The following is a 203,034-nucleotide window of genomic DNA, read 5'->3' as shown; positions in this document are numbered from 1 at the left end:
TGTGCAGCAACTGACATAGTTTTCCCAGTGAAGCTAATACTTTATAGTGGCATTAACATAGAGCTCTATTCTTGTTGGCCAGGGACTGCAGTTTGTGCTTTTTATTTTATTTTATTTTTTTTTTTAAGGCCAGGTAAAATCCTTTGTTAACATCAAAAATCTTAACTCAGATTCAGGCTACACATATGCCTGCTATTTTTTTTCAGGATTCAGAAACACAAAATAAAAAAAAGTCATATATTCAGGAATGGCAAAACACTGATTTACTGCAACGTGCTGTACATTGATACAGAACCATGAAAAAGTCCTTCACCCTTTCACCCTTTTTTTTTATTAGATGTTATTGAAAGGGTATTAATCACAATACCCTCCTTAGAAGAACAGAATCAAATACAGCCTTGTCCACAATGTTCGTGAGTTGCTGGCATTTGAACAACTGTGTTGTGTGCATTCATTTCTTATTTTTTCATATCACTGCTACCAGACTCGTGAAAGTTAGAAACTCAGTCCAAAGAAGCCTAGCAAATATTATATTCTATCTCTTCCACTTAAAAGAACACCTGTAATCCTATTCTGAGGGATAAGCCATTTGGTTAGAATCTAGACTTCCCTCAGAAATTAAAAAAAAATCTACTTTGCCTTTGGATGTGTATTTAATATCTGGTAAAACAGACTGGAACTGATCCTTTTTTAAGTAAGGTATAAAGACAGGAAGATAACTTCTGAATCAGGAGAAGATAGGGAATAGTTCATGGTTGAATTTGTTTCTTTTGCATAATTACTTTTTGTATAAAATCTATGAGTTCTGTTTAGCTAGTGGGTAACAATTCAACAGCTAATTAAATAGAGTATAACAAAGAATAAAGCTGAGCATGTATTAATATGCCCTTATTTTGTTTAAATGTTTTGTGAATTGTAAGTAATGGAAGTTATTTACATAATTTAATCTTTTTGGACAAAAAAATAACCCTTTCTTATTCTGACTTTGGAGCAAGTACCTGAAAATTCCACTGTAAGTTCAAATCCAATTCATCCCATTCTGTAAAACTCAGTGAAATTATATTCTTCATAGCTGGTTAAATTTCTCCTACTATTTTAGCAGAGAAAGTTAATGAGCTCCAATATTATCTCATTTGTACATCAAGTGCTGGAATCACTGATGTTTTCTTTCCAATAATTCTGTTATCTGAAAGTTGTACACTGGTCTTTCTTCAGGGTTTTCAATGTACTTAGTTATGTCAGTCTTGATTATAAGCATAATGTTGTTAAGCATACGTCATGTGCTGCAAGCATTCGCAAAGATGTTCGATGTGTTGTCTATAGACATGTGATGGCATTTGACAGAAAGCAGGTGAAAGAAAATGTGGAATTTCATGTGAAATGTTCAATGCTCGTATCTCCTTTTTTGTGACATCAAGAATTCTGACTGGCTTTGGTTCCTCCTCGAAATTCAGGATGTTCTGTTCAAAGCAAGACAATCCAGGGATAACATCTCACAAGCAAGCTGATAGGGTTTAGGGAGTTGTGGTGCTACATTGTCCTCAGCTGATACAAACACATGACTGTCAGGGACCCACTGAGTTCAGTGTCCTCTTGTTGTATGCAATCCTGTCATAAAACCTTGTTCATTTTGCAAGAGACTTCAGCACACACTTAAATTTAAGGCTCTTGAATCAAACTGTATTTAAGGATATTTGTAAGAGTGGGATTTTCAAAAACAGCCAAGGCTAATCTAATTCTGGAAACCTATGGGAATTGCATCACCAAATTTAGTGCAAACTTTAAGGAGTCAGTCCTATTTGTACAGTTTCTCAGTAAAAGGAATTTGAGCATACAGTTGCATTGCTGAAATGGATTTATTTTGTCATGATTATTGCCACTATTTATAATGCTGTATGATGTCAGCTGAGAGGAGGCCCTGTTGCAGATGACCCATGCAGTCTGTATGTTTCTGATCAGTAGTGTGATTTTTAGGAATATTTTACTGTTTCAGAATCATTGTGAAGAAATTATGTAAGTGTAAATGAGTCATGAAGACATTGCTGTGCCAATATCAAGTTGCCGATGTATTTGGACAATGAAGAGTAAAATTTGCAAATCCTATATTTAACCATATGCATTACAACAGTGATGACAACTAAGTGTTCTTGTACTGGGTCACGCTGCTTGTTCAAATATTTATTTGCTTCAAGTATTGAGGGTCATATATTGGAATTCTGGGAAATATGTTTCTCATTCTGTGCTCCTTACATCCATACATAGCAACAATATGGTAAACAGACCTTTAAGAAATAGTGTAAGAAACAATGATCTTAAACTATACTGTAGTTTAAACACAGTAAAAAATTCTATATCTATTCTATATTCTAAATTCTATCTATTCTATATCTAAATCATCTGTGCAGTGAAGTAAAAGGTCAGATGTTAAGGGCTGTTGTTCTGTGATGTTTGGGATGCTCCTGCATTGTAAATAACACATGAGGAAATGGAGAGGATGCATTTCTATAATCTAGAAATCTGAAAATTCAATGTTGTTTCAAAAGCATTATTGTTTTTTCACTTCAGAATAGCCTGAGGAAGACAGACTGGGGAGAATGATAGACCATTAAAATTTATGGACAGCCTATTTGAGGTAAATTACATTGTGGAGTTCACCTACCCAGGGCAATGAACAAGAAGGTGTACTAACTGTTATCTGAGGGAGAAGGGGGAAATACAGAAAGTTTGTAATGGGTGGGCAGGAGGGGATCAGCCAAGAAAGTTTCTTTGAGATGAAAGCACCAGTTGTAGTGTTCCGGCATCAGATGATTCTGAACCAGAAGCTTGGTGAAATTGATATGTTCCCCTGAGACTCAGCTTTGACCAGTGCCATAATGATGCTGACCTCTGCTGTAAAGAAATTTGAGATCTACTGATGAAAAGTTCTTGTATTGTTAAGAAGTCTGAGAAAGAACCCTAAGACAGATTATACAAGAACTTTTTTTACATGAAGGAAAGATTTAAGCCCCTGCTTTTTAGTTTGCTGTATGTGTCAAAATGTTGCATGTTTCATTTTGAGTCTCTGTCACTTTGTGTGTCTCATTTGAGCCTTGGCAAGAAAATGCAGCATCGATAAGTAGTAGCACAGACCATTAGCAAGTTACTAAATGAGACTGCTGAAAGAGGTGTAGTTCCTTACAGAATGCTGGGTCTGACAACACAGGAAACAGGAGTCTTACTTGAGGAGAGAAGACTGGCAGCTGGAAATTTCTGATGCACTGACTCCAAAACTGTCTCAAGTGGACAAAGGATGTCTAAGGAAGGTAGAAAAGTTTTATAGTCTTCCATCGCTTACCAGTAAAAGTAGCAAGTTTATCTTCATTAGAATGAGTAATTTTTGAGATTGTTCATATGAGTCAGTCTAGCTTGATTGATTTCAGCATTTTACTCCCAATAATCTAGCTCTAAAGTAATCTGATTTCTGTTTTTCTTATAGCATAACCATGCAAACAGCTTCAGTAGTTTCTCCTGGCATGCCCTGGTGTTGCTTGTACACCAGAGGTCACAACAATCCTCACCTATTCCAATCTTGCAGTGCAATTCTACCTCCATCTACACTGGTAAGAGCTCAAAGGGTCATTCTGGTCTGCTCTCTTCAGTTGCTGTAACTGGCACCATCCCCTGACTCAATCTCTGAGAACCCTGTCTGCTTTTGATATGCCCAGTTTAGCGAAATTTGAGTGGTAATTAACATAAATGTCCACAATTTCCAGGATTCTCTCATTTTTCACCTATGTAAATTCACCTACTGTTATGCAATTACACCGATCATGTGCATGAAGACATATTTTTAGGTCTGAATTTTTCTGGCTAACTGCTCTGATTTTCAGAACTGTATACATGCATTTCTGCTTGTGGAAAGTATGTATGCTAATGAATATCAATATTTCATGGAGATACCATGGATATATGTACCACTGGGCTAATTTCACATACTGACACTCATTTTAAAAAATACACAACTCTGGGAAAGTGAAACAAGAATATTTTTCCTAATCCTGATATTGCATTCAATCAGTCCGTATCCTCTCTTTCTGGTACCTTTTATACTTAGTGCTACTTAATGTTTTTTATCTTCCCATTCTGTTCCAATGTGACTGATGGGAAGTGAAATCTCTGCTAGTTTTATTTACATCTCTACCTCTTACTGGATCTACATCCACCACACAATTATCACCAGCTGTTTCTGCAGCTCTCTATGCATCAAAACTGAGCATTAAGTTATTTCTCTGTAATAACTCTTCACTACCTGACAGTCCAATTTAGGCTTTGTTTATACCATAATTTATCAAAGCTGGAAGATTCTTAAAGCTCTTGAAGAATTGCTTGGGGTTTATGTAGTTTCATGGCACACACCATGAGACACATCTTCCATTTTGTAGAGATTGGACGTTTTGCTAATGTGCAGAGAAAGCTGAGAATAAATTATGTCCAGGAGCTGGCTCACTCAACACTATATCACACAGCCTTCTGGAAAAAGAAAAAAAAAATGTTATTTCACTTGGTTTGTCCATCCTATAATCTAGGTGGGTCATTATGAGATGAAATGAAATGTGACAAATTTATTGGCAACTTTACTGCTTTCTAGAAACTGGACTGAGACCACCAACTCATTTACAGAAGACCTCTAGAGAGCTATCAAAAGAAAATGAGTTTTGGTCATTGCTGACCTGGGGCTAAGTTCTATTCATGTGCTGTAGCAGAACTGAAAAATCCCCTGTCCCATTTCCAACCATCCAGTGTGAGTGATTGTTGATGTGTATTCTTTTTCCTCCCTGCTCTAAGTTGAAAAAGTAACCACACTCATGTATCTGAGTATTGTCACAGGAAGGCTATAGCTTACTTTTATGTATTTCTTTTTTAAGTAAGTCCAATATTCCAAAAGTAATCAGACAAATGAGACTCTTAAATGGCTGATGATTGGATGAAAGCTTCCCTGATTAAAGACCAAAACTGACAGAGTATCAATCATTGCTGGTTTTGATTAAGTACCTCACTAATCTCTGTCACAGTATAATGACTATCTTGGCAAACACAGCCTGATTGCTGCAGGCAAATCATTTACATTAATCAAATAAAGTAAGAAAGATAGTGATGTACTTCACTGTTCAAAAGAAGATGCTGAATGTCTCTTGCTGAAAAGCTAAATAAGCAACAAACCTTTAGAAACAAAACCCTGACTGAGCTTAACTGAATGCTCCCTATTTTGAGAGCTTCTATTAAGAGCACCAGCTTTTGCTCTCACTGACCCATATCCAGATTTTTCAGCTTGCCATAAGTAGTTCACCAACAAATCAAATACAGAAGGTATTGAATTCCAAATGCATTAAGCTTTAGTAACTACAAATTAACAGGTACAAGACTTAAAAATAAGTAAATAAAAAAATCACTCTTCTGACCAGATCAAAACAGCAGCAATGTTGTATCCAAGATATCTTTATTATTGAATAATTTTGGGAGATTTGCTTGTCATCTGGGGACAGAAAACTAATAACTCCACTCTACCAAAGCTATATTTCAGTGAAGTCTCTCAATTTCTGTGGTAGCATCTACCTATCACTTCCAGGTCTGGGAAAAAACACTGAAGCACTGCTGGGACTTCTAAACACAAGCTTCTCTGCAGCAAAACCCTGTTGAGAAGGAAACATGCTTAGAAATAATTTACACCTAAGTCCCTGTGAGATTTCCAAAGCAGTCTTTTTTCCTGTTTGTTGGTCAGTGTGATAGCTGTTCTCTGGGCTGTGTCTTGGAGTGGAGCAGGGAAAGCAGCTGAGTATAATAGCTAGTGAGGCTGACTGACTTACGTTTGTCCTCATCAAACCCGAGATGCTGCTGTAGACCATTCAGTCTTCTGTGATGTGAGATCAGTCATGATTTATAGTAAGGTCTTGAATCCCTATCTTCTACATGGCAGAGTGCCCAGCCCAGCAGGTTTTTGGGTGCACTGGGAGTGAGGGCATTTTTTTGAGGCTTTTCCGTCTGATAGAAATAACTGAACTATATGCTGTGAATGCAGAGTTGAAGAGATGCTTTTTAGCTTATTGGTAATGAGATTGATGGTTAAGAAGCTTAGCTATTAATTTAGTACATAGTGAAATGAACTGAAGTCTTCCATTTCTTGAGTAGGGCACCCTTAAAATTGGACTGTCCATCTTCAGGGCATAAGAGAGATAAGCTGTTGTGGCTTACTCTGAAAGGACAGAAATAAATGGAATGTGAGCACATAATTCATTCTGCTGTAGTGCCATTGAAATCAGTGATGTTACCTAGGAATGAATTTAGCCCAATGCTAATAAAACTATCAATAGAAGTGGGACAACAACATTTTTCTTCTTGGCTGTGACTGACTGAAATCTTTCTCCTGTCATATAACCAGTAATTGTAAGAAGCTATGTACACCAGTGGTGCAATAGAAATAAAAAATAACCTCTGTATGTAGGATATACGGTCAAAGACTCAGAAAACACAGCAACTTATTTGGTATAGGAATACATTTCTAGTCTTTAAATTAACGATATAAGAAAAGTGAACTCCATTTATCATGTAACTTACTACCTCATGTATAATATGTATCAAGCCTTTGTGTTACTCATTATACATCATAAACAAAGCAAAGCTGCTTTGTCAATGGTAATAAACTAAGGCGAAAAACAATTTCAGAGAAACTTAGATCTTAAATACAATACCTTGGTTTCCATCACTTTAGAAGCTTCACTGAATGAAATTGAGTGCCCAATATTCGAGCATTGCTGCTGTGCCTGTTAAATATATATTCACATCCATAGATGGGCAGTGTGTAATTATTCTGTGCAAATCAATATTCAATTTCTGTGCTCTGTTATGGTAAATGAATGTAGCTTTGTGTTTTCAAAAATTTCAAAATTATTTTTAAAGGCAGAGAAATGTTGCAAAAGCAGGAAGCCAGAAAGGAAGCAGCCTAGCAGGCATTTTTTTGTTCCTTCTGCAGAAAAAAAGGACGGGTCTCCCCACTCCATCAGTGCTCATACCGTAATATAAATAAACTTCATAGCAGTATGATTTTATAAAAGCTACTTCTTCAGTGAAATTGGAGGAGAACAATTAGTGAAAATGAATGTTCAGAAAGTAGGTATGAGATGTTCAGAACTGTTCTTTTGGATTATTTTGGTAGGTAATTATTTCTTACCTTATATTGCCCTTCTTGATGTATATGATTCCTGTGAAGTAACATGATAGGAAGACCTGAAAATTAATAAATGTAGCCTAAAGGCTGTGCAACACATAGTACATTTTTGTTCTTGAAAAAAACGTTTACCCAGCCAGCCCTAGCAGGTGGAACAGATGGCAGGAGATAAGTCTGTGCAGTCACCAGAGAATGATGAGGACCCAGTGGTAGGAGAGTCAAGTCTCAGTAGTCACTGTTCATTTTGCTCAATTTCAACTTGTGTTTCTCAGTGTGCCAAGGAAGTAGAATGTTGTTGATGCTATTTTTTCTGCACTTGTCAAAATAATATGCCACAGGAGCAAGGAAATATCAGTGATTATGTAGTCATGACTTGGCATATTGTTATACAACCAACTCTAACAGGAGCAGAAAGTGCAGCTGACATCCATTTTTCTGACAGCCTTTCTATTTTCACGGAAAAGGATTCCATAAAAATAGGGAAAATACATTAAAAGAATGTTGATGTCAGAACTGAGATTTTAATGTCATTTCTGTTACTGGAGCTTGCTGAAAGACCGAAAGAAAAATCCATTGGATGTGTTGATAGCCAAAAGAAAAGCAACACCAGAACTCACAAAACCGAACAGAAATGACTCAGTCCCCCTAAAGCCAAAATAAGTGGATACTAATCACTTAAGTAAATAGTGCCATTTAGGAGGAAGTTTTTCACACAGAGGGTGGTGAGACACTGGAACAGGTTGCCCAAGGAGGTTGTGGATGCCCCATCCCTGGAGACATTCAAGGCCAGGTTGGATGTGGCCTTGTGATTAAGTGGCAATGTGATTAAGTCACTGCTCTCCTGTACCTCCTGTCTCTCTTCTCTGCCTCCCTGCTTAGGACCTCTACTTTGTACTGGCTCAGTTTTTTTATTATCATGTGTCAGGTTAAAGCAGTCAGAGTTTCATTTTTATAGATCTTAACAATTGTAGCAAAAATGTTTGTAATTATGAATGCAGAGTAAAGAATTTTTAATGTGTATTAGCAGTTAAGGAAATCAAATGCTTTGGGGATTTCTAAATGGAGACAAAAATTCAATTGAAATACTAAAGCTTACAAACTTTGGAGTTCTAGAAATGCCTGTAAATTGCTGTGCTTGGCTGTGCAAATGAATGTCTAACTTCAGCTCTCTTTTTTTTTTTTTGGTGTTGTAGCCTTCTTAGTGAAGATCGAAAAACTGGATCTAGATGTTGAGGTTATCAGAATTTGGTTATTTTGTTTTGGTCACTTCAAATTTCAGGACATGATAATGAAGTTCACAGACAGATCCAGCTGTGAGGATCTGAACTTGCTCTAGATGTGCAGGGCTTATTCATTTCAACCTGGGTTTTTTGTTCCTTCTTCTGGACTGGTGGAAGTTATTGTAATGCATTATAGTTGCAGTGCTAAATTTTTTGAGGAGACAGACAGTTCTGGAAATTTCTCTCTTAATTTATTTGTATAAATAAACTTAGGTGTACGTTAAATGTATGTTAAGTGTCTGTGGTGATGATCAGACTTGACATTTTTGTAAATTTCAAAGATAGACTTCAATGACTAGATTGAATCTCTACTAATTAGTAGAGTTATTATATGTATTCCTCAACAATTAGCAGATGTATGTTGTGCCAATGTCAAAAACTGGACAGAAGCCAGTCCAGGGCTCATTGTCTCATCAGAAATCCATGGTCGCTAATCAGCATTTGATAAAAATTAGACAGAAAAGTCCCTACTGGCACTTGGCTATTAAATTCCATTTATACTGTTGCCCCATATATACTATAAATTCTCTTTTATTAGAAAACTGTTCATAAAATCCTTTGAAAATAGAAGTTGCATTTGAGGATGACTGAACAAAATGGAATCTAATTAAGCCAGAAGACCCCAAACCACCAACATTTCTCACCGTGTAATAATGCTAAAGGAATGCTTCTGAAGATTTTCTGCCAGAGTATTGCAAATAAATGTGTGGCATTAAATTAAAAGGGCTTAGCAAGCTGGGATGTGTGATAGTTATGGTCTAAAGGGCAAAGATTTACAGATGCCCATGAAGAGAGCTGAGATTTTAAGAAGTTTAATTGCATTTGTGGTGCACTGCTACGTTTGGAACAACCGTTTCACTCTACAGCTGTTTTGGAAGGATTTTTTTTCTAGCAGGAGAAAGCTGCTAGCTAGATCTCTCACAGAGAAACTGGAGGGACCACAGTCCCTTTACGTTGGACCTATAAGGTTATTTATTGTGAATGTATTGTATATCGGCTGATAAGAACACCTACTACTTCTTTTCTAGTTATAGCACAAGCAAGGGAAGTATGAACGTTCTATCTTGTTTTTCATGCTCATAAGGATAAGAAAGATCTGTTAAAAACAAAAGTTGTTCATGTGCGTAGAGTGATTACATGAGGGGCAACCAAACTGTGCCACTGTGTCATTCTGTGAGTGTTTAAATGTAGCCAGAGTTGTCTCTAATATCGGAAATAATTTTTGAAGATCACGTGTAAGGAAGCATATTTCTTTGGTGTTTAAAATAATGGTAGTGTGGAATGTTACTGACTCCTATTTGGATTTATAATTGTACAAACAATGTTGATATCTTACAATCTTTTGCAGAACAAATAGATTTTGGCTAAAGCTAATAATCTTTAATTTATTATCTTCTTGTGCTTTATTATTCTCTTGTCTTCTTACCCTCCGATTCATCCTTGGGTCTCTTTTCCATTGTCTGACCCTCAGGAGACAGAGAACTGTTGAACAAATATCTCTCAATACAAACTAATTTGAGTGCAGATGAACATTTGGCAGCCACGCCACTGACAATTAATTTTAATTTCACTGGGGGAAATATTTGTTTGTTCTTCATAAAGTCATTTGTTAATATGCTGATAAATCTTCCTGTTTGCACTTACTGTGTGATGTGTGTAATGGCAGATCTGTCCTGGGAAATTATAGACATCCGCTGCAGGCTGTAGAAAATGGATAGCTTGCTAAGTGTAAACATTACTAACTGCACCCTACACCCAGGTGCTGCATTCCACTTCTCTTTCCTGTGTTGACCTATACCATTGATCTTCTTCCTTCTTAACAGCAACCTTGAAACAACAGTCCCTGTGCTTGCATCCATCTTCAGGAAAGGTGTTCAGTACTGCTCAGTGGAAAAAGTAATTTGGGTACAGTTTGTACCCAAGCTGTACCTTAAGGATAAAAGGGTATTGAGAAGTATTGAGGGACAGGCTTGCCTTTATTTTTTTTTTTCCCTTCTTCTTACTTTTAATTAGATATAAAATTCACATTTAAGTAACTTTATTTAGACAGGAAATTTAGCTGCTTGAAATAACGTAGCCTTTCACATAAATGCACTATAACTGTTCTATCATTCGGACATTTAGAAGGATATGGGATCTGTAAATTTAGAAGGTAATTGTGCAGTTGCAGTATGTGAGAAATGATAATTAGCATTTAACCATGTTTATGCAATTAGATGAACCACTAAAGATCTTACATGTATTTGACTTATCATGGCTTAATGAGTTACCGCATACCGATTGAATAATAGTAAAATTGCATGTGTTCTTTTAGCCTGCTCCAAATGCCTACTCAAGAATTAAGGATCTTTTACCAAGCCTTACTCTGATTTACATCACAATTGCAATTTGCTAAGAGTATGTATTTGAAAATTCAATGTAGAATTACTTGATGCATAATGAATATTTAAATCATGGAAAAATTAATCCTAAAATGGCACAATTCTGTCTTGTGTAGTGTGCTGCACACAACCTGTTCATTTATTAGCTGTGCAGCTGCTTTTCATAGTGAAATGAAGGAGTTTTTTAGTATTATTTGCTGCTCTTGACAACAGCCACGTTCATAAACCATGAGTATATTTCTTAATCTGCAATCAAAGAGTGTGGAACAAGTCAGGCTGGGGAAAGGAACCACACAGGGAAAGCTGAGGGTGATCAGATCTTATGGTAAGGAGAACAAAGGGCCATCTGCACAACAGAGTGCAGGCGCCCGAATTGCCACCAGGGAGCTGCTGCACTTGCTATGAGAAGTCCTGCTCAGCAGTCTTTCTAAACAAGGCTGCTTAGCCTGCTTGGAGAGCTACGCTAATACGATTATGTGACTTCTGCTGTGCAGGATTTAGAGCTCAAAGGTACCTAAAATCTTTACACAGGATTAAATCAAACAGCATAGAAATACTGTTAAGGAATTGCTTGGCTGTATCTAAGGACATGAAAAGCAGGTCAGTGTCCTTGAGAGCTTAGGAGAGCTCAGAGCAAGGCAATGAAACAGCAGCAGAGGATTGTATGCAGTGTAGGCATTCTGCTGTTTGGAACGCATCCAGTGAAATAAATACGAATGTTGACATTGAATTTCATAGCAAACACTACCAAGCAAAGGCTCCCATTCTCTATGTGTTATGTTATAAACTATTAACATTATTTTTGTTACTGGAACATGGTAACAGCTTACTTGCTTTCAGAGTCTTCAGTGCTGTCCTTTTTTCTAGGTTTGCTTCCACTTGGACTTGAGATTTCTGTGCCAAAGTACCTTCTGCCTTTCATTTATCAACTTGTACCATTTCACAAAAATGATTAATTGTTCTGTCCTATACAAAAACCATAATCTGTAATGATAGTGTCAGAAATCAGAGTGGCAGTCTAGGAAAAGTAGGCCACACTGAAGGAATTTTTCTATTCATTGTTTACAATGAAATATGTGGTGGGACATAGAAGTGGATCATCATGTCCTTGTGCATAATAAATGATAATTGACATATATAATGATGAACTGCCAGGTCTGGAAATAAGCCTGTGACTTCTACATAATCAGACAAAGACTGTGATAGCAGTCTTTTCATATGCTGCTGAGAGTTTATTTCTCCTTCTGTAGGGACAGAGACCACTCAGTTTCAAGAGAATCTTTGAAAATCAGAAGTGACTTGTATCATTAGGAACAGCAGAATTGTGCTGAATAGCTGAATTCCCTGCCATTCTGTGCAGAAATAATGTTCTCCATGAGTAATGACCAATATTCTGGTAAAGACAAGTAATTACTCGTATTCTGTGCAAATGCAATAATTGTGTCCCTGTTTGAGATTTCCTCTCCACTCATGTGTAGCTAACAGATTAACACAGGATGTAATAGGATTAATTCTCCTTTCCAATGGAACATGCATCCCTTGTGTTGCTATGTATGTAGGTCACCCCAAAAGTAGTGCCTCCTTTCTATTCCCAGGAAAAATTCAACAAGTACAAAGGGCACAATAGCACTATTTGATAAAGCAAATTCTCAACTATAAAACACATTTTCAGCATAGTCACCACCATTAACTATGCAATGAACAAGAGCCTGAATGCCATACTCATAAAAATCTGCATCAGCAGAGGTGACCCACTGTCACCTGCACCCACCGCCTGTTTGGTCATGGGTCTCCATAAATGTTCAGTAAGAATTGATGAATGTCAGTGGGTGACATTCTTCCTTCTTCCACAAGGAGGAATTACATGACACACGTCTTTGCTTCATGTGCAATTCCATGTCAGACTGCCCCTCTGCTGTCACCTGTTGCACAGCAACAAAATGTGATGGAATATTGGTGGGAAGGTTCAACTTCTATTGCTGAATGATCAACATTTGCCTTTGGGGTCATGGACCAGAATAAAAAATAGGAGGCAGCAGTACTTTCAAAGTAGTCTTTGTATATAGTTTTTTTTCCACATAAATGTGATCATTAATGATTAGATTGCATCATCATGGATCAACCCAAATTTAACACAGAACAGTAACTGCAAAGGTATTCGTTCAAGTGAAAAAAATTTGCAAAATGTGGATTAGGTCCATACTCTGACAAACACATAGAATATGGTAAATGGCGTAAACACAGGGCTATTGACTTGGTGAGTGTGTAAGTATTCAGGCTATTCAGCACATCTTGTTTCATGTGCTCAGAGGCATTGTGGTGTTCTGCTTAAGGTCAAGATTGAGCATCTAAAGACAACAGACTGACACATGAAGGCTTTATTGATCTTTTACAGGAGGTAGGCTTTTCTTTTGCCCAGAAAAAAATTCACACACAGGCATTTTACGTATGATCATATGATGATCATTTTAAGTATGATCATCCATCAAACCTATGATTGATGCCATTTGTTTTCTGCAAATAGTTCCTGTGGCAGATGTGATAAGATGCAGCCCTGTACTATCTCTGAGCTTTTTGTCTTTCTTTATAGTAATTCATTCTGTTCCCAATTCTGCTCACAGACTTGGATACTAATTTCTTTCTATTAAAATAAGGAGGATTGCTAATCACAATAATGAACATATATGTGTATGTCTCGACAGGATATTAATTCACATATGTGCAGGATGAAGCGAACATAAGTCCAGGCCTTAAACATGTTAATTCTACTTTGTGTCTGTGAAGGTTAATAAACACTGGCTTCTGCTCCCACTTCTGAGACTTGCAAGCAATTAAAATAGTGGCAGATATCACTTCACTACATAGGTAATGAGATCAAATTCAGTTGTAAGTCATTTGAGACTACACTGATGGATATGACTAGTCACATGTAAACTGCTGCTTCACAAATTTATGAAGCAGTTGTGCAATACCTACAGGGCAGACATATCCCATTCATTGACTCTTGTAGAAGGTCTCTAATCAGTTACAAAGCCTCAGCATCTTTTCTGTCCTGAAATTAAAATAAGAATCCTCCAGGATTAGATGGCACACTGTTTTAAAATCTGCACTCTACCTAGAATTAAAAGTAGTGCTCTTAGCTGCTTGCTGTCAACAGGATATAATCACGAATTATGCTTTCTAACTTAGCAGTTCTAATTTTTACATTTTTGGGTGATCTGGAAACTGGAAGAGTTTGTTGGTTTTTTTTTTCGTGTGGAGGTTTTTCTTTGTTAGTTTGTTGGTTTTTTTTCTTTAAATCTTGACAGATTTTAGAGACTCTCTGCAGGTAATGTAGTCCCTTTCTCTGCTCCCAGATGTTCCAAAACATACCAATAATGAACATAACTTATTGTATCTCTAAAAAAATATCCTTTCTTGTTCAAGTCATAATCTGTTCAGATACTGCCTTTCTCACAGCTTGGGAGATGCTGATCACGTTTGCATTGCACCATTACAATGTCATCAAAAGAGACAGCAAATATTGCAGATCAATGCTGCCAAAATTGAAGTAATTACTTTCTGAAAGTGACAGGCATGTTATTAAGTCCATATGGCATTATACATTGTTGGTGCAATAACTAATCGGAAATAGCAGCATTTCTAGGGCATGAATGTTTGGCAACATATACTTGACGAAGAGTCTTACTATTATAAATATATAATCACCTCTTGCCAGGAAACCAAGGAAACCTCTTCTTAGGGAGGAAATCACATCTTTCTAGCAACAGGAAGTATTCGTAATCTTGAGGTAAAAACGATGCTTGCCATCTCTTTTCTTGTCAGTTAGGACTAAGAGTGGCCATCATAATCCAGAAATGTAAGCTAAATTATTCTTTTTATAAGAATTTTTGTTGTTGATTCTGAAGTGTGCAACGTGTATGATTACAAAATTGATTAACACAGCAAAATTACACTGTGTTAAACATGAGCTTCAGGGAAACTGCTGAGACCTCCACTGCCCTGTGCTGGTGAGCTAGGACACAGCAAGTTGCATGCAGAATCGGAAAGTGTTGGAACAGTCTTTCTGATCTAGCTCTTAGAACCTATGGAATTAGTAAAAATAATGGCAGTGATCATTACTTTTTTCAGAAGGGTCTTTTACTGTTCTACATAGAGTGCTGCTTCTGAGAGAATTTTCTTAGTGCTGTAGTGATATAAATGCAGTGGGATTGCAGTTACCCCAGTCACTGCAGTAAGCCTGACCTCATAGTGACAGACAAACCAGGCACAGAAAGAGAAAGCTGGGTTAGCTGCTAGAGGGCAGACCAGCCTCAAATATGGGTGCACATCCTGCTATTCCATAAGATATTTCATGAAACAAAATTCCTTATGTCTCTCTGTTCTGATTGAAACAGCAGAAAGATGCCCTCCACCCCCCTCTCCTTTGTATCTGACATCCATCAAGGAAAAGTATCTTCTGCTTCCCAATCTAGATGGCTGAGTGAGAAAGAACGTGTGTGTCTTTGTCAGGTTGGCTAGCTGATCTGGCAGTCTTTGACTTGTGAAATAGAGCTAATGGTTTAGCCTAAGAGCTGCAAGGATCAGTTTAACTATTATTTGTATGAAAGTGCTAATATGAGCTAGATGTTTTATATTGATGGTATCTCTGAACTTACTCACTTATCCTCTTTAGCTGTGTAAATTTGTTAGACTTGTGAAAAGAAGAGAAAAAAATATTTCTAGTAATATTCTTTACTTCAAATTGCTAAGTGGTCTAGCTATTCTTTCTCAGGGTTCTGAGGTATTTTATCATTCCCTCAAAGATACCACAGTGAAAACCCTCTGATGCTTTGTTTGGAAGTACCTCTGTTTCAGCTATAGTGTGTCTAATCATGCTTTTGATATGTGTTCTTCTCAGCATCCTTTGAACTCATGTATAGGCACTTAAAATGCCTACTGTTCTAATACTTCATAAAGGCAGGAAAATGGAGACAAAACATATTTCCTATATTAAAGAAAATACAGAAGGACAAATTAATACATGCCATTGCTCTGTAATTTGACTGTGATTAGATCAGAAATTTAAACTTGGTACGTAGTGTGCTCAGAAAGTAATATTAATGAGAGCAAACAGTTTCCTTTCTTATTGCAGCTGCCTGCAAAGAATTATATTTTACTCATCTTTGTATATTTAGAGCAACAAAATTTTCCTTTATCTGGATTGGCGTATCGCAACAACATCCTCTTTGAATCTGACATCGTGATGTGTTGCTCTGAACTGGAAGAGTGAATAGCAGTTCCTCTGTTCTTGGTAGCTCAGAGTGGGGATGGAAAGCTGTAATAAGTCTGCTGTGCTAGGACTTTTAGTCCAATGTGTAATGAGTAACACTGCTGTTCCACTTGAGCAGGCTGTCGAGTTAAATATGTTTCTGGAATGATGCTTCTGGCATAGCCTGCGTAATGCATATGCATTACGTGTATTCAAGTAAAATAAAAATGAAATAAAATGTGCAGTGAGTGTGTGAGCTGGAAAACCTTATGCCATTTTTATGATCAAAGCTGATGAGCTTGGGTGTAAAGCTGTATTTCCCTAGAGCAGGAAGAGAGGCCTCTGGTGTTTAAAGCAGCACTAGTACAGCCAGGGTACCAGAGACATAAAACAGATAAAGTAAAACCGCATCTCTATGCCCCTGGTAATAAAAAGCAGAGTGACAGATGGATTGTAATTGCTCCAGTCTAAGGACAAAGGGAGGACACACTATGGTCTTCCTGCTAATGCAGACCTGTCGGAGGAAATAAAGGACAAAAAATACCTTGTTAGCTGTGTGACAAAGAGCCTGCCTGTGAGATCCAGAAACCACGCAGACGAAACAAAAATCTTCAGTATATGTGTGGTTTTTGGAGCTGTCTTTTCACAGGTACAATGAGGCTTGGTTCAGCTTTGAGCAACCGATGACCTGAAACTAATACAGGTGCTCTTATACAGCTGTAGTATTGGCCTCTCTGAAGTCTGAAAAAATTACAGGTGACTCTCTGAGCGTACATTAGCTTTGTGTATGGAGGGTTGAGCACTGAGCACCTCCTGTTGGTGGAAAATGGGGCAAATCTCCTAGCTGTTAGAAGATCTTAGATTTCTACTCCTCAGAGCTACTAACTGCACATCCACTCCCTCTTCCATTTAGACAGGTATGAAAAATGCTTGAATAAGGCAGGCCAGCTTCTGTTTACTTTTTAGCAAGTGAATACTTTGTGTGCTGCAGGGCACAAAGAGACAGGGAAGGAAACAGCAAACAAGATTGGAGGAGCAAGGACATCTGCTGCTTAAAGACAAATCAGGTGTAATTGGAGTAACCGAAATGTGGCCAGTTCAGGAAGTAGGCTGTAATATTACATTACCTAGATATAGGGCTTAAGAATAGGTGCTTCTAAATGAGAAAGGAGATGGAGAGATGAGAGTATAAATGAGGAAGGACATTATGCTGAAAACAGACTAATGTTCACATGGATGGCAACTCAGAGACACCTTGAACTTGAGGCTAAACACTGAAATGGTAAAACGGTTATTGTAGAAAACAATTACTGATCCCCCAGGGCTACGTGAGAAAACAGATCAAGAAATATTTATGCAGATGAGAGGATGTACTTGGGCTAGGACATTGATCATATGAAACTGCAATTACTCTGACACTGGCTGGAATGAGAATTATGGAAGGACTTAGGAGACTGAAGCTATGTTTATTGGCAGATCTATTTTTTTATCCCGCACCTTGACAACCAACAAGATTAGAGGCCATTTGGAAAAGTCTCAGCAGTTAAGTGAGGGGTCACATTTGCTGATGCCCATGCTCAGGTTGAAATAACATTAGCTGAAAGTTAGAAGAAAATTGATGCTGAGTGTGAGCATGATTCTGATTTCCAGATGTGGGGAATTATGTGTTCTACTGTACAACAGGAGATGTTAATCTGGGGTAAATTGAAGTAAATATCATTTCATTGGATGACATGAAATCATCCAGTAGCTGCAAGTCATGGACCCTGATGGGGTTTAAATTTTTAAGAATACAGAATTGCTGTAAATATGACTTCTGACTAGGATCAAGGAAGTGGGCAGGAAGTGTCTGGCCAAAAATGCAAAGGTTTAGCTTTTGTAAGTAAAAAAGGAGAATTATTTTTGCTAATTGTGGGATAACAAAATATTGAAAAATGACAAGTTTGGAGCACAATTTCAATTAGAGTTTGTTGTGATTAGAAGAAAATTGTATTTTTAAAGGAAAAATGTGAATATGTAGGGAAGGTAGTTCAGGTAAGATGTTTTGAAGAAATTCTTTCAAATTATCAAACATTAAGGTTAAATAACCAGGATTTACTGTTGCTGTGACACATCTTACTGCAGTTATAGTAATTGTATCCAAGAAAAACACCACTTCCCAAATTATTGTCAGTGGTGTCATAGATAACTGATGAATATGCAGATTAGCTTGCAATAAAATGCAGTGGGCAATGGCTTTTTGGAGCTGCTTGTTTTGCCTGCTATTCCTATTATTTCTGACATGCTCACGTTGTGCTGTGGCACCCATCTTCTTAAGCTTCATTCCAGGTATGCACAGGTTCAGGATTAAGCAGGCTTCTCAAGATCTTAGTGAATGACTCTGAACTTAGCTTTTCTCAAAGACAGCTTTCAGAATAAATCAGGCTGCAGTACAAGGACCTCACGTTCTCTGTGAGCATCCACACAAGGATGTGCAGAACCAGCATGTGCTTAATTTGCATGGTACTTAAAAAGGACAACCTTGCAAGCTCCAGACTGATGATTGCCAATCTGAACAAGACAGTGACCTCCAGAGTTCAGTATGTACTGCAGCTCTGCTCGTTAGACTGTGATACATTTACATGATTTTTTTCCCAAACATTTTGCTGCTACAAAATTCTGAATATCAGCTTTCAAAAATGCTGATACCACAAAGTCTTTGAATAGTCTGCCCCAAACAGGAGGCTGTGGCTGTCAGAAAGAGCTTAGATAATGTCAGTCTGAAAAAGACACCAGGAGGGTTGTTCTGTCTGGGGTGGTGTTGGTAGGAGTTAAAACTGAAAAGGCAGAGATAAATACTCATTCTATGAGAATGAGATGGCAGCAGGATCGAATTGAAATCTTTGCACTTACTTGGAGAAATTAAAAAAGCAAAGATGCAAAGTCCTATTCTAACAGACCTGACTTACACACTCTGTCCTGCAGAACTCTTTGAAAATCTACAAGACATAATTTAGAGAATGACCTCTGCCTTTTCTTTCGTTGGCACGCTGGTGTGATGTATGATTTGTAATGATGTAATGAATATATGATGCAAAAAATATCTCTCATGGAGCTTCTGTGATCTGTTTGCCAGGAATGTTCCATGTCACTTTTGAAATGCAAACTCTTCCAACTGGATAAAGGGGGAATGTTAAATCCCCTGCTCATTCTGCCTGGTTCTCCATTGGATATATCAGCATATATCTTGGATTGGGATTACTGGGGCATCAATTATACCTCACATGGATCTGTCAAGGTAATTTAATAAATTTATAACACATTTCCAGAACAAATATGATTTGAGGATGTGATTATCATTAATACATTTTAATAGCCATAAGAAATTCACTACATCTTTCAACTGTCCTGCCTGGATATTCCCTCTGCAGAATGTTTATAGCTTGAACAAAATGAGGGAAACAACCAGACTTTCAAAAAGATTTTGTGTGTGTGTGCATTTGCATTTTGAAAGAATGAGAGCTTCAGACCTAAGCATAGAAATTTCGATGTTGTTTCAAACAAAGTTCAGGATTGATGTGAACAGGGTGACAGGTTGGCAGATACCAGTGTGAAAAGAACTCGGGGAACACATCCTGTAAAAAATATAAGGAGATCACAATCATTGGTGTGATCCATCTGAAAGATTGCAATGGGGGAAAAGGGATGCAAAGGGGCAGTAGCAAAGCAGAGTGCTGCTAAGCTACATGTTTGAGGCACAACACTGTGCTCTCACATACTGTGCATTTTATGGTGGAGCTGCCTGGGGGAAAGGTGATTCCTTCGGCACATCTATCCAAGCACGTTTCCACAAACAACATTAGCATACAGCTGCTGAATGGCAGCTAGAAGCGTGTTGTTCTGTTTGCAATATGCAGATGTGATTAGCTCTAAAAATAATATGTAGCTGAAAGATCAAGGAGCTGTGTGGTTTTTTCAATTATTTATCTTTCTTTTAGAAATGAAAGTGTGCACGTAACAACCGAAACAAGAATAGGGAGCTATATTCCTTGCATTATCTGCAATACAATATTATTTACTTAGACTCGCAGTCTGTTTTCTGACTTTCTTCCCCTTCCCCTACACGCCTTGGGTGCATTTCTGAGCTGGGTCCGGCTTTCTTCCCTCTGCGCAGTGAATTACCGCCATCTCCTGGCCGAGGGGCGGCCGAGTAACGGAACGCGGTGATCCGCAGCCTCGTGCCCTGGCAGCTGGCATTGCCCAGGGGGATCCGCAGGGCTTCGGTGCAGGGCATCCGGGTACGGTCATACATGTTATGCATCTGACTGCTCGGGGAACAGAGGGATGCTGAGCTCTTGGTAGGTTGGCAGTCCGGTCCGATGGATCCAGACTGAGATCGACACGGGGTTCTGTTGGCTTCACGCGTGAGTGGGTGCTACGCAATGGTACATTCTGTAAGAGGAGGGCAGTTTCCGCATGCTTTTATTAGGCTGTTACAGATCAGCAATTGGTATCAACCCCTTATGTAGACTCTCTAATTCCACATCTACGTGCAAGAACTTTTTCCCCAAAAGTTGATGCTTCTTCTCAAGAGCAAGAGCAATATTAATCTTACTTATATTTATTCATTATCCCCATTTATATTTATAATGAAGTACCATAGTCTTTTTATGCTCCTCATGTAAAAGATGGGAATTTCAGGATAAAGGGCTTTGTGTTTAATGGTTTTCATGTTCTTGCTTCTTAAAAAGCACAGAATAATTTATGGGCATTCTTTCACATGCTCAGCAGGCCTCTGCTCATCCCATTAACTATTTCTAGTAAATAAATGATCTTGGTGCATTTTGTTATGCCCCGAAGATGAACATGTTTATATCATGTGTATTAGCCAAATGTTCCACAATGCAGGAAAAAACAAATGCAGCAGAACAGATGATTTTAAAGAGCCTATCACCAGGAAATTCATTTAGAAGAAATCAAACCTGACCCCACTAAGATTTTTTTTAGTATTACTAGCTTGAATAGCTGAGCAAGATGAATGCAGATTAAGGTTTTGATTTGTCTTTGATATAAAGCCTGACAACAGCAAAGCAGAAATGGGAGCAGACTTAATCGTGGCTTTCACCCACATTCAGCAGACCAGCAGGGCACTCATTTCAGAGACTCATAAGATTATTCTTTCCCCCCTGTGAAATCCTCTTGCTGCTTTCTGGTTCACTGGCAGCATCTAAAGATTTGTTCTGATCTGATGTGGTGCGACTAACAAAAGAACTCTCTGGAGCTCATCAATTACAGAGTTTGCAAAAGATTTCACTTCTAACCTAGTAATTGATCTTTAAACTCACTTCAAAACAATGCTTGTCAATCTTGCTGAGCTGGAAGTCAGTGAAAGAAGATTATACTTGTTTTCCTGTTCTGTTCTATAGCACCCTGCTTTTCTCTTGTTCAAAGGTTGAAACCAGTGAAGACAGAAATGATTTTTATCCTGATGGTTTTCATCCTTAAAGCTTACTATCAAGGCTATACTTTACTAAATCTTTAAATGTTATGGGGCTCCACAATGTCCTTTCTATGGAGAGAGAAGTCATGGTTCCTACAATCTTTCCACAGGGTCCTTCACTCAGCTGAACATCCCTTTCCCTCATCTCCCCTCCTCTTCTCTCCTCTCCTCCTTTCTCTCTCTTCAGCATTCCCCTCTTCCATGTATAAAACTGAAGGCTGTGATCTCTGTACAGATGACAAATATCACCAGTTTTTTCTCTGCCTTAAGTGGAGGCTTCTCTGTCCACGAGCAGAGCTGATAGCATAGGTTAGCGTTGTGCTCACTGTACATATTGTTACAACTTCAGCCAAGTTCACCGAACAGCATTCAGTGATGGGATAAGTGGGGAGGCCGCCAGCTTTACATTGGAGCAGATGAGAAATGTTTTCATGAACTGTTGGTTCAGACATGGAGCCCTGAGCTGCAGCAGAGAGGCAATGGTGAGCCCCTGGCAAGGAAAATATCCTTAGCTGCCAGCAGCCTTCATCACAAGGTATTGTCTGTGGCTGCATCCATCAGCTGGCCCCAGGAAACTCTTCTCTTTGGTACAACATCTGTCTCCAGAAAGGTCCCTAGCAGATCTTACTGAAATACCTCTGAGTTGAGGTTGCTCAACACAGGGGAGCTAATACAATAGCTTGTTGCTGCTGGAAGGAGGACAGAGGACAGCCTGCTCCCTACTCAGTGCTGTTCTGTCACACAGTACTGATGCACTGAACCTTGCTGAGAGCTGATTCAGCTTGCTAACTGAGCAGGAAACACACCAGTGAAAGGATAAATGGCTTTCTGCTGAGTTAGCACGTTGAATAAGCTCCCAGAAAAGTCTAATGAGTGCCAAAGCTGGCACAGAACAGGGCAGGAGCCATACAGCAGAGCCTCTTCTTTTGGCTGCAGCATCATCTCTCCATGTACACCATGTACCCTTGCTCTTCGTTAGGAAGCCAACACATTTGACCTTGTGTTTCAGCGTACATCAACTACTTTGCCCAGCACTATCTAGAATCAAATTAAGGGATTTTCAGGGATCCCAATTAAGTGGGCAGAAATCTGTTCGTTTCTGTATAAGCTTTGTTTAGGGGAATACTAAACCGAGGTAAGGACTTCAGTGGTTCAGGCTGTTGCAGGAAACGCCAAGCTATTTCTTCTCCCTCTCATGTGTATAGAGTGATGATGTTTTATGGTTCTGCAAAAGTTTTTATTGAAAATGTCTTCCATATAAAAGATTGCACATGACAATATAAATAAGAAAAAAATAGTTATTTTTCTGTCTGGCATATTTTCATCTTTGTTCTATGGCAGCTCAAATTAAATCATACTGCAATATTCACTGCAGAGTTGAAAAAGCTGTATACAGGGTGATCAGAACGCAGGGAACCAAATTCTCTCCCCATACTGAGTATACTTTCTCTGTTTTCAGTGGGGATACATTTTAGAAAGAACTAGCCTGAGGCTTTGTAAGTCCTCTGTTGATGGATTCATTTGTTGATGGGATTGTCGATTAAAGATTGATTCATCAGCATGAATTTAATTTTTATTTCAAATAATCATTCTTCAGCTGAATTTGACAGGAAAAAAGGCATCCTCAGAGGGTGCTGTGAAGTTCTTATCTCTTATGTTTATGGGTTTTTTCAATTGGGAAACCAACGGAAGTCTCAGTCTTCCCTTTGACGGTCCCGTGTTCTTCAACGTTTTGTGGAAAAGGGGGAAAAAAAAATCAAGTGATTAAAACATGATGTGCCTTTCTAGCCCTGCTCCTTGTGAGACTTTTAATGTTCTCATTTTTTATTACAGGAGCTGATGAACTGTAAGTGATTGGGAAGAGAGAATAGATTGTGCACTTAGCCTTACCATCTAACTTAGTTAATCTTCCAAAAAGCAATTTGTTCTGACTGATAACTGCAGTGAGTTTAATGGAACACAAGGGTAGAGGGAGAACCTCGAAACAAATGCTGTCTGTCTGAAGGCCAATCGATAACCGAATAGTTTGATGATTCCAAACCTTTGTCACTTTTGTGTAATTGGAGTGTATGGAAAAGACATTACATTTCAGCACCCACTAGCATCAACCTCCTTTTCTGGTGATACCACTCTGAATGCATTCAAGTCATCCTGTTGTAATAATGTGAAAGGAGTAGGAATAGAGGTCTTTTAGATCTCTTTTGAGGGATTTTGCCATTTTACACAGATTGCAGTTTGCTGTGTGTATTAGTTTTGGGACACACATGGAACCTCTCAGTATGTTTGAAGATTTTTATGAGCCAGTGTGTCTAAAACTAATGAGGCTGAGCATGTTTGAAGCTAGTTGTGGGGAGTCTCTCCAGCAGTTCATCATCTGTGGTTTCTCCAGATGAGCAGTGGGGGAAAAAAAATAATATTACTGGGGATATTATGCAATAAATCACATGAATGGCATAATGTGCAAAAAGATACGAACTTTGAAACTCATATTTAATAATCACTCTTAATAGCAATCATTCAGTTGTATCGATCAGAAATAGCTTTCTAAAAACAATTTCCTGTCATTGCTGGCATGTTTGCTTCTTACTCATACTAATAAGTGGGAAAATTCATTTGGAGGAGGAGACTTCATTTCCTTTGGCTTTCAAAGGTTAGAAACAATTTCACATCTGTTTGAGTGCCACTCAGCTGCAGTAAGAATGATGCTGGGAGCAGCAGTTTAAGGCAGTTACAGCTAACTCACCTGTTCTGCCATACAGTGCCTGCTGAAACTTCTTCTGCACTTGCTACAAAGAAAAGCTGAGTTTTATATGAGCATTTGTTTTGGAAAGCTCATTATAATGTATGTGTATATATAGCTGTATGGATTATTCTCTTGAATATAATGGATTAGCTTCAGTGTCTTACCAACAAGAGCAGGCAGTTTACCCCAGAGAAGCTAACAGAATTTACTTTTCTCTCTTTAGGGATTCCAGCTACTCTGGGCAGCACTGAAAACATAGGCTAGAACTCTCAGTGCTATGAGCAAGGTTGCTTGGCCCAGAAAGGAAAGTCTCAGTCTGGGGAAGAGAGGAATCTTGCTCCCTCCTTTGCTGCCTTAACACAGTCATGTCATTTATTTCTCTATATTTAAATTCCCCACGTAAGTCTTCAACCCCTGTTATTACTATGGACTGCTAACAGAGCTAGGCTGAAATTGTAACTTTAATTCTGCTGCTGCTTGGAAATTTGGGAATTTGCCTGGAATCTTTATCAAGAAGAATCATACTTAACTGGTATTGTGGTTTTGCAATTCATGGCTACTTGTTAACTCTTACCACCTGCATACTTTCATGTCTGAAAAAAAAGCCTGTTATTTCACTTGAAGCCAGCAGGATTTTGTCTTGCTGCTGCTAAATACTGATATTTCCATGAGACTTCACATATTTTACAATTCTACAAGTATCCACAAGTAAAAACTATCTACTAATGAGGAATGAAGATAAATATATGTAGCTTTTTTCCATCACTCTGAGACCAAGTCTTGATAGTTGTGGCAGATTCTAAAGAGTATTTCTGATTTGTTTTTATGGGAAAGCAGACCAAACCAAAACAATGAACTAAAGGAAATATATATATATCAATATATCAATATATCACTTGATAGAGGGAGAAGCCCGGAGCTACCCAGCAGGAAGCTTTTGGGGGATGTATGGAGAGGCAGGGAGGAGCAGCAGGCAGTGCAATTTTAAAGGGAGGTTCAGTGGCAGAGGAAGGCAGGGCTCCTATGAAAAGGATTTCTTTTATGGAGTGTAAGAATGCTTGTTTGCAGATTCTCTAGATTCTCCAGGAACATTTGGAGGCCTTAACCATAAGGATAATTCCTGTAGTATTTAAGACTTATGAGGACTAGTGTACCATGGAATTAATAAGGATTTCTGCTACTATTTCCCAACAATTCTGTTCTAGTTTCATTATGATTGCCTCTGAGCTCACAGCTAATGTTTCTAGAGAATGGACCAGAAATCCTAGGAGATTTTCTACAGCTTGTGTATCAAATTGGAAGCCTGACCTCACACATCCCATTTCTATTTTATTTTTTTTCATGTGACCAGTACTACACATTTACTGATGTTGAATTTTAGTTCCCATTTAATCACATCTGCTGCTCATTCTTGTGAAATTTCAGGTCTGTTACTCCTGTTCTTCTTTTCAAATCATTGATGAGCAAGTCCTGGCAGAACCCAATGCAGATCCAAGAAGTGCACTGCTGGTAACCCTTATCCTGTGTGAAAACTACCACTTGTTTCTCATCTTTTAGTAGATTTTAATGCAGTCATTTCAGTTAGAATTATATCTCATAGAGCTTGTTCTCATTTTCCCTGTACAGTGGATAAACAGTGCTTCCTGCTTTATAGGGACATTGTGAAGATAAAGATATTTCAAGATTATTGCAAGTTAGTCTGAAAGTACAGTCAGAAGGGAACCAGATGCATGGAGGGCATGAAGGCAGCCCAGAGGTGAAGCCATGCACACGAAGCTCTGGGAGTCCCTTCCAGGTCCAGTAATCAGATAGATCCCCAGTGACAGATGTTTATTCCACTGTGAGATTGAGCTGAGGCAATCACTGGCTGCTAAATGTGGAGGAATATGTTGGCACATAAGGATTGTTTGTTGTAAAGAGGTGTGAAAACCCCACAGATAATGAACAGTTGGGAAACTTCTGCTCTGAACTTTGTAATTACCTCCTCTCTATAAAAATAAGCTAACCACAGCCCTGGTCTAGGCTGCATCTCAGAACCCTGGTGGAATTCTCTAATGGGAAATTTGAATAAATGTGGTCTATAAAGCACTTCTGGCTAATGATATTATACTGGCTCCTCTGATTGATCACCATCTGTTAAATTCCTTTAAAAGGCAATCTAATTGCCTTTTAAAAAGTTTGTTTGCTTGAGAAGGTAAAAATACTTGGGATACTTTCCTCATTTCTTCCTCATACGTAAACAAGGTCTGTGAGGCAGCTGTGATCTGTGAAGTTCTGTGTACACAGACAGGAATTCAATCCTTTGGTCAGCGTTTAAAAAACTGAAAATTTTTACTTTAGCATATGAAAATCTGTGTGGGGTTGGATGTGCTGTGTAGCATTGTGATTCCACTGCATATATGGAAACTACCCTTGATTTACACCAAATAGGTAACAAGGCCCAATAGAACAATTCAACAATAGAAACAAGGCCTAAGATTTGTTATTTCTTGCAGCAAGACACAATAGTTGGTGTATTGGCTGTCAAATTGCTTATTATTTCACAAAACTTTAATAAAAAAAAAAACCCTGAAAAATAAACCATGTGGAATCAGAGATAAATGAGGCATCCTTTCCAAATCACTTTCCACACAATGTATTCATATGATAGCTTCATTAACTTTGGTGCAATAATTTGCAGATAAATTCCATCCCCCAAAAAAGCAAGTATTCAGGCACTGCTAATCTCAGTTAGGTTTTTGCACATTAAATTTGTGATAAAGCCATACTAATTATTTTGAATTATCTTGAGATGAAAATACGTCACTCATGTAGGTAATTATGTAAGTAATTTAAACCTGATTAAATAATAATGATTCCTTGCTCATTCCCTTTGAAGTGCTTATAACCAAATTTAATTTTAAGCAGGATCAAGAAAATAATCACTTGATTCAAGCATTAATTACTAATTTTAATTCTAATTCATTAAAAATTGACTTTTTTTTTGCAGACTCTGCAAGGCATTAATTGACATCTTGCAAAATGAGCCATCATTTTGGCATGCAGAAGCATTTTTCAGACAGTGAATCGTGGCTACCAGGGACTGTGAAGGAGCTCCAAGGGAGCTTCCATTTAGAAAATGCAGCCTGCTCAGCATCAGAGCAGTTCCCCTGCTTGTGACTGAAGGAGTGGCTGTAACACAGCTGTCTGCAGCACCCAGGGAGCTGCTAACTACCTTTAATTACTGGCAGCAGGGGCGAGCTGCTCATGAACTGACCTAAAGTAAACAGCTTTGCCGAGACAAACTGCTACAGGATAGGAAACAGTTAAAATCAGTTCAGAAGTGTTAGAATTGGGAGTTTCACGTTGCTTTCTTTCCAGTCGAATCAGAAATTGACTTACAGTCTCAGCAATTTGTTCAGGATTGAGTTTTGGTAGGCGCAGCTTTATTTTTTCTGGGTGGTGCGGCAGTTTGCCTGGCTTGTCCAGGCTAACAGTCCTCCTTTGTGAGGAACTGAGTACAAAGCTCTTCAAAAACAATTGAGTTTTGGGTTGTGGCTCCCTTTGGGAAAGGGCTGCTTTTTGTTGTAACTGTGAAACTCAGTGGCTGAGTGCTCCTATATTACAAGAAGTCACATTAATGTGGCAGTAATTTTTTTCACAGTAGATTTAAGCTCCAGTGGGATTATTATGATCGTTATCTAATGTACAGCACAACCTAAGATTTCACTGTGTGAAATTCCTGTAGGAATTTCATAGTTCATTTGTGGTCTCTCAAACTGTATGCTTTGTAAGATTCAAATGCTCAGAACTGCTCCTAAGGGATTGTACCAGCATTCTATCTGTACTTGCACTCCTATTGCACTTAGGAATGTTTCTTCATGTTCCATCTACATTTTCACTCTTCCCAGTTTCACCCTTCTTGTTCTTCTCTTCCACAGAGAACTCATTTTGATCAAAGAACAGGACGTAGCTTCTGCTATCAAAACTCAACAGAGCTACAGTTTTAAAAAGAAGTCATTTCTTTTGTGAGGAAGAACCAACAAAAAGGTAATTTTTACTCTTTTTTGCTCCAGACAGAAGGTATTGTTTTGTACTGATCTTAGAATGCTGTCAGTCTTCATGAGACCTTGGGATAACGACAGTATAACTAAAAATACAACCTTAAACACACAGTGCAGCAAACCTGATGTCCAAACATCATTTTTCTCAGCCTGAATGATTTTACTGAGTCTGTGTAGAGACCAGTGTATGAGCAGGGTTGCTAGATTGTTATCCTCTGTTGAAGAAGCAAAAGTATGATGCATTGGTGGAATTGTCAGTGTAAAACAGAGCAATTCTATGCAAGACAGATAGACCTTTATTTTAATAGAAAGCTATTTGTAAGATGAAAGCAATTAAAACACTGAAGAATACTCCCAGCCTTTTGTGAGCACAGAGCAACAATAAAAGCATAGAAACACTGAAGATTGAGGCCGTATATCATCTGTAGCAAAAGTCTGTCTAGCTTAATGTAGTGTCCAGGTAGAAACAGGGTGAAGAAGAGAAGTATAATTGTCTTCTTCCCAGAACTTCTTGTTGTATACCTGTGCTTACAACAGATGGGCAGCTCCAGCCTGGCAGATTTAAAATCTAGTTCTCCTTGTAGAGGAAATTTGGAAGCAAATGGCCTCTAGGGTGTCCTAGTTCTGGTCTGGTTGGGCTGCAGCTGTCTCCCTGTTGGTAATCACAGCAGCTGGTGAGCTGAGAGCAGACAGCAAGCACAGCACAGTTGGATGGCAGGCCTTTAGCATTGCCTTTGGCATTTTCAGCAGCAGCAACGTGCCTCCTGATGAACCACTACTACAGGTAGCTTTTCCTTCACATCACTTCAGTGCTAGCTACAGGTGCAGTTAGAACTGGCACTACTATTAGAAGTTCTAATTCTGAAGCTTCTCTGTTGGTATTTGTTCTTTGTTCAAGACAAATACCTAAGCTACTGAACACGCTGCTAAGATTTGTAAGGCAAAGAACTGGCAGAGTCACAGTCCCTGCCTCTCTGTCCCTGCTGAACAGTAATGTGAAAAAAATGCAGACATCTTAATTGATTTCCAGTAAGCAAGCAGTTAATTCCTTCTCCGGTGACCAGCCAATTGCCCAGGTGACTAGGATTGAACGAGAAAGCAGGCTGTAGAGTAAACTGGTCAAATTCACCAGGGAAAAGAACAGGAAATTCATAAAAACCGATGCCAGTAAAGTATAGATGAAAAAACAGAGAGGGCTCTTATGTTGAGGAACATTGGAGGAGTCTTAATGCAGATCTGTAAGATTACTTCAGGGTAAGATTAATTCTGTGTGTGATCCATGCTAAGCTGTTCCTTAACTTGAATTCCTAACACCTATTTATCTTTCTGATTTTCCTTTTCTTCCTATGTAGGCTTTTTCTGTAAAACAACCTATGAAACATTATATTTCTCTAAAAGCTGGAGGAGTGACCACACATCTCTGCGTAATTTGTCAGGGAAATAGGGGAGGTCTGTATCAACTTCCTCATTCTTTGATATCTGTCACTTTTCTCCAGCATAAAATACTGCTTGGACAGTAGCTCATTATTTATTGCTTCTATCTTTGGCATGCTGACATAGTTTGCTTCTCTTTGGTTTCTGTTCCAGTGTCATATATTTTCTTGCAAGTGCAATGGAAATAAAACCAATCTTCAAACCAATGTTTAAATACTAGAATCTTGTCCTTGCCTCATAACATTCAGGCTACGAGACTTTCAGAATGTAAGAAATTTGCTAATGCAAATAACAGAACAAAACTCCACAAAGGATGTGCAGGATACAGCGGATTTTGATTTCTTGTTTGGCAGTGTTTCTCTTTATTGCTATGAAGAGAGGGAACACAAATGGTTGTATGTTGATCAGAAACATGAGTGACTTAACTCTCGTGTTGTCCTCTTTTTTTATTGGAAAGCTATTGAATCCTTTCAGACGTGCATATTTAATTTCTTCAGTAACTCTTCCAGCAAATAGAATATCTCCTGGATAGACTGGAAAATGACAAGAATTCCCATGCTAGAGATAGCAGAGAGCATTAGCAATCTAAGTAGATCAGAGGCAGAAGGCATTTAGGAGTAAAAGGTTGATCTGTGAAGTCTAGCTGGCTGTCCAGAATTTCCTCTTACTATGCTTTTAGTGCCATGCATACACCATGGGAATAATATATTTTGTCACCAACTTTGATGTTCTGAATGCAGATTTGAGTTTAATACTCTGTGAGGAGACTCAGGGTTGTTCTTAGACTCACAGGAAATTTTACATTCTCAGCTGGGGGGATTAATGGCAGCAATGCATCTTGGCTCCAGTTTTTGTCACTCTTTTTTCAGAAGAAGGGCAAGAGACTTAGTTCTTTACTCCACGACCTACAGAGACACAATGCAGTTCACACACAGCAGGATAGAGCTTTTTTAATTGTCCCGTGTCCCATAAAACAAAACGGACTTGACCTTAGAATACAGTTTTCCATTTACTTTCTCACTCTGTGAAGTCCAAAAAGGTTCTGCTTAAATAGCAATAACCCCAGAAATTTAAAAAACCCAATAGAAATGTCCCTCATTTAGCTATCTTTCAACCTTCCGAACCCAAAAGGAGTGCTTGGAATCCTCTCTGATAGAAGATCCATCATTGTGACCATCTGTGTCCATCATTAAGATATTTCAACTCTGATGGACACAGAGCACAAAATATACCAAACACACACAAGAGTAATACTAAAATGACAACATGGATTTGACAATACAACACAAGAAGTTGAACAAATTATATTAAGACTTTTATCTTAATGCAGGATACATGTGTTTAGTTAAAAATACAGAACATGAAGAAAAATATAACACTATTAGTACACTAAAATCCCTCAAACATAATTGGAAAACAACTCTAAAATATTCTGTACATTCTTTTCTCTTTACAAAACATTTGAAAATGCCAGTCCTATAAACTGGTACAAAAATATCATCTCTGGAACACTTTCCTAAAACCGTGTCAAGGTGTGTTTTATGCAGAAGCATACTGTACAGCTTGTGTCATTTCAGCATTGCCCTCCCTGCCTAGATGAGGTAATTGATCTTAGGTGCAAAATGAGCTGTAAATGCGGGAATGCTACAGCAATCTTATTCGTGCTCCTATAGTTGCTCACCAGTTTACTTTCAAAAGCCTTTTAAATCTGGTCTAATCTATGGTCAGAGTAGTGCAGCCATTCCTGTGCTTTGTGAAAAGTGTAAAAATTAAAGGTCTTTCAAAAGTCCTTTGTCATCTTCAAGGATTTGTGTGTTCTACGGCACTGGATTAGTGCAGTGATTTTCAATGTCCAGACGAGTCTTAGCTCATCTAAAAACATCTGTGAAAGGCTAATAATGAAAAGCAAACCTGTTGTTCTAAGAGGTTTCTATTTGTATCCTTACAGCCTTTATCTTTTTTTTCTATCTAGCTTTCTGTTTCTACAGGATATTCGTACAGCGCTGACACTTTTCAAAACAGTTTACAGTTCTTCTTTGACTCTTCACAATGCCAATGACAACAGTTAGTTACTTAGTTCCCTCCCCAAAGGAGAAAAGTGAATTGCTCAGTAGAGCAAAAGAAATTGGGCACAGTGAGAGAGCACTCAAACCCCTGTCTTAAGGACACTAGGATTTCTTTTGTTTCTATTAAACAGAAAGTCTCTTCTAGTAACGTAGCCTAGCAATGCTGTGACAGCACCATCAAAACTGCTATTGCACCATGTTATTTAACAGGAAAATATGGATTTATGCATAGAGAAGGATGGGACCCCAGTGGTGGGGCAGTGGTGCTCATCAAAGCCAGGGTTCTCATTCTACAAAGAAGGAAAAATTCACTGTTGGAAAGCCTTTCTTCCCCATTAAGGTTAATAACTCCTGAGCATTTATCTCATTTATTTGAACTTATATTTTATCACTGCAGTGCTACACAATTTACTGGATTAATTTCATTAATCTCTGATACTTCATCAGTTAGCCTACGTGCTATGCTGTTGTGAAGAAGCTGAGGTCATAAGCTGTTCGTTGTTCGTTTTTTGCCCTTCTATAACTCAATAATGGCCAAATGCTTAGAAGCTGCACCTGGTGTTTATAATGCTGCACACTGGGACTGTGCTCTACGTGCTGCTAAGGAAGTAGGAGCGTTTCAAATTATTTTGAAATAGAATTGAAATTCTTGTCATCGTCACCTATTGTTTCGTATCTTCAAATCACTTAAGAACCAGAAAATAATTAGGGTTCAGAATATTCCTGAGTAGTGGCTAAGTGAGCTCTCTAGCACTATTTACTGAGCAGAAAATGTGACGAAGATGAAAGGATTTGGCAAAGCCCAGGTCAAGGTGTTTTTTGTTTTTCAGTCTTTCTTTATTCTGAAAGAAAATGCAAGACACTTGTCTGCACCTATGGCTTCATATCTATAAATCCTAGTAATTCAGTCTGTAAATGAGTAGTGGAATATGAAAACATGTAATGCTAAAAGATAGCTAGGCCTGGTTTTGAAAAACAGCTTTCTGCTTTGCAAATGCCATGGACAAAACGGGGCAGAGCAGGAACCATTCCTATCTTCTGTCATAGACCAACAGCTTGTGCAGCCAAACACAGCTGCATTGACTCCTGCAGAGACTCCTGTTAGTGTAGGCACTGCTGCTTACAGCTCTTTATGAGCTTTATGAACAGCTTTGTAAAAGTGGTGGGGCTTTCTTTTGCTTTATGTTGTTTTGTTGTTGTCTGACTGTTTGTTTTGTTTGTGGGTTTTTTTTTTTGTCAGCACCTGATTGTAAGAAGAGTTTTTCTAAGGTTCAGAACAATTTTCAGCCAATAGCTATCTCTAATTGCTTGTACTCCTTGTGGCTGTACTTATTAAATTGTCTTATGATTACTTTCTTATAAAGGCATCAGATACAGTTGTGTTTTAGGCTAAAAAATATCAAGTTCTTCTGGTTGTATCTTGCAGAATTTTATCCACTTTACTGATGGCATTTCAGTGTTTTCTCATCTAGCTACTGCAATTTCACTTAAACATTTGGTGTCTGTAACTGTACACAGCTGTCTGGCAGGAGCCCACCAGGCCTTTGCACAGTGGCTTGAGTGGTTCTCAATAGGAAATCTGTCTTGGGGTGCAGCTGAGCTTTTATGACTATCAGATTGAATCTGAGTCATCTTGTGACAAACTCTGCAACCGAGCTTGTTTTGTTGTCAGTTAACAAGAAATATAGCAAAATACTTTAATTTTCATCTGCATGAGCTACTGTTTGTACTGCAACATCTTATTCCACTCAAACTTCTCTGCCAAGTCTCGTAGGAATTTTTTTGTGTTTCCTGAACCTTCTCTAGATCAGTGCTTCTCAACTTCTCATCAATCCCAGGCTTGTAGTAGCTGTGTTTCAGTGATTCACGAAAAAGTTAACCCTATATGAAGAGTTAACCCTATTCAGTTGCAAGACTGATACGTAAGAAATTCCACTTGCAAATGCCCCCAATCCCCACTTTCTTTTCAGTCTTTCCTTCTTTCCTTTAGCCAGCTGCTTACACACCTCATAATCACACTCTGAGTTTCCATTTTCTCCATCTCAATCGAGTTTTTCACATGGTAGCAGATCAGATGCTCCAGATCAGTGAAATCCCCACTTACTTGGTTGTGGCAAATCTGATTCATTCTTTGCTTTTAGCCACAGAAATTCTGCAGACCTAATTCACTCCTCTAACTTGCAGGTCCTTTTTTGCACTGCCTTCTTTTTTCCCCACTTAAATCTTTTTTTTTTTTTTCCAGCTCTAAATTCCCACATTGCAATTTTACAGCATCAAAACAGGTTTTCTTTTCTACTTTAATATGAAGTCTGCAGTGGAACCACATCTGTAGCCCACACTGCACAAACAGGAAGAGTTGAGCATTGCACTGCCTGCTCAAGCTGATGCTGAAAGCAACTTTTCCTTTATAGGTTGAACTTCTGACCCCTCATAGCTCCATACAAATATCAGATGGAACTGAAACCATTAAACAGAACTTAAAGCACTAAAGAAACAAGGGGTATAACTGAAAAATAAGATCGTCTCCTCATGATTTATAATATAAATCGACTTTTAATAACAAAAATGCTATTGTTTTCAATAACATGTACATTTCAACGTAAAACAGCGCACAGTGTAAATGCCCTTAGATGCTCTTCTGTGCATCTCCAATGTCTACAATGACTGCATAAATGAGGGCAACAATCCTCACCAGGCTATATAAAACTGCTGCAGTTCTGCTGCACAGAACTGATGTAGGCAAATCAAGGATCTGAGTTTGTAAGTGTTCTTTTTACATTTGGTTGTTCCTACGGTTCTTATTTAGATTAATACGAAGTATATTTTAAGTTGATGATTCAGTAAAGAAACATCCATTTCTTCTTCAAACAGCAAGTGGTGTGAATCACTCTCACAAAATTGAAGGGGGAAAAAAAAAAGGAAAACAGAGAGAAAGTGCACTGAAATAATGCTTTGTTCATCTTACTGCAGTACAGAATGGCTACTGTAGTAAAGTCCCCTCTATCTGACAGCTGGCTGATGCTGGGCTGCCCTGGTTCCCTGCAACAGATTACTGTAGGTCAGAGGAAATATTAGAAGTGAGAAATTTAAACAAAGATGTTCCTTATCCCAAATTATTGTAGTCTGAGAGGCAAGAAAGAAATAATTAAAAATTCAGAGACAAGACTGAGAATTTGTGTCCTCAAACTTGGCCTCAGCTGTTTTGTGCTGATGTGTAGATTAGAAAATGTGAAAGAACTCAATATCCACCTCGAAAGACTCTAATGTGAAGATTTCAATTGGTTGGGTTTTGTTAATGAAATTAAGCCAGCTGAAAAACAAACGATGTCACAAATAAAAAATCCCAAACCTTTATTTTCTAGAACATACATCACTGCAAAGCGCTTCTGGATTTTGTAACAATTGACTCTTTAAAATGAGGCTGTGGAGAAACAAAGGAATGGTGAATGTCCTGCACGCTGTCCTACTGACACCTGCTACAGATTTGTTACGGGTGGGCGGTCGTTTTAAGGCACTCACTCTAAAATATCACTGTTTCTGTCCTGAGACTGCTGCCGTGTTTCATGAGCTTCAGCCAGTAATTTGGAAAAAATCACTGTGTTTAGGATAATACTGACAGGATGGGAAACAATTTTTCAAACAAGAAAAAATAAAGTACATTATATACACGATTCCTTTTTTTCTTTTAACTTAAAAGCATCCCTAATACATCTTAATAACTGTATTAAAGACTACTTAAATATTGAACGATTTTAAATAATGTAGATTTCTTTTCAGTAAGCTGGGAGTAGCTGTGGAATTGCCAGCATATTGGTCCCATTTTAAACAATATAGTTTTTATTTAAATCTTGTATATATAATAACATGATCCAAAACACATATTCCACTCCACATAAATAAGTATAGTTCTTCTGACCGGGTTTTTAAAACTACATCTGTTCAAATAATCAGATTCTAAGACTGTATTTTTCCTTTGTAAAGTTTGTTTTAAAATCTTTCACTCCAATCTCTCCCCTGAATTATTATTGTATTTCCAGAGTACATAACAGAGCATTAGTAAAAAGAGTTAATCCCAAACTGAAGGCTACAGTAAGTAAATGAAGTAATGGTGAGAAGTATTATGGAATGTATACTCTGCAGCATAGAGAGATTGGTTCTCATTGGGCTGAAGTGGAAAATGAGTCCAGTAGAAATTCTTTTTGCTTGCATCTGAATTAGCCATTGATTGTGCTATTTGTTGATCCAAAGTGCAGGTCAGTACATTACAAAGTGGTGTTTATGAAGCTACTGTTCAAGGCCACTGACCAAAATTATGCTGGCAGTTAAATGGATGCCAGACACAGTGCAGGGAGAGACAGAGGTGTCATCCTGGGTTTTCTCAACCAACCCAAACCTTCAAGTCCACGGCTTTTAAGTGGCAGCACAAATGTTATCAGTAAAACTGCACTTTCTTGCTGCATAACTGTCACTGTTCCAGGCATCTACCAATGGCAGTAACATCCATCTTAGTTCTGTGGGGTTTGTTTCAAGAATTTCTTCAAGAGGTCAAAGAAATACAAGAATCCCTGCATGTGCTGCAGGGCTTCAGAGGCAGATTCCTGATGCCTGGGGCCAACAGGTTCATCTCCTGCAAAAGCAGAGTCTCCTCCTCTCTCGTTTCAGTGTCACAGCGTTGGTTAGCATGGGTCCTCAGACAGGGCTGCTTGTTGGTGCGTGTTTGAGTTGTGCCACAATGTGGGTGCCTCTGTCACGTTTATAAATCCCCATCTGTAGGTGGCTGGCACAGCCTGTAGAGTCTTTAAGGCAGATTAAGAGTATGGTATTAAACGTGGTAAGAAAGATAACAAAGTTACTGGCACAGTGTATAAAAGCTAGCTTCTCCTTTGTCATTCTGCAAGCCTTAGATGCAACCCAATAGCAAGAATACCACTATTTTTATTTTTCATAATTGCAAATATAAAAGTGTATTATTAACTCTATTTATTTGCTAAAATATTTATTATCATTGTTTAAATACTATTTGAAACACTGTATCACTCCTTTTTAGCTTTGGCCCAATTTGGGTCTTCAGCAACCCTTTTCTTGTTTTTTTCCTGTTCTATTTAAGTACAGTGTAGTAACTGGGTCTTAGCACACAATGGCACTGCAGCCAAAGTACTGGCTTATGAATTGTCTTTTGCATATCTGCAGTCAGATTTGCCATTCAGGAGTTTTTCTCTCTCAGCATTCCACAGATGGCTGTCAATCACAAGCAATATCAGCCCATAGCAATGGTCTGAAAAAGACTCTTCTTTTTCTTCAGTGATTTTTTATTTTTTTATTTTTTTTTAGAAAATGCAGAAACATTTGAAGTTAATGATATGCAAATTGTAATAGGCTGAGCTTATTAAGCCACACTGCACTTAATTTAGTACAGTGAGAAAGGAGAACATGATTTTTTTTTTTCTTGCTGTTACTGCTAAGGAGATCTGTGGTTCCAACAGGATCTGCATAGTTGTTACAGAGGCATAAAACAAGCCTTTCAGATAACATGCAGAATCCATAGCAACCTACCGAGGCGCACTCTGCGGCATTTGGTCCATCACTTTCAGATTCTTGGCAGAGATTTCAACTCTTGGTCCCTAAAGAAACAAAGAATTGATGGTACTGATGATATTGATAACGGATCTGATCCTCAGGGGATAATAACGTAATAGGAGTGTGTTTTCTTTCTGAGAATCCATTAACTACTTTAGAAAAGTTGGAATCTGTTGGTAGATACATTAGTCATCTGTGTTTACTGAAAAGATGAAATTAATCCCAAAGCACTTTACAAGCACTGTTGTCTATCACTGGGGAGTTTCTACAGTTTAACACTGATTGAGACTTTTGATTTTTGTACATGCAGAAATTGTCTGAAGTATCTTAGCTAGTCTCTACTTTCTAGCCATCAAGGCACATACTTTGAATAATGCATACTGAGGCATATAATTGCTGTAAATGGCTGTACCTGCAAACCTTAATTTGTTGTGTCAGAGATGGGTAGCTGTTCAAACACTAGTAACAGATTGACTGTATGAGTTCATGGTGAACAAAATACCATGCCATGCTGAAATAAACAGGAGTTTCTACTATTACTGGAATGTTACTGGAATAAAGGTAGTGGCTTGCAGTAGACACACAGATCCTAATACTTACTTGCTTTCGCATGATGTCTGTAGCTTGCATGATACACTTGGGCAAAAGTCCGTGACTTCGAGCCAGTATGGCTGCTTGCTCCAGGGACACACTTAATGTACTTCTGAACATGGGAACAAGTGATACTAAATCATCGATCATATTTAAAAATGTATATAGAGGCAAGTATAGGACACTTATTTATTAAGTATGGATTCTGTTAGCTAGCTTTTTTATATCTATTAGTTCACTTTTTCCACTTAAAAAACTATAAAACGAGCTTCAGTCCTGCATTTTCAGTCCTTTACACTTGCTTCCTGCAATGGTTCAGGTCTCCAGCAATGTTACTATGAGGTATGTTTCACTACTCTTCTGCACTAATTTCTGTATATGCAATTTCTGTGTATATGCAATGAACTCATTTAGTGAATGGCATTGGTTGACACACTGAAACAAAGTTTATGTGCCCAATTTAATTATTAACAGAACTATTTATGTCTCAGCCTACATATTTACATCCTTATTATATATAGTCCCTTAACATCTACCTTGCTATTGATTTAAACTGAATCAAATATATTGCCCAAGTCTCCAGAAAAGACCAACCTTTGCATTGCAACACTAACACTTCTGTTTCCAAAATCTCACCTCTGCATCCCAGTGCCACACATGGTAATCTGGCAGGCTCCGAGTCGGTAACAGAGCTCAGAAGATATAGGTAGCAGGCCAGCTCCTGATGTGTTACTGCTAGAGTATCCCGACGGGTTGGGTTTTGTGTTAATGAAGGACTTCATCAGCCTGCAAAGCTCATCCATTGCATTGATGGGACGAATAAGCTAAACAAAGCAACAAGAATAACAAAAACATCAGTGGCAGGTGTACTCTTTCAGTTGTAAATGTACAGGGATTTATCCTGTCTCCAGACATACCATCACTACATAAGTGACTGCTGCACAACAATGAATATTTGAAAGTGAAAAAATACAAGCTGTGACTTAGGTGTGGGGCAATTTTTTGCAGTTATCACAGATCACCGAGATTGTTTACACTGCACATTACAGTGTGCAGATGATTTGTTTTCACTGCAGTAGGACTTACTGCCTTATGGGCAAATATTCCCAAGTTACCTGCCCCAGTTAGACTGCCTCTAGCTGAGATGCTGGGAAGCACTCATGGTCCTGGTGTTTCCTTCTATAATTGTGAATAAAGTTTAATTTCTAAAGTTCATTTTTTATACATCTGTGAGACAGAAGAATAAATTCATTCTGTCTAACATCAGATACCCCATTTAGAAGGAGATGAACAGGGCAATATGAAGTCTTACTTGTGCCTAAATTAGAGGGCTTGTGTTAACTCCAGTTACCCATGCTTTTCTTCAAACAAAAGCCCCAGAGAAATTTACAGCACTTCTTCAGGGCAGGGAATTCTTTTAAATTGTATTTGGGTTTGTACAGGCCTGCTTTATGGCTATCACATGACTGAGGTTTAAGAGGCCAACTGATGTAGAAATAAAACCAGTAACAAAATAACAATACCTGGTCAATCTTCACTGCAGTAGTATTAGAATCAGTGGGCAAGTTTGATCTCTCTAGATAAAATGTCCTGCAAAAAGACCAGCAAGAACAACATCAGTCAGCAGGTCTCATTTCAAGCACGTATGTGTACTTATGTGAAACTTCTGAAAAGACTGTGAGAGAAGTCTTGTACTTCAAGAGGTGCTTTCTTACTGAAGCATTTTGTTGCTGAAACTCATATAGTCTGTACTGAAATATTCCTGAAACACTTTATCAATTTTAGCTCTGTTCAAAGTTCTGAAGTCAAATCAGACAGGAATGTCATCCTGTACAGTGCAGTGCTTCAGAACAAGCTTAGCTGTGGGAAAAAAATTAATGGGTTTCTTACACAATGGGGATCTCCAAGAATCATATTTGTACAGGAAATCAACAGGAGTGGGATTTTTTTCATTAGTTTTACTGTCTTTAGCAATGAGCACTCTTTTTGACGTGTTTTAAGTAAAGGAGAAGTATGAAATACCTGAGTTTACGGTAGTATTGCTGCACTTTTTCTAGAGATTGACCATTAATTTGCTGTGGAAGTTCTTCTAGAGATAAGCCAGCTGGTTGTGATTGCCCCTCCGCACTCTCTAGAGCTAAAAGAGAAAATGTTTTATTGTACTTTAAATTTAGATAATAACATTTTAGTAAGTTTTTACTTATTTATCTCTGCATCATTTCACTGCTTTGCAAAGGACTGTTGGATCATGTCAAGGCTAACACTGCCCATTAATATAATTTTGGTGTGAATGTTTGCTTATCTAGTCAGTATTCCTTCAATTCCAGCCTGGATGATTCTGTCACAGCACATGCTTCTAAAAAGACTTGCCTATAGCTTGGAAGCAGCTCCTGGTACCATACTAGATCAGATTGTCCACGTACAGCCCAATATGTCTTTATGACCTGAAGCTTTAGAGGAAGGCATAAAAAAAGTCCCAGGCAGGCATATCATGTTCTCATGACTGTGTCTTATTCGAATCTCTAACACGCTCTAGGAGTGTCCCAGAATAGAACCACCTGCTTCTCAACTATATCTGTAATTTTCAGCTCCATTATGTTAAGAGTTTGATGGTCACTCTTTATTTCGAACCTTTTACTATCATCAGTTAGCTTATTTTTCTAAGAAATCTTTTTATAGACACCTTTTGTAAATAGCACCGTGTGTAGTTTCAAGCTTCCTCCATTCTGAAACCGAGAAGGCAGTTTGGAGAAGTAGTAGCTGTCAAGATAAAAGATAACCTTCAAGGCCTGACGGCTTCCTTCGATGTGGTAGAAGACATGAGTATCTGCAGAAATAAACATGAAGATAAAACACTTGCTGCATTACCACAGTGGAAGAAATTTGTAACCATTGTTGCTTGAGTTTGTTAGATCATCTATTGATGTTTCACATCTCCACCATCAACTTAATAAGGGAGAGGCTTTGTTGAGAGAAAATGAGTTCTGAAATATCATTCTAGCTGCATCTTCTAAAGCATAGTGATACCACAAACAGGGCTAACAATCAAAATCCCATCTTGTTTTCTGCCATCCTGTGGTCAGTAAACATGGAAAGAGAGTAGGTGGGGTGACACAGAAGATGAGAGCTAGTGAGGGACAGTCCTTACACTGTTGGTAGTGAGGTACTGAGAATTATAAACATCTATAAAAATCACACGGATAAGGTGCTGTGGCACAGACCATGGCTCCAAATCACCGAGCTTGCTGCTCAATACTCTCCAGACCTGATGTCTGTTAGATTTATAATCATGGAGGATGGTAATCCATAAAACAAACAAGAAAAAAAGAGTTTAAAAGAAACTGAGTGTACACACTTGCTACAAGACTTTCATCCAGCTGCTTGAAATAGAAGGCAACTTTGTCCAGTTCTGTCAGAGTGACCTGGATGTCTTCCAGCATGGTGCGCTCCTCCTTCTGTGGGGCAAAGAACCAGATATAAATAGGTGACTGTCTGCCAGGAAGAGATCAGTAACAGGACAGCATAGCTGCTGCTGGCGTGTTTCGGTTCAGGGCATTTAGTGCAGAATACAGAGATTTCCACAAACTCCCAAGTAATTAATTACTGGTGGCTTTTTAACTTTGTGATACAAACACAGCTGCCCTTTTGCTTAGATGTCATTTGACGTGATTCACAGGGAGTGCAGAGGCTTAAAGAATAGTTTTGAAGGGGTCTGTTTCTCCAAACTTTATCTTGTGTCTACAAATATAAGAAGAGCTTTTTGGTTACTGTGAAATAAATGTGCATACATTCCATGCAATGTAAAAGAATAATACAGTTGCATATAGTTTGGATTATTGTTAAAAGCATGCTCAACATATTATGTTTGCAATGTTCAAAACTTTTCTGTAAAGTAATAATAATTTGTGTACCTTCTCCTCCTTAGCCATGGTGCCTGTATCTTAAGCTCAAATCACAGCACAATGGAAGTGTGTCAGAGAGATTTCAGTCTATCTAGCCTGCAGAATGGTCAGTGTGAACATAACTCTAGTTTTCTGTTTGGAATTCCAGATGAAATATTCCCAACTTTTCTGCCTAACTGTTGATATGCGTCATTCCACCAGAAGAGGGCAGGCCACCCATGCCTCATTAACAGCTGAGCAGTAAACCCTCCCTAAATGCTACTTGGTCACTCCAAACATAAGGACAGCCTGATTCCAAAAGCCTCTGGTGTAACGAGTCCAGTATTTGTGAGGAGATGGAAATAATGGGATATGGAAAATACTGGGACACGGTTGTCAGAGTGGGAGTCTCCTGAGGTCGCTGTCATCAATCTCAACACACTGCTAGCACTGGCTGTGCTGTGAATGGCAGAGAAGCATACATGCAAATGTGAACAGACCCCAGGGTGCCATAACTCTTCATCTTACCACAGTAGGGGAGAGCAGGGACTGGTAGTTTAATAAAACACCAGTGGCTGCTATCTGTTCCAGCCATTTTCTACTGGCGTCTCTGCTGCTCTCTTCATATTCCCCATTATTGTTGTATCGATAGTTGAGAGCAGCCAATAACTGCTCTGAAAAGGTGCAAATAGCAGCCACAAGAGATTGGCAGAAGATGGAATCTCGCCTCAGCTGTAGTTCAGTATCTGCAAGAGAAGGAGAGACACACAAAAAAGGCATGAGAATACTTCTTTTATCTCACTGCCAAAGAGGCAGTTTCTATGTATGTATGAGATATTTAGCTTCTGCTGTAGCTTTACACAGTTGTAACAGATAACATCTTGCTGTGTGACCTGGGTGTAGAAATAAAAAGAGCATTGCTGGGAAAATTTTGCCAAAAATTTTCTAGGCCACTTGACTCTTTGTTTTACGTTTGCCATCTGCATGCTCCTTCTTCTGGGTAGAGCTCTAACTCCTTCGTGCCATATCTGGACTGATTCCCTTCTTTTTACGTTTAAAGAAGCAAGAGAATTAATGAAAGAGGATCTCTGCCACTGCTTCTCTTCTGGGCTGTTAGAGATTCATCTTCCCCTCATCTACCTGTATTTCACGGTCTCCCCAGATGCTTAATGCTTTAACTGGGCCTGCCCATAGGGTACCAATTGGTTTCTGTTTCTTGGGAGGATTTTGCTTCTAGGCCGGCTGCCAGGCAGCCAAATTCTGGTCCAAGCAACCTCGTCACAGTTAAGGGGATTGCAGGCCAACGACAAACATGAATAAGAGAGGAGCTCCTTCCCAGGCACCCTGGGCTCCTTCAACAGAACAGCAGTCTGTCATTGCCAAGGCAGTGTTCCACAGAGAAAGAAGCTGAAGACACCATTCAGAAGATTTGAGTTTTTAAAGTTTCTGTAGGCACTGAGCATGGTATCCTCACTGATACACTCCAGGCGCAGGGCCGTATCTTCAATCTAAAGGCAACCAGTCCTTCCAGCAGTACTCCTCTGTACTGCCAAAGTAAGGCAGAGAGAGCACAGAAACGTCTGTCCTCAGAGCTAGGGAAAAGCCAGTTTCCACAAAGCTGGCATAACCTCTTCAGTGCCATCTGCTGCCCCATTCTTTCCAGAGGATATTAGGGAAAATGCTGCAGGAGATAGGGCAGAGGTAGACACTTATGAAGTCATTACATCTGTTGTCATTAAAAAAACAGCCTTTATGGATGCTAAGCTGACACTGCAGGCAGGTTTTGACAGACTCGTGGACCAGCCCTGGCAGGAGCAGAGGCAACAGAGCCATACTCATTTACCATTTTCACTCTATGAGAACTTGAGAATCTAGCTGGCACAGCAAGTTAATGACATCCTATTTCAGTCATGTATTACCTCATTTGCAAACAAAAATACACCAAGTACAGTTTCAATCACAATAGGAGACTACACATTCACTCCTAGGAAAGGCCTGTCATTTGATCTGCAAGTACGAAGTTTAGTGCACAGTAGCAGATAACAATATCCATTCACAGTGTATTTATGTGCTGTCTCCACACTTAGGTGTTTAGTCTGCTCCTAGCTATGATTTCAGTATATACACTCTTAAATCCCTAATTTGCCTGCTCTGTTTGGAAAGATGTCAGTGTCTGTGTTCTCACAGAAAGTTGTGCAACATGTCTCATTTTTGCTGCATGTTTTCACCACAGAAGGAAACAGTAAAGGCCATCTGGGAGTGAGAGTTGTACAAAAGAAAAAAAAGACAGAAAAACAGCGCTTGTGCAACATCAATGACTAGCCAGGAGACACAGCAGCCTACATGGAATTGAAGCAACACAAACTGAAGCATAGATGTCAGATGCATGGAAAGGCTGTCCCAGATGCAGAGCACAAGAAATGTTAGCTTAAAATGCCAAGACTAAAGCTAAATGCTCAGGAAATAACACTCAGAGGTATGCACATGGAGTCGCATAAATCTCTGTTAGGGACAGGTGTGTACAGTCTTTGTTGCAAGAAATCGAAACACCTTACCCGTGCATTTTAACAAGGCCAAAAGCAGTTGATTCTTCCCATCTAAAACAGTGAAGAGAAGGAAAGAAGTCAACATGATGGCAACATAGATTTTACTGTATTGGATTGACAGTCTCCTCTTTCTCCACAATTGCCTCTCCTCACCCCCTGCATGGTTATTTCTCTGTACTATCATAGTTGTTACTCACACAGGCATTTTAATCATACAGAAAGAATTTTACAAGCTAAATGCTCTACTAACTACTATGAATTATTGGAAACAAATTGTACATGCAGATTAATACTTAATGAAGAAACTTTTCCCAGTGCTCTGCACTGGAGTGCAAATATCAGATTTAGCTAGCCTATTCCACCCCAACCTGACTACAGTGGGTTAGGACAATTTGACCTGTTTTCCCTAGAGTGCAGCACAGCCTTATTACAAATAGACATAAAAATGAGAAATTGAACTGCTAGACTCGATTAGATCAGAGCTATCCTTTCCCTCTGAAACCGACAGCAATCTTTACCCCATTTACAGACCTTCCACGTATTTCTGTATGATTTCAACGAGGTTTTTGATGCGCAATGGAAGGTTCCATGGATCTTCTTGAATGCTGGCTTGAATATTATTCCGGCACCTCACTGTGGTTTCTTCCTTCTGTTTAAATTCTAGGAAAAAAATGAGTTTGTTAGGCAGTAAGGAAGTGCAATGTAGAGTGGTTTTTGATTCAAAATGCGCATACAGATGCAAGCAGAGATACATACTATCAATAGCAACAGTTGTGAATGAAAGAGGTTCTTAAATAGACAGTGCAGAAGGAGAAGGAAAAAAAAGAATATTCTCATAATCCTATAATCAGCAGTCTCCTAGCACTGTTTGCAGGATCACAGGCTAGAAGTCGTATATGCGGGTGATGTGCATGGTAAGAAGAGCCTTGTGCAACTCAGATCTGACATCATTACCTTCTGTTCTGACGTTCATATATGATACAGCTGCCTGCTGTGTATCTAAATATCTAAATATATCTAAAGTTTCTGTGGCTGTGCAGAATCAGATCAGCCTTTTGGCTGCAGCTGTTGCATCCCACAACACTGATGAGAAGTTGGGAACTATTCTGCTTTCTTTCACCTGATGGCAGCTAATTGTTTAATTACAGAGTGGAGAATCTATTCTTCACGACTTAGCTAAGCTATAAAGCCCACTGCTGGCGATAAAATCTGTAAGCAAACAGAAAAATGGTGCCAAATAACTGCGCCAAACAGAAACAGGACAAGCATTCAAATTTACATTTGTCACTGAAAGGTGTCTGCAGGAGCAATTAAAGAGGCGTTTGGTCTGGGGATTCCAAATGTAAGCAGTGCTTTTGTGCTCATTAGTGTAATGAATGTGCAATCATCAGTTAACTTCAGTTAACTAAAAGACCCTCTCAGTCTAATTAATCTAACTGTAATAAATTAGACTCCATTTAAGTGAAATAAAATAAAGGAAGTGAACACAGGGTGTCTGTGATTTCCTCACTTTATTCCAACAGTGCACTGAAAGACTAATAAATAATCAACATAGATGTGAATGTGTTTGTGAAGATGAGTTCATGTAACAGAACTTTGCATGGTCTGGAATCAGGAAAAAAAAGAAAAGAAAAAAAAAAAACACAAAGAAACCTCCTCTAGATTTTCCCACTGTGACTTAAAAATAGAACTTGTCAAGGTTGGGAGGCCCAGAAGTGCAGCACCTGAAGTATATTAGAAGTAGTAGGAAACAGTGCAGATTTCAAGTGGGAAAGGAAATGCAGCAAATGTTCAGAAAATAAAGCTTTGGTATTTCAGTGAGAGAAGAAACCACATCCTGGACCCCTAAACCGTTAAGACAAAGGTCCTAAACATGCTCCCTGAAGAAAAAGAAAACATGGTATCATTTGTTTGCTCTCTATGGGAATCAGTTTTCAAAATAAGTGACATGTGAGGATGGAGTTTACTCTGGCAATTACCCATCTCTGAAGAAAAGCAGAAGTCATTAAGCAAACTCAGGCAGAACCTTTTGGTGCCTCATATCTACAGTCAGTCCCTCACCAGCTAATCAGAGTGTTCACCCTGAATCTGACATAACTGTACCTTGTACTTTCGAGGTACATATCTGCGTGCTCACGTCAAAGGATGGATCTGGACACTTGTGAAAATGCTGTAAGGATTCAGTAGCATATAAGAGAAAGGTGTTCTGTGTGTTTTAAGAAGAACTTGTGCAGAATTTCCGTGATCAGACATGGGACCTGCCTTTAGAGTCATTGAGTACCCTGAGCTGGAAGGAACCCAAAGGTTCATCAATAATACACAACTTCTAATGTACAACTGTTCAGACTGCACAGTTACGTAACGCTGTGTGGCAACATGGCGTGTGTGCATTCATGGTAATCTCTTAAGTCCTAGAAAATCACATTTTTAAATACAGTCAGCCTTCTTCCTTACCTTGCAAACTGTGGTCCATTGGAAAGTGCTTGGTTTCTTCAAAGGCTTTAGTTATTGCTGGTCCTTTTAGAAGTGCATTAATTGCATCAACCTACAATCGAAATATTTTCCATGTTAGACTTGTGGAAAAAAATCTGAATGGAAATCTTCTGGAAAAAAATGCAAAAGCCATTACAGCATTAATATTTTTGAATGAGTTTCTCTTTTCTTAATAAATATTATTAAGACTTTCTAACCATGAATTACCCTCGAGAGCCTCGCACTGAATGATGTTCTACACAAAGAGCGAGCCGCATGCTGATGTGATAAAACCCATTGCAAAACAGTTCTCTGGTGCTGGCCATCTATAAAGATATCTGTAGACTGAACTTGTGAGAGCTCTCCTCTGATTTAGAAGTGTGATTCATCAGGATTGTGCATTTTGTTCATCTTATTTTCTCCTTTTCATCAAAGCTTTTTTCTCTTTAATGCTTCATACAAACCAGCTCAACATTGCTTATATCACGCAAGGCAACTTGAATGCTGACACACTGTTTGATAAAACTGCCATACAATATGCTTCCAGCTTCCTTCCCTCAGAACACGATTTCATTAAACAATCTGATGCTTAGAAATTCCTGTGTTGACACTGATAAAGAGAAAGCAAATCTTTGTAACAATAAAACCCTTTTTGTACCTGGTTAAAAAGATGCTCCAGACAGCCATGAAGTTTGTCTTGTTTATCTAAAGGAATCCTCATGTCACTGGGAAGCTCATCTCCTAAGAAAACAAAGATAAGTTTTTAACTGTCTCATCAGCATAAGCTGTGATGAGGCCAGAAATGATACTAGCACATCCTCACACTGCAGTGGGTAAAAATTGATCTCTGCTTTATCTCAAATTTCAAATGCTCATACTTCTTTCACATAATACAAAGACTTAATAGTTCTTCCATACTCCAAATTTCCTGTGGTTTGTTAGAAAAAGAACAAATCTTGATCTTTTCATATTCTTTTGATTAGTTTGAAGGAACCACATCTGCAACTGAAACATGCATTTGCTTATAATCAGCAGAGTTATCACCCCCACTAAAAGGTCTGCTATGAGAAAATATGCATGTTACCTAGGCATGTACTCACCTGATCCCATCTCATCACTGCCCAAGTAAGAGCTATTACTCCGTACACTGGTGTAGGACAACACTGAATCCCGGTTGCTGTTACATTCACTAGAAAGAAAAGCAAAGTAGGTGACTGATGCTCCCAGCCTGAAGCAAAGGAGGTCCTGGCCTATGATAAACTATCATTTACACTAATCCCCAAGTCAAATTCTCTTATGCATATGGAAAAGAAATCCTAATTACATGCAACGTTTGTTGCCAGCTCTAAGGATATCACCATAACAGCATAAATGGAAGCTACTCAAGATGGGAGAGGAAATTTAAGGGATCTGTACCACTGGAATACCAAGCATGGCAGACCCGCAAATGCCTAAGGAAGCAGAAGAGTCACTCCAGTTGCTTTCACACCACTGCTGGCTGATGCATACATGAAAAGTTGCAGCAAGAATCATTTCAGTTCAGTTTATACTAACTATAACTTACTGAAGGTGATCAGAAAATCAATGGTCTGCCCCCTCCAGTTAAATGACACAGTGTTTTTAATGGCACAAACCAAAAATAAAATCCACAAAATTCTCCACGTTGTCTTTTCCTCTGCTTTATTTTAGACTAAGGTGAGACAAAAGGGTAAGAGCAATTGAAAGAACCCTAATATGGATTCTTGCTTGTCCTTTCTTAAACCTATTGCCAAAGATACCTTTTTTTTTCTAAGAAAAAAATAGTTTATAGCATCTATATCACAATATAAGCCCTTATGAAATGTGACTTGTGATCCTCATAAAGCACTACTATTGCAAACAAAATATTTTCTTATTTGCAATTTGTTTATTTTTGTAGTTCCTCAGTAGTTTTCAGATCAAAATGATAAAAACACACTTTGTTCTCTATTGGATAACTGCTATCTGTAATATACACATAATTGGCTAATAAAGACAGAACAGAATAATCTTTCTCAGTTTTCATTTACGTGTAAAACTTTGGAACAAGTGACAGATCCACAGGCACTGTTCTTAATGTCACTTTGTTACACAGGATCGATTATCTGCATTTATAGAAATCATTTAAACCAAGCTGTTCATGGGATTCCTATCAACAATGAGAGAAACACTTCACATTTCAATAAAGCAGCTCTTGAGCACATGTGCAGACTTAAGTCTAGCACCACAAGTAGATACTGCAGATCTCAATATTCTAAGTGCCAGTTCTGATCCTTTACCGACTGGATATTTGCTGTCTTGTATTCAGCTGGGCCAGACCCTGTGCAGACTACCTGCTTTGGCCTTTTCTGATGGAGAGACTGGACCATGAGGACTCCAGATGTTCGCTGCAATGTAAACTATTCTGATTCTGTCATTTTTGCAGACCTGTAAGAATACCACGTGGTACCACTTGCAGTATTACAGAAAACCAGCACGTAGTAAAGAGTCATGCCTGTAATAGCATGGAAGTAGCTAAAATGTATAATTTATTCAGGTTATTCTAAATCCTGCAAACTCACTATAAGGTATTTTTACTTCTTTGCATAGGAAAAGTCCTATGGCCTTCCAATTAATGTAGAAATGACCTATTAAGGGTGTAAAATTGCAATGGTCAGACACGATTGCAACTTGTTCCATTTTTTGTGAACTAAACTTTTCAAAAGTTACCTTCCAAGAAAGACAGAGTTGGAGTGTGTGAAATTTCCTTCAGTAGCAAATATTCCAGGAGAAGCAGTAGTCACTTGTGTCCCAAAACAAGATTTCAAGACACCTGAATAAACATTTGCACTTGTGGTTTCAGAGGCCCATTAAGAATTAAAAATAAAAAAAAGCCCATTTCTGTTTCTCAGTGTCTTAGATTTCTGGGAAAACTGTTTGCAGAATTGAATGAAAAAAAACCTTATAATAGCAGCTATTATCAGGCTGAAAACTCTGAAGCTTCTGAAGTTTACAGCTATATGATATAAAAGGGGAAAGTCAAGCTAGATTTATTTACTTCATTTTGTTATGTTTTTGTTAATATTCTAGAAGTGCTGGTATTTTGACATTAGTTGATATTTTGGCATAAAACATTTTTTCAGACTAACCTGTAGGAGTCTCTGAAGCTCATTGTGTCATGTCCAGAGTCTTCCTGGTCCTCCTCAGAAACCTTGAAACAGACCTTCTTGATGCCACCATGCTCAGCTTTGTCAGGATCACTCTCTTCTGTTCCCAGAGAAGGTGGAGACGACTCCTCAGTGGATGGTGGCTCACAGGCACCACCTTCTGTAGGTTCTGTTATGGTGGACAGAAGTCTGCAGAGGTAAAATATGTGGCTGTCAGGAACTGGTGGACAGTTTCACAAATGAGATATAATGGCTATGACCAGCATTCAGCTATGTGAAATCAAAGACAACCTTGCCAGTATTTGTACATGGACTACAGCTATGTAAAATCGTGAACTCTAAAAGCGGTTCACTGAAATCTGTTTATCTCAATTCACAAAAACTCCTGTTTCTGGAGGAACTTTATCTCCACAAGGGACAATTTAATTGTTGTAACAATGCAGCCTGAAAGGGCTCTGTTTTTAATTCAACAAAGTCTGCAATTTCTGCACCCCAGGCACTAGATTTCTCTCCTGGGGAAGTGCTTGTGCTCACAGGTTCTCTCCCAGCAGCTCTTGTTCTTTCTTAAATGTGTTTGAGCCAAGGCACTACATGCCTTCTGATCAGTTTAAGTTTTTGGTGCATGATGGGCTCTTTTCTTTTGTCAATAAAAGCAGCTGTGGCCTCATGTCACAGCGATCACTCCTGCAGCACCTGCTAGCAAATCCCTTCCAGTTATGTCCAATACACAGATCAACTATTCAAATCCTTAAGTACCATTTCTAGGAGACCTGTGATGATGAAAAGAAAAAACAAAAAGGAAAACAAGTTTAAAAGAGAAAGCTGCTGGAAATCACAAGTTTATTTGGTCTGCCTTATGTCAGACAAAACCTCAAGGTGAGGCACCCTGTCTATACAGAGGTCCAAAACCTCTGGCACACAAAACACTCTTACCTGCTAATATAGTGTACGTTAAGCAAAATAGTGGCTGTTGAATTCAGGGAGATTTTTAGGTGCAAAGGGCAATAGTGAACATAGGGGTGGATCTGCATGGGATAGGTTTGACACTTCATAATAGTCAATGAGCTGTAATGCAAATGTAATAAGAGTAAAAGAGTAGGGGCTGATAATGAGGTTTCTGGGGTTAACATCTCCCTTCTAATCAGATTTGCTCTTCGCAGTGCATATTGGATTCTTTACTTACTTATTTATCTGAACGACGTATTGCTTCATTTCCTTCACTGCAATGTCAAGTTTGTTAAAAAGATGCAAGTATGAGTCCTGTATCTCTCGATCTTCCTGTTTGAGCAGAAAACTGAGTCCTCTTTCTTCCTGACTTGTTCCTCCATTCTGCTGGCCAAAACTACCATCGAGATCTCCATCTTCTGGGGTCAGACATCTCCAGGATGGTGCAGCCATAGTGGTGATGCAATGTTGAGTATATGAGACTGGATTTACGGTACCTGCTAAACATTAGAGTCTAGTTAGTATGGCTCTCATGAATCTTAACAATCCAAATGGTAGTTTAGGATAGGTAGAATTTAAAACGAAAATAAAAATGTCACATGATTATTTTATATAATTATATTCCATTACAAAATCTTTTGTTATTATTTTTCACTGTCCCTGTCATACCAACTAGGTGTTTTGAATCTAGTACAGTCCAGAGACAGGTTAAATTATGGGAGCAATGACAGCACTCATAAACTATCCATTTTGCCCATTTGAGTATCTAAATGCATTTGTTGTTAATGAATTCAACCTCTTGGCAGTTGGTCTGTGTTATTATTCTTCAAGATTTAGAAACATTTACATAACACACGCACATATGTATAAAGACATACATACATCAAGACATAGGATGATGTAATTACAGAAGATAAAATATGTTTTCTTTTTAAAATACTGACAATTTTGGTGCTATATTTGAAATACCATGGAATTTTAATATCTTCAACTAAGTGGGGCTTCTTTATTGATTCATTTTGAATAAAAGCAATATATTCTTCAGTGGATTGGTTAGACTACAATTCACTGTATCTTTTCCAAACATTCCTGAACTCTGACTTTGTTAGACAGTGAATCAGATGCACATTATGAGGTACTATGATGAGGAAATGTTGGAACTCAGGTATTCAAGTTGCAGGATAAATGCTATGAAGCAGCTACTTTTGAAGAAGTACATCCCCTTGAGACAGAGTAGAGACTTCCAGCTCCAAGATAAGGAATTTATTTACTAATCAGAAAAGAAAATATCTGATTGAACAAGTTTTCAGCCTGAAGGTAGCCTCTCTTCACAGCACAGAACCTTTTCTAGCACTGCTATTACAACACAAGCAATTATCGTTTTACTATAAAATTTTGAAGAGAAAACAAGGGTAATGGCAAGACTTTGTTTCTTTGGAACTAATTTTGACTTCACTGAGCAGTGTAAAGATGCAACTTTCTATGCAAATAAAAATCAGTATGATTTGAAAGTTAAATACCTTGTTCTGGATCAAGACCAATAATAGAAGGTTTTCGTCCGATGCGAATGCTGAACGACCTCCCTGCTGAGGTAGTGTTTTTGGGGTATGACACCTCCATGAGGTTAATATGGCAGTTGGTGGGGCAGAAATCCATGCTGTTGAGGGAATGTGGTTCCATGATGGCTTGTTTGAAGGCTGGGCTCACCTTTGTCTTTAATCCATCTGCAAACTGGCAGAAATAAAGCAAGGATATGCTATTTCATTTGCAAAAAAAAAATATATATATATATATATGAGGCAATGTAGATAATCCTCTTCTCTTCCTGCTTCTTATTCAGAATCATATGATTCTGCTGCAGCTGAACAGCACATTCCCCATAAAATGCTCATAAACAGCAAATGAAAGCAATTAGCAGTACTTTCTAGGGCACTCTTTTCAACCAGCTCAGGTAACTGCACAGAAGACCACACTTAGTTTCTTTGATACACTGTACATATGCTTATCTTAATTCTACAAATCAAACATTGATCATCCTGTTGCGGCCACATTTATGCAGTGACATGGTGGAGATGAGCCTGCAATAATATTTTCCAACTCACAGCTCTGACAAGCTGAAAGGAGCAATTTAAGGTTAAGTTCTTTTTCCTCGGAACTTGCATTTGAGTAACACATAGAGCTGTTATCATGCTACTGTGAAGCTGTTTGAATCCATTAATAAAGACAATCAAAACCCAGTTATAGCTAGGCAGAACAGTCTTGGGGCTTCAATAACTAGTAGGGTTGTACCTCTTGGTAGTTTGCAAGCCGCCTGCTAATGCTTTCCAGCTTAGTGTCACAGATCTGCCGGAACTCATACTGGGGCATGGTGGACACTGCACTGCTTAGGGATATAAGCCTTTTGCAATTCCTTACAAAGTGGTTGTCTTCTGCAGCAAAGGCCTCTAAAATCTAAACAAAAAGACAGAATTTTAATTGTGTAAGACTTGACAAAATTCCACCAAATTAATGGTAAATCCTGTATAATGTCACGCTTGAGTAAGGTCTTCAGAACAAGTTGCTGTTATAACCACCTGAGAGCCATTAGCCTGTCTACTGCTCAGACAAAAAAACATTTCTCAGAAACGTTCAGAACAACAAATTGCTCAAGATATTCACTGCTCACTGCCAAGGTAATCTGGCTCTGGCACACTCTGACTTTCATTGAGCTTAACAGTAATGTCACTGGGATGTGATAGAAACATTTACTATTATCTCATCATTGTGCATAGATGGATCCAAATACATGGCACTGTTGTTTTCCAGTAGCTATGTTTCTATCTCATTCTTTCAGTGATCCATCCAGTCCATCAGATGGGGAAAAGAAAAAAACCTTGATTTTTTTTTTTTTTTTTAAGAGTAAAGGAAATTCTTGCCTGAAGAAATTAATCTTCAGTATCATCAAAAAGTACATTACCTGTCAGAAAATAGAAAGAATTCCAACGCCTCTCACTTCCAGAGAGACTCTCCTATCTCTCCCTCAACAGCTGAAACCTAGGAAGATTTTGCTCACTTGCCCACAACAAATGAGAGCTAGTTTGAGTCAGTCCATTTTAATGAGGAAAACTCCAGGCAGAGTTGAGACAGTTGCGTGCTACCTCATCTGAAGTAACAAGACAATTATAGAGAAATGCCCATATTATTCTCTTCCCAGTTCTGTTCAGGAATGAAGTTGGCCATGTATGTTGGTCAGGTACCTTTGCTGTGAGACAGAAGCAACCTTTTGGTTCCACAATTTTCTCTAGGACAAAGGATTTGATTCCTGCACTGCTGACATATTCATACACCACCCCATGCTCCAGGTGAGTGTTATCCACAGTCAGGCTAATGAGAGGTGTTTCTTCACCACTTATCAGTGGAGAGCTGACAGTCTGTTGTATCTGGGCTGGAAACAAAATAAGTCATTAGAGGCGTTCAGCAGCACACATGAATTCAGACATGCAGAGGAAAGAAAAATCTGTTGAGAGGTATTAAATGCAAAGACACAAAGATACAACTTCTGGCTCAAGGAGTCTGGGAGGGTACTGTGAAGAAAACATTTGCTGTTGGCCACTACAAGAGAGTTTTAGACAACCCACATGCTCCAGTTCAGATTCTGATGTTCTTCCAAGTGGGCACATGCACATCCATGCACAGAACACCATTTTAGTTCTGTTCAGCATTCACATACATAGTCCTTCACAGAAGCTTTCAAAGGGAAGTATGCTAATCTTAGAGCCTTGTTGTTTCTAACAACCCTCTGGAAGAATGCCACTTTTCTGTTGAAGTTTTAGGAAGCTAGGTGATCTTTGAGGTCCTTTTCAACCAAGGCCATTCTATGATTCTATTAAGTGTTCCAGATGTACTTTCTGTACAACTGTAAGACTGAGATGGTAGGGCAGAAACAGGGTGAGGAGATGACATTTTTAAATAAGGGCAATAACATTGTCATCACAGAAGAAATTTAAATTTTAATCAAATTGAGATTTGCCAGAGAACTGCTCCCTTGCCTTTAGAAGCACCCCTCCTGCTGTTGCAATGCCAAAATGCACTGTTTGGCCTTCAGACTACCAGCCTCAGCAGTCCTTACCTGGGATTCACAGAGATGTTCTTGGAAAAGTTGCCAGTGGCATTAAGAGAATCCAGGCTCAGACCTTTGGAGCCGATCTGGCTTCAGTATTCTCCCCTACCATCTACTTTTCCAAGCTGGAAGAAATATGTTCCCCCCCACCTCTTGCTGACACAGTGGTAACACGCTCTGAAAACTCACTCCAGATCAAAATTACGTAAATGAAGTTAAAATGGAGCTACTTGCAGACCTTCCCCTCAAGCTGCTACTGCCCATAAATTCCTAGTTTGCAAGGGCTACCAAATGGTTCTAAACATGCTGAACTATTCCATTTCAAAAACTGGCTTTTGTGAAGACAAGGGATGGGATCTGATTACTTTTATGGCATCCAGCAAACTGAAAAATATCAAAATATCAAAAACAAAGGCAGTACCTTAAGCCTGAATCTTGTTAGCATCCTACATCTACCAGTGTGCAAACACATCTTATTCAGCCAAATAACATTGGTTATCTATATCTGCTTCTAAATTGTGCCTGGACTTGTCCACACAGCTTTGCTTGCATTTTTTTAACAGGTTCTAATAAGAATATTTACCTTTTTTTTTTTTTAATAGCCCATAGTAGAAACTACAGAGCTAACATGTAAAATAGAGTCCAGACATCTCATAGGAAGAACCTCCTTTATCATTATTTTAAACTGGTTTTTGTCTCCTACTTAGATTTTCAAAGGACAGTTAATGTCTCCTTCAGGCCTTTTATTGAGTATCTTGGCACAAGAGAGGGCCTTCAGCCATGAGAATGGTTTTCTGGTGGGGAGTATGCTGACGTGGCAGAATCACTGTGTGATTCTGGTATATGGCTTGATACAAAAGCAGTCAACAAAATAAATCATTACCTACCCGAGCATGCAAGACCCTATGTCATTTACTGAGGGACTTGGGCTATAACAGTTAATAAAAAGCAGAACAAACAACATATTTTTTTCTCTACTTACATAACAAATGACATTGCTACGTATTATAGAGATTCTCTAAGGCACTTGCTGGAAACAAACATCTAAGAATTCACTTAGTGATCCTAAAAATCATATTTTCTGTTCAGGAAAGAGCCCATAACTCCAGAGAGTTGCAGGGGTATAATTTCTATGTCTATCTCTTTTTTCATTCTACTAAATAAACTGCAAGATAAGAGCACTTCTTCTGACAGACCTCATTTTATTACAAAGCTTTACTAGCACAAGAGATATTTAGGACTAATCATAACACTTTATATTTCTACTGCAGTTTTCCTTTTCTAAGCCCCTAAATCTTCCCTAGGTTTCCTTCTCCTATTTAAAATCTTTACCTGATTCCTGGTGGATATTTTGAAGTGGATCCAAATCTTCATCTCCTGTCAGTGAAGTGTCTTCTTTGTTGGACCCTGGATGAGTGCCATTCAGATATGCACTGGATGCTGCTTGCTGAACTCTGTCCTCCTCAGCATCTTCATGTGTTCTGTACACCCACTGGTACAATCCCTTGCAAGAAATTATGACCCCAGTAAAAAATGTTCAGTGTCCATAGGGCTGGACTACAAAGACTAATCTAGCAGCCAGTTAATTTTTATCTTCTACACTGGCTGAAATATTAACGTTATCCCAGTACTTGAATTGCAGAGACCAGAAAATCAGCATCAGTATCTGGGTGCACTTCTAGTCTTAGTAAGCAGCTAATAATGTTTAGTAGTGCATGAACTGATACACATGCTGTTGGTACATGCTTTTGCAACTATACACAGCTGGGATTTGCTGTAATCAGCTCCCTTGGTTACACTAGGACTTTGGCATGGGAGCAAATTGAAAGAGGCTTGTGAAAGTTGCTCTTATGAACATTCATAGAGTATAAAAACACAGAAGAAAGGGAGGAATTAATGTACTTTGAGGTTTTGTATTCATACCAGCACTTCCTGTTGTTTGGTCCTGTATGCTGTAAAGTGCTCCAGAACATCCATATAATTTCCATGTGATGCATTACTCCCATTGACTTTCAAAATGCATTGTCCTGGATGAAGGCCTACAGCTGCAGCCTCAGAACCTGATAAAAACAACAGCAGGGGAGTTAGGCAGAAAAGCCTATGACTCTGACTATGGAAGAGAAAATTGAAAAGGTTGGAAAGGGTTTCTGGTAAAGAACAGCAAGAAGGAAAATCAGCTGAATGCTGTCTTTTCAAGGCTTTTGCTAAGTCCTTATTTGAAGGGAAGTTAGTTGTATGAGACAAATGTATCTATCCTTCAGAATTTCTGTAGTGCTGGGAGAAAAAGAAACTTGTACCATGCTTGGTGTATATGTACATACTCTTATATAACATATGTACTCCAGCTTAATTATACCACAATCTTCCTACTTACCTCTTCCTACTGCATGAACATATGGCGGTGCTGCTCCCCGTATCTGAAAGCAAAGTGCTTCAGGACAATCTGGGATTTTAATGATCCTGCAGGTAGATCAAGAGGAGGAGAAAACAACATTTTAAGTTAAGCTGTTAGAGCTCTAGGCAATATTAAAAGCATTTTTCTTTGGCATTCACAACTGAGCTTTGGATAGAGGAAAGCACCCAAATAGTTCACAAATAAATAAAAAATAAAGGGGCTTGAAGAAATCACTGACTACATCTACATTCTCTGAGGCAGATGGGAGATTTTCTTTCTTAATTAAAATTTGAGACTTGCAAATTTATTAATTTTTAAGCAAGTAATGCAGGACAGAAACTTTCTATGGTACTCATATCCATATTTATTTCCATTTCCAGGGAAACCTCAGTACAGCTGTACTGACTTACAGCAGCTGAGGATCTCTGCAACAAAAATAAACAGACAAGAATCCAGCATCAAGTGATAACTGGGAAGGTTCAATTTCATAGGAAATTAGGAGGTTACAAAATTTAGCAATGTCAAAGATATTAACAGAATCGTGCCTCATAATAAAGTACCATAATGGACTGAAAATGGTATGGGCTGATAGAGTTAGTTATCCAAAAGTAAGGCAAGCTTCAACAGAATGGAAATTACTTTTGCTTGAACAGGTATTAGGGTCTGAGATGTTTTATATCTGTGACAGATGACAGCCCTTATGGGTCAGGGTTTTTTTTGCACAAATAGGCCAAAAGTTAACTGCTATGTCCAGAACATATATCCTAACTCATTTCTAAATGTATGGGATTCATCACCAAAAACAATCTGTGACTTTTGTACCATAATCATTTCTGTCATTTCCCTGTTTTCCTGTTGAACAGTCTCTTATTGGAAAGAGTTTACACAGCTCTCACTACAGACTGTAGAAAACATATTTAATAATTGAAAAATAACCCCCCCTGCTTAGCACTTACTCTTTTGATTTGATGGCTACCAGAAGCCTAAGTGGCCTTCGTGAGCAGAAGGACTGGCTTAAAATGGTTTCCACTTCTGTAAACGGGCGTAGGAAGACTAAGTCCTCATTGATGGAATAGATTTTCCTTCCTGCCTGCAGGCCAGCCATCTGCAAATGAAACCAACACCACAGGAACTTTGGATCATTGATAGTATCTCTGAGATTTCAGGCTCCACGGTGTGTTTAGAGAGGTTTGACTGCTATTGGCAGTTCCAAGGCTTGCAAAAAACTGTATATATTGTATTGGTTCATCAAATCCTTCATTATTCATCCTTAAAAGTCATCTGCATTTACAAAAAAAAACAGATTTCGCCAACAAACCCATTGCAGATATATATATCTTGCTTTGTACTTTTCTGCCACATTTTTTTGTTTCCTTAATAGGAGACTTGAGGCTAGCTGTGTTACCCAGTGAGATAGAGAAGTGTGATTTCCTACAGCCTACAGGCTGAGCACAGGAGAACAAGTTGTTTTTGGTCCCTAGCCATGCAAAAACAATCTATACCCAATACCATAAGTAAATGCAACCTGTTTTTAAGTGGCAGTATAATCCTGCCTATGCTTTAAGTGAAGTACTTGCTCTTCATCAGAATAAAAGGACACAATGTTTTCATTTTAATTCCAAACTTTTTCATCTAACTTTAGTAGAGACAGATTCAATGATAGAATCCAGATCCCCTGTTCTGCCTGCTGGACAACAACCCTAAACATACTCTAAACATAAACCTTTCTGTGATCTATATCAGTAAAATGTGAATAGTAGCACCTACATTGGGCGTTAAGATATCAAGAAAATATCAAACTTCCTTTTAGTGAAGTAAAAATATATAAATAAATATGAGACTGTGGCTTCAACTATTAACCCTTTGTGGATTAGTATTATTTCCCTTTACTTCTGAGTCCAGCAGTTGGGCTTGTTTCTAAATGTGACAAGCCCTTTCCCTGTTCTGCCTGGAAGCCATTGGCAAATGTCTTGACTGGGAGAAAGGAAGTTAAACAGTATTCCATAAATCTCTTAAATATGTAACTCTGACCTCTGAAAAAAAACAAATCTGTAAGTGTACGACTGGAAAAACTTTGACAATGCCTACACATGGCTTGGCTTTTCCTAAATATATCAGAGATCAGTTTATCTACATTTTCCTATACTTTTTTTTTTTTTCCCCCTCAAAATTAATGGAGAAAACTACAAAGTGCTCTCCTTGGTTTACTTGCTAAGCTTCCTACAGTTCATAACGTCCTCTCGTGTACCCACACTTAACGTTTTTTCCTTTTTGTACATAATGCTCTATAAAGCTGATAGTATGTATAAATAGCAGTAGATAGGCATTTTAGCTTAGAATAGAATTTTGTAAAGTTTATTATTCAGAGGAAATGTTCATGCTATTTGCATTTAGAATCATAGAATCATTTAGCTTGGAAAAGACCCTAGGATCATCAAATCCAACTACTTACTTACACTGATGAGTTTATTATAAAGTAATAATTGTACTATACATTTCTAAAGTCATTATGGCTTAGGTCTGATTTTCTCAGAGTAGCTCACACACTTAGTGTACGTGCAGCTAACTAAAATCTTTGCATATCTGCAATCATTCTAGCAGTGGATGACCTCTTTATATTACCAACTTACTGCTTGTGCATATGGGAAACCTACCTGCACACATAATCATAGTAAATCTGTAAATTTACACAGCTCCATATGAATCCCTACAAACTAGTAACTTCAATCTAAACATCTGTTGCTCTATCAGGATTTAACTAAGCAGGCTAATAACAAAATGACAACCTGTCTAAGAGTAAAGACCTGCGATGTCACAGCACTTGCACTTTATGGATAATGGATGCTCCTCATGACAACTCAATGCAGCTGCCTGGATCCAGGCCACTGTATTTTCCCACACACCAGCATTATTCCCAGCTTCCAGCTTGTTCTTTGCAATTCATCTGCATGGCCACTGGCCAAGCGGCTGCGCTTCGAACACATGCTGTTCAAACACCAGACATCTGCTCATCACTTGACTGTTCACAGTAAGACAGCAACTACACCTCCCAAAAGGATAATCTTTATTACTGTTGTTTCCTTCTGATAGAATATAATTCATAAACCAGCTCCAAGATTAAAAGCTGGGGAAGAAGTCCAGCTGTAACTAATGTACAAGTGAGCTAGGTTAGGAAAGAAGGTAAGGTGCAAACTGAGGAGATGCTGACTGGTTATGGAATGTATTTCTGAAGACACGTGATTTTGGGATTGGCATCAGATGTGCCATATCTAAAACCAAAAAGCCACCTGTGGCATGTGCATGAAGTTCAGTGCTGTGTGCCACCAGAGCCTGTGCATGACAATTTTGACCCTGGTGTACTAGGAGATCAAAATGCCAAACTGAAAAGCAATGCATTGATCTTTAATAAATCCATGCAAGCTATCGGTTTGTTCAGTTGGTGAATCTGGAATTGTACTCTGGTCCAAAGTCTGACAGTTCTAATGAACATAATGCGCTGTGGTGGGCACTGTGAAGCAAAGCTGTATGTCTTAATTTTTGTCCCTGAAAAGTATGACAGCAGGCATATGGTCTGTAAATGGCCCACAGCTGCTGAGCCACACGGAATTACATGCTGGATATCCTTCTGGTATTACAAAGCCATTAAAAAGCCCAAGATCATAATTAAATACATTACTATTAGACTTCAGGTCTTTCCAGAATGAGCCTCCAATTCAGAGACATGCAGATTTAGTTCTTTTATTGAGCAATATTTTATGTTGAGGTTGAAAAGATGGGCTTATGGTCACAAATAATTTGTCTAGGAAGATAAAGATTCCTTAGAAAATTGTGTGCTTCTGTTGTTTTAAAACACAAGCAGATTTGAAGGATATTCCACAGGCAGATTGCCAAAGCAAGGACAGCAGGATTATCTATCAGGCAATGGTTTACAGTGGAAGTTTAAATTAATAACATTTTTAGCCAACCTATGTTGATTTTAAGGATGGAATCAGTTTCTGTGGTGACCACAAAACAAATAAGAATTAGCAATACTGAGGTTATTTAATAATTAAATTAAAAAAAAAAAAAAAGTGAGCATTAAGTTCCAGCTCAAAATCCCTTCCTGTTTGACATTCCCTACTTGCTAAAATCAGCATGCTCCAGTCAGCTGTCTGCATTTGGTCAGTCATCCAGGCCTACCTGTAGCCTAAAGATGGGATCAACAGATGACCGTAGACATTCAAATCCTGTAATGGTTGTTCCAGACTTTTATTTGGAAATATTGCCTCTGTGTGCTGCCACACAAAGTGATTTAGTCTCCTGTCTTGTCTTTATAGGTGTAATTCTCATGAGAAAATTTAGGGCATATGTTTTAAGGAAAGAAAATCACAAATCTAAAGTCTCCACTCAAATATACCTGTTTGTTGTTGTACATTTCCACTACCCCAGCCAACATTACTTGCCCTCTCTCATCAGATTTATCTGGTTCCACATCCTGGGCTGCAACAAAAGAGGGGTGGTGAGAGAAGAAGGTGATTGTCCCCCACTAACTTGTAAGGCCCATCTGGAGTGCTGTGCCTGGGGACTCCAGTATGGGAAGGATGTGGAGCTGTTGGAGAGGGTTCATAGGGCCACAAAGGGCTGGAGCACCTCTTCTATGAAGAAAGGTTGAATGATTTGGACTTGTTCAACTTAGAAAATAGAAGGCTCTGGAGAGATCTAATTGTGCCTTCCAGTAGTGTAAGCTAGTTCCACTAGTGTAAGCTCCACTAGAAGGGAGTTTACAAGCAGGAGGGAGATCAACTTTTTGTGCAAGCAGATAATGACAGTACAAGAGGGAATGGCTTTAAGCCAATGGCTTTAAGCGGGGAGATTTAGGCTAGATGTTAGGAAGAAATTTCTTTCTCAGAGGGTGGTGAGGTGCTGGAACAGGTTGCCCAGAGAGGATATGGGTGCCCCAACCGTGGAGGCATTATGGGCCAGGCTGGATGAGGCCCTGGACCCTGACCTGGTAGTTGGAAACTTTGGTTAGTTGGTAGTCCAAGGTCTTCAAGGTCCCCTCTGACTTCAGGCATTCTATGATTCTATGAACCAGAGGTATCCTACCATCACATAAAGATACTGTTGCTGTCTGTCATCTATGAGAAATATTCAGCAAGGAAGTCACTAACAGATGCCAAAACCCTTGGTAATTTACATAAACAGTTTATTACCAGAGGAATTGTAGAAGACTTCAAATTTTCTGTTAGCTGCCTTTAAAACAAACAGACTTTAAGAGGATAGTTTTATACCTTTTTAAAACACAGAAACATTATTAGCTAGGAAAACCAAAATATTTACAATTATCAGGCCTTACCTCTGCAGAAGACCCTCTTCGAACTGACTTCACCACAACTGCTTTGTTCTTCTCTTCTATGTCAAATCCATAGTCATCCTCCTCAGGTAAAATCTTAAAAACAAAAAGAGCACCAGGCAACACTTCATAAACATGGAGTGAGTTGAAAGGCTGAAGAATGAAGTTCAGAAATTGGACTTTTCATTTAAAGCCATGATTGACATACACTTGCAGATCTTAAGGTCAAAAGGGACTATTGGGTTATTTGGTCTGAACTCCTACATAACACGAGCCATTACATTTAATCTATTATTTCTGCATTGATCCCCTTAGTGTACTAAAGCAGAATTTCTTGGCAGTTATGCAGCTATGATCTGCAGTCTTTAAGAAGTGAAGAATGTATTCCACCCCCATGAGGGTTTGTTCCAATAGTTAATCAATCTCCCACTAAAAATGCATGCTTCATTACTCAGTTGCTTTTGGTTTAAAATTCTAGCCCTTCATTTTTTGTAAGCTATTTCAACTTTCAAGAATTCATTAATATTCTGTATTTTCTGTTAGTAAATACACTTACAGACCAAAGTGAAGTGACTTACTCATTGTTATCCATTTTACATAAATTGGGCATCTTATGCCTATTTCTTACAGATAATTCTACATAAATCTACATCACAAGAGTTGGTCAGCTCGATTTAATCATTACACATCAGTTGTGATGTGTAAGAGAGAACACTGCAGGAAGACATACAAGACTCACGCAACATGCTCAGTCTGTACACTTTATGGCTGGGAGAAGATTGCTGTTCTTGCTTCTGGGAATCTGCTTCCTTTTATTTGCACTGAGGTCACACAGACCAACCTTATCGATATTTTTTTGAAATCATACAAATTATGGCAAATATATCATTCACCCATCCTTTTCTAGTGGTTTATTAACAATAAAAAAAGCTTAATAACCCACTAACCATTTTAAAAAATGAACTAAGCCTGGCCTCTGGTAAGTGGACAAATAGAAATTCTAGTGGATAAACATCTTGCTGTGAGTTAATTCTACAAATTTAAGAGCTATCCAATGAATCAGAATTGAGTTGAGAGGAGAAATAAAGCTATCTGTAATCTAGCATGCCACTAGGAAAAGCACTATGAAGAATTACTTGATTCTGATGATTCCTGCTATCTCAGAATACTGCCCATTAACCACTAAAGTCAATCATCTTAAAATGTTGTCCTTTTTCAGGATTTAACCTTACGAAAAAAAACTAAAGAAATAGAATATCCTTTCTTGCAAGAGCCCTACAGCCACATTAAAATAATGCTTAACACAAAAGACCTGCAAAGCAAAAATCCTTCTAGAGGACATTTAGATTAAATGACAAAAAGGAAAGAAAGAAAAGTAAAAAAGATAAATGCCATTCTTTGACATTCCTAAGAAAATATTTTCAGAAACAATGCTCTTTAAAGTACATTCAATACAAGGAGAGCCCTCTGTTAATGAGTACACCACCAGTTAGATTTTTAGTATTGCAGGTGTAATGAGTTTCAACCCAATCCAACATGTACTTACAGCACTACATGTCTGGAATTGAACAGAAACTTTTTAGGATACCTTACCATCCAATTCTCATTTTGCATTTGAAAGAACTGCTCAGTTTCTTTGATTGGACTTTGAAAGCGTAAGCAAAAAATGTATTTAAAAATTTAGAGGCTTTGATTTGCAAAACTTAAGAATCCATCAGCTACATAAGTCTACATGATCATTTGCATGCAGCTATCATTAAAATGCATGAATACCTTCTGTATGCTAGCATTTTTACTAACCTGTCTTCCTCTGTTTCTTAGTACTGCAAAATGTATTGTTTGAAAGCAAAGAACCAAAACACATTTAAGAATCCCCAAATGCATCAACATTTGGAGCTTTATCACCATGTTGTAAAGAAAGAAATCTGACATTCTGTATACTGATGTTTCTGTACCAGGAGCATCCTTATGAAAATGTAAAGTATGGATAATATTCTACATGCAATACTTGGGAGAAGGCTACAATTCATTCTCTGCTAAAAAACAGCAATACCTTGCAATTCCCCAGCTGATTACCACTCATCCCTAAGGAGTCCAAACCAATTAAATAACTTGCCACTACAAGAATTATTTCTATGCCCCTGAAATACAATCGGTTCTTTTGAACATTAAGAAAGCAGCTGCTTAATCTTGAAAAACAACCACATTAAAAAAGGTACCCATGTGAGATATAAGCCTTTTTAATCAAAAACAGAGGGCAAACATAGTCAGAAGCTATTCAGAGAGAATTTCTGCAGAGATGGGAGGGAAAAGAGGGGAGAAGAAAAGCTATGCAAAAGAAGGTTTATTACACCTGTGTCTGTTACATTCACAAAGCACTTTGTCGCATGGGTCATGAGAGCAGCAGTTAGCAGTGTGGTACCTTTCCTGTATGAGGAGAATTATGGTGTCAGAAAGTGCTTGGGGCATGGAGATGTTCACTGTTTATGAAGGAAGATTTCTAGGAGAATGAAGATGACAAAGGTGTGAGGCAGTTTGCTATCAGCTCATCCTCAGCTGCAGGGCAGCTTCTAGCACTGCATACATCTTGCTTGTGGTCATGCTAATATCAAGAGAACATGAGCAGTGGCGAAGTCCTGCAGATAGATGAGATTTTGTATCCTAATTTTTGAATGGTAGACTGAGGTATGGAACAACTTGAGGTCCTGCCCAGACCATACAGTGAGCTCAAGCGTGAAATTAAACCAAAACTCAGGTAGCCCTGACTTCTGTGCTCAAACTACTGGCTTTCATTGGTCACACTTCTGTACTCAGGCCCCTGAATGACTTGAATTCCAGGACATGACACAGCGCTGGCTGTGAATTGCAGTGAGACACTGCAACTACTCTCCTGTAACTACTGCAGCACACTACTGGCAGCTACTGGATGCCCTGGAAAAATGCCCAGGTCTGGAAACTTGAGATTTAAACTTAGAGTCCAGATCACCAATTCAGCATGGTGGTTTTGAGAATGCTGCATAAAATGTACACAGGTATCACCTTTGAAATCAACTGAAATGCTTTTCTTTTGAGATCAGATAAATATATGAATATATCATATAATGATATGTTGCAGTCTTCTGCAGACTGCATTGTCTATGTACCATTTACCTTGGGCATCTGTCCTTGTTTGATACCAGCTTTAATTTGCATTGCAGTTGGCCTGGGCTAACAAATAGATGTGCTGATCACAAGTTCACAGCGTACTGAAATAACCAAGCCACAATGCTTGGAATCAATCCAAAATCCAATTTTTTTTCAACTATAAAAGAATGTTGTATATTTTTTCAGTGCATCGAGATTTATGTCCTCCAGTAAGAAACAATTGCACAAATAAATGTGTATCAAACTTTGTTTGAAGTGCATTATTTCAAACAAAGCACTGTTTTCCCTTAATATTTCCAATGATATATTCTCCAAAGCTTCTGTTGTTTTCTGTTTTCAAGCTCTCCTGTGATAGAGCAAACTTAGATGAATGGATAGGATTTGTTGCAGTAACCAACAAGGATTTCATGGAAAAGACGTGTTTCTCAAAAAACAGCACTGAAGAAACTCCATTAAACTTCCTATGGTGGGCTTGGAGAATGGGAAGCTTAAGAGGCTTCAGTTTGTTCTGTTCCTTTAGTGAATCCTAATAATTTATCATTACACTAACAGAAAACAGAATCGAGCAGCTTTAAATCTCTCATTTCAAGACTAACATACAGTTGCTAGGTTTTGGAATTTTCTGTTTAACAGATAACCTTGAACTGGTAGAAAAAAATGGAAGATACTAGTCAATCTGTTTCTTCAATCATGTCTTGATAAGGAAGAGAACTAAAAATACCTGAACAATGACAGTTCCCATCATTCAGTGTGCAACTGATTGCTGAGTGCTTTGCAAATCACAGGGGATAAAGCACCCAAAGTGTAACACCTTTTAACTGCTGCCTTTTATCCAGCGCTTCTCCAGGAGAATAATCTTATTGGTCTGACACTCCAGTCTCCAGCACAGGATGCATAGAGCAACAATTCTGAGGTGTCGTGGTGCTTTAAATATTACTTCTTGCCATTGAGACAAACACAGATTGGTCTCCCAAGGCAACAGTGAGACAGTAAAGTTCATGTGAACCACAGGGAAAATTTTCCCATGTAATGGACATCTGGATCTTTTCCAACAATTCTGTTTTTGTAGTTTCTGACTCAAGCTTTTATCCTGCTCCTGCATTCTGTTGATGTTCAAAGGGAGAAAAAGATGGGCCTGAAGCCTCAAAACAGAAAGCATGCACAATGCAACTACTACCAAGTGCAAAGCAGCATTAGAATAATCCAAGCACCATAAGAACTGTAATGGCATTCAGTGAGGTGGGGGATATGGGGAGAAAATAGTGTTGCAAAAGAATTAACATAAAGAACAATATTTTCTTGAAACTGTTTTCTGTAAAACAAAATAAGATTGATATTTGATCCAGCAATGCAGGGCATATTCACATCACTTGATGCCTCAAAACATCTGTGTTTTGATCAGTTGTTTAACTCCTCTCTGAATCTACTGCCTCTATAATGGTGCTTAAACTGTGTTTACACTTTGTGGCAGATCACTCCCAAGATAGTACTGCTCACTGCTTTCTCCTCCACCACACTGACACTGTGGTGCATGCTCAGCAAACTCCAGGGCTATTAAGACAACATCCTGGTCCCAGCTCACTTCCATGTCTCTCTCAAGGGCTTTACAGGAGAAGAAATGGGTCTGGCTGTGAAATGGATGAAATAGTCATATCTGTGAGACTCCTCTTTTCTTGAGACCTGTCAGAAATAGGCAGGAACTTACTTGCATTTGTCGTGGGTGTCTGTAAGCTTTCAGGTAGTGCAGTAGGTCTGGTCATGTGCTAGAGAAGGGAGCCTGCAACTTACTCATGTCTCTTGCTACTAGAATAAGTTGTGTAGTCTGCCTAGCTAGAAGAGTTTAACTGCAGAAATTAGAGTTCTGCAGCAAAATAGTTGAAGAATTAGTATTTTTGCAGTAAAGACAAGTCTAGCTAAACTGTAGTTCCAATTTTTATTCTACTCTATTCATTATTTTCTTTCTCATTCCATAGCACAAAATAATACCAATTTCATAGAAAAATAAAAGTTTGCATTAACATATTTCTTACCAGAAGACCCTTTCCCAGGATGTTTTCCACAAGCTTAAAGTCATTACGTAATTGTTTGCTCTTGGAACTGGTGCCTTCCATCTCTTCATCAGCATAAAAGCGGAAATACAAGGATTCATCCTTAAATTCACTTTTCTCCAGAACTGGAAACAATATATATGAAAAACATACAAGCATTTACACAGAGCAAGACACAAAACAGAAACAAAAAAAAGAAAGTTAACGGAAATCCTAAGTATTTCCCCTGTCTTTATAGAACAAAGACCAGATGCATCCCCATCACTAAACTATTCAGCTCTATATTTTTAAGCTACTACTGTATTTTACGGGCATATTTTTCTTTGCAGTCCATAGTTGTTCGTGATACCATGTGACTTCCCTGACAAATATATTTCATACAAAATGCAAATGATCCACTTGGAAGAAAGATGCTACTCAATATTTTGGGCCTCTGTCCCATACCAAAAATAATATGGTAAAACCATACAAGAAAGAAAGAGGAGTAAAATATCTCTTTAAAGGAAAGAGTGATGGCTAAACAGCTTAAGACTTTTCAATAAAAATGGTTTGAAAAGAAAAAGAGATCTACAAAATTCTGGAAGGCATGATAGAGTTCTTCAATGTATTTTCAAGTATGAGACCTGGAAGGCCACAAAATAAAAGGTGTAAGTGACAACTTTGAACCTCGAGGAACTACTTCTTCATTCATGTATACTTTGCTGAGGAACTTCTTGCCAAACTGTGCTATGAATGCCAAGTGTTAACATGGACTCAAAAGAGATCAAATTCTTCAATGAAAATCAATTATTCTTTCATCAATTCTTTATTAGTTACTTAAAATATTCTGCTCTCAAACAGACAGAAAGTGTTATTTATGACTTATGTTGATAACTTATTGGACAAATGCTGTTATACTCTGAGGACTTTGCAATTTGACACCAATACAGTTGTGGTTTCTTTTCTTTCTCAGTTCAGCAGCAGCAGCACTAAGGATGGTTGATTCCTAAACTTGGCAGTTTGCTACTTCAGATTTGGAAGCTTCAGAACTTCAGCTTCAAGGATTACACTTTTTGTCCAAGCTGCAGGAATTAGGCAATTTTACTTTGTACTGGACATTTCTTGAGCGAGATTTCAGTTCAGTACTTAGTTTATGCATTGGCCAGATGCCAATGGGATGCAGCAAAAAAATAACCCCCCTCTAGCTCATCTAATCACTGCAGTGTTCACCATAGCTGGTATCAAGGGGATTTACTTGGGAGAGTACTCAGCTCAGACATTTTACATTAAGTTCAAAGGTTGTTTTTATATGGACCTGCTGGGATGTCAGGAGTTGTTTGCATGTCAGTATATATGGCACAATATATAGAAAAGGGATTTGCAAACACTGTCAGCTAGTATGACTAAAGAGCACCTTTAATTGGCTGTGGGGAGGGATATTGATGCATTACCATGATGCATGAAACCATTATTGCAGAGTCCAACACCCAGTGCAACAGCTTCCTCACGAGTCTGACAGTCTCCCTAGAAACAAGACAATAAATGTTATACCTCAGACAACTTCCTAAACTAAATTATTTCCCCTCCCCATCTCATGACTTGTGGCTCTGAAATTAGCAAATGCTCTTGGTAGGGAACAAAAGCAAGCAATTTATATAGCTACCCCCCTTGTCCAAATAGCATTAGTTCCTATATATGCATCTTTTCCCTCTGACAGGAATTAGTAGGACAAAGACCAGGAGTCTGGAATACAACTGTTTAACATACAAAGGAATATAACATTATCTCAAAGTAAAGACTTCTTATTTCAATTATAGTGTCAGACTTCAGGACCCATTAGGCACAGACAATAAAACTCAGACAGAGAGGTTGGGAGATCTTATCTATACTCAAAACCGAAGGGAAGAAAAAAAAAGTGTATTGCATGCAAACTGCAGAGGTCGGCCTGGTTAAAACTGCAGCAGCGCTCCATTTCCTTACACAGCAGTCTGACAAACAGAGGATTCAGCTGCTCACTACCTGAAGCCTTGAGTGTAGTATTTCAAAGCAGGTACCAAAGGTGACTTACAAATTTACTTTGAAAGAAACAGCATTAATTTTGCATTAAATTCTGTGGGCTTCACATCCTTGTTAAGTGGAGCAGTAGCTGTTTGTCAGGCAAATACTGGCAAAAAATACTATGGTGTAAAGGTAGTACTTAAATGCAGAATCAGTTCTTTCAGTCAGTTACATTACTGGCTCTTGTTTAAGGACCTTCTTATTCCAAGGAGCAAGAAAAAGTCATGACGTTTGCAAATCAAGAACTAAGTACTATTGTATAGGCAAGAAAAAGACTGGAGCAACCCTGGAGGAACTGCAGAATTATGTAATCACACAAGGAGAGGCAAGCAAAGGGCTTCAGTACACCTGAAGTTTAATTCTTAGAAGAATTAATTTCAATCCCTGTCAGTCTTTCCTCATTTTTAACAGCCTGCCATGTGACAATTCTCATGGCTTACTTTCCAATAATTTATGAGATAAATGGGTAGTTTACAGAGGTTGGGACTTAAAAATCTAATTTATTCTTTCTACTGTAAATAAACTGAAAAATAAGAGACTCCTACAGTTATTTTTTTAACCTTTAGATATCTGTTTGTGTTTTAGACAGCAATATGTGTGTAGGAAGGCCATAAATCATATGCAATTCGTACTAGATCAGCTTATTCCTGATGCTTGATCTCAAAACATTCCCCTAGCAAAACAGCATTCTCTAATTAAAGAAAGTAACAGGCAGTTATCAAATCAGGCACCATCACCAATATTTTCAAGAACAGATGCCTAATGTTAAACTGACACATTGATATTTGAGCAGTTAAATAAACAGACTTTTGCAAAAAGCTGAGCGTTCAACAACTCTCACTAAAATCTATTGTTAGCTAGCATAGCAATTGAAAATAATTCAGTCAGGTATGAAAGCTGCAAGCAAACTACTGTTTGTAAGAATTCAGCAGCAAAAACTGATTTAGCTACAAAGACTGGAACTCATCTAAGCTGTAGACAGTGATTTAAATATTTAACAATGTTCCCTTTTGACATAGCACAGAAAATTTCCCCTCATCCTTGTACTATTGTATGTGTACGCATGGACATATGTGCATAAATGCAAATTACACAGAATTCTATATCTCCATTTCAGGTTTTAGTACAAACTGTTTCAATCTTAATCTGAAAGTTCAGTAAATAGAGAACTAATAGCATACTAACACACCAGAAAGAAAAAAAATGGGGAAGGAAATGAGCAACCTTTTCCCAGAGGGAGAGGTGATCTTTTACACTGACATTTGGGTCTTTCTACTGTCTGTGGTATTGATTAGTTGTTGTAACAGCCAGATTAGTCTGATTTCAGCTCTGTTTTTTGGCCAAAGCAGATTTCTTTCCTTCAGCCTTCCATGAAGACTGTTAAATTACATGTAACTGATACAACAATTTCAGTACTAATGTGCTTGCTCTCCTGCATGCTTTTAATAGGAAAACAATCAACTACTCCATTCTCATTTAGTTATTTAGCACAGAACAACCTTAAATTATAGCGATCTTACTAACATAGAAGGATGTCACGTGCAATTATAGGAAACATCTCTGACAAACAACATCCCTGGTAGTCAGAGGTCTGACTCTAACTCAAACTAGTCGCCTTCTATGCCATTTTGGCAGTATAGGACTTGATGTGATTGTAAATCAGACCATCATTTGAGACAAAACCAGAGCATGCAGTAGACCCTACGGCAGTGAGCAAGGTGACATACTCTCCCCTTAGACTGCTTTAGACTGTGAAAGCTAGATTGTAACTACCCTGATCTATAGGCTTTTCTCTGTAATTACAAGGTAAGTATTGGGCAACTCCAATTTGTAAAGATAATGGTGCAGGTTGTGGTATGAAGCTGTAGATTCATTCTTAATTTGTACTACATCAATCCTAGATTATAAGAAATGAACGCTGCATTTGATGTCTTCAAAAAAGAAATCACAAGAAACAGAAATGGTCTGCAGTAACGACCAGTTCACCACTCCTTGGGCTAATACAGGACCTCCTTCTTCTTTATGCTGCCAAATAACAAGCTTTGACCACATGAGCAATAAAATGAGTGTAAATTCAAAGAAATTGAATATATTCAATTATATTAAAATGCCCTCTAGAGAAATGTGTTATATTTACTTTTAAATGGAACTGAAAAATTAAGCTACTTCTCAAAGACAGCAACGTCTTAAAAAATCCGTACCTGTGCAATAAGCCAGTCCACCAGCTTACTGGCAGGTATTACTGATTTGTAGGTCTTTAGGTGATAATCACGGTCTCTAAAAAAGAGAATTCAGGGAAAATCAGGCATAACTAAAGAACAAAACTTTCATGGCCACTGGGACCATTTCACAGTCTATTTATATCTGGAATGGCAACTCAAGGGAAGTCTTAAGTCTTTGTGTCAAATCAACCTCTTCATTAGTACCGCATAATTTTATATTTCCTTTTTCTCTAAAAATATGATATCAAACCACCATCTGAAATTCATCCCACTCAACTTTTCCTTTTACTAATTGCCTACAGATAAAAATACATTCAGTTTCCTTTTATAAGTAAATGCAACTGAAAAATAGAATGCAGGGTGTGAGAAATCAGAAATGGGGTTCTCACAACTCTGAGGGGGAAAAAAAAAGCAAAAACAAACAAACAACGTGACAGCATTTCCAGAAATGTGCTCTCAGAACAAAAACTTTCCTCATAGTGCTTACACACATTTTTCACGTTGTCTTCCAGTAATGTGCTAAACCCAGCACAAAACTGTAGGAGTTTTCCAGGCAGTTTTCTGTTCATACAATCTTATCTTGAGAAAATATGCTTTTGAAATGTCAGACCAATAAAGGAAAACATTAAAATGCTCAGTATAAATGAGTACAGGTTTCCAGATTGTGAGTGGCAACTCTCTACATTTTCATACAGATACTGACCTGGGCTACAGCTTTGAATAAGTTGGCATTAGGGTCCCAGGCCCACCCAGCCTTTCAGTTCTAGTACTTAAAGGCTTATCATGATCCATATTTCACTGATTATTTCCTCTTTTTCAACCTAACCTGAACAAGAAGTGAGCTTGTACCACAAAACACTGTTCAGAACCATCATCTGCAGGTGAATAGTCAAACAGATGTGGGAACCATCAAAATTTTGGCAGAACCTGGCTGCTTCACAGAAGGCAGAGGAATACAGCGTTCCTCACAAGCTGTATCTTATCTATGAACTGAAGTATTGTTCATCAAATCTGTAAACAGAGATCAAGTTTTCTTGTTCTCACAAATTCCCATGAATTAGATCAGAGACATAGTCAGAACCCTTTTTATGTGTAACACTGGTCTGAAACATTTTCCTTTTTATATGTTATCCTCCCAAAGCTTGCTTTGCTGCAAGTGAGGTACATCATCTTCTCCTTGAAATACACCAGCGTTAGACTTCACTTAAAGAAAATTATAAAGACAAAGGCTATATATAAACTCCCAAGTTGCCAGGGAAAGAGCTAAGCAAAATCATATTTCAAGGCTCTCCACAAAATAATTGAATTGTGAATTTTGATTCCTCCAGATCCTCATGGTTCATGCACTACCTATGCTAAGTCATTTTCCTATGAATTAGGAATGTTGCAACACAGAAAGTAGACCTTTCCCACTCTGCTAACAGGATTGCAGGGACCAGCACTCTGAAAATGCCAAATAAAACAGAGGTCAAACGATAGATCAAAAAGTAAAAAGGGGTTTGCACAACTACCTGCTAGATAAAAGCTAGCTCCTGAAACATTAGGCTTGTCAAGCAAAAAGACATGAATAAGACATGGAAAGATAAGAGCCTGGGGAACTCAGTTTTGTAACACTGAGGTAAAAGGAAGGATCAGTAGGAAAGCCTGAACACAGGCTGAAAAAGTTAAGTCTACCCAGATGGATTCTAAAACTTCTGAGATTCTGCAATTTTGTACCAGTCATGCACAGACACGAGCTGTTACTAACACAAATTAATTCTGACACAAGAAGATTCTCCAGCTGAGATTCTATTACATAAATAGCACATTGATAAAAGAGCAACAAAAATGCTTATTCCAGTTTATCCCGAGAAGGATTTCAATACAATATGAGGGTGAACTTACTTTACCACAGGAGTGTACAGGCAGTGTAGTCGGCAGTAGAGTCGAACACCCTGAAGAGGGAAAGATAGATAGATGTTATTACCATTTTTTTCTTTTACAAATAAAATGCTGACTAGTAGAGCTAGAAAAACCTGGACACTGATGTCTCTGCTCAGCTAGAATTATCTACTGATTAACTGTTCTACGAAACAAATCCCTTATACTCTGACAAACTATTTTGTTCTTTCCCAGCATTCAGAACCCCAAAAATCTGCCCTTCAATCTCCAACCAACTCCAACGTTTTCTCCATTAATCTTTCTTCCCAATTAACCCGTTATCTAATTTCCATAAGAAGAAATGAAATGCATTAAAAAGGTTTATGGGCAGATATGGGTCATCAGAACTCATCTGACATGTATTTATCAGAAATGCAGTTAAATACTGATGGCTTCTGACTCCCTGAATCATACTGCTCAGATTTTCAACAGACATTTTGCATTATGGCATACTATTTTCTCCTAAGACCTTTTGTTACAATGTAGTAGAATTTTAATCAGCAGTCTTGATTGCGGTGACAACTTTATTGTTATTTATGGCTAACCTCTGCTTCCTCTCCCTAGAGTGAATGTCTCCTTTGACATTAGTACAGTTAACTGAACAGAATGAAGGTAAACAATACTAGGGATCTCCAACACAGCGTGACACTGACATTCAGAGGCAGAGGAAACTCTTTTGAAGGTTCTTTTGCAAATTGCTAGTTTTCAAGTAAGCACTGTAACACAAACCTTGGACATGATGTCTTCCAACTCACTTCTTGGCTTATATGTTCCATCATCATAGCGAAATCTGTACATCACCTGCTCATTCTTAAATTGGTGCTTATCTGAAACTAAAACATCAGAATGATAATTAAAATCAGTATTTTTCCCCCATCATGTTGTTCATAGGCCAGCTGGTCCTTCTACATTTAAGATGTCTTGTTTACATATAGATGCTTATGTGCACTTCTGAATAGCTCCACCAACAAAAGCAACTTTATAAAATCAACATTTCTTCCTTTTGCATAAGATTCAATTTCTGTAAGGCACTGGAAATGGTCCCAGTAAAGGTAATCGGGGTTGTCTGATGTTTTTTGATGAATTTTGAACAAAGTGCCTGCAAATTCCTGCAACAGTTATCACAGCATTAAAGCCATTTTGCAGCTGCCTAAAGCTCTGCAGTTCCAAACGCAGAGAGTATTCTTGTGGGACAAACTACAGCTGTTAGAAGTATTCTCCTACCAGGATTCTTGAATTTAATTGTGAGTTTCTCCTAAAATTTAAATAGCACTTCTGAGAGACCCAGAATCGCAATTCTTCACTCAGAAGAACTATGCTATGGGCAGTTAAAGTTATTTGGTCATACTTTATGCTAACAGGCTTTAAAGACAAGCACAAAATTTTTGTGTGACAACATTTTTAAAAGGTGCATTGGCTAATGTCAGAAGACTCAAAAAACATATACAGTTTCACACACATTTATCCAACAAGCTAAATCAGAAGAGGATTGAAGTCATATCAAACCATATGGGACACAAAAGAGGGAAACCCTCACAATAAAGATTATAATTTAATAATTGGTAGAAATTATCTGTTACCCTGATTCATAAGTAAGTGAGAACTATAAAGTGCCAAAGAGTGTTCAAATTCAAAGTAAGCTATGAAGTATCTTCTAGACAGTACAATACCCAGTGTAAACATGCCATTGTTCACAACTTAATATAATGGAGACCAGTAACAACTATGTACAAAGGGGGTGATCTAGAGAACAGTAATCTAAGAGACAGCAGGTGAGCTGGTGTAGCTCAGTCACTGCAATCTTTCCTGCCTTTGCCATGGCCAGATCTTTGTGCTGGCCTGTCCTTTAGCATTTTGGATGCAGTATTTCACAGTACAAGCACAACACTTGATGAACTGAGAAAAAATACTATTTAAGGTGCACCTTAGGCAATTTGATTAACCTGAAACAACTGACTGCACTGTTAGTCCAGAAGTAGGATTCAGTTTGAGATTTAGTCTGCCCCTTGCAAAGCACATAGGACAGTTTTTTAGAAGGCAGAAGCTAGAAATTCTAAAGACTTTTCCTCATAATGTAGGACAACTTGGCCCATGAATATGTCATGAAGATTTCTGCTCATGGTGATGTTTTTCCTTAATTTCACAGAATAAACCAAAATACGCAGAATCAAGTGCATATATGTTTGTGTTGTGGAATCTCACTCTTGATTTTGTATTTCTAAAGCCAGTTGACATTCAACTCTATAGAAAGTATCTCTTGTGCCCAGAAGATGAGATTCCAGTCAGTTCTGCTGTGTGTTGTAGGTACCAATACTTAGATATTACCAGGCCCAGAAAAAGAAAAAAAAAAACAGAATAAACAGAAACACAAAGAAATGGAGAACAACACTTTGCCACTTAGCAATCTTCTCTGGCCCTGCTTTCTAGGCAGGCTGAAAGATCAGCAGTTTTCATCTGACAGGAACTTTACGCCAAGTGAAAACAAAAGATAAAAGACATTGTATGATGTAGAGTAGGGGTAACTGCTTAATTATAGTGCTTAAGTTTTAAGTTCTTGCTATGTTAAGGGGTGCATAATGAGAAACGTTCTTCTCTAGTTATTTATCAAAATTTCAAGGGATATTTTCTTAACTAAATCAAGCGCAGCAAATACCTTCTAATGTCTAGCAATAACTGTCATTGGAGACAGTAACAGCTAGTAACTCTAACCAGAGGTAACATTAAAACCAAATCAGATGCATCTTGTTTGGTGTATTTCAGTAAGAGATGCAGTGGATGTAACAGCACAATTTCCTCCAAGCTATAAATTTGTGTTCAGACAAAAAGAATGGTGCTGAAAGGGTCAGAGTATGAAATTACAGCAGGGTAAGCAGTCATGAATAGCATGTCTCACTGACAGTGCAACTATACACATTCAGTTTTCATGATTTAGATTTGCCCGCTGCCATTAATTCTAAAAGTCACTAACCACTGAGGATTTGCCAGGTATGATACAGAGGAGCATTTGAACATCATGTGAACAGCCACAGTCAACTGTCCACCCTCATTCCCAAGGCATTGCTGAAATCTGGCATCTCTTTATGGCACAGAGCACTTACCATGATGAATAATTCCATTTTCCAACAGCGCCTGTCCCAGGTTGACCCCTTCCTCTGGTTTGCTTATCTCTCCAATGTCTGTGAGCCATGATACAAACTCACTGAAAAGGAAAACAGAACAGAAACAATTTTCTTTTTCTCTCTGAATATAAGCAGACACGAGCCTCTGCAAGTCATCAGTCAACCACAGGCAACACTGTCTTTGAAGCAAATGTGAAAATTGTTGTGAAGACTGACAGTTCTCTGTGGCTTAATTTCATACATTTCTGGAATAAATATCTGCAGAAGATCCAGATCTCCTATTCGTGACTTTTCCCAACACTCCCCTTAGGTCATCCTAATTAACACCTACACAAAAGGGAAGAAGACCTATCAGAGTCTACAAACTGCTGCAGATCCTTACTTTATTGAGCCACAATGACCTTAGAAACAAAAAGTTGCACAGAAAGCAGCAACTCCAGTCCAAGCTCTCTCTCCAAGCTGTGTTCACTGTCTGATTTAATTATATATGCTCACCTTTCTTCACTGGCTCTGTTTTTTTCTCCCTTAATCATGTAATTGTGTAGGCTTTCAATGAAATCGCAGTAGGACTTAGGACAGAAGATTCGAACTCACTGAATTCAAGCGCAGAACAGAACAACCAACTCCCCCCTAACAGTTTAATTTAAGGTCATTTACTAAAGCTGGTGCCTTGGAGATACATAAAAGGTGCTTCTAATTTACAGACAAGAAGTGCTAAGTCTGTCTGCATACACAGCATGAAATAAAACCTCTCTCTGTTGAGGGGCAGAGCTGCCCATATGGGCAGAATAAGGGCCAGAAATGGATAGGTAGGATATTACTCAATTAGAAACAGTTAAGTACAGAAAAACGGATATTGCAAGTCCTGCCAAAGCCCTAGGGGACCTGAATTTCCCAGGTTAATTAGTAATTAAGCAAGAAATGCATTAAATTAAAAATATAATAACAAAAGGAACATACAAAAGTAGAACAACATATGGGAAATCTACGTTCAATAAACCACTTGGGTGCTTGCCAATATGCAGAGGGTTGCTGCTTATCAAAATCAGCATCCATGCCTCCAACTGTGGGCTCTACATGAAGCATTTTTAGTCTCTTCATGTTTATCAGAGCTGATAATCATCTGATTATCAAAGCTGATATCATCTAAGCTGTAGGTAGCATTTACATTTTGTCTTTACAATAACAACAACAATTTCAGTAACAAAAATCTGAGTTTGCTGAGGTCCTACTCTATAATTTTCATAATGTAGAAAAAGCAGAACAATCTGTTCAACTGCATCAGGGAAATCCCATGGAAAACAGCAGACTTTAGTAAAACTCCTAAAACTCCTAAAACTCCTAAAAGTCAGACTACTGTAGAGTTGAGTCAGGCTCTGTATCTCATAAGAGAAGAAAGAAGAATCCTCTGCATCAATTACTGGGAACACAAAGCATAGATTCTCTGGAGTGCTCCAGCCAGACGTACTGGCCAATGATAGTAATCACATTAAGCACCCATGGTAGATGCCCAGGTTGCTATATATTTTCCATCAAATGCAATGGATCCATGACAGTTTGTAACACTTAAACCACTGCCCAAAACTGAAGCAGAACATTGATGACCTCTTAGCTTTCCTACATCGTTCATTTGGAACTGTGTCCCTAGAGTTCATTGGGATTCTAAATGTAAGGCAGTCGTCTTAAAGCTTGAAACGGAGAGCTGAAAAAGCAAAATAAATGAATACTATTCTCAATGCTCTGAAGTTTCATTGCTATGGGATAGCTTTCTTAAAAGCCATTTTAAGACTTCCATGGCATTTGACTCATAAATAAAATCAATAATCATTTGCCTGAAAATTTTATAAACACTGCAAAGTGCATGACCCAGAAATATTCCAAGAGGGCTGTTGTTTTTCTCTGGGATATGAGACTTGCTAAAAGGCATCCATTCAAAAAATTTGTGGCAAAACTTGATTTGTTTCCCCATCTCATTCTAAGTAGTTCTCAGTATAACTGAGAGCACCTCCACTGCCCAGCACTGCCCTACTGAGTTCTCATTTGGCATACTTGCTAGGATGCCACCTCCCAGCTAATATCTCTGAAATTAAGGGACTGAAAATAGCTGGATTTCTATTCAAGAAATACATACAAGAAAGATATGAAAATCCAGCCCATCCAGTTTTGTGCAATCTTATCAGATATGTCTAGAATCTCCTGAGGTTAACAGATCCTCTCTATTACAAGTAAAACACAGTCAAGGGTTTGCAATCAGTTTAGTGCAGTGCTGAAATGAAGCACAGCAAGCATGAGATTTACACGTATTGGCACCAACACTCAGCTTGTGGACTGTATCACTATTTACATGCCTGAATACCAGCACACCTGAAGAGTGGTTAGGAAAATAGATTTATGCTCCAGAAAATAAACAGCTTTATAAGTAAATGCATGTGGTATTTCTAAAGTTATTAATAATAGTTCATACTCTATTTTCCAGTACAACCACATTTTATTTCTTGAATTATTAGATGCTATCTCTAATATCCAAAGGCCAAGAGAAAAACTGCTTCTGCGGCCTTACTGTTACTCTCAACTGCATTTACCAGAAAACCACTAAGTACATCTCAGCACTGTTCTTAGTTTCTCCCTTAGGCAGGAATAGCTGAAAAAAATAAATAGGTCCCAGCCAAAACAAATTGCTCAGGGGAAGCCCCTGGAATGATATGAAACGTCTGCAAGTCATGACTGGATTGCAGTGATTGAGTTGCGCTTAAGTAAGTTGTCCAGAACAGTATCAACATGCAGCTTAAGAAAACATCAGCAGATTATTTTTTTTTAATAGAGTAGCATGGAACATTAGCAGAAATAATGCTGTGGTCAGAGGCCAGAATACCTGTAGGTATCTCAGTTTGCTTCAAATATTGGCAAAGCAGCATCAAGCCCTCACTAGCAGAGTCTCAGATGACTACCAAGTAAACTGAGGGTGATGGGCAGGAAAGGTAGTGGGGCATGTAAGAAGACATTTTAAAAGAAATGTAGTAGCTGAGACTATGAAAAAAGTCAGGAAATCCACAACAGATTTGTATATATCAGAACAACTTCTGATCTGGGACATCTTGTTATTTGGAAACTGGGAAATGCTGGATCATGCCTCCAAGTCCCAGCTTAGATGTTTCAATTTGAAAGATAACTGAAGAAGAAGAAAAGAATAAAGAGTAGAAAAGAAGAACAAAATCTTGAGAAGCAAGGAGGTTTTGATAGCAAAATTATTAGCAGCTTATATTACTAACTGCCTTCTAGGCAGAAAGACAGTGCATGATTTCCACATCCTGTACACAAGTAATAATGCCTACAAAATGCCGTTACAGAGACCACAGGGAGGGAAATTCATGGATAATCAGCCATTCGGAATTTCTTTTCCTCGCTCAGCTGATTATTTCAATCATAAACAGCTGAGGCAGAAAAGTCTTCTCAGGTCAACTGATGCATCTCTCTGTGCCATACAGGACACTTCCCTACAACAGCCCCAGTGCTGCCATTTCTGATCACTGATCTGAGTCATTCATGAGTCTCTCTTCCAATGCCTCATGCACAACATACTTGGGAATTATTTTGTAATACTTAGCCTGAATGAAAGAAGAATATTTTCCAGACAGTAAATCTTTTAACAAATACATTAGGTTTCTTGATGAATTTTAGTTGTGTCTCTTACACTGTTAAACAGGACATTCAGCTCTGAAACGGGATTGATTCTGCTAAATTTAAACATGACCTGGTCTGCATCTGCTTGTATACAAAAGAGGATACAGGTTAGGCCACTAAAAGCCCCGTGCTTGTGGGAGTTCAGGTGTTTTTTCTTACTCCTTTGGCCAATTTGAAACAGCTGTTATGTGTTACTGCTATACAATAGAATGAGCTGTCACTGTACAGCTTGTTCATGGCATAAAACAGAAATTAAGGCTTTTACTGCCTTTTCAATCAAGCTCTATCAAAGCACATCTGATCTACCCTCACAATGCCATCCACAGAAAATCCACAGCTAATTCTTTTAATTAGCATGAAAGTGCCTTTTTTGTTTGAATGCTACTTACTTGCCAAGAAAGCACTTGGGAACAGTACTTAATTTTCTCCTCCTGTCTTTGATAAGGTTCACTTTCTTGCTCATCATCATTTGGTACAGCTTCTCTCCTTTTTCTGCAATCATGACGTATGCATCCCTCTCCATCCCCAGTTTCAAACCTGGAATACAAAGCAGAAATTCCTTGAGATGCAAATCATCAGGTAGAGTGTTTCCCCGATGATAAAAGCAGAGGCCAAAGTGGTAGACACTTGTTTTCCAGATTAAGGGGAAACTGAACAACTTACAGACCTGAACAAAAAGCTGTCGTTTATGAGAGTAGCATCTGGGACCTTTTTTTTCCATTTTTAAAAATAACTTTAAACTTATGGATTCATCACAGCACAGAAAGTAGAACAGTTTACAGAATGTGGCAAAGTTCCAAATAATGAGAGAGAAAACATATATCCCCAGAAACCACGGCAACTTCATCTTTGACCCTGGAATAACTGCCGTCACAAGACTTGTTCAATGCAGCTAAATGCTTGGCAGAGTACATCATTTTTTTGAGTGTTCTATTACTTGAAGTCAAAAATACAAAACTACTGATATCAAATTCACATCCTTAAATAAGTCAAAGGTAGATGGGAACATTATTTTCTCATCTTTTCTTAATTTGCCAGTTTATTAATATCCCTAGGCTAAAAATACAGCCTGAAAATCATATTATCCAGTAAATGAAAGAAATGCTGAATGTTTTAAGACATGATATATATTGAATATAAGGAAATTTTCATTTCCACTTTGTACGAATTTCCTCATAGCACATGTTAACTTGAAAATTGCCACACTGAGGGAGAAGATCTCTGAAAAGAACGGGTTTCTGTGTTGCAACAACTGTCATCATAACTGGCATTTTCTGACACTCATCTTTATAGACTTGTCAAAAAAGCTTGGAAAATGTGTTTCACCTAGAAATAAAGGGCAAATTGCTTTAGGACAGCACATGAGAATAGTTATTTTGCTGCTGCGGATGCTTTGTCTCTCCTAGCTGGAATTAGTCATTTTGCTTTCGGGGTATATTTTTTTGAGAATTTTCCCAAGCATCCATCTGCATGTATTTAAATTATGGACTGGATTTAGACTGTTTTGTGTAGGTCCAGAACTGAAGCAGATTCAGCTGGGGATGTGAAACCGTATGTTTGAATCTTTCAGTGGGAAGGGTACATCTGGGCCTCGTGCTTTTCAGACAAGTTCATGACGTGCATACTGTTGAAAACACCAAACTCTAAGTGTATTAAGATGGCTACTGAATAGTAATCGATAGAGCAGGAAGCAAGACTCAGGAGAATTAATGTCTGCTAATTATGTTTCTGAATCACAAGCATGATACTTCTCAATAGGGGCAGCAAAAATCCACTCACAAATCTAGAGAATTCTGGAGTCCAAACTAGAGCCCTGGGCTTGGGTATCTCTAGGATTAGTCTGAAGTCAGAATCAGTTTTTGATTTACTTGCCTAACCTTTACAGAGATTGACATAGAGCGGAATTTAAGTGTTCAGCATAAGGCTAGAAAATGAAAACTATACATTCTTTAGGAATAATTCACCCTAGCTGCGTGTAAATGCTGTTCCTTTATGAATTTGACAAATTAATGAATGAACAGTCTCTTATGTTACACTGGAGATGCTTCCTAACTTTAAAAAAATGTTTAATGCATTTGTTTTAACATGCACTGGATGTGCATGTTCCAGAAACTAGTCTTGTGCTAAGTTTTGTCTTTCAAATATAGTGTTTCTTTCATGTGTCTGATATTTGGCTAAGGGTTTTGGCTCTTCAAATCCCCTGGTTTATTGTCATTATTCTTCCATTCTCTTTGTCCAGTAACGTGATCCAACTCAATGTAAATGCTGACACATGTAGCTGAGGCTAAATTGCAACATGAACTTGTGATAGAAAACAGCACATGTTTCATGCTGGTCTTACATCACTGAATTCCCCAGGCTCTGATGTAAATGGCAAACTGGAATGCACATTCCATCCAACTCATCACAAAGAATCGGGAACCTCACCAATCTTTCTAATCTAAGCACAGATAGTCTGTGATTTTAAAATTACTCTAATCCAAAGGAGATTTTCCAATAGGTCTGGAATGTCTTGCAGAATATCCACACTTATCCTGAGCTCCAGTCATCAGCTGCCACGTCATAAAACTGTGTGACAAAAAGCATCAGAAAAAATACTCAAAAATACCCAACGTTGCATGGAAAGATTTGGAAAACTTTCTATTAAGGAGTAATTCCTTTTTCCCTTCCTGATATTTCAGTTTCCTTCCTTACTCTCAAGCCCCTGCTAGTATGTGATTGGTTTTTCTAGTTCAGTCTTTTTACTTCTTATCAAACCATCTCTCTCACCATGTGCTCTCATACATTTCAATCGATGCACAGGAAATTCTGCAGAGCAATAGTGACCTCATAAAGCAAAAACTCACTCTGAAATGAAGACTCACTGGATCTTTTAGAGAGATGATTTAGCACTCTGAGGGTAAAACTAAGAGCCAAGAAATGTATTTCATTTAAAACATATAGAACTAGTCAATGAATACAGATCATCAGTTCGGAATGTTAAAATTCTTCTTTTAATAAAAAATAAAACTGATCATTTCTGTTGACCCCAGAGAGCTTTTCTGAATTCACAGTATGCCTTCACACCATACATTTGGAAGTTAGTATACCTACTATCAGAAAAAAATTGCATTGGGACTTATACATGATAAGGTATGTCAGAAATGTTTCACATTTATGATAAAGAAACACTGGAATGTTAGCAGATTAGATGTTTTCCTGCTGCAAAATATTCTAACACAAAAAAACAAAAGCTTGGATTGGAAAGAACATTAAAGGATTTAGATTCTCTGCTTTCATTGAACCTGTGGCAGAAACTGACCCTCCTATAAACGAAAAATATTGATAAATATTAATGACAGACACCCGTGAAACAAATCATCTCACAATATTCAGAAATGTATGTTTTCAATCTCTTGAGCTTCTTCGTCCTTAAGGACAGATTTTAAGTCTCTAAGCACAGAGCAAAAGCTGCAGTCTTCTCTTTCTCTCAGAAAGATTTCTGTATGCATATTCATTTCTCCTTTTTACACAAATTCATCCTGTTTGTTAAAAAAAAAAAAATACATTATCCACTTACTCTCTCTCTGCTCTCTTTCCTTGATTATAGCATCCAGCCATTTCTGTTTGTCCTCTGCAGTCTTGGCCATACAGACAAACCACTTGTTTTTGGCTGTGTTGTGTATCTTCCAGCCATTTGTCACTGTGTAGCCGTTGCTGTGGTAATCTGCTGTAAAAACCCAAAGCACAATGCACACAGTGAATAGAAGGCCTTCTTTAATCAGATCAGTGTGTGACACCTTTATTAAAATATTCTTATTTGGAGAGCTTCATATTTGAAGCTGTTCCTCATGCATCAGTCTTACTAACTGTCCATATAAGTGTTTTAAAAGTATCTATGGCTAGGCTGTTCAACTTGAAAACCATGCCCTTTTATAAACACCTTTTATGTGAGAAAGGGTGTGATCAAGGATCGCTGTGACTTCAGGAGAGTGGAACTTCACATTTGGAAGTGCCCTGGAAGTGTTTTTTTTTATGTTTAGAGCCAGGGCAGAGAAAATCCACACCGATTACACTGATGACTGAAGTTCCATTCAAGGCAGACCAGCATTTTCATATTTCTTGCCATGATACTTTGCCCACAAAGCCATTTTCTCTACAGCTTCAGACCTAAGGTGATAGTTTGTAATTTCACCCCAGAAGAGGTAAAATAACCTAAATGGAATGGCACTGGTGAAAAAGTCTACAACACTTGTTTGGATTATTAGTTCTGAACTTTCTGGGAATACAGCAGGCTGTTCAGAACATGGAAACTCTTTAAATGTCACCTGTTGAAAGGAAAGAATACTAATTCCTGACTTATTACAGCAGTCGCAGGAGCTGGTGCAGCCTTTGTGGATGAAGTCAGAACCCATCCATTCTTTCAGCATGTGTCAGGACAAAAGAACAGTAATGCAGCAGCCATTCCCATGTTTCATCATGGCCACATTCCATGCTACTGATTTGATGCTAAGACTAATATTTGGTAGTATTCTAAATGCGAAGAAGATCTAGAAGTTCTGTTATTATAGCTGTAATGGCTTAAGATCTGAGAAAATAAAGGACGGAAAGAAGATAAAATATCTTTTACTAAATTAACTTGGATTAGGAGAAAAAATAGACAAGCTTCAGGATACACAAGCTCTTCAAAAGGTCACTTCAGAATGAAGAGTGTTTGAAAGCATGACCAGTCTTTCAACTTTATAAGTTGGCCTAAGAATGAAGACATCAGATGTTACAGCTTACCAAAGATTTCGTTAAAGGAGTAGGGTGAATACTTTTGTAATAACTTCCCACACAAGATTTGGATTTGCTCTGTTTTAAAAAACAAATGGTAAGTTTTCTCTTACCTGTTCCATCCTCCACATTCTCCACCTCCATGACTTCTGTATTTATTCGACCCCTGAAGATATAGAGGGATCCATTGATTGATTTTGTCCGTTTGGATGGTTTTTTCCCAGCAACTCTGCAATTAGGATTCAGATGGTTAGCTAAGCATAAGCAACCAAAGCAAGGTGCTTATTACATACATACATCACATATATTACAACACACAGCTTTTTTTGGATTCAGTGGATACAGAAAACAACAGCAAAAATCAACCTGGGATGTGACTATTAAAAAAGGAATCAAGTCTTGTAGCATTCAGCCACTTCTCAGATTTAAGTGCTCAGTGAGTTTACAATGATAAGTTTGCAACAGCATCAGAACAGCAAGAAAGAGCTTATTTTGCATGATTACTTGGAGATCGGATGTCTTTAAGATTTGCATTCTTGAGTACTTACCTGAATTGCGTATGAGTTTGGAATATAACCCTTAATACTACCTAGAAAAATGTTATACTTGCCTACAGCTTTGAAGAAATTGTGGTGGGTGTATAATTCCAAATGTACAATGAAACGTGCCATGAGGCATCACATGGCCTTCATGTGTGTCTTAAGTGTCTCTGCATGTGGCATTCATGAAAGTGCTGCTGTGGCAATTTTGCACTAGAATTTATGTCCTCATCCATAAGCTTTTCAGTGTCTGTTGAAGTATCCTATAAAAAACTTCAGGAAAGCACTTTTCATTACTATTTATGTTCTGATTTTTATGTCTAGAATAGGTTTAAAACTACACAACCAACACCTGCTGAGCTTTAATATCTAAGAACAACCCTGCTATATGAACCAAAACATGACTGGTCAAATGATCACTGCTTGAGATGGCAAGTGTCCAAACTCTGTGCAGTGAAGGGATTGCACTGGCAACCTGCCAGGAGTTCATAAAATTCAAAGAATAATGCAATAAAAAACAGCTGGGGAGAAAATTTTTGTCAGAGTGAAATATCTGTGATAACTGTGGTGAGATGAGAAACACCACGGGTTTTTGAACAATTTTTCCTTTTTACAACTAGTTTAAGCAACAAATATACCTGTGGTAATGACCATAAATTAACATCTAATCAGCCTGACAGAGCCTGAGATCTAGGAGCTATTAGATCATTTCCTAAATATGTCTGTTGTACTCAAAAGAGAAGCTGTCCTAGCAGCCTTAATAAAACCCTTTAAATACTCAGCCCACATGAAACATATTGTTCCTAACATCAGGATTCAATTTAAGCGGCAATCTGTGATACCACCAAAAATACAAAACAATACTCAGCTCTGAAAAAAAACCAAACATCTATGTCATCAGGTTGGCAGGCTTCCCAAAGCTTCTGCAAAAGCTGAGATTGTAGTCTTAGATCTAAAATCACAAATCTGATTCTGATTCTAAACGCATCTTAAAATGGTCACAATAAAGCTACTTCTAATTTGTGCTGTTGTTAGAAAGGTGATGCCCAAAGTAAAATGGCTGCAGGAATGATTATCTACTGAAGATTTAGGGCTGCATTCTGATTGCACTTTTTGATCCAGGAAAAAAATCCACTGACTTCTACAAGATTAGCATAGTGTAAGTGGGATAAGAATCGGGTAATTCAATTTCAAATTGAGAACTGACACAGACAGGGCTTTGTTTGTTTTTCTTTCAAATCTGTGTTCCACTAACACCTTGGTTGTTCATCAAGCAACAGCTCAAATGATCATGACAGCACAACTGGAAATAAATGCATTTCCATCCTGGGCTAATTATAAATAGCAGCTAGACAGGGGAAATATCCAAAACTAAGCCATGTAGCAATTCCTAAATTTATCTTTCACATTTGGAAATTCCCAGCAGACTTAATAAAATGTTCAGTTTTTTAATAGAAATCAGATTCTGGGCATTCATCAGTTCAAGCTATATTATTAGACAAAGATAAACAATATTGATCCTTTGGGAAAACCTAAGTGTTACAGCAGCCTCCTCCAAAATTAAGCCAAACTACAGAGTAGTTCAGTGACATCCCTGTACAAAAAACAGAGGGTTGCTTAAAAGGCAGTAGAACATTTTGTTTTCTGAATCTTAGCATTCTGGGAAGTGTGCCTGGACAGCGGGAGGGGCTACGCTAACCTGAACTACCAACAGAAACAGCAAGACAGCTTTTTAGAGCTCTGAAGAAAGAAAAGATTACGTATCAAGTTGATTTTTCTTTTTTTAATAAAAGATTTCAGTTAGAAGATTCAAATTTCTGAAATGTCTTCTACACAAGCGTGGATTTTGACAAACTGGTGAAATGTCAAAAGGAAATGTTTCAACTTTCTTACAAGTTGCTCAGCGAAGCTGTGAATGTCCCCACGTGGGAGGCCTTCAGGGCCAGGCTGGATGGGGCTGTGAGCAGCCTGGTGTAGAGGGAGGTGTCCCTTCCTGCAGCCGGGGGTTGGAACGAGATGATCTTAGAGGTTCCTTCCAACCCAAACTATGATTCTACTCCATTGTCAGAATGCTTCAGTTAGATAAGATTAGAAGCTATTTAAGATGTGTCCTTTTTCCCTTCAGTTAAATATTTATATTACACTCTAATAATTTCTAAAGTAGATTTTGTCTAACAAATTGCTTTTTATATTGTATACTTTCATTGTTATTCACACAAAACGTATAAGTATGATTGATATGATTTTTTTTTCCCAGTTTAATGATCCCAAAATTTCTACTGAACAAACAAACAGAAAATAAACCCAAAATTTGAAATATAAATATTTTCCTTGGATCAAACACTCTGGTTTTTGAGAAGTTCTAACTGGGTTGGCCATCACCAGTAAAGAGGTATAAAGTGAAGAAGAGGAAGGATATTACAGGAGGAGATTCTGAACAGTAGAAGATGCATGGTAAATCATCCAGAAAAGACCAGGACACAAGAATGAGACTAGGAATGTGGAGGTGAAAAGCTTAAGAATTGAAATACAGTATATGGCAACAGAAGAAAATTACCATCCACCGTGCCAGTGCTATTTTAAAAATAAGTGGCAGCTGTCAATAATACTCAACTTTTATAAGGTAAAGTGATGCAAAAATTGCTACTAAGAGAAGAAAGCAAGACAATTCATAGAGCACATGGGCTACTGATCTTCATCCTCTATCCACTGTGTCCTGCATCTGCTAAATATTCCCTTAGTCTTCTTTCTCCTTTCCTGGCTTTATATCAATTTTCATGTCACCCTGTTCTCCTTAGAATAACCTCACAAAGAAAGTTGGCAAGGCCTCCTTCTTCACATCACTCCTGGAGATCCATCTGCTCTGGGAAGCCTTCCAGCTGTAAGAACTCACTTAGTGATTTTTCTGCACTGTATCAACTTCTGTCTTTGGACTGTGTGCTTCTCAGGGTGGGAACCCCATTAATCTCTGGCATATTTATCCCATCACATAGTAATTTCCTCCTCATATAGTATAAGCAATAGCAATAGTCAAAAACAGAGGAAAGTCACAACTATGACTCAGCCTTACATAGCAACGGGGAACAAAGTGAGTGCTCTGTAAATTCTCATACATCCTATGTACAAAACCTCAGAATAGTCCCATTGTAAAACCATGAAGGCAGAGGAACTCACCTGGATTTCCTCTTGCAATAGACCAGTAGATTATCAAATAGAAAGAACATTCTCTCCTGGATATTTCCTGCTGAGATTTTTAACAAAGTTCCTTGGAGCAAGAGCTGTGTGCAGATATCTGTCAGATTTGACCCCTGAAACAGAAAAGAGATCTTGTTTACTCTTCACTTTTTTGTGTGCACACAACGAAACATTCTTACTAAAATCCTGTTATTTTATCTGCATGTCATTAAACTGCAAAATGATTGATGCATTCATGAAGAGGAAGTCTTCGATTTCTTATTGCAGCTAAACACATCTTGCCTTTCTGGGTTATAAATGTTTTGGAATCTTCATATACCATGATAAATCTCCCCTAGCTCCAAGAGATTTTCCAAAAAGCAGCCATATTGTGAATCTCCCAAGACCATTAATCTTCCCTTTTCACCGCAAGCTATCACTGAAAGTATGACAACTGTTGGCTTTAAAAAAGCATTATAGAAGAACAGTGGTACTTCCCTAGCTCTGATAGTCATGTAAGTCACTAGTAACCATCTCTCTGGAAAATCATAGTGGTATTTCTCTCTGACTCTTTTGTTAGAAGTATTTGCAGCTGCTGTCCTTACTGGAGTTCTAAAGAGTAGATGCAAGCTAGAATCATAGCCATGAACATCACAGATTGGGTCCCAGACACTGTGCTAGCTGTCATGTGCAAATTATGTGCATTCAACAGACATAGAGATAACTGAGCTTTCTAATGAAAGCTGTCTTTGAAATATGTTAGGGCCAATGGATTTGAAAAACTGTCCTGGTTGGTTGGTTTGTTTGGCTAAACCACAGTCACTAGTGCAAAGTTCTTTGGCCTAATATTACTTCAAAGGTTCCTACTGAAAAAGGTCTCTTTTCAAAAAAATACACAGACACACAAGAAACATTTACACCCTGTTCTGGAACATTTACATCTATTTTTTATTTGGAAGGAAGAATGACCTAGAGTAACACCATGGTTTCTGTACACTGTCTGCATGTAATGAAGTAAATTAGATAATATGATCTCTGTCTTAAGTCTTACTGGAAAACAGAACTGACTATAGATTGCACGATATCCATTATCAACAAACTGCTCGACTTGCAAAGGCCCATTAAGTCTATATTCACAAATACCCAAAAAGATTTGTAAAACGCAGTTCATCCCGCTTAACTGAAAACATCTCTTTGAGCAGGCATGAAATTTACCTCCATCTAGAAAGTCATCCCAGAAGGATTTGTTAGTGTTCTTAGACACTGCATGAATGAAATTTTTTCAGGTCAAGCCTGCTACCATTAAGCTGAATTAAATCAGCTTTTCCAAATGCAATGCAGTCGCTGTAAAAGTGTGAATGAAGATTTAATTACATTGTTTTCTAAATTAAACCATGGCAGCTGTGCTGTCACTTGCTTTTCACTAACATGGAAGAAGCTATACTTTAAAGGCTGCCAAGAATGGACACCAATGTCCAGATGTGTCTGTATTCCCTTAGATTCAATCGCATATGAACTAGCTAGATGCAGTGCTTCCACCTGTTGCTCTGATATGCTTTTATTTCCTTAATCCATCTATAGAAATAATTAACATGTGTCCAGAAATAACTGCTTGTTATTTTGAAAATGACCTGCTGACCATAACTACCTCCAAGATAAATAACAGCATGTCAGAATTATAACCCCAAAGGCATGTATGCAAATAGAAGCAGAAACCATCTAAATGTACAATATAAAAGCATGCTTCCCACATGGAACAATTATCTGGCCTATTTTGTGCAGGAAATAAAAGCAAAGGCTGCAACAGTCACTTTTCAAAATCTAAGAATCTTTATTTTTCTGTCAGACCCTTCATGATGGTATCTGAATAATGGTGCTGTATTTCCTGTTGATGCATTTCCTGTTAACCTACCTACTTCTCATTTACACCCATTTGAGAGATTTTTCAATAGTAATAAACAGAGCAGGAAGATTTATTTGATGTTTCCTGAGACAAGACAGGATTTCTCACTTTTCTAAGTGGGACCAAGCTGCAGGCAAAAAGAAAACAAAACATCATCGCTGGTTAGAATTGCAAATTGCAGTCAATTATGAAGTGACTGATCTGCCTAAGTGTTAACACATCTTACAGCTCATTCTGTTCTGTGATGGGGGTTTTGTTTCCCTAAACATTTCAGATAGAGAATGTGTGTATTCTTCATTATTCAGTGAAAATAACACAAGGAAGAGCTCACCCCACAGAATAATCAATATTCAATTAATGAAAACAATATATTAACTTTGCTAAACAATCAGAAACGTTCTACACAAAAGCTGGCCTTCTTGAGTACTCTACTTTCTTTCTCCTGTTTATAAAGTAATACTTCTTTTCACAGAAGGATTATCCAAAATCAGACTGACCTGCCTGAAACTATTCCATAACATACACCTACGAGGATTCTGTGCATTCTAGAAGAATGAATCTGAGCAGAGTTCATTGAGATGAACAAACCTCTGATCAACCTGCAGACTTTCAGATGCTTCCCAGATTTGGCCTACTTTAGTGTGACCTACCATCATGCCTCCAAAAGTCTTATAGGATGAGATCAGTTTATGCTCAGTTTTGATATTGAGACAGAGTTGTGTTAGAAGGAGAAAGAGATTGGTGAAGAAAAAGAGTAGAACTGAGAAAAATTACCTAAAAAAAATAGCAACTGTTCTTAGTGAAACTCCAGATGACCCTCAAGAGCAAGAAGATGAGACAATGCAGAGGCAAAATCATTTTATATCATTCCTTACATTAGAAATATTGAGGGTAGCACTGAGGGCAAAAGGATGAAGATCATACCAAGGATCCATCCCACTGGAACAATTTAAAGAAATAATCATTTCAAAACCCAATGAAACCTTGCTGATACAGTTAAACAGAAACACTAGAGAAAGTGAAGCCTGTTCCAAATTAAAGAAAAAAGTTACTCTAAGTTGGGCTGCTTGCACACACCCCAGAGCCAGGCTGTATCTCATACAGTCATAAAAGACATGGTTATAAGAAAGCTGATGCTCACTACTTTTTGACAGTTTAGGTGTCTTGTATTAAAGCTGTTGGAAACCACAGGCCTTATCAGATTAGTACATATGATGCATGAACACACAAACAGAGCTTGAATGTTTCGGAATCTATAACCATAATAATGGATAAAAGAGATTCACTGTTTCCTAGTAGAGTTTTCCAGCAGATAAAATCTGAACATGAAAGTTGCCTTATACACTTTCTCTTACAGACAGTTCTGTGTCTTGTATCCCTCCATTACTAAGTTTAAAGTGCTTTTAATTCATCATTTGCAACATTCCACAGGATAGGAGTTAGGAACCCTTCTCATTCAGAATATTTTATGAAACACATCTGAAAGAACTACATCCAGCTATTTAGAAACAACTCTTTGCTCAAGAGTCATAATTTACAAGAACATAGTACTGTGGAAACCCAAAAATAGAAAACTGTCGATCCATTTCAATTTGTTTAATGTGCACATAGAAAAAAAAAAGATATGTTTAGCATTAGTCTGCATTTGTAAATATGGTTTTCCTCCTTTTAACAAGCTACTATGAGACTCAGAAAATTTCCACAGCTTACCGGGAATGAAAAACACTTGTTCCTTTTTGAATTTTTGGGTTGAGTAATATAGGTGACTATCTTTCAAAACAGCACATATAAACAAATCAGAAAGTGTTTTCAGACCCAGACTGTTGCTGTGAATTTGTAAGCCTCCCCTCATCCACTGTCCCCAAATTGCATTAACTTTGATACTATTTCATTTATTACATCATGCACAATTTAGGAGTCGTGCTTCAAGCCCTGGAGTTCAAACATGCCTCTTGCCTAGACGACCCATGAGTTGCATTGAATTTGAAATGGTTCTGACTGCTTCTAAAAGTCCTCCTGTATAGAACATTGTATGACTTTTTTGTTTGCTGAGCTTGCTATCCAAAAAATACACAGCTGGATATCTGGGTTGCTCTCATGTCTTTAGCTAGATGCCAAGAACATCCTTTGGGGAGAAAATGAGCAAGGTTTAAAACATACACGAAAGACAGAAAAAACAACCCAAAAAAGAGTCGTGGAGAGCACCCAAGAGTCCAAACATGAGGAAGTTTACATGACCTCTAAAAAGATGTCCTCAGCTGGCAATGATCAGTCTCGACATTTTAAATGTCAGTCTTACTAAAAGCTGACGCCAGTCTCCCTGTGAGACCATTTAACACCATTGACTCCCTGTGGTGCATCCCCCAGAGGCTTCCAACTCCACCATTTCAAGGGCCTCAATTAAAATCATCACAAGACAAGCTGCCAATTCTTTTGTGCACTTTTTAGCAGTATTTCTCCTGGGTGGCTCTTTTTCCATATTTCCTCTTTCCCCAGGCTTCGCATCTCAGTTCTCTCCCTCTCACTTTTCTCTCTTTCATACTTAAGTGCCTCTACCCATACAGATCCACTCATTGAGAAACACTTCAGTAGAAACACATCCATGAGAAACTTAACTGGAGAAATCACAAACATAATAGTTACTTTCTACTCTAACTTTATTTTTTATACAGGAAATCTGCATGATACCAACTTTGAAAGCTCATTCAAAAACTGAAGGCTTGTAGGAATAGAGAGAGAAGTTTGTGCTATGTAGATCACTCCTGATTTTACTTCCGGATTTGTCCTTCAAACAAAACCTGCCCATCTGAAATTTCAGTCCCCCCCAACTCTAACAGCTTTACCTCTTTTAAGATTCCCACCTTCTGCTACAATTTAGCAGCAGCCCACACACTCAAAAATAAACACTGAATTCTAAACCTGTCAGAGTGATACCACCCACACCTTCAAGCACATTTACACATCAGAAATCCCTGTACACAGTATGCGTCACCAAACTTCAGCCCACTGCATTGAGCAATGAATTGTCTCCAGGGAGCTTGCTAGTCCTGCATCATACCTCCCATCCTTCAATGTGGGACTGCAACTGTTCGAGAGCTTCCAGTTTCTCCATCTGTCTCTTGGTCTCGTTGATATTTGTGCAGACTGTTTTCATAGCCTGCAGTGCATTCTGGACAGCTGGGTGATCAGGATGCTTAGAGGGAGTCCTCTTAGCCAATTCCTTGCAAACAACAACAACAAAAAGATTAGATGTAGCTTGTGGAAAGGCCAAACACAGCATTAAAGTACAATCCTGTAGGAAAATGCCAGAAGAATTTCAGATTTAATGGGTTTTGTGGACAGCGTTCTCTGCTCCTCACACCTGCAAGGCTGCTACTATATATGAATGCTGCTAAATAAATGAAGAATCACCATGTTAATTACATTAAATTAAAATTACATCAGACTAAAAGAAGCCAAATATGTTTTGCTGTGTCACATTCGTTTCTGGTATGATCAATACAGGCACATGGCAAGTAGTGAGGGCTCCCCAAAAGGCAAACATATCACAGTGACATGTGCCTTGACTGGAGTGAGTAATGTAGAAAACAACTTGTCTGCAAAGCATTTCCTAAGAGTCTGCTTCACTTGTTTCAATGCACAACATCCCATAAACACTGACCACTGAAGAATAACAATGGGAAAACTTGAGACCTAGCAACATCTACCAGATTGGCAAAGGGGCAACCAATGTCAACACATAATTAATCATTTTTTTAGACCAATGCTATTTTATAGTCAGCCACAAAGGGATAGAAATACATTAAAGAAACCTTAGCTAAGCCTGGTAATTTCCTCTTGATACATAATATGGTGCTTAAGACCCACATTTTCAGATTGCCTGAAATATTTCTCCCGTAATGTTTTGCTTCAACATAGTATTTGGTTGTTTTAAAGTCGTGTGAGTAAATGGTAAACTGCTGCTGAACTGCATCATTTTGCATGAGAAAGGAGAATGTTTGAAATGTAGCCAGAGATCCTGCACAGCAGTGTGCAGTGTGACCTGGACAGAGTTAAACTGCTGCCATCCATAGCTCTCACCAGTATGAGCAAAGACAACCGGATTGCTCCAGCTGGTGATCATCCAGGATGAGAGATTACAACCAAGTGCTTGTCGTAGCCTTCAATGAGGTCTATTTTGTAGTCCTATTTGTCTTTGGCTTCTCCACATCAACATGTTAACCTAAGCAACTGACTCTTCTCCAGGCTAATTTCTGCCATGCTGACATTAAAGATTTTTGTGCCTTCTGTCTTACTCAACACTGACATACTCAGATTTCAGGTGATCCTCAGTACTACAGGGGCTTGCTTCCCTTGGGTTGGTAGCACAGCACGGAATGCAAGCATTGTTCATAAACTGGTTTCTGTTCACACAACCTCTAGCTCAAGTTAACTGGTACTTCTAGGGTCTAGTTCCAGGGCCTGTCAGTGAAAGGATGGGAGTTGAAACTCAGCTTCTTCTGAAGCCTGCTAACCCAAACACTCCATTAATCAAGAAGCTTTCTCTATTCTATGGTTGGTTCATACATAAGCTCTATGAAGTTCTTCAGACAGAAGTCACTTTCGGAGCGTGACTAGTTTGTCATGTGCTACCTCTGATAACTAGCAGGTTTATCTACAGAATAAGTAGTAAGAGCGTGAGGTGCTCAAACAACAGCAAAAGTGGAGGGCATATTTTCAAGGAGGAAGCTAGTGCTAAAGTACAGGTTGTTCCAGCCTCTTTCACAGACAGTCTCGGTACTTCCTCAGACTGACTGGAACAAGACTTGGTTTGCTAGTGCTCATGAATTACCTTGACACCCAATGTTACAGGACTGCAAAATATGATCTTTATTCTCAATTTTGCAGAACCTTTTAAACTAGCATCTGAATCTTGAGACTAATTTATGAGACTACTGAGACTCTTCTAGATAACAGAAGAGGCAAATATAGCAATGGGAGGTATTCTCATGAGCACACAGTCAGATCCTGGAGATGGAAAGGTCCAAATGTATTGGGGAGTATATATATATGTTTATCCAATAAGATTGGGCTATTCAATTCTTTGCATTGATTAGGTATTTGATAACATATTCACAGCTGCAACTTCTACCTCATAATTATGAATGGTGATTGACAGTGCCTGTTGTCAGAGAAATGATGGAGGAGATGGGCTATGTGCTGACAACTGGGAATCCCATCAGGAAAAGGAATTAATGCTCTCGCATGATTTACAGAGTAACACATGCACAAGAGAGCTGCCTGCTACAACTGCCAGTCACTATCACTAACGTAATTCCCCATAGAAGTGGAAGTTACCCATATCTCACTTTTGTTCAGAGTAAGTTGAGGAAAATTAAATGTTTAAAAAATAACAATGGCAAAGAAGTAGGTGAGAGATGTTGTTCCACTTGGTGACAGTAGCTTCTGCTTCCAAAACAAAGTGCAGAATTTTTGCTGCATGACAAGTGTTAACCACTCTCCTTTAGAAACATATGTAAATATTAGCACTGTCTAAACATACTTTTTTGAAGTATCACCAAGACACAGAGGAAGAGTTCTTCATTCACAGAAGACCACAGCTGCAATAAAGAGACAAGAAACCATCTTCTGCTACAACAAAAATTGCATCTACACCTGCGTAATATGAACTATTTCTCTTAAGGTTTGCTTGTAGGCAAAGGAAGGCAGTCTGTGGCATACTATTTTGCTGTCTTGAACAGTACAGGAGTCTGCAACTTTAATGCCCCACACACCTGCAGCTACATTATCTTCCTAATCTGCAGGACATCTCTCAGCTACTCCTGTTCCACGGTGCCTAAAAGCAGGGAGGGAAGATACAGGAAGGAACAAGTGCCTACTTTCTGAACCCCAAGCTTTTTTTTTGCTTTTTTTTTTTTTTTTTTTTTTCCAGTGGCTGCGAATGTGAGAAGGAAGTTCTTTGAGATTCAATCCTTTTCTTTTCTATTCCCAATCCACCCCCTACCCTCCATCTTCTGACTTCAGAAGATTCTTTATGTATCCAAAGGAGATTTTGAAGAAGGGAGGACAGAAAGCAACACATTCCCCACTCCTGCTAGCTACCTGCTGTGCTGAACAAGAGTAGGAGAGGGGGCTGGATAAGGCAGGGAGGGCACTAGCTAGGGTACTTAGTTTTCACAACTGCAGTAGTTGACAGTCAGAGAGTCACTGGGGCAGTGACTTGCTTGCCCCCATCCCTGCTTAGTATTAAGCACCAGAGGAAGAGCCCTGCTGCTCTGACACTGGCATCCCCATTAAGAACATTGACCAGCACTTCTGAAATACAGCCAGGGAGCTCTGCGTATTTATTTATTAGAGTGGCAGATTTATGATGTGTAAACTGCAAGAGCATTTGCCAACACTTAGAAAGGCAGCTGAGAGAGAGACCAGATGGCAAACCTTGGGTATGACTGACCTGTCCTCCAGATAGCTCATATATAAAGCTGTCTGGAACGACTGTCTCATATATTGCAACTTACACACTACAAGGCCTAGAACATGAGGTTGCTGGCATTTACAGAAAATTATTCCTTGCAAAGAGTGTCTTTAACTAATTCATAAAATATCGACTTTCCAGCTACAGACTTGTTAATCCTTCACACTAACCAGCAGTTGAAAACAGAAAAGCTGGTATTTTTCAGTCTCTCATCTTAGGCATTATCTTCCAACTTCTCACTTTCCCTCAGAGAAAGAGAAAAAAAAGAAAAGTTGCAAAAATATTCTGTATTAAAAAAAAATATCTTTAATGAACTAAGATAGAAATAAAAACTGTCTGCGCCTGACACAGCATTTCCCTTTTTTTTCACTACTTCATAGCTGTCAAGTTTCAGGTTGGGACACTCATAGCCCCTTCATGCAGAGCCCAAATGATTTTACAGAGGGAGTCATAACAAGGAACTGTGTGCAACAGCATCAAATGCTTTGCACAAGTCCAGATAGATGAAGTCAGTTGTTCTTACTTTTTCAACCAACACTGTGATTGTAGAAGGCCACCAAATTTGTAAGGCATGATTTGCCCTTAATGAAGCCATATTGGCTGTCCTCAGTCACCTTGCTGTTTTCTATGTGCCTTAGCATAGCTCCCAAGGAGGTTCTAGTCCAGGATCTCACCAGGCACAGAGGTGAGAATGACCGGCCTGCAGTTCCCTCTTTACATTTCCCTTTTCCATTCAGTAGGAACTTCACCAAACTGCCACAAATTCTCAAGTATAAATAGCAACTTCACCTATCAGTTCCCTCAGGACCCTCGTATGCATCTCATCAGGTCCCGTTGACTTATGCACCTTAGATGGCCTCAAATCTGCTCTTCCCAGTGGGCATTCTGCCTTCAGTGGATAGGGCAGTATGGTTAAAACACTTGCAACAAACTGAACTTTGAAGCAGAATCAAAAAAGTCTATTTGGAAGCTACAATTTTCCAACTAATTCTTGATAGAAAGTATAAATTAACACTGGCAAAGCTCTTCCACTTGGATTCTAAAAGATTATTTAGCTTCTTGATTCATCTGAATTGTCTAGCAATCGGGAAGTAACTATACAGGAAAGGCAGTGCTAGAGGTTTGAATGCTATCTTACTTCCTATTAACTGTACCCCCCCCCCCCCCTCCCAAAAAAGAGAACTCTTCATAGAAATGCCAATCTTCAATTATGCAATGTAGTAAAAGGATTTCCAACTAAAGTATTTCAGTATCAGACGCAGCTTTAAATAGCATATGGCTAAAATACTTCCAAATAGAATAGAATTTAAATGTAAGAATTATTCACAAAAAGACAACACATCAGCTGTTCATGCATTTGTTACCTACTAATTGTGCTTGGCACACACAGAAAACCAAACAGAACAACAACAACAACAACAACAAAACTATGAGGAGAGAACTCAGCAACAAGAATGTTGCACAGGAAGATGCAAAGAGGTAGCAGGAGGGGTGATGAGCAAATAATGCAGGCAGGCAGAGGAAACTAGAGGTTTTTCAAATGTAAACACAATTTTAATATTTCCTAGCAGAAAGGATGTCATTCTGCTTAACTGATCTTTTTAAAGAAAAGGAGTCTGTCATCCTTCCCCATATCCTGTGTTGCTACCCAGAAAGTGATTCTGTACTTACAACTCAACTGAACATGTTTTGCAGTTTAAATATCTAAGTCCCTGCATTTTAAAAATTCCTTCTTCCTATATTCATACTGTTGTCACCCACACATGGCTTTAACACTAATTCTGTGCAGTGACTGTTAATGTTGAGCAAATCATTGCTTGCCAGGCTGTGTTGCTTTGCACTACAAGCAGCGCATGCATAAAACACAGTTTCTGGGATGCATCCGTTAGTTATTTTAGTGAACATCTCAGGATTACAGAGATAAAAAAGACACCATATTTTTTATCAATTCAAAGAGATGTGGTAATAAATGGTTCAATTCCAAACTGTGCTAAAAAAAAAAAAAAAAAGGAAAAAATGCTCAGAAAAAGACACGTTCCTTTGTGTTTCAAGGATTTTTGTATTTGTATTTTCAGTTTTTAACATTTGCATGTATTTAAAAATCTATTTTCCACTTAAACTAACCAGAAAATAGATGCTACACCAGGCTCTGCATCTGCCAATCACAGTATTTTTTTTTTTATCCTGCATACATTTAAAATGTATAACTTCTGTAGCTGTTTCTGCAAGGTAAAAATCAGGCAATGGTAAATCAGTAAAACTGATGACATTAGATGTACCATCAAATCTGCAATATATGCCAAATTAAAGCACAACAAAACCATGTTTTATATATATTAGCAGTTATTTGAGATGATATATAAGAAGTGTCGAAGACAGAAGTATGATTTATAAATTGGCAGTGTTCCTTACAGCTCTGTAGGGTATACATAACTTTTAATGTTGTAATGTTATGCTACATAGACTTGGATTTCAACCAGGCAGTATAATGAATCTCAGTGAACATCACTCTTCTGAACAGGGGGTGCAAAACCCCAGAGTTTAAACATATTCAAATTATGGCTAACTAGATTTTCTTCCTTAAATGTTGCTGAGAGGAATGGGGAAGATGGAGAGGGGGGAGAGCAAGTTCCTTCATCCACCACCAGCTTCCTGTTTTTCCCTTTCACATCCCAGGCACCACACTTGTTGCAGTCTGTGTATGCCTCACTGTTGGGCTCTCCCTTTTGAGAAGGCTATGGGCTGGATGCTCAGCTTTCTGCCTCCAGATTTTCTTTCTCTCCTAGGGCCAGTGAGTCTTCCATCACATGAAGCAATACATAATTACTGCCCTAAATCTTCCAAGGAGTCGTTATATTTTTAAAGGATCAGAGGTAGAATGTGCATTTCTGGCTGGAGATCTAGCAGCTCCTTAAGAGAACAGACATCAAATAAGAAACAGCCCCTGTGACAGCACTGGGCTATCAGAGCCCATGGGGGGCAGTTATCATGTGCTGTGCATTTTTTGTGTGTTGGGAAGAAGAAGGAGACAGAAATGACTGCATCCAATCCCCACCCCCAATGGTGTGATTAACTCATGATCGCTGCTCCCTTAGGGTTTTCCTCTTGCTGACATAAATGCTCTTTATTAAGGGGAAAAAGGCTATTTTTGTTCAGAGATTGGTTTACACAACAGCTGCTTCTACAACTAAGAAGCATAGTTAATGCTAATTAATATAGAGTCAGAATTATTATCAGTGAGACAGAGTTGCCTTAATCCAAAACGTTCTGATAGAAATATTTATTCAGCAAAATTTCCAGCGTCCACATCCACGCTGGGGTTGTAAGTCACTCAGTCTATGCTCTCAAGTTCTGTACACCTGTTTGCCCTTGCTTCTTTTCTTCTTACCAAACCATAATGTCCATCACAGCAAGCATAGTTCTACTTTGTTTAAGCCTGCTCAAAGCCTCTTTCTCACTTTTAAGGAAAATTTCTGGCAAAGCTCTTCAGTAACAGACAAGTATTCGGAATACCTATGTACCCAATGGACTTTAAATCCCCTGCTGAACTGTGACAGCAAGGAAAAGAGGTGGAAGGTTAGTTACTATTAGGGAGGGTTTAGACTGGGGATAAAAGTAATTTACTGACCAATGAGTTTGTGCTAATTCTCTCTTGTGCTTTGTGAAGCACATAAAAACTAGGCTGGGGACAAAAATGTTAACATCACTGCTGCTCTATTAGCACAGAGATGGTGAAACAGCATGGCAAGGTCTGAGTCCCATGTTTCAAACCACACATAAGGCTTGCAAAAGCTTCATCAGAGGATAATAAAATGTAAGTTTACCAGTTACAGGACGCCATACTTTACACTGGAAATAACTGATAATATCTGCTTAAAGTGTACCTGTACACGAAAATATTCCAGTATGCTATTCCTAATTAACTGAAATGGACTCTGTGTGAGAAACTATTATTCTGGAAGAACAATGCTTACATATAGTATTAATGAAAAGTAGTTATCCCATTTAAATGTGCTTTATTATTCAGGCTGGCTTTCAAACACTGCCGAGTCTGAGCTACAGCGCTCGTATTATCTTTATCAAATCTAACTGCTTAGCTATACTAATTAAACTATAACAAGGTCATATCAAAGTCATCAGAAGATCTGGATGTTCACAAACTCCTATTAAAAAGAAAGTAAAATAGGAAAGTGGGTGTTGATGATTTTTCTAATCAGGTGGAATACAGTGCATGTGTTTGCTCTGGGAATTAGATAAAATAAGATAAAATTCCCATGAATACAGAACAGCTATTTCTGTAGCCATAACTGCAGTTCAGGAGCAAAGGGAGAGCAAACACTTAATTTGAAGGTTGTGTTGTTTTTTAAATCTATTTTACTTTTTTCTTGGAGAGCTGCATTTTCCTCACCAGCGCTACCAGAAATCAGTTTTCTCTTCACTCAGCCTTTTTTTTCTTCCACATCTGAAACATTTGCACCCGCTCTGGCGATTTTGTACTAGCAACTACCAGGCAAACTTTCAACAGGACACAACTTGCTAACCATGAATGTATGGTGAAACAAAGCACGTTCTTCTGTTCTTTGTTTTTTCTTGCTGTTTTTAAATCATAAGAGGAGTCTGCATTCCATTGGATGGACTGAACTGCTAAACTGTCTGTGTGCATGTAAATCTCAGTAGCTACATCCACAAGACATGGCACATGAACGTGTACTGTAAGATTTTAAGATGAGTGTCTGCTGCACACACAAAATGATTCCACCTGTAGGAAGGACTCCAATTTTTTTCTGTGAAAACTCCAAGGTGATGGAAAGAAATGATTTAAATATTCCTCAGATGAATTTGGACTTTTATTAAAGGAAAAACATCAGTATTGAGCTAACCAGCCTGGACCTTTGAAAGTCCTTATTCAGTCTGAACTTACAGACACAGTACTGCAATAATTTTACATGACATACACTTGATTCATAGGTCCAGCCTATGCCCCAGAGAACTGGATCATTACAGAATCATTATTTTCCTCTGTGATTAAGGAAGGAACCATTCTGTTGAGATGAGAAATTGCTGCTTCTTATATTTATTAAGAATTACTTGTATTTTATTAAATATAACATTACTATGAGAACATGAGAGTGAACATCACTGAAGATTTGTGGCTTTTAGCCATTAAGTAGCTACTAGATCACTGGTGATGCAGGCTTTCCTAGAAACTGATTTCTCCTTTTACTTCTCCCCACTAGGTGCATTATCCAGCCCTGACCCGAAGGAATGAGGTAAGTTGGCTCTTTTTTCTTTAACTCTTTGGTTCTTTAACTCCTACAGTACACCAGCTAGCAAGGGGGCCAATTAGTGCAAATTGCAGGAGTCATTTCTGCAATAACACCTGTCCAGTAGAAGCTTATCTGAGACACCAAATGGTTTTCAAACAAGCCACAAAACAGCTGTCAGATGATGAAGAATTTTGATAATTACTGACCTGTGTACACTCAAACTAGAGACCTAGTGATGAAAGATGTGTCCGGTTTCCAATCCCTAAGAGCCATGGAGTTCCTTAGAATACTAACAAAATTCCATTTAACCACAGCTTTTCAGGAAGGGGCTAAAATAGCACTCAGGTCTTCATAAATATCAGAAGAAATCTGAAGTCAGCTGAGGAGTACCTTACCCTGTCTGGTCTACCCATGCCGTTACAAGATTTAACAGTGTCATCAGCCAGTTTTTGACTGTATCCACTAAAAAAAGCCATTTTCTGTAAACAGGATTGAACCTTTAAAAGCACAAGTCAGGACGGTAGCAGTGACAGGAAATCAAGGGTTAAAAAGTTGCAAAAATCACCCCAAGAGAAAAACAAGTAGCCAAAGACATTCTTTCTTGGTTTACCTTAAGCAGAAGTGGATATTTGCAAATTCTCTGAATTGGAGTCAGTAGATAACCTTCCAGTGGAATGTCTGTAGTCTTTCTGCCTCCCAAAAGCATGCAACTCTATAATCAAAAAAGGAAGTTAATGTTAACTCAGGCAACACTTTCACATGCTCTTTGACATTATTTGCTGTTTCTATAATACACATTATGGTCACGATGAACTTCACCATTCCTAAGATAAAAGAAACGGAACGTCACTCTCCACTGAAATACAGCCATCAAGCTAAGCTGCAAAATTCTCCACGAGTCAGCAAAAAAAACCTGCTGTGATACCAGTGGCTGCAAAGAAAGGTCTCTTCCCACTGAGATGTTATACAGCTTATGGCTCAAAAAAATAGAACAATACAATGACAGTCAGCAAATCTAGAATGCATCGTTACCTTAAAGAATCCAACCTACCCCACAATCAAAACAGTTGTTTGTCTCCATTCACCATGCAAAGTTTGCACACATCTTCCAGAACACTCAAAGGATAAAATAAAGCATATAAATAAAGAATCACATAATTAACTCTAGTACAGTCTCTATGTCTGAAGGAAATCAAATGCAGCTCTGAAACAAATGAGTCATCAGCATCTCATCCACCAATTCTCTGGCAAAACATTATGTCTAAACCCAGCTGGGCAAACAGTAGGGGTGCCCTGGCAGGCTAAACAGCACAAATGTAGCCTTGAAGCAGTTGTAGTATATAATACTGCAGAAGAAGTTTGGGGTTATGCAGGCAAGGCTGCTGTGTGGGAAGGAGAACACTGATGCAAGAAGCAATGATACATGGAAAACAGATTTCTGTAATTCTGGTGCTCATAATAATAATAATAATAATAATAATAATAATAATAATAATAATAAAATCTGCTATGTTTCAACCTTAGCTCTTTGTCTGGAAATCAGAAGGCATCACAAAGAAGTTGAAGGGCATTTCTCCACCCAGAACAATGACTGCTCTTCCAGTGTTGCTTTAACATATTAAGGAAGATAACAATAGAAATCCTTAATAATACTGGACCAATACACCAAACAAAACAGAATTCCAAACAGATTTTAGGTTGAAAAACAAGTGAAGTAACTGATGAACTCTTGCAATACTCACACAATGAATTCTAACAGATTTGGAAGGGCATTCTGTAAGAATCATTTCACAGAGAAGTTTGTGCACACCACCTCAAAACAAGAGATGCTTATTTTCTTGATCAAATGAAAATTCATCTCTCAGGACTGATATGAAAGGAAAACATAAGAATTGAGTACGGTATAGAAGAAAAACAACAGCCCTTTACTCATCCCCTTATTTCTTCACAGTAATCCATAATATGTGTGATAAATAATCACTGATGAACTCTAAGGTTTTTATGTATTTCCCTAAAGATGCTGGCATTGCCCACTGCTAGAGGTAGGCACTCAGATCAACTTCAAATCTATTTGAGATAAGCTACTTTCCTATGTTCAGCCATTAATCTGGATAACCTTACTCCAATAACCACCCAGGGCAAATCTGCCGTGTTAGCAGAGGATGAAGTTTAAATCCATTTCAGCCAAGATGTGCTTTTGTTGGGGGCATCACTGATAACACTTTCCCCTTTGAAGTGTGTGCAGTGGCTCAGATGCACTCTGAAATACAGCGGGTTTGTGGCTGTAGTTCAGTAATTCTCTTCTTCAAGAACTGTTCATAGACATCCGACATAACTCTCATTATTTCTAAGTGGTATTTTTACAGACAGTTGTCTGTAAAATAACTCTTCCCCAGGGCTATTCTAGATCTGTGGCATTGGCTACCAGCTCACAATGCTCCCTGTCCAATTTTCCAAGTCTCGGGTGATTCAGTCCTTCCCGTCTCTCCTTTCAGCCCTCCCTCTAGCTCTGGACTCAAAAATGCCCTTTAACACTTACTGATTTTTCAAACACATTCCCACATTCTGTATTTCAGCAGCTGCAAGGGGGCAATCGGGCCAAATCCATCCTCACAAGCAAAGCTTTGTATTTTAATGCAGCTCTCTGCATGGTGGCATTATAGCGTTGGCTTTAGGAGGCAGTGGAGAGAAGAGTGAAGGCCTGGAAGAAATTACAACAGCCACAACAAAGCAAAGATTTGAGCATAGCCTCTCCTTCCATAGTTACTGTTATTTTAAAAATCCCTTGGATTCAGGTGCTGCTGCAAAGCCACAGCAGACAGTGCGACATCTTTCATGTGCCTCATAATTAGTTTGCCAGCTGCTGCCGGCAACACAGACAGGAGCTTGTTGCCAATCCAGCTGAAATGCAGAGAACACTCTGGATGTTGGGAAGGATGGTATTTATATCCACTTTCATTGCTCGTCTTTCTCTTTAGGTTTTTCTCAACAGAAATACCCAGAGTAGATCATGAGCAGGAATTGCTCATTTGGTGACTTGAACTAATGCTTTAACAGGGTTTATTGAAACTCAGATGTGATAAAGAAATTCTGAGTACCCAGCAGCGTGTGTGTTCCTGCTCCCCCCTCCAAGGTCTATATTTTGTGGCTAGAAGAATGCTCTGGCCCTGCTTGTGACAGGCATTTATGCAGAAGTTTTCTTCTACTGTACTGTATTAGGAAAGAGCATGCCTTTGGCAGAATGGAAAAAAGCAGAGCAGAAAACAGAACAGAATCAGTCCATTGCAAAACAACAGCCTTTCTTTCACTTCACAGCATTTACTAAGACACAAAACTAGTGTGCTGACTGGTCCCTCACCTATTGTCCATCCCCAGCCTAAATGCCTTTCATTCATAGCAACGAAAATAACACCTAAGAAACAAATCAAGGAGAATTGAGGGGAGGCTGTAAGGAGAAACACCTACCCCTCTAACCTGGATTAAAAAAAAAAAAACCAACAAAAAAGCTATTTACTGGTTGTTTCTCTTTGCAGTCTAGCTCTTAAGAAGGCTGTATGCCACACTTCCTCCCAGCACACGCTAATATTTCATGGGTTGGATGAGGAGTTGGGCCGTTTTTAATACAAGAAACAATTATGCCACCAAAATAGTTCATCCAGCCTATGTTTCTTGCCCACAAGTGGCCTCATGGGGAAAAGGATGTCAGAAGGAGGCCACATGTTTCTGGTGGGTCTGCAGATGGTGAATTGATCAGAGAATTGAGCAGGGAACCAGTCTCAGCCCTGCTGATAAATTATTGCATTACTCCTTTCACAATCTTTGCTCAATTTTTCTCTTATTTTTGCTGATGTTGTTTTTTATTCTTAATGTTTTTTAAAATACTTCTCTGTATCCACTGAAATCACTCATACCATAGCTGTGCTTAGTTGGTACTTGAATTCACCAATTATTTCAATATCCATCCTTCTCAAGTGCTTCATAGCTGGAATGAATCATGTCTGCAAAATGTTTGGCATTCTTCAGATACTAAAGAAGCATTATGAGTACAGTACAAAGTCATACCATTAAGTGGAGAGTGCTAGAGAAGGTGCTTACCAGGAGGAATGCTCTCACTGTTGGGATCTTGTTCAATTCCATCAGCAGTCTGAGCGCTTTCTCATGGTTGCTACAGTACTCCTCATACACAAAGAACTTGTCTTTCTGCAAGAAAAAGCATTAACTTATTGACTTGGAGAAAACTAGACTGTCTGTATTGCCACAGTCTGATCCTAAATTCTTTACACAGAGGAATGTGCACTCTGCTTTAGAGTGCTAGAGTTGCATTTCACATGATATGCACAATATCTCCACATGCAAATAATTTATAGAAGTGTTCCCCTAATTCCTAACTTATTTTTGTGAATTTGCATCAGTTTTCTGACCACAGACCTCCTCTGTACTTTTCATTTCAATGCATCACTGAAATAATACATCCTTTGCTGAAAGAATGGATTTTGCTATCTCAGGGACTTTCATGTGCCAGGATATTCCATACAAGCAGACAGAAGGAAAGTAAAGCCAGAAGCAAGGGAAACATAAATGGAACTGACATATCTGAACTATGCTAATTACTACCACAGGAAGAAGAAACAAACAAAGGTGGCTGGAAAAAACCAAGCACTGGAAGAAGCAACCAGCTGGAAATCCCCAGTCTTACAGGGCTGCCCACAACATGCCTCCTGAATGGAAGCATTTTGATGAATAAACACAAAATGATCAACATAATAAAGAAATGCAAGGAGGAGAAAGGTAACTTCCTAACAAGATGGAGGTACTTACAGTGAGCCATGTCACAGCCACCACCAGTTTATGGAAAGAAACTGATGCTTTCGTTGGATGCTCCAGGGCTAGATGTACATGCTCAGAGACTGAAAATTGCTTCTTTTTTAAATTATATTTTATTATTTTTTATTTATTTTTACTAGTAATTTATTGAAAAAGTTTTCTCTCCCTATACATCCAAAAGAAGAATTAAGAATAAAAAGATGCATGGCCAAACACAGCAACAATGGTACAAAGTAAATAAAACCACCATCAAACGGACACAAAGAGCTGGAATGCAGATGTTCAAGACATCCTTCATCTACAGCTGCTCATATTAGTAATGGAGTTTAGTACTGGAAGCTGGAAAGAAACAAAAGATCCTGACCACCAGATACAGGAACGGCATGGCTGAGTCAACAGCACAACAGAAAAGAAACAATTGAGAGACATGGGATTACTTTTTTTTTTATCCCTAAATTGTAGAGCTGCAGAGCGACAAGACAGATTTATAAGTTTCTCCTACACTTCCTCCTCTCACCTCCCCTCATCTTCCTAGATGCACACAAGCAGCCTGCTTGAGACTAAAAATAGTAACCATTAAGACAAGAGCATCCGCTGCATCAGTGCACACAAAATGTCATTGCTCAGGTTTCTGACTGCAGCTCTGAGTGCAAGAAGTTTGGGGAGGATATATTTAGATCATGACAAAATTCCTTTCTAAACTCAAGACAGTACAATAATTATGCACACACCAGAGTGCTTTCATCAAGTCTTTTCCAGCTGCCCCTCATGCATGAGACCCACAAATATGACAACTATGTTTTAAATTACTCAGTGTCTAAAGTGTTTAATTTCCTCTCTGGGTGACAATCAGTCCTGAACTCCCCATCTCCTGGTGAGGAAATTATCAGTTACATGATTACAGATGATAGCCCAGGAATTTGGAACCTGCAGTTACACTGTATGAAAGTGTAATTATGGTCAGAAAAATGACCCCGTAAATATGGCACATTCTTACTCAGCAAATCTGCTGGATACACAGATAGACCTTCTGACTTGGTGGCAAAAATAAGTCTATACTGTTCTTAGTTAATTTAAGAAGTCTAAACTAATAGTTTATTCTCCATATGTTATTTTGGATCTAGTAGTACAACCCACAAATTAGTGTAAATTTGAAAACAGTTTTTGGACAGAAGTTTCACGAAAGACACACTGGGTAAACTGCAGACGTTCTATCTGGATGTATTCTTAATGAGCCATGACATTTTCTTCTTCGAAAGTAGGCTAAAAACTATTTTGTCAATATGAAAAACCTGAATAAAAAGTAAGATTTCGTTCTGAACAAAACAAGATTCCTGATGACTTAAACAGTAAAAGCATTCAGGCAGCATTGTTCCCAAAAATAAGATGAAAACGCATTTCACTCTAATAAGCTTACGGCTACTAAGTTGCCAATGCCCTACCAATACAGCAATCAGCCCTCTGCCCTTCTGCTCTGCAGACGGTCTTTTATTTTCATGACCTGCACAAGAAAGCCTATGTTGATGAGGTATAATTATCCAAGGTTTAGTATGTCTTTGACATTGAAGATATGTTCTACACATTCCATTTTTCAAGCAGCAGATTTTATTTTCAATTGAAGTGTGTTCTTTCCTGTCTGTTATGTCCTGTCTGTTATGGTCCACATACTGTCTGTTATTGAACTACAACTCCTTAAGAAATTCCAGTACATCAGAATTAACTTCTTACAATCACCTGATCAAGTGGAGTATGCTAGGACAAACAATGTCTGTCTTCCAGAACAAAACAATCTTTCACAGCTGTATATCAGAGTAAGCACATTTCATCATCCACTAAAAGAGTTCCAGAAGTCAATGTGTTGCTCTTTTGGAGCCCTTGCAATGTTGGCTTGTTTATTTCAAGTGTTAGCCAAGATCTGGATCCTGCCACGTTGAACACCCAGGGGAAAAGATGTCCTAGCATAAATGTAAATGGATCAACTGTGATCCTGTAGGGCTACTCCAACTAAAAGTGTTGAAGAAGTTAGAAGAAATTTAGGATGCATAGATCTCACAGACAGGATTCAAAAATTGAATCTGGAGAAGTTTGCTCTGAACCACATTTGCTGCTGGCATTTCCAGCTGGAATCTCACTATGAAAGCCTGTACCATGACACGACAAATCCCACATCCCTCACTCCCAAATACCTACAGTGAGGCTAGTCTTCTGAAAGGCAGGCATAATCTGTACACAAGGACATGTCATTCCTTCCTCTCTTCATAACCTACTGCTGATTCTTCCCTGCTCAAGACATGAAGTGCCACAATGCTTCCAATGTTATCCTTATACTTTATGGTTACTTCACTCATTACGGACGAGACCAGCTTCTTCCATGTATTACGAAATGAAAGATGTCTGACATCCTCCTGAATAAGCTGTAGGTTTTCTTCCTTACGGGATTATGAAATGTTTGATGTACATCATATTTGCAATGCACTTCACAGACTGCAGTGTAAACTGATCTCAGTCAAACAGTCTCTATCAGAAGATCAGTTCTCACCAGCAGTCATCTCTGTGCATTACAGTTCCATAATTTCTGCTTCGTTGCAAGTCTGAGAAGCAGAGAACATTCATTCACTTAATTACTAAATTTGTCAGTTATAAATGCCATGCTCACATACAAGAAAATATTGTCAATGACTACTTATAGCAGGTTGAATTCAGCTAAATGACAGGGCGTTAACATTTCTGGTTAGTTGGTGTCACTCTGAAACACAGTAGCCATTTAGACAGCATTGCTCAGGAGACATCCCATGTTGATACCATTGCTAACAAGTACTATGTTAGCACAGGACATCTTGGTAGGCAGTGATTCTACTGAGTATCCAAGTCTTTAATTGAGTGCATCACTATGTCCTTCAGCATCTGACAGTCACTCCTCATAGAGAACACACTTTATGAGCACTGTCTCAATACATTTTACTGTCTCTACATATGCTACTATTTTAAGTGTCACAGCATAAATAAAATCAATAGTTGGTAAAGATCTATGAGCAGAGAATGGCTGCATAATTGCTGACCACTCAAACCTGATGAACTGTGGAAGCACGAATTATGATTAGAAAAGTATAATAGAACATATTTTAATAGGAAGTTGGCCTGTGGCTTAATGCAGTTAATAAAAATTTGAAGGAATATCTATTATATATAGATGCATTCTAATTTCTTCAGACATCCCAAGAGGGCAGCTGCATACAAAAAAAATCTGCAGCTTTGAATTATATACATGTAAATCAGATAACTTTGCATTTAGATGAGTTCATCTCATGACTAGGTATATGTAATAATTGATCTTGCATATACAATCAGTGTGCTCTATGCTTATATTAGTTTGCAATATAAGAAACAAATTATAATGAGAGAAGCAGTGCTTCTCTGATTTCCATGATTTTCTCATTTCCCATTCCTCCATTTCTTGTTCCCTGTTATAGGTCTGTGCCTTCCTGGGTCACCTTACAGCACCAACCCGGTACTGAATCATGTTGGCACACTTCATCATATTATGAATATATAGGAGAACAAATAATACAACTTTCAGAGTCAGATGACACAAAAAGAATCCATCAAAATGTTTTCAACAACCACAACTACTTTTTCTTCTGTAGTTGTGGCATGCTTATCTAGCATTGAGTCTAAAACCCAAATTTTTTGTAGTTCTGAGCTACATAATTCAGGTATTTATTTACTCCATGGTAAAAAGGTTGTATATGGTAACTTGCACTGTATTACATCAAGTGCAAGTTAAGCTATCTCACGTTACATTTCATTTACTGAAGGATAAATGTATGCACAGACTCTACTGTAAATGCAGTAATATCTTCTGTGGGTTTCCTTTATTTTAAAATACAAATAACATTATTCACTTATTTGAAATTGTGCTGCTTTTCAGAAATATTTGGAACGAAAGCAGACAAATTCTCAGCAATTGTGTGATCAGTTGAATGAAGAAAAAAAGGAAAAAATATTCAATGGGAAAAGGAAGGGTTTCTAAAAATACCTTGTTGTTTAGCTGAGTTTGAGGTGGTTTCCATTGTTCTAACCTCATTCACAAGTTTTTTTCCCACCCTACCTTCAAGTTTTATTCAAGACACACATTGTCACAGTATTGCTACAAACCTTAGAGATTAGAGATAGTTAAGGGGCATGGGAGCTTAAGACAGGAAACTGCATTTTCAGATAGTGTTAAGTCATTGTACTTACAAATTTTAAGAAAACATTTCCCAGTTCATGCTGAGACTGAGGTTCTGGTTGTAAACAAAATTCCAGGGCAGCCAGGAACTCCTTGTGAACACCAAGAATGTCTTCAATGTTAGAAAATAGGATCTGAAACACATAAAGTCCAGTGTCAACAATTAACAAAACCCTCTTAGGCACACTGAAGTACTAGCACCAAAATACTATGGTTCTAGACTTAGTCATGAAAGGACCTAAAGCGCAGATGATAACTGCTATCTTTCCTATGGAGATCTTTATTGCTTACTGAAGTACCTACTCTAAATGAAGGTTATCTTTCCAAGCACCTGAGCATGATGAATGTAAACAACCTCCTTTAAGTCTAGAGAAGGTCTCCTATGAGACTGAACACGTGAACGAAATCACAAAGACCAAACTGATTTGGCAGGAACATGAAATTATCACTCAGAAGATGTACCTGTAAACCACATCTCTGCCATGGTGTTTACAGTGTAAAGTATTTCCAAACTGAAAGAGCAGAATCTTAGCATTCCCTTCCATCAACCTCTGTGACTGTAAAAGGCATTTGTAACATGATACAGGCCCTCAATTTTAATGTGTACTAAAAGGAAATTGCACAATCTCACAGCTAAATGATCCCTAGGAATTTAACATACATGTGCTAAGGAAAATAAACTTCCAGGTCCTGATGCAATGTGATGCAGCTATCAGTATTGACAGCCACGGGAGGAATGCTTGAACAAGCAGACCAAAGCCTGGAGACTGCAGTGACATACACACTGTGAACAGCATTGTCCATCTCTTTGCTTTAGCCGTGCCAGTTGCAAAGAGATTTGCAGTGTAGTCAAACCAGCTTTCATATTAGGAGCAGCCTCCCAGGGCTGGCATAGAGCAAACGTGTCACTGCTACAAACCCCAAAGAATGCAGCCTGACAGAGCAGCCTTCAGCTTCCTGCTATTTGGTGGGCGATCTTCTGACACTTCCCAAAGCACCTTACAGTAAAACCAAACTTTTTCAACTTTATGCAGTGGACTTTATGCACCAGATGAGACACTGATTCAGCCTGGTGGATGGTGATGCAGCAGTAATTACAAAATTCTGTAGATTAAATCTAATCCTTAAAGGAGGAATGAAACCAAACTTAGTTTAAGAACAATTTACCTCAGATTTTCTAGGAGTGGAAGATTGGGTAGGGAATTAAAGACCCTTCTATGCACGTACCCAGATTCAACTCTCTACCTTGTGTTATTCAAAGATGGAAAGAAGATTTTTCTTCAAACCCCTGCAAGCTGGCTGCATATGCAAAGCACAGCACATGGCACCTTTCTTGTCTTTGCTCACCTCTCACACCAGTACATGGCAATCCTCACTACCCATGTGCATACTTGTGCCTCATTGCTTTTCCTGGCTCTGAATAAACTGAAGACTCCAACACACTCTACTTGCACTAATGGGTTCTGAACCTATCAGAAAATAAGACAGGAAGCTGAGACTGATTACTTCCAGAAAACTTCCACTGCAAATTTGAAGAGCCTATGATGGTTCATTCTATAGCATGACTGAAAGTGACGTGATGACACATTAGCCTCAGCCTGCATGCCAGAAGCTGTGCCAAAAGGGGATTAACAAGGAAGGGGAAAACATCTGTCAGGGATGATTTTATCCTTCAGGAGAGTCTTCAGGAGTATAATTTGTGATTCAAGGAATATCTGTGTAGTCTAATAAATCATGTGATGGTCAGCAGAGCTCTGCTTGCAGCAGTTTTGCAGGTAACAGAAATCACCTGAAAAATCAAGGGCAGCAGAAAGACCTTAGCTACATTTGCTTTTATATCTGATGCAGTCACCATTTATAAACCTCACATGGAAGATCCATGTCTGGCAGCTTGTGTGCACCATCAAGCTGTTCTGCATCAGTAAAATGACGTCATCATCCTGCTGCGAATGCAGCAGTACTAACATATCAGCAGTTATCCTCACATAGGGCAGGGAACCAATTGAGAAAATTTTTTAGCTGATACTGCTGCAGCCATCTGTCAGTGAAGGAATTATAAATCTATGCCTGGCATAGGATTCAAGGTGGCCTGTCTGGAAGGGGATGCAATAGCCAGAAGCTACTGTAAGCACCACTGCTTAGTAGCAGCAGAAGAAGCCTACAAACATAATACCAGGAGTAATATCCCATGTTATTCTAAAAAGTACTTTCTCATTTTGCTTAGAGGAGAGTGACTGTCAGAATATCCTTGATTTTCCTCTAGACGTTCCTGCTGCATGAAGACAGGGAGGAAAATACTGGTTTTTCTTTACATAAGCTGCCAAACCATCTATATTCTCTCTGCTGCCACCTTTTCTGTTGCTCTCCACCTCACAGCTCCCTAATGACTCAAGATTTATAATAACAGCAGGCAGAGTTATTGGAAGTCCCAACACAGCCTTGTCTGTCCTGCCTTTACAAGCAAAGATTTGCAGAAGGGAAGAACATTCATCTTTCCACTGCAGGAAAGACAGTTAAATTGTTTGATGAGAAGGAAAAGGGATGACACTGATCAGAGAAAGCATGCCTTTGTGTTTCTACTTCACCATTGGTAAGCTTACACCTTTTTCTTCAAAGAGAAGCTGTGTTATTATAAGCTGAATATTGTAATAAGGATTAATGAGGTCTCACAGTGGCCTCTCAAAGGCACCTCCAGGCAGCTCAAGAATGACACAGAAATGAAGTAGTACTTCCCCAGAGGTTGTGATGGACTTCAGAATACAAATACATTTAATCACTGGAGAAAATAAAGACTTTCTGCAGGGGTCTTCTGAGCACTGCATCTGAGTATATGGCAGTCATAGCAATACATGAATAATGGCAGAATTAACAACTGTTATCAACATCTGCAGTCTGTCAAATTAGCAAATGGTTATGTAGGCTTATTTCTCAAGCAGAGCTTATTTTTTTCTGTTTCTCTGCACACAGCACCTACTGCCACTAGTCATTGTCCACTTTTCCCTCAGCTATGCTTAAACATACTCCAGATTGTAAATAGTGAGCTTCCAGTGACCAGGAACTTTCAAATTTGAACACAGCAAGGAGCCTTAGTTCCAACAATCCTCCAAATCTTCTTGCTACCACCACCTATTGATGCCACTCCGTAGTACACTATTATTAACATAGTGAATGGATACCATAATGGGAGCTGAATCCCCTGTTAGGATTTTTAGACTTTCTGGTAATATTAGTATGTAAAAATTGATGAACCAGACTTGAGGAAATACACACCAGCTGCAGTAGTGCTGGACTGTGTAACATACCTATTATTGATAGGCACTGTGCTGTCATTAATGAAAAGAGCAAAGTCTCTGCTGATTTAGGAGCTGTAGGATCAAAGGTAAGCCCCAAAAGCAATCCTAATGGCAAACACTGCATCCTCTCCCACTGATCACGAGGTTTCACTTATGCATGTGTACAAAGAGAATTTTGGTTTCACATGCATGTGAATAGCAAGGAGAGTTTTAAGTTAAATTGCTACATGAAAGTGTTGCTTATTTTTACGAAAATAAACCACAAAGCATCCTACAACCATAGGCATTATAAGAGCTAGTACCTCATACCCACTTTCTGTATCTCATGTGTCTTTCCATTGCAAAATTCATTCAGGAATCTCATCAAGCAAGAGTCTCCCATTCCTCAGCTCTCCCACAGGAGTCCAAATTCCTTCCTACTACAACCCAACTAGATATTCCTGCCACCTCTTCATAACTCCCGTCAGTTTTAGATTTGTAATGACAACAGATGCAAATTGGCTCACTGATTACTGTCAAGCAAAACACACAAGGGCAATGCATTCTCTGACTTTCCCCTTCAAGATACTAATGAGGTCTCTGTGTCCTCTACCATTTCACAAACCTTGCCAAAACTCAGCTCCTGACTACACTGTTAGCAAATTCTACTGAAATTAGCTGGTGGGACAAAACAAATGTTGGAAGATGAAAGCTAAATAAATGGGCAAATAGACTGAAAAAGTGTCAGTGTGAGTTTCTTTTCCTCTGGGCAGCAGTTTAAGAACAATGATCAGACATGTAAAAGAATATTTGATATCCACATCCCTTAATCTAGCCTTTCATTATGGATTAAAGGATGAGGAAGATGGAAGAAATACCTTAACATTCTCCTCTGTTATGTACTTCTCAGCTTTGTCCACAGCGTTCTGGCGGATCCGATGAAGAAATGCCTGCAGAGAAAAAAAATGTTCAAATGTCTTCATAGAGTTTGATTTCACTTTTTTGTATCCTCTTTCTTTCCAACAACACAGTGTGCCTGATTATCTTTAAGACTGAAAGAATATAACCACATATCAATCACTCAGTTCTTAGACTCAGAGCTGCCTTCAAGATGGCAGAAACGGCATTTCCTAAAACACTGTTGGGTTTTGCCTGGCAATAAATGTCTTCCTTCTGCTGAAATTTTTAGACTTAATTATCTGTTGCTACCAGTAGACCACAGCAAGGCTCTGATTGTTCTTTTTTTTTTCTCTGGAAGCTTCCCCTCTTTCTGAGATGCAGCTGTTTTGACTTTGAGAGGCAGAGTGCCTGCTGCACATCAAGACAGAAGGCAGTGAAACAGACTGCAAATAATTTAAAAACAAGAACAACAACCAAAAAAAGCAACAAAAGGACATTCCTGGTGCTGAAGCTGATACATGTCAGAGCTACAGATTAAAATTATGGACAATTTCAACAGACTCAATACTTAGGGAAGGGAAATGAAATTCTCCAGACAGTGCATGGGACACGTTGTCCTGTTTGCTGTACTTTATCTGCTTAAAAACAGGTGAAACAATGCTGGAACTCTTCATCTAGGTCAGGTTTCCCCTTTCCTCAGCAACCACGGGCTAAAAGGCTTTTCTGACATGAAAGCAGGGAATTTTGCCTTCCACAGAAGTCAGCAAAGAGAGATGCAAATACCTGCAGGTGATAATGAAAGGAAACCACTGCAGACAGAATCTGCTCCAACAAACACCAACCCTACACAGAACGGGAGAGGCTTTCCTCAGTCCTTCTTAGTGGTTTTTATGTTGCCTCCCACACAGAGGTGAGCCCTGGGGAGCACCAATGACAAAGAGGGAAGGAACTTTTCTTAGCCACCTGAGACACAGGGGAAATGGGTCCATTCTCTGTGTTTATAGTACAAAGTAACTTTGTTTCAGTTTGATAATAGAAGTCTTTTTAAAAAGTTGAACCACTCCCGATCAGTGCCCACCTCACTTCTCTTTAAAGAAAAAAGGCAGCTTTTTTTTTCATTCCACCTGCTCAGTCTTTATGGGATAGACATCAATAAAAATAAAAGAAAAGAAAGAAATTGAAATAAGAGGCACACAGACTCTGCATTTGTTTTGAACCCTAGGTTCTCAATCTGCTTCTTGTGAACAGATGTCAAGGACCACAAGAACATTCCTCCTCTTGTATCACTAAGCAGGAAGGGGATCTGCAGCTAGACTGCAGTTAGATATGGAGAGCATGGAGGAGGCTGCTTGGATTGAGACATGTGAAGAACAGATTCCTGCACTGAAGGCACAGGACACGTGTCTCAGTGGCAGAACAGCCATTTTATGAAAAGCAGCCCATCCACCTTGCCCAGGATCTTGGCAGAAGTCAGGGACCTGTCTGAGATGAAGTATTCGGCATAATGACTAATGGCAGAAGGACTGACAGGAGGAGCTGCCCTCCCACTTCACTGCTGAGTGTGATATCCAGGCACTAATAACCAGACATCTGACTTATACAAGGTAGCGTGTCATATTGAAGTCGTTTATCCACAAAAGATAAGCCAGTCAGAGACCGTTCCTTGCTTTAATCTTGTCTGTTTGGAGACAACAAATCCAATTGGAATGACTAATTAATCTACCCAATTAGTAGCTCCACTGGTGACATATTTACCTGCATATTAGTCTCGGTGTGTTCAGTCTAATAATAGAAATTTGCTAAACAGAAGTGCAAATCACATTAGCTGTTTCAGGCCAGTCAATATAAGAAGCTGAGTTTGTGTTAATCTAAAAACCAGCCTTTCTGTGATGCTTGTCTGAAAAGATCATTTACTGGAGCATGAGAAATGGAGAAAACAAGAGGGGAGAAGAAAAGAGAAAAAGGCACAGAAGCAGGGAGAGAATAGTAAGGATGAAATACGTAACAGGAAAAGGGACCAGCAACTCTACAGATAGCTGGTCACACCTCCTGCAGCCTCTGGTTTGTGCACAAGCAGCAGTCTCTCCACTAATAAAGGACAGCTCCAAGTGAGGTTGGTCCTGGAAACTTAGCAGTATGCTTTCCAAAACACAGGTCCTAAAGCTCTGGACTTAGCGGATGCAGAACTGTTTGTTCCCCAGTGTTCAATACCTTTTCATCTGCAAACACAATCTTTTGCAAAACAGTCTTTCATATTAAAAGCATGATAAATACAGCCCATCAAACAGCAGCCCATAGAGCCAGTGTTGCATACCCTGTTCACATGACAACACTGCTTTTCTTCCAAACTGCTTCTAGCTCAGAAAAAGCAGCCCTTTTCCCAGAGACATTGTTCAGACATTTAGGTCACTGTTTTCCAAACCAGGTTATTTTTGTGCTACCAGCTTTACTATGCTCCAAGCTCATCTGTACCAGTGCCACCTCTTTGTTCACCCAGTGACACAGGCTCTAAGCCCCACCACACAAGTAGTAGGCAACCCCTCAAGAAACACAGCTACAGGGAGCAGTGATTGTCCACCAAACCAATTGATTCATCTGCAAAAATCGGACTGATATTTGGGGCAAGGCACAACAAAGGTGGGGAAAGTAGAGAAAGAGTGAGAGAAGCATGTTGTAAACATGCCATGTACGTATCTTATTTATATTCCAGAACATACTGTGTCGTTGAAGAGTAAATAGCTGAAGGAGTAAGAGCTTTTCCAGATATCTGAATTGTCACAGAGGCAAACGCCATTTGTTCCATCTCCTCTAACCTCTTCACATTCTGGACAACTCATACATGAATGCAACAGAGTCAGCCCTAGACCTTTGCCACAAGGAACTTTCAGTATAATTCTCCCCTAATCTGTAACACCTTTGATCTCTGCAAAAGTGGACATGGTAACCTCAGTGGATATGTGGAAGCATAGCGGTCAGCTTTCTTAGCAATGGTTGTCACAGCCCTCCAATAGTTCCTAGGATACAGCAAGATGACCAGGAGCATCTTTCCTGTGCAATTCATAGAACTCTGTCATGCTGTTAGTTTCCTACATGTACAAAGTAGCATGGATCCTGCAAAGGACAGCAACTAATGATACACTTTATGCCAAAACAAAACTCACATATCAGATGGTTACAACCTTACTGAGGAGCTGGAGAGAAATTAATAAGTAACAAAAGCAGACTGCTCCCTTTGTATGCTGGCCATGATTGATATAAGGTGAGCGTTTCACTGGTAAAAGGATGGCAGATAAAAATTTGACATCTTTCTTATGGTCACAGTTGCTGATTTTGCTCTCTTGCCATTTTTAGTGCTTTGCTGTGCTCCCACTGGGCCAGCCCCAGGTCTCTGAGCAACCCAAGCTGCAAGGCAAACTGCTGCTTCCACATCAGTAAAGGGAGGAGGACTGGTAGAGCCAATGGGTCCAAAGCAAAAACAGGTCACTGCATAATGTAGGGTAAAAATGGGAAAACAGACTGCTAGATTTTTGTTATCCTGACAAAACTCTGTGAAGGTCTCACCTTCTTTGTGTGCATGCTAATCATTAGGAAAACAGCCTACAGGGGATTTCTTTTTGTTTCAAATTCTGCTGCTGCATCAACATAACATTTATTTGTGCACTGTGACTTGTTGCCCTAGAGATCTGCTGCTTCCAGACCCAGCAGGCCATGGCTGAGGGCTCTTCATGTCATGCAGAAACACAGCTTCCAGTTTTGTCTTACAGTATACAAATGCCTTGCAGGACTCAAGCAAACCTATAACAAATTGGAATGAGCACAGACAAAGACTTCCTTTCTGCACTGTATCATGTTGAGTAAGTTCATAATGGCTGGAGAAACAGCCATCTCCTTCCAACAAAGACCAAGACAAACACACTACAAATCCAAAAAGCAATTTAGGTACAAAATTTCATTTTACCAAACGAATACCTTTAATGTCCCCAAAATGTGTTGTTCTGCAGTTCATTACTCTTAAAATCCATAGTTGTAGTGAAATCTCACTGCTTGGAATGTCTTTGCTGCATCTCTGAACCATGAAAACAAGAAGCACAATTTAAGGGAAGAGACTGCTAATTGTGACTTGCTCTCACACAAAGCACACTTCATCAGCTGGGATTTCTCTTAGATGCTTTTCAAACAGCTTTTGTTGAAGGTGGACTCCTAGAACTAACATAACACATGGCTAATCCTGGGCATGAGGCAATGAGAGTTTGCCCAACCCCTTCCTAAGGTTCGTGTTTAATAGACACTTCCTCAAATGTTCAGAAATACCAAGAGATTTCTCATTAAATAGCAAAGCAGGCAAACTGTGCATAGCCCAAAGGGAAATGAAAGGGAGAACAGAAATAAGCAATGCTGAGGCAACTGGATACCGTATCTATAAGGAGCAAGAGCTGAAAGCACAGTCCTGTGAAATCTGTTTGCTGAACAGGTGACTGCAATTTCACATCGCCCTTGGGAGACAAGCGATGGACAATTTTGTAACAGTCAGAAGGGAATAACACAGGGCTCCATATGTCCCTTGTATATTCAGCGTTAAAACAACCAAATTGCCTTGCATTTGTGCCACAGCTGCTTAAAACTCCTTGCAAATGCTGATATTTTGATTCCAAGAAAACAAGATCACAGTAGAAAAACTGAGGAGGTGAGGTAAGCAATGAATGTCCCCATCTGATCACTGTTAGCATCTTCATCATGCAACCACAGTATAGCACATATACCTTAATCCATCTCTGAAAATACAAAGTAAAATCTGCTAGAAAGACTCAAAGAGCAACTTGAAAGTGTAATTCTTTTTTAAAAAATTACCTGAATAAATATGTGGGCTGTTAGATATGTTTTTGACACCACTGCAGCACCACCTATATACCAAAAAATTCTTTTGTCGTTAGCAAAGCCACATGACAGTCTTGCAGGAACACAGCTCTACTGAAATAGCCCAGCGATGCAAAGTGAGTATTTGCTGAAGTTTGTATTCTAAGAGCAGGTGCATCCTTGCTCATGCTACTCAATTGTTAGCTTTGAACCCTGTCATCCTGATCACGTTCTTTAGCTTTCTACCAGATATGCAATTTATAGGCTAAAGTGCAGCACAAATGACAGGAAACATCCTGCATCCCACACGTGAACTGCAGCTCTCCCCTGCACTGAAGTCTGAAAGACAATGCAGTAAATAGTCTCAAAGAAATCTAACAATGACAGTGCAGGGCTATTTATACAGCATAAATCTTTCTTACAACCCAGAGCAACTAAGCATGCATTTCCATAACAAATTAAGTCTAAAATAATGTAAGAATGTTGTAACTACTGAAGGCAGATGTACAGCTTTGAGTTATCAAATCATCGAGTCGTTCCAATTGCAGGTAGACCCACTTCAAGTCTGCTTTCCTCAGGGCACCATGCAGCAGTGCATGCTATTAACCCAAATCTACTGACAGATGGGTTTTAATGACTGGTCATTTTGGTATAAACTCAGTGAGCTTTTGAATCTCTTCCCTTCCTGGACAAAAGCCTGCACACCTATGTAGAATGCTAGGTCTGATTCAGGTTTTTCTGTAGTAAAGTTTCAGTTAGAACAGCTTAAGTCAGCTGGAACTTCTTTGGCATCGCTGCTATTATTCAAGTAAAGTGGAGCAAGACTGAAACGAATCCATTACTTTTAAAGAGAAAATTGCTATACTTCTTACACTGTAAATTGGCAATCTGGGATTCACTCATTGCTCAATTACTGGCTGCTGTATTAAGACTTCTATAAAAATACAATTTAGGTTATTAGTTTCTGGAATAAATAACTTAAGGAATAAATAAATTAAACACCAGATGAGTGCATTGTAAGGAAATTCTTGTAAATGGTATTTCACTTATGGAGGACGTTTTTCTTTAGAACCTTATGAAACAATAAAGAGCCACAGCTGTGAGAGAGCAATCCTGCAAAGAGCTCAGATCTGCAGCCAAATTTAGTAGTCAGAAAACAGCTGAACAAGGACTTGCCTCATAGGCAGAGGTGTTTAATAAGAGGAAATAGCATCAGAAATATCCTCTATTGCCCTAATTTCAGATTTCCTGTGCATCAAATTGGCTTTAAAGCCTCAAAGCTTATTGGTACATGTTTATATTTTGATCTGTCCCTTGAAGAGGAACTAAACTATTAACTAACCAAAAAGATTTCAAGAAAAAAAATGAAATAAAAGAAGTCATGCACATTACAGAATATCAAATGCATTCTCTGCAAACAGTTTGCCGTCAGGTTGCACCATTGCTTATTGCTAAACAAAAGGTCAAACGGACTCTACTCTACTCACACTTCTTTCCAAAAGTTGCCACCCTTGCATAAGCTACGTTAGATGTCAAATGAGATGAACTACTTACACTGATCACCTACACCCTGGGATATTCCTTAAATTATCTTTGGAAAGCAAATATGAAGGTCTGTGTGTAACTCTTACTCCTATATTCCTGAGGGCAATGTCTTCCATCTTCATATTTCACAACTCTATGCCCCACACCCACATGTTCTTCTATGACTTTTTATTCACGTGCTGTCATTTACAACAACAATTTCACACACAAATCCATGGATGCTGCAGCATGAATCATCTCTTCCTGAGAAAGACTGCATGATCACGTGCAAATTAGGCTCCCCTTCTCAGAGGAGCCTGTGAAAACCATCACAACAACTGCAGATTACACTGCAAAGCCCAGATGTAACATCGAGACAGATGCTTTTACCTAAAACATGCTTTCAACAGATATCTGTAAATGGTGTAGACATGTAAGCAGTAAATACAGCTATACACATGACAATGCTCACAACTTAATAATTGTGGATAAAGTAATGATGCTGGCAGTTTGAAAGTTCTTCTTCCTAACTTCCGTGGTCTGACATATAGTGAATCCTGACAAACACCAAATGAAGTATGGGGAAGCATTCAGAAACTCAGCTGCTTAAAATCATGGAAGTGTATGTATGACTAAGACACTTGAATAAACAAACCAGATTATTTCTTTATATACTACGTAAGAGTAGGGGCCCCTGCTAATGTAAACTATGCCTGAGATAGTTCCCAACTGATTTGCCCTTAACCAATCTTGCATTAAGGCCCATACAGTTACAACTTGGCTAATTTATCTTATATCTGTCTTGCCATCAAGAGTTTTACTGTCCATAATGTCCAAGTTAAGGAACAACCACTGCAAAATACTGGCACTGCACAGCACTCAGAGTTTCACTCAATGGAGTCAGACATTCTGTGACCCTCTGCACAAGAGGCCATTACAAGACAGTTTCTGTCATCACACTGCTGTGTCTAGAGTTCACCTCATCCAACTGCATCCACCTGGAAGCTGTAGCCAACCTTAAGTTAGTGCCTCAGGCTCTGTCTCTGCAACAGAAAACAAGGGGCAGGCAGCTCCAGAGGATGAGTCGCTGCACTCCAGCAGTGGTGTCTGAGAAGAAAGGCTGAATGACCCTCCAGAAATGCCTTCTCTTCCCATCAAGATGGCCTGGGTGACAAGTTGGGATCAGACCACCCTCCTTGCCTATAACAGTCTCACAGTATCTGCAAATACAAAGTTCCAGGGCAGTGAGTGTGTCTCAGCATGGAACATTAGAACACTGGGGTTGCACTGAGAGTTAATACATGCAAAATTAATGTGCTCAGGCATTCTCAGCACGGTAGTATTCTGGGACTCATCACGAGAGCACTAACAGCACTTCCCAGAAAAAAAAAAAAAAACTTAGCTCCAAAAAAAACCCCCTTAACCGCATCTGTATTGCTGGCATACTGATGTTTATACCTGAATGCTGCAGCAACACAAAAAAGTCAGCCTGAATTCATTCATGCATTAACTGATGAAGGAAGGTGAAACCAAAAGGGAAGTGAGAGTGAAATATGTTGCAGTGTTTCTCACTCCAGAGAGAGATCCCTTTCTTAAGGAGGGTTTGCTTTCATTTGAATTACAAAAACCTTTTTTGTGAAGTGAAAGGCAGGCTGGTGCTGCAAAGGAGCCCATTGTCTCTCCTCTACCGTCTCGCTGACCTCCACAACCCCTCCTCCCCGCTGGTCACTAATATTTGCATCCTCAGGCAGGCCTGAACGTTCAGGGTCCAGCACAACCCACATTTCCCACATCTGAAATCCTTCAGGACACATTTCTGCTCATTTTTTGTATTGCTTATGCCCTGTCTCCTTCCTACACATCTTCGTGCTCTCCCTCCTCTCCAACACAACTACTAAACCTTTTAAAAGACTCATTGTAGAAAAAAATCAACAACAAATGTTCTTCACTGCACACTCCCCTAAGTAAGAGCTTCTGTGGGTATCCCTGTCTGACTGCAGTCCCTTTTTAATGTCATCAGAAATTATTTGTTTGGATTTTCAATGGAGCTTATGAAAGATATGTGCCTAACTCTCTTAAGCCTTTGAAATATTCGCCCTTTTCTTGGCCTCTTCACATCTTTCTCACTGTTATACAATTGTGAAATTATTTTCAGCATCTGACTGCACTGTGGAATCCTTCAAAAAGCTTTCAGTATATTTGAATAGTGTGTTTTATTTCATTTCTCTTTTACTTTGAGGAACAAATCTTGACAAGTCTGCATTTGCTTAGCCTTCACCTTAACAGAAGTTTGCTTTGGGACCACATAAATACTGTATACAAACTTCAGAATTTGACCCAAATAACTGGGATTCACTGTGTTCAGGACTGAAAAAAGCCTGCTGTCTGTAGCCAGTTCTCAACTACCAATGTCTCCAAATACAAAGGCTGATCAGTATCAGGGGACATTTAGTCAAGCTTTAGCCTCCACACAGCCACTCCAATTCCAAGAGGTGTATAAAATCACCAGAGTGACCAGAAACATCCATGTCACCAACAAAGTGCAAACACTGCACGTTATAGCAAAGAGTGGAGCTTCTCCAGTTAATATTTCAAGCTTCTGATCTAAGATAAAGGACTTCAATGTCAGATCATTCTGTCCCTTTTCTGCTCTCTCTCTTTTCAGTCACGGTGTCTTAATACATTAAGTACTTAATGGGCAAAGTTGGAAGTTTTAAGATGAGATCTGGTATTGTTAAAATCCATGGATTTTTTTGGTTGCAATACAGGCTACTTCACTAGGAACATGTTGCCTACATCTGGCTGATACATACTGTTACATTCTCCTAAGTCAGTTTAGCATCAGTCTTTGGAATTTTGGAAGTATTAAGATTTCTTCTCTGGGTATCTTCTCAAGGAGATGTCATTCTGATCTGAGTTCATGTGTACACAAGCTGAACCAACATGACAGTCTTTGTGCACTGTGACTTACACTTAATGCTGGGTTATTACTGGGCTGTGTGTCAAATCAAGCTCCAGATGCAAATACTTCGCTGTTCTCAGTGGTGCACTGAAGAATTACAGCATCATTTCTCTAACTTGAGTCTTAATTAAAAAATAAAAATAAAATAAAATAAAATAAAAATAAAAAATAAAAATAGGAGTACAAGGTGACCAAACAGAGTTGTACCTTGTTAACTGGTAATCTTCGGAGCTATTAAAGAATCGAAGTCTCCAAACCACATGTTTCACTTTACTGAGGTGCTCAGGAATATTTGCCAGGAATGTTTATGTGTTCACAGGTCTCCTATTAGCCAAACCTTATACTGAAGTAAAATGGGAAGCACTGAATCATGTAGGTGCCTACACCAGAAGAACAGTTTAGGAATTGACAACAGCTTTGGTCAGTTCCAATACTCGTTTTCTAGAAAACATTACAATGCCAGAAATCCTAGCAAAAGAATCTTCATTTCTTAGAATCAGGTGTACTGGCAGTATTGGCTGCACGTGACAGTCTCCATGCAGGTGTTAAGGTTTCAAAGATTGTATTTCTCATTTAGAAGCCTGTCTGGGTGTCTGACTGTGAAGCAGTGTCAGTGCTGGCTCCCGAGCCAGGGCTGTAAACACTTCGGGAACTTTTGCTCCTTCATGACCAGCAACTGGGGCTCCGGTGCAGCACACAACATTAGCATTCCTGGCCTTCAGCGCCTGAGATTTCCTGCTGGGAGAAATTTGCATAAGTGCCTGTGTTGTGACAATGAGGAAAGCAGCTTTCTGCAGAGAGAACAGACTCCAGAAAGACCGTGACGTTCACGGATTCTCCTCACTGGAGCCTATGAGGGGCTGTTTCTCCATAGCCTTTCAAAGGTTCCCAAGAACTTCACATGATTTGGTGAAAAGGAGCAGAACCCCAGCAGAGGAAGGGTGTGTGACTGCGTGGGGCAGTAAGCCGAGGGAAATCCTACCGCCCCAAGCCTTTGCTGCTAAAGACAAGGCTGGCTGATATTTCATCAGCTTACTCCCCCTCTCACCAGGACACGTAAGATAAAGCTTCATGTGCTTGGGGAGCTCTCAAGAAGCGAGCAGCACGACAAGTCTTCCTTGCTGTGAACTCCTCACCTCATAAAGCTGTCTGTTGGAGTGCAAGCTTAAATAATTAACCTACAGGTAAATGGAAAGGAGAACAGTTCTGAAGAACATTGATATTGGTTTTTGACTTTCCCAAGCAAAGGCCACAAGATTGGCACACGTCACCCCTCTAAAATGAGCAAAAGTGAAGTCTCTAATTTGTCTTTATACAAACTACTGATTATGCCATGCTATATGTCTTCTGGGAAAAGAGCAGCTATTTACAGAGATGTACACTTCTACATTTTGACTGCACAGTGAATTTTTGTCTGTATTACAATTCCATAATTCACTGAAGACTAATGCTGTCAACAAGAGTGAAAGGGTTAACAATATCATTCAGGGAATAACTCAGGCCAAGTCAAACAGCAGACAGAAAATTTCTGATGTTCAGTGAAGTATTTCTAGTTTATTTGCTTTTTAGTATTTATTTTGTGAGCTGCTGGTCCCTGTGGCATGCTCCCTTGGTCCCCATCCCAGCACAGAGTTGCTCTTACTAGCACAGCAAGGCCTGTCACTAGCTTTGGAATATATTTGCACTGAAATATAGATCCTAATAATAGCTTTGGTACTGAAAGCAGTCCGTGAAGCTTCTCAGTAGGACAAGTTAGCCCAAATTGAGCCCTCCATGCTGAAGGCAGACTGTTTCTGATATTCGAACAATGTTTTTTAAGGTCAGCTTGAGTGCTGTCTTGTTTCACTGATGACTGCAGCGCCGAATTGCACTAAATCATTATGTTATGCCTCCTGCCACTTCTCCCTGTTCATCTTGTCATGCTGCAGTTACCTTTTTATCTTTATAACCTTTTAATAGTTGATCTCATTCTGACACAGGATCAGTAAGAGGTGTTTTATCAGTAAAGAGCCTACGTGTGATAATCAGTGTATGTGATAATCAAGCCACTGACAGATACTCGAAGCCAGTAAAGTCCATGGATGAGTATGCACAGTGGGAGCTTTCACAAATACTGACTTCAGTAAGCTACTTCATAAGAAAAGAATTCTCATCCTCACTTTGTGGAGGAGCGAAAAGGAGCAGGGAACAGTGCAACTTATTCAAGGCAGCCCCCAGAAGCCGTGTGGGAAGGAAGCTTTGGTTCCCTGGTCTCTGATCAGATCACTCACACCTCTACATGGAAGCATAGGAAATAAGCTTACAAGAACTACCTTGCACTTGGAGAACTACTTTTTCTCTCCAAGAGCTCAGGCTTCTTCACTCATCTTTCCAACAAACAAGGGGGTTTTACCACTGCAGCTGCACCATACCTTCACCTCAGGTGAGGCTATTTCCATATCAAGGCAACATGACAGTAAATATTTAAATACTTGATTTAATCAAGCAACACAGTGCATCTGAACTTCCAGCTATAGCAAAGAAAAGAACCTGGCTTCAGGGCTGCCACTGTGCACGTGCTTTGCCCTTGGTCACTGCTCACACACCACCTCCAGTTAAAGCCGATTGCACACACAGCTGCACCTTGCAAAATGTGCCTTGACATATTTGCAATTATTTACACACCAAAAAAAGAGAAAAAAGAAAAGAGCCCCTCTCATAGTTTGGCTAAAAGAGGAATTAGAAAAATTAACCTCACAAGCACATTTTTCATTGCTGGCACTGAGCAGGAACAAACAGTTTAGCTGATGAAGAGCTGCTTGCTTAAAGTGCAGTAGCTGATCTGAGCTAGTTTTCCTAACTGAGCCCAATTCAATGATGTCTGCACTGTTTTTAAAGCGTGCACCATCTGAGCACAGCTGCCATGGTATTTCCCAGCCATCTTTCCTACACTGGAATAAAGCAGTCAAAGACTGAAACGGATGAGTATTCAGAGCAAAATCCTCATGAAACTTGATGCCAAAATTTTAACCAAACAAGAAACCTCCCTGGAGACAGACATTGTTATTTACAGGGCTTGGTTTCTGGTGTTGTTGTTTGGTTTATTCCTCTCCCCCTCCCCCACTTCCACAATTAGAACTGCATCCCTGAACTCCACAGAGAAGCTCAAGCTCACCCTGACAACACCACACAGTGGTCTGGAACTGCCCTCTGTCCACAGAACACCTCAGAAGCCCCCAAAGGAAACCAGTTCATAGTATGTTTCCTGCCCAGTTTTACCAACTGGAAATATTTGGGTTGTTCAAAAAAAAAAACAACAAACAAAACCAAAGCAGCAGCTAGTGGTGCATAGCCAGCCCCACTCTCTGCATCACATCCAGCACTTAGCAGTAAGCTGCCCCATTCCTTCGCAGGCAAACTGCATCATCTTGCCAGCTCAAAGAGCCAGACAAGAGCACTGTCTAAAAATATCTCCTGTCCTACTGCCCTGTGCCAGCCAAAGAGCTGAGTTCCCTTAATGAACATTGATTTTGTTTTGACAGACAAAAGGAAAGCTCCCTCTCATTGCAGCATTTCTTCTCTGCACACGTTTTTGCAGAACACAACCGTATCACACAGACTCAAACCCCAGCTTCCTCTGAATCATAGCAAAGAATTAGACCATTATATTTTAAACACAAAGGGGAAGTTGAGAGAAAGAGAGGTTTGCTAGCACACACCCTGGGCTGAATGGTTCCAGCCAGCAAACTGCTCTCCCTTTGCTGCTGTGGCCTCTGCCCAGGGTCTGCATGTCCATGGAGATGTACTGGTACTGCCTGGACACGTGGGAATGGCTGCTTTACAAAGCTCTGCACTTCACTATCAGATCTCACACATCAGTACTGTGTGCTGTGCTGAGCAGGGCTGGCAGTTGTGTTGCTAATTTATGTGCATCAAGAGCAAAGCTAAAAGCAGAGCTGTAGTATGCATTTGTTCTTTCTTCACAGAGGTGCAAATAGATAAGAAAACTTACAATGAGTTGATAGTGTTTTAGTTCTACCAATTTTTGTGATCAAAACAGTTTGCTCAAAGTACCCTGATGTTTTTGAATGAAAAACAGCTAAAATTTGAGCTCCCTTCACATGAAATCAACCAAGTTACGTTGATTGGATTCGTAGAGCAGTCAACGCTTATTAAATGGAAGATCTCCCCAGCACACCTTTCCAAGACCAATCCAGCTTTGTTTCTGCCACCTCCACTTCTCTCACTAATGCCACAGGTTTTATCCATGCACTACAATTAGTCACAGCTTAGGGCTTCAACAGGCAGAGGCTTCAGGAAAGTTTTTAGAGCAATTATTTCCAGTGCAGACAGTTTGTACCTGCAGAGTTAGAGGGGCTGGAATTGTGCGTGGCTTTGCCCCACTGACCCCTCCAGGCAGAAGCTCTGTCCCTGCTAATACACTGACATACCACCTGCATGCCAGTACACGGCCAGGGCATTTAGCAGCCCATTCATTACAGCTGCCATTTTCTGCTCCCGAATATTTTCCCCTCAGATACCTTTTCATTGAAGGCTGAATAGTAGCACCTACTGTCTAGCCAAGAAACTCACACAAGGAGCTCCCTTTGGAGCCATTCCCCTGCCACTTAGCCTGTCTGTCAGGGCAGGAGTGTTGCATCCAAGCCCATCGGCAGGCACCTCAGACACTGCTGGCACTGCTTCCCCAATGGCCCATCTCTACCAGCCCAAAAAACAAACCTCTAAACAGTCTGCCAAAGCCCAGCTCCTCTCCGCATCATGCGTTGGGCCAAAGCAAATAGCTTACTTAACACTTCATCCACCACGTTTACACACTGGACTGAATTTAGCCTTTGCAAGTAGGCCCAACCGCATCTGTGAAGCCAGCTGATTGCCAGTTACTGTGTGCTCACACATAGCAGGGCTTTTATTTGTAATAAAATATTTAGAGTGGAAAAACACCCCAGAATTTAATAAAAGAAACAGTCTCAGATTGCCAGTGACTTGTGGTGCATCTATTCAGATGCTCGGAATTCCCTGTGTAAATAAAGCTAGGCTTTCAAGTTCTGCCAATTAAATAAATGTCTGTTTTAACTCCATTTTGTATTAAAACAGTGATCAATTTTACTTACACAAAATGAATGTGAGGTCCTGGATTGCAAATAGGCTCCATTTGTGGGTATATTTTCACACAGTTACTTTCCCTAAATAGCTGACTGTTCACAAGGGGGGGAGGGGAACACGTCAATTTACATATCTGTGCACAACAACTGCATTAAAAAGTGCTTCAAGGCAAAATGTGCTTACAAAATTGCATTTACACACTTGGTTTTTGAAGTATTGGCCATCCCCATAGAAAATATAATAGAGATAAAACAAAAAACAGATTTTTTAGAATACGCGTTCCTAAAAATTACCCCAAAAGCTTACAGAGCTGAACAAAAAGCAATCATTTTTCTAGAGACTTTCTTTTATCCACTTTGAGCAGTGAAAATCCCAAGAATAGAATTCTGGATGGTCCATCAACTATAATCTCAACAGAGCATCCTTTATTAAAAACTTGGAGTTAAGAAACTGTGTTTAATGCACTACAGATGGCTTATAAAGCAAAGAGGGAAGTTAAAGCAGCCCTTCCACTCTGCTGCTGCCCAGGTGGGTTTGCCTGCTCTCCATACTCAGGGAATCATTCTTCCCTGACCTGGAAAGAGCCCATCTTCCTCCTCCCATCTATTTTCATCAGTGAAAGCTCTCTGTAGTTTTCTCCAGCTCAGCTATTAAAGCAGTAATACAAGATGGAAATAAAGGCTCAATGCCACAGCCAATTACACCCAACTCCTCTGCATTGCTGCTCATGCAACTGGCCATCTGCAGCCTGATTGCAGACAGCTGAGGTTGCTCAAACAGCCAAATGACAACCATGCAAAAATTAAGTAATGCTGTTGCAGCCACCTCCGCTTCCTGAAATGCATCATCACACACTCACCTGAGCACTCGTGCTGATGTGAGTAGGCACAGTATACAAAATTAAAGCAGTTGAAGCTGCTGCACCCATAGTTTGCTTTGCTCATTCTTAAACATACTCTTTGATAGCACCAGTCTTGCACCAGAACATACTAACTTGGTTAAATTCAGCTGGGGAGAGAAACAATGCAGACAGGGCTGCTGTGCTTCATCTAAATGGGAGTTCAGATTTGCATCCTGTCTTTGAAGGCTGGGCATAGCCCAGCAGAGAAGAGCTGACCATTCAGCCCACAGCAAACCCAAAGGGATTGCAGAGCCTGCCACACTGATGTACTGCTGTGCACACATTTCCACTGTGAAGTGAAAAACAGAGATCAGGGGTTCACTGTGACATCCTGTGGCTAACACCCTGCTGGCATGTGCATGAGAAGTGTTAATTGAGTGGCAAGTACATGTAAGCAAGAAGCGGGGCCTGACTTTCATGGAGCTGAAGGGCACACAGCCAGACCCAACACATCCGTCCTGTTCTAACCCAGTGCACGCAAGACAAACTGTTGGAAGCCCCAGTTGCCACACTAGGGCACCTTAGCGTGGTTTTGTTAGGGAACCCAGAACTTTTGCAAACCTCTGCAAAAGGATTGCACAGGTGTACCTTCTGATTTGCTTAGCAATGGTTTTGAACCAGAGCAAAACTGTGGCTTTGGTGTGGCTTAAGGCTTAGCTTGTGCTGGATGTTTGGGAAGGGGAGCTCAGCCAGAAAGAGAATATTCCCAGCTTGCCTCCAAGATAGGAAAATTGAAAGCAAAATGACAAAACAGAAAACCTTCAGGGCACTTAACTGAACCTTGAAAAAACAAAATTAAACTCTGGTGATCAAAATGCAGATCAGCCCTGACAGCACAACAGGCATGCTGAAGAGCAAAGGTTTGTTCTTGCTGCCAGCCACCCATGCAAAACACTGAGAATCAACAGCAGGAAATAACAAGCATGTGATGTCACAGAAAATCTTTGTATTGATTTTAGTTATTCTTCCAAGAAACCAGAGCCTCCTTCAGGAGGACATATGGTCCTTGTGTCTTATGAAAAGGCCCCACAGCTGGCAATGCACCCCATCTTAGGTAGGTGCCCATGTAAGATCTCAGATGTGAGAGAGAATGTGATCATGACACAGATGCCTCTAGATTTGGGTGGCACCTGTAAGAGGTCAGCATTACAACCTTTTTATATACGTGGCAAGGTGTCTGTTATTCCCTTTACCTTTTTTTCTCACCAGCAGTGCAATCCTCATAGCCATGCAGGACACCGCAGTGGGAAAGGGCTGCTGCCTGTACTCAGACTTACACAGGGATGCCTAAATCTCTCCAGATTAGAATCTTAAGCCTTGCTAGTTTGACATCTTGCTCTGAAAAAGCAATGTAGGGCAGGATGCAATTATCCACAAAAGTCTCTATACTTCTTCTTCTATGAATTCTAGTAACTGGAGAAGTAAACAGTAAAAGCAAAGCATTTTGTAACTGCTTGCTAAATAAAGAAACTGAACAGAGCCTCTTTACTCAGAAGAGACTGCTGTAAAGCAATGCATGACCACTCAGTGGCAAATGGCACTGAGGGTTGTGCAGGTGATCTGGGGGAATCATCAGCAAGTATCCATCCCTCAACTCTGTGTGAGCTACAAATAAGCAAACTGGTTGACAAGAACATAGCTTACTTCTGCTTAACACTAACAAAATGAGAGAACTTCTTCTAAGAAAGACAAGTAGACGTCACCCACCATGCTGAACAAAAGCAGGCCCTCTTCTTCAAACAAAGCCAGCATGCCAGCACTGCACCACAGCCATTGTGCTGCAGACCTCCAGCACTACAAATACCAAGAGCAGCGTACAACTTCCTACATGGGAATTTCTCTCCAGTAACAGAAAAACAAGGCTCAGTTGTAATGTACAGATTAGAGAGATCTCAAGATGTTCTTAGGAATTGTTTTCCTGCCCTTCCCTCCTCTCTTCTCCCCTGTGGTTTCCTTTCTCTCCTTGTTCTGATGAATGTTTTCTTCTAACTGTGGTGTGTCTGAATGGCAGCAACATAAGAACACAAGTCTGAAAGGCCATTTGTTCATGTGGAGGTATCACCAAAATACATAGCACTTGTCAGATGGAAAGATACTTAGAGTCAATTAAGTTGCACAACCTCGGACACTTCAGCCAACATGAACTACACTGCGCTTGCTGTCTGCATTGACTCTAAATTAATCTGTTGCTCTTCTCTCCTTGGCTCCAGTAATGAAGAATCAATCTCTGTTTTAAATGCATCCGTTGATTAAATTGGAATAATTCTAAAGGATTACGAAGTGTTGACCTCAGCCTTAAAGGTGGCAGCTCCTTTCCTACTGATGGGATTTCTGGCTCATTATCATAGTGCTGATTTACATAGCTTTCATCGCATCATTCCTGATGCCTTGTCAATTTGCTGGATGCAGAAGCAGGCTGATACCTCAGCTTTAGCTTATCGCTTGCCTGGAGCTACCAGCAATGCTTCTAATTACAGAGGAACTGTCACAAAGCAAACTTTGTTTTTAGGGCAGAACTCTTAAAAGTATGATCCATGCACACAGGGATGCCAGAAATCTTCTGAGATGTAACCCACGATCCCAGGTCCAAGGTCCTCCTATATACTGTAGTGCTCCTGGCACTTTATGCATTAGCTAGGAAGATAATGGCAATGACTGCTCAGAAGCTAGACATTTAATTACAGCCCCATACTTACTAAGCCTTCTCATTATGCCCTTCTGAATCCATTGCTTTCAGTTAAATAACACTGAAAATTTTATGACTCAACAATACTATTAAGCTTCACTCTCTAAATTAAGGACAGCAATTTCTACAAAATGTGTTTCTTCATCATGGGCGATGCTGACATTTTTTTATTTTGTAAGCATTTTATTCAATAAACATTTCAATTTCACTCAAAGAATTCGCTTTTGGGATCCGAACTCTGAAGCTACAAAATACCTATGGGTTATTACAGAGAAATCTGTTTTCAGCGCATTTGGTTTTGTTATCTTTCCTGCAAAAGCGTCATAAATCACCCTTAATTTGCAAAGAAGGAATGGTGTAGTTCCAGCCACCTCTACACAAAATAGAATATTTCATACCCTTCTGTAAAATTAATAGAAAATGGATTATACTAAAATAAGCAGAAATTAAGTATTTTCAGGTAATTTTAGGAGGAAATTTGATGAAAACTGGATAACAAAGTAAGAAATAACAGTACAGCCAGGCACAGACAAAGACACGGTTTAGACACTAAGCTATTCTGATGAGAACAGTAGGTTTTTGTGATATATGTGTTTCACTTGGAAGTCACAATTATCAGAAACGTCTTGTTAAAAGGAGGCACAGCACGGGTGACAATTTCCTTCCCAGAATTCAAACTTCTTTCCTTCAGCCTTTTCCAGGCACAGCTGAGAGAACAATAGAGAATACTGGTGAAGGAGAGATGCAGAGCTATAAAGAAATGAGGGAGGTGACTCGAAGGGCAGCTTTTCCCTGCAAAGTTTCACATACTGCCCTGGCAAAAAAACAGCACTGGCCAACAACCCAACAACATCTCAATGGAATGATTTCAGAGAGCTCTCAATTAAAATGTAGTCCATGCCTAAATACTTCCCCAGAAATCATTAATTCCAGCCTAAACCAGAATTAAATGCTGTTTGACATGATAAATAAGTTGTGATGGCAATATGAGCATTGCTCAGGAATGTTAGCACACCCTATGCCATGATTTCTATGCTCCATTGTTTCTTTTTCTTGCTCTTTGATTAACACAGCTATGAAGCTTTTGGGTTACAGTATGTGATAGGATGGTTACTGCAGTTTGGTGACAAGAGGAGAGCACGTGCATTCCTTCTCTATCAGAAGGAAGTTGCTCTCCTGGTGTGCCAGCCTCTTCCCAGGCTGGATGGGGACGAGCAGCACTGGCTCCATGTGGTCAGTCCAAGGGCTGTTCTGAGACAGCAGGGACACTTCACTTCCTGTCCCTTTTAACTCACATCACTCCAAGGTACGCTCCTAGCTTTAAAGCCTGGCAGGATCCATATGCTCTCTTCTCTGTCCTTTGGTGTCTGCGTTCTTTGCTTTTGGATCCCATTTCATGGTGAAGGCTCACCTTTTGCTTCTTTCTCAGGAAGCCACATGCAATGGGAGCTCCTCGTCACTAAGACACCAGGAACATGGCTTCAATGTCAGACCACCAATACAACTTACAACTGCTTAAAAAGTATTTAGATTTTGTAGAAACCAAGTTATCCACAGCTTATATCATGCCTTGTGTTTTCTGTTTTAACAAGTACATAAACATGAATACATTGTGACTTCCTCTAACATCTCTTCAGTTAACTAAGACTTTTGTTTGGGTAAAGAATTGCACAGGAAGCACCAATAGATTTTTTTCCTTCATTTGCTTCTCCTGAGAGTCCTGCTTATTCTTACCCTTTGTGTTCCTTGTGTATTGTTTCTAGAGACTTGAGCTTCTAAATCAATATGAGTGGCCCAAAAGAAGGGAATTACTCCCTGCCAGAATACACAGGATTGTTCAGTGAAAAATATCCTGGCATCGATTAGAACATCATTGTCTTTCAGCATCAAGGCTTAATTTTTGTTGTTCTCCCATCACAGTCTGTTTATAGTATTGTTGAACACAGAACTACAAACTAGCAGTGCTTCAATTTAAATCCCAGCTGTAACTGTTGCCACCTATTCTCTGACATAACCTGCATTAAGTCACTTCTCCATTTGAGTTTCCTCATTCGTAACATGGAAGTATCATAATTTATCTGTGCATCCTCACTGTGACAACGTAAATGCTATATGGACTCAGACAAACTGTACCTACCTTGTCAAGCAGTGTCAAGCAGTCGAGCAGCTGCTCTATGAACAAGTACAGGAAAGAACACAAGAACAAGTCCTTATCCTGATTCTTACTGACTTGGAACACATAACAGTGACCACCTGTGAAATTGGGTACTGGCTGTGTGAGGTCAACAACTGAAAACGGAAACTTGCAGTGAAATGCAGGCCACAGATAATTAACAAATCAAACTGCAGACAAGCAGCAGAGCTAGAATTAGTCTCCAGCCATTCTAACCACAGAGCTCTTACAGTCCCCAGGTAGCAGTTTGTTTTCAATTACTCGTGTTCTTAAAGAACTGTTTTAAGATACAGATTTTGGAGAAGGTATAAATAAAAGATCCTCTACTTTTCATTTTTTCTGGCACAGGAGAAACCCAGTAAGAGAACATGAAAACAAAGGCCCAAGAAGAACAGAAAACATCTTAGCAATGGATGAAAGATCAGCATTTAGCTGCTGGGCAGGAATCAGTAAACGTGCTCCCCGGGTAACAGGAGAACCAAATCAAAGACAACTCAGAGCTAACATAGCCTCAAAGATGAACACCAAAATACGTCTCCTAATAACGGATCTTCTACTTGTTACAGTCACCACGATCTTTGATGGCATAGCTTATCAAAGCCAATGCCTTTCTGAAAGCTGTTTGATCACAATGTGGAAGTCAGGCTGTTCTAAACCATTCCATAACCAGGAAAAGGTTAAATTCATCAGCATACACCACAGAAACATCTAAAAACACAATCACAGACTATATCTGCAAAAGGGCCATCCTTAAATTCTTCCTTCTTAATATCCAGCTCACCAAGAATAATTTGAAGCCAAACTTGCTGCTTCTCTTTTTTTTTCTTTCTATTTTAATAGCCTCAGGATGTGACGCAAAGCTTTTAGAGAGAAAATAATATAAAATGATATGGCTGAACTGCCAGGCAGCAGAAGCTACCTACTTAAGCCATAAAGGGAGATATTGCTTTCCTTAGGGGGAACTTTCATTGCTAACTCTCACCCAGCATTCAAGTAAGAGTGCAGCTCCCAGAAAAGTGCCTGTCCACTACACCACCTGCTTTTGAGTGAACACACCATTTACTGACACTCTCCAACTTCAGCAGTAAAGGAATAAGAGAGGAACAATACTTTCTAACTGTTTTTCTATAAAGAAATTTTATGCTAAAAGATTAGAAAAAAAATTATTCCCATTACACAATGTATAGCCACCCACTGTGTGAGGCACTGAAAAAATAGGCAGAAGACACCTTTTGTAAGAGGCTCATTACAGTGACCTTTTACCATGGCCATGTTTATGCCAGGTAACACCAGAGAGATGCATGAGGATACAATTAAATGCCCAGAGTCACCAAGCAAAACTTCAGTTATTGAAGAATCTCTTTCCCTATTTCAAATATGTTCCAGAGACAATTCTGCGACAAGTTATTCTTCCTGCTTCCTGTATCCCACCAAGTTATGTTTTTGACAGTTTTCGTGAGACATGCACTTACAATTGGCTCTTGTAAATCATCGTTTAGATTGCTTCTGAACTGGCTACATGGATAGAAAAGCAGCAGTATTTTCTGCAAGAAACCTAAATCTCTACCCACAGCGTACACCAGGAGCAACAAGCCTCTCTGAGATTTACAGCTTCTCTGTGTAAAGCAGATGCTCTTAAAATCCCCGATTCCACACAGCCCCTGCACTCTTATAGATACCATCAATGTTCTGGCTGCTAGAAGCACAAACCCAATACTGTTTTCTCCAGGAGGCGTGCCAGCGGCAGGATGTCACAGCACTGAACTGCATTTGCATCGCTGCACCGTAAGGAAGAAAGAAATACCTTATCTGTGATCTTGGCAGAGAACACAAGAGATAAAAGCAGGTATCTTTACTCTGAGGTAATATCAGCTACTGGAATGACTCTGCACATTATATTGACTCTTGGGGAATTACTGCAGTTCCATTAAAAAAAAAAAAAGAAAGAAAAATAAATAGTGACATATTTTGAGTCTTCCACCAGCAATACTCAAGGCAATTTATATAAACAGCAATCATTCTCTTACAGATCCTGGACTTCTGCAACAAAGGGGCTTTATGGCAGAAATAATAATATTGATAATAATAATAAACACACATTGCTCTGTGGTATAGAAAGTTAAACCAGTTTGCTAAAATGAATAGTTATCATAGAGATCCCTTTAGCCTGACAATTCCACAACATGATAGAGGACTAAAAGCAGTATCTTTCTAGCATATTATTTCCATATTTGTCCCTGTGCAGAAAACACGTGAAAATATTTTCTATTTTAAGAACTCAGAAGCTCTACTCTGAATAATTGCATAACATTTTATTTATTGACACAGCACAGAGTCATCAGCTCATTTACCCTGCAACTTCTGCTATTGCTCTTTCATGGCTATTCACTACAGTTGTGGTTTTCAATATGTTGCAAATCCACACTAAGTCAGTGATGGGAAAAACTAAGGTCCTGCTTTCCAGCAGGGAAATCTAGCTGCAGAGCCACATGCTGCAATCCAAGTATTCTGCTACACGTGGGATCATGCATCCACCCAAGAAAATGATTCTTCTAAAACAAAGGTCTTCTGCTCCTTAATAAATTGGGCAAAACTCGATTTAATATTTATTATGGAGTCAGCTGCAAATGTTTGTATGAATTCATCACAGAAAAGCCTCATCACTGGCCTCACAACTTCCTGTTGCTAACATTTCCCTTGAAGCTAATCATAGTAGATGTTATTATTTAACAAAAGCAGAAAAGCTGAAGGATAGTATTCAACAGAGACATTTCCCTTCCAACAGAAATGGAAGGCAATGAACAGACACTTCAGCATTTTCCTTCATATCATTTCCAGAATGCAGTGGAAGTAGCTGCAGTCACTATAAGAAAGTTCTGCTCAGAAGGAAATGAATGATGGAAATATAAAATTTTCAATAAAATTTCTGAATAGATGTGCCTTTTTAAAAAACAAAAGACTCAAAGAGAAAACAAAGTTTTGCAGCATAACCTGCACGTTTGCCACCAGCAGCAACTTTACAATAGGATTTCTAAACAATACAAACCTACCCAGATCTACCCTGGTAATGCCAGAAGGAAAGCAGGCCCCAGTGAAGGCTGAACAGCCACACTTTCAACAAGCAGGTACAGGGCACTTCCACAGGAAGGAAAAGCAGTACCAGAATGCAATTAGGGCCTGATAACCAAAAACTGCCACCAGACTTGGCCCTCAAGATGGAGCCTGTGGTCAGCATTAGTTTTGATTGTATAACGTTCTGTTCAGATTGTGTAATGTTCTTTACTCCTGAAGTTCACATCTCTAAGCTTCATGTTGTAAATGTAACTACAGAAATGCAGCAACATCACAATGAAGCCAAATGAGAGTTTAAGCCATTTCCAGACATGTTTTGCAACTGAGAAAAATTCAGAGGTTTTTCTAAAAGCCACTCGTGCTGTGAATTTAAGGTACTTGGGGTTTACAATGGTTTAGTTAAATTAAGAAGTCTTTCACCAAGCCAAAATTGCAGTTTCAGTGCTCAGGTTGCTAAGGAAGTTATGAGTAATGATTTGCAAGTATTTAATTTTACTGATGCACTGACCTGACTCTGGCAAATGGTGAAGAGTTGGCAGGAAAGAACACAGTTGCACTGAGCCCATAAACGGGGAGGTTACGATAACCCAGCGGAAGTGATCACTCATATCTAGATTGCAAGGTACAGTGAAGAAGTATTAGATTTTTTAGATGTGGAAGAGAAGGACAGTATTTTGACCTTGTTGATTTAAAGTCATTTAGTTAAGCAGGTGCAGGCCTCTATGCAGATGCTTTGATTTTTATAGAAGCCTCTTGTGTCAGGGCAGTTTTAAACTGTTCCCAGCTGATCGAAGCTGAACTGCAAACAGCCACTGCCACAAAAGGGTTTGCAGAAGAGAAGTGATTTGTGTTAAAATCGCTTCTCAGGTTACAGGAGCACATCTGTTAGAGTAAACAAGGACTGTGCGTAAAGAGAGAGCAGCAGTCAGCAGTCAGTCTGGGATGCTGAGAGGAAACGCATCAGGGAAGAACTGAATGCTTTTTTATACAGGGCTGTATGAAATTAAAGAGACTCACAGTCCAGCTCTATCCACCCTTTCAGTTTCTGCTTTAAGTTACAGTGAGAACACCAAGGAGAATGAGCCTTTGTCAGGCTGACGTTTCTATGACATTGCTATGAGTTCCTTCAGTTCATGATACAGCTCAGGCCGTGGTTCAGAGCTGGAATTAACCAGCTCCCAGGTGCTGATTGCAACGATGCTGTCTCCTCAGGAGGTCTGATTCTCAAAGGTTCCATTTATGGGGTAAAACCTGGAAAGGCATTCAAAATAGGATATGCAATTCTAATGCTCAGGTATCAAGCATGACACAAATGTCACATAGCAACACAGAGATGGATCCCAGCCCTTGCTCTCTCATAGCAACCATTACAACTGATGCTACCTGCAAACCCTTTCACAACAAACCCAGCTGTCTCTTCATTGTTCCACAGCTCTTTTGTTATTCACTAAGGACAATGTATGCAGATGATGAAAAAGAACATTGCTCTCTCTAACCTCAAGGACTCATGCAGTTCTTAAAGCTCGCACTCCTGATCTCTAGCATTCCCAGGATTTGAGGGGTTTAACTAATAGAATAAAGCAACAAGAATGCCTAGTTGGGCTTTGGCTATTTATCTGAGAGCATGTCTAAACGGAGGTCTCATCAGTATGCCTGGTGACTGAGCAGTGTCCTTCCCTGACCCAGAGGAAGGACGGCACAATCTGACTGCAGCACCGGGATTCCTGAGAGCCCACGCAGTTGTTGCCACATCAAAAGTGCAGCGAGAGCTGCCTTCCCCAGTGCTCCCTTCTGTTTGTCTCCGCTGAGAGGAAACACAGAGCTGCAAGGCACTCTCACAAAGACAACTCAGCTCTGTTACCAAAGTGTCACATAGCAACATAAGCTGTCACTGACCCAGAAGCATCAATTTTACATCGCCGAGACTCCAAGAGATGGAGTTAAGTCTCCCTGCAAGCGATACTCCTTGCAGTGTTTCTGTATGCAACTGATGGCTTGTGTTCATCTTTATGTCTAAAGTCTTACAATCAACATGCTTACATCTTCAGTACCTACAAAAAAAAAGCCACAGTACCTCTGACTACTAAATGCAAGCAGCATTAATAGTGCTCAGTACCTAAAAGTACGTGCTATTTAAGTTTTGTTATAAATAAATAAGCATGTGATCAGCACAGATGTCCCTAGAAAAATCAATTCTGTTTTCAAGAATTGTAGTTATAACTTGTTCTGATAATAAAACTGGGACATCCAAAATAATCCAGGGCTTTTAATCATAGTATACTACCAATGATAGAATGTTAGTCAAATGCTCCCAAGCATCTGAGTTATTGCAGTACAGGGAGTGAAAGGGAACCCTGAAGACAGTATGAAATGTTACATGCAACCAATACAAGAATACAGAACGGGAATGATTAAGGTCTTTGTGTTCCTAAGGAAACCAGCAACCTCTCACCCCCTTCCTTTCATTAACATCTCTCAGAGAAATGTCAGCTCCGAGTTCTTCCCAAAGCATTCAGTAACACTCGAATCTTGGAAACATGCCTAGAAAGTTGAATTCAGTTCTGATGTGCAGGGTCCCCTTCCCCCAGAGATTTTAGCTTTGCTTGTACATACGCACTGCCCTTGCACTGTTAGTGTATGGTACTGGGAGAAATTTTATCACCTCTCTTCCACAGCAGGCAGGAAGCAAAGTTCCTGTGACCCAGAAGGATGGGGTAACAGCCAGACACTTTACGTTTCCCCTTAACACAACAATTCACTGTCCTGGACAGAGACCAAGAGCTTGCATTGCACTGCCTGCTTCTCACATTCTGCTGTCCTAGTTACCACATGAGCATTACCACGTGTTAGTACTGTGCATCAGCTACCTGTGGCAAGAACTCCAATTCTGCAAAACAAATACTGTGATTCAAAATTAAACAGTGGCCTAAGCAGATATAGAAGCATGTTGCAAAGCCAAACTGACCTTAAGAGCTGTGGCTCCTGACTGCAACTCATCTCCACAGTGAGCAGAAGAAACATTGATTCATCTTCATGTTAGAACCCCACTCCTTTCAGAGTCAGCCTACTGGAACTTTCTGAAATATTATACCTTCACCTATAAGATCTATCTGAATTTCAGGGTCTGAATTGCATAATATGAATTTCATCCAGCTCTGTACATCAGAGACTTACTCAGCTTCATAGCAGCGTGCCAGATTACTTATGAGAACTGCTGAGGTGCACAAATTTCCCCAAATGAGGGATTCTCTATTTCATCCATCGAACTTGAAAAGAGATACAATCTATGTTGCCCAGGTAAGAAATCCTACTCATTTTACCACCTTTTAAGAAAAACAAAAACATACAGAAACAGAAGTAGCATCCCTAAGAGCAATGCATCCAAAGCTGTACCTTGTTAGTGCACTTAAAAAGAAATTTCTATTGATTTATAACTGTAATCTAGGGCTCTATCAAGAGCTTTGCTTTGTATTGGCGCTACTAATGACTGAGATCCTTGTAATAAGCAAATGCAGCTGTCCTTGACAATGGAAAAGTCTCTGGGGAAGAGATGAGGATTGCGTAATGAAATTAATGAGGTTAGTGTATAATGAAACTTCAATTCTGTAAAACAAGCAGTGCAGGACATGTTTTGTAGAGGATCCGCATGAAAGCACATTCGCTCTCTTTCTCATCTCAGGAAATGCTACAGAATGCTTTCATAATTAACAAACATTGTCAGGCATTAAGGCAAACGTTTCACAAGAAAATATATTTTTTTATATATTATGAAGCCAGTACAACTGGCTGAAAGTAAAACTGACGGAAGTATTTTCCAAGATGCAAGCTCTGTTTCCATGGTAAGGAAAATATTGAAAGTAACAGTCAGTATTTACAATAACCTGTACATTTTATTCTTTATTCTTTTAGAGTAGTACTAGCAGAGAAAAACAACAACACAGAAACAAGACTTTATAAGAGCAGTTTCTATAACAAAACTAACTTTCATTTGCTCCAGCCACTTTCATGTATCTAATTTTTAACATCCTGAGCATGCACTTGTTCAGTGACATTGCTGCTACCTGCTGAAAACCAAATTACTCTGAAAATTATGCAGCTACTTACCTAATCTTGGGGCTGATTTTTTTTTTGCCCTTTTCTTTTTCCTTTTCTATAAGGAATACCTCATGTGATTGTGCTTCTAGCGAGCTGGGTTCACACTTGCTCCACTCTGCCTCATGAACAGCAGGCTCTGTTTCTTCGGTGATCATAGTGTAGGCAGACTCTCATCTAGATATCTCCAAACTACATGCTGTCATCGTTTGGGGCTCTTCATTGGTGTGTTTTCCTTCTTGCTCATGCAGAGGATAAGTTGTGGCTTATCCTTAAGCAAAAAGGAAGGGAATGTTGTACAAACAGGACAGAATGATGAGGGCTGTGGTGAGATGCAGGACCCCCGCCCAGGGCAGATATCTTACTACTTTACCCAATACCACTTCGTTTCTTACTTTGCTGGTCTTTTTTGCCCAGAAGGCTTCTCTGGCTTACAAGGACCCACGTATTTTTGTTGAGCTATGGTAGGTTCCTTAAGTCACTGATATAGATAAGCGTATGTTGAATATTTTTTTGTTGTCATTTGCAGATGTTTTGTTTTATAGAAGAGGCTTCTGAGTAACAAACCTACTGCTTCTAACATAGAATTGACCTCATAATCCGTTCATAAATATGACACCAAATCATCCTTTGATGAAGGCAAGATGCTCATGTCAATTTATCATTTTCTCTGTTCACATTGTGCCTTACAAAAGCTCACATTGTTAATGTTCTCTTTAGCATTCACTAAAGCCCATCTCAGCTCAAGGGCAATCATTTCCAGACGAAATCAGAGAAGCCCAAAGATCCACAAAATGAATCAATTCATCCTGTTTTACACGTAACTACATATTTGCACACACAGAACCGTTCAACCCAGCTACCCATTAAACATTAGACTTTTCTTCTGTTTAATTAGGGGGAAAAAAAAATTAAACAACAACAGGAGTGAAAAATGATCAAGGTTGCCTAAAGAAACTTAAGTTAACTGCATTGCCTCAGTAAGGATTACAGTTCTGTGGGTCCCACAATGACAATTTTCCATCTGAAACTGATAATTTTCCTACAAAACTGCTGGCACTTGCACCTGAGAAGTGCACACTTTTCTTGATGACACTGCACTGTTGTGGTTGCCAAGAGAATTTGTTTTGTATCATAACATTCAGTTGACCACTTAAGAAAGAACCACAAATGTTCTGTGATGTTTTATAGCATCATTTGTCTAACGTTTTACTTTGATCTCTCCATTCCTCTAGAAATAGAAACTTCTGTAATTTGGGTATTTACTGTCTCAGATGCAAGGTAGTTTTTATTCATACCTGAGCCAAGGTACACATGTACAGAAATAAAAGACACAAGCTAATACACATCCTGCTGCTGTAGAGCTGTTAATCATAATTACAATGGGAAGAGATGAATAAATATACCAGGGTCTTAGAAGTGGTAAAGAAAAGACTAACATTCATAAAAATAATCACATGTAACAAATATTTTGAACATTGGTCATTAAGTTAAGTTTTGCTCATTCTAGCAATACGTATTTTTTCTCCTTCACTTGGCAAATGCTTAGTAGTCTTTGTGAAAATAGTAGGGTGGATCACAAACAAATACTTTCAAAACCAGCACTGCTGTAGACAGTGATAGTTCAAGTGGGCTGCCACTGCCTGCATTTGCACTGCTGCAACAGAAGGCCTCTGCCTCAGAAAGCGTCCATCAGCCTCAACAGAACCACAAGGACGTGAAACAAGCAAGATACCAACAAAAACATCTGATTGGGGATATAATTTTCAGACACACCTGGAACATTACTGATTGGAATATAGGAGAATTATTAGCTACCTGACTTGCTAAGTTCTGCACAAATCCCTAGTGGCATCGCAGCACTATGTGTTTGCTTCCCAGTGTGATGCAAACAGCCACAAGTTCAAGCTTCATGATTCTGCAGAGGTTAATTTTTAGGCTTGGCTAGAATTACAGTGTTTTGTGGAATTTAACACCTCAGGAGAAGATGACACTCTAGTGATGCCTGTTAAACCCAAGGCAGATGTTCAGCCTTTAATGCATCACAGCCCTAAGCGCGTTAGCAGGGAACAGCGAGCCCAAAGCTCTTCCAGTCACACCCAGGCACCCACTGCCTCATGCCTCAGCTCTCCTCACTGCAGCCACAAACATTTCTCTGAACCAAACAGGACAGGGAGCATTTCAGCTTTCATCTTATATTTTGAAAATCATTAGCCCTGGTTCTTTATATCACTCCAGTCTCCTCATGGGGTCTTCAAGCATCCCAGCAGAGTTGCAAGCATAAAAGCAAGGTCTGTTCTGCCCACCACATGTACTCCAGTGAGTATAGGCACACCTAGTAGCCATGGCAGCTTCTCTTCTGCCCCAGATCAGATCAAACCTCTGCATAAAATACTCTGAGCTAGCTCTTGCACTCCCAGAGGATAATTTCTACCTAGACAGTATAACCACTCCAGATTATTCCATAACACACTCGAAGAACTGATTTGAGCTCTTAGAGTTCAGCTTTATCTGCAGAAATAAAATTACTTTCGATGCCCAAGCAGTGCAGCCAGATGTCTGCTGCAAGTCAACATGGGGCTGCTCCTTTTGCTCTCACTATTGCTCACTTGAAAACAGACTTTTGATCCCTGTAACCTGTAGCCCACTGTCAGTGTCACCTGAATCTTCCTTTTTCCCCTCTCTCCTTCAAATTGCCACATTAATTCACTCTGCATTTGATTTCCACAAGTGTCATGCATTCTCCAGTGCTGTTGGGGTTAAACAGTAAAGTTTTATGTTCTGGAGGTCACTTCTTTCCTTATTCTTTCCATTCGTGAGAACGGTTTTGGAACCACACCTCTAATTTAGGGTTAGCTCCCTAGGATACTCCAGCATCACAACTCTTCTATTTATATCTCAGCCTATGATGAGGCATCAAATGTATGCATGTAGGACTGAAATGCTTGCACTCTGAAGCCAGTTCCACCCAGTCCTCTATTTCAGTTAGGCACTGAGAACTCTGTTACAGGATAACAGAAAGGAGACGAAGTGAAGTTATGGAGCTATCTGACAAGCAGCTCCCATTCTCCACCCCTAGCTGAACTGATGCAGAGCCCTCAGCAGCAAATCTGCAACACCAATGAAGCAATGCATACCTACAAGGACACTGGGATTTATCATGAGAGATGACACCGGGAGAGGAGACTGCCAGACACTGCTCTGACACCACTGCAGAGATGGCACTGCTCCCTGAATGCAGTCTGGCCAAGCTGTGAATGATGTCAAACACAGAGCTCCACAGGGGAGATCCTAGCACTTACCTGATAGGCACAAGGCCCAGGACTTCAGGCCTGTTTTCATCTGAATTGAATTACTAGCTGCAAGAACTAACAAAGAAAGACTTTCCCAAGCCAAGGTGTTATAAAGCAGTTCCTAAGAAATCATATTTAACCCTTCAGGGTAAGAGGAATTAGGTCTGCCACAGTAATTAGTCACAGAAAACAAGAAGGAAAGATGCAGGGAAGCCAATTCCAAGATTTCTGTGGTTAAAAAAAAACAACTTCCAACTGTCCAACAGTTGGCCAAGCAGCTCCTGAGAGGATTGCCCAGAAAAGCCTTGCAGCATTAGATGCTTTAAGCCAGTGGTTTCCAACCTGATAACCAGGAAGGTTATTTTCTTTCTCATTTTGAAGCATACGATTTCCTTTTGTAGGCAGAACTGGAGGACACTGAGGGACTCACCTGGGAAATACTGGCTGTGCTGCTGCTGTACGGCAGCCCTGGGTGGCGGCCTTTCTCCACTGCACGTTAAGGAAGGCTAGCTCAGGCAGAAAAAAAAAGCAAAAAACAGGTGGGCCATGAGCAAAACCCATTGGAGCAAACATGTTTTTCCTTCAGGTCCATTTCTTTTCTCTTATTTGCACTACTCCTAATGGCAGATATGAAAGCAGCAGAGCATCCCTTGTTCATTTCACCACTGGTTCACTTCCTTGATTGCTTCAATCCTGACTTACTCCCTCCTTCTATAACCTCTGTGTAGTTTCTCTGTCATTCCAATCCTTCTAAGTATGCATCTGCCCTGTAGAGGGGGAGTACTGAGAGTCACTCAGTAGGTGTGGCTGCTTGGTGGTATGCTGCATTTTTCTTCAACATTGCCATATGAAGATCCTTCTAAAGGAATTATGAAGTGTTCCTGACAGCCCAGTTTGGTTCAGTAAAAAAGAAATACAGAAAAGAAAAAAGGGGGCTGGGGTGGGGAAATAAGATTTTAATTAGAAATGATGAAATCCCAGGAGATGTATAATAATCCCTTCTGTGCAATGAACGAAGCTACAGAGAGATTCTCTTGCAAGGCTGGAGAAGAGCCCATGAAGTCCAGTTTCTTCTTTTGTTGCAGTAACGGCAAGACAACCTCCTCTTTTCAGTAGCTCTCTGCTAAAGATCAAAGATGAGAAGGGTCTGTCTTTGTCTCTTCCTCTTGGCTACTGGGCTACAAAGAATGTGTCTTATTCAATTCTGACAGCAACAGACAGCAGTCTAACCAAGTACTGAATATCAACACAGATGAAATCAAAGCTATCTACAAGAGCAGCCTGCAGGACACAATGTGATTTAGAATTCAAAACACCTTTTTTGAACCTGGCCCTGGAAACACACGATTTTTGCGCAAATGATTATAGCAAGATACACGTACTCAGGAAAATGGATGAGGGAAGAAGATATAGAAGGCTCCAAAATTTCTGTGGGTGGTATCTTATCTGTTTGATTTCATTTGATCCATTGGAATCAATGCAATCACAAGCAATGAAGTTGTCATTTTATTACGTAGCTCCTATGTTTTACAGTGAAACAATCTCTCTCTTGGTGTCTGTCAATGTTACCAATCATTGCAGTGAATATGTAGCACCCACACTGTGTTGGATGCAGAACAAGGCTGCAGGTATGAGAACATTATGTCTCTCAAGTGACTGTGCAAGAAAAAACAGCACACCTGGGAGGTGAAACGTCACCTAGAGGTCAGAGTCACTCTGTTTTCATTCAAAACATGCTAACATCCTTCTCAGTGATGAGGTCTGTAGTTGACTGACTGGACTCAGTCACCATTTTCCTTTCATACTAAATGCTAATAGTGAAATTATATTTAGTTATTTAGTTCAATAGGTGACAAAGCTTCTTCAGAAAGATTGCAAAGCCCAAATGACCATCTTTTTCACCAATAAGGTGTAAGGCAAAGCTGTGGCACCTCACCCCCAGAATTTATCTATTAGCAAGGACTACACATTAAAAAGCTTTTTTTTTTTTTTTTCCCCGTGCTGTAATAAGGGTTAATTCTTCAGTTTTCTCTTTCTAGAATTAGCACAGAGATAAATCCAGTGAGCAGCAGAGATTCAGTTCCAAACTCCAGGGTCTTGCTAAGTTGTTGTTGGCTTTCTTAAAAAAACCATTATCTCTGCAGACACAGCTTTAAACCTTGTAACTGCTGCATTAAACAACTACAAAAGGTCTTTAAGATGCACAGAATATATGAGGATTTAAAAACTCCTCTGTTTTATTCCTGAGCTCGCTTTGATTCGGTGTCTGTAACAAGTAACTTAAGTGAAGGAAATGCAATTATTTTGAGCAGCTCCTCTCTGCAGTGGTCTCATCTGGGAGAACTTACTATCCGCTAGAACCATCTCCTGGAGATTTGCCCTCATTTTCTTCCTGTGAACTTGTATAAAACTGTCTCCACTCGGCTGCCTCTGAATAATGTGCAACAACAGATGAGCGACAGCGGGTGCCAGGGGAGCTGCACCCGACAGCAGCTAAGTGAGCCCATTGCTGAGCTTCAGCTTTCAAAAGCAGTCTGGGGGTATCAGAACGACACAGATTTAGTGAAGTAAGATCCAGATTGCTTAAAAATGCACGTGCCACACAAACAAAGAGCACTAGGCAGTTCACTCAGGACTGAAATAAGATCACTGAAACACAGTCAACTCAGTTTTACCAGCTAAAATCCCAGTCACTCCAGAACCCGTATCAGAGATTACAAAGTGAAACAATTGTTTTCTCGATTCCTTATATCCCCATACTTTCTCACTGTTCCTTCATACTTATACCTGTTGCCAGTTTTCTCTATTTTTTTTTTTTTTTTTTAGGCTTTTTAAATTTATTTTTTGAGAGGATTTAAGCATAAACTGAATTCACTCTGTAAAAAATTAAGAAGTGGGAAATGGAACATCCCACTTGATGTTGGGAAATGCAAGATCCCACTTGCGCTTAGATGTCAGGACTAAGCAGCCAACGTGCAGCAGACCTGAATTCTTCAGACAGAGGAAATTCTTCAGACAGCCTGGACTCCTGGCACTGATGCCAACAGGACTGCCAGTGAGGATCATTCTGATAATCACTGAAGAGGAACACCTTACTAAGGAGAACCAGACTAAGGTGCTTCATTTGGAAGATTTTAAAACATTTTGTATATTTTATACATACAGAAATTGATGCAAAAATTCTAAGTGAAAATGAAGGATTCACAGCAGCCAACATCAAAACAGCACAGACATAAAAGACAACGTGCAGCGTGGTGCGATATTGCTCAGTGATACATAGCTTACATAACATACCTTATCCCATCTCAGATACACTCTGCTAGCATGCACATGTGTGCCTTACTGAGTGCTCCACAAGACTGCTCCATCACTGCCCATCCTGCATAAAGGACACTCAGTCATGCTAACGTGCAACATTCTCTCTCTCTCTGCATGCCTTATGAGTTGCACACATCTATTTATTTGAAAGATCTGTTACTTTTAACAGAGGCATGTTGTTATCTGCCCCGTTTGAATCCTGCACTACCCTACTCAGAAGAGTTCTGCTAATATATAAGAGAAGTTGTTACTATGACACACTTTACCCTGGAGTCTTACCAGCTTAAGGGTCCGAAGGAAAAAAAAGTAAAAAATGCTACCCAAACCAAGAAACTCACTCCTGTGTCCTTATTTTGAAATCTCGTTAGTTGTGGGAAGGATATCTGTTTGTATCGAAGCAAAGGAGCATGACAATTCCACTGAAGGTAGAGACAGCTGAAGTCTGCCTGATGTGCACCCCCTTCATGATGCTACCACATGGCCATGGCTATTGGTGCAGGACTGCAACAAGAGAGATCTTTGAAACATGTCAATTCCAGCTGCTAATATGTAATTGGTCTTGTTAGGAGCAAGACTGATCATTCCCTCTGCCTGCTTTTACCTCCCACCCAAACCTCAAGCCTTGTCCTTTTTCCAATTGCTCATCTTACCCTCTCATGATTTCACTGCCCATTTCTACAGTTCATTTCAACCCTAGCGAAGAATCACAGATTATTCTGGTGAGCACCAGAAATTCCACTTTAATCACTAGAAAAAGAAAACTAGAAAAGTCATCTCAGGATTTGTCAAGGAAACAGATTTTTTGCTCCAACAGATGTGAACCTTGTAGGCATTGGGATGCAGAGAAAGCATCTTGCTAAACAAGAAGTGTATCTAAAAGCTTTACAGAAAAATTCCCTCTTTGGATCAGTTGCCCTTGTCAGAGGAACTAAGAGAAGCATCAGTACCCTTGGTGACAACAGCCTATGAAGAACAACTTATAATCAGTGTTTTTCCATTTCAGTGAGAATGCTGATTGCTTATAGGAGCCTGTCCCAAAGCATCCAAATCACTATTTCAGTGAGCACTTGCATGATGTGATACTCACTTAACAGGCACTAGACAGAAAGCCAGAAAGTAAGAAAGAAAAAAAAAAAACATAGAAAAAAAGAAAAAACAGATACTCTGGTCTCCCAGCACCTGTCACTGCCAAATCAAAAGGAGCTAAATTCATCCCTAGCATAATTGTGTTATCTTCAAAAAGAGGTGTACTACAGCTGAACTTAGCCTGGCATGCAAAAACATTCTTCCAAGGTGAAAAGTTAATGCTCTGCAGGAGAATGCTCTCATGTTATATGGAGATACTGTGTTTTTTCAGTATGGCAAAGAGTAAATCTCCAGAAGGCTGAAATTGCTTCTAAACTCATGTTTTAATTGGCACGCTGAAAGCATGGCACATGGGCTAAGAAAATTTGTGAACAGTCTGTTTCTGAGGCCGCTGGGCAATGGTGGAACAAACCATGGCTCTCACACTTATTCAGTTCCTGAATCCAAAGTGAGTTTTCTATTCAAGTCGGCCAGAGAAGATAAAAAGTCAGTGGACCAAAAAACTGCACACAGTAAGAAACTAAAATAAAGAGAATGAGCTAAACAGAGACCTGACTAAAAGGTGACTGTTGCTGAACTGAAGGTGTCAGATGTCCCACTACATAACACCTTGCACAACGAGTGAGGAAGATGAGCCCTGCCATCACAGAAGCAACACTGAAAGATGTGAGAGTAGGACAATAGCAAGACAAAATGAACTTGTCTTTAGCCATAGTCCTGCAGGAAGAAAAGCTCCTTTCTACAGTGAGCCAGCAGCTTCATTCATGCTATTTTCATCACGTACTTTGAGTTAGTACTGTCAGTCCCAAGTTCTTAGGAGAATGGGCTGTGCCTGCATCCTGCACAAGGATTAGGAAGATCTTGGTGCCCTTGCTCACTGCCTCTAGGATTGCCATATGTGAGCCAGCTACAGTCTGTCTTTAATAAGAGCTGTGCTGTTCATCATGGCAACTGTTTGAAAGCTCCTCTTCAGCAAATAATAGCCATTCCTTCCCATGCACAGAGCAAAGTCACAGTAACAGAAGTACGACTAGCAACTGGAATTGGGCATTTTAAGAAACACTCCAGTGGCTGCCTGCCACAGGGCGATAATCCTTTCCAGGGATTTGTTTCAGGCAGCAAAGACAACTCATGCAGCAGCCTGAGAGGCCTCATGAGACAAAATGTTCATGCCTGCAAAGCACAATGCAGCCCCCGTAGTCTGTGATTAAATCATGGAGATGACAATGGAAAGCAAATTTATTCAACATAGTTTATCCCACATTTTTTCCATATGCTTGAAAACAGAGAGGAAAGAAAAATTATAAACAGACACTTCTTTCCTTAGACAGTAATCTTTGCAGAAGAGCCAAGTCATCATATTAGCCAGGAGTACTGAGAGCTAAAAGATGGGAGAGATGAACTACTCTGAGTCAAATTCCCAACGATGCTTTCCCTAACCACAAACAAAAGTTGGGAGACACAAACAGTCCCAGTTTGCAGGGCTGCTTTATCTTATTCCCTCCAAGTTTCACAGCGTTCATTACAAGCAGTAAGTGTATACTGATAGTGTGTCCTTAAGACACATCCTGTTCTCCAATGACCAACCCAGTTCTTTTGCAGACCTGAAATATTATCAATTTGTTGGGTTTCTCCAGTCAAAAAAAGAAAGAAAATAAAAGGGAAAAAAAAAGTCTGCCTTCCGTTGCTTGCCCAGTGCAAAACTGAACCGTCTGTGGCTGAATCCTGCCCTCAACTGCTGAAGCTCTCCTAGGATGGCACTGGAGCTAATCTGTTTGTGCAGGGCTGAACACCTCAGGATAAGAGAGAGAATACATGGTAGGATGCACAAAGCTGTTTTAAAGAGCAGCTTGCATTCCTGACTACTGCACTGCACACTCGACTGGCACAAACTGCATCCTTACCCAACAGACCATATGTCCCTAAAGAAAGGGAATTCTAGCAGGCTCACAGATCATCCTCCTTGGCTCCTCCCCCACTTCCACTCTTCCCCTCTGCTGCTGTTCCAACAAGACTTGCCCTTCTGCTGTGAGTATTCAGATTACTCCCTCTCACATACTCAGACACTGCAGCTTCATTGTGAAAGAGCAATTGGAAACGTTAGAGAGGTGGGATGGTCCAAAGTCCCCAGGTCTTGCATTTCAAAGCCTCCAAGCAGACTCGGGTCAGCAGAACTGTTTCAACCTAGCCTATTCATTTTTATCTGTACATCATTTCCACCTTTGACAAAACTTCAGTGTACATATTTAAGAAGCCCAAAAAATGAGGTGACGAAGCAAAAAGTAATGCTCTGCAAAGACTGTAGCAGAAGTTCACTCTTCTACTTACTTATACAAAATATGATTCTGGGATATACCCTAACATTAGTGCAGATTGCTTTCTGCTTTAAAAATAAACAAACTTTAGAAATTAAGTATTCAGACTTTCACTTATGGCCAAGAGAATTTAAGAAGTAGTATTTCAAAATCATAAATTAGGATTCATTTCTGCTCACTGAGAACAGCTGCCAATGCTATGAGTACAACCAGGTCTTGCAAAACACGTGAGAAATCCTGATGGTGGTGGCAAGACAACAAAATTAGGGGGAGACAGCAGACGGTGGTGATCTCTCATTAGTAACACTTAACAGTTTGGGGTACTTATGCTCCAGACTGCATGCCATCCCCAGACTTCCAATTACTTCATGGTTTATTCAACACATTTTCTTAGCCATGCTCTCTAAAACCACTGGGTGAACCTCTGGCATCAAGAGAAGGCATTACGTGGGAGGCAAAGTGTGCTGGGCACAGAATCAAATCCAGTTCTGGTTCTACCAGATGTCTGGAATCTATAGGAATCCATACTTGACTGCGGGCAGTGCAGTATGTTACCCAAAGCAAGTATACTAAATGGAGGAGTTGTAAACACAACAGAGGTATTTAACATTTACATCATAGAGACAATTTGTATAATTTGTATTTGTCAAGCGGGTATAGGCAGCCAAATGTCTCCTTTATAACAATGCCTAATCCACACAGCACTGCAATAACAAAAAGAACTACTAGCTTTGCAGCAGCTTTCTGGATCTCTTCCGTGCAAAATGATAGCAGGACAAATTGCTCGTTGTCCTTTCCATAGCAGCATCAACATAGGTCAGCCTCTTGAATCCAACCCTCTAAGAGTGAAAGATGTAAAATAACCTCCTAAATAATTTCAAGCAAACAAAGAAAACATATATGGCCTCTGGAGAAGAACTTGGCAGAATGTTGTCAGAGTACCAGTCATAAAGGCTATCAAAATAATCACTCCATTCAAGGGCTTCCCTCAGCACCTCTTCATGTGCTCAAGCAAACTGGTGTGGAGTTGTAATGCTCTGAAGGAGTCTGATTGACCTACTTTCATTCTCTGCAAGCTGGGGCACATCTTAGTAGCTATTAATAATAGACACACTTCAGTTTAAATCATGTGCTATAATCTGAATAGAGCTTCAGTCCTTAGAGTAATAAAAAACCCAAAAACCTAGTTTACAGAAACATCTTTAATACATGAGCATCTCAGATGCTTACCACAGATTCATGAACCCAGAACGTACACTTTCAGTGGGGCAAATGTGGCAGCCTTGACCTGTCTATTTCTCTATTATAGGACAGAAAATCCAAGCTCTGAGAATCCAACAGTTCCCCGAAAGATGTGAAGCAGACCTTTTCAGCACAACACACTGGATTTATTTTTTTTCAAGCCTCAGTAACAGTCTTCTTCAATGGAACCTCATCTGTTCTTACACAATCCTCCATGGCAAGCACTGAGTTGGGGCTGAAGTCTTAGAAATCGCAAATCACTTCCTTCTACTTGCAAGATCCCAGCCTTGTGCTGGTGCTTAGCAGGTAACCCAGAATCATTTTCCTAGACCATGGCCTCTTACTCCTGAAGGTGGTGGTCACTATTCACCACATCAGTTTTCCAGTAATAATAACAATAAATAAATAAACAGGTTCTCCCATTCACTAATGACTATTGAATGCAATCAAAAATCTTAGAAACACGAGTGGTGGATTTCAAACCACTTCAGACTGCTCAACTTAGAGACATAAAAAACTTAGCACTATACACAACATACATCCAATTTCCTAGTGACTTGCAGACAGTAAGGAGGAACAGAAGATTCCTGTCTTCCTCAGTGAGGCAACACATATTCTCCCCACTGGTATCATTTCTTAACTTTGACTTGTGTGTGTGGACAAGTTCTGGATAAAAGCACATCAAGATTAAGCTCCCGATGGTGCAATTACAGTTGCTCTGCAAACTACAGTTGCAGATAAATGAAATGATGGAAATTGCACATCCATGTAGCAGCAAAGCTACAAATAGGTCTCTGTTGTCTGTACTCAGACTAATGGATCAGACCACATCCTTTAGCATACATCTGCATTAAAAGTGTGTTAAATCTTGTACTTGGCCTATCTGCTCCATAGTCACAGAGCATTCTGGGGTATCCCCAAAGTTCCCCTCTCAGGCAGGCTCCCAGGCCCTTTTAAAACAACCATAGCATCTTCCAGTGTAAAAAATCCAAAGCTTCACAAGTTTTACTGATTTTTTTAGCTGCAAAAGTTCATTTTCAGGACAGAAGCAAGGGGTAAAATAGATTTGCAGGAATAAGTAGAGATTACCTCTTGCCAACCTAGCAGATGCTACTTGAAAAACACACAGTTATATGCAAGCCATCATCAGGTGAGCAGGTGAGCTTTTACCCTGTAACTCCAAAGAAAACAAAGACTTGAGAACTTCCTGTTCAGTCCACAAAGCGACAGACTCAGTTCCTTTTGGGTGTCTCATTACTTTAAAACAACCCAGGAAAAACTGAGCACATTTTCAGAGCAGAATAAGAACCAATTGAGGTTATCTAGTCAAAACATCAAGAAAAATTCAAGCAGCAAACAATGCACTTCCAAGCCAGACATCAATTGAGGTTCACAGAGCCTCAGTGCGAAGCTCTCTGAGAGTCTGGCCTGGGGAAGACACCCTCGGTTCAGCAGAAAGGGGCCTGTCGACTCAGCACGATGAAATTGAATAAAACCTCTCTTTGTGGCAGTGTCCAGGGGAGAAGGACAAAAGCCCTCTGCCACTGCAGTGTTTCTGAATGGCTGAGGCCTCCAGCACCTCCAGCACCCCTCCCACCAGCAGCAAAAGACCAGGAAACTGAGTGCTTATTCATGGCCGGGGCTCTGTCCTTTCTCTGAGTTTCCCCCTGTATCCAACACTGAGTATTTAACAATATCTTCTTTTAGCTTGTCTCTTGTTTGCCACTTCCGCATTTAATTGCAAGTTCATGGGTATTAAGAGGCCTGCACAGCTGAACTAAGTCATCTTGATTTGAAGGCTTCTTTTCCTCATAAAAGGGGAAACAGTTCTTTCTCTGTCTTGTCTGTCTCTCCCCATTTCCCTTTCACTTGGCCACTTCTCCCCTCCCCCTCTCTCCTCTCCAGTTTTGCTTTTCCCCATTCACTTTCCCAACTTACATTTCTTTCTGTCTTACCCTATAAATCAAATCCATGCTACTCAATGCATGCAGAGAAGGGAAGGCAGAACTCCTGAGCACCCACACCTGTTCCCAAAAGAGCTCCCAGGCTCCTTCCCTGTCTGCAGCAAAGGCTGTGGCAGAGCACATCAAACCCACTGCTGCTCTTCACGCTGAACACACGGGCAGAGTGCTTCACGTTAGTGCACCCGAACAGTGCATCAGTGATCACAACCTCTGCAAAGGTGAGATAGCCTTTGTGCTGCACGTGTAGTGCAGTAAGTTTTTATTGCAGTGAGTTTCAAAGGAAAATATATAAGCTGTAACCTTTTAAATAGAGAACTATGGAGAAGCAAAAAGAAGAGCGACAAACACATTCCCTACACGTATATGTCTAACATATGCCAAGTCATTGAAGAGAGTAAAAAATAAAAAGAGAGATGAACAGTGCACACCTGTTGCCTCATTGAGATCTGAACTGTGGATACAGTGATGCAACACTCAGGGCATTGGGCTGATTTAACATCAGTCTGTGCTGTTAAAAAAAAAAAAGAGGAACTAAACACTGCAACAGGTGTCCGTGTGACAGGACCCTGAGCACATGATGGACTCAACACATTTTACTTGCTGCATCAAAAAGAGAAAATCTGGTGCCAAAAGCAAATGCCACAATTAAACAACAACTAATGTCTAGCAAAACCTGACACAAATCTACAGATCTGATTAGTTAATTATGCCATATGTTCACCATAATTTCACCTTTCTTCCATGTTCCATTTTCAAGCTCTCCCACCAGCTACAAGGACATGATTTTACGCAAAAATTGATGCCCTTAGCTAAGAATTCACCTGGGAGCACACAAAAAAGGCAACTTTATGGTATACATGGATTTTACCATTGCACCACTCTTTCTCACTGTCGTTCTGCACAGGATGATCCCTGTTCACTGCACCTCTGGCTCATAAAAATCATAGCACTGATGTTACAACTCATCCTCCTGCAGGACTTCCAACAGTATGAAAGTATATTACGGTTGATAACTAAGTACTCTCCATAACCACTCTGTATAACAGTTATGTCCTGTTTGACAGAAGCAAGTACTCACACCTGCTGCAAGTTGCCTGGTTTAATCCATCTACTGCTATACTGTAAGGGCAGGAAGAGAACCTGCTTGCATAACTTAGAACCCACAAGTAACAAAACTTATTTGACCTCTATGAGATCAGGATGCCCAGACTAGCTTCCAGCATCTGAAACTCTAGACTCTTGTTTCTGCTAAGCATCAGAGGATACGTCACTGTAGGCTCAAGGATTAGAAAGGATTCCCAACCATCATCTGCCAGAGTTTGGAATGGTCACCCAATATAAGCTCCCTGTTAAATCTGGAATTGAGACATTTTTCCCACCAATAACGCTGGATCTAGAGAAGCTCAAACAGTAATCAGAAAAGGTACTACTCACAGTATTCTTTCAACACAGAAAAAAATATTTGAAAAATAAAAAAAGGCTTTGGGTGAGGAAGGAATTCATTCTTGGTTTCTAAAGGTCCTGAAAGGAACATCTGCAAAACTATGGAATTAAGACAACTTATTCACCATTTGTGCCATTGGCAAACTCCAACTGATTCCCTTCTATCTCCCTTTCTCATCCCCCAGACCCCAGCAGCTCAGTCCTTCCCCCAGCAGCTCAGAAGGGGAAGGTACCACATGCAGAAACTACATATGACTTCCCTGGTAACAGCAATAAAAATGATAAAAGCTATAACTAAGTCTGGCTAATAATCTCATTTGAGAACATAATCAAAAAAGCTTTTATTTTTATGCTTTATTTTGATTAGTTGTAAAGCAGTGCAGAAGATAGGAGGCCTTCTCAGCGAGGGTCAGTACAATACTGAGTGTTCTTCTGTGAGAAAACAGTTGTCCATATTTTTCATGTGGTTGCTTGAGCCAATATTGACATGGAATTAGAAAACTCATCCTGATTTTGGGTACTTAGGTGATTTAAAGCAAACATTTCTAGAGTTTGCTTAGCAGTACACTGCACAAGTTAGAAGAAAAGGACATAACTGTATTTTTAATCATCTACCTCAGCACTCCACTAACACGAAAATGACTTGGAGCAGTAGAGTTGATCTCTGCAGAGCTGTAATATAATAGAGTAACACTGGAAGGCAGCTTAGTCTGTACATTCTGTGCTATAAGTTCATATCTTGTGCCTGAGAGTGTTCCTGATGTTTTTTATGACTCTTCACAGCTTACCCTCTGCCTGTTTGTCCAGTTAGAGTGACCTCAGAGTAGCTAGTTCCAGCACGGCACTGATGGACCAATGCTTCCATGGAGGAGCCATGACAAAAAGCAAAGTGAAACTCCTTCAAGGATTTGGAGGGCTATCGAAACAACTATCAAACTGTTGTTATGCCAGTGCGTAGATCTGCTCTTCTATGGCAAGAGAAGGCTCTGATTTTGCTTTTCCAGAGCACTTAATTCACTGTTGAGATTTTATATCCCCACTGAAATGGAGAAGTTGAATTGCCTCAACAGTTCTACACACGAAAGCCTGTAACCTCACTAGTTGTCAACAGCAGCTGGAGGCCACCTGAAAGAGGCTTGTGTAGGGTGGCACTGACACCCCAAAGCAGGTTTTGCTGAGATCCCCAACTCTCAATTTGTGGAAGGCAGCAGCGAAAGATCTCAGTTTTGCAAGTCTTTTTTGCAACACACTCAGTGTGATTTGAAATCTCAGGACAATGGCGTTATGCTCACAAAGAAGCAAACTTGCTTCTGACAGGTTCTTGTACATTCTCTCCACAGGCTGAACTGAATCTGACTGAAGCACAAGCTTCAACTGACTTCATCACAGACCTCTGCTGTACAACTGTGCTTTCTTATTCTGCTCTCCACAGATTCAACCTTGTAAAACAAACTTCCTCAAGGCCTTCTGAGATGAATTGCGTGCCTGAGAAAACTTGCTCTGGCGACCCCACAGGTGATATTCTTTCAGTTTTCACAACAAAGGAATGTAATCACATAAAGAGAGAAAGAGGGAGAAGAGGCAACATGAATAATAGGAGATAAAGTCCACGAGAAGGACAGCATGCAAGAGTGGTCTTGGGCAACACGAACACACAGCACATTGCCACTAAATGTGGCTGGCATCCTTGGCTATGTATTCTGAGAAATTATATTCCTTATTCTAGTCAGAATTACTGTCAAACATCTTTTGGTACAAAGCTAGTAATTATTACAAATGGTATAATTAATAGTCATTTTACTACGTATCATAAAATAATATTTTGTTCTCATTAAGCTCAAAGAGCACAAAGTCTCTTGGAAATGATTATGTCAAAATAACAATTAAATCTAAGCAGCTTTTAGAGTCTGCCTGGGCTGCTGCAGCAGACAAAAAAGGATGTAATCCCACTGATTCCAGGTATGTAAGGAATCACAACTTGGATAAGGCAAAAATCACTGGGAGTCCTGAAAGATCTCCTAAAAACAGCTGATTGGGCATATGCTCAAGCAGATCTTATCCTGCAAACAGATTTCAGAAGCAGGCTTTAGAAAACAGCACCATCTGGATCAAATTTGCGACTCTATCCATAAATAAGGAGGGACAACTTATGGCACCACTGCAAGCGTATTTATAAAGTGTGGGAATATCAGGCTGAGAGGCAAGAGTGCTAAGGGGAAAATGCTGTCTACAGGAACAAAAAACACAGCTGTACCACTAAGGAAGTGGTGCAAGGAAGCCACTTCACAGCAAAATGGAACCAGCCAGGACAAAGATGACTGGAAATGAGGCAGATGGATGCCAAGAACACTGAAAGAAGGTGAGGCCACCATGTTCTGAAGCCAAATTGTAACTTAGGAACAGTGGGCAAAATTCTCTTGTTCACACAGCAAACCTCCATCCTGTTATGTTGCTCCTCTGAGCAGAGAGCAGAGCCAGGTACGTAGGGAAAGCTGACCCCACAACATCTAGATCCTCCAGATGGATTTAAAACAAGGTTTTGAAGGTTCAATTGAAAATGGACCAGTTATTTATAACTCTGAGCTTCCAGACAAACACAACACGTTGTTACTCTTTTCATCTAAGTGACTGGCCAGAAATTTGCACGCTGTTAAAGAGAAAATTCCTTAATGGAACCCAATGATTTTACTTATTTACAGAAACATACAAAGTTCCATTTCCACGAGTGTATCAGGAGTCAAGCAACCAGAGATGGAGATTCTTCTGTCAGCACCTGACTCAAAACCTCTTTCCCCATTTTTTCAGTCTCTTTCCAGGTTTTAAATGAGAATACTTGCAAAGTGCTTGCATAGTCTGCCTTGGAACGACTGAGTGTGATGAAAGCTGTTATACACAAATAATTCTCTCTTTTAGGCGCCCTGGTAGCTAGATGCAAGCAGCCATTATGCTAACCTCTCAACACCGTAAGAACAAAACACAAATCTTAAGTGATCTAACTGAACAGAAGGAGCACCACTTAACTGGATGCTGTTTGCAAATCTCTGGTAATGCAAGCCATCTCTGCTTACAAAGAACTGTGCTGGTAACAACCTGAAATGATAGGTTTGGAACAAGTGAGGAACACGACTCAGGAAACAGGCAAGAGAGAACAGAACTCCTACCAGTTGGTTACCACTGCTTAGCAAGTTTGTGAGAGCTACTCCCATACTCATCAGGCAGCTTAGCTCAAGGCACCAAAGGGGCACGTGGGGTTAAAGCCCCTAATTGTTCCTGCAGGTGCATTGAAGAGCCTTCACAACTTCCCATGAAAACAAACAGTAAGGGTTATGAATACACAGAGTAAGGCAAGATAAAATAGAAAGTGAAGCTGCCTAAAAGTAATAAATGAATGCATTTGACCTATTCCTCTCCACTGCTTAAAGAAGGGAGAAGAACAGGACTAGAAAAGATCAAAATGCCACCCTAACCCTACTCCAAGCAGGAACACAGAATCTATTACACTTCCATCAGCAGTCTGCCTGGTTTATTCTCAGTAATTAGTTTTGGACACTTCACAACATTCCTTTTCTATCTATTTTGCTGCTTCACTAGCTTGACTTTTAGAAACTATCTCCTCATTTCTTTAATCTTCTTTTTCAGCCACTGCAATTTAAGCCACTGCTATCAACAAATAGATGCACAAAGGATTATACTCCCTTAATCAGAACTTCAATAATTGAATTAAGAATTTAGGAATTCTTTGTGTTTCAGCTGTACAAGTATGAGAATTCCGTACTTGCGCCTGATGTTTAACAGCAGGATAAAGTTAAGCATTAAGTTAAGTGAAAGAACTTTCCAGGACTCAGCTATTATAGCTGACTATTCTGTTTCCCATGTCTGCATTGTCTCCCACAGCCTTCCCTGTCCTTGTATATGATGATTATGTCTGCCACAAAAGCAGATAAACAAAAAACAGATGACGGTATTCAGCTGTTTATTCTGCAAATGCTGTGATCATCGTGCTCATTTTCTAAGCAGCAGAGCCAAGACTGCATCTGCCAGAGCACGGTGTCCAAGCAGTACATTCTAGGTGGCAAATCCAAACAGGGAAATTCATATGGGCCATGTTATTGTATTGTATACAACTTCAGTTTGCATACGGGAAAGGTTATAAAGAAATAAGTAAGATAAATGACATTTCAGGTTTTTTTCCACATGTAAACAGCACTTCTTTTGCTTGTATAAAAACCAGCAAATCTCAATTCCTGGAGTCTACTGATTGGATTACATAGCCTTTCTTCTCTCCTCAATAATTCCTTCTTATTTCTGCTTTTCTGGTGTGCCTGTGCCTTTCTGTGCCTACTCTTGGCTCTGTTGGGAGCAATGAGCTACTGAAGATGAGCAGCATCATCTAATATTTAGCATCACTCTCTTTACGCATGAATGTCCTCCATAATGCGATGCAGAGTCCATAAAGATTTCCAGCTCATGCATGCTTTAACAGTTGGTACCACACATCAGTGCATTATGCACTTGGAGATATGACTGCTATGTAAACTCATCAAGATTCCATTTGCATCAGTAATAGCCAGGAATTCATTACCAACAAGCATGAATCCCAGAAAGTCATCACAGCTAGAAGGTACATCACATTAATAATTGGAGAAAGAATATATATGGTGTAGGAGGAACTATTCTACCATAAGCTCTAGAAGCAGAAAACAAACATTTATTTTGTGGTGTTAAAATTGAAACTGCTCCAAACTAGCAATGGTTTACTGGCAAAAAGACACTTAGGTACTCCTACTAAGCCTCATCTTTTACCCATTTGGGGCAGTTTACTGGGTAAGCACCTTCCTGCTGCACTTTGCGGGCCCCTATTTGTATGTGACACCCCTCATTGAGCTGATACAAGCCTACCTGAACCCCATCCCCCTTCTTCTGTGCTCTCACCACTCACTGCAAAGGAAAGCACTTCAGAAATGTTTTTTAAATATCACCACTCTTGCTTTGGTAACACTGCCTGCAAGAGTCAGTTTGCACATATATACAGACTATAGCTGAATCTGAAATGTATTTTGAAAATCTTTCTTTTCTAATCTGCTCCGTTGCCATCTTCTTTATAGCCTTTTAAACATAAATACTGAGAGCTTTACAGAAAAAGAAAAAAACCAGATACTTGTCAGCAGTTTACACTCTTCTATTCCTCATCTTAAGGGTTAAAATCAGTACCAGAGACACTAGTGAATGAATAGTGAAGACAAATGAACACAGGAATAAGCAGGGTTTATGCAAGTAACACTAAAAATAACAAAAAACAAAAAAATACTGAGGCAGGAAATTCCTGCCTTGTAGCTCTAAAAATTTGCTAAAAATTAAAAACTTTTCAGAGTTTTCTCAAACAGGAGACCTTTACATCACTACTTTGCTCAAGTTCTGGACTACTTGATGGTCTCTGAGCTGAAAAACTTTTATATCGCTCTGTCTCATAAAAAATATCCCCTATATCTCTACCAGAGACAGAGCATGCAGAGAAATGGCATTTCATGGTTATTCTCCATCTCTCTCCTGAATTACATTCTGCCTAAAACCAGTAAGAACTTCTTCATTAGGCATGAAATACTGGTATGCCCAACACTGAGCATCTCATGTAGGACATCCTTCAGCGCTGACTGAAGAAAAATTTGGGGAGAGAAAATGCCACAGGATTTCATTGCATGTCAGAACTTAATGTTTGAAATTAATCTGGAATTGATAAATATCATCCCTTCCTTCTGCCTTGCTGCTACAAACAGAATAACCCCACCAAGAAGTACAAAGGATAAAGTGACAAAAGGGCTGCATCATCAGGCAAAGAAAAAAGAAAATTCCCCAGCTTTCAGAAGGGTGCTGTTAAGGCAATCATGTAGCATCAAACTTTTTCTTAGATGTACTCCAAGGCAGATTATTCCTTTGGAGAGGCATGTCCAGAACCATGACACTACAAAGACTCATACTAAAATCGATAATGGAAAAGATGCTGGATGTCTAAACTAAGGGAAATTCCCAGTGAATGGCATTGCACATTCTACCCAGAAGTTTCTAAAGGCAGCATCAGAACTGCCTCAGAAAGACAAGGAAGTTTGAGATCTAAGCACCATGTTTCCAAATATTCCTGTAGAGTACATATCTACCTGGTTTGGTCACCACTGGGAAAACCTTTATTATTTTTAAACTTTAAGCTGGCTTAAAAGTTTAGAAAATATATTTATATAATAATAAATGAAGATAGAATTAATTCTTTTAGCCAAATTACACTTATGCACATTAGAATGGACATATAAGAAATATCTAAATAAGAAGCTTTGCAAGGAAAAGATTGTGAGACTTTCCCTAGTGCCACAGCTGAAATCTGCCTGAAAAAGTCTTCTTATTTCACTCAAAATCTCAGTCTCAGACCAATTACACCAGCTTAGCTGAAACTTGCTTACACAGCAAACAAAAACATACAAGCCTAGAAAACAGAAGCAGATTAAGACAGCACATGTTTCTCTTCCTCCTTTGGAACTGTCACTCAGACATCATCCATATTTAATACTTCTTCCAGAAAGCAAGTTCTATTCTTATGGCCAGAGGTTCATTGTAGATGACTCAGGTCATCAGTGCAATACTGGAAGAGGCACTGGAAGAAGAAGCTTGGTCTACACACAAGCAGCCATAAAGCAACACCACGCCTGAGCTCTTCTGCCCTCACAGCTACTGCTCTCAGAGTCCAAACAAAAGCAATATCTACATGGCACTGGGCCAGCCAGGGGTATACAGCACCAGCTCAGGTCTCCAGCAGAAAAGCTGGAAAGTACTGTTTCAAAGACCCTACGTATCCTCTCCACCACTTTCCTAATGTGTACTATATCTAGAGTATATGTGGAAAATAGTTTTTAATTCTCAGCAACTGGGAATATGACTCTACTGATATCCATAAAATGCTAAATAATACGTTCTTATGATAACGGCTATGACTCACATTTACAAGCCAATTTAAATGAGATGGCTGACGTCATTTTTGTCCTCTATTCTGTTCCTTCCTCTCCTGAAGGCTACACCTGTCTCAGACAAGGTTGCACAGAACGTGCATCTGTTGCTAAAGCACTGTCTTCTACAACTCAGCACTCAAACCTGCATTTAAACATTGACCTGTAGATTATAAAAACTGGAGATGGAAATCTCAGATATTCATTCATATCTTTGGAATTCATGGAATAGGACATGGTGATAACTGTCACAGTCACTCCCATATAAACATGCCCACAAATGTAAGTCAAAGCCCTAAGCAGTGGAAGAGAATGGATGGTCTACCAGTTTGCTCTGCTCCAGTGTACTGTCCTGTAAAATAACGTGAAACAGGTATTCTAGGATAATGGTATATTGCTATCCTGGCATTTCCAATTGGTTGCAACGACCAGGAAATTCCCAAGTTATAAACCTAAAGCATCCACATTAATTTTGTGTTCTGCTGTGCCCCAGAGGCCCTTTGTTTATCCATCTCCTCAGGGCCATCACTTGTGTGCTCCAACAATAGCGATAAAGAGGCTGAAAATATGATGTTTTCACCTCTCCTTGGAAAGAGGTACCTCTATTCCTTCTCATAATCAAAAGTCTCAAAAACTCATTGTTATATTATTCAAAAGGCTTAAAAGCATCTTGATATGCAGAGATGCATAACATTTTTGGCATTGCGTTTCCCCTTTGGCATTGCGTTAGTTTGAAGCAGGGAGCAGTGGTCTCTGACTGAGCCAGAGCTGAACAGAGGTGAACAAAAATCTTTGTTAAAATGAGGAGAATTAGGACAACACCCAACAAGAGCATTGACTGAAGATAAATTTTCAAAATCAACTAAAGGGAGGCAGCTGAAGCCTTGCAAGATCAGAACTGTGCAGAGACCCAAAATATACCCAAGTACAGCCTCCTGCATCCAAATCTGGGTTTGTGCAGTGAGTTTCAGGATTCAACAACTAAATAACTCAATTCTTATTTTAAAGCCTAAACCCTAAAGCTAAAAACTGCATGAGAAGAAGCTTCTTTTCTGTGGTATCTCCGAAGTTCCAGCCTCCCACCAAAATCAAGAAGAACAAGGAGGCCACATGAGTGAAGTGTTCTATATAGCAACAGTTATAACTCAACTTTTTCCAAATCTCCCCTCAGATTCAGCTTGGCCTCAGTTGTACTTTCCCGGAACAGGCTGCTCTTTCACAGTGAACATAAGGACAGTAAGAGGAGTACATTCAAACCACTGACATTTTCACTTCACTTCTGTCTTTTACACCCTTTGTGCTCAATATAGGCTTGATTACAGAGCTCAGTCTTGCACCAACTGCTTAATAAAGTAGTTTTGCATAGCATTGAGATGAGCAGCTAACATACACACAAGCAGACCAGGCAAGCGTGAAACAACCAGATGTCTGAGTGTTTGCACTTGCACTTGTTGAGATTCTACAATAAGCACAACTGTTCAGACAACTGGCACTGAGTAATTCTAAGACATAAAAGTAGCTTCTTTATTTACATTCTTATTACTCAGTGAGAGCAATGGGAAGCTGCTGACGGGCAGTTCCTGAAGAGCTGAGGCTTATGTTCAACAACCTTACATTTGCACCAGAGGGCTGCAGCAGGAAAACTCTCCTAGCACAGCCTCTTGCATTTAGCACTGGTATTCCCAGAACTGGAAAATTACTGATGCACCCATCTATACACATTGATTTTTGGTCTGTGAACAGAGACTTTCAGTACTGCTTCTGGTTATACCTAATGGTCCCCCTGGAACCAAGCTAACAACACCAATTCATTGAGCATTAACTGTCGAAGACATGTCAGCTGGTTGCCAGAAAATGGAATTAAAGAATTAAAACTCTTGCTGCACTTTTTCCACAAAGGTCACATACAGCTTTCGTGATATCTATTGCTGTGTCTTCCTAATGGAGGTAATGAATGAAGACAGGACATTCAGCTGCTGGCTCTTAGTTACTTCCTCTACAACCTTTGGACCATACATTTTGGCTTTCCGTGCCTCAGTTTCTCCATCTGCTATATCCAGATTTACTACTTTGAGGGAATACAGCTGAAAAAGAGTTGCATAAACACAGACTAGGATTTGTATTCTTAATGCACTTCAAAGCAAAATTTTCTTCTTTAATGCTGGAGAAAAAACAGCCTGAAACTTTTCTTTCCACTGGGTTAAGCTGTTTTTTGATACCATGCTACCCCAGCAGCTCACCCAGAACCACATTAAAAGAGAACTTATGTCACGCAGCCTTGCCTCCAAACACACACCACCTGGACACAGCAACTGCTGCCTCTGCACTTTTAATTCTTGCTTGCTGATTGCAAATTTCAGTTCCTCTGGTTTTGTGCTGCAAAATTTTGATTCATACTTTACTTTCCAAATACTGTGGCTTTTCTTGTGCAACTGCTCAAGAAAGATACATTTACCTCTACTGTGCAGAAGGATCTCCTATGTTGTATGCATACGTATATGCTGCATACACACTATAATGGACAAAACCAATCAAAGGCTTGGCTGTTCTTTTTAGCTTTATTTTATGTCAAGATGCATATTAAGCTGTTTTTAAATGAAGAAGGAAATAGGTCAGGGTGAAGTTCCCAGATGTGCCTTGCTGTTGGTGATGTTTACATTCTGTACACCAAAGGCTGATACTGCAAGGTGCAAGCACCTGCTGGGACAGGCTGTGTTTCCTCAGCTCCTCCTGGCTTCAATATCCTGCAAGATGAAGCACGCAGAGACAGCTGAATCCTCAAAAGATGCTCTACTAGACATAATATAACACAGTATTGTCCTAGACTGTTCTTTCTTTTTCCCTTTTTCTCTGCTACTCAGTAACTAGAGAAAATTCCCATCCCACTTCAGCAAATCCATCTGCTGGGCAAAATTTCACTGGCTTGACCTGTTCACCAGGTTACAATTGAGATACAGAATAGTATATACAGAAGAGTATATCAAATATTTAAGGTGAGAAAGGCTTAATAGTCAAATAAGAGACAAAAACATGCATTTCTTCAGGGAATGTTTTGCTGAGTAAATAAGAAAGTCTTGCCTCTTTTGACAACCATACAAAACACACAAACCCAACCAAGACCAGAAACTAAAGTAATAAGAAAAACTGTACACAATTTTTAATTTATAGTAATGGAAACTGCCCAAAGCTGATTTATTTATTGAAACTTCATGGTTGGCAAATACTGAAGGACTATGAAGTCATCTAATATGTCTGCACTGAACTGCTTAGAAGTACTTAGAAGTACAGAAGTACTGCTGTCCTTTTTGACTTCTTCCATTCACTCAGAACCAATACTTGTTTCAGTTTTGTTCAAAAGGATCCACTACATATTAGTTGTATTGGTTCAGTTTTGTTTCTAAATGCTTTTCCTCCTGCTTCCTAATTCAGAAATGTACTTACTCTGGCAAATACTGCTTCTGAGTGCTGAACAGAGAAGGAGGAGTGCACAGAAGAGAAAAAAATATATAGTAAGTTTATCTGTCCTTGGGCAAAGGCTTTGCAATCCACTGCAAAACAAGGTAATAGTAAACCAAGAATCTGGGTGCAATGTGAAGGCCAGAAGTCTGGATACAAAATACTAGAAATTCAGACACAGCAAAGATGGAAGTCTGGCTCAGTAAAAGTCCAGCAAACAAAAAAGTACCGCAACCCCAAATACTCCGGATTTTGTGTACCTTGCACCATTTAATGGTGCTTTTGTCTTATCTAAGGAACATAACTGGCAAATCTCACCTTTCAACTATTTCTCCTTTCACCTTTGGCTCAAACAGCTCCCAAATCATTATTTGCTCACCAGCAAGTTTTCAGAACATTTCCTCACACATGTGAACAGAACATTTATGACAATGCAAAGAAGGAGACACCGATTTGCAGCAGGGATATTGGCACACACAGTGCTTCAAGAGATGACAAAGTAACAAAATCCTGGGAACAAGTTTCTTTCCAATATTCATTACTTCTTTTCCTACCGAGGGGTGGTGCCTCTAAGAGCTGGCTGCTTGTAGCTATCACACTTCTACAGCTCTCTTAAGAAATCTTGCCCTGCTGTTCTTCCTTTTTTCTGTGTCTTGTCATCATTCTCCTCACAAACAACTGCTTCCTATCTGCACTGATTTCCGAGCACAGTGCCACCAGAGGACAGAGACAGGACAGAGACAGAACCACCAGCATCCAGATGGACAAGAGACAATAAAACTAATATGTCAATGTCCAGTGACTATCATTTGAAGCCTCTGATTTTCCACAATAAAACAGAAATGAGCAAGCAGCACTTCGTGTGAAGGACCAATGTGCTTTTAGTCTCAACTCACAACTGTCAGTAATGACGCTCAGAATTAGGTAATTGTTGTCTGGTTCCCCTTTGCACTGCCCTGAAGCAGCCCTCACCCATTCAGGCCACATTCCTTCTTTTCCCTTCTCCACAGATCAAAAAAACAAAAGACACCAGGCTATGACAGCAACAGTCAGTAGTGACAGAAACTAGCTAAGGAAAGCTGGCAGAAGGGATTTCCAACACCTCTGGCCTGGCAACTGGAACTTCCACGTAACAACAGAGCCCTTGCCACAGGACCACTGTTCTACCCCAGTACCATGCCACAGACTAGGGTGGGAGGTCAGGCTACATCTATCCTAAAGCTAACAGTGCTGGAATTCTGGCTGAGCCTCGGAATACTGTTAGAAGAATGTTAGAAAAGCTCCTGGCACCCTGTGGGCCCGCCACTCATGCTCTCCCAAACAATTCCCAGGCTCAGCGCCAACACTGGGATGGGCAGGGACCGCTCTCAGTGGGCACTCTGAATGCAGCCATCCTGCTTCGAAAAGAGCAGAGCTCAGTCAGACAGGACCGTTCCAGACACACGCAGCTGGCCTCAGGGCCGCAGGATGAAGCCTGGCACTGCTTTGCTTACTACATCTGTAGCAGAAGTCTCTTGCTTAACAATGTGAGGCATTAACCACCGATCACTTCTAACGAGATCAAGATAAAGTTATGCCTCCGTATCTTTCCCCACTGTGACCTACATATGAAATAGTCCACAGCCCACTGATATACATCCATGTCAGGCTTCTCCATTGTTCCCACAACAACCCGGATTCTGCCTAAGAATCAGGTTTCAGGGTCCAAAAGATTTCACCAGGTCAGAAGTTTTACAGCCTTCTGTTACTGCTCCTTCAAGCAAAATGAAAGAGGCTTCCTTAGCCACCCAGAGATGAGGTTAACAGCAAATGGCTCCCTGCAAGGTGATGAATTCAAAGCAGTTGTCAGATTAGACAGAAAGTCCCTTGAGACCAGAGACTTTGCTGTGTAGCTGAAGTCCGCCCACCTATCTGAGATAAGAACTCACTAAAATGCAAATTCTTATCAGGCATCTGTCCCCAGAGCAAGGCCCTCGCCAGTTACACACCACGCTTTGAATATCAGGGAACTCTTCTCATTGTCGGTTTCCTCAGCCTCCAAAATAATCCCTGAATGAAACCTTTAATGATTTCTCTGTCTTGACACATATTTCCCTCATGAATCCTATGATGGGTTGTTCCAAGTTACTCACACCAGGATGACAGGCACAGGAGCAGAGAAAACTTCCAAGACAGAAGAAGTGTTATCGCTTAAGTGATCTTCTGTAGATAAGCAAACGTTTAAGCAGATGAGGACGATGTCATTACACTTTTTAAAAAATTACTTCTGAATTAAATCTAAGCCCACTTTATCAACTACAGAAGTGGTTAACATCTGACAGCCATCCAGCAGTTCCGGTGTAAAATGGGTCTCACAAGTTCAAAGCTGCTTCTTAATAACTTGTTCACACCACAAAGACACGCACTACTCCTTGGTGGCAATCTCAGCAGCCAGGGCAGCAGCTGTAAAGGGCTGCGCTGGCCTCTCTCTTCACAAGTGGCCCTCTCAGGGGAGGCATGAGCAGCGTGACCTGCCAGCAATCGGTGTTTGCCCACACATCAGAAAGGACACATGCTTGGTATCACTGGCAGCAACATCACAACTAAATCAGCAACCTGATTTGGGCAAGTCCCAGCCCAATCACATCAAGTTTCACACACAAAACAGACAGACAAGCACATCCCAATATATACTCAAAGGAGCCCTGAAAAGGTTGGCTGTAACTCTTAAGCACTGGCAACTATATAACTAATGAATCTACTGGGAACATATAATCAATAACATGCCTATTAGATTGCTTGCTCTTTTTATAAAATTATTATTTTTAACTGAAAGTATTAGTGAGCCAACTGAATGATAGCTAGCATATCTGAATGTTTTTAATGACTAAAAGACAGTGCTAATTTATTAAAAAAAAAAAAAAAAAAAAAAAAAAAAAAAAAAAAAAAAAAAAAAAAAAACCAAGCAGCTTTGCTTTACAGAAGCTGAACTGTTTGGAAATCTACGAATTAACCTGCTGACACAAGAACTGACCACAAGCAAAACCAGAAGTAAAAAGTGAAAGTTGGAATGAAGTATTCACAAAACTTACTCAAATGAATCAAGAGATGTCAGCTGGGTAGCAGCCAGGTGTTGTTTGTATGGCCAATATTCTTTTATGAAATAGTGATTGCAATGGCAATAACAATACATACGTAAAAAATGTAAAATTTCTTCAAACTCAGATCTGCTGTCCCATTATCCAAGTAACCCCCTGATCTTTAAATAATCAGGGCGTAAAAATCTATCACCCTCTCTGCAATGCAGCAATGTATGACATTAATGTGCCTATGATGCCAGAACCATCAGGAGTGGCACTGCAATCCAGTTTGTGGCACATCGCCACAAGTTGCCAGGAATGGCCAATATCTGCCTTTCTGCCACTAGGTTTGTGGGGTCCTATCAGAGCTCTCATTCAGTTTTGGGCAATTACTATCTTGTGGCTTGACATATGGCTGTCAGCTGTGTAAGCAATCAGTTATTCTTCTAAGGAGGAGGGCTCATTAGGAAGAGGGAAGGAACTGTTTTCTCCCCACAGAACCGTTTTTCCCTTACTCTAGCCTTGAGATACACAGTTCAAAGGGAGCTGAGGCCTCTTCAGATGAATGGCTTCAATAGAATGGCAAAGAAGGGAGCCAGGCATTTTAGTTCAGATATCCACCCTGAGGGTCTGTGCCAGCACAGGTTTACCAGAGATCTGAATGTCCACTGCAGATCTGAATGTCCACTGCGGCTTGACTCAACTGTCTGTGCAGAATCAGGCTTGGCTGGCTAAACAGTCAAGCAATAGTCTTTATCTGCAACAACATTTAAGCCCAAGATCTTCCTCAGGTCTTACAGACTCTGGGTGCAATCCCCATTCCAAACCTCAGTTAGATTAGCACAAAAGTAAAAGGTGGCATTCAGATTCTGTATGAGATAGCTCTGCATGAATTGCATCATACCACAGTGAAGACTGTAGCTGATTAAGAAGTAACATTGTTGCACATTTCAAGTTTTGTTTTGTTTTTTGTTTTGTTCTGCCTTTAGCTGTTAAAGGCTGAGAATGCTGCAGTCATTCCCACTGTGAAATGGGAACTTCCAAATAGATGAGATAATGGTGTTTCTATTCCTCTGAAAAAGTAGGACCAGTTGCTTCAACACAAGTTGAAAACACAATTTCAAATATTTAGACAGAAATGAAAAGGGAAGGATGGGGAAGGAAGGGAATGAATCAAAGTCACCCCAGAGGAAGAAATAGCAGCCATCCTGTGCCACAAGTACAACCCCCACTGCTTATGTCCTCAATTCAAACAGCCTTCATGCACTCTGAAACAGTACCACTTTACTGATGGCATTAATCAAGAAATCATCTGTCAGTTCAGGGCATTTAACGAAACACTGCTCTGTAAATTTGAATTAAGAATCCCATCACAATACCAAGAGGATAGGAATAAACAAGAGCATTAACTGTGAATGAACTACGTGTTCTTTCACCAGGTCATCTAAAGCACAAAACAAAAGGATCTGGCTGAAAGACTCCTCCAAAGGGATCTTGCCGTGGTGTCACAAAACAAGGAGGGACAATCATTGAGAACAGTTTCAAAGATTCTATGCACAGGACAGATTTCTGTAAGCATGACAATTGCTACTTGCATATGAAAAATCTTCACAAAGTAGAGAAGTTCACTTTCCTAATTTCAAGAGCTTCAAGCAAGATGATTAAGTGTAAGAGATTTGAAAGCCTTTGCCACTGGAGAGGCTTCATCCAATAAGGTCCAAGAGGTCAAATTAGGTTTCTGGAAGGCTTTGTCACTAAATCCTGTCTTAATGCAAATAATAATATAATAAGAATAATGGTAGTCTTTGCAGGTAATGATGGATCTGCTTTGCAGATGTAGGTCAGCAGTACTCTCTCTGTCAGCCACCAGTGCAGACTGCCACTGCACAGGGATTTCAAGCATCACCTAAATCAAAACTTACACACCAATTTATGTCTCAAAATCCACTAGAGCACTGCAAGACCTTTAGCAACAAAACTCTCATTTCAGGTTGAGGATCCAATTTGAGGTGGAAAGAAAAAAAAAAATAAGAGAGAGAGAAAGAAAATAGAAAAGGGAGAAAAGTGATTTTGCATCTGGAAATAAGGAAATGCTCATGTATTCCTTTATATTTTCTTGCAAATGCCTAAAAGAAACAATAGGCAGGCAACAGAAACAAGTAATTTTTTGACAGCTTCATCTTTCATGGACTCATCTGGATGCCTGCAGGCAGACAGAGCACTCGGGAGCTACTCTTTTTTCAAGCCTCAGATGCTTTTCCAGAGTAGGAAGCCTCTGGGAAGGCCAGGATCTGAGCAGAGGGAAGCTGGCTTCAGGACAGGACCCTAAGGAAGGTTCAGTGTTGCCTTTCCAAAACACATCCCTGAAGTCTAAATATCAAGCTGCTCCCATATACCCTCTCTGCAGACACCTGGTTGCTGTCACTGGTATGATCAAGGTGTTGTTTTCAGATACAAGTACAAATTGAGGCAAACCTTTCTTAATGCTTCTTGCTATACTAATACTACTGTAGAAAATACAGGAACTCAGCACAGCTAGAGACTCATGTCTAGTGCCTGTGTTTTGAGAACTAGAGTTTGAGAAATAAATAGATAGATTAGCAAAGAATCCAAACAGAATAGAAAGTATCTGAGGTAAATTTAAATAGTTTGTGGGAAAAGAATTTAAAAGTCTGACAGTTAAATCTAGACTGAAACAAACGTGATAAAACATGAAATACTTGAGAGATTGATAAAAAGAGAAAGAGACTGCCTCTGTGCTCACTGAAAAAAACCCCACAAAGATGAGATATTACAGTAGGCATTAGGAAAATGTTTCTAACAGGAAGGATACCTAAGAATCGGGATAAACCATCCCCCATGCTTAGGGATGAACGAGCGGCATTAATGGGTATCTGCCTGCCTCCTGCTAAAATCAGCCAAAACCTTTGAAAGTGGGCCATGTGTTCAGCTACATGTAGACCAATTTACTCAAATTCTTTTGGCTGTCTGTGATTCTTGATTTACTTTTTGATCCATGTGCTCTTTTCTACTGAAGCCCAGCATCTCTGTCCTTCCCATACACTTATTCAGCTCCCAGACTGCTTTTACAAGTGAGTTCTGAAAGCACAGGGCAGCCACTCTCCCCCTTCCCCCAGAGATCACGGCACATGTTCAGACAACAACTGGCACCCCAATGTGAGAGGGAGGGACAAATGGCAGAAAGGCTGATTGATGGCATCTCTGCAGTTGAGAGAAAAGAAAGATGTAGTCAGGTCAAACACTGCATTCTGAAGGATGTAACAAGACCAGAGTAGAGAGATAAAGGATAACAAGGGTCAGATGAACACCAAGCCCCAGTGAGGAAACAAAGAGAAAGGTTCAGTTCTCACCTGTGTGCCAGCAAAGTGGTGAAACTACACAGGGGATTTATAGGTGTTTTCTGATTGTTGATACTCGACGAAAGTGTGAAAATAACATCTTTCATATACACAAATCTGCTGCACACCTAACACCTTTGGTTTGTAAAGCTTCAGTGAAAAAGGCTGGGGAAGGGAAAGAGCTTCTCATTTGCTGGCATTTCAGAAAAGTAAAAGCTATTAAGATCCCTATCTCCAATATATGTAGAAATAGGAATACTAATGGCACGAAAGATGACTGCCATAGGATGTAAGGGAAAATTGCAAAATGCACAGGAAAAAAAAATCTCTTCATTAGAGCAAAGGAAAAGGTGCAGTGCTTCATTATATACTCCTTCCCTCCACAATAAAACTCTTAATTTAGAGCAGAATATTATGAGCAACATCCTCTGCTACAAAAAAACCTGATACCACCACTCATATCTCTGAAGCTTCACCAGCTGAGACTTTCTTCTCCCTGAGCCTAAGATGAATAAGTATTTTCAGAGCTTTCTTTGCTTTGTTTTGTTTTTCTGCTTTTCACTTCTATTTCGCTTTCTATAGACTATTTTCTTCACGTTCTTCTTGTACCCAGAGCAAAAGAACTTTTTCATCTGCTCACATTTCAGCCTTTAGTAGCTGATTTTGCATAACACAACCTGAAAAAAAAAACTTCTACTAAAAGTTACCAGCCCAATTTGAGTCATAACGCGAATACCTAATAACTAATGAGCATCTATGGTTTGCTGTTGTTCTTCACACTCTACAACCACAAGGGATACAAACTTGCACTTTAAAATTAAAGCTGTCATCTTCCTCAATTTGCAAGAGTCAGGAACTGGGCCTTAAAGAAAAACATCTCCTGTTGTGAAGACCTAACAGCAGAAAATCTCGATCATAGGCAACCATAACAGTTGGCCATAGGTGAGCATATCTGAGTAATTAAAACAACCGAACAGCAAAGTTCATTAAGATCTCTTTCAAACAACTCCTTCTCCCCAGCTGCTCTTTTCACTGTCTCATAGCAGAGGAACAACATCACCCAGTCACACCATTCACCTCCTAGAACCAGAGCGTATCTGTGTCTCTTGAGGGTAAAACATGCAGAGAGCAGGGGCAGAACAGGAAGCCACACCTCACAGATGAGACGAATGGTCTTTGCTGCTCCGAGCATCAGCAGCCTAATCTCAGATGCAAACAAGATTGTGAAATATGAAGAGAAAAAAAAAAGTGATGCTTATCATATTTCAGGATGGGTGGAGTGCAAAATCCAGAGATAATAGATCAATTACAACTACAGAGCAAGCAAAAAAAGGGAGCATAACAAATATTTTGAGTCTGTAGGATGTGGGTTAATTTATCTGATGGCACGTGTCCTAACAAAACATTTACACAATAGATAAGATGGAAGACAACTTCCAATCTTCATATAAAAATAAATGGCAGAAATATTCAAAACTAAAAATAATCCTGGTACAATTAGTTATCCAGCTTGATCTCTGATAAGGACAGCTCAACTTTCAGGCTGTTTTCATGCCTCCATCAAACACAGCGATTGCTCAATCGCAAAGCACACTCAGTCGTTCAGAGAGAATTTAGGAGTTGGTGGTTTGTCTTCAGAGATGAAAGAGCCATATTTGTATACGAGGCAGAGCATATTTTGGTTTCATATACTTGCAATTACCTGATGAAGCAGTGGGAGCTGCATGTGCAGGTTAGAACCAAGAATACAGTGAAATTAAAGGACTGCAGAAAGAAAAAAAGACAAAGTGTATGCAACAAAATACACTGCAAGCTAGTGTGTTAGATCATTACAGTTAATATGCTTTCACATGCAATTAATATGATGACACCAACAAACTGCTATGCCAAACCTTTAAATACTGACATGTAACTGCTGCGCACCCACTAGCCAATCTGTCTTTAAACAATGGACAAGTGTGTGAAGCACCTCCCCACTTGAAAAACAGTCTCTAATCATTGCAATGTCAGTATCAGAGATTTGACCACAGTTCTGTGAAATGGCTGTACAGCACTGCAAACCAACCAAAACCTTTTCTTTCTTCCTCAAGGAATTTTGCAGCACCTTTCTCTGTACAACAAGGGGAAGAACAGATTCCCAGACAACAGGTAAGCTTAAGTCCGCAGTGTGCCAACATTACACCTCAGCATGCCAGCAAAACGATGTCACCAACCGACACTTTAACATCTCTCAGACCGGTCACTCAAAATCATCACCTGTTTTAGTTTTGCCACAGAAAAAAGAAATGTTTACAAGATGATATACAGGATGTAAACATATCTGCATGAATTGCAGTGAGTTCAAAGAGGCTGCAAGGAGGCAAAGGATTAATTGAATCTTGAAGTCTGGAGATCTGAAATCCTTATGGTTTATGATCTCAGAGACTTACAACAGAACTATTTGCCTTTATCTCTTTGAAGTTTATCTTACTCCATCAGGAACTTTTAGTCAAGTTCCTTTAGCTTCAGACAATTTTCTACTTTGTTTCTCATTTGATCAGCAGTCCTCTAATGACGTTGGCAGCAGGATGTTTTCATCCATTCCCTGTAGTTCTTCTTGCTGCTTTAAAAAACCCCTCTGTGTGATGGGCCTTTATAAGGATGTTTTAAATTAAGTTAGCAACATACCAGCAGTATTATCTATTAATTCCATGACTTGCACAGCATTTCTTCTGCAGCATACCTGCCTAACAAAATGGCAGATAAGACAGGACACGAAGCAAGTGCATATTTATAACAAACTTCAGATCACAAGCTGTGGGCTGGTAGAAAACAGTTTGTCCTTTCTCAGTTTGACAGTGCTTCACCTTGAGGCTTAAGACTACAAAAAAACTGCAACTACGAAGATCACGTGATGCACATGGGTACCATACCTGTACCATACTACCTTCTAATATAAAGCCAAGATTCTGTTTAAAAATAGCTATATCCCTTGGAGCTGATCACCTCAACTTGCAACATCTGGAACAAAACACAGCAAAGATCTACTGCATTTCATTTTCTCCACAGTTCCGAAACATGATATTGTAAAACGACTTCTCATAGGAGTAACAGAAACTGAACAGGAACAAAACTGACCAGGACTGCCTTCTTGTGTCCACAAGTCAGTGAAAAAGTTTCACAAGCAATGTGCAGATTGAAAAGGAGCGGGGTACATTAAACCTAATGCATTGAATAACCTCATTTAGCTGTAGCTATGAGAGACACGTAAGCTAATGTTCCAGATACAATTCCTCTTGTGATAATTACCAGAAGTATGGGGTAGTAGATTCTAGAAATTATTATTTTTATTTAAATAGGTAAACATCTGGACTAATTTTACTAATCTTTTTACTTCTAAGTATAAAAACCAACAGCAAAATGTTTTTCATGGTGTCTAACACTGTTTTTATGGTGAGAAAAGGGCACTTCATGTTCTGTAACTTTCACAATATCCACATGATAAATCCATGGAAGCAAAAATAAAGACCACAATCTTTTATGAAAAGCAAATAAAAGTCTGAGTCCCTGTGTTCCCAGGGAACCTCCCTCCTTTGTAGCATAGGGAAGAAAGACTTGTAAGCATGCAGGAAAAAAAAGGAAACCTTTCTTTTAACATGGTCTTGTAAAAAGGACAAAAACACTCTTAGTTGTTTTATTTGCAAATGCATAGCATCGGATACTTAGGAGATTCTTTTGCATTACTAGGGAACACATGGAAGCTTCTGTTAGCAAGCAAGCTCAGCACTGTGAATAAACCCATAGAATGTAGTTGTTTGCTTTTTAAAACATTGTTTATTGAGAATACTTAATGAGAATTGAAGCTTCAATAGCAAATATTTAACAAGGAGCACAAACTCCCTCACCTAACCGTTTTCTAAAGCACAACTGTCCCATCCTACTTAAAGAAAACACATTCTTGACAATTGAAAGATGTGAGATTCAGCCTTCTGCTATTTATCAAAGCGATCAGGTATTCTCAAGCAGAGGAACCTGTACCCCTCAAGTTTTATCTCGTCTTCAACAGGAACTGCTTTCCATAAGATTCGGAACTGCAGCTGTCCACACGGAGGAACTGCAGTCTTTTCTCCACTGCTGCCAAAAAATTGCTCCCACAACATTTGGAAAAATAATCAATTTCAGTTCAATTCATACTATTAAAAAGAAAAAAAAAAAAAAGACTAATGTCACATAACCATATTGAAGCATTAACTAGGTATCATAGCCCAGAAAGTGGAATAGTTTACATTTGTTTTGCACTGGATAAGTGCTACTCACACTGAATGTGAAATGGTAAGAAATGGATCCATGGGGCAGGAGCTGCAGTTCCTCAGGCAAAAAGAAACAAAACAACTAATGGGAGTAAAGTGAATTTAATTTGTGAGGCACAAGTAGGTTTGAGAATTCAGAATCCCAGAGCTACAGTATTTCTTTTGCTAGTGTCATATGGCAAAACTTTAGCCCTATAACTGCCCCTAATTTCGGTGACCATATAGATGATACCATGCATCACATGTCGTGTCCTCTGTCTGCTGTGGGAGGCAGGGCAAAGCATTTGGTGGTACCCTGTAGAAAGTGCTAAGTTAAGGCCTTTCACCACATCTATGCATGAATTATTTCTCACTCCAAATTTTATCTTTGAAAATTTCTTCCCACTACTGCTCCTTTTATCTCTACAAATTGCAGCGGGTTTTCATTCTCTTTTCCACGGTGTCGATACCATTCAGTTGTGTGAATGCAGCTGTATAGAGTTTCAGCCTACAAGAACTAGGTCAACGATTTAAGAAACTTCTTGTTATTTAGGAGAGCACAGGAACTTTCAACACACACTTAAAGTTAACCCTGTCTATGAATCCTCCCCTAAACCAAGGCCTAGAGATAGGAAAGAACCAATCCCTCAGTGCTTTATTCAAACATAAATAGTGAAACAGAAACTCCACGGGGGAGTAAAGCGACGCTATCAGAATCAACCCCTGTTGATAATACTGCAGCTAACCCACGGGGTGGGCAGGGCTTCTGCTGCATGCACACCATCCTGAGAACGCAGATCTCCTGCCACCACTTCTTAAGGTGTATTACCCACTATTGCTCTCATGAAAACTGCCACATTGATAAATACAAATACACACTTTTTTATTTAGGGATTTGTTTCCTTCCAATTTTTTTTTTTCCCCTAATCAACGTAAATCCCATTTATGAATACTGTGACTGCTTATAGCTGCTGGAAGTGAAGCTAAAAACACACGTGGCTCGTGTCTGCATTCCAGCCTGTAGTTGACAAAATCTCAAATTCAGTACTTAGGACAGAGGAGTTTTCTGAGTTTTTGTTATTATTATTATTATTTTATTTTGTCTATAGCACAGGGCATTTTGCAACTCACAGCTTTTTTTAGAGTCTCCTTACAGCGAGACAGAATCCTCATTTTACATGAAGCCAACTGACACTTTAATTGGAAGCTTTCTGAAATTACAGACTTTGTGTTCAACTACTTGAGAGAAAAGGAGGATTTAAGTAGAGACTGTTCTTAAAGCAACCACTTCCTTTCCATTTGTCTTTTATGCTAGACAGTTTGCCACTTGGGTGATTCTGAAGAACATTGAAGACAAATAGGGTTTAAATAACAAACAAACACAAACATGGCCAGAAAGACGACTCAGAAAGAGCCCGGGGTTGAAGCCCGTTAGATGGAATCAGGTTTTAGCACTTATCTAGCAAAACACCACAACGAATTTCTGCCCTGACCAATCTTTTGGAAATCTCTGCACAGACTTCCCTCGCTTTCATTACCGATCTCTGTGCAATCAAATCTTTTACTCTTTTTAAGGCATATCTCTTATCTGGCAACTTTTACTTCAGGCTCTCAGGGTTTATCTGCAGGACTGCGATGGTGATGAATTTCACATCTCTATAGGAAGAAGAAAACATCCAGATGGAGCTTTACTTCTGAACCAGCCCTTTCGGAGGGTGGTGTAATTGCCTCCACATGCACAGACACACCCTGCCCGATCCCGTGTTTACGTTTACCATTAAAGCGACACATATCTAACATTTATTTACAAATAACAAGCTACGAAGGCAGAGCTTTTAACAAAGAGTAGAACAACTTCGCAACAACAACAAAAGGGACGCGGCGTTCCGCGAAGAAGACGCATCCCCGGATCGCTCTCTGTCACGGCGCGGGCATCCCCAGCCCTCCTCCTCTCGGCACAAGAGATTCCCCCCGCGCGGATCGGCCCGGCCGCGGGCACTTCCACAAGTTGCTCTCTGGAGCTGCCCGCGGAGAGGCCGCCCCGCCGCCCCCCCGAGGGGCTCCCCCCGCCCGCACCGCCGCTCACCGACTGCAGGAAGTGGAGGGTCCCCACGTAGTCCCGCTCGGTGCTGAGGATCTCGTTGAGGACGCAGAGGCGGAGGCGCAGCTGGCGGTCCGCGTCCTTGGGGCAGCCCGCGGGCTCCGAGGCGCTGGGGGCGCCCGGCGGCGGTGGAGGCGGCGGAGCCTCCATGCTGGCGTTCCGTTTTCCCGCTGCTCTCCTCGGCCGCCTCAGGAGCCCCCCATGACCGCGCCGTGCCCGAGTAACGGCGCCCCCCGCCGGCCCCTCGGCCCTGCCCCGCCCGCGGCCGGAGGCGCTACTGGGGCCGCTCGCCGAAGGGAGCCCGGCTGCGGGACATGCCGAGGTAGCGGCACGGCGCTGAATGAGGAGAGGAAGGGAAGTCCCGGCGGAGGGGGGAGTGAGGGGGAGCGAGAGGCGGGCGAGGAGGGCGGGACGGGGCGGGCGAAGGCAGCGGAGCCCTCCCCTCTGGAGGCCCGGCCGGGCCGGCGGCGGGGGGCGGCTGAGGGGAAAGCGCGAGTGGGGGTCGGTCGGCGGGCGGGATGGATCCGCGGGCACCGCGCGGAGGGAACGCGACCTCACAGCCGTCCTGCGCTGCACCGCCCCTCAGCCCACGCACCGCTCGCACACAGCCCACTCACGCACAAACCTTTCACACGCAGCCCTCGCATCGCACACCGCTATTCTTCTACACTTAGGATCACAGAATCACGAAGGGTGACCACTAACATCTACTAACGACTAACCACTAACACTAACATCGCCGAGTCCAAGCCAACACACCCCACCATCGCTCACTAACAACGTCCCCCAGTGCCACATCTCTGTGATCCTTGAACACCTCTAGGGACAGTGACTCCATCACTTCTGCAGAGTCTGTGCCACTGTATCACTACTCCTTCTGTGAAGAAATTTTTCCTAATTTGAACCTAAACCTTCCCTGGTGCAACTTGAGGCCGCCACCTCTCTTCCTATCACTTACCTGAGAGCAGAGATCTACCCCCACCCCACTCCAATCTCCTTTCCAGACACTGAGACAGTGATGAGGTCTCCTCTGAACCTCCTCCATACTGAACCACCCCGGCTCCCTCAGCCACTCCTCATAATCACTTGTGCTTCAGACCCTTCTCATCTCAAACAACAGCTACATCACACATTTACGTCGACCCCCACGCTATTCACACACAGACCCTGAGCACAGGCATACCACACCACAGTAACAGCACACCCAAAGCACACACCACTCTTGCCCACACCACACACACAGTGCACTCCCACACTAAATACACACAGACTCCTCATGGGACGTGACCTGATGTGAGCAGGCACACCAGAACAGGTACGCTCACACACAAACTCAGGTGGTGCACACAGAAATGTTCACAAATGCACAGAGATATACGCATAGATTCATCCGAAACTGTAAAATCACAGAATTCACACCACAAATACTTGCACATACAGAGAAATGCACTCAAATCCATATATTTCCCTCCTCTCTGGTGGACTGAGGGGCTGATACACAAACTCACCACTCCAGAACAGATGCATACTGGAATATGAAAACCTAAATGTACACAGACACGCAGAAATAAGAAATTCCATGCCAATGCAGAATACATATGGGAAATGTAAGTGTTGCTGGAAATCGTAAGTATTTTGTTTAAGTTTGTTGCAACTACTTATACAAAGTTACCACAAGGCACAAAGGAGCAAAAGCAGAGGTGGACTGGATAAATTGCATACGATGGTAGAGAGAGTCCTCTAAGACAGTGTTCTTCCTGCTGACTCTCAGAAACCTACCTTGGTTCAAATCAATGGACATTCTCTCAGATGTCTTCACTGCACTATGCACCGAAAAGCTGCCAGGCTTCTGAATTAAGTAGAAAAAATGTTTCAACAGAAAATTTTTAGAAAGATAATGATGTGAACCTTTAAGTGGTGTAAAGACAGAGACGATTTTCTATTACCTTAAACATGAACATAAATAATGTAATAAATCATAATTTTCCTCAGGCTAAAACAAAATACCTCTTTGGGTATTTTAAGGACATTTTAACTTGACAGTGATGTTTTTCTGTCATGACTAATATCTGTCTTCAAAGCATTAAGTTTTCTATTTAAGAGAAAATGATGGAGTTCAACATACACAATTGTCATCCTGAATACTGATTTAATCTTCATGAGTATCATATTGCATGAAATGAAAACCCAGCTCTACAGCTAAGGTTATAGTGGCAGCAGGTTTCATGTCTGCTGCATAGGGAATATCAGATACTTTCAGTCCTAGATGTGGACACTGTCTGTATCAAGTAATAATGATTTATCAACTTCCCAGGTCTCCTTTTGATGTAGTTTCAGGTCAAGGTGGGCAGTTTGCACCTCCATAAACATGACTCGTGATATGTTGTAATACCACTTTATTTCTTCAACCTTATCAGTGAGAAATGTTGCCTTCTCTCTAAGTCAGTCAGAAACACGATTGCTCAAAACAGTACAAAAAGTATTGGAAAGCTCATGTGTACTCAACTGTAGGAAGTTGGAGGGAAAAACCTGGAGAACAGCGGGAGATAATTCTGGGTTTTGCACAGATGTGAGCTGTATGATCACTATAGGATGTGGAAGAGCACCTCAGCACAGGCCCGAGACAAGGACAGCAAAGCAAAGACTTCAGAACAGGTCAGATTAAACTAAACCCACTATTTTTACTTCAAGTTTGTTATATTTAACCTTTTATTCTATTCTCTATAGCTTTGTCATTTTTTTTAGTCAGTGTGTCTCCCATTGCTGTATTTTTTGAAACCAAATGACTTTTCTGCCTAGGACAAGTGGCAAGACTATCAGCTAAAAGATCCTAGCAGGTTGAATAACAATATTCTGTTAGGGAAAAATCAGCATCACCAAAGCTGCGCCCCCACCCTGTGGCTGAAGGAGAAAGCTGATAACTTGAAAGTTAATGATTGAACCGTGACTCCTTTGCTTGCTTCAAAAGTCTCATTATCACTTCATTTCTTCAGCAAATTCAGAGGCAGAACACAACCATGGATCAGTGGGATGCTATCTGAGCAATGCTTGCACTCCTATGTAATGTGCCTTTTTGTTTATATTGTGTGTGATCTACATACACATTTTATAGCTTTACCGTCAGCATTTCTGTGTTGAAGCATTACTATGTTAGGCTTTTTTAATGGGATACCACTTGTGACTGGAATGAATAAAATGTTAAGAAAAAAGTTTTCACTAAAATTAGAGTTTTTTACTCTTTTTTGAAATAGTTTTTTTTAGCTATAGAAAAATCATTTTGGTACGGTGAAGTGTATTTTTGTTTGTTAGGTTTTGGGTTTTTTTTAGTTTCAACCTTTTGTTGTTGTTGTTAACTACTGATGAATTTATTTCCTTCCAAATTATCTCAGACGTATAGCAAGTCTCTACTTCACACTGGCTGTTTTCTTAGCTGCTGGCATGGCTTTTCATTTTTAAGACAAAGATCTGCAATTGAACAGAAAGTTGTTTTATTTTTAGAGATACTGTAATATTGTATTGCATAAGGCTTCAGCTGAATTTGTTCCTTACAGCTTACTTTCTTTTTTCCTTTTTTTTCCTTTTTTTTTTTCATATTTAAAAAGGAAATAGTTTACGATTGCTGTTCAATCTTGAAGAGAAAGCCTGCTGCCAACGTTTTTCTTGAGTGAGCACTTCAAAACCAAACAAAAATGCTGCTACTTTGTAAAACAGTCAGGGAGCCAATTATCAGGAGAGTGACATATCAATTACCACGAAACTCACCATCTTTCATGAAGATGTAATTAATTTACATGTGCTTGTAAATTGTTTGGAGCAGTTATATCTATACACTGTCTACCACAGTATCACCAAGGTGTTAAGGTCCCTGTTTAATCACAATACCAAAAAACCACAATCATCAGCTGTGTTTGACTCCATACTGGCTGTTTTCCCTCTTGCATGAGAAAGCATTACTGGCACTGTGAAGGCCCTGCTGAGGGCCCTGGGAAGGCCACTGTAGCATAAGACTTAAGTTCAGTGTGATTGCAAGGTTTATTAATTAAACTGAGATTACACCTTTTAGCCATAGCAAGGACGATCTCATAGTGGACCTACCTACCTCTTCCTCACTGGTTCTGTGGGGTATTTTTCTCCTTTCTTCTTCTTCCATTCTGAAAGGAGAATCTGTTTGCTAAAGCATACGTTCTGAAATTTGCTGAAGTTAACAAGTTAAGTTATTTCTGCTAACTTTAGAATATTTTGAATCAAATCCCCATTTTTGGCTCATCAAAAAATGGCCGCTCATGCTTAGTTTCAAATCAGCTTGATGTCTCGGAGAGATATTCAGTGAATTACATGTCCTGCATGAACCCTTCATCTGTGTACACATTGTGTGTATTATTTATATGAAGATTGTAGTTTATTTATTTTTCTGCATGTGTGCTTGTGGTGCTGAATCAACTCCAGCTCAGTTTCTCTGAGCAGTGTGGAAGTGTTGGTATACATGGGAAATTAGTCATGGAAATGTGGTTCTCCAAAATAATTTTGGTGCTCATCTCCCTGTATATCACCTACCTGGATTTCTTGAGCCTAGAAGCTGTATCTTGACCATTGCTTTCATAGTCCCAGTGGCCCCCACTACCCAGCAAATTCCCCTAAAGCCTCTCTTACACACCTAATGCCTTGGATTCTTTTTGCAATCATTTCGCAATGAGCTGGATGAAAATAAATGAATGAATTAATAAAATCTCTTTCATTTCAGACCTGACAGTTTACTTGGTTGCATCTTAACTTTAGGACTGTAAGAAGTAGAGCTTAATCACTGTTCGTGCTCCTTTTACTCTCTATTTAAGATTTTACAGACCTTTCAATGGTCTCTACATCAAGGTAAAATATCCAGAATATCCAAGTCTGTCCTCATATTGAAACCAATTCCTATGGCTGATCACCCTTCCTGCTCTCCTCTGTACTTATAGTAGTTCAACCACATCATCTTTGAAATGGTAGTGATGGATTTCTGCAATGCATTAGAGATGGATGTGTGACAGGGATTTGTTCAGTGGTACCATGATGTTCTGTCTATTGTTTCCATATAGGATCTAAAATGTTGCTGCTTTTACGGCTGCTGCTGAGCAGAGAATATGCTCTGACTCCAGGCACAGTTTATTGAATGGCAGCAGCTAATTTAAAACCTGTCACTGTATCTGTAGATATGCAGAGTAATTCTGGAAACTTCACTCAAAATAACGTGGTGAATGGAGATTTCCACCAGAGTAATTGAAATCAGATTCTGGTCTGTGTATAACGGACATGAATCACCTTTCACCTACTCCTATATAATTCATTGTGGCATAGTGATTTCACTAAAGCAACTGCTGATTTATTCTAGCTGATAATTAATCCCTTAGATTTCTACAAATGATTTATCTTATGACAAAATATATAGAGGTTGTTTGTGATGAGCTTTGAAGAAATAATTTCCCAGGTTCCCACTCTGCAGGAATCCATACTGTTAGTGGAACATTTGCATTTCCTTTTTTTTTTTACCATCAGCATAAAAATCATGTTAGAAGAAAAATGCTCAGGTAACTTAACTGCAGAAAGCCATAAGACAGATATAGAGGGGCTTAGATTGAGCATGGGGAACAAAGAAACCGAATTGCTAGGTAGGGCTGGGTGGAATTCTCTTTGATTAAAGGATAATATTGTACACACATTCACTCAAACTTTGAAAGCACTTAATTAGAGGCATAGTGTGTGGCAGAAGAAGGTAAGTATTATTATGTCCATTTGAAAATGGGGTATCTGAGATATAGACAGCTGAAGTGGCTTGCCCAAGAACGCTGTGTCAACATGTGCAAAAACAGAATTCAGGAGTTCACAGTTCCTGTCTTTGACTTACAGAACACACTCAAAGGGGCCCCACAATGTCACACAAGTTTCCAGTCAGCTATTAACATTTTAACCATGCTGTTGTTCAGATTGTCTTAGCGTGCAGTGAGATAGCAGCGCCCAAAACCTGCTTTGCTCCTTGGAGTCCTCATGTGCCTACTTGTTTCATAACTAAAAACAAAGGTTAGCAGAACTGCGTGATGAGAAAGATTCAGTATTTGAGAAGAAGGAAGGAGATATTTAAACTGTATCATAGAAGCTAAACAGAAGATTTTGTAAAATGTGCCATTACTGTTACATTTAACAGAGAGACATCACAATGAAAATGACTTGTTTACACCATAATAAATGCTTAGCTGAGGAAGAAGGAAACTTTATTTCAAACATTCTATAATCAAGTCAGGACATCAAATTTCTGAAGATACTCTGCAAAGGGGTTGGTTTTGTCAGTATTTCACTGTCTCGTTCACCTCCTTTGCTGTATTTTCCTTTTTTCTATTGCTCAGTCATACCTACCTACTTAAAACTAATCACTAAAAAGTACATAATTAGATTTTCACGATGTTCTTTCCTGACAAAATTTTTGATTATTTGATTGAGGGTTCTTATTGGGCTCTTGAACTGAGGTTTTCGGTTTAGTTAATCAAAAGATCTTGTGCAACTTGGGATATTTTTAAGTAGTTTAGTTTTTAAGTAGTATGCAAAAAGCATTTTTGTGATTCCTGACTTATGCAATGTTACGTGATACGTAACATTTTTGTACTTGCAAATTGGAAGCTTGTCAGATTTTGATGAAATGGTAAATTAAATTGGGATTGTTCCAAGTGATTTTTTTCATATATGAAAACATATTTGTTTGCAATTACTTTTTTTCCCTGAAAAATTATTATTATTATGAAATTTGTTGTTTTGAGTAGTGCTAAGAGGCTGCTGGAAGTTTTGCATGTTGTATTACAAGTATTTGCCCCAAGCTATTTGTTTATGAATTACTCCTTCCTAACTGCATTTGTCTTGTTGATTTCCTGCAGGAACAGCCACCCACCTTTTTTGTCATGCAACCAACGTATACATTAAAAAAATGAACAGGTGGACACTAGAATTAGGCAGCACTTCTAGACTTGCATGAGTTTCGTAGCTAAGGCTAGAAAAACAAACAAAAAACAACAAAACCTGTCTCCCTAATGGGACAGAAATTTGAAGATCAAATACAAATAATTCTATTAGAAAAATTAAATACATGCTATGCATCAGGCATCCATCCAATTATTCAGTTACCTCATTCTGTTCTCTGCTTTTTCCCATGTGTCTCAGTAGCGGTGAAGACACAGATCCTGATTTTGGTTGCTAGAGACTGGCAATAGCCCAGCAATCTGTTGTCCACTGGCTTTCAACTGCAACAGGTGCTTAAGGTGTTTACTGAGAACAAATGAGAGCAAATTCATGTGTTTAGATTCAGATGATGCTTAAATGATTGAATACATCAGGGCCTACTTCCTATGTTGGTATGAGTGAAAGGAAGAAGACCTGATACATTGTGGTGCTTCATCAGCTATTGCTTGGATACTCAGTGTTTCAAGTGCATTTACGCTGATCTGTAATTTCTGCTTTTTATTTTCTCCATCTGCAATTTTAGTTATTTTCTCTGACTTGACTTCAGTAATCTAATGTGCATCTGTGAAATGACATGTGAACCCTTCAGCACTAAGGAGTAAAGGAGGTCTGCATTTGATAAACCAAAGACATTTCTCTGAGGGTTATATATCAGATTAGCACAAAATAGATTGCTTTGTCATAACACATAACTTTGCACATCTTGTATTAACAGTAAAGCTATCTTGGTAGTTATTGTAGCACATATAATTTCATGTAATTTATATTCATGGGGCTGAATTTGTGTAATTAAGGCAATTTATTCCTACATGTAGCTTGGGCTGTGGTTTCATAGTTGGACTTACGCCAATCTAAGTGTAGGCTACCCTTTTTCCCCTTCCTCCATTGCTGCATGATTTCACCACTTCCTTTGTGACAGTAACAGATCAGCTGATCCAGCTGAAAATTAACCGGAAGACAAAGAACAGAAAGGCCCTTTTTTCAGACAGATTTGCTTCCTGACTGGCTCAATGTACAATCCCTGAGAGCTACTGCTGGCATGAGCGGAGATGGAAGGTCTTATGGTAAGGACAAGGCTGAGAGAAAGATGGGACTGACTCCTTTGACAGAAACTCAGTTTAAAGCAAATCAGGTTAAAGCAATTTGTGAAACTATAGACTTACACCACTACATGCATCAGTGCTGGATGCCGTCCATGAAATAATATTCATTTATACAAGGTCAGTGCATAGGCTGTGAGATCACAGTGTTGGAGGAGAAAGAGACTCAAGGAAAACAACACCCAGCTCTCACAGAATAGTAACTGACTGCAGCAGTCCCATCAGAGAACAGAAATCACAGGTTTTTTTACCTTATTGATATTATCATAGAGGGCTTTTTTCCCCACATGCTGATTTTGCACAAAACTGTTTAAAGTAAGCATAGCAATGAAAATGCTGTTGAACTGACAGCATCATTCATGCAATCAGAAAATATTTTCATTTAAATTACAGTGCAAATGCTGTAACATCATACACAACAGGAAGCTAATGATGGATTAAAGTTAGGAGGAGGTCAGTATTCTTTGCCACAGAAGATGAAACTTGGTGTAAACACTAATGGTCCAGAACACAGAACACAGAATGTCTTAAACTAAAAATGGAAGGGAAAAGGGCAGATCTGTTTTTCCTGCAGCACTTCTTACAAATTGAATGGCACTGAAAATAGCAAAAATGTCAGTTACAGCCCCTTTATTTTCAGAAGTTTAGTATTCTTGAGAAATCTTCATTTTGGCCAAAACTTTGTGTGAACATGTCCAAAAGTAAAAAATCTGAAGCTTCTTTTCAAAATACTAGACTAGAGTAGACATGAAAAAGTTATCCTTCCTTTACAAACTACAGAAAAATATTGCCATGTAGACTCAGCACTATAAAATTATAGAATCACAGAATGGTTTGGGTTGGAAGTGACCTTTAAGATCATCTCGTTCCAACCCTCCAGCTATAATCAGGGACATCTCCTCTAGACCAGGCTGCTCACAGCCCCATCCAGTCTGACCTTGAATGCTTCCAGGAGGGGACATTCACAGCCTCACTGGGCAACCTGTCCCAGCGCCTCACCAGCCTCACAGTAAAGAATTTCTTCCTATGCTGGAAACCATATCCAGGAAAATTACAATTAAAAAAAAAAAAAGAAAAAGAGAGAGAGAAAAAATTACTTTGATTTGGATTTAGGTAATGTGCTATGCAGTACTTTTTTTTCTTTTTTTCTTTTTTTCTAAAGTTTTTTAAGTTTTTACCGAAGTCTGAAGCATTTTCTTAGATATGCATGGGATTTGAATTTTATAGCTCCTAGATGCACCTTGGTGTTAGGTGACAGTAAAGTACGAACAACTAAACACTATTTCTCTTTCCTTCTCTGAGGACGTTGACTTGGGTACGCTGTGCAGTCTTTTTTGCACTTTTACACCGTTATTGAGCTCCATGATGTCTTGCTACCTAAATAGAAGATGTGAAATGGGCCTCCACTACTCAGACTTTTCTGACAGTTCAGACAGCAATCCCAGGCCCTGATAGACCCTGGAGAAGGAGGGAAAACCCCCTTTTTGCTTGCTTTCTGTCAGGCATAAACAGCCTCTTAAAGTGCACAGGTAAATCTTTCTCTTCTGAATGGCTGGTGCTTTACGGATGGCTTACAATAAAGCTCTGTTTTCGTTCTTCAAAGACCCAAATCCCTGCAGGGCCCCATTTCCTGCTATGCACTTCACGAGGGGCAGAAGTCAGTGTAGGCCGCTCCAAAAGTAATGCCTCCTATTTATTTCCGTATAAACCACAACAGCTACAAAGAACACAATGGCACTATTAGAGATTTGTTACTAAACACCATTCTTTTCAATGTAGTCACTTTCACTAGCTGTGCATTTTCACCAGCGATGAACAAGAGCTTGCATGCCATGCTTGTAAAAATCTGCACCTGCAGAGGCAATGCACTGTCACTGTAACCACTGCTGAAATGCACCACACATCACCTCACTGTGCTCACAGCCACCGTTTGGTCTCCATCAACATTCAGCAAGCATCGATGAAGGTCAATGGATGCTGTTTTTTCCACATAGAGGAATTCAGTTGCACATCACTGCTTTGTATGCACTTCCATGTCAGATGTCATTCTATCAGTCTGCCCCTCTGCTGCCATCTGTTGCATGGCATCAAAAGGCAATGGAATATTTAGTGGGAATGTTGAGCTTCTTCTGCCATATCAGCAACATCTGCCTCCAGTGTCATGGCCAACATAATAAACAGCAGGCATTACTTTTGTTATTCCCCTCATATGTTACATCCTGGCCTAGGCCAGATTTCTGTTTGGTATGCACCAAGTCACATCAACAAATTAAGCTTGCAAGGCAATTGTATATAGTCATGCTGAATTCATTGACATTACTCATGTGCATAAGGATGGAAGGGGCTGGCTGTAGTAAATCTGAGTCTCCTCATTTAATTTGAATGACCTCTGATATGGAAATTATTTTTCCATTCAAACTGCTGAACAAATTACAGAATGATTTCAGTATCAAATTAAGCATGCTTCCTATTAACATCAGATCAGAACACTTTATATCTTCTTCCTGCTGTGCCAAAAAAATGTATTGCTGCCACATCACTGGAAAGACTTAAACCTTAAACTGGTAGTTGGGAATTTAAGTAATGAAGTACAGGATAAAACTAGAGCACTGAAATGTACTTTATTTAAAAGAAAGCCAAAAGTGCCAACATGAAGAAGAGGTGGTGAGCAGGAAGGGTGAGCAGTGGAAAGGTTTGCAGTGACAACAACACAGAAAAAGTCATTTTACACTTTACCAAGAGGAGACAGAAACAAATGGTCCCATGCTCCCAATTTCTCTCCACACACTTCCTCCAGTTTTCTCAGTATCTATTTCTTCTGTTCCAGTAGCATTTAGTCTCATCAAGTATTTGGGAAACACAGAAAGGACAAAGAAAGTGAAGGTTAAATAAAATAAGTGTGACGAGAGAGAGTTTGCTAGAACTTCTGATGTGTTACACATGTTAATTCTGCCCAGTAGGCATCAGACAGAAGAGCTGAAACCAGAATAAGGCTCCTTTTGTCTAAATGAAGATTCCTCTAAAGAATACCTAACAGAAATCAAGAATAAATGAATACAGAAATGAGCAAAGAGAGGAAGCCTTTCCTGCTGAGAGGAAAGGAAAGAAGTATTCTTAAATCTGAATAAAGAGACAAGGAAATGTTTTCAACTGGGTTTATGAAAATCAAGATTTCCACACACATGAGTAAAATCTGTACTGTAATGGTAAAAGCCAGGGACATTTTTTGATGATTCTGTAAGTTTCTTGCATGAAATTAAGTAATATAAAGATCAGCTGAAAGGTCAGAGAGAATGTCATTTACCAATTTAATTCCCAGTGCTGCTGATAGCTCTACTTATGGCTGAGTTCATCCCATTAGTAAGAAAAATCAGGGCTGAGATGCAGGCATGGCTTTAAGAGGAGGAATTGCAGAAGTCCTGTGAGGCTGCAAATGTTGCTGAACTTTCAGTTTAAGACATCCTGACCGAATTTTCTTATATTGTAACCAAATTCTTCTGTAGCGTAGTATTGTTTCATTCTTAGTTACTTGAATAGGAAGTTTCTGTGAACATTTGAACAGTTACATGTTCTCTACATGAAGAGCAAAATAACAATGCAGAACAGCTTTTCCATGCACAAGACAGAATGTGTAACAAGGCAGCTTAGACATGTGCAAATCAAGCTGGTGCTTGTATGGCGAATGAAGTCTCATTATCACCTCTCAGACAGGAAAACTTGCAAGTGAGTGATTACCCAGCGCCGAGCCTTCCACCTCTCAGTCACACCAGGGTCTGGAAATGACTCTTTCATTTGTGTCTTTCCTCTCAGTTACATTTCTCACTGCAGTCAAAAGCAGTGATTGGCAAAAATATTTTCCCCATCTGCTGTTTGCTTTTTTATTTATTTATTTATTTATTTTTAATTTTTTTTACAAATTGTTTGTAATGTTTCCATATATTTTAGTAACTGTAGACTTTTCTGATTTAGACATGGCTTAAAAGACTTTGAAAGGAATATAGTCTCAAATTTTGAAGCCTGAGCATGATAAGCTTCTTTAAATGGCTGGTTTTATAGCTGCTACACACAAGAAACAAATGCTAATGTCAGCCACTGGGAGCAGTGAGTATTTGGTACAGGTAAAATAGGTCATGCTCATGAATATAGTCATATCTGGACTATTAGATCTAAAATCTGGTCTTCAGATTCTATTGTGTCTCTGGTTGTCTAAACCCTGTTAGGTTCCAACCATGCGACTATTTTTACATATTATTTGTTATTATGACAGTGAATGGAGCAGTTCATGACTGCATTGCCTTTACTTGCTTCTCTATAGCACATCCCAAGATGCAATTTACAGAACTAAGTCATCTGAGTCTCATATTCTACCTCACAGGCAGCAGACCACTGCTGATTTCAGAAAGGAGCCCCTACAGCCAGGACTACTAAAAACAAAACAACAACTAAGAAATCCTTTCCAATATATTTTTGATAGAAATGTGAGATTTTAACAAAATTATTTCTGTGAGAACGATCTGCTTTCTTCGGATACATTGCAATTCTTTTGAAAGGCTGGAAACATGGAAAATGCAAATTTGGGAGTTTAGGCAGTATGTTAGCTGTGCAAATTTTTTACAAGTATGAGAGACAGCTGAAAATCTGATCTGTCCTGTAGGCTTTAGAAGAAAAGTAACATTTAATTCTGATTGACTTAGAACTGTATAAAGCTCACATATTGCTATTATTCTTTGAAAATTACTCCAAGGTAAAACAGCAAGGTAAAAGCAAAATATCAGCACTCCGCAGGAATACTGGTGTTATCTTCATCAGTCTGACTTTATTGCTGGAAGAGAAAGCACGATTGCATTGGTGAAGTGCTATATATGGACTAATTACAGAATCAGCTGATCTAATTTGTCTGGCACAGCACTGTGTAAATACTGTGTAAATGTTGCTTCTTCTGTCAAATTATTTTATTTTTGTGTCATGACACTGCCTGGTGCTGCTGTTCAGCTATTTTGCCAGTGTCCTTCTCAGTGCAGATCCTCCCTGGGTAGGAATGAAAGTTCAGAGCAAGAATCCTGGCACAAGTCAGTCAGAAAGATACAGAAGGTCTGGGATCTGGACTTGAAGGAAATTGGGAATGAGTGGGAGAGAATTTCATTTAAACTTCATGAGGAAGTGTCTTGCTAACACTACATGAATTCTCATATAAATACTCACTCAATGATTTGTTTTAGTAATACTTCAGTTACCTCAAATTACTGTTACCAAGCTCTGGGTCTATTGACTTTAAGGCATGTAATGTTGGACTAGAAAAAAATAAAACAAAATTGGAAGAGCTAAGAATGTGAATAAAATGTAGAGTCCCCTGGGAGATCCACTGGTACATCACTGGACAGCAGAGAGAAAAGCTAGGAGCCCAGCAGAATAAACAGAATCAGTCCCTATGGAAATGTTTTTAAATGGCCAGCAAAAGTGAAATGTTCTATAGGGAATTTCTGCTAATGCTGCACTGGGAGTTGAGCTTACTGAGCACACCAGTGCTGTTTTTCCAAGAATATTCCTGTCTGTGCTGCATCTTTCTTAGGGTTAATTTTCCTTCCTAATGTAAAATACATAGCAGTGTGCTGATGGGGAAAGTGCTGTGAGGTTAGGCCTGTCAGTCAGTGAGGAGCACCTGGCCCCTGGGCAAAAATCCAGAGTAGCTTCTTGCCAAGGAAGTGGCTTACACAAACTGTGAACTGTGTCCACCTGTTAGGCATTGTATGCACTTGATTTATGTCTTGTGGTACAGACATATTTGCTAAAACTAGCTCTTTACTTCAGTTTAGTGGTAATTGGCACTGAATTCACTTGCAAAAACATACACGCATACACATGTATTCTTCCTCTGCTCTTCTGTCTTCTGTTCTCTCTGGAAGGCTTTATTTCCTTGTATGCCTCTAACCATGAGTACACATGGTGCAATTAAATTATGTACATAGCACTGTGCTATAATTAGAAGTAATGTTGAACTAATCTATATTGCTTTTGCAGCATTCATGGAGTGTTTCTGACTTGACATTAGAACTGTATGCCTGGAGAGATTATGACGTATTTAAATCACAGGACATGTGATGGAAAGCCCAGATCCATTTGGTGCTCAGGTGAAACTGGCCCTCAGCAAAGCACTGTTCTATAGACTAAATATTTATTGGAGTCTTATCAGAGTGCAAAGGTTCTCCATCATAGGGTGCTGTGTCAAACCGTTAACCAAAACCATCCCCAACCTTGCAAAGGGCAGAGCTCTTTATCTCTACCACCTTTGTCATGTTGATGGTAATTTTCATTGACAAGCTGGCCCCATATCCCTGTTATGACATTTTAGGTTTTGCTTTACGCTACTCTAAAACAGAGATACCATGTGCATTTGTGAATATTTGTGTGTCTGCCACATTCACAGTGCTGTTAACAGCACTTTTGTTATCTCCTTGGTAATTTGAAAGCTTGAGGCTGCAAGTTATTTCTTACCCTTTTAGATATGATGTTTATTTTTGATGAAGATTCAAGTGCTGTTTTCTCTGTCCTATTTGTTCTAATGTTCCATATATTTTAACTGTGGGAATCATAACATTATCCTGTCTGTTGCGGTCATTAAAAAAATAAACATGTTTCCTGTTTTCTCATCAAAGTATGGAGATGTTGGTAGAATGATGGAAAAAGTGTATGTGATCACTTTTTAATGGGATCTCTGGATGAGATCATTCTAATTCAGTTTCACTAGTCAGGGCAATTTTGAGTGACATCCTGGTTAGGAAAAAAAAGTAATTTCTAGGCTCAGCTTCACTTGTCCTGTCCTTGACAATATGCCACTACTGCTTTAGGAAAGTAACTGTGATTTGTGATTTGAATTTGAGTCGTGGCTCATGAGATTGCAGAGAATATCTTCAAAACATGAATCTGTATGATCAGAAAGCTAGCAGAAATCACGTCATTTTCAGTTTGCATAAAATCTTGTGCTTCTTACATAATCTAATGTTCTGGGGAGCCGCATTCCTGCTAAATGCTTGGAATTATCACTGGGCAAAAGGTTCAGTGAACAAGGTCACCAGGTTTGCTCTTATCATAGAAAGATACCTTCATCTACCACAGTCTCTTCCAGGACTTGTTGACTCAACCTCATGTTTCCACAGAAAACAAAAGCCTGGGATGTGCTTAATATTTGCGTATCATGCTAAACATTGATATATATTGCATTATTAGAACAGAAAAGAAACTTGGATTTCATTTTCTGTTTTCTGTATCTTTAAATGAATGAACTTGCCGTCTGCTGATAGGAACTGTAGTTTGTTCTACACGTAAATTCCAGGTATGTGTCAGAGGAGAGGTCACAGAAGAAACCTTATTTGTTCTTTGTTGCCTTCCTTAACCTGGAGTAAAAAACTTTGTAGACTGACACATCAGCATGGGCTTGTGGTAAACAGAGAACACACCCAAGCTTTTGAGGGCTGAAACTGATAATGCTGTATGTTGGACATTTAAATATAGGGATGAGTCATAATCAAAGTCATCCAAGACATGCTATAGGTTGTAGATAAAACATGAGCCTGGTCTAAACCGACCTAGCCAATAATTTTTTTGACATAAACCATTCCCACTCTCTGCCTCATTCCTAGCCCTATCCTTGGTTGGATGGCACTGCAGTATATGTTCTGCTCCAGCATAGCCTAGAAATTGTTGTATCAAGCTGAGGCAAACTCATGCTACATGACTGCAGCCTCCTATTGCCTCAAAAAGCAGCTGTACTGCTAGTTGTTCTGCTAGCTGGAAGGCTCTCAGCATAAAGGAGACAAAATAGATTTGTGCAAATGCACATACAATCCCCAAAAGACTTCTGCTTTCTCAGCTTCTGAATGCAAGCAATAAAATTTCAGGGGATTTCACTTCTTATGAAACCAGTGTGCACATTGTTTTCTTGCAATTGTGGATCTCTGTCTCCTTAGATCTCAATGTTCTGCAACAATGTGAGCCAGCTTGTGGTATCTTCATAGAGCAATGCTACTGCACTCATCTCTTCCGATAGGTGAAAATCACTTCACTCAGGGACTTTCCCATCAGGGTGACCAATACTAAAGGGCAGAGAGCAATTAAGTTATTTACATCCAGATGACTTAGTTATGTTTTGACTCTGTTTGAATTAGCTGGTGCAGAAGGGAAGTAGTAGTTCCATGTTTTTTCCTCTTTCTCCTTCTGCTATTTTATTATTTTTAGTAAAATGTTAGTTAACCATATGCCTGTGTTAAACTTATTTCTAAATTTCCAGAACTATAATTTAGTATGACAAGTCTATGAAACCATTGCAAGCATTTGGAATTTCCTGTAAAGATAATGCATAAAACACAATCAAAACTTACTGATCTGAAAGAGATTTGGACAGGATTCCACTAAAACTTTCTGGTTATGTATTTAGATCCTGGTATGGATGACAGTGTCTTTTGTTTACAGAGCTTCACTTCTTTCTTTTTTTTTTCCCCTGAGTCACAATCTTTCTAATGTTCTCCAAGCAAGGTATCCGATAGATATTTGCTTCAGGTTTGGTTCTCCCATGCCATTTGGTTAGCAAGTGTGTCACGTCACAAGTCCCCAGTGATGGTAAGTGCTGCTGGTTTGTGGCCTTCGTAACTGTGTGTGCAAATCAGATATACAACCTTCTGAAAATCTTGTCTTCTTTTCATGCTGATGTGTCACCGACAACAACTCAATTTAAATTAGTGAGTGGGTACAACTCATTGATCAATACTGAAGTTAAAGGGAATGCTGACTATCTTGACACTGCAGAGAAAGAATATGTGGGTTTAAGGAAATGCAGCTTTCCCTCTGGCCTCATTTGTTGCTTTGTGGTTTCCATGTCATGTAATGGGGGCAAGGTTGTGCTTCTCCTTTTGTTCTCCCTGTAATCAATATCCTAGATGCAGCCACTGTTAACAGAGCTGTCCTAATTGCCCTGTGTGCAGTATGCCAGGACGTGTTCTTTGAGTATCTCACTTTTCTCAATCCAGGAGACCCAAGACAGTTCAGGATTTTCTGACAATTTAGCTCGTTCCCTCCCTTGCCACTTACTTTCACACTTTTTCATCATCATACATAAGCACAGACACGCTAGAGATCCCTTGATTAGTCAGAAATGCAGACAACCCTCCCACCTGTCAAAGGGCACATAAGCACATTTAGATGGGGCCCATGTGCATTTCAGTTCTGGAAGGATTTATACTCATAATCTTCTGCCAGCTTTCCTTGTCTCACTTTTGTGAGAACTGGGAATTCAGGTGACTATCTTCAGTGTCTCAACTAGTGGGTGGGAAATTAAGCTGTCTTAGTCAGACTGCATTTCTATAGAATAGGCAACTGAGTAGGCCTCACAAGGAAAGGGGAAACTTCTCTTCCACACGCTGACCTCATTTGTCCTTGACTGGATGGCAGCTTGAACCATAATAGCGTGAATTAGCAGGGAGGAGATTATCTGGGATGTATACCTGTACCTAGCTCAGGAAGTAGGTGCAGGTAATAAATGGAACTGTTCACAGTAAATGAAAAATGTTAGCAATGAAATCATCACCGAGAGGAGCCACAGTTCACAGCATGCCTTGATTCAGGCTCTGATTTTGCATGTGTAATAATTAACACATCCTGTCTTGCTGCCTTCTCATTTCAGTAGCATTGTTAGGGACATCACCAAAAAGAACTGAAAAATTCCAGGACAGGTGTTTAAAACGTCTGAACTCACGGTGGGAGGTAGGCTTCCAACTCAAACAGAACATAAGTGTTTCAACTGAACTGCCACATTATTCTTAAGCAGTAGTCATATAAATAGTTACGGAACATCATTAGAAACATTTAAAATACAACCCAGCACATTAGCATGACAAATATATTAGTCATATGTGATTTAGCTATGAAAAGTGGCTTTTCTTATGACATCAATGGAATATTGCTTTTGTTACCTCTTGGGTTTAGCAAGTAATTTACAGCTTGAATGACAATTCAATTGTGAGGAAGAGACAGAAAGTAGACACTTCACTTAAAGATCTTTAAAAAAATTTTAAAAGTCTGCTTAGATTAACACACACACAAAAAACCCTTCTTTGAAAATTCAAAGATAAAGGGAAGAGAAAGATAACTCAGATGAAATGAACTCTTTAGCTCCAGGAGTTCACCAAATCTGCTGCTGAATTAAATATTAACCCATGGAACTAAAGTGAGATAAATGCTAGCTATGAGTTTAGACACATGGATCAAGAAGGACTAGATCACATCTGATGGAGGCAAATAAAAGCACAATCTTCAGGTCTCTGCTTAGCTTGATGGTGTAACTCATGTGCCTATCTACTCACCTGTGTGCAAAGGATGTCTACAGAGAAGTAGATATGATCTTCCTCTGGATGAGCTTCTGGGCATCTTCTGACCCAAGGCAGACAACAACACATTGCTGTCTGTTATGTTCTCGATGATAATAGTCTCTTTCCACCTCTAGCAGTGAAAATATCATAATGTTAGTATATGGAACTGTAAATAATTTGTGTTTTAGTGATCCAAAAATGTCTTTTTTTGTTTGGTTGGTTGGTGGTTTTTTTTTTTTTTTGGATGGTTGCATTTTTGTGCGTGTGCCTTCTGAGCAGCACGGCTTGCAAACTGGGGCACTGCCGTTATGAAGCTGGACCTTTGGCGCCCTCACGTGAAAAAAAATGGTTTGAACAGGGAGTAAGATCGGAAAAAACAGAAACCAACCCAATGAGAACCCAATTTCAAAGGAAAATGACAGCGTGAATGGAAACTACGTGTCTTACTCAGCATGGGCATCTAACTCCCATTTTGAAAAAATCAGACTAGTAACTAACGCAGACATGCTATTAATGATACTCTAAGTGCTATGTCATCTAACCGTTAGGGTAAACTCAGCATTTATAACCACCTCAAAAACGGGTTTGATTTTTGATGAGCCAATTAGTTGTAATCTTACACTGACATCAGTCTGAGCTTTGAGCAAGAGTTAGCAAGCCAGAAGAAATTATTTATGCATAGATGCTACCTGGTTTTTCCTCCCATAGGCTCCTCCCAAATAGATTTCATTTTAGACGGTCGTTCAAATTCTTGTATTTCTCTTCTACAAGTTTGAAGGCTTGGTTTTCACTCCATGTATAATTCATAATGCTGTAGTTTGTTTTGTTTTGTTTTGTTTTTCCCTGTGATGCCTGAAGTATTGGGATTAATAAGTGAAGTGCTCTTTTATGATTTTACACTGGTGAGGGAAAAGAACATGCATATTCTGTACATGGATCGTTTTAGCCATCATCTGACAGCTGATGCTTGAAACTCAAGCTGCTCATATTAGTTGGCTGTGTGCAGCCTCAATGGACTCTAGAGAATTAGGGCATGCCCTGAATTGTTGGCCTTTCACAACGTTAGATGGAACTTGTTCTCATTTCATCCTTGTCAGTTCATTGTGTTTTTCCATGTTACTTGCAAAGGTACAGCCACTTCCCTATTTGTTCCACTGGATTGTCTCTGTTGAAGCTTTTTGGTCACAAAACTGGAGGGAAACTTTTTATTAGCTGTGTCAATACACTTTTATTCCAATGAAATGCAAACTGCTCCTAATATGAACATTGAAAAGGAGTTTTGAATGTTTTGTGCAGGTGGAATGTGTGGCCTCTGAATAGCAGCCACAGGGCTGGCTGCATCTTCCTGTTTACATGACTTCCTCACAAAGCCTGGTCATGGATTATTTACAGACATATTACACCTAGTCTGCCTGACTACATGAGGTAATTGTGTCATCTGCACCACATTGTCCAGGTGAGATGGGTATCAGTCCTGCTGCCTTGCTGCAGCTTGAACTGTTTTGAAAGAAGACATAAAGAGATCCATAAAACACAAATTAGAGATACCCAGATTCCAATTAGATGAAGTAAAGCTACCTAGATATGTAAGCAAGGAGTGTTTTCTTTAGCAGCAACTGATCCTTCAGACAGGCAGAGTTGAGACCAAAGATCTGAGTCTTCTGAAGACCAGTGTAGAATGCAGGCAGTGGTTTATTATTATTATTATTATTATTATTGTTATTATTTCAGTAGCAGTCTGGCTGTGAGCCCATAGCCTTAAATTTCTGACTCTCCAACAAGATCCCACTCAGAAATGTCCCATCCTTCTCCACCTGCAGTTCTTATATCAGCTTAGCATGGAAAATTCTTTGTAGGAATAATTTGTACACAGTTGTGAGTGCCCAGAGCATTGCCCAGTAAGATCAGAGGTACACATCCATTGTAATCTTTTTGGCGTGGGAATAATGGGAAAAGATTCATACTCTACCAAATGCTGCATCCACCATTTTGAACTGTGATTTCTAAAGGAATGATTCTCCACCTCTTCCCCATTTTTCCTTATATACTCAGTCTTTGATCTAGTTAATCTACTGGTTTGGTACAAAGTGGTGAGAAAACAGAACAGATTGAAGAGAAATCAAGCAGAAAGAATGGGTCCCATAAGCATGCTGTATGCAATATGCAAATCCTTTGTTCTCTCCTGGGACAAGTCTTTAGGATTTGCTAGGGACGAAAAGATATCTAAAATCTTTAAAGCCTATTCCTAGAAAAGAAATGTGCAAACATGCTTCAGATATCTAAATTTTCTATATAGTCTTATTTACAGAACATGGCATCCAATGGAGAGTGACCTATATATATATCTATCAGATTATCCTGCATGTGTCAAACTGTTTCCTGAAAGATGTTCCATTTAGCATGGATGATTGACTGTCTTTTATGGTTTAAAATCATGATGATGTTGGTGCCATGCATAACAGGAATTGCTAAAAGGGTGCAAGTCACCAAACTAATCAGGACTTGCTGGTTTGTAATAGTATCAAGCTAATTTTAGGATTAAACTCTGTTTAGGACTAAACTCAGCTGTCCCTTACAAGCTCAGGTCAAACTTTAACACTGACACAAACTACATGGAAAACTTTGACCAAGAAGTCTCTCTTCATCTTCCTGCTCCTGCACTAACCCTAGCTTCCTGGACACTTAAAAGATCATCTTACTGGCATTTAAACTAAGGTCTGTCTTCCTCATTGATAACCCTAAGCAAGCCATCCTCCTTCTCCCCAGAACTAAAATTACTTTTCCATACGTCTCTTATTTGACCTCAACAAATGAAAGACTGATCTTAGTTCATCTTCCCTAGCAAATCTGTTACCTAATCCAAGCTACAAATCCAATTGCATTCTTAGCTCTCTGCTAGTAATCTACAGCAACCATAAACACAATTGTTCATCAGTGACTGATGGCA

The 203,034-nt window shown here is 39.5% G+C and overlaps 1 protein-coding gene and 1 long non-coding RNA gene across 3 annotated transcripts; one reads left to right on the top strand and one right to left on the bottom strand.

The window, feature by feature from the left end:
* The first annotated feature begins 27,484 nt into the window (after positions 1–27,484).
* LOC128080868 (uncharacterized) lies at positions 27,485–29,827 on the top strand. The gene is made up of 3 exons (XR_008206910.1): positions 27,485–27,748; positions 28,256–28,364; positions 29,731–29,827. It is a non-coding gene; the product is annotated as an uncharacterized LOC128080868 (long non-coding RNA).
* Positions 29,828–33,085: 3,258 nt separating this feature from the next.
* On the bottom strand, positions 33,086–181,998 carry PREX1 (phosphatidylinositol-3,4,5-trisphosphate dependent Rac exchange factor 1). 2 transcript variants are annotated; one of them, XM_052683632.1, is made up of 40 exons: positions 181,634–181,998; positions 116,367–116,438; positions 112,228–112,350; positions 107,260–107,364; positions 103,775–103,876; positions 94,481–94,642; positions 89,520–89,653; positions 85,920–86,035; positions 84,611–84,760; positions 81,441–81,588; positions 77,350–77,450; positions 74,981–75,084; positions 74,216–74,265; positions 72,311–72,386; positions 69,503–69,575; positions 68,055–68,197; positions 62,884–62,976; positions 58,505–58,653; positions 57,528–57,613; positions 57,077–57,213; positions 56,486–56,657; positions 54,291–54,478; positions 53,344–53,505; positions 52,575–52,785; positions 51,293–51,551; positions 50,092–50,298; positions 48,046–48,134; positions 47,604–47,686; positions 46,928–47,018; positions 45,005–45,133; positions 44,483–44,524; positions 42,456–42,673; positions 41,402–41,501; positions 40,730–40,873; positions 40,069–40,183; positions 39,570–39,636; positions 38,683–38,870; positions 38,056–38,158; positions 37,432–37,499; positions 33,086–36,674 (listed from the first exon to the last, which is right to left on the bottom strand). In XM_052683632.1, the coding sequence occupies exons 1-40, from the start codon at positions 181,796–181,798 to the stop codon at positions 36,632–36,634; spliced, it is 4,968 nt and encodes a 1,655-aa protein (XP_052539592.1). In that variant the 5' UTR covers positions 181,799–181,998; the 3' UTR covers positions 33,086–36,631. The 2 variants fall into 2 exon arrangements, with proteins under 2 accessions (XP_052539592.1, XP_052539591.1); XM_052683631.1 differs by having other exon boundaries at positions 51,293–51,554; positions 181,634–181,997.
* Positions 181,999–203,034: the final 21,036 nt, after the last annotated feature.

This window comes from Tympanuchus pallidicinctus, unplaced genomic scaffold (assembly GCF_026119805.1).
Source record: "Tympanuchus pallidicinctus isolate F22 unplaced genomic scaffold, pur_lepc_1.0 scaffold20, whole genome shotgun sequence".
NCBI classification, from domain to species: domain Eukaryota; kingdom Metazoa; phylum Chordata; class Aves; order Galliformes; family Phasianidae; genus Tympanuchus; species Tympanuchus pallidicinctus.
This window is presented reverse-complemented; position numbering and strand designations above follow the sequence as displayed.

Bases quoted from the DNA above. Each gene is read 5' to 3' on its own strand.
- PREX1 (XM_052683631.1), bottom strand. From the start codon at position 181,798: ATGGAGGCTCCGCCGCCTCCACCGCCGCCGGGCGCCCCCAGCGCCTCG. The intron at 68,198-69,502 runs GTAATGCATCAA...TATTGTTTCCAG, and splicing joins TAATGGTTTCATGCATCATG to TTCTGGAGAAAAGTGAATTT. The intron at 54,479-56,485 runs GTAAAGATTTTA...TTTTGTTTCCAG, and splicing joins AAATATCCACCAGGAATCAG to CCCAGATACAACAGACTGTC.